The sequence below is a fragment of the Dermochelys coriacea genome, chromosome 4 (assembly GCF_009764565.3).
Source record: "Dermochelys coriacea isolate rDerCor1 chromosome 4, rDerCor1.pri.v4, whole genome shotgun sequence".
NCBI lineage: Eukaryota > Metazoa > Chordata > Testudines > Dermochelyidae > Dermochelys > Dermochelys coriacea.
In genome coordinates, this window is record NC_050071.1 from 33,099,410 (window position 1) to 33,387,767 (window position 288,358).

The following is a 288,358-nucleotide window of genomic DNA, read 5'->3' on the forward strand; positions in this document are numbered from 1 at the left end:
GGGGAGATGAAAGGGAAGCCGCCGCTCTGATTGACAGCGCCTTGACAGACACTCCGGAGAGGGAAGGGAAATGGATCCGCGCAGCAGCCCGGCTTAGCTAGCTCGAGCGCGAGCAGCCCAGCAGCGGAGAGAGGGGCTGCAGCAAAATACAAAAATACAAAAGAAGTCGCCTCGGCTGTCACAAGCTAGTAACGAGGAATCGGTAAAGCGACCGATTCGTTCAGTTCCAGGGCTGAACGGGGGAGGGGGGGAGAGGATAGAAAGTGAAGCGATTTGGGGGGAGGGGACAGGGACACTTTTTTTTTTAAAAAAAAAAATCTGTCTTTCTTTTGGAAAGTGCAGAACCACTGCATGGTGCAAACCTTCGGCAGTCTGCATTTAGCCAGTGATGATTTTGCAAGTTCTCAGCATCTTGCGGTAACGTTGATTATTTCTATAATGCAGAGCCGCAAAGGGGGCGGGGGCTGTGAAGGGAATTACTACTCTAGGGGGTGGAGGTTTATAATTCACCCAAAACGGAACACGCACACCCCGAAGAGGGCAAAGAATAGCTATCTAAACATCCCCAGACAAATCTGTAACAAGGATGTTTTTAGGATGTTTTGTTAAGACTTCCCCTTTTCGGAGGCAAGGGGGGATGCAGACGGATTAGATTGTTCGCAGGGGGAAAGGGACGTTTAATATTTTTTTAAAAAAATGTTTGCAGTAATTTCAGATGAAGGGAAGAGTTATTAGATCGTCATTAAACATAGCAATCCAGCAACTGACGGAGAGAAGTACCTGGCTAGTAGTCCTTGAACAAACAATGAGATAAACAGGTATCAGGGGCTCACGTTTCAAGTCATCAAAATAAACTCTAATAAAAATTTTAGGAATAGCAAAAGACAATCAACTCTCCTCCCTATCCCATTCATTTAGAATTTTTATTGTTAGCCCTATGTATTAAACAGCATCCAGGGTATCTGTATAAAACGCCCAGCGTTCAGGGCATTTGGAAATGTCATTAATATGCATTTACACTGATTATCCTATCTATGTGGTGTCGTAAACACATGTTGTGCAGGAACCAGCTGAAATTACTTTGGCATCGGAAGACTACAAATAGGGTTTTGTATAGCCGTTGTAAAATTGATAAACATACAAGCTCAAGAACACGGTGAAATAGAAATGTAAAGATATTTTCAATCCGTTTTTAACCTATTATAATTTTACGCCTTATAAGAGACCCCTAGAAGGCAAACCTGCTTTCGCTGACATAATCATGAAAGTTAGGATAAATTCCAAAAGTTAAATATTTTCTTTACATCATTTCCCGTGCAAACTGTAATTAAAATCCAGCAGGAATATAAAACTGACAAACCGTGATGTGAAAATAGAAAAAGAGAAATGGGGATATGTTTGTCATGTTATTAAACAAGTGCACTAAATACATTAGAAAGCAAGACATTAAAATACAGACTCCCAAAAGAAGCTAACGTGTACAATGTCCCCTTAATTAAACAAACTCTATTGAAGATAGTTTGAGTAAAGTAATTAAGAGGCGATTGTTTGGAAAATGGGGAAGTTAGTGATTATTTGTAAAGGCTGAAAGTTGCACCTAATTCAAATCCTATTTTCTCCTTCATGTTAATTGTTCGGACTTCCATACTCATTGCAGACACCTCCCTTTGCTCTCAAAATTATTGCAGGCAAGAAGAATGAGTTTAAGCTACCTAATGGGACCCAATTTAGAGAGAAGGAGGAGGAGAAGATGTTCCATTTGGTGTTTTCTAGCAGAGACCTTCTATTTTTGAAAACTAACGAAGCCCATTAGATGCTCTAGGAATTTTCTTTAACATACACATGTGATTTTTAGGGGCTTGACTGTATTTATGTATATTGCTGTCCTGCTCTTGTCACACGTCCAGCTTAAAAGGAATTCATGGTAGCCGAAAGGGTTCGCTTACAGATCCAGAATAAAATAGTTTGGGCATGTAGAATAAAAAAAAAAATCTGGAGAAGATGTTTTCAACCTTTCTATTATTTAAAAAACAAATCTTGAACAGACATGTTCTGTGAGAAGACTACACTAATTGTCACGACCATTAGCATATGGATCCCCAATCAACATGCAAACACCCACACAACTAATCGATTGGAATTGGCATTAAATCGGAAGGAGGTGTTGCCATGTCGAAATCCTTTCCAGTCCCAATGAGATGTGTCGATTTTGTTGTTTACTATGCAGAATACTGGAGGATGATGAGGGGAGAAGTCATGTTACAGGTTTCTTTTTACCAGGGTGTGAGTTTCACGTGGCGGATTTAACAATTAGCGAGAGATTTGTTTGTGTTTTGTCCTATCTCTCTGCTCTCCTTACGTACAAGCACTGAGCAGGCTTTTTCTCTGTGGAGGTCCAAACAAAAGGGGTGGTTGGAAAAGTGGAGGCATGTACACACTTCTGCCGTGTTACAGAGATGCCCTTCTCCTTATAGCCAGAGGGGGTAGGTAAAATCCTAACAGCAGTTCCCTGCCAAATTAGTCTGCACAAAAATAAACTGTGTTTAATTAAAGAGAACGGAGCTGTGTCCCTTGTTAGAGAGCTCCCCGCGCCACCCCCACCAGGCTTTTCCCCTTCATGTGGGCTGGAGTTTTCCCCATAGCAGTTTTTTGGTGGGAGCTTTTTAAAAGCAGAAGGAGGGGGGGAGCGTAATGATTTATGACAAGAGGATAAACTCAGGAAACCTCAACTCCAACGCCAGACTTGACTGGAGACAACACAAAGCTGTCGGTACTTTCAGTTCATAGGACTGGAGGGAGAAATGGAAGAGGAGGAAAAGGCAATTTAAGTCTATTGCAAACAAAAGCAGGGATGTAGAGTTAAAATAGAGGGGGAAGGGGAAGAAAGAAAGAGAGAATGATTGCAAACACTGAGACAGAACAAATCAGGTGGAAATCAGACCCGCCCGCAATAAACTAGGCAAATAGTCTGTATTCCCCTTTACCTCTTTCCCTCTCTATACACACACACACTCCCGCAGCCAGACCTAATATTCTTGCAGATTTGGTCTAAAGAGTTGGTGCAATGCAAGTGAAGGAGCCAGTTCATTGTTTGACAAATCAATCCCGCTGTAACTCGATACATCCTCTGAACTTTGGGGGAGGGGGGAAGAGAGACAGAGAAAGTGAGCTGCGCTTTTAATATTACTTAAGCATAAAGGGCTGGATTTTTACCGCCCCAGATAATCAAGCTCAATTCGCCTTGGGGGCGGGGGAATAATTATAGGAAACATATTAATCAGTAACGGAGCTGAATAAACACCAGCGGATGGACCAGTGGGATAAATCACTGGAAAGAGAGCGAGGGTATTAGCCAAGGTCTGACATCAGGATATGACTATATCGACCCGAGGCTGTAAATCCTCCATCAAAAGATAACGAGACATTTCCAACAGCCACAAATAATAGAGAGACCGCGACCTAATAGCTTGCTAAGAGCGGAGCAAGAGAAAATGGGGGGGGGGGGGAGGGAAGAGAGAGAAAGAGAATTACTAATGCAAATGGAAACTAAAAACCTACCCCCCTCCCCAAAATACTGTCAAGTTCGTAAAGTAGAAGGTCCGCCCGGAATAAGTTTGTGAAGAAAGTTAACGCCCAGCAGGGAGCCCGCTACCTTTCCCACCCTGTCTACAAATGTACATTGAAAACACAGCTTTCTAATTTGCTTCCATTCAAAATAGATCATGGCAAATGTCTGGGAAGCAGAGAAAAAGGCAGCGAGACATGTGGAGGGGGGGAGTAGGCGTCATTGCGTGAGAAGAGCCTGCTCCTGAGAGCCTCCCCTTAAATAGGCAGAGGGCGGGGTACGGGGAGCAGAGGGGCGGGGCGGCAGCTCCCTTTGATGTCCCGTCGGCTGCCTCTTTCATCCTCTCCCCCCTCCGCCCCCCATCCCCTTTCTGGCCCCTTTGTGTGACTAAATTTGGCAAGAACATGGAGACGCGCCAGGCTTTCCACGTGTGCTCTGAGCTACCAGCTGAGCAGGCAAGGGTTCTCTTCCGGGTAAGGAGACAGAAAGAAAGATCAAAGAGTTTGTGGAGTTGGATCTGAAATGTGCATTGAAAATAAAAAATCAAGCCTTGGATGCATTCCAACCCTGAGCAGCCTGAGTGAGACACACACACACACACACACACACACACACAGGAAGGAGCGTTGAGCACGTGGGGTAAAATAGAAGAAATCAGAGGGGAAGAGTTATTTTTATGGAGGTTTTGCAATTATTTTCTGAAGGAAAATCTCATGTGTAGACTTACCATTTTGTGCAGCCAAATGGCTTCAACTAGAAGTAGTATTTTAACAGAAATGTGTCTTGCCCTTTTCTCCAGATGTGACAATCGGACCGGGAGTGCTGATGAGTGAGCTTTGTTATGACTCGCTGCAAAATTTGTCATCAGAGGAGTGAAGTACTTTACTAAACAAACAAAGAAAAACAACAATCCTCCCCCCGCCCCCTCCAAGTTTAATCCACAATGAGGGAGGGAGGGAGTTTTGGCAGGTCTGCTGTAATGTTTAGAAACATGCTGTGTAGTGACAAACCATACAACAGTGTGTTCTTACCAAGTGAAAATATGTATAGACATATGAGTGAGCTATTGCCGATATGCTCTGAAAGTCAAAAGCCTAAGGTAGACTTAACTGTGGAATCGCTATTAATGCCCCTCCGATAATACTTTATAAAAAACCCAACTCGGCAGACTTAAAATAGGGTCTAATGAACAGATTTTAAAGACATTGCTGATACAGAACATACCATTTTTGTATTTGTATTATTATTATTAACTGTGAGGTGTATTTGCAGTATAGCTACGAAGCTGGAATGAGAGAACCAGCATTGAAACATTAACTGTCACAGCCTGGTGTTTGTTTCTCTGTAAACTTGCCACTTATTAAACTGTGTCAACATTCTGAGATAAAGCTGTCTCTGCTTTTCCTATATTTTATGTTTGCTGTCATTGCCCCACTGGGATGAAAAAGCAAAGAAAAAGAAAGAAAAAGGATGCTAGATACTAAACTAACAGTTGAGCTTTTCTTTATAATGCTTTTTTTTAAAAAGGCTACCTGATTGAATGAACATGCTTCCCGAGTCTTTGTTCTCCACTGTATTTAGATAACATCTTGATTTATATGGAAGTTTAGTGTATAGGCTAAATCCTGAAGTTCCTGCTCAGGCAAGTCCCCAAATGACAGGCGTCTTGGGTTAAATAAGGACTGAATAAAGGATTTATAATAACTAATTAATGCTTTGTACTTATAAAGTAGTATTCAGCATTTGGTTTCCGACAATTATTTCAGCACAATGGGTCCTTCTGAACTGACCAGCCCTTAGTTACACAATCACAAGCAACACAAACTTATATACAATGTTACCATTACAAGGCAAAACTTCAGAGTGCAAAAATTCTTGAAAGATTTCAATTGTTGGATACCCAACTCAAGACACTTAAAGGTGCGGAGCGCCTGCTATTCCCATTGACTCACTTCACTAGGAGTTCGCAAAAAGAAAAGGAGTACTTGTGGCATCTTAGAGACTAACAAATTTATTAGAGCATAAGCTTTCGTGAGCAACAGCTCACTTCATCGGATGCATTTGGTGGAAAAAACAGAGGGGAGATTGAGTTGTGGGTGCTCAGTAACTCTGAAAATAAGTCAAAGGTGTCTTAAAGCAGGCACTTTTCTTTCTGTAATCTGATCTACCATCTCTAAAATGGGAATATTCTCTCCCTAATGGGGATTTGTGAGGATAAATTCATATGTGTGTGTGTGAGATGCTCATGTACTACATTATGATATACTACAGTCAAGAGCACTATAGGAAAGCCTATAAATAATGACCATTCTAGAGAGTCAGAATGGACCTCTGTTTTAAGGATGTCTCCTTTAACAATGCAGGTATCCCTCTGCTTTTTCTAGCACTGGTACAAGACCAACACCTAAACACAAAAGTGCTACTAACAGATCCATACTGACTGCAATGTAAAAGGAAGACAACAAGTATCATGCTAGTCCAGCTGTTCCTTTTGATCACAAATGAATGTAAATGTCTGCTGCAATAATTACAGTCTCCCTTTACTCTTTTTAGTCTATCAAGGAAGTTTTAGTGAAAGGTACCAGGTTGACAGCACCGTAACTGAACCAAAATGCTTTGTTTATCCACAGGTCAGCTGTACAACCACCCACCCAGAGCCCATCAATTATCTTCATTCTTGACATAAAAGGACCACTTCCAGAGGTAAGAGGGGTAGTTGGCCTCTTTGCTGAGACAGAGGTACTAACTGGTGCTAAGGTGCCACCTATTTATGAGGCACTGGACTGTGACCACCCAGCCCATTTCCCATAAGTTTCTGAGCTGTCATCAGAGTGGAACAACTTTCAGTCACTGCTGATATGGGCCAGATTTGAACAAGTGACCTAGAGTTGACAGGCTATATCTCAATCCTGAACCATGCAATTCCCAAACCTTTGATTTCAGCTACAAATGGTTTGAACTCAGATAATGAGGAAGTTGCATGTTGCAGATTCAAAGTGTTTCATCAATGGGGTGTCTGGTACATAAAATGATGCCATCCCATTTGGGTGGTTAACTTGAAGCACATAGAAAAGTGGTGTTACTGAAACTCATTACAAATGCAGAATTTCTTATGCAGTTTCCATTAAGTTACTAAAAGGGACTAAATCCTGAAATTTTGACTCAGTCCTCACTCAAGCAAAAGTCTTATTTAAGTCAATGGGTTGCTGAGTAAGGATCACGTAATAACTTCTGTACTTGCCCCATACTTTGGCCTTCACAGATTTGTTCTTTGAGAACAAGAAATATAGAATGAAATAATCTTATGGTTTTTTTTTTTTCAAACTCAGCTGTCATAAGAATCTTTATAAAATAAACAATGTTATTTAAAGTAAAAGGGCACTTCAGTTATATATCTAGCAGCAGTACAAAAGCCAAGAGTATTTTGGAAGTGGTCGTGTATAATACATATCAGATTAGGATGTTGTTTAATTATTATTTATTGATTATTATTATTTGTATCATACACATCCAGCTTTTCAGTTCTGGGATGCCATCAGTTTTCTTAACTCAGAATGACAAATGACAATGATAAATAAAGTGCTGTTTTTTCTTAACTAAATCCCCATGAGATGAAGTGGGTTTTATGGGATTTTAATGGGCAATCTCAATTGTTTGCTTTTACTTGAGAAATTTTCTTTAGATGAAGATGTTGGTGGCCTAGAACTCATGAATACTTTAAAAATAATTTTAAAATTAAAACAGTTAACATTCTGAGGAGCTCCCTGGAATTATTGCTGTGTCAGAGAGATGAGAGTCAAGCTGTGCAATATTGTCTCATTTAAGAAACAAATCGATCGCAGGTTTAAGGTTTAAAATAGAATTGTGATGGGGCAAACTACTCACCATATTTTCCCTTTATTCTCTATTATCTTCTTTTCCAAAGTACAGCTCTTCTTCTGTTTTGTTATTTAACTTCACACAAAAAGCATAAGAAATGGTGTGGTTTGTTCAAATAAACTCTGTCATAGAAGCTAATTGTGCTGACTCATGCTGATGTCAAGTATTAGGACTGCATAGTTACAGAATGGTTTCTGCTCACTCACCAGACCAGGTGACCCCTATTCGCTCCAACCCAGGTGTATAAAAGAGGAATGAGGCCCATTCTCTAAGGGGTACAGAATTAGTGACAATTCCAGACATTCAGGCACAGGTGAATGCTTAGGCTGAGGTTTATGTTTTGCTTTCCTTAATACAATAATAAAGGCAAGCCCTGTGAAGAGGACAATGATTACTGGTTGTGCAGTGTTTTCAGATCCTGACAAGGACTCTATCTGATTACACACTCCTAAAATATGTGCTACTTGGAAAACATTTAGGCCCCTTTGAAAATTCCATCTGTAATTACCCTAACATAAGGTAAAATGGGCAATATAAGACAATGCACAATATTAGACCTTCCATTTGAAGAAAGGTGTTTCATTTCCAAAATAGCAACTTTGTCAGGTGATGCTGAAGTTTCTTAGAGTGAAATTCTGCCCTTGAATAGTTAGACATTGTGCGTGGACCAGTGTGGAAACTGGAGTAATGGAATTCTCCCTTTCAGGGAGCCAGGACAGTGAATACCTAAGCAGCAGGTACATGGCTAAACTTTCAAAGGGGCCTAAAATCAAGCTCCATTTGCACAGGTACAGCTTTGCAATCATAAATGTTTGTGCACACATTTTTGAGTATTACCACTTGCATGCACTAGTGACAATGCTCAAAATGCCTATGCAAGTGCTGTTGTGCGCACCCCAATGGAGGTCACTTGCTGAAAATGTTATGTATTGGTACTTGATAGTAGAAAGTGTTGTTATTTACATAGTGCCAAAAGTATGCTAGTTTCCCTACAGGCACATACTCCTCATAAAATACCTCTTTGCATGGACTTTTTTGAAACTCAAGCTACATTATCATGTTGAGGCTCCTCACCAATTAATATGTATAACTCTCTGCATATCACCGTTTTCCCTGACCTGAAAGGGTGACTTGCTACCATCTCCATTCATTGAGGAAATCTGTGATAGTAATTTTTAACTTGTTTTTAAATGACATTATTTTCCTATGCTCTAACAAAATATTGCTAGTAGGAGAAGACTGGTAGCTTCAGACAAGGTTCTTTGAAAGAGGTGGGAGGGGGCGAGTAGGAATGGGCAACTTTCCAGTGGCAGCTGTGTACTGAAGGCATAAGAATGTGGGAGTCTTCTGCTTGTTTAGTAAGACAGTTAAGCAATGCAATGAATGTTTGCTCCAAGTACATGACTCCTATCTATTTTTTTAATTCTTTGACCGCTGTCTGATCAAGTCCATTTCACAAATGCAGCTGGAGATAGAAGGGGAGGATCTGAGGGCTATGCTACAGAATTGTCTTTATTGTAAGAAGAGCATTTCCCTGAGGAAAGTCTTTAAAACAAATAATATGGACATGTCTCTTCTCCCCCCCCCCCTTTATGAGACATTCAGAGGTTTATTTTATTGTGAAGTTGAGCCTCCTACTTCCTGTGAAGTAACTGACATTAAAGGTATGAAGGTTCATAAATTAATAGTATCAGATGTATACTAGCAGAATCCAGTGGTGTTTGCTAAAGAAATGTGCCAGAAGAATACAATTGGAAGGGTATTGTAGAAGTCTGTGGTATAGTTTCAGAGGGTCCTTATCAAAATACCATAACTGCATGGTTTAGGAGCCTGATAATAAAAACATGCAGCTTGGTGGTGACTGAAATACAAATACAAAGTATATCAGAATAATGGTAAGTTTTCTCTTAAAAACAAAATAGAAGAAAAATCTGAATTGAGGCTGAAAACTTCACCTTTAATTCAGTCCTGTTATGCATAGGCATTGTATAATCTCATTTGTCAAGAAAACCTGTTTTAAGTAGAAAATTTACTATATTTACTGGTGAGTGATTAAGTATTCCAAAATCACTCCCTAAGAATCAGGAAAATGGAGTGTGGGCAGAATTATTTAATACAAAAAAGAGTGACTTCATCGGATGCAGTGCGCTGTAGCTCACGAAAGCTTATGCTCAAATAAATTTGTTAGTCTCTAAGGTGCCACATGTACTCCTTTTCTTTTTGCGAATACAGACTAACACGGCTGCTACTCTGAAACCTGAGTTGTTAAGAGAAGGAGACTGAAACAATACAATATGCTCTTGAGAAAACAATTTTAGGCTAAATTCTACAGACATTAATCAGGAGTTTTGCCTGAGTAATGACTGAAAATTTAGAAATTGAGATTGAAAAAAAGAGAGAATATGAATTTAGCAAGAATGCAGGAACCGAGGTAGAGCTGTATTATGGAGTCTAGTGTCCAAAAATTCCTTATTCTAATGGGTCTGACTTCAGAGGTGCTGAGCATCAGTTCCTATTGACTTCAGCTGGAGTTGTGGCTGTTCAATATTTATGTAAATCAGTCCCTATATTGGTATCAGTCGTTGTGGAATTTCCTAGAGGGGCAAAAATACTGCAGTGCCTACTCCTAGACTCAACAAATATTTAATATTGGGGTGGGGTTGTTATGATTGTTTTAAACGTTAAAATCTCCATGAAATTTGCAACCACTGAATGCAATTTTACTGTGCTGTAGTGCAGTCAGGAGCAAGTTGCTCAGAGAGGTCCATACTGTTGCAACAAAGGTAAATTAGTGCCTAATTAGTAACTAGGAAATGACAAAAATAACAAGGAGTCCTGGTGGCACCTTAGAGACTAACACATTTATTCAGGCATAAGCTTTCATGGGCTAAAATCCACTTCATCAGATGCCTGGAGTGAAAAATACAGTAAGAAGAATATATATTATTGCACATGAAAACAAGGCAGAAAATGACACATACTTCTGGGCATAGTGGACAAGATTTTCAAAAGTGATTAGTGTTTTTGGATGCTTCAATTTTTGGACGCTCAACCTGAGAAAACTTTTAAAAGAGCCTGATTTTGAGAGGGTAGGTCCTCGTCACTTTCTGAAAATCAACCCCTTTAAGGTATCTCAGGTTGGGCACCCAAAAACTGAGGTATCCAGATTCACCAGTCACTTTTGAAAATCTTGATCAGTGATACCTATATAGCATTTACTGTTTAAAGGGCCTTCAGAACAAATCGTGTTTTGATGCCTAGTAGTCTAATACTGCTAACCTTCGTCATCTTAGCCAAAAGAAATATTATAATAATTGGGGGTCCACTAGGCCTACCCCAACTGTGAACTCAATTATTAAAAACTGTGTGAAAGTTCATAAAATGTTACATTAACCTATGACAATCTTTAACTCCCAGAGTCCCTTTAATTTAATCAAAAGTAACACAACAGAAGAACCTATTTTAAAAAATGGAACATATAGAAAACAATATAAGCATCTTATGCAATTTAAAGATCAGACAACTTGCAGTCTTATCTGAGTTAAAATGAGATTTAATACATAAATTAAGATGACCATATTTCCCCCCCAAAATATTTGAGTTTACAATGTACCATCAGTCACTAATTACAATGACTGAGCCTCAAGCAATAATGATGATTAATACCAGCAGATGTGCATGCACCACTATTATGTTGATAATGAAATTAAACACTCCCTGTATCTAGCTTTCCTATCTATGAACTCGGTTCTGCAATTCTAAGTCAGCCAAGATTCCTGTTCGTATCAATATGTTTGGGTTGATGACCACCCAAACAATATTTCTAATTAAAAAAACCTACATCTCTGTATAAATACCATCCATGTTACAAGGGATTTATGTTCCTTTAAGGAAGATAACATTTGGCATGAATATAGGCAGGTTGATACTGTGCCTTAAAATGGTATGCTATTAAAGGATGTTTCATGAAACATTCACCATGAAGACAAAGCTAACCCACAATAAAAAGAGAAGGCAATTTTTTTTGCAGGGGATTTAATTTCACTTTTTATATAATATTTTAAGTTTCTGCAAAGCATTTTTTTGTTTTAATGCAAGCCAATTTCACAATACTTTGAGCTATTTTCTTTTCCTCCTGTGAACCCCAAGTTTAGCTCAGATACAGACGTAAAATTCACCAGATTATTTTGCATTAGAAGAGTTTTATCTTTAGCAAGAGCAATTAAAACAAAGGGGCTTCAGGCCAAAATGCTAGAGCTGCATAAGGATAGTGAAAAATGTAGATTAAACTATATATTAATTATTGGATTCCCTACTGGGAGCTATGAATAGTTAATTCTTTAATTTATGTTGCGTTTTTAAGGTAGTTTATAATTCAGTAAAACCCACCGCATTAGGAGTTTTTGCATGGGGCTTTTAGAGTGAGGCTGTTTTAGAAATGTTATGTATACTCTTGGAAAAAAGCTCCGATGCACCATGTATACAGATATCCATAATTTTTATGGGTTCTTTGCTTTTAGACGCAATGTCTTCTGCAACTTTGACAGACTTGTGCTGAGTAACTTTTATTTTAAAAAGTTCTTGGACGTCTGCCTGTTTTTATTTCATTTAGCTGAATTTGTGGTTAAAGCATTCTGATAACTGTGGGATGGTCTTCCAGTTCCTCACTCCTAGCCCCAACTTTGGTGTTTGCTATGTGGATGCTAATTTCTTAACATATTTGGATAGGGTCAACAGTGTGTGCAAGGTGCTATACAGATAGGGCCCAAATCTTGGGGTAGTTAGGGGCCTAAAACCTTTGAGGATAGGAAACAGCCCTAGACCTCTGCCCCAAAGAGTTTACAGACTGCAAGAAGCTTGCCTCCTGGAACCAATAACTAATCTGCTTAAGTTAGTCCGATTTGGGGAAATGAAATTATCCTTTTGTTGTATCTGGAGTTCTCACAGATGAGGATGAGAGCGAACTGAATGCTGACGGTGTTCTGAATGTGACAGATCAGTACACCACTCCACACTGCCATGTGTGAGTCAAGGACCATGAGATGAGGATGTTAGTGGATTCTTTTTCGCCTTCTTCAGATGATATTAGATCCAAATAGTACAGGACCTGCCCTGCAAACTGAGGAGACACCACAACCAGGAATTGTGTCTGACTTTCCAGAAGGTTTCACCAATACCATAGGTGTTGGAAAAAAGTTCAAGCACAAGATCCAACTAAAAAACTGTGGTGCCTGTACACCATAAAATGTGAAACATACAAATTGCACTGAGACAGTTACTCAAGGAGGAGGTTCTGAATCTATGCAAAGCAGATATCCTTGAACCTGTTGACTCATCAGAATGCGTTTCTTCTGTCGTTCTCACCAGGACTAATGGTGCTATCTGCATGTGTGTGGACTTGAGAGATCTAAACTCCAACATTGTTGTGGATTGTCAGCCTCTACCCAAATCAGTGAAGTGCTTCTCACCTTGAAGGAGGCAAGAGTCTTTACTATACTTGATTTATGCTCAGCTTAACACCTGATCCCCTTAATGGAAAAATCCTTCAAGTACACAGCTTTCATCACACCAGAAGGTTTCTGCCAATTCAAACAGATACCTTTTGGTATCTGCAGCATCCATATTCCAAAGAATGATGCTTTGGAGAGACAGAGGGAATCACTTACTTTCAGGATGACATTCTAGTGTATGGCAAAGATGAATCTGAACATGTCATCTTAAAATAGGTTATAGAAAAACTTCAATGACCTGGACTTATCAGCAAGAAGATATATCAATTCTGTATTGACTCAGTGACATATCTAGGACATACGATCTTTCAGAACAGTATACACAAAAATGAGACCTAGTGAAAGTCATTTCTGATGCACCAGAGCCTGACAACAAGAATAAACTTTGATCTGCCTTGGGATTGTGCAAGTACTATTCAAAGATTGTGCAGTTATTTGCTATGAAAGTAGTTCCTTTGTGTCATCTCCTAAAAGAGGAAGTCAGGTTTGAATGGGATGAAGCATGCAAGAAGAGTTTAATGAGCTAAAACAAGCAATTTCCACCAACCTGGCTCTTAGCACTTTTGATTCTGAGAAGCACACAATTGTCACAACATATGCATGTGAGTATGATCTTGGTGCTGTCTTGACCCAGCAAAAAAAAAAAAAAAATGGACAAGAAGTCACTACTGCATTCATCTCCAGAGCCTTAACTGACCCAGAAAAATCCTATTCTGTCATTGAGAAAGAAGCTCTGTCATGCGTCTGGGCAGTAAGACACTTCAGAACTTATCTGTGAGGTAGGAGATTTATCTTAATGTCTGATCACAAACTTCTTTCAGCTTTATTGACCACATGCAGTTCTGGACATGCAACTCCAAGAATTGCCAAATGGGCCACCAAATGAATGGACTTTGATTTCCACTCAGTTCACCTTACAAGTACCAAGAACACTACTGCAGATTGTCTGTCTCATCTGCCCAGACCTTATCAAGAGGGTGCCATAGACATAGATGATTAAAAGATTGCCATTGCACAGATCTCTGCTACAACTCAAGGAGAGATCACAGAGTCTCAGAGTAGGCAAGAACTGAGAGGAGACAAGATACTTTAGAATCCAAACACTTGCATAGTCCATGGATGGCCTTACAAGCCACTGACACCAGAACACTAGCAACCATGTAGACATATATCACATTATCTCCCTTGTAAATGAATTAATTTTGAGAGTTGACTGTCTTGTGTCTACACTTCTGAGAGAATGATTAATTCACCTGACACATGAAGGACATCTGGGAATGAGTCTAACCAAAAGATAACTGGGACAAGACTTCTGGTGGCCAGGGATGGACAAGTAGGTTGAGGAAATAAGAATATCAAGGCTTGTGCTAGTAGTGATAAGTCTCAGAAAACCTTCAGCATTCCTCTCACACCAGTTGACTATCCCAACTATCCCTAGGAGAAACTGGTTCTTGACATAATGGGATCATTTGAAGATCAGCCTGTTACACAAAGATTGCCATAGTAATGATAAACTGTCTTTCAAAGTGGCTGGAAGTTACATTCACTGGTGATTAAGTTCATGTATCAGTCTTCGACACAGAAGGCTTTGCCAAGAAATTGATAACTGACAACGAAATGCAATTCACCTCTGCTGAAATGCCTCACTACCTCATTTGCAATGTCATCAAGCACAAAACAGTTTCTTTATACCATCTGAGAGAATGAACAGACTGGTGAAAGAAAGTTTGCCACTAACCAGCTTGCAGCAAGACCATGCAAAGAAGCTTTATGTGAAACACTGTTTGCTTACAGGACCACTTCACACTCCACAACAGGAGTATCACCCTTTAAACTATTAGGAGGACTCAAGGCCAATACATAACTTACTACCTTTCAAGGGCTTACACCTACTTTTTCAACCAAGCCTTCCAATGAAACTAATTGTGGACGTGTTAAGAACAAACAGAAGATATACAGACAGTATGTATGTCGTAAGAAAGGTACTAAAGCTTACAAATTTAAAATTGGAGATTTTGTTTGTGTGAAGTTGTCATACTGAGTCAAAAAGGATGTTCAAGATATTCATGTCCTTTGTGAATAATAGAAATCCAAGGAGATTCTGCTGTAATAATAGATTGTCCACAGTTCTTCAGCCAGCACTTGAAGAAAAGAATGCTGATTTCTGTCTTGGACCAGAGAACATTGATGCCACTGTTTTTTTGTCTTGGGGGAGGCTATGAATTAGCTGCCTGAAGGGCTGACTCACAAGAAATACACCACTGTGGAGCCAAAGTTGCTGTTGCTAGGGGGCACTATATGAGAAGACCCTGGAATGCTGGGCACTGCCATGAAGAGACATGCAAGTGGTGAGTCACTCTTGACATCATAGCACCAGTGGGTGTTGCAAGTGCTCAGCATCTGTCAGAATTCATTCTTGTGTCCTTAGAAGCAATAAGAGGGTTACATTCAAGGACAGGAACTGATCCTGCTCCCCTGAAGGCAGTGGGGATTTTGTTACTGATTTCAGTGGGGTCAGAAGCAGTGCAGTTAAGAGCCACGTTTCGCATTCTTCATTCCTTACTTAGACAAAACTTCCATATCAATGGGAATCTTGCCCAAGTAAATGCAACAGCAGGGTTTTGCCCAAAGTGCCACAGGGGACTTCTTTTTTTAAAAAAAAATAAGAAACCAACCAGTGTTGTGCAAAACATCCCTTGCAACAGTAGCAAAACAACTCTCTGGGACAGTTATATTCTCATCTGTGGCCAGTCTCCTCTCTGACCCTTTTGTTCACTATTATGTGAACTGATACAAGAACAATAAGACAGACACCTGGCTTGCATCACTTATAAAAAGTTGCTGCTTTGGGTACCTGCTACTTGCCTTCTTCCTGCTTCTTTAATTTTTTATCTTTGAATCCCCACTGTACTATATAACAATAACAGGTGTTTCTGAGTAAGCTTATTTCCTCTCTCATGGCCAGATTCTGCTACCTGTACCCATGCAGAGTATCAGAGTAGCAGCCGCGTTAGTCTGTATTCGCAAAAAGAAAAGGAGTACTTGTGGCACCTTAGAGACTAACAAATTTATACGAGCATAAGCTTCATGAGCTGTAGCTCACGAAAGTTTATGCTCAGATAAATTTGTTAGTCTCTAAGGTGCCACAAGTACTCCTTTTCTCCATGCAGAGTAGTACCTGACTCTGGAAATAATCCTACTGATATCAATGGAACTACTCTTAAAGTACTGCTCAGTGTGAGTATGAGTGACAGAATCTGTCCCTCAACCACTGTCATCCTTTAATCAAAGAAAAAGATACACACAAATTTAATCTTTGACAACTAATTTTCTGGTAATTTAAAGGTCCAGTCCTGTAAGGTGTTTAGCATCCTTAGCTCCTGCTTAAGTCAGTGAAAGTTGAGGGGGTGTAGCACTTCATAGGATCTGCCCTAAACTTGCTAAGATTATTTTAAATATTACATTGAAATTTCCTATGCAGCTTCACAAATACTAGGCCATTGTAATTTTGTCATGAACCATTTAAGAAGTACGGTTGATCTTATTTAGTTTGTAAGCTTCCAATAGGAAGGACACTGAAAGAATTAGTGGGTACGTATTTCAGAGAGTCTAAAATTAATCTTTGCTTATGGTTTTAGGGGCCTAATCATGCTTTTGCTGAAGTCTGCTGGATCCCAAGCTACGTCTGTGCGGTGTTCAGGAGGGGCAGCAAATGTGGCTTTAAGCGGTCTTCACACACTCCTAGCCCTGAGGCTGTCCAGCTGCTGGTCCAGTACCCAGTGCAAAGGAAAGCAGCCTCAGTGCTGCTCTACTTTACACTGGCCAAAGGATGTTCCTGCAACTGGGGATCACCAGGGTTAAGGGACACCACAGCCATTTTCTTTCTCCTGGCCACCCCGCCATGCTGATGTGATGGTGGGTGTGTGAAGAAGATGATTGGTGTAGGAGCTGCTGTTGTGGCCCTGTGCCACCATACGCTTCTCTTATGCATTTTGAATCCGTGCTGGTTAGATCTGCAAAGTTAGAGGCCAACTTCTGCCAGCAGACCAACACAAGGTGGCCACAGTGTAGGCCAATACCACTAAGTCTGTTAGGTTAAACTAGAAGGAAGAGATATCTGCACTTTCCAGAAGTGATCCTGTGTCCTAAAAATTAAAATGTCACACTCAGTGTTCCTTGTGTAAGCTCCTTGAGCTGGACCACTGTCTTGTGTGTGTGTGTGTGTGTATATACAGTGACCAGCACAATGGGACCCCAATCCTAATTAGGGCCTTTGGATGCAATGGAAATGCAAAGAATAAATAATTATAGCAAGGTGAAGATCGTTGCAACCAAGACAGTGGCTTAGGAGAATGGATCCTGAAATTCCATAAGGCCAAGTCTTGCTTCCACTGAAGCCAATGGCAAAACTCCTATTGACTTCAGTAAAGCAGAATTGGGGTCTTGGACTCCATTCAGACAAAACTCCTATTGAAGTTCCTAATCAGGCTGAAATCAGGATTTAGCCCCTCATCTTTAGGATTATTGAATTTTATCTCTCCATTTTTTTTTCCTATGGTGATGGAAATCCCAAACGTCCCAGAACAGAAAAGGAAGGTGTTGAGTGCTCCTCCTACTTTTAAATTAGTGTCTGATTAGTAAAGAGAGGAAATAATCCCCACCTTCCAATTTGTGTCTTTGATCTTAAAACTTTTTGTGTGGCGTGCAGCATAGGACACCGCTGTTCTATTCTACTGCACAGTCCTGATTCTACCCACCTATATGCACATTGGTGAATAGTTTGCTTTTGTACGTAGTCTGTTTCATTACAGCAGTACTATTGTGTGAAGACGTGCTCCCCAGCCTGGGTAAGAGTTGCACAATTTGGCTTGAAGTGTTCATCTGCTTGCCCTCCTTTTAGGCATTATTCTTACTACTAGAATACTGTGAGTGTGATTAGAGAAACTTGGCCATTGTGCAGCAGCAGTCTCATTAGTGCAGGATCAGATTTGCTTGCACTCTCTGTCCCTTGCGCTTATACGTGCAGCACTCCATGCCTGTTCGACGCAGCAGGTTCAAGTCAACATATGCTACTCTGTTTTATTCTGATTTTTTTTAAGGCTCTCCTCTGTATTACAGCATTAACCTAAGAAGAGTGACATATCTCTGGAGATGCCCCATCTAAGCACCAGCACTCGTCGTGCATACTATATGAAAGTACAGGACTAGGGAAATACTTCAAAGAACCTGAATGCACAATACACTTATTTTCAACTGACTTTTCTTTTGAAGAAAGCAAACACAACCAAACTGAGATGCAATGTGGGCTTTACAGTCTATTGTTTCCTAATGGAAAAAGAGTGGAAGGGTCTCAAAACCTGGGAGGGCTGCTGATGAACCAGGTGTTTTATTTGTCTTTACGGCTTTATTATGTCTGATGGAGGGCAGTTCAGGTAGCAGCAATGCAATGCACAAAGCTGTAGTAAGGCCATTTTATTTTCAGTTTCCCCTCCTTTCAGATGCAACATTCTGCATCAGTGCAAGGTACTGTGTATGAAAACAGCCCTTTGTGTGATCAGATTGGGCTACCCAATTAACCACATTCACTCAGCCTAGAAGGGTTTCTGTAGAAAATCCACCATCTGTTTAGTATAGTGTGTGTCTGTCTATAGAGAGAGATGATAGTGTGATGTGAAGGATTTATTGGCAGGAATTTGGGAGTTTTATTTTATTTAGACTTACACAAACTAAAAAAGGGCACCTAGCCAAGGTTCTAGGCACCCCGACATAATCCACTTAATCAAATGAAACAGCTAAAAACACACCATTTCTCTTTCTGTTCCCACAAATCTAATTCCTGCCTCAACAGCCCATCTCTTCAGCAGACTTTGCAAATAGAGCCCCCTTGTAGCATATCTTGAGTGTCAATAGACCTGGGCTATTCTGGACTGGGAGGGAAAATCTGTTCTGAAGCTGCAAATGCTCACAGAAAATGCTATACCAGTAGGCTTGTCAAGGTTCCTTCCCCACTCTGAACTCTAGGGTACAGATGTGGGGACCTTCATGAAAAACCCCCGAGCTTATTTTTACCAGCTTAGGTTAAAACTTCCCCAAGGTACAAACTATTTTACCTTTTGCCCTTGGACTTTATTGCTGCCACCACCAAGCGTCTAATACATGTATAACAGAGAAAAAGCCCGCTTGGAAATGTCTTCCCCCCCCCCCACAAAAAAAATCCTCCCAAAACCCTACACCCCCTTTCCTGGGGAAGGCTTGATTAAAAATTCTCACCAATTTGCACAGGTGAACACAGACCCAAACCCTTGGATCTTAAGAACAATGAAAAAGCAATCGGGTTCTTAAAAGAAGAATTTTAACTGAAGAAAAAGTAAAAGAATCACCTCTGTAAAATCAGGACGGTAAATACCTTTCAGGGTAATCGGATTAAAAACATAGAGAATCCCTCTAGGCAAAACCTTAAGTTACAAAAAGACACAAAAACAGGAATATACATTCCATTCAGCACAACTTATTTTAACAGCCATTTAAACAAAACCGAATCTAACGCATATCTAACTAGATTGCTTATTAGCCCTTTACAGGAGTTCTAACCTGCATTCCTGCTCTGGTCCGGGCAAAAACAACAGAGAGACAGAGAGAACCCTTTGTTTCCCCCCTCCTCTAGCTTTGAAAGTATCTTGTCTCCTCATTGGTCATTTTGGTCAGGTGCCAGCGAGGTTATCTGTAGCTTCTTAACCCTTTACAGATGAAAGGGTTTTTTCCTCTGGCCAGGAGGGATTTAAAAGTGGTTAGCCTTCCCTTTATATTTATGACAAGGTTCCTTCTTTTAAACTTGGTGGGATCCAGCTCGTGCACCTCTGCTGACCACAGCTGTGACAAGTAGGAAACTCCCAAGCCTTTTAGGGCTTTGTGGGTAGGTCAAAACAAGCACCTTAAATTCAATCTAGAAACATAAGTATTCATGGCAGGTCATGGAGCATAGGCATGTCACTACCAGGAAGCACCACTTAATAAGTGGGCCACTCCATTCTGCACCAACTTAAATTGTTGGGTTGTTTTAGGCATATCCCCATGTAGAGGGATGTCTGTATTCCTCACAGGTAGCAAGGTTGCTTGTGAGTTGTACATATTACTCCAAATGAGCATTTATTAAAACCTTTATGCTATACCACACTGTTGGGCATTCTATATATCCAACATATCTTACTGAAAACTCTACTTTAGAGATATTTTGGAGCAGAAGTTCTCAAATGAGGGCTGTCAAGCAATTTTAAAAAATAGTCACAATTAACCACCGTTTTTATCGCCCTGTTAAACAATAATAGAATACCAATTTAAATTAATTATAAATATTTGTGGATGTTTTTCTACATTTTCAAATACAACACAGAATTCAAAGTGTACAGCGCTCACTTTATATTATTATTTTTATTACAAATATTCGCACTGAAAGAAACAAAATAAATAGTATTTTTCAATACAATACAAGTACTGTAGTGCAATCTCTTTATCATGAAAGTGAAACTTAAAAATGTAAATTTTTTTGTTACATAACTGCACTGAAAAACAAAACAATGTAAAACTTTAGCACCTACAAGTCAAGCATAAAGGGGCATACAAATGTTTAGCCATGCACACACCTGTTCTCACTTTCAGGTGACATTGTAAATAAGAATTAGGCAGCATTATCTCCCATAAATGTAAACAAACTTGTTTGTCTTAGCAATTGGCTGAACAAGAAGTAGGACTGAGTGCACTTGTAAGTTCTCAAGTTTTACATTATTTTGGTTTTGAGTGCAGTTAGATAACAAAAAAAATCTACATTTGTAAATTGCACTTTCACCATAAAGAAATTGCACTACAGTACTTGTATGGGGTGAATTGAAAAATACTATTTCTTTTATCTTTTTTACATTGCAAATATTTGTAAAAAAAAAAAACTAATATAAAGTGAGCATTGAAACTTTTTATTCTGTGTTATAATTGAAATACATATATTTGAAAATGTAGAAAAACATTCAGAAGTATTTCTAATAAATTTAAATTGGCATACTATTATTGTTTAATATTGGCATTAAAACTGCAATTAAATGACTATTTTTTTAATCTAGTTTGCATTAATTGCATGCATTAACTGAGATTAATTGACAGCCCTATCTCAAACCTTTCCATAGTATGCACTGTATCTTAATGGAGTAAATTGTGGGAGTTTCCCTTCCATTCAAGATTTTCCAGGTTACTACCCCTGTATGCAATTTCATAGCATCTCTTGATGAATACAATTACTGGTATGAAAAAGTGCTGTACAGAAAGTACTTAGTGTATTCACTTCTTTTAATGCACTGCAGAGCTGGAAACAAATAAGAGCCAGCAGCTTATCACCAACCAGCTCCCCATAGAACACCAGTGGTCGACAGTTTGGAAACTTCCATTTTACAGAGTTTTTGCAAATGTTATTGGGACTATTTTTTCATAACCCTCCACCTGTATAATCCAACTCCCTTAGTCTTACAGCTATATGCCAAGGCTCCTTGCTCCTTCTCTGAAGGTCTGTTCAGTGCTGTGTGTTTCTCCAAAACCTGAACTCACTTGTCCAACTTGCTGATCTGCCTGGATAGTGTCACTTGTCTCAAGACAGAAAGGGGATATGATAATGTTATTTAGCTTGCTTTGGAGTGAATCTAAGGAGATGACAGTTGAGTCTGTCCTGTGATGCTGTCTATGGGGTTTTCATCACTGAAGATAACTGATTTCCTTTTTCTGATGCATATAGCACTGGAGCAGAGCTCTCTGGGGTGGGCAAAAGATTCATTCCCTCCCATTTTTCTTTGTATTTAGACATGACCTAGCCATTGTGAAGTTTCTCTGCACTTTTACCTTAATATTTCTGTCTATTTACCCTCTTTCCCTGCCACCAGAGCTAAGGGTTTGCGGAGTTAAATTCATTCAGAGAGTTGACAGAACTTGACTGCCACCATTGTAGCTAGAATTATTTTACTGACTTTTCCCAAAAACCCTAATGGCACCCCTATACCTGGTAATGTCATAAGAGTGGACAAGAATAGGTCATATTTAATGGGTTGGGAGAACCTCACAAACATTTCACAGATGAACTTTGTCACCAGGCAACAGACTTTTAGTGTATTCTACTTGGTCTGGTGTGGACTCTCTCCATTCTATCAAGCAGGACATGTTTTTTGGGGTGGGGAAGAGTTCTCAACAGTTGTAGGCTCAGGAAGCTAGAAACATAACAGGGAAAAATGCTTTTTTTGGTAACTAAAATAAAGTGAGTATCAATGATCATTTAAAAAATCGAATGGTATTCTATTTAAGTGAACTATGATGCCATTCTGTTAATACAATACTGGAGGCCAGCAGGAGATAGTGCAGTGTATGTATCTTCATGTATTCTGTTTCCTGGAAGACTTTCTAGGGGCGGGGTTGGGAGTGGGGGGAAATAGTACAGCAGGGATAACTATTTCTGAAAGAGTAAACCCAATTTTCAAAAATGGTAATAATTGGACAATAGTTTATCCAACTATTACAGTTAAATATTCAAGTCAAGAGTAATTAAGAGCCAAATTTTTAAAGATATTTAATTGCCTAAAGACGCAGATAAGCACTCCTGAAAATCCCAGTAGGTGCCTAAGTACCTTCGGCATCTACATGCTTTGAAAATCCCACAAGGCAACAACTTGCAACTTTAGATGCTTAAATACCTTTAAAAATCTGACACTAAATGTATATTTTTTTATGCTTAGCTGCTGTTGTGAGTATCCAAATATGGAACAAAAAGAAAAGGAGTACTTGTGGCACCTTAGAAACTAACAAATTTATTTGAGCATAAGCTTTCAGCTCACGAAAGCTTATGCTCAAATAAATTTGTTAGTCGCTAAGGTGCCACAAGTACTCCTTTTCTTTTTGCGAATACAGACTAACACGGCTGCTACTCTGAAACCTGTCAAATATGGAACATATATGTCCTGTCTAGGAGTTGACAATCGTTTTTTAAATGTGGGATCTACTCTGAATAAAGGTTAGTAATACATTTGTCCATCTCATTTGTTCTTTTAGAAACATCTCTGTATAAAACCATCTATCTAAAATATCACATCTTTATAAACTTTATCCTTTCATAAAAGATGTCTCCCCCTTTTTTTCCTCTCTTTTTTTGCACATGTTCAGTAATAATAATCCCCGTACAGGATGTTTTCTGGGGAATATTGACTATGAATTGATTGCCCAGGTTACTAATTAAGATCCAGAAAATGTTTCTGCTCTGAGGTTTATATTGCTCTTTTAAACTAAATGTGTGAAGATACCTGAACACCTTGCACTGACTTCCCTGTATTCCTTGTTTTCCTTTCTGATTTTATGGCCTTGTCTATGCTACCACTTAAGTCGATGTAACTTGCATCGCGCAGGGGTGGAAAAAAATACCCCCTCTGAGCGACGTAAGTTGCATTGACTTAAAGCGGGGTCTACACCTCTTGTTGAAGTGGAGTAATTACATTGAGGGTGGAGAGCTCTCCCGTCAACATAGCGTGTCTTCAGCAGGTGCACTACATCGATGCAGTTGCGCCGATGTAGCATGATAGTGAAGACAAGTCTTCTGTATGTTATGCTGTTAATGTGGCTGTGTAGAAAATTGCTGCCTGAATGATTCATGTTTGTTTTTAACTAGACTCCACACTGAAGTATGCTGGGCTGTTGTAGCTGTTTCAGTCCCAGGATATTTGAGAGAAAAGGCCAGTGAGCCAAGTATCAGGGGATAGCTGTGTTAGTCTGTATCCACAAAAACAACAAGGAGTCTGGTGGCAACTTAAATACTAACAGATTTATTTGGGCATAAACTCTCATGGGTAAAACACCACTTCAGATGCATAGAGTGAAAATTACAGATGCAGGCATTATATAATGACACATAAAGGGAAGGGAGTTACCTAAAAAGTGGAGAACCAGTGTTGACAGGGCCAATTCGATCAGGATGGATGTAGTCCGCTCCCAATAATAGATGAGGAGGTGTTAATTCCAGGAGAGGTAATATCTTTTATTGGACCAACTTCTGTTGGTGAGAAATTCAAGCTTTTGAGCTACACAGAGCTCTCTTTCAGGCCTTGGACAGGTACTGAGAATGTCACAGATAAATACAAGATAGAACAAATAGTTTAGCCTAAGTAGTTAGCACATATTCTAAAGGACAGTTCAAGGGGAAGTGGCCTGTTAACACCATGTTCATAGAACAAAAAGGGAGGTTAGTGGGCTACAGATTGTTGTAATAAGCCATAAATCCAGTGTCTTTATTAAGACCATGATTTTTAGTGTCTAGCAAAATTATGAATTTAAGCTCCCAGGCTTGTCTTTTGAAAGTGTTGTGCAGGTTTCCTTTGAGGATGAGGACTAATCAGATACAGAGTGATTGCTTTGTGAAAAGTGTTCACCCATAGGTGATGTGGTGTTTGTCTTTTTTATCATTTTCCTGTGTGAACTCATTCGGGAGCGTAGCAATTGTCTAGTTGTCTGGTCATATGAGGTACATCACAAGTTGTGATAGGCATGTTTAGGACTCCTGGATCTTGAAAGGTGTGTTGATCTTTGTGGCAGTGGACATATGTCTGCAGATTTTGCATTTGCTTCTGGTAAGATTTGGTGCCACACTGACGTGTGTATTAACACCAAAACTATGGCTTAAGTTCTGGATTCTGCCCAGCCCAGGACCTGGATGTGGGAGAAAGGTAACTCTAGAGCCTTAGGGCTGCCCAAATTTGCTCTTGGCTTCCTATAGCCTCAAGAGGCCATTCTGGCAACCAAGAAAAGGAGTTACATTGTGCTTTCTGGCCCTATTCTCTTCATACCCACTATACCAGGCACTGTGAAGGAAAGTGGTATAGAGCCCTTGTAGAAGCTATATGACATGCAGGGAGTCCCCGGTGGCTGGCCTGCCCCTTTGTCTTTGATAAAAGCAGTGGCTGCACAGCTCATCTGAAAACCAGGCCTTTTCTCTGCCTCAGTGTCCGGGTTTGTAAAACAGGTAATAACTTAAGGCAGGGTAGTCTTATGAGGTGTAACTTATAATGTGTGAAAGCATTTTCAGATTCTGAAGTAGAAAGTGCTATAGAAGTTACAGAAAAGATTGTTCCTTATTTGATATAGGCTACGTGCCTTGTTGGTCTCAGCTGAGTAAGGTGAGCTGCCCATTCCATACAGGTAGGTGAGGAGTGGGCAGAGGTTTGATTTCACTTCAAAATATGCCAGTTGGCACAAGTTTAGATCAGTAACAGTTCACTTCTGTCATGGAGCAATGATTCAGTCACCAAACCCTCTTGTTTAAATGGTGAACTTGGTGCTATGTGACCTATAGAAACAAGGGCTCCTGTTTGACTCTTGCAACAGAATCAGAGTTGTTAGAAAATAAAATGATGATGCACTGTCCACCTGAATTAATATTTTTAACTGTGAAAAAGTGATTTCTAAAAGGCTTTAAAATTATTATTTCACCTTGTTGGATTTTTAACTAGGCTCAATTTATAGTTTATAAATATTGTGAGATTGTTAATTCAGTTCTAATTTGTCTGAACCCAGAAGCTTGTGTCAATGCTGTTATCTGTTATAGATATGCAAACATGCTCTTTGAAGTGGTGTTCTGAGTGACTTGGGAGGATAAAGATGGAATACTCCGTGGATATGTATAAAAAGAATCCACAAATTGTAAGTCTACTAGGGCCCAATAACATGTTTCCATTTATTTTTGTTCCTCTCTCAATACACTTGATGACAATAACTTTAATGGGAAAGAAATAGTTCATCTATCTACATTCACTTAGCAGAAGAGCCCAAGCCAGTTTTCCTGCTACGTTGAGAGAGAGAGAGAGAGAGAGAGACTTTTCTCTTTCTATATTAGAATGGTGCTGTATTTTTCAAACATTATTGTATTTATTTTAGAAGAGAAACTTAATGCAAACTGTCACATAGGGCTGTTGGGCAGAAGTTTTTGCTACATGAGCACCTCGTGCTAGTCACCTCAAGGAACAGCATTGACCTTGAATGACAATGGAATCTTATGTATTTCTGGCTTGGAAGAGCCCCACAAATGGGAATGCAAAATAATCAAAATAGGATTTCCTGAAATTTAGGGGTAAAGGGATATAATCTGGACTGGCCTTCCGTTAGACTGTGAATGTAGTCAGTAACTGCTGTGGGGATTACCAGCAGCACAAGAGCTGCAAAAAAATACCAACTTGTTAATGGAGTGTTGGTATTCGAGATTCAGTGTAAGGGCCAGATTTAAATCCTCATCAGGCACAGCTGCAGAAGAAGCAATGTAGAATACTCTTTAACTCACCTTAACTTAGTTCTTCAAGGCTCATGTTAAAGTGTGTAGAGATCTGTGTATGTTAATGTGTCTGTAGGAGCTTTTTTGGACAGAAACAATATCTTAAACATTTCTGAAAGAGATTAAAACTTTCACTGGGACTATATTTCAAATCCCGCCGGAGGCTCCACCTCTGAAGGCAGGCTCCCTTAGTACTGTAAATCCAAGTATAAGTTCAGTGCACAGGACTGAAAGAAGACAATTATAACTAATGTTTCTAAAACCTGTAAATATTACCTAAAACAGTCTTTTCAATATATAACAATACAATTTAAGGCTTGGAGTTTGAAAGGAGTTTTTGTAAATTAGGTACCTATGACCAGATTTTGCTCCCATGGAAGTAAACGATACTTAAATAGTGAAGGATCAAGTCTCTAACTCGCTGCATTTTAGTAGGGGTTGGGCGCCTAGCTCCCAAATTCCAGCTGAAGTCTAACTTCTGGCCTCCTACATCAAGAAAGAAATGTTGTGTCCCCCATTGGGATGCTGGGAATCTAGAGCAAAGGTTAGGAAATATTGGATCTAAAGCTCATCAAGGATCAGAAAGAATCCCACGTTTAGACAACAGAAAGAAACATTTTTGCAGTGTTTTGGTTTTATTTAGTGATTGAGCAGCTTTCAGACAACAAATGTTTGGGATGTTAAAAAGTAGGCTTGGCTGAGATAGATTAATGGGCAGAGTGTGGGGAGGGGTCGTCAGAGGTGTATGATCCCATAGCCCCACATGCATATCACCACCATGTATAAAGTCAATTCGATCTGTGCAGTGGTCTCCCATGCCAGCACAGAGCTGAACGGCTGATAATGGGCTTTAGCCACTATATCTAAACAATGTGTGTTTGCACATGCGCGCATATACACTCAAGCAAGGGTAATAGCAACAGTACATGACATAAGCCAGTTTTACAACCAAAACTCCAGAACTTTGATTTCTAGCTCTGGTGTGGTTAGAAGAAGAAATATTCATATATCAAACAAGCAGTGCTGTTTTATTTGCGATTGCTTTCAGAGCAATGATAATTAAATAGATTTTTGGTTCGTTCTGACATATTTACTGCACAAAATGGATTAACCTGTTTAATGAGTACATGAGTGACCAATACTGACCTCACATCAAAATGTGCTATTGCTGCTGTGTGCTGACCTGAATTTTAATTGTTCACTAGGTTCTTTAATTGAACCACAGATGTGCTAGCGAATACACTAGGCATCTTAGATGGCAGTGTATATATTCTAAAACATCAGATGCTAGCTTCAATAGATTAGACACCTAACACACTGCTTTACAAGTATCCTCAGTTTAAAAGAAATCTTTGACATTGTCTTCAAATAGGGAACAAATTTCATCTATATACTAAAACTTATCTACATGCACTACTGTATACCCGAGGCTCTTGAATAAAGGTATATAAATAAATCAACAGTGAATAAATAGGATTACAAGTGTGTGTGTGGGGGGTGGGGGGGTTCCCGTAAGGCTTATGCATTCAGTCCTCTGAGTCAAAAAAAGCTCCTACAGGCAGATGTATCTTCAGTATCATCAGTGTGATACATCTGTTGCTTCAGCCAGTGGCTATGCCAGACTCAAGAGAAAACATGCTGCTCCTTAGATGATGATGATGACCGCGGGAAATACAATTTAAACATTCAGAAAGCTACTGTGCTTTGCTTTTTATTGTAACAAATATCTTTTTTGGATGCCCTCACAACGTAAAAGGGACCCACTCTACTTTCTCTGCCACCATTCACCCATTTTTGTTGGAGAAACATGCCTACAAATTTTCTTTCTCTATCCTTTGTTGATCCTCCCCCACCCGCCTGCCCAATCGCATCTTAAAGGAAAAATACAATGTCCTTGTAGGCATTGTTCCTATGATGTTTATGACAAACCAGGTAAGATTAAGGTAGAACCTAGAGGCTTCTCAGGAGATGGGTGGGTTGTGCTAGAAGGGAAAGTCAAGAAACCAGGTTCATGTTTCAGTAACACAGTTTGAAACATACAAAAAGATTTAGGAACAAAACTCATTTCAATGAGTTGGGATTTGTGAACATAACTCCATAATGTATATATGGAGATGAGTCTATCATCCTTAATTCTGTAGTTTGTAACAGAATGCTTATGAAAGACAAATGTTTACCCAATACACATTGGTGCCTCCAAAACAAAATATCTTGGAACACTCTTGCCAAAAAAGAGAAAAAAATTCTGATCCTCCTAAAATCAAGAAACTTGCCAAAATAAATTGATTCTCAAAATAAAGAAACTAGTATTAAAATCAAATTAAAATGGGGATATCCCAAGATTAAATACTAAACCAAGAGGTAATGGGGAAGAAATTTCTTACGCTTACTAAAATATAACTTTAAGGTATATATGTTAAAAAGATATACAAAATTATTTTACATTAAGACATGTAATTTCAAGAAAATAACCAGTTTAAAATTAAAATAATTTATTAACTATTAAAAAATTATAACACAATTGGAGGAAGGTTGGAGGTGAAATATTGGGTTTCCTTTGATAGGTAGCGTAATTATGAAGTGTGCTTTTGAAGTTCATGAAGATAGCCTTAGGACAACACATTTTTTAAAGTAAAAATTGGCTTGCACTCTGTTTGAGTGATTTATTTTACACTAAGAAATGGGTGTGAGACATGATGTGATTTAAAATTTTATCCCTTGATGAAACTGCTTGAGGGTGACACTTTTTCTATTTAGTTTTGTTTTGTTTTATTTTGTTTTATTTTTTTTGGCTGTTCGATCTCTAAAATTTTCTATCTCAAAGCAAATCTGCTGAAAATATTTAGGAAATAAAAAACTCAAGAGTGAGTAAACTTTCCCTTGATACCCAGGAAACTACAATCTAGAGTCTAGAGAGAACCACCAGGAAGGCATACATTTTTCAGAGTATGACATTCACCTTTTCTAATTTGTGCAGTTCACTGGACCATTCTCTTTGGAATAAACAAAAGTTACTTACATGAACTTGATCAAAAGTAACCGATGAATCTTGGGGTACCCAGGACTGAGAGCCACCTTGTTACCCGCTGCCTCGAGTGTGAGAGTTTCTGTCTTGTAGTAGCTGGCTGTCAGCTCCCTGTCATCACCAGCCTTTTTAGGCACTCAAACACTCTCTTCTGGGCTATGCCAGCTCTAATTTCATTTTACAGGTTAACAGTAGGTGCACCCCAATCCTTGAGTTCCTTGGCAGTAGTCCCCTATGATAACCAGCCCCTCATGCTATCTACTTGCAGAAATCCCAGATCCTCTGCACCCAAAAGATCAGTTTACCAGTTTGACTTTAGACCACTGCTCCTCTAAACCACACAGTGCTCGAAAACAAAAACAGGTTTATTTAAGAAAGAACAAAAATTTAACTAGAAACAAGAGAGGGTGCAGGAAACAAATGGTTACAATACAAACAAAATACTAAAATGTAAGCCTGGGTCTATACTTATCAATTGTTACCTTTCTGATCTAATAAAGTAGATTTTTTTTCTCCCCCAAAATACAGTCTGATGCAGAAATAGCTGGTTGCTCAAGAACCAGACCCCAAATGTTCATGAAAACACCCCCTGCCCCACCAGAGATTTCCTTGATGAATGGATACAGGATGTTTTCCCCCTCCTCTGTGTTATACTGAAAGCAGCCTTTTGTTTCTATTCACAGACAGGGTGAACCCCTGTCTTGTGGTAAAGTTTCTTTTTTTAACCTTTAAGTGGTTTTGATTATTTGTTGTTGCCTCTGTTGGTTTCCCATTCAAAGTCTTAGTAGTGTGCAAGGCTAAACAATTGAACCTTGAATTGCATCCCTGGCTGAACAGAGTGGGGTGACAACTCCCCCTTACCTCCATGGGTCCTGACTGAGACACATTATCTTCTGGTGACTAATTTCTACACCAAGTCCATAAAGCATACTTTCAGTATAAATACATTATTCATTAAATATTACCCATCCATATGTCTTGCAATGGTTATGAATCTTGACAAATTACAAGCTTTCTGTGGACACCTTACATGTTCTGCTTCATGGATAAATAGCCTGTAAGATGTGTTTGGGGCAATGAGTTTGTCTGCTCTGAGGTGAGAGTTGTTTGCCAAGAACAGGGTGCTTTTGCCAAAGGGGTCTCTGTCACAGAAACTTTTCTATTGATTTCAATGGGTGCAGAAGCAGGCAGGCCCTTACTGAGTAACATGTCATAGACATGCTTGCTCTACTAGTCTTTACAAACAAGAGGTGGAGGGGGGGCGGTGAGTCAAAGATGTCTGTGCTGGTAATGGGCCTGAGTGGCAAGGATGGTGCTACAGGTCAAATTATGCTTTCAATGACATCTGGGCAACCTCAATGCCTTCAAAGGGTTTGCACAGGTATAATGGCTCTTTTAAACAGCGCTGCTCACTCTTGTGACTTCATCACAAATCTTGCAACGAGTTCTTAAAGCCCTAGCTACTGGAGTCAAGTAAATATTTGAGAATCTCTGCCTTTATTTATAAACAAACAAACAAACAAAACCCCCAGTAAGTTTCTAGCCCTCAGGGATGCAAAGAAAATTGAAAATATGACCAGAGTGCACCTTAAAGGTCCAGAAACTAGAAAGCAAAAAAGAACTATAAGTTTATTATTTTTTAAAAATCTCATGGGATTTTTAAGCTAACAGCATGACTTTTGGGGGCCTGCCTCATGACTTTTGAATTCTTGGGGGTTAGAAGCACTGCATATGTTCTGTTAAAGCACAAAAAAGGACAGAATCCAACTTGTTCCCTCTTGGCTGTATCAGCTCTGCAGTGCCAACCCAAACATAGTAAGATACATTTAATCACTAACATGAGCAGATAAAACTGAATACACACAGGGAGCAGATCTGCTGGGTAAGAAGGTGTCACTTTTTCTGTTTGTCACTTTTCAGATTCAGATCTAAAATAAATCACTCCAGCTGAAAGTCCATGGATTCTTTTTGTGTGTGTGTGTGTGGGGGGGGGGGAACATAACAAGGGTTATAACCAGACTCTCTATGAAAGTAAGAAGGTTAAAAATAGTTGTGCAATCAAGGAGCAGAATTCACCTCTAAATGGGTGGCACTGTTTGCTCACACTTTCTACTATATTAAACAAAATCAACCCTTTTCTTTTTTTTGACTGCTGCTGATCACTTTTTCTCTTGCCATGGGGAAATGTTCACACTTCCTTATCATTGGACATCCCTTAACTATTTTTGTGGTCTCATTTGTTCATAAAAGATCTGTGTCAACAGCATGCCAGTTTCATTTTGATTGCAAACAATACATAAATGCAATACATAAATATTGCAAACATATTTCAACAGGGTGAAGGGAAGCAACTTTTCTGAGAAAGATTCCTGAGGGAAACTTATGACAATGGGGGCTTCAGACATAATACACTTTTCTTCTGGATCTTTGGTCAGAAATACAACTACTCTAATTACTAGGCAATATTGCTGCCACTTGATCTGCTTTCAATCCTTGTTTGATGGTTATGTGGCCCATCTGAATTTTATACTACCTTATATATGTTTTTGGTACAGTGATTCTGGGAGATTCATCCCAATTTTGTCACACATCAGGCTACAAAGTGAATTGGGAAGTGCACACTGTTGGACATTAGAGCTGGGAACCTCACTTATGGATTCCCATCTCCCATGATGCACTATGGCCAGGGACGTCCTCCCCTCTCCAAAAGGGGAGTAAGCGAGTAGTTGTCTAGCCAAAAGTCCCAACCCATAGGAGCATGGAGTACAAGGCACCCAATCTATAATTCCCAGAAGGCACCATAGTGCCATTTTGAGTAGAAATATTTTAGGTTTGGGCTACAATATTTTGTTGACAATTTGGAATTTTCTGTGGAGCCCCTTCCCCAGTTTTCCAACTAGCTCTAATTCCTAGCTCTGCTGCCACCTTTGTAGGAGGGCCTTGTCCCAGTCTATATGAACAGTAGCACAGTGAGGTCTTCCCTTTTTACAAATAGCTATATAATGCTTGGTGAGGCTTAATTTATTTACTTTTTTTGTATTTGAAACCTTTGGGGGCAGGGTTAATACCTTCTTTTGTATTTGTGGGTGCTACAAGAAACTAGGGCATTATTATATTTTAAGAGCTTAACATTTTGAATTTGAGAATTGACAGAAAAATTTAGATTACTTTTTCCTGTACTAAACCATATTTTAACGCACAACTTTAGAAGAGCAACACTACCCTGTGTATTTCCTAATAGCACTATACCTTGGATGCAGTTTAAGGAATAAGGCCAAAGGTTGAATGTTTTCCACTGTCTGAGATATATGGTGATATCCTCAGAGCCTATAATGTCTTATTGTTAAATCAGGTCTTGAAACTGGCCTGGAAATCATAAGACTCAAACTGTTATGAACCTGGCAATCACAAGGCTAATCTACAAAAACTTAAATGTATGTAAAGCAACATGCAAATGACACCTGCTCACTGGAAATTGCAACAGATAAAAGAGGTTTGGCAGCTGAATCACAAAGCGATTCAGAGTAAATGCTTACACAGATTTAATAGCACAGCAACAGTTCTACTTCTGAACAGAATTCAGCAACATCAGGTAAGCGGAAGGAATGGGCTACCTGGTCTAACAAAAACGAAATCTCACTAAGCAAACATTCCTTTCAAGGGCTTTATTCTTTGATTCTCAGGTGCAAGTGTTATAACAAAAAAGAGAAAGTCTCTATATGAGCAGAAAACCAAAGGAATTAAGAGACTATATCCCAGGCTTCTAACTATTATGTGTGGGGCTCCAGAGCTGATTTCATAGGCCAAGGTTCAGCAATACATTTAAGCATGTGCTTAATTGACTTCACTAGCACTTAAGCACATGTTCAAGTATTATTTTGAGTCAAAGCCTCATAGAGGAAGAATGGCCTCAATGAATAATATACTAAATAGGGACTCAAGCAACCTCGATTCAATGCTTTCCCTGACTTTCTATGAAGCTGTGGACAAGTTACTTAATGTCTCTGTGCCTCAATTTCCCCATCTGTACAATAAGGATAATACTTCTCTGCCCTCATAGAGGTGTAGTGAGGATAAATCCATGAATTCTGTAGAGGCACTCAGACACTATGATAATGGGTACCATATAAATACATGGAAACAGTAGGTAATCAGTTTCCCTTGAGTGCCTGACTGGGTCCACAGTCCTTGCTTGCTTTCTTCACCCTGCACACCTGTGGGATAGCTAAGAGGCGAGTTAAATCTCTGTGTGCTGGTATTCAGGCAGAGCTTCAGAAAGTTGAAAAAGTAGCTTGCTGCATGCCAGAAAGTGCAGTTCCTATCTTTGTTTAAAGCAAAAGAAACTAAGAACACCTGCTGCAGCCATCTTTGATATGGGAAGAGCACTGACTCCACTGATTAGAAGCACTTAACAGGGAACAGCTCATAAACTCAGCAGTAACAAAAGTGCATAGAACTCGGGAGGAAACAGCAATAAACTAGCTAAAAGCCTAAAAGAAACTATGTAAAATCATAGGTAGAGAAAAGTAACAGCAAAGAGTTAATGCAAATGCCCTGCTGCTTTTCCTTTTATCTTCATCACTGGCATTTAATATCCAGGAGGTAAAACAGTTGCTCAGCAATGGCAGAAATGGAAAAGTACATTCAGAAATCTGTACACTGCACTTCGAATTGGAAGTCTAAAATGACAGGGTTCCCACCCGCTACACTAGTTGCCTATTGCAGGGAGATGAAAGACATTTGAGTTGCTGCCCAACAAAATATTTAGCAAAGATTAAGATCTCCTTGAAAGAAAAATCCCTTAATGTTCTGACTTTCCATTTATCTGTAAAAAGACAGCGTTAAATAAAATATTTATCTTCAGCAAGAGAGACAAGAACCAGGGGAGACGCTGACTTTAGGCCAGATTCCCTTAACAAGCACTCACATGTGAGCTTGTTGACTTGGGTCATGAGCATGGTGCAAATTGTGTAACATTGTTCATCAACCAGCCTTGACAGAATAGCTGTTAGAGAACCAGAGCTTACATTGCACAGACTGTTAGACACAGTTATAGAAATGACAGAGTTCTAGGCTGTGAGTGTGGAAAAGAATGTACAATGTGTGTGTATGCTGAAGACATATAAGCCTATGGTCCTCAGCAGGGCAAGCTTCAAGAAATGAGATTAATTTCCAGATCTTTAAAGAAGATGCAGTGGATCATATCTCCACCCAGAGGATACTTGACTTGCCTAGTGCTTGGGATAAAATATTGTAAATGTGGCAAGACAATAGCACTTCATAACACAATGCCCAATTCCAGAGAACAGAATTCAAATGGAAGCCAGGAAAAGGGAGATCCAGCTGCTATGGACAAAGCTAGGGTGACCAGACAGCAAGTATGAAAAATTGGGACAGGGGTGGGGGTAATAGGGGCCTATATAAGAAAAAGACCCAAAAATCAGGACTGTCCCTTTAAAATTGGGACATCTGGTCACCCTAGACATACTGTCAACAAGCAATGATTCCAAGTTGATCAGGGTGTGGCAATAAAGGCTATACTCTCTCTTCTGGATCCTGCTCTGTTTTTACCTAAGGCCCTGATTCAGCATTAAGAATGCTTTTAAGTCCACTCCTATTCAGACAAGCATTGAAACCTATGCCTAAAGTTAAGCATATGGTTATGTGTTTTGCAGAATCGGAGCCTGAGTTTCTCTCCAATACGGTTGAGGGAGCTGAGTAGCAGGACAGAAGTAAAGAATAAAAACTCTTTTGCTCAGCCAAAATGAACTTTAGATAGAAAGATATGACAGCTTATCTTAGAAAATGTGATAAATATATTTAAGAGAACTGTCAAAATGTTTAATTAAACAATAAGGCTTCCTCCCCTTTTCCACCCTTCTGGATCTCCTTGGAGTGAGTTACTTGAATTCTCATGTCCATTTATTCTTTTTTGGGTATTCTTAGGGTGCTGCTATTTAGATGAATAGTTAAAGCTGAGCAGAGATCAAATGAGGTGTGCACTCAATTTAAGTGAAGCAGTTGTAAAATTTTCAGTCTCCTGCACAGAGTAGCACAGACTCCAGGATTTTGCCATAGATTTAAGGGCCAGCCTGCCACAGAGTACATGGGGGATTCATTAAGAGTCCCCAGAGAGGAATAATGGGCAGTGGTTAGGGTGCTAGATTATGATTTGTCAGATGTGGGTTCTATTCCTTGCTCTGCCACTGACTTTCTGTGTGAGCCTGGGCAAGTCACTTTGCCTCTCTGTGCCACAGTTCTCCAGGATAGTAGGCTGAAGATAACAATAATGATTAGGGGTATGGAGCATCTGCCATATGAGGAGAGATTAATAAGACTGGTACTTTTCAGCTTGGAAAAAAGACAACTAAGGGGGGATATGATAGAGGTGTATAAAATCATGACTGGTGTGGAGAAAGTAAATAAGGAAGTGTTATTTACTCCTTCTCATAACACAAGAACTAGAGGTCACCAAATGAAATTAATAGACAGCAGGTTTCAAACAAACAGAAGGAAGTTTTTTTCACACAACACACAGCCAACCTGTGGAACTCCTTGCCAGAGGATGTTGTGAAGGCCAAGACTATAACAGGGTTCAAAAAAAGAGCTAGATAAATTCATGAAGCTGGGAATGGGTGACGGGATGGATCACTTGATGATTACCTGTTCTGTTCATTCCCTCTGGGCCACCTGGCATTGACCACTGTCAGAAGACAGGATACTGAGCTAGGTGGACCTTTGGTCTGACCCAGTATGGCTGTTCTTATGGTTTTAATACTGCCTTACCTCACATGGGTAATGTGAGGATAAACACATGAATGATGTGAGGTGTTCAGCTACTGCAGTAATAGGGGCATATAAGTACCTAACACGGACAGATTCATCGATGGCTATGTTCTAAGCTCAGTTGATTGAATGAATGTTACTGAGGTTCCCAAAGGAATAGTCTGTCCTTTGTGAAGGACACAGCCTATAAGAACAATTTTGGAAGATTCCTGCATGCCATGAGGCCAGTAGAATTTGTGCTCTATTCTGCTCTATGTGGAACTGTTTGTGGTTTCCATGCTTCTGGCATGGATAGGTATGTTCTTTTGTGTCTAGCATGTGTCTCATTTTGGCCATGTAACCCAACATTTATTTCCTAGTCCTTTCTTTTTCAGCTGCAGCATGGATCAACATCAGAGTGACGTTTTATTGTATAAATGGTTCCAGTAATTAAACAAATACACTATTTATTTATTTATTTATTTATTTATTTTATTATAGCCAATCAACCTAATGGATTTGATCACTATGTATGGCTTCACATTGTGTATAGTAGAGCAAGGAACGCAGAGTGAGACTTCCTTCACAATGAATTTCCAGAAGGGTTGCAATGTACAAATAGTGATGCTGGCTATATGTAATGACTGGAACTGTCATAAATTGAATTTGAAGTATGTGGGCAAATACTGTATAGCATATTATATTTCATGCTCATAAATTTGTGTGAAGTAAGCTGTTGGGACTCTGCTTATTTCTTAGAGAGTTCAGGGGAAGTTACAGATGCTCAATGGCTCTCAGGATCAGGCCTTCATAATTCTGAAATAGTTAAGTGAAATGCAAAAGATTTTACACATATGGTACTATTTTATTTTAAATGTTTGGGTTAATTACTCATTGAAGAATACTTTTTAAATGTTAACATGGATTCTTTCCCCCATTTTATACCTGTCACAGCTGGGAAAATCTATGAATGTATGTAATCCATCTGTTGATTTATTGGCCCAACTTCTTTCAGTGTGTCAGAAATCCACATGCTGTCTCTGGGTGCTGGATTTTGTATTTGGACCTCTGAATAAAAACTCATGTAGACTGAGAGCTCCCTATTGGCTATACATCTGAGGAGCCGCAAAAGTTCCAGTTATTCCAGCAAGGATCTGGTATAAATTAAATCCAGTAAATTGGCTCCAGATAAGTCTTTTTTGGATTGTGGAACATGAAGAACTTGTGTGGTGTGCTAAATCCTCCCCATTTTTTCCCAAACAATGTCCCTTTTTGGGGAGCTGACATCACAGATGTGGAAGACATATGGATGTGGAGACTGGCACAAGTTGGATGGCAAAATCCTAGTAGTGGATCAAATTTTGTGCCAAGGCCTCTGTCACCCCCTTAGACACATAAATTATTAAAAACTGGGAGACATGCAGTGAGGAGCTGAGCGTAGAATCTGATCCTTTAGTTCACTCCAGTGAGACCATTTTTATATGTCAAATAAGTAGCAATATGTATCTTGATCTCAATATATAGCTGAAGATGTGTAGTTAAATCTCAAAATTTGTTTTAAATCATTTACTGCCATGCATCTAAAATAAAGTGATTATTCAAAACATATTTATATTTACAAAAATAGCAGCATGAAAAAATACATATCAATAGTTAAAGACCTATTTTGAGGTTTTAACACTGAAATAGATGTGCATATCTATTTCATAGTGGTAACACCTCAAATATTATTTTAGTAATTCTTTGTGTTTATATATTGAACACAGAAGCATCTTGTTAAATTTGAATTTAGATTTCAACTGTAAGATAGGTGATGTGGGTTAAACTTAAAAAAATCTTTGAAATCTGTACCTGTAGTTTTGCATGCTTACACAATTACATATGTAAAATGAGGAGGGAGTAGTGATAACACAGTTCTCCTGATTATTGAGCCACTTCTGATGCAGATTGTTCCCACAGTTGAGTTTGATTTTCTTTATCTATATTAATTTAGAAATGTTAGGCCAGACTCTCTAGTCTGTTAAGGATAAGCAGCGCTAACTGGCTTTAAAAGGTTGGAGGATAACCCATGGAGAATTCCCCTTGAATAGGGGAATGCTCTGCTAGAGTAATTTCTTATGTCAGTGGCTTCCAAATCTCTGGCATAAGGGCAAGGAGACATGTCAGGGCTTTCCAGAGACAGGGCATGGGGAAGGGGAGTGGAATTCTGTTAGGTCCTGATATAAGGGCCAGACTCCATGCTAGTAGGCCCCCTGCTGCTCTAACTTCTACCAGGGATGAGCCACTTGAACCATTCCCTGTGGCTGCCATTGTCCACTATACTTAATGTAGTGGAGAATTTGGGCCACAATCATTATTGCCAGTAATTCCTAGCTGTATGGTCTCTCAATATGTATATTTACACACGGTTAGCTATATCTCCTAGTTTAATCGCACATGGGCAAATCCTGCAGTTAGGGTGACCAGACAGCAAATGTGAAAAATCAGGACGGGGTGGAGGGTAATAGGAGCTGAAAAAGAGAGAGACCCAAAAATTGGGACTGTCCCTATAAAATCGGGACATCTGGTCACCCTACCTGCAGTCCTCACTCAGGCAAAGGTCTGACTTTCCACTGGGAGTTTTGTATGAATAAGGCCTACAGAATTTGACCCAAAAACAAAATTATAAGGAATATACAACCTGGAACCTTTTTATATTCTAGTGTGCTATTGCTTGGCTGTAGGCTGTTCTCTTCCTGTAGTAAAATGGGTGTCATTTGAAATCCCCTTCAGACAATGAAATTCTTTTCCTATAGAGAGATCGTCTTTAAAAACAAAACCAAAAAACCCCACACACAAGAGAGGGAGTGAGTACAATGAGCTAATTGTCTCGAGTGTGCACTCTGAGAGTTTCATCCTGACCTCATGCCAATTTTTCACTGGCACAATCCTATTGATTTCCATGGAGATATTCCTGATTTATACTAGTGTGAGATCAAAATCAGGCCCTATCCCTTGAAGCCACAAGTCTTCTACTCTTTTTGCTTCTTTATTTTTCCCTTATTTAGTAGCATGGATATATGGTCTGTTCCTGTAATATTCCCTCCCTGGAATTTTACAATTACAATCTTAGTGTTTCACGTTTGACTCGCGCTCTCTCTCTTAATGTGATGATGATATTGGTGTATTTATTCTTAGGAAGCCTCTCAATCCCCACAGTGGGGAAGTTTAGGTGGATATCTATCTTCCACACTATCAGACCCTATTTTGAATGTTTTTGTGAAAAGGGTAATGCAACACAGAATGCAGTACATGGGTTCTTCCAGCTATGAATTAGTCTCTTTTATCTGTCTCTGACCACAACAGAAGTTGGCAGCCTTTCTATTCCATATCCTCAAGTCAGACTAAGAATATCAGTTCCGCTTAGGGAAGCTGTTGGGAAAAGTTTAACCCTTTCAGCAGGTCTTTCCCTAATTTTTTTTAGTTCTTGACCTTTCTAGTTTAGAAAGAGAAAGAAAGAAATTGTCAGTAAATGTCCACAATGATGAATGCAACTTTAGGAGGTTCCAAGAGTTGGAATTTAATAGGAGCACTTTTTATCATTTTTACATTTGCATATAGCTTTCCTGTAGTGTGAATGCATGGAAGGAAGCTAGGGGGACTGCTGTACATGTTTCAAATGTAAAGTTAGAAAGAGAATTTGCATAGAATGACAACAGTACCATAAGCTGTTGAGGGTTATAATGCCCAGCACTTAAAAATTGCTAATGTGCATCATGGTAGGATATGGGTCTTTTCTGTGGAAAATGAACAGTCATTCCAGTAAGTCTTTGTACAATAAAGCTCTTGACATGTCATTTGGAGGGAAATAAATTTAATGTGAAAGGTGCAGGGAGCTAGTATAGGAAGAGGGGAAGGAGAAGAATAGTTCATGAAATTAATCCAAATATTTGAGCACAAAATAAAATTATTTGACCTTATGACAAACAGTAAAATGCAAAGTAACACATTAAAAGCAGAAGCAAGAGACAGTTACAGTGTGTGTACAATGAATCTAATATTGCAGAAGAAGGAAGAACTCTTTAAACAGAGAGGAGGGTGCCAGTTTCTCAGTTCTGGATGTCTGTGTTGTGCCCAGGTGTGGGAAAGGAAATGGAGAAGTCTGTGAAGATTTCTTAAATGCTATTGGTATTCTGGGTGATTTTTTTTTCTTTTTTGTATAATTCAAGAAAGCATATTTTGCTGAAATTTCTTTTTAAATTTCTCTTGAACATCGGGTGAAAGGAAAATGGAAATGCCATGATTATAAGTAATACCCATTTTTAAAAATGGGCTTATTTTTAGTTCTCAGAATCTAGAATCGTGAGTCAGAGGAAACACCTTTCTCTTTGACCTACAGGGAACCTGGAGAGTTGTAAGAGAGAACTCTGAGCCACATTGTTAGAATAAAGTTTTCAGATTTCTGGGACTGCCACAAGTTTTAAGGTGGAGTAGAGGGGGGGAATCTACCTTCCATCTTTGCCATATTAATATAGTTTTTATTTTCATAACTTGTTTGTGCCAGTTTTCCCTGATGTGAATGTATATGATGAAATAACCAGTGAGTTTCTTTCCAATATATAGAAAAATCACTGATTATTTCATTATATTGAGATTATAGTGACTTGAAACATTATTTTAAAAGCTTGACAAGATAATGCATGTTTTCCCCTATAGGTAGAATTAACAAAAACCTTGCATACCTAGATTCTCTTCAGGATAACCTTGGACTACTTACTCATCTTAAAACACAAATAAAAACAAGCAAAAAACCAAAGCCATGAATACATAATGATACTTAATTATGAGTGTGCAAACATCTTATAAATTAAAAATGAGTTAATCTGAAAGCCTTAATTAAAAAGCATTCCATAAAAAGCTTGATAATGTAATGTGTACTTCACAAATTGCACTACGTTCATCCTAGTCTTCAGACTCATGGTTAACTTCTGCGTCTGAGATTTCTGGCTAACAGTAAGATTGTATAGTGAAGTGCCAGAAACCAGCCTAGTGGTTCTTCTTGCTGTTCACCCACAGTACTCATGTGTGAACTCTGGTCCCTATAAAGCCTAATGTGCAACTCATTAAATGTCTTCAAGGAATGGGGGGGGAGGAGAGGGAGGAGGGGGATGGGGATGGGGATGGGGATGTAAGGATCTAATTTTATTGACTGACTTGGAGTGAAGAAGTATACACAGCTTGCTCACATCCTCTGTGGGATTGGATGTGGAGACACCTCTTTTTTCCACTGCACAGAGACGCCGTCACATATGTTCAGAGGCTGATGAACTAAAAAGATCTGTAGGCCACATGTGTCCAGCGGAACGTGTATCAGCCTGGATAAGAGTTTCTGTGGGAGATGGCTTTTGGGAAAGTTCCCACACACAAACCAGTGTAGCATTTCTATTCTTATTGAGCCTGATTCTCCTTCACACTGAGTCGGCCTGATGCTGCTTTGGCAATGTAAGAAGCCCTTTAGTGGACATAAGTGACATTTACACTGACTTTCAGGTTCCTTTACCCTGACAAAAGGGAGTAAAGGGGGCCTTGGTGTAAATGAGAATCGGGCTGACTGTTTCTTCACACAGTAGCTTCTGCTGAGTCACAGAATCGGCCCCACAGCCAGTAAAAGGGAAAGGCTTGTTTTAATGGGGGAATATCAATACTGGTCAGTGACTGCAGAGCAGCCGGGAGCAGAGTGTGCAGAGGTTCACAGAAGATGTTCTGGTACCTTAGAACAAACACATTTCTGAGTGACGGAGGCTTAGATAGAAAGATTATATCTTAAACAATAAGGACAACATTATTTTTGTGGCTTAGCTTCCCACTGTGGATGGTGGGTTGATGTCCCTCCCTGTTTTTGTCCTGCCTCACGGTGAAGAAGGCAGCAAGTGCCTCAGACTGGTGTGCCATCTTCTAGGCCTCAGCCTCAAGAGCCATGGAGGACATGACAAGCTGGACATTCCAGCCAGTTCAGACAAGGAAGTGGAGAAGGTGCTGCTCCTACAGGGGTACTTCCAATACTCCAGTGCCAGGCTGATGTGCCTGCAATATCCAGCCAAGCAACAGCTCAGCAGTTTCCCTGCCTAGCCACCTCCCAGCACCAGGGGACCCAAACTGGATAGATTCACCTCACTTCAGAGCTCTCCCAAAATGTCCATGTCTATGGGCCTACTTGTGTGCCTTCTCACAGGGTGAGTCGGGGGTTCACAATCTGGCCTTGGGAACCTTCTTCCCTGGGAAGCGATGCCTTATGCTTAGTGTGCCTGAAACAAAAAGAAAATGCAGCAATTACTAAAATAAATTAACATTGTCTTATGAAGAAAGCCAAGCCTGCTGGTAAATGTTTTCTAATAAGTGATAGCAAAGGCTTTTTTTTTTTTTAAATAAACTTGCTTGCAGTAATGTGGTCTTCCTCTTTGCAGAATAATCAGTCTTTTAAGTGGGATCCAACAACTTTCCTCAAAAGATTGGAACACTAGACTCAGCCAAGAAACACTTAGAAATGATATTTAACCTAAGGCTGCTAGCATTACAGAACATGAAGGGATAATATTCTCTTTTTCTTTCCTTCAGACTCACATGCACGTGCTTAATTGCATTATTTATCCATATCTAAATACTGTGTAAGGCGCTATCTTTATCCATCTCTATTGCATTTCAGCACTGGTATTTTTAGATGCTCCATACTGTATCTGCTCAGTGTTAATCTTTCTATTTCATTAATCTGTAATTTTGCATATAAGTATAATCCTAACGATTCTTCCTTTAGACTTGATAACCATCTGCTAGCTTTGGAAGGGTGCAAAGTGGGGAAAATGATTATTTAGAGTAAACCAAATGGTATAACTAAGAGCATATACTTCCCTGTGGTGTGATCCGTTAGCTTGAAGAATAGTCTTGTGAGGGAAATGGTGGAAGCCCCATCTGGGGATATTTAAAACTAGTCTGAATACAGTACTTGAGAATATACTGAAGGGAATAATGGGATGGACTAGAAAACATGAGATCTTGTCTTTCTCTACATTGTGTGGGCCATATGCTGCTCTCAGATGCCCTGATGTAAATCTCAAATTAGTGTAATTACTTCCGATTTACATTTTTGTTAATTATTATGTTTATCATGGTAGTGCTTAGGGATCAGCTTAGAATGACTAGGAATCACCATTATGAACAACAAGAGATAGCTGGTGGGCCAGGGACCTACTGTGAGAATGATTCGATAGCCTGCTGGTTTGGGTGCTCATGTACGAGGTGGGAGAGGTGAGTTCAAATCCCTTCTCCACAGCAGGCAGAAAGGGGAATTGAACCTTTGTCTCATACATTGGTGGTGAGTGTACTGGGCTAATGCATTCACACGATTTTGTCTAAGTGCCTGAAAATCAAAATGTATTTTTTTGGGGGTAGAAACGAAACAAAGAGTTTTGTGTCAACATTAATGAAACATTCAGACTCTTCTGGTCCAATTTAAACTATTGGGCAAATATGACACAATCTCACCAATAGTTTAGCATTTTTTTTGTGAATAAACTATTAATTAGAAAATTTTTTGCCCAGCTCTACCAACAGTTGCTGTGGTTTAAGATATAACAGGTCACACACTTGGCGCTGTTTTAAGTACATTGGCAAGCGGTTCTAAAATTTATCAGTAGAGCTGGTCAAAAAAACAAAAAAAGGTGCCAATATTTATTAGTCTGTTTAGTTTTGTTGGATTTTATAAACTGTTCACTTTTTGAAACTTTCCACCTGTTTTTTGGGTTTTTTAAAGGGTAATTTTTGAAAACGAGCATTTTTTTGATTTTGAAAAACCCCACCATGTGACTAAGCTTGCCAATTTCCCTTCAACTAAAAAGCACGCAAACCCTTGAAGATGAAAACTGAGAAATGAAAACTGATAAAATGTTGCCTAAGACTCCCCTCCCCCCATCAACATAAAATGTTACAAAAAACAATTAATGTTGTTGAAAACATTTCTAGTTTTGTTTCATTTTTTTAAGGGCCAAATTTAATTCAAAATCACTGAAACAGAAAGACTAGGCTAATTGTAGTTATTGGGCAGCTATTCAATGGGGAGGGGCAAAAAGAGACGCCTACCTGCCCTCCGGGAGAGAGAGAGTCTGGACGTGGAAAGCTCAGTTACGCATCAGGCGGATAATGCCACTTCAGCATGTCTAATTGTTTAATGCTTCAGTATGTGTAAACTAGGGCAAGCTGCATATCATATGAATTGAAACAACCCAAGGCTGTTTTCGCATTGCACGCTCTCTGCTGCTGTTGGAGAGGAGACTTACAATTGACTCTGATGGGAGAAGGAGCTGGCTCTGTGTTGTCTACTTTGTTGCTCAGTGGTTTCTAACATAGGAAGGTGAGACTGTAATGTGATCTGTTTTAGAAAACAAAGTCACATCAGCACCAAGTTAAATTTTAAAAAAATTTCCTGGGATTCCTGTTTTTCATGGTCCCTGACAGTCCTTCAGATGTATCCTCTGCGGAGGTTCAAGTGGGGAAAGTGCCGCAGCTCTGCTTTGACTTCCAGCTGCAGGTGAGCATTGGGGTTGGGGTGAGGAGCACCATTCAATGGAAGCTCTGAGAGAGATTGCGCCTGGAGGTCTGGGAAGTGCAACTATTGTGCCAACCTTCCCAAGGATTATTAGAGGTATGGAAAAACTCATATGAAGAGAGTTTGAAAAGATTGGGACTTAAAGAAAAAATGAATAAGGGAATATGATAAAAGTATACAAAATAATGAATGGCAAAGAGATGATAGATTGGGAACTTCTGTTCTCCCAGTCTCATAACATGCTCCATTCCAAAGTCACTAAGTAACAGGATGACTAGAATTGGCCCGTTTCACTTGTTACTCATCTTTGAGGATTTACTGCCACTAACTGTAGTTCTCTGGATCTTTCCAGTCCACCAGCTCTTGGATCCATCTTCTTATCACACTGCAGCTCTTCATAATTTTTGATTATGCTCAGCTATCTTATCAATTGTTAACTTAATCCAGAGAAGTCACATGCATTTTCTTGTCACTATGGCATTGAATGTATTGTAAGTGCCGTTCAGTTAACAAGGAGTTAAAGCGTGAGCTAATTTTGCTAAAGAGGGAAGTTCTTGAAAGCTTGTGTCCCATCACATATTGTTCGGACTCCTCTAACTCTGAACCCAGCTAGTCTGGTGGTAACAAGTTATTCTAAAGAGCTCCAGCTAGTTCTAGGGGTGCTGACAGCTGCCTGTATGGGTACTAATAAAGCCTCTTGTATTATACCTGTGACTGTAAGAAGAGAGATCATTAAGTTCAGAGCTATCATAGCAATCTGTATTATTTTAAAATTTCTTAGAAGACTAATTTAAATCTGCAAAAATAAAAATGCTAAATTACAAACAGAACTTTTAATGTAAGGGTAAGAGGAGACATTTAAAAATACACAAAGCATCCATTTACGGCATACACATAAAAAGTGAGTAGGTGTTTCTCTTTGATAACTGTATTTTAATTTGTGGTACAGTGTGGGAGACTTGAAACATCTCCATGATGTGCCATGATGGTAGATTGCCCAAGTGTAATGAGAAAAGATCAGAGTAGTAACTTGCCTTTCACCTTTGCAGACCTGAGGCTAGATTGTGATCTCAGTTATGCTGCAAAATATCTGGTTTAACTTCCCTGAATTAGGGGAGTTACTGCAGAATTACACCAATGTAGAGAGACCATATTACAGGCCCCGAGTTCATATGCGGCTTAAAGATCTTGTTGGTTTTACTGTAATCCACATTTCGCCACATTACAGAAGAAGAACCTAGTATTCTTGGTGGAGGACTAAGGCCCTACTCCTGGTCCCACTGAAGTTAAAGGGAGTTGAGATTTACTTTTCATGTTCAGATCTTTATGAACTTTTTAATTCTGGTTGGGGTTGAAAGTAGAAATGCTGTAACTTTGTGAGAGGGCTTAGTCTCATGGGCTTTCCTGGTCAGTTTGAAGACTCTAGAAATGTGGATAGTTAAGATAAGCTTTGGGTAAGCAACCAATCTGTAGAGTACGAATTAGAACTGAACCAAAAATTTGAATTGTTTGGGGTTATTCTGTCATTAGTTGCAGGTCACAGTTGAGATTCACTCTCAGGGATGCGTGATGGACATGTTCATTGCACCCCACTGCACTATATTTGACCAGCCGGTATTATAAACCCATCACTTTTATGTAGCACACATTGATTTACCAAAAGCCTTGGGAGGATCATACTAAAAAGAGCCTGATCCAAAACCCTAGATCTCAACACCCCCAAACTTCAGGTGGTTCAAAATTCCAATATAGATTTGAATTTTGTGTCTAAACCGAAAACAGCTATATGTCTACACAGTCCATGGAAGCGAGCCTCCCAGCCCAGGTCAACAGAACGCCAATAAAGTTCTAAAAGTATCTGTGTGGACAGTGCTTTGAATTTGTAGTGTGGGCTGGAGTTAGGGCTCTGAAGCCTACCTCCCTGCTTATGCTTTAGAGCCCGAGCTCCACCCTAGGCCACAACTTCAATGTGCTGTCTACAAAACTATTTTTAGAGCACTAGCCCCACTTGCCCTAATCTGTCGACATGTGCTGGGAGGCTCAGTGCTACAAGCTATGTAAATGTAGCCTATGAGTTCAGTGCACTTGTGCCGTTTGCAAGCTAGCCAAGCAACTACCCAGAGACCTGATTAAAATCCTGATTACTGTGGGGATAAGCGTGAGATGAACCAAGAAATGGTGGCTAATTTCTGATGTCATCTTGCAACAGAACAGCCTAAGATCTTGAATTTGTTTAATGCTCATTTAGTTTCCCATATATGGATGACATTGGTCATCCCCTGACAAACATCATTGATGATGAAGTGTATGTGTGGGGAAGGGAGTAATTGTTTTGTTTAGAACATGAGAAAGGGTTGCTAGTCAAATACCAAAGGGCTAATTTTTCAGAGATGATGAACATCCGTGGCTCCCACTGATTTACTAGGAGTATGGGTGTCAAATACAACTGACCCTCTTAGTGCCATCATCAGCATTTGAACCTGGGACTGTCAAAATTAAAAGCATGTGTCTCTTCCACTTGAGCTAAAGAAACAGTCAAGTTAACTAACAGATTTTTAACCCCTTATGTGACCCAGTCACTACAGGGGGACAAAGACCCATATTGTCATAATACTTCTTAAAATTAGGCCCTCTACTAGCTATAGTTAGACACTGACAAAGAGCTCTTGTCCCTTAATTAAACTGTATGTATTAAGAACTTACGAATGGCCATATTGTGTCAGACCAGTATCTAGCCCAGTATCCTGTCTCCTGACAGTGGCCAGTGCCAGATGCTTCAGAGGAAATGAACAGAAGAGGGCAATTTATCAAGTGATCCATCCCTATTGTCAGTCCCAGCTTCTAGCAGTCAGAGCTTTAGGGACCAGCAGACCATGGGGTTGCATCCCTGACCATCTTGTCAAATAGCGATTGATGGACCTATCCTCCATGAAACTGTCTAATTCTTTTTTTGAATCCAGTTATAGGTTTAGCCTTCACAACATCCAATCAGTTGACTGTGTGTTGTGTGAAAAAGTTTTTCCTTATGCTTGTTTTAAATGTGCTGCCTATTAATTTCATTGGGGGATTCCTGGTTATTGTGTTATGTGAAGGAGGAGTAACTAATACTTCCCTATTCACTTTATCTACATCATTCATGACTTTGTAGATCCCTATCACATTCCTCCTAAGTCATCTCTTTTCCAAGCTGAACAGTACCAGTCTTTTTAATCTCCCCTCACATGGAAGCTGTTCCGTACCCCTAATCATTTTTGTTGCCCTTCTCTGCACCTTTTCCCAATTCTAATATCTTTTTTGAGATGGAGTGACCAGAACTGCACACAGTATTCAAGGTGAAGGAGTACTTGTGGCACCTTAGAGACTAACAAATTGATTTGAGCATAAATTTATTTGAGCAAGGTGTAAGCGTAGCAAGGATTTATATAGTGTCATTATGATATTGTCTATCTTATTATCTATCCCTTTACTAATGGTTCCTAATATTCTGGTTGCTTTTTTGGCTGCTACTGCACATGGAGCAGAAGTATTCAGAGAACTCTCCACGATGACTCTGAGATCTTTCTCGAGTGATAATAAGGAATTTAGACACCATCATTTTGTATCTATACATGGGCTTGTTTTCCAATGTGCATTACTTTGTATTTATTGATATTGAATTACCTTTGCCATTTTGTTGCCCAGCCACCCTGTTTTGTAACTCTTGGCAGTCAGCTTTGGACTTAACTATCTTGAGTAATTTTGTATTCTCTGCAAACTTTGTCACCTCACTGTTTACCCCTTTTTCCAGATCACTTATGAATATGTTGAACAGCACTGCTATTTACCTCTCTCTATTATGAAAACTGACTATTTATTCCTACCCTTTGTTTCCTATCTTTTAACCAGTTACTGATCCATGAGAGGATCTTCTCTCTTATTCCATAACTGCTTACTTTGCTTAAGAGCCTTTGGAGAGGGACCTCTAAGCCTCTGACACAAAGGCTTTCTGAAAGTCTAAGTACCCCATATTCACTGGATCACCCTTGTCCATATATTCCCTCAAATAATTTTAATAGATTGGTCAAGCATGATTTCCCTTTAAAAAAGCTGTGTTGACTCTCTCTCTCAACATATCATGTTCATCTATGTCTGACAATTCAAGTTATTTAGTATAGTTTCAACCAATTTGCCTGGTGCTGAAGTTAGGCTTACCAACCTATATTTGCCAGGGTCATCCCTGGAGCCTTTCAAAAATCGGTGTTATATTAGCTATCCACCAATCATCTGGTACAGAGGCTGATTTAAGTGATAGCTTACATACCATAGAATTTCTTATTGGAACTCTTGGGTGAATAGCATAAGATCCTGGTGATTTATTACTGTTTAATTTGTGAATTTGTTCCAAAACCTCTTCTATTGATACCTCAGTCTGGAACACTTTCTCAGATTGTCATCTAAAAAGAATGGCTCTGGTGTGGGATTCTCCCTCATATCCTCTTCAGTGAAAACTGATGCAAAGAATTAATTTGCCTTCTCCACAAAGGCCTTGTCTTCCTTGAGTGCTCATTTAGCAATTGTTCAGTAGTCCCACTGACTGTTTGGCAGGTTTCCTGCTTCTGATACTTAAACAAAAATGTTTGCTGTTAGTTTTTGTGTCTTTTGCTAGTTGCTCTTCAAATTCTTTTTTGGTCTGCCTAATTATATTGTTACACTTGACTTGCAAGAGTTCATGCTTCTTTCTATTTTCCTCAATAGGATTTGACTTCCAATTTTTAAAAGATGTCTTTAAGAGCCTCTTTTAGACACGTGGCATTTTTCTGATTCTCTTTCGTTTTTGTCTTCGTCTTTTCATCTTCATCTTCTTTTTAATTTGGGGTATACATATAGTTTAAGCCTCTATTATGATGTTTTAAAAAAGTTTCCATGCAGCTTGCAGGCATTTCTCTCTTGTGACTGTTCCTTTTAATTTCCATTTAACTAGCCGCCTCATTTTTGTGTAGTTCCCCTTTTTGAACCTAAATGCTACTGTGGTGGCTTTCTTTGGATGTTAAAGTTAATTACATTATGGTCCCTATTACTGAGTGTTCACTTATCTTCACCTCTTGGTATTATTTTTGGTAGTAATTACAATTTTTATTTCAATTATTTTCATTAAGTAGGATACCAATGACTGACTGAACAGTCTGTCTCAAAGTCAATTTTTTAACATACAGCTCCCTGCAACCAGAAGAAAAAATAGCATGCTCTGCACAGTGAACTCGTGTGGTTTTGCAGCTACTACACTTAACAGAGATATTATTCTTACTATGATTTTAGAGATTTAGCCGTCGTCTTTCATTTATGTTTAAACCTCATTTTTTTCCCTTCTTATCCTGGGGGCATTACATAAAGAGTTTCTTGTTATATTTATGCTGGAGTTGTCCAAATTGAGAAAAAGAAAATGCTTACCCCACAGTTCCCATGTGAAATGTGGAAAGCAAGATGGTTAATTTCAACAAAGCTTTATTGGAAATCTTTTTTTTTGAGTAAGGAATGAAGAAGGCATGCAGTTTGAGCACATAGATCAAGAAGGCATCCAAAATTGCAAACATTATACAGACAACCCCCTATACTTAGAAGCCAGATTTTTTACTAATATTCTCAGTCTTTTCAGTCAGCATAATCCAAAAAGAGAAGAAAAAAACCCTAAAATGAACTAGTCATTTTTATAAACGAAGACCATTATGCAAGAAACAAATCATTATGGATCAGGATCAGTCATTCAGTAGGAGCAATACCTGGCAATGATTAAAGAGAGAATTTAATTTAAGTAGGGTCCAGAGGCCCCAATCATGATCAGGGCTCCATTGTGCTAGGTGCTGCAGCTGCGTGTGTCTATACACACATGCCTGCTTACTTGCTCAGACAGTCCCTATCCCAAAGAGCTTACAAGCTAAAAAGAGAAAGGATAAACGAAGCAAAAGAAGATGTTCTAATTTATTTCTACATTAATTTAATGCCTAACTGATGCAATAGAAAGCATTTACATAGTACCAGTGTGTGACTGTTTAATGAGAATACAATACATGAATGAACGCCATGTTGTCGAAGACCTAGAATCAAGGCTTTCTTAGCGAAGGAAGGGAAAAAAGGGAACATGTCAACAAAGGAGGGAGGTTACTATCACAAGTGGTAGTCCAGTTCTAGTCCTCCTTAGTTACTTCCATGTCTCAGAGTAATACACTGGCCTAGCGCATATGATCATGCCTTCCACTAACAGTTGGTCCCAGAGATATTGGCCAAGATCCTCACTGGTATTTAGGTATTTAACTCCCATTGGCTTTAACTCAATGGTAAAAGCCTATGCTCTTACTCAAGCATTAACTGCCATTACTTAGGGACTCAAATTAATTTGCTGGATGATAATTGCCATGATCACTTATTCTTCCTTTAAAAAAATTTTTTTTTAGTACATGTGCCCTTTCTACAGTGCCCTTGTACCTCTCCAGTTCTCCCCAATCTTTTAAACTATGTGTCAGAGATTGTTCTTCTTTTGCTGCCGTAAGTCCCTTCACCCTTTAAAACACTTGTTATCTGGATCTCCTTTATTTTCCAAGTATACCCTTACCTACTTTGTATCCACAACTCTTTTTACAAACCCTATTTCCTAAGTGTCCAAGGAGTCTAGTATGTCAACAATTTCAGAGTTATTCATATCAACCCTCTCCTCTTGTATGAATGGCTCTATCTTTCCTCTAAAAATGTTTGGGTCCCCCTCCTGAACATTTGTAGATCCACCCTAATTCCCCAAGCCCCCTTTGCCTCAAATTAACTTATTTTCTTTGCTGCCTTAACTGACTGCTTCTCATTTTGTTTCTTCCTCCTCCATTTCCCATGCAGTTTATTCTTTGTCCTCAGAGCTTTGAGCAGCCCCTGTGAAACCTCACTGGTTGCTGATGTGAGCACTGCAGAGTGCAGGAGAGTCAGTAGTGCTTAGCCCCTGATTACCAGAAGGTCCTCCCCTTGCTACTTAAAGCCTGCCTTGCAAACACTGGCAGGGAGGGGAAACATACAGTAGAGCAGATACATTAATACACTTACAACACCACCAATTACCCACGGGGTAGGGGAGGGGAGAAGAATATTTAACTGGAGAACAACATTCATTTTTAAAATGTAGCTCATATGCTAATATATCTCCCAATGTAACCTGGATAGCACCACCCAGCATGAATGGTACCTGACAGTGCTTTTTTTGTGTATTTGCTTGCTTGCTTGCATTTTCTTTCATCTACTGTATGTATACAACTAAATTATCATTCAAGTTCAGTGGCTAGGTTAAACTGAAGAGGGTGTAATAATTTCATGACCAGTAACAAAATGTTTAATCAGATATATTCTCAAGACAAAGCTAAGGACCAAAACACCCCTGAACTTTGAGGGTGTTCCGAATGCAACCCCAGATCCATAGGGTTATATGAAATTGATACCTAATTTTATAACACGCCTAAGCCATTCACTAGATCTGGTTTCAGAGCCAGATTTTTTGGCTTGTAACTGTGTAAAAGAGGGCTAGTCAAATCACATGCCTCATGGCAGCAACTGATTGGCACAGGATTCAGGATGGAGTTTTTCATCCATGATCAACTTTACACAACTGGCCAGGTTTATCATGGGTAACTGTTGTTTTTGTGTGTGTCTTCCTTTAAAGCCTCAAGTGTAGGCCATTAATAAAATCAGGATACTATACTTGTATGACTGGTCTGATGTGATAAGGCATTTTTTCTGTTCCCATTACAGTTTTAAGAGAAAATATGTCTTTACCAGATCTATCAGAAAGTTCAGATTTGGAGCCAGATGCAAATTTTCACAAAGTTCAGGGCAATTTAAATACAAGCTGTGATGAAACTGGAGCTGCTGTGTAAGAATTGATGAAAACTGCATATTGACCTGGTTTTTTGGGATGTTTACATATGACTATGTTGGTTTTGTTTAATATGGGGGCTTGGGGGGAAAAGGCAAGAAGGGAAAGAATTGCTCAAGATAAGCCACATCTCAGCAAACACTGAGTTGTGAAGAGACAATGCTAGGACAGGAAGAGGCCCTGAACATAGGAGATCAAAAGAACTGTAGCAGGTTTTAAAAGGAACACACACTCAAGAGAGGGGGTTAATTGTTCTGGGGAACAAACACAGGCACCTGTTGATGGTGTCTGAAGAAGTCAGGTTGTCTACCTGGATCAAGGGATGGTAAACTCTTAGTTGAGAGAGACTTGGATATGGACTGTTTTGTTTTTAAATCCTTTTTCTCTAAATGCTTTGTTCCTATTATTAAAATAAACAGTATTTTTAAGCATGCTGTTTTATCGCTACACACCATTAGTCCTAGACTCCTGACAGGAAAAACCTCAGGTCTCCAAACTCAATTTTGCCTGCTGGGTAAATACGGTTGATACAGAGTGTACGGTAACCCAGAGCCCTGTAGCCCATGGTTGGGATAAAAGTGGGAGAATTGTGGAATTCCACCCAGTCGAGGCAAAGGCATGAGGCCTGCCACTAAGCGGGGGGGACACATAGAGAAATTGAACAGAGGTTTACTGGCCCTGGATCATGACACAGGCCATTTTAGTGAAAGATTTCTTTATTCCTTCTTTAGTAAAAGGGCACACCAAATACTGAGTGCCAGGACTCAATGTATCTTTTATTGAGAAGTTCCTGAAAAATGAAAAGAAGTCTAGTTCTTGAGTGAAAGCCCCATTGTCTCTCTATGGTGAGGACAACAGCAGGGTGCAGTACTGATAGCTCTCTTCATGCTGCATGTTAAAATCAGATTACATGGAACCAACATGCAACATAAAGCTATCAGAGAATCCTTATCCTTTTGCTCATTATCATGTGTATCATTTCTTACTACTGACGATTACCTGTGTTAATCTTGTCTGCAAAGGCTGTGTGTTTGGGAGGATGGAGCATGAAGTGAAGGGCCATGGCTTTGATATGTTCCACTTGAAGGGTCATCATATTGAATGAATGACTGTCCATTTAAACGTTTCCTTAATTATTGTGGCCCCAGTTTGTCTCACATTAGTTAAGGTTGTACCAGCATTTTCCACAAATAAACCTTCATTTTTTAAGTTTTATGTCTGCCCGTAAAAAGTTGCCACAGGGTGATACAGGGATGTGGCACATGAGATATGGAGATGCTGGGCAGGAGGGGAAGGGGAAGGAGAGAGGCTAAACACCCATTATGAATTAAATTGCACCAAAATCTGAGGTAAGTATTTGCAGCTAGATCCTTCCTGGGAGCCTGGCATTAGTATTGTATTTGCTGTGAGGGAGCCATGGGTTTCATTTGCGGTCTAGTTCCCTCATTCTCTTTGGAAGAAGAAAGGGTTGAGAGTGCTGTGCTCAGCTCCTGAATGAGTTGGGTGCCATGTGTTGCTAACTGTTATCCTTTGGGATGGCAAAGGAAGACTGATGATGAGCCAAAAGATACACACACCTTGTCAAATCCTCCCTGGCCAGAAGGGTCATGTCTAGAGTGAGAGAGTTTCATGGTGAGGAGGAAAGCTGTTAAAGTAGTTAAAATGGATATAAAAATCTCCTTCCTCATCTATCGGAAATAAGAGTGCTTTCAAATGCACCTTTCCCACCTGTAGCTCACATATCTGTTTAGGTACTTATATGGCCTCCATCAGAGTATCTCACAATTATTAATGAATTTCACCTCATAACACTCCTGTGAGACAGGGAGTGCTGTAATCCTCATAGAACGCTGAGGGATGGAGGCACAAAGAGACTGAAGTCTGTGGTGGAGCTGGGAATTGAAGCTAGATGTCCAGAGTCCTTTGTGTGGGGGCCTTAAGCAGCGTCCCATCTTTTCTTCCTTCCTGGACAAACCTTTGTTCCTATTCTGAACTTTGTGTAAATTTTAAATGGAAAAGAAGCTTTAGTTCTGCTTCTGGATGAGAATATCCGACTGCGCCTCAGAAAGCCTAAGATACTATGAGTCAAATTTTCAAAGGGGCTTTAGCTCCAGTGTCTAAATGTGCACCCACAATTGCACATACAGATTTCAGATGTGGTAACGCTCGTTTCTGTTTGTTTATGCAGATCAGGTAGTTAAATATTTTAAAAAACCACATAAACCCTGCCTTGACCATGTCTTTGGTTCATTTGCCTTGTGTGTAGGTAACCCACAGAGGCCTCGGAATGAGTAAGTATGTTTGTCTTGTTGTTCTCATTAAACATTGTTCAAACAGGATTGCTCTTGGAAACCTTAATTAGAGAGCATGAAGCCATTAAAGCGGTAAACCCTTTTGCCCTGGGGCTGATGGGGGATGCTGGTCTTCAAAGCTACAAGCCCAGCCAGTTTTCTACTCCCTTCCCTTTTGTCTGTGTAGAAATAGTCCATTTCATTTGCCCTTCAGACTCAAGGTACTGTCATTTCCCATACCCAAACTGGGGTGTCTTATTGGAATACTTTTGTATAGTGTCTTCTTTCAATACAATCTTACAAAATGCATCCGATGAAGTGAGCTGTAGCTCACGAAGCTTATGCTCTAATAAATTTGTTAGTCTCTAAGGTGCCACAAGCACTCCTTTCTTTTTGCGAATACAGACTAACACGGCTGCTACTCTGAAACATGTTCAGGGCTGCCATCCATTTATCTCTGATGCCTGTTACAGTGGTCTCTGAACAGAATTTATTGTAGAAATGCTCCTTGTAGAAACTCATATATTTCATTGTTAAAATACGTTTAAGCAAATAAAGCATAATCTACAAATGACATACACATTTTTAATTGTCTAGCAACAGCATAGAATCTCTCTTCCTTGTGATTTGTCTGTTTAACACACATTCTGCTTAAGATCTTGTAACCACTGGCATGTCCTTTACAGTGTGAATCTTATTTTGTGGCTTCTAGGGAGCTCATCACCAAAACAAGAAGAAGAAAATCTTGTGTAGCTTCAAAACAAAACAAAACAAAAAAGGAGAAAGAAAACCAATGAAAAGAGAAAAATGATGTGTTTCTCTGTTGTAATACAAATCCTGCTGTTCTTTATGTTGTGAATGAGCCAGATGTCACTGTGCCAGCCCAAGGGAGAGTCAGGGTTAGGCATCTGGGCATAAAGCCTGAATATTCTAAAGAATAATCATCATGAGGCACATGGTCTGAGACTATAAGTGAACTTTCACTCACAACTTTGGCTTTGCCAGGCTGCTTCCCTGTGATGGATGGAGAATGTATAGATGCAAGGAAGATGGAGCAGGCCACAGATGTTAGCAGCACGGGAGAAAGGAGGGGTAAATAGGAATGAGCTGCTGCTGGGTAAAATATGTAAAGCAAATGTCTCCAGAGCGGGAAGGTGCTCTCTTGGATTGGTAACTGGTTAAAAGGTAGGAAACAAAGGGTAGGTATAAATGGTCAATTTCTCAGAATGGAGAGAGGTAAATAGTGTGTCCCCAAGAGTCTGTTCTGGACCAGTCTTATTCAACATATTCATAAATGATCTGGAAAAAAGGGATAAATAGTGAGGTGGAAAATTTGCAGATGATACAAAATAGCTGAAGATAGTTAAGACCCAGGCAGGACTGTGAAGAGCTACAACAGAATCTCTCAAAACCTGGGTGACTGGGCAATAAAATGGCAGAATGAAATTTACTGTTGATAAATGCAAAGTAATGCACGTTGGAAAGCAAATCCTAACTATACATATAAAGTGATGGGGTCTAAATTAGCTGTTGCCACTCAAGAAAGAGGTCTTGGAGTCATTGTGGATAGTTGGGTTTGAAAACATCCATTCAATGTCAGTCAAAAAAGCAAACAGAATGCTGGGAATAATTAAGAAAGGGATAGATAATAGGACAGTAAATATCATGTTGCTTCTATATAAATCCATGGTATGCCCACATCTTGAATACCGTGTGCAGATGTGGTCGTCCCATCTCAAAAAAGATATATTGGAATTGGAAAAGGTTCAGAAAATGGCAATAAAATTGATTAGAGGTATGGAATGGCTTCCGTATGAGGAGAGATTAATAAGATTGGGACTTTTACATCTTGGAAAAGAGATGGCTAAGGGGAGATATGTTTGAGGTCTATAAAATCATGACTGGTGTAGAGAAAGTAGATAAGGAAGTGTTGTTTACTACTTCTCATAACACAAGAATTAGGGGGGTTACCAAATGAAATTAATAGGCAGCAGGTTTAAAACAAATAAAAGGAAGTATTTTCTTCACACAACACACAGTCCAGCCTGTGGAACTCCTTGCCAGAGGATGTTGTGAAGGCCAAGACTATAACAGGGTTCAAAAAAAGAACTAGATAAATTCATGGAGGATAGGTCCATCAATGGCTATTAACCAAGATGGCATGGATGATGTCCCTCAGCCTCTGTTTGCCAGAAGCTGGAATGAGTGCGGGGATCGATTACTTGATGATTACCTGTTTCTGTTCATTCCCTCTGAGGGCACCTGGCACCGGTCACTGTCGGAGGACAGGACACTGGGCTAGATCAATCTTTGGTCTGACCCAGTAGGGCCATTCTTATGTTTCCAAACAATATCTCCAAGGGCTTGGCCACTGATACAAGTGTGTGGATTTTGGTTTTAGTTAGTTTTATTTAAGTGAAATATAGTTGGAACTACTTAGGGTCAGATACTAAGTCAGGTACAATGGGAGTTTAGAGCATGCAGAGCACATGGATCATAAGCAGTAGTCTGGAAATGACCAAAACCTGCTTGATTATCCAGGGCATGAGGCTGGCCAGCAGCAGGGCTGGGACTGAGACCCAATGAGGCAGCAGGATGGGCTAACAGACCCGTTTGCAGCCATCTGGTGCAGGGGGGATGTGTGCTGCATAGCCTGGACCCTGAGGCAATCCAGAAGGTCAGGAAGGACAAAGAGAAGAGCAGGAGGCCAGGAAGGGGATCACATCCTAAGTGGCTGGGGTTAGGGCAACTAGTAGAGATGATGCAGTCCAGTTCTGACTAGATTGGAGCCCTGAAAATCAATGTCAGGCCAGCACAAGCCACTCAGTCACTTGGTATCACACAATAACTTGATTAAAAACTAGAACAATACAAAATTAATATGGCACACATTAATGGATTCAAAATTGGTGAAGTGACAGGTCTCCAAAATGTAACTGAAAAATGGGAAATCATCAAGTGGTTTTTGCTTCTGTGGGGTCCTGCAGGGAACTGCTTCTCCACCGTGTGCTATTCAGTACTTTGTTCAGTGACCCTAGGAATGCTTCCCCCTCTCCCTCCCCCATACACACCAAAATCATCACTGATACAGTTTACAGATGACTCAAAAATTGGAGGAGTGGTAATATGAAGAATACAGGGTCACTGATATGGAACCATCTGGATAGCTTTATAAGCTGTGTGCAAGCAAATAACACACACATTTAGTACAGTCAAAAGTAAATTGATATACATTTGGGAATAAACAATGGAGGCCATTACTTACAGAAAAAGACTGGGGGTCATGGTGATAATCAGTTGAACATCAGCTCCAGTGCATGATGCTGGGTGGCCAAAAAGACTAATGGGATTCTTAGGTACATAAACAGGGGAATCTTGAATAGGAATAGAGAGACTATCTTACCTCTGTATTTGGCACTGATGTAACCGCTGCTGTAATACTGTGTTCAGCTCTTGTATCACAATTCTAGAAGGATGCTGCTGAATTGGAGAGGGTTCAGAGAAGAGCCACAAGAATGATTAAAGGATTGGAAAATGTGCCTTATAGTGATAGTCTGAAGGAACTCTGTTTATTTAGCTTATCAAAGAGAAGGTTAAGGGGTGACTTGATCACAATCTATCAGTACCTACATGGGGAACAAATATTTGATAATAGGCTCTTCAGTCTAGTAGTTAAAGTTAATAACAAGATCCAATGGCTGGAACTTGAAGGTAGACAAATTACAACTGGAAATAAAAACAATGAGGAGTCCTTGTGGCACCTTAGACACTAACACATTTATTTGGGCATAAGCTTTCATGGGCTATAAGCCCAGTTCATCACATGCATGGAGTGAAAAATATAGTAAGCAGGTATAAATATACAGCACATGAAAAGATGGGAGTTGCCCATTCCCAACAATTGACAAAAAGTTGTGAGTATCAACAGAGGGAAAATTATTTTTTGTAGTGAACCAGCCACTCCCAGTCTTTATTCAGGCCTAATTTGATGGTGTCAAGTTTCAAATTAATTCCAGTTCTGTAGTTTCTCATTGAAGTCTGTTTGTGAAGGTTTTTTTGTTGAAGAATGGCCACTTTTAAGTCTGTTATTGAGTGTCTAGGGAGACTGAAGTGCTCTCCTACTGGTTTTTGAATGTTACAATTCTTGATGTCTAATTTGTGTCCATTTATTCTTTTGTGTAGAGACTGTCTACACAACAGAGGGGTATTGCTGCCATATACATTGGCCAAACTGGACAGTCTCTATGCAAAAGAATAAATGGACACAAATCAGACATCAAGAATTGTAACATGTAGGAGAGCACTTTAATCTTCCAGGACTCTCAATAACAGACTTAAAAGTGGCATTCTTCAACAAAAAAACCTTCAGAAACAGACTTCAGCAAGAAACTGCAGAACTGGAATTAATTTGCAAACTTGACACCGTCAAATTAGGCCCGAATAAAGACTGTGAGTGGCTGGGTCACTGCAAAAAATGATTTTCCCTTGGTTGATACTCACCCCTTCTTGTCAACTGTTGGGAATTGGCCACATCCACCATGATTGAATTGGCCTCGTTAGCACTGGTTTCCCCCTCCCCCTTTGGTAAGGCAACACCCATCTTTTCATGTGCTGCATATTTATACCTGCTTACTATATTTTTCACTCCAAGCATCTGATGGAGTGGGTTATAACCCAAGAAATCTTATGCCCAAATAAATTTGTTGGTCTTTAAGGTGCCACAAGGACTCCTCATTGTTTTTGCTGATACAGACTAACATGGCTACCCCTCTGAAAGCTGGAAATAAGTTACACATTTTTATCAGTGAGGGTAGTTAACCATTGGAACAACTTACCAGAAGTTGTAGCAGATTCTCTATTGTTGGCAATTTCTAAATCAAGATTGCCTGGTTTTCTAAAAGACAAGTTGTAGTTCAAGTAGGAATTAATTCAGGGAAGTCTTATGGCCTGTGTCATGGAAGATGTTGGACAAGTGGTCCCTTCTGGCCTTAGAATCTGTGAAGCTATGTAGAATAGTGCCACATTCTGTGAGTAGTCCTGAAGACCAGCCATATTACTTGGAATGTAGGAAAAATAACTGTATCAACACTTAGTACTCATACAAGACCCAATTCTGCCACCCTTTTTGGTTGTAAGGAAGGACAGCAGAATCAAGACCTATGCAAATATTGCTATAATTGATTTTCCTATGCTCTCAACAATATTGATTATAAAAACTGAATAGAAGGTTGAAAGCTGATTCAATCCATCTGATGTGGCTAAGCACCATTTGGAGTGTTAATAAGGAAGCATGGGTGGCAGTAATTCCCTCCCTTGCTATTTAATAATCAGTCATGAAGCTGAGTGCCAACACCATATTTAGTTTCTATCTCTTCTCACCCAGAAAGAGCAGTTGAGTGGCTTTCACAGTATCTGGTGGGGACGGGCCTGGATTACCACAAACAGGCTTAGGCCCAGTCCAGAGAAGACAGAGGTGATATTGGTGATTCAGAAATAACAACTGGAACATATGGCAAAAATTATATCTGTTCCACCATTTGAAGATGGCTCCCCACCAGCTGACTGGTGGCAGTCTAGTTAGATTCCTAGTTATTGCTGGTTGGCCATCTTTCATCAGTAGCCAATATGATCTTCTAACATTTGCATCTGGTGAGCAGGTTGCAGCCTTTTCTTTCCAAGCAGACATAACCACTGTAACTCATATATTTGCTTTGTCACCTTAAGACTAAATTACTATAATATGCTCTCTACTAGGGGCTACATCTTAAAACCATTTAGAATTGGAAGCCAGTGCAAGACATGAGAGCCTGCTTGGTTAATAAATGGTCTCGCCTTGCGAATATTCAACCAGTGCTCCACGATCTGTTCTGGCTGCCTGTAACTCTTTTGGACCTTCCTACCTAAGAGACTACCTCTCTCCATCTTCCTGTAGGGATGGAAGGTGGAGTCATTTATGACCTGGGTGGTAGAGATGGGTGAAATAATGTGGAGAAGGCACAATCATGGTTCTAGTGGGTTGTAAGAATTTCAGTGAAGGATTAGCTAGTGCTATCCTGGCTCATGATTTTTATAGTTTTGAGGTATTTGCACTCTAGCAACTTTAACTGGTTTTTAACAAATTTTGGGGGGTTTTTTGGGGGGGACACAGATAAGAATAGTAATAATATTCTCACCTATATGTAATTCCTACGGATTAATAATTGTCTGGAGTTAATGGTCATAAGCAGTGCCTTGGGCCACCATCTCCTTCTGGACGGTCATTAAACCCCAGCAAATGTCCTCCCGCTCAATTTGTTAATTCTTAAATATGGCTTTTCAAACTACATTGTCAAACTGGGAAAGATGGAAATTCCCTTTATCCTCTTCTGAAGTTTATATATTAGTAATGTCATGCCACTTCTTTAAAAGAATCTACATGTTCCCTATATTCTCTTATAAGTTACAGCCATGAATTTAACGTATTTATGTGGGAGTGAAAGAGGGAAGAATTTTGGCCCAAAAGATTGATTATAGTGAAAGGAAACTTTCCATATAGGGTTATTGGTAATTAAGCACATGGTGTGCATGAATTGTGGTCACAGTTACACGAGTGCAAATCCAGAGTAACTCCACTGAAGTCAATTATGTTACTCCAAAACAGTGTAAATGACTTCAGAATGTGTCCAATTTGGACTATGGCCTTCTTTGAATCCACATGTTTCCTTGAACCATGGTTGTGGTCGAACCATAGTTATGGCGTCACTCTGACACCATAATTCCAGTCTTTTCTGCCAAAACCTATGAAGATCTGAGCTTTTCTTTGGGAAGAAGTTAAATTAGTTAATTTGCTGAATAAATATGTGGTTGAGTTTTGTGGGTAAGCCTAAGGGGGACGATTGAAAAAAAAACACATTGCACATCAGCTTACTGTATAAAAATCAAGACAATGACAGTAGTAATTCTGTAGTAGATATTTAAGAAAAACTTCCATAATTTTGCATTAAATTATAGTGTTTTAGTACTTGTTTGTAGAATGGTAACCTATAGCCGATCTTATGTTAAGGTTTGGAGTTAGCCGTGTCCTAGTCAGCTCAGCAACATTTGTCTATTTGCAGAAAGTGTGGGAACATTTTCTCTCCTTTGCTATTTAACAATCAGTCTAGATATCTCCTCACCAGTGCTCTTTTTAATTTTACAAGTACAGTACACCAAGGAAAACTGCAGTCATGATTAGCTATACTTATTTAGGTAATTAGATATTATTTTAAATAAGAATATACTTATACTATATATATAGTGTTAATAACTGTGTGATAAATTCTGGAGCCTGGTGATAAATTGCATGTATCATGCACTTTTGAATTTCTGACCTGCCTCCTATCCGTTTCAGCAGGGGTTTCTAATATTCTGCATCTCCGAGCATATTTCAAACAGCTGCCATTTAAAAAAAGAAATCTGACTGCACAACTGTTTTGCCAGCCCAACAGCACTAGCTGCAACAGCTGGGTCAGCTAACTAAGCTCCGTTGCTCCGTGCAAGTGATGTCTCAGGACTTGGGTAAGGAGGAATAGAAAGAGATGGGGGAGAGGAGAGAAATAGAGCCAAAGAGAGAATGGAATAACTATAAAGGAGGGAGAGATGAGGAACCACACAGGAAAGGAAGCATCCTTAGGCTCCCAGAGAAAGAGATAGGATATGCCTCTGAAGTTGCCATGGGGAATTGGTTGAAAGGGATGGGTTAAATTTCCCTTGAATGGAAATTAAAGAAAACTTTTTTCTAATAAGTCATGGTTATGTACATTTTATGTTAATTTATGTAAATTTGATATCTGGCTTTTACATAGCTCAGTGTAGGTAGGTGTATTCTCAATGTGTGATGAGTCGAAGAAGTGATAACTGAATGCCTCATAGCTGCAAATCATCCTTGGAACAAGATAGACATTTAAATGGGGTAGATGGGAGGGTTAAGACAAGTTCCAGTCTCCAATCTCTTTATTCCTTTCCTCATTCTGTGTTTTATTTCACTGTTGCCTTAAGCAGAGTGTTCCAATGGCTGCGTTGTCTTTTCAGTGCTTGCTGAATTGGTGAGGTCAATTTATTCTCACTTTATGTATATATTTTGTTATTTTCTGAAGTACCCAAATCCAGGCATCTAGGAGGATACATAAAATCTAAACAGTCAGAAGACTAAAACAATTGGGGCATAATCCTACAGCTCATTAAGGGAGGCCAAAATGGTCAGCGAAGTCAGCTGTCAGGAAAAGGTTCTTGAGGGCACAAAGGCTTTTGTTGTTGGTTTGACTGGATAAGGGTGATTCTTGGGGAATACTGGAGGTTTTAGTTTATTCTGATGGCCTGAGGTTTGCACTAGCTCCATTTTGCAGGACTAGCTGGTTTCACACTGGTGAAAGAATGATTCTGGATTGGGGCCAAGGTTTTCCAAAATCACTGGGATAGAGTGGGCACCTCAAATTTTGGTTTCACAGTGTGAGATATCTTAAAGCGGCCTGGTTTTCAGAAGTGCTGAGTGCCCCCCCTCTGAAACTCAGGCCCCTTTTGGGTGTTTCAAGCTGGGCACCAAAAAATGGAGGCAACCAAAATCAGTAGTCACTCTTGAAAACCTTTGCTTGGTTTCATAATAATATTTTATACTAAGGATCTCAAAAGTGCTTTACAAGTATTCAGTATTACCAACCCCAAGTATTCAAAATCATGAGTCAGACTCTAAAAACATCATGAGATCGGCTTGCAAATCATGAGGTTTGTAAAATAATAAAGGTTGGGTTGTTTTTATTTGCCTCTTCGTGTTCGAGCACTTAGAGGGTCATATGTTCACTCTTTTCCACAACCAAGGGAGAGATAGTGAGAGGTCTTTTTTTCAAATGACAGCTTAGGTCCTCATGTCTCCAGGAGTTGGGGCAATAAGAAAAACACCAAATATCATAAGACTTAAGGTAAAATCATGAGAATTGACAACACTGAGTATGAGTAAATTCAGCATCACCACAACCATGAGGTAGGAAAGCAACATCAGCCCCATTTTAATGATGTGTAAACTGAGGCCCAGAGCAGTTACTTTATTTGCCCAAGGTCACTCAATACAGGAACAGAACCCAGTAGTCTTTACTTTGACTCCTCTGCTCTAACCACTGTGCTACATTGTTCTGCCTTGGTTACAACTTATTAATGGGCTTACAGCTGGGCAACAGGAAACCACCACGACTTACTTTGGGGTTTGATTTTTGTGGTGATTTTTTGTGACTTAATTTATCCAGAATCAGAATCATGTAAGTGACATTTAGTAACTGAAAGGTGCTTTCCATTTTCATCCTTTTCATAGTCCCTGAATTAAGTAATTGCGGAAAGAAGTCAAACAATACACCTTTTTTGGCAAATAAATGTTAAAAACTAGATGCCTCAAGCATGTTCTATGCTTTGCAGGAAATTCCCAGACTTTTAGAGAGACAGGCAGATGTAAACTCTGCAGAGCAGATCAACATCACAGCTATTTGCATAGGCGGCAAAAACTAGAGGAGTTAGATGGTCGAGCTCATTTCCCCAAATCTAGGAGTTTTCTGTCTAAAAGTACCTCTTTTAATAGAGTTTGCCTTGGGAGCAGCCACTTCCAGAGTGACGAATGTGCTTCTACTGATATTGTATCATGTAACAGTTTATTATACAAACCAGGATTTTCATAAGCTCTCACCTTTTTAACTTGGCTTTTAAAATGCTAAGGAGAGAAAAACAACTAAATCTGAATGCATCTGCATTATCATAATTTGTTCCGGCTTTCCCAGTATGTTAGAGCTGACCTATTATTGACATACTGATGCCTCTTTTCGCCTGTCAATAATAATTAAGGGCACAATTTTGCCTGTAAGAAAAGGAGTACTTGTGGCACCTTAGAGACTAAAATTTATTTGAGCATAAGCTTTCGTGAGTTACAGCTCTGTAGCTCACGAAAGCTTATGCTCAAATAAATTTGTTAGTCTCTAAGGTGCCACAAGTACTCCTTTTCTTTTTGCGGCTACAGATTAACACGGCTGCTACTCTGAAAACTGTCATTTTGCCTGTGTACGGTAGTACCTGAAAGTGTTTGGGGTCATGCCAAATGGTCAATTCTCATGTGGCAGTGAGGAAGTGGCTAGATAACTAACTTCCTAATAATAATAGGGTGGTGGAGGGATTAGTATGTGTGTCATAGGGAGATTGAGAACTATGTGGTTGGTTTTGTGGCTGTATAATATAACACTCTTTTTTAACCTTAACTATCTTTTAATTAAAGTGTTTGTGGGGGACAGAACCTCATAAAACAAAACTGCACAAGACAAGACACTGAGAGGTTCGAAGACACATTAAGACAAGTCAGTTCTATCATACTGAGAGAACACAAGCAGATAACAACGATGCATTTGGTTTTGGCTGTTTTCCCTCCTTGCTATCTTGGACATGAACTGAGAACTCATGGAGAGCCTAGTTTGTATACCGAAATGGTGCACAATACAGGGGGGCAGAGCGCTTTATCATTGATAGGTGAAACTGAGATAACACAGGCCAGATTTGTCCCTGTATGTCTACATTCCTTTTCCTTTGCCTCCCTGAAGTGGGGTGGGGCTTTGTGTTGACAAGACATGATGTGTTTTGGAATCCTTCCAAACGCAGACTTCTTTTTTTTAATCTAGACATGGACCCAAATGAAACTATTGGATCTGACCACCCCTGAACTTGGAAAAGTTCAGATAGAAACCCAGACTCAGGCTTGCAGCTACTTCTATGTTTTAGAGACAATAGTTGCTCTCTGATAGCACATGTACCATGATTCATACTTGAAGCGTGTGCCACTCACCTTTCTCCCCACACCTGGCTGTCCTCATTGTTGTCATGCCTGGAAAAAAAAGGAAGTTAACACAACCATCAACTAAAGAAAACAGGTGTGGGGGCGGCAAGTGCTAACTGCGAAGGAAGAAGTTCAGGAGATGAGGAGGTCACTAAAGTCCTGATCCATAATTCTTTGACATCAATAGAAAGTCCCATTGGCTTCAGTGGGATTTGGATCAGACCCTCCCTGCAGAGGAAAGGGTTGAAAATAGTGCTAGCCATGGAAGACGCATTTTCAAAAGTGTCTAAGTGTCTTAGGCTCCTAGGAATGAAATTCTGGCTCTGTTAAAGTTAATGGCAAAAACTCTGTTGACAACAGTAGAGCCAGGATTTCAAGTCCCATTGTTAAAAGTGACTTAGGGCTTGTCTACTCAAACAATTAGACTGCAGCAACAGAACTAGCTCAAAGCGCTCTAATGAAATGTTAATGCATGTCAGCAGGGTATACATGGACAATTAGACTGCAGAAGGCTCGTGTGGGATGGATTCTCACCTCAGTTTGCTGTGGTCTAATTGTTCATGTAGAAAAGCCCTTAGGTAGTTGGGAGCTTAAGTCTCATTGGAAATCAGTGGGACTTAAGCTGTAAGTCATTTGTGAATATGGAACTTAGGCTCCTATGTCACTTAGGCACTTTGGAAAATTATATTTAAGGTCTATAGGGCAGCACAATTACATGAATAAGCTAAGGAATACTTCACCATGAATTTGCTTTTCTTTCCCCTTCATTTTCTTTCATTCATCTGATGGAGGAGTTTCAGCCATCTAAATCAGGATGTCTCTGAAAGTAGAGCTATGCAGAGTCTGCAGAGTCCTGAGCCATAACTCTTTCCACGCCAGAAAACATTCTGCAGCTCAGGAGTTCTTCTGACTATTGCCGTTACTTTGCATTTGTATGTGGGACCATCGGTGATTTACACAGCAAGGTGATTTACATAGCATTACGTGGGCTTTGCTCTGGAACTAGAACAGCATTTGAATGAAAAATTAGACATGTACACTTGGAGTTAAGGTTGAATACATTACGTGGGCTTTGCTCTGGAACTAGAACAGCATTTGAATGAAAAATTAGACATGTACACTTGGAGTTAAGGTTGAATACATACTCCTGGGAGTTTGGATGAGTTTGTACTCGGAGTAGCTAGTCCATACCACTATTCACCCCTGGTGGTCTGGATGAGTTTGTACTCGGAGTAGCTAGCCCATGCCACTATTCGCCCCTGGAGGTCTGGGTGGGTTTGTACTCGGGGTAGCTAGCCCATGCCTCTATTCGCCCCTGCCTGTTTTACTGTGTCTACATTACTGTTTTTAGTATGCTAGTTCGATGACAGTGAGCACGAGTATGCCTACCTGAGCTGGGATTCACACCCCCAGCTGCAAGTGTAGACGTAGCCCTAGAGGAGCACATACAAGAACTGAGGGGATCTCCTTTTCTTATAATCTGCTTTTTTTAGATTAAGAATGTAATAAATAATATATCAAAGAACCATACCCCTACTTCACTTTGTGAACCATCGATCATAACTCAAAATGAATCTTCCTGCAGGTTCAATAATGTTCCGAATTACTATTGTTAATTAATAATTACCATGAATTTCATGTTTGTGTCTCTCTGCACTTTGGGATTTTGTCTGGGATTGAAATAGCATGAGAGGGTATATCTTCACAATATTTCTATCCTAGTTTTGCTGACCCAGAAGGCTCAGATAGTTCAGCCACTCTGTAGTTAAACATTCAGACTTTCTTGGGGGTCGTATCCAGGCCAAACCTTCAAAACTTTTGGGCCTGATTCTCAGTTACACTGAGTCCCATCTTAGCTCTGGCAATGTAAGGGGGCCTTAAAACTGATGTTTGTTTAGTGTAATTGAGAATTCACCCCTTGGATTTCCTTTTTATACTATTTTAACTCTCCTTCCTTGCAATCAGCATACCTTTCTATAGACTTATTCCTTACTCTACTTTACCTTCTTATTTAAAGACACCGTCTACTCCCTGCAGCCCTTCATATCTTTTTTCCATTAATCCTTTGCTCAGCACTTGCTTCCTTTCACTGTTTTCCTGACATCCACTCATATATTTTCTTCCCCAATTCAAGTTTTTTGTTCTTTCACCATCTCCTATGCCCTGTACACTTAAGAAAATTTAAGAGACCTTTCCAGAAGTCCTCACAGTCAAAATGTATCTTTATGTTTACTGCCATCATCTCCCACTTCTCATTCAATAGGAATATGCAGAATCACCTGGATAGGGCCAAATCTCTTCCTTTAACTAGATTTCTAACCAATCTCTTAAAACAGACCCATTTTGAAGGCCTGTCCATCTGATATCTTATAACCATGTCTGGAACGGTTTACAGTTATGTTTATAGGATGATTAGTGTGCCTCACACTCACAAAGTGTGTTACAACCTGATCCTGAAATGATTCACCAAAACAGAATTCACTTGTGGCCAATAAGACCTATTCCTCAAAGGATAATCTTTATAAAACAAAAGCAAAATAAGTAGAATAAATGGGACAGTGTGCTGGAAATCAGCCACTGAACCAACACGCTAGTCACTGTTTAACCAATTAGGCCTATGGGGAGGGCTTGAATAAGCAGAAGAGTCCCTGATTATCAGGTCAGATTGGGGATGGACAGCTAATGAGCTAACTAGCCCATTAACAAGGAACCTGGATAAAAGAGAATGGGAAGGAAGTGCCGGGGGAGTGGGAGTGGGAGTGGGAGGGGAAGGGAGAGAAAAGGCAAGGTGGACCTGTCTTTGTGTAGAGAGCCCTTTCCCACCCCTAGGGAGCAGGGATAGTTAAGCTGAATGAGTCTGTAAATAGTAGGACTGCCTGAGTATATAAAAAGGTAGGGAGGTGAAGCACTGTAAATAAACCACCTGGTGGTATCTACAAAAGGAAGGTCTCTGGGCAGTCTGTGTGAGAGCAAAGAAGTCTGGAACAGAGGGTGTCCCATCACAATAAATAACAAAGGTAATAGAAATCTCCTCAGTATGGGTCCTGCTAAGACCTTCTCTATGATCCTGCTACAGGCGTGTCCCAAATGCATTCACTCTGCTGTCTCCCATCAGATGATCCTGTGCCAATTTTTGCTTCTATACTAGAAACCTATTCTTCTCCCAAGCCTATATTACATACCCAGTGCTCTGGTCAAGTTTCCAGTACTGCACATTCCGGGAGATGGGGTGCTCCCAATTGTTTGACTTCATAGTTTATTAAAGGTGATATGTATGTTTTGGAGCAGAATGCTCCACAAGTAAAATCAGAATTCACATAAGAATATAAGAATGGCCATATTGGGTCAGACCAAAGGTCCGTCCAGCCCAGTATCCTGTTTGCCGACAGTGGCCAATGCCAGGTGCCCCAGAGGGAGTGAACCTAGCAGGTAATGAGCAAGTGATCTCTCTTCTGCCAGCCATCTCCTCCCTCTGACAAACAGAGGCTAGGGACACCATTCCTTACCCATCCTGGCTAATAGCCATTAATGGACTTAACCTCCATGAATTTATCTAGTTCTTTTTTAAACCCATTATAGGCCTAGCCTTCACAACCACCTCAGGCAAGAAGTTCTACAAGTTGACTGTGCTCTGAGTGAAGAAGAACTTCCTTTTATTTGTTTTAAACCTGCTGCATATTAATTTCATTTAGTGGCCCCTAGTTCTTATATTATTCAAGATGATCTACCCTAGTTTTCTAGTTAATAGAAGTCATTAATAGAAGGAGTCCAGGAGAGCTGGCTGTATTTTAAAGAATCCTTATTGAGGTTGCAGGAACAAACCATCCTGATGTGTAGAAAGAATAGTAAATATGGCAGGTGACCAGCTTGGCTTAACAGTGAAATCTTTGCTGATCTTAACACAAAAAGAAGTTTACAAGAAGTGGAAGATTGGACAAATGACCAGGGAGGAGTATAAAAATATTGCTCAGGCATGCAGGAGTGAAATCAGGAAGACCAAATCACACTTGGAGTTGCAGCTAGCAAGGGATGTTAAAAGTAACAAGAAGGGTTTCTACAGGTATTGTGACAAAGTTCCTCCTCTACCTTGGTGGGTCTTGTGCTTATTTGTAGATTTGCTCACCTCAGAGATTCACAGCAGCCCTCAGTTTGGCCATTTTCATGAACCCACAATCCAGGTCAACTCCTCCTGTGTCTGACCAGGAGTTGGGAAGTTTGGGGGGAACCCAGGTCCGCCTTCTATTCTGGGTTCCAACCCAGGGCCCTGTGAAATGCAGCTGTCTAGAGTGCCTCCTGGAACAGCTCTGTGACAGCTACAACTCCCTGGGCTACTTCCCCATGGCCTCCTCCCAACACCTTCTTTATTCTCACCATAGGACGTTCCTCCTTGTGTCTGATAATGCTTGAACTCCTCAGTCCTCCAACACTACACGTTCTCACTCTCAGCTCCTCAGACGCACACCACAAACTGAAGTGAGCTCCTTTTTAAACCCAGGTACCCTGATTAGCCTGGCTTAATTGATTCTAGCAGCTTCTTGATTGGCTGCAGGTGTTCTAATCAGCCTGTCTGTCTTAATTGTTTCCAGAAGGTTCCAGATTGTTCTGGAACCTTCCCTGTTACCTTACCCAGGGAAACGGGACCTACTTAACCTGGGGCTAATATATCTGCCTTCTATCACTCTCCTGTAGCCATCTGGCCTGACCCTGTCACAGTATGTTAGCAACAAGAAGAAGGTCAGGGAAAGTGTGGGCCCCTTACTGAATGGGGGAGGCAACCTAGTTACAGAGGATGTGGAAAAAGCTGATGTATCAGTGCTTTTTTTGCCTCTATCTTCAGGAACAAGGTCTACTGCACTGGGTAGCACAGTATGGGGAGGAGATGACCAGCACTCTTTGGAGAAAGAAGTGGTTCAGGACTATTTAGAAAAGCTGGATGAGCACAAGTCCATGGGGCCAGATGCACTGCAGCCGAGGGTGCTAAAGGAGTTGGCAGATGTGATTGCAGAGCCATTGGCCATTATCTTTGAAAACTCATGGCGATCCAGCATGAGTCCCGGATGACTGGAAAAAGGCTAACGTAGTGCTCATCTTTAAAATAGGGAAGAAGGAGGATCTGGGGAACTACAGGCCAGTCAGCCTCACCTCAGTCCCTGGAAAAATTATGGAGCAGTTCCTCAAGGAATCAGTTTTGAAGCACTTTGAGGAGAGGAGAGTGATCAGGAACAGTCAGCATGGATTCCCCAAGGGCAAGTCATGCCTGACTAACCTAATTGCCTTCTATGATGAGATAACTGGCTCTGTGGATGTGGGGAAAGCAGTGGACATGTTATTCCTTGACGTTAGCAAAGCTTTTGATACGGTCTCACAGTAATCTTGCCAGCAAGTTAAAGAAATATGGGCTGGATGAATGGACTATAAGGTGGATAGAAAGCTGGCTAGATCATCGGGCTCAACGGGTAGTGATCAATGGCTCCATGTCTAGTTGGCAGCCGGTATCAAGTAGAGTGTCCCTAAGGGTCGGTCCTGGGGCTGTTTTTTTTCAATAGCTTCATTAATGATCTGGAGGATGGCATGGATTGCACCCTCAGCAAGTTTGCAGATGACACTAAACTGGGAGGAGTGGTAGATACGCTGGAGGGTAGGGATAGGATACAGAAGGTCCTAGGCAAATTAGAGGATTGGGCCAAAAGAAATCTGATGAGGTTCAAGAAGGGAAAGTGCAGAGTCCTGTACTTAGGAAGGAAGAATCCCATGCACTGCTACAGACTAGGGGCCAAGTGGCTAGGCAGCAGTTCTGCAGAAAAGGACCTTGGGGGTTATAGTGGATAAGAAGCTGGATCTGAGTCAACAGTGTGCCCTTGTTGCCAAGAAGGCTAACAGCATTTTGGGCTGTATAAGTAGGAGCATTGCCAGCAGATCGAGGGATGTGATCATTCCCCTCTATTTCGCATTGGTGAGGCCTCATCTGGAGTACTGTGTCCAGTTTTGGGCCCCACAGTACAAGAAGGATGTGGAAAAATTGGAAAGAGTCCAGCAGAGGGAAACAAAAATGATTAGGGGGGGCTGGAGCACATGACTTATGAGGAGAGGCTGAGGGAACGGGGATTATTTCATCTACAGAAGAGAAGAATGGGGGGTGGATTTGGTAGCTGCTTTCAACTACCTCAAAGGGGATTCCAAAGAGGATGGATCTAGACTGTTCTCAGTGGTACCAGATGACAGAACAAGGAGTAATGGTTTCAAGTTGCAGAGGGGGAGGTTTAGGTTGGATATTAGGAAAAACTATTTCACTAGGAGGCTGGTGAAGCACTGGAATGAGTTACCTAGGGAGGTGGTGGAATCTCCTTTCTTAGAGATTTTTAAGGTTATGCTTGAAAAAGCCCTGGCTGGGATAATTTAGTTGGGGATTAGGTCCTGCTTTGAGCAAGGGGTTGAACTAGATGACCTCCCTTTCAAACCTGATATTGTATGATTCAAATAGAATATTTCCTATTAGGAGATGGAATATGTATGGGTATTCTATGTGTGTGCCTCATTCACCTTAGCAGTCTATCTTAAGGTAAGGTAGCAACACTCTTACGTTTGTTTTCTTGTTAAAACAATTACAAAGCAGAATTTATTGTCGAATTGCAATTGGAGTGTTCTCTTATTTTTGGGAAAATAAGTATAACAACAGGCTCTTAAGTAATGTCCTGCTAAAGGAAACATTTTGGTAGAAATCACAAATTCTGTGTGGAAAAAATAAAATTCTGCAGGGAACATTAATTCTGAGCAAATTCTGCATTGTGCAGTGGAGCAGAATTCCAGCAGGAGTATTTTAGCATCCCCTCCTACTAGCGAAGGTACATACAATGTCAGAATGATACATAAATTTTTAATACAAAGCACCCCAAAGGTATTAACGCTAATTCAATAAGGTTTAACTGAGTTCAATAAATGTTATCTTAATTCCATAAGGTTTGTTCAGGATATTGTCAGTCTGTCACAAAGACCAATAGAATGAAGATCATAAGTGAAGGGTATGATTCTTCTTCACATATGTTGCTTTGAGTCTTGATTTTTCACAGTAGAAGAAAGTGAGTGAGTGAAGTGACACACAGTATCACCCACAGCATCTTCAAAATGACTATCCGGCCTCTTACACGGAAGCCAAGGAAGCCTCACTCACTAATAAGGGCTTGCCCATGAGTCATTTATAACTGAACCAGATAAAGTTTGAAATAATGGGTTATATTCAGCACTCTGATATGTGGACAGATTTTCCATAGAAAATACATAGAAGTTAAAGACATAAATCCAAGGGCAGAATTTGGGTCTAATCTCTGAGGGTTTGATAACTGAATTGTAACAATAATAATAAAAAAAGCCACTTAGGGCCTAAATCCCACATATCTGTATAACCAGTTAACTTCATTGGGTTTGCATGTGTGTGACTGAGACCAGAATTTGGCCTACTTTATTATACCATCCTCAGCAAAGGCTTTTTAGGTGTAGGAAGGAGCAAATGATCCTAAAATATGAAATATGAGCAGAATCAGGGTTTTATCCCACTACTGTTTCTGCTTTAAGCCAGGGCAACATCTAGTCCCAGCTCACAATTTATGACTGCTCTTTATAGTAATAAAAAGTTTGGAAAGAAGCTTCCTGGCACTGTTTGCTGAAGTTTTCTTTTAACACAGTCAGATGATTCATAATTAGAAAGAGTGAGTGTACTCTGTTTGCTCTGTAGTGGTTACACTGAAGCTCATTAAGCACAACTGCATCCAAGTGCACTGTTTTATGTAAATAAGACCTCTGTGAAAGATATAGATGTGTAATAAAGAAGAAAAGAAAAGCAACAGACTAATGTTGGGACAAATTAATACTGGCCTTGTCATGTTCAGGAAGAAAAAATCATTTGCTGTGAAATAACTATGTCTTAAAGCAGGACAGGTGGAAGGTGAGATAGCAGTAGAGTGTGAGGAGTAAAGATTCATATAGACAGGGTTAACTGCAGATGCTACTGGTAATAAAGTGGATCAGCTCTAGTTCTGAAGCTGTTACAGATAAAAAATCAGCAACAAAACAGGCCAGTGTCCTGTTTGCCAACCAGATGCTTATGGTCAGTGTTTTACTTTGTAAATGCTCTTTGCTGTGACCAAGATGGGTGGGGTGGTGCACCACACTGAATTCTTGTTACCAAAAGCATAATCCAGAACTGTTCATGCCTCACTTCTCTTAGCCAGGGATTTAGGTTATCACGTGGGTTTAGCTATGGTCTTTGCTGTTTTTAATATATTAAAAAAAGTCATAGTGTGATGATTCATGTCTTCACTATGCCGTCCTTTACAAAATAAAGACCTGCAATCATGTAGGAGTAACTGGGGTGCTGTTTGAAGGGCTGGGACTGTACTAGGAGTAGGAAAGAAGTTCTTGAGATTTGTATTAGCAGGGCTCACAAAACTTGGATGGTTTGGATAATCTGAATTGAACCCATACCTAATTTTCACATGACTGCAGTTCCTGGTTCTGGCTAAGACTAGAAGTGGTGTATCAGAGTTTTGCAAGAATGGACATTCCTGTGAAATTTCCAGTTTTGCAGACCAGAGAGATATGGATAGTTCTAATAATTAGGCCTTCTCTGTACTAAAAGGTGCCTCAGTTCAACTGAATCAATTTAAAAAATCATGCCAATAAGTTACCATTTAAGCTAAATCAATATAACAAAAGATTAAGAGTTCAGACGTTGTCTACACTAGGTACTTTCACTGATTTATCTAGATTGATTTAGTTAAACTGGTGCACTCTGATAATAAAGACAAGTTCTAAGGCTTAGGAAATCTGGGACAGGGCAGAAGTAATGTGTTATTTCCATCATATCAACCAGCTAAACAGATTTGAACGCAAAATACATCAACAGCAGTCTGTAAAAGTCCGGTTTCAGAGTAGCAGCCGTGTTAGTCTGTATTCGCAAAAAAGAAAAGGAGTACTTGTGGCACCTTAGAGACTAACAAATTTATTTGAGCATAAGCTTTCGTGAGCTACAGCTCCCTTCATCGGCTGCATTCGGTGGAAAAATCTCCCCACTGTATTTTCCACCGAATGCATCCGATGAAGTGAACTGTAGCTCACGAAAGCTTATGCTCAAATAAATTTGTTAGTCTCTAAGGTGCCACAAGTACTCCTTTTCTTTTTTTTGTAAAAGTCAGTTATCCAGAAAATTCAAGAAAAAGCTTCCATGGAGATTTAATGGACAAAAACAAAATTCACGCTGGTTTGAAGATGCAGTTTGAACTGGAACCAGGGAGAATTTAAAGAACAGTTGGGGTGTCAAACTGATTTCATATGGCAGGCCTGCCACTTGATGCAGGCCATATTCAGAAGTTATTCAGACAGAAATGGATAAAGACAAACCATGTTAGTAATTATTTACATTCATCCTTTGATTTATTTTAAAACTATTTTTCTTGGTAGGTTGGGATATCTACTCTCCAGCTGGAGGGTAAGTGCTCTTCAGTGCCATTTCCCCTTGCCTGGACACTTACCCTTATCTAAAGGGGTGTCAAACATATCCAGCCCACAGAATAGTTTCATCCAGCCAGCGAATTTTCCATGAATATTTGGGCTTGTCCGCATGACCCTGAAGTCCGTACTTCAAGGGTATGATTTATGTTTCTCTGTAACTCTCCCATGAGGATCCTGCTGGCATTCACTAAATGTTCCTTAGTGCACATTTATATAGTCCTATTTGAAGCAGGACTACATCAATGCACACTAACAGGGTCTACATGGGGAGTTAGTGACCTGAGGACTGTCAGAACTACTGCTGCAACTGGAACATTGACTTCAATATTTTTGATTGACAACGCTTAAATTTAAATATAAGTGAAGATATAGACTGCAATAGGTGTTTCTGCAGCATGTGTAGATTACTGAATAATGGTTTTCAAAGAGTATGGTATAATCTGCTTAATCAGGATATGCTTAACAGACACTTTAAGGGAATTGATGTAACCTAATGATAGTAAATAGCAATGACTGCTGACGAATAGAGCTGGTCAGGCATTTTTTACAATATTTTTCATCAAAAATACCAATTTATCAAAATGGAAATTGTTTGAGGGTCAGTCTCAACAAATTTCTCACCTCCAAAAAAGCTGGGGGAAAAAAGTTTTGAAAATTGTTGAAATGTTCCATTTGACATTTTTTTGAAATAAAATCTGTTTTTCTAATTCAAAATGACTTACGCTAAAAAAAAGGTGAAAAAAGATCAAAATGGAAATAAAATGTTTTGATTGACATAAAGTGAATTTTTTTTTTGGAATTGCTAAATTTTCAAGATTTTGACTTTTGTCTTGATTCAAGATGGGGAAAAAATCAAACTCTTGAAAATATTTGGTGGATATGAAGACTGTTTCCCACAGCTATATTGACAAACAAAAGTCAATCACAGCACACAGTCTGCTTGACGGGGATAGATTTTGCTGCTTCAAATGGTTAAAGGGAGGTTATACTTTTGAAAAATAGCATTGTGGGGTCCAATGTTCATTGATCTGGAAATCAGTGAGAGACATATTTGCTCAGTTTACAGTAAAATTATGTGTTTTCTAACCAGTATTGCAAACTCACTCTGGAATGTGAAAGCCAAGTGCATTCTGTCATTTCCAGTAAACCTGACTCAACTAAGATGTGTAATAGGAATATACACAGTTGCATCTTACCTACACTTATATGATCCTTCACATAACTTAAATATGAGTCAGGTTAGGCCAATGTTCAGTGATTTGAAAACCCACCTTAACTCAGGGCTGAGACCACTGTTAATTTATTTCTATTCCAAGGAACAATTGGCTTTCAGGGACACTTCTTTTTCTTTTCATTGCTTTTATTACTTCTCTCTTTCTAGTTTACTTTATTCCTGTTATGGTAATGATAGTAAATGTCAATGACATACTGCTTTTGGTCCAAGGTTAGGAAAGTCAATTAGTTTGAATATTTAACACCCATGGCCTGGACTTTTTTGGGTGGGTTATTGATGAATTATGTTATTCAGTTCCCCACAAAGCTATTAGGTATCACTGGTTGTAACTGTAATTTCAACTCCAGCCCATTCCTGAACATGATAAATAAATCATGAATTACTCAGCTGGAATCTTGCATCAACCAAACATAAACAAAGGGGTGGTTGGAAAGATCATAGATTAAATAGCACCTCCTAGCCAACTGTTATCTGGAAAGCCCCAAAATGTTCATTGCTAATGTGCAAAATTCAAGATAGCCCAGAGTGCCCACAATGAAAATGTCCACTGACAGGAGAATTCAGCTGTGGACCATGTGCCAATCCATAAGCCTTTCTGGAGAGCTCACCTCAGTCACAAACCATAAAGTTATGAAAATAATAAATTCAGAGCCCATAAGATTCAACCACTTTAGAGTTAACACAGGATTGATTTTATGCTAAACTATGTTACATCTAAAACCAACATCAGAATTCAAAACCAGCTCTACAATGGGATATATTAAAGCAGCAGGCTGAATGGGATTTTCCCCTTACCCATAGTTGGAGTGAGATATATGTTTCAAAAGACAGAGGATCTGCTTTCACCTAACACATTGCCGCTTTGCTTGCCTTTCTTCTTTAATTGATTTTTTTTCTGGACATCCAACTCACAAACAGGTAATCCACTGGCAGCAGAACAGCCATGTGTACAGATAGGGAAGCACTTGCATAAATCACATATTAGCCATTCACCAATGGCAAATGATATAATCTCTCTCTGTCTTCCTCCAGTGAATATTTCTCTATAAAAAATGATTTGCATCCAACAGACTTGAAAACAAAGAGTTGGTATATGCCTGACAGTTATATTGCTCTTAAATATATAGGTTTAAAAATCAAAAGGCAGAGGATTATTGGTCCATTTGTAGAAAAGCAGGTAGTGCTTTTTTCAGATACACACTGATTCAGATACACACCAACACAAAAATCCCAACAAGTGAAGCAAAAGAACCATTGGCACTAATATATATATATATTTGCCTGATAGGGATTCCCTCCACCCCCGCCCCACTTACAAAGCACAGGCCTTAATGAGTTCCAGGGGGACAGTGACCTGTCAATCACAATATACTTTTCAAGTATAGTCATCTTTGCCCCATCACAGAACCACAAGGCATGAAATAATTAGAAAGCCCACAGTAACGGCTCTGTTTTACAAGAGCAAAATCCTTGTGTGGATCATTTACATAAACTTGTCACTTCCCATTACAGTTCTAATGCAGGCTGGGTAATAATCATGGGACTAGAGAGGGAAGGTCAAGGTACGATGTCCCTCAATGTTTGAAGCACAAGGTACATATGTGCCCAGCTTTCCATCCCCCCAATGAATTAATGTAAAGTATCTTTTATTTTCCATTAAAGAAAAACTATTCATGCTGCTATGGCAGCAGACCATGTGCAGCCTCTTCTTCTTAAGAGAGAAAAAAAGGCTTTTGCGTCAAGCCATTGTTAGGGAAGAATTCACTTTGAGGAGCATTTCAAAGCTGATCCGATTGGGGAAAGAATAATGTTAAATATTTCGTATGAAATATTTATAAGACACGCACATGAGCAACTGACAAAGTAGCCTGGAAAATAAACAGTTTCCTCTGACAATTTTAGCTTTATTTTTTAATGATGGGGTAGAGTGTGTGTGTGTGTGTGTGCTGGTGGGAGGGGGAACTGTATATATGTATAAACACATATAAACACATACAAGCAGACACACTCATGCGCAAACGGTTGAATGGGTTGATGGGATTTAAGGCAATCTGCATCTGAATGCTGCTTCCCAAATATGGTATGAATAAGAGATTGCTGGAGACTGTTTTAATAATTGTGAACGAAAAATCCCTACACCAACGCCCGTAGCAAGGGGCTTCCATGGTGTAACAGAAGCGGCAGTGGCTGCTGCTGCTGCTGTTCTCCGGCAGCCATTTTGTTGGTATTTTTCACAGCCATCATAGGGGATCATCCACAATTCTGCCACAAGAAAGCGAGCCTCTTTGCATTCTGAAGGGGATTGACCTTTCACATAATTTTTTTTTAAATGAGTGCATATAATGATGATCCAAGAGCAGATTTGCCTACAGCCGTGCAAACTTCTAAAGTATTTTTTTAACCTTTTCATCTCTTTAGGATGCGAGAAAAAAATCTAGCTTTTTCCATGGGTCTGGCAGAGATCTTATAAAATGGGTTGTAACTGCATGTTATAGTCCTCATGGCAATAGGTAAATATGGATTTTTAATGGCTGTCTCTTCAAGACTTTTACAGTGAAGTGCATGATATGGCACATGTTACATACACAGAATCAAACAAATCACAAGATCTGCTTCCCTTGTAAAATAACCTTCCCCCCAAAGCAGTATTCCCTTTCCCTTTATCTTTTGATGTTTCTCCTCTTTGCATACCCCACCTCTAATTACTGCGGTCTGTTGTCTTTTTTTGCTGTGATATCTATCTAATTTAGTCTGCAAGCGACTTGGGGCAAGGACCTTACTTGTCTATAAAACCGTGTTCAGCCTCTTGCGTCTTATCTCCAAGATCACCAAGAGGGAAAGCATTGTTGATGAATTTAGATCAGCTTTTCTCCCTCTTCAGGCACAACAAAAGTCTAAATCCCTTTTCAGGCCAGATTGCTCCATTTCGCTGCATGGGCTAGGCAGACTGGAAACATGTTTGTCATTCAGCTTTACTCCCAATGTAATCAGTAGACACTGGGGTGATGTTCAGTGTATCGCCCTTTAATCTATGGAGTCTGCCTTTAAAAGCTGCCGCTGCCGTCGCTACTATGTGCGAACTGCTTCTGTCTGTCATCTCTGAAGACAGATATAAAAATAATGTTAACCACAAGCATAAGCAGAGGGTTTAGCAGGGATTTGAATCTAAAATGTGATACTTCATGCAGACCAACCTGATGTGGTCCAGCAGAGCTGAACCCCTTGTTCTGTTTTAACAAAGTGAGTCGTATAATGCAGGAAATTGTAGTGAGATTTACTGCTTCTCTGTTTTAGTTCTGCTGCTGAGTAGGCCTAAATGGTGAATAAACATTGGTTAGGATGAACAATGGTCAGAGCAAAGTGGCTTGGCAGACGTGACAACAGGTTTCAAAGGTCTCTTTGGTAACACCATAGGCTCATCAGCTTCTTCAAGTTCACTGGGGTTTAGTTCATGGTGTATCAGCTCCATCTTTGCCAGTGACAGCAGCCTTAAAGAGACATGTCATTGCACCAGACAGGTGTGAAGGCACAGGCTAGCTTTGTGCTGAGTGTTTGTATTTGTACCCCACTGATGTTTGCACAGGTTAATTTAATCCTGTTTTGTTGTGTGTATGTCTATATGTATTAAAAATAATTTAATAGACTTTGTTGACTAATATATACTGCCTATCATATCATATTAATAACATCTGTTATCTACACCATATTTATTGTGACAGGGTCTGGCCAGATGGCTATAGGAGAGTAATAGAAGGCAAATATATTAGCCCCAGGCTAAGTAGGTCCCTTTTCCCTGGGTAAGGTGATAGGGAAGGTTCCAGAACAATCAGGAACTTTCTGGAGACAATTAAGACAGGCTGATTAGAATAGCCGCCAATCAAGAAGCTGCTAGAATCAATTAAGACAGGCTAATCAGGACACCTGGGGTTAAAAAGGAGCTCACTTCAGTTTGTGGTGTGCATGTGAGGAGCTGGGAGCAAGAGACACTAGGAGCTCAGAGTGAGAACACGGACTGTTGGAGGACTGAGGTGTACAAGTATTATCAGACACCAGGAGGAAGGTCCTATGGTGAGGATAAAGAAGGTGTTGGGAGGAGGCCATGGGGAAGTAGCCCAGGGAGTTGTAGCTATTGCACAGCTGTTCCAGGAGGCACTCTAGACAGCTGCATTCCCCAGGGCCCTGGGCTGCAACCCGGAGTAGAGGGTGGGCCCGGGTTCCCCCCAAATCCTCCCAACTCCTGGTCAGACACAGGAGGAGTCGACCTGGACTGTGAATTCAGAAAAACGGCCAAGCTGAGGGCTGCCATGAAGCTCCAAGGCGAGCAAATCCGCCAATAAGCGCAAGACCCACCAAGGTAGAGCAGGAACTTTGTCACATTATATATTAGTACTTATTAAGCTCCAGTAACATTAAGCACAAATATTGTAACAGTGAGATAACCTAAACTGGCCTATACCCTAATCCTGTTCACGTATGCTAAGTATCCCATAATTCTTTGCATTTGGCATAAGCAGATCGGAAACTTGTCAGAATCAAGTTACATTTATTCCACGTTTTAGTACAAACGAGGGAAGTACCTTCCTGGACCAGTATCTGGAATGCTAATATCCAAAACAAAGATAAGGAAGGAACAGAATAACAAATTAGGGATCTGGAACAAACTGATGAGTTGGATTTTAGTGATGTGGGAAGAGATGTGTAACTTGTAAAATCATTATATTAATAGCAACAGCTGAAATGTGTAACTTGGGGAGCACACCTTCTGCAGAAGGTGAATGTAACATTACTATACGGGATAGCTCCTCAGAGACTGGTATCAAACAGAACCTTTTTCCTGTCCCTATTAATAAACCTGACTGACAACGGATATTGGTCTCTTGAGCATATTTTTTTAATGAACCAAAATGTTGTCCAGAAATTGATTATACAATTGATCAACAACTGTAAATTCTTCAGGACAAGGATTGTCTCTTACAATGTGTATGTCCAGCCCTTCGCACAATGGGGTCTCAATCATGGCTCAGACCTCTAGATGCTCCCATAATACAGTAATAAAAAAATGATGTGATCCTTAAATACGATGTATTGTGCCTTCTGGATGTGCAGTAAAATTTCAAATCTTACCTGCTGTTACACAAATATGTTATGGATGTATGCAGTACCTTCACAAAGCCACACCAGTACCCACCAGTGTTGGATATAGCCTATCCTTTTCTGTGATATTCAAGGGAATTAATAAAATAGAGCCATATGTGACGGATTTCCCCAGAGTGAAACCTGTAACTGGAGTATTGCTGAGCCCTCTGTTTTACCAGTTTGGGTTCCCTCTCACACTGTGATGTTGTGACAAGCTGCCATGCCCTCCAAGTTTGCTCTCACACAAACATCCACAGTCAGGAACCACATCCAGCTGTGTTCATGAATGCTCTGGCCAGCCACTGCATGAACCAACAATAGAGAGGCTCCAGCCAAAATACCCCCAGCACTCCAGCCTGGGACCCCAAAGCTGTACAGTCCTGCCCTGGTCAAAAGCCTGATCAGTATGAATTTATTACCCAGTCTGCCACTTCTACAAAGGAAAGTGGATGTGCACCAACTCTTGTTCCTGAGCTGAGATTTTCCCCCAAGCACTTCACTCAAACCACACTGTTTTAGGTAAAATATGAAACAGATTTATTAACTACAGAAAGATAGATTTTAAGTGATTATAAGTGATAGCAAATGGATCAAAGTAGATTACTTAGCAAATAAAAAACGCAATCTGAGCCTAATATACTAGATAGGATTTGAATTAAGCAGTGTCTCAACCTGTTAGACAGTATAAACAGTCCACCAAGGATTCATACATAGGCAGGCTTCCTTCTTTCCTGTCTGTGACCAGCACTTTCTCCAGTTCATTCTTTGTTCCTCAGGGGTTTCCAGGGGTTCTCTTGTGTGGGGAGTGAGGCCAGTTGGTGATGTCATGTCCCCCTTTTATAGCTTCTTTCATATGGTGGGAACCTTTTGTTCCAAGCCAAGTTCCCAGCCCAGTTTGTGGAAAAATATGGATACCAAACGGGAGTTCCGTATCATGTGATCTAGTCACATGCCCTTGCATACTTCGATGAATCATGGCAGCCATTATCCATAGGCTGACTGAAGCATCCCCAGGAAAGTTCATCAGGTGAAGATAAGCATTCCCCATGACCCACTGTCCTTGTTAATGGGCCATTCAACTTGAATAGGCCAATCACAGTGTGCTGGCAAACTGTATGTAAAGCTTTGAAGCACATTTGAAATACAAATACATAGTTAATATTCATAACTCCAGATACAAACATGATACATTCATACAAGTAATACAATTATATTCAGAAAACTATAACTTTTACATAGACACCTCACATGGCATATCCTGGGCAAGATGCATCATAATCGTATCATAATCATATTACTATGGTGAATATGGGGTGTAGAGAGTCACACCATATTTACCAGCCCTGCTTCCTTTGTGTCCTATCTCGCACATGTAGGCAATGGGAATTTTGGGTACATGAAGTGGCTGTGAATGGCCAGTTATTTTATTACTTTAAATGTTAAATAACCCCTGGATGCTTTTTGTGGAAGAACAGTGGGGAAATATCAACTTCATGGTCATAGGAAAAGCCAAAAATACTGAATTGCTCTCTGGAATACAAGCCCTCACGTTCTAGAAGATGTCCAGTGTAGCATAAATAAGAATGTTTTCCTCTGAGCATTTTCTATCCTGCAAATTGCCCAGCATCCATAATTCCCATTATAGGCTTCAGCTGTGGATGCTCCCAACAGTGACCTGGATCAAGGTCTAGGGCTTTTAAATAGACCAGAAGGGCACCATGAAATTAACACGGTATCAGAAACAATCAGGCCATGTAATGGATTACAGCAGGATTTTTAAATTTGGGTGTATAACAATAGGCATCTAAATAAGAGGAAATAAATGGGAGTTCAGGGGGCTCAGCAATTTTCATGATTGAGCGTTAAAAGAGAATTACTAATGACTCTCTTTGATCAGGAGCAGATGGGAGGACATGGGAAGGAGGTTAAAGTGGAGACAAAAGTAGGAAGGACCCTTGGGGCAGGTCTACAGTACCCCTTATATCGGCAAAACGTATGTTGCCCAGGGGTGTGAAAAAACACCCCCTTGAGCGACATAAGTTTCACTGACATAAGCGCTCATGTGCACAGCACTATGTTGGTGGGAGACACTCTTCTGCTGACATAGCTACCACCAATTGTTTAGATGTTTTTTATGTCAACGGGAGAGTTAGTAAGCTTGCTAGTGTAGACGTAGCTTTGAAAAAAATGAACAAATATCTAGTTTTTTAAACACTCTGGATGACATCCTAGCTCCATTGAAATCAATGGCAAAATCCTAATTGACTTCAGTGTTCTAAAGGTTTCACCCAATGTTTCTAAATCTCTGACCTGTATCTCCCTGTTGGATTACAGATTGCAGCATTTTAACAATGAGAAGCAAAGAGTGGGAGGTTGGGAAGAGAGGTAATCATCAAGAAGCTCACCCTCCTTCGAAGAGGACTGCATACCTAATCATTTAAAACAGCCAATTTAATTAAAGAAAATTCCTTGCAGGCTGAGACTTCACATGACAAGATTCAACCAAGAATTTTTTTTTTAAAAGCTGCTTTCAGGCATAAACCCATAAAACATAAGCGGGGTTGATATTGCAAGACAAAAAGCTCTACTAGCTGTTTGCTGGTCAAACATATTGGTCAGATTTACAGAAAGGTCAGATCTCTGAATGGCTAACAAAACTCCCCCTTATTATGGACACCAACCATGACCATAAGAATTCAGGCTCGTTAGCCACATTAGCCTGCCATTAATTCAGATGCCTGAGAATGCAAAATTAAATCCAGGAAGTAAAAATCTTGTCTGTTTTGAACCTGAACATGCATAATGCTGAGCACCCACAGTCCTTGGATGTTGGTGGGTGCTGAGAGTGCTCTGCGTTCCTCTAAATCAGGCGCCATTTTTTTAAAAAAAGGAGTGCAGGTAAAATGATTACAGAAGACTAGAGATGAGTGGCAGGATGCAGTATTTCCTCCCCCTCTCCGCCCCCACAAACACACCTGTTTCCTGTCCGCTCTGGCCACAGCTGAGGTCACACTCACACAGATTTACAAGGCACAATAGGTAGCAGTGCTGTAGGATGGAATTAAAAAAGAAAACGTTTTTAAATTAAGTAAATGCCAGGAAACACTTCTCAGTGATGTTACTGATTAGATTAGAATAGTCTCCTATTTATGATAAAAGATTGGAAAAATCACCTGAATTATGGAAAGACCAGTCCTGCATTGAGAGGATTAACCAGATGATTTAGAAGGTCTTTTCTACCTCTAATTTCTTTGATTTGAACTTTTAACTATTTTTGCTTCCTCTTCTAGCTTTCTCATTCTCTAGATAAGAGCTAGGTATTATTATTATTTTATTAATCTCTCACTGCTCTATACTACTTTTTTCTACTACTGTACATGCTAATACTTACTCTGCTTTCTTCTGTACAAGCCACATCCCAGAAGAGCTGGGTGCACAGTGACCACTGAAGGCGGAAAGCCACCTTTGCTACATCCTCAATCCTCCATCCTTCTCTGCATCCTGCAGAAGCCCCTCTATTGGTGTTCTGTTCCACCCAGTGTCTGTATGTAGGGAGGAGGCAGTACCAGGCTTGCTGTCCCCATCAATGGCATTATCTCCTCTGACCAACCTGGTGGGGAATCTTCTAAGGAAATGATGAGTAAATCAGCTTTAATTGAGGAAAGTTTCTTCTTTGCACCCAGTCTCCTAAGGCTGTCCCCAGAGACTCTCTTTTATGTGGACAGTGACAATAGGGGAATATTTGCAAGTGCAGTATGCTGCCATGGAAGCAGTGTAAAGACAGAGAAGCTGTAAAGCCCACTGCCTTCCAGTCCTCTACAAAGAAGTCAGTCATGCACATAGGCCATACATTTCAGTCTGTTCATTCTCTTTTCCCATTACTTCCTTCTAAACTGCTTCCATTGGAGCAACAACACAAGCACAATAACTGGTCACTGTGGAAATTACGATGATAATGTCACACGTGGGGTTATGACAACAGCCACTGGAGAAGCAGATGAACTCTTAACACCTGGAAATCAAGTAAATGTCCTTAAAAATAACAAGAACAAGGGAGAAAGAGATGCCACAGATATGTTCTCTGAGCTATGTTGTTTCTAAACAGATACTCTTCCAAATTATGTACGAGACTTCAGCAGCATTTTAATTTATTTATGAGTCATGTCTCTTTGGCAGAAAGTGGCTTGCTTTTATAATTTCATTTCCAGGATTATCTTCACTTTAAAATGAAGGCGAGCATTCAGTCAAAATATTCCAGCTCTCATCCATGGACCTGATAATAAGCATAGATTCCTTCCCAAAACACTGCCATCAATAAGTTGTCTGCGTAAGAATGATGCCAAGCCAAACTGTTTGAAGTCCCACCTACTATCAGGAATCCCAGCAAAGACTGAGAAGTTAGCTTTGACAACCACTATTCTACTTAAATTATGTTCTTAGTTCTTTTTCCGCTCTAGGCCTCTGGATATTTAGACAGATGTATATAGAGACTTGCAAAAATTAAGGGAACAGCCATGTTACCTCACTTTGTACTGTTTAAATGCCAAAAAAAAAAAAAAAATTGCTATCGCCAGAAGTGAATGAGAGGTCAGGGCCTGGCTATTACTGCGTGTATTGGGTTTGTCCTTTGTTTTCACTGATATTGGGTATCAGTCAGTGGAAGTGTGGAGTTTCTTCTGTGCGGAATTCCCATTGGTCTTGCTCCCTGATGACAATACTTTACACTTCTATAGCACCTTCTATCTGAGACCTCAAAGCATTTAATAAAGATTAACAAATGAAACCTCACCAGGGGCTTTGACCTGTGGTGGGAATGGGATGCCTAATTCTATTAGACTTCTGTGAAAATCCTACTCTTAATAACTGCATAAATATGTCATTATAATTTAAGCTTCTGGTGGGAGCAAGGTTCTTTTCCTGAGCAATGGTTATGTTTACTACTGCTGCTGCTGCTGCCGCCCAAGGACAGTCTTGTGAATGAAGTATTACACCTAAGCGACTTATCCTGGGCAGGGGGGGGGGAGATTTAATTTCCTTTACAACTCAATGGACCAACAAATAAGCAACAAGAATGTCTGTATGAAGAGCACCAGGAGAGGCAGGTCACCTGGCCCTGTTTGGTTTGGCAGAGCCAGAGCATTAGTATGAAATGAAGGTGCTACAACATGCCTTCCCTTTTCCTAAAGACACTACGACTCCTCTTCCAAGAGGAGCGTTCCAGCACAGCACACGCAGCAGATAAGTGTCTGCCAAATGACAAAAAAACACAAACCGCCTAACAAGCATGTAAGGATGGGGTGGGGATTCCAAATAGAGACAAATCTATGTCCCTCAGGGAGTTGGTATTGAGCTGATCAGTGGGAGATATTTCACCACTAATTAAGTCTTGATCCTTTGGCTGCACTTGAAACAGATCAGGAGTATATCAAGTCTGAGAGCAGGTGCTGACTAGTTTGAAAGCACTGGTCCATCAAATCAGGTAAAGATTTTACATACAGCAACTCCCTTTAAAAGGGAGAATGTAACTTGCTAAGTGATATATATACCCAGACCCTTTCAAGTATAATACATTATTGACAGAGTTACAATGCCTCTGATTTAGTTTTATTCACCAGAATGTTTCTAAAATTCCCCTCTGCTGCAAAAGATCTATCTCTGTCTCATATTCTGTCATTGTCAGTGTTTTTCTTGTGTTGAATGAGCGCTTAAGGAGGTAGGACCAGGTGCAGCTTAGAAGCCAAGAGAGATTACATTTTTGCATAGGCTGGCTTGGTGGACTCAAGTAAGAAATTCTGATTTTTATGGGAGATACGTCTAGCATTTAGTTTATACCCTCAAAGGCTTCAAGGGCAAGAGCAGAAGAACATGCAAAAGATCAGATATTTAGTTGAACTCTATCCCAAATTAGTAGAATCTTTTTGGAGCTGCGTCAGTCTCTTTAGTAGCACATAGATTTCTGGTGCAGGTGGGAATGAGGAAATGCAGAGGTAAATGAAAGTGAAAAATAATACCTCTGAGCATTTTTGAATCCCAGAAAGAGTTAACTTCAGGTTTGGATAAACTTTGTACAACATTTTACCGTACATAAAAAAGCATACACATAATTTCAATCTGAATGATCTTTATTCTAGAGTAAAGGAGAACAGCAAACCAGGACAGAATAAAAGGAAAGACCCCATACGAATGTGCAACATGGCTCCCCTCTGATAGGACTGCCTGTGAACTGAACCCAAGATGGCACCTCCTCTGCAGATATGAATACTCCCACCGTTGCCAATTCCAAGTGCTCGCAATCACAAGATTGACTGAAAAATCATAAGAATTTTAAAAAAAATAATACAACTTGTTTTCTTTTTATGTAATAAGAACATAAGAACGGCCATACTGAGTTTGACCATTGGTCCATCTAACCCAGTGACCTGTCTTCTGACAGTGGCCAGTGACAGATGCTTCACAGGGAATGAACAGAACAGAGCAATTTATCCAGTGATCCATCCCCTGTTGTCTTGTCCCAGCTTCTGGCAGTCAGAGTTTAGGGACACCCAGAGCATGGGGTTGCATCCCCAACTGCCTTGGCTAATAGTCATTGATGGACCTATCCTCCATGAACTTATCTAATTCTTTTTTGAACACAGATATACACACTTTTGGCCTTGACAATATCCCCTGGCAATGAGTTCCCCAGGCTGGCTGTGCGTTGTGTGAAGAATTCTTCCTTACGGTTGTTTCAAACCTGATATCTATAATTTCATGGTGACCTGTGGTTCTTTTGTTACGTGAAGGGGGAAATAATAGTTTCCTATTCAGTTTCTCCACACGGTTCATGATTTTATAGACCTCTATCATATCCTTCCTAGTCATATCTTTTCTAAGCTGAAAGACCCAGTCTTTTAAATCTCTCCTCATCTGGAAGCTGTTCCATACCCCTGATCATCTTTATTGCCCTTCTCTGTACCTTTTCCAATTCTGATATATCTTTCTTGAGACTGGACAACCAGAACTGCACACAGTATTCAAAGTGTGAGCATACAATGGATTTATATAGTGGCATTATGATATTTTTGTCTTATTATCTATCCCTTTTCTAATGATTCCTAATATAGGTAGTTTTTTTGACTACTGCTGCATATTGAGCAGATGTTTTCAGAGAATTATCCACAATGACTCTAAGATCTCTTTCTTGAGTGGCAATAGCTAATTTAGACTCCATCATTCTGTATGTTAAGTTGGGGTGATGTTTTCCAATGTGCATTACTTTGGATTTAGCAATATTGGATTTCATCTGCCATTTTGTTGCCCAATCACCCAGTTTTGTGAGATCCCTTTGTAACTCTTTGCATTTAGCTTTGAACTTAACTATCTCTATTTGCCTTCTGGTGTTTGAGAATTACCTTTTAACCTTTCTCTGCCACCATGAGATCTATGCATTTACTTTAGTCATAGCAGAGATTCTCACATAATCAAATGGGGATTTAAGAAAAGGACCAAATATCACAAGACTCATGACAAAATTATGAGAATTGTCAACACTGAAAGGTACAGTTCACAGAAAACTTTCTAAAAATTACCTAGGTATATGCGATCAAAAGTTCCAGTTGTCTCTTCCTTTATCCAACCAGATCACTCTGATACATTGTCTCTTTAATGTATGACTCCTGCACCACCATCTCGCTACAAGGCAAACAAAAACAAGTTAAATTAAAACAAAACTACATTTACCCTACTCTCCATATTAAATACACGTTACATCCCATATAAATATATTTTGTATAATATATATCCTTCCAATGATCTCAAAATGCTTTATAAACTTTGTATTTATTCCTCAATGCCCTCATATTATAGGGTATGTATAATAAGCTACCTATTATAAATGAGAAAACTAAGACACAGAGTTGGGAAGTGACTTATACAAGGTAGCACAGGATAGGTATGGCAGTACCAGGCTTAGAACCTCCCAACTCTCCTCATTCGCAGTCCTGAGCCTTGACCACAAGGCTCTTCTTTCACTCCTCAGTAACATTTAAAAGTCAACTGTTGTCTAGCTGAAATGAATGGGAGATGAAGGCTTTCCATATCATTGCAGTCCTTTTTAAAAGAACAACATGGCCTTTTACAACATTTATTTTAGCGAGTAAGTCTAGCTGTTTTCACAAAAAAGAAAAGGAGTACTTGTGGCACCTTAGAGACTAACAAATTTATTTGAGCATAAGCTTTCGTGAGCTACAGCTCACTTCATCAGATGCATTCGGTGGAAAATACAGACTTGATTAGCAACATCTTCTGAGCAGGACACTCATTTTGACAGGATTGTTTAACGTTTGTAATTGACAGAGAAGGCAGTCTGATATGACTGTGAGGCTGCAGGAGAAGAAAAAGACAGGAGAGGAAGGAGATGGTGAGACTTCAAAAGCAGGGGTGCTGTGCTGTCCAATGGTATAAAAGGTTACCCAGAATGTGAAGACAGGTGGGCAGAAACAGAGACAAGGTTGTTACCCCCCTCCATCGAATGCACATTTGTGGGCGAAAGATAGAGAAGTTTCCTACAGGTGTTTTAGAGAGACAGTTTAAAGAAACTTTGCTCATGGGAGGGGATGACAGTTCCCAGAGGAAAAACCATGAGGAGAGAAAAGGTCCTGGTAGGAAACAAACAGAAAAAAGTGTGTGAGTTGATTTGCCTCGTTAACTGTTTAATTGTCCAGTCTTAATAAATTATCTCCCAATTTGGACCTTGCAGGGGCATTTACAAGGTGCACAGAGCGGTGAACCAGTCCTAGGTGAACCAGTCTGTCTCACTCATACACATACACACTTTTTTTTGTTTGTTTCCTTTTCTCTCCTCCTCCTCTGGGCATGAGCAAAGTTTCCTTAAACTGTCTCTTGTTTGTTTATAAGTTACCCTTATACACAATCAGAGAGAGCCCAAGCACCAATCAATGCTGTATTCATACTCGCATACCCAACGATATCACAGAGTCTGGTGGATTTCCTCAATAGGTGGTCATTGATAGAGGGGTGGTTCCTGCTTGGGTAACTGTGTATGTGGTCACTGTATTCATTCTTTGTGTGCTTCTAAGAGTCTCCCAATTGAAGAGAATTGTACAGGGTACCGTTCACCCTATTGTTCTGAAAACTCTAGCACACAGGTACTGAGCTTACCCCTAGGGACAGTATCATTTAACAGAGGACTATCAATTCAATTTTAAATGGAGGCTATGTTAGTGACCATAATTCACTTTACATTGAAATACTCAGCATGGTCTTCACAGTCACAGGTGTTCCTATTACCTGCTGCCATTTTGCTGAGAGCAAGCTCCTCACTCTGGCTCTGGTGGTGCTGCCTGGTCCAGGAGTGAGGTGCTTGATTTCCTTGTGCCTGAGGGGAGATGAATATGTGCAGGCAAAGCTATGGCACTCCCACAGGCACCTCACATTCTCAGTGCACCCAAATTAACTTGCCACTGCCCCCATTTATATTGTGAGATAAGATGAGCTCCAGTACCTACGTTATAATCAAATCCTCCCCCAAACTGGCAGACAAGCGGATGCCTGCAGAAAATTTCTCTTTTCAAACAGCATTTTTATTGCAAAGGCCCTTACTATTGCATCAATAGTGCAAAGCTCATAGCAAAGCAAATGAGGTAGCATTAGTAATAAATGGTTTTATGAAGTTGAAATAATAGGGTTGCATGTATATACAGGGTTTGCATACACACATCATAGTTCTCTAACAACAGAGCAGTGCTTTAAAAACTTTACAGGTAGGTTGGCAAGACACCATAAATTATTAATAGAAACACATACAGTGCACTTAGAATTAGTAATTCAAGATCACACAACCTACTGTACATTTCCTCTTATAGTCGAGTAGCATTTTGACATTACACTGATATGGAGGCACTGTACACCATCTGAAAAGGCACCGGGAACCCCAACCACAAACTCATACATACGTAGCACCTTCAAGAGGTACAGTTGGTATAGGGGGGATACACACTGACCTTAGAAAAATTCTGGGTGAAGCATGGCTGGGATAGGGACAGAGCACAGAAATGAGCAAACACACCTCACCCACTGGCCTTTGCAGTGCTACAGCCTCTGGCTGAGCAGCCTGTTAACTTTTACACAGTTAGCTTTCCAGTCTGTCAGTGCAGTTTCCAGACCTTTTCCAGCAAGGAATATTTAAGCTTTGCTTGGACATTGCAAGGCAGAGCTGCTTTGGCCAGCACACTGTGGTATGAGACATTCTCATGCCACTCCACCAGAAACACTGAGAGGGATCAGTTTGGAAAACAGCTTGGCTGCATATGTCTCTAGGCCTCTTGAACAGCTCCTTGCTCTGCCATTCTGGGATCTGTCTCCTGGATAAATACTTAGGGATCACGACTGTCTGAAATAGGTGCAGCTGTTTTTACTAAACAGTATCCTTTTATATACCACAATAAACCCCTCCTTCACCTGTTCCTCTTAAATGGCTTGGTTAAGAATTCCAATATACTCACCCTTCTGTAGGATCTAATGTAATTCTGAGGTGGTGCACATATGAATACTGCATGAGGTGGGAAAATCTGACTAACTGCAACAGTTATCTGGTGTGGAACACCAGCCCCTACTCAGCCTAACCATTGTTCTCCATTTGTTTATCACTGACCTCTGCTGGGAGAATCCTGAAGAGAGCCCCACATACACCTGTAGAGCATCAGGTCACTCTCAAGGCCAAAAGGAAGTGCACAAAGGAAGACCTGTTCTCTGAGACTGTACAGGGCTCCAGGCAAAATGCAGAGGATGCTAGGGAGTGGCATGAACAGCTGCTGGTAGAGAGAGGTGAAGAAAGACATACAGCAGCTACTGGTGTTGCAGACCCAGCTGCTTGAATTAATTGTTAACTAGAGAGTACCAAGGACACCACTGTTGTAGTTCCACCCACTCCAAAGCCTGGACAATATTGGCTACTGGCAGGGATCATATACCCCCAGCTCCTCAAGCCCCCTTGCCCCAGGTCATTTTTCATTGCACTCTACTGCAGGGAACAAAAATAACTGCTTTGATTGTAAGTCCTGTCATCTGTGATGCGCTGACAGCCAGTCTGCACATTGCACTTTGTGTGCATAGCTATGGTGTGCAATTAGTAGAGCCACAGTTGTTTGTAAGTGGCTGCCTCTCTTTTGTGATGCTGGCATATTGTGTGGCTAATACCATACATGTTGTTTGCATCTTTATTGTAATTGCTAGCTTTGCAGAGCTGCCTATAGTGCTAGAAAGTAATCCATATGGCCAAAAGGATTCCATACCTCATTAACTAAATAAACAAATACTTCAAAGTCCATAATCCATATATATTACAGAAACAATTGCCTTTGCTCAGTCTATCAATAACCAACAATTATTTTACTATTGCTCACTATCAGCCTTCTGTACTCCAGTCAAATATTTCTTAACATTAATTAATTAATGCTATGTTACAGAACAAAACAAAAAGACCCACTCAAGCAGTGTACAAATACAAGGTACCACTGGTTGCACTAATAATTACTTGGACGTGAGCAACAGCCTGTCAGTGTTTCTGTGGGTATGTCTCCACTAGACCTGGAAGTATAAATTCCAGCTCAAGGAGACATACCCATGCTAGTTTTGATTGAGCTAGCACACTAGAAAAGAGCTAGCATAGGTATGCCTCCTTGAGCTGAAAATTATTCCTTCCAGTCTGGTGCAGACATACCCATAGAAATACTGGCAGGCTATTGCCCACTGTCCAAGTAAGCTTTTAAGGCTTCCCTCACCTGAACTGCACTGGCAGTGGCTGTTAACTAGCTTGCTTTCAGGCTGTTGGAATTCAGCCTGTCCACCTCGCTCATCCACCCAGGGTATAGGGTCTCAGCCTTGGTCTCACAGATGTTATGCAATGCAGAGCGTACAGCAGTACTTGGGGGAATATATTTCCCACTGAGATCAAACCTTTTCCTGAGACATCTCCACCTGCCCTTCCATCTGCTCAGGTGGCAAACAAATCTTTCCATGCTTTTCTTTGTTTGTGTCCAGCTCACTGGCATATGAGCCAGGGAAATAAAAAGTTGATTGGGTCATGAATAGTCATAATTGGCACATAAACACCATTAATATCCATTGGATAATCTGTTGAAAAAGTCCCCACTTTCAGCTTGTCGAAATCTGCACTGCTTCTAAAAATCTGCGCCTCGTGAACTATTCAGACCAGCCAACATTTATGTCAGTAAATTGTCCATGATGATCTACCAAGGCCTTCATAACCATTGAGGAGTACTCCTTTTTGTTTATGTACTCAGAGTCTAGGGTGTGTGTGTGTGTGTGCATCTATTATTTCCTGCACGTTGCCTAACCTGACTACCTTGTACAGCCCAAAACTGCTGTTCTAAATACAGTTGTTCTGTGACTAAGGGTAAGTGTATGATGATGTCAGTTCTGTGTGAGTATTCACAAACCAAGCACTCACCAAGGCCTAACTTGTAGCCACAATGGGACAAATTCTGCTCTTGGTTAAATTAGTGGAGTTGCTCGGATATAGTTGGGAGCAAAATTTGGCTCAGTGGGGTTACACCAGTACAGTCACTCCTCACTGAACGTTGTAGTTATGTTCCTGAAAAATGCGACTTTAAGTGAAACGATGTTAAGCGAATCCAATTTCCCCATAAGAATGAATGAAAATGGGGGGGGGTTAGGTTCCAGGGAAACTGTTTTTTGCCATACAGTACAGTACTATAGCTGGGAGGTGCCCCTGCCTTACCCCACACAGGCACAGCCCACTGGCACTGGGGACAATGAGGCAGGCAAGGCAGCTGAAGGTGCTGTAGGCTAGGAGAAGCACCTTGCGCAGCAGCAGCAGTAGCAGCTTCCCCTACTCTGCAAGCACCAGGGACAAGAGGCTCAACCCTCAGCCCACCCACTCCACCCCTTCCCCCAAACCCCCACCCTTAACCCGCCTCTTTTTCCCCCCTACCCCCTTTACTCTGCATGCCGCGTCCTTGCTCCTCCCCACTCCCTCCCCTGCCTCCTGCCTGCAGCAATCAGCTGGCTTGAGGCATTCAGGAGGCAGGAGGGAGTGGGGAGGAGCGAGGACTCAGTGTGAAGCCTCCCCCCTCCCTCTCCTGCCTCCTGCCTGTGGCAATTAGCTGGTTGGTGGTGTTCAGGAGGCAGGGGAGGGAGGGGGAGCCTGCATGCCGAGTCCTCGCTCCTCTCCCCTCTTTCCTGAATGCCACAAGCCAGCTGATTGCCACCGGGCAGGAGGAGGAGGGAGGAGAGGGAAGGCGCTGATCCATAGGGTCTGCTGGCGGGTGGGAGGTGCTGTTTGGGGGGGCATGTAGGGGAGATAATAGAGGGGCTGCCAGCTGTGGACAAAGCAGGCAGCCAAAGGACGTTGTAGCGAAGCATTGCACAACTTTAAATGGAGCATGTTCTGTAATTGAGCAGGGACATAAGATTGAAACAATGTTAAGCGAGAGGACGTTAAATGGGGAGTTACTGTATGAGTTTAGTCAAATATGCGTTGTACTGTGTAATAAATCCATGTTCTGCATACTCCACACACAGTTGTACTAATGTGACTCATTAAGAGGGAACTGGTTCAGCCCACCTGTGCCTCATTAATAGCCTCACAATGGGATCTGACTAAGGGAAGCTGGTTTTCATAAAGAGCCAGACTGTGGCAGAGACTTCAAAAAAGCTGCAGTGAGCAGTGGCTCCTGCAGGAAACCTCTAACTTGGAGAAGGGGTTCAGCATTAGGAGAAGACTCCTGAGAGTGGCTGCTGAGCAGAGAGTATTTCAAGGAGCCCAGTCCACCCTGTGACAACTAGTAAAAGGACTTTCATCTTCTAGCGGCAGATCCTCAGCTGGTGTAAATTTTTGTCCATTGCTCCATTGATGGAGCCATGACAATTTACACTAGCTGAGCATCTGTCCCAAATAGGCTCTGCACAAAAGGGGTTACACAGGTACATTGTCCTGTATGTTACAATGGCAGGAAATAAATGAAATTGAAGGAGAAATCCAAAAGCCCACAACAAATGCTGAAACAGTATTGGGTACACATGACACTTAGAAATAGGTTAAAGAGATTCAGATTTGAACTGAGTATATTACTGTGCACATGTACAGATAAGAAACACTTTGACATTTAAAAATATATTGTTCTGCTGACAAACCTAATTGCTTTCTGCTACAATTACTTAGTGGTTCCTCTGAACAAAGACCAATACCAGCCATTAGAAACTTGAAAAGTAGAAATTCAAATGACAATACACAATACTTTGAAATGAATTTGCAAAATAATAAGAAAAACTATATAACTCAGAGGCTCCAGACTCAAACCTAGAAATTAAACAACCAATCAACCCCTTATCCTCAATAACCCTACTTTATCTACACATACATCTAATCAGATCACTAAATATCCAAGAAGTACAAACATAGACACACTTAAGGTGGAGTTTGCAAAAGTGCTTAGCTTTGACCTAACTCAGCTACCATTGAAGTCAGTGGTATAACACCCATGGGCTTCAATAGGAGCAGAGTTAGGGTGACACTGAGCTGAGTGCTTTTGAAAATCCTAGTCTACAAGTTTATCCAGGAACAATTCAGCTGCTCTAGACTGTTTTCTTAGAGTTTTCCACAAAAAATATCTACAGAGATACGCTCGTCTTTTTTTAATCACATTCTAGAAACAGGAACAAAATACCCGCATAGTATAAATTTCTGATATTTCTTGAATAGAGAATTCTTATGGGCCATTTGAATATTGCTGTTGAATATGGACATTAATATGTGAACTAAAATTCTTGCAAACAGAATAAATTGTAGTGGTATCTATCCTTGATGGGGATCAGACTACTTTCACTAGGACTGCCAGAACCTTAATGTTCAGCTGGAAATAGTTTGTAACAGGCTTACCTGTCCTCTTCAAGCAATGTTCCCTCTAATTTTTGACAGACTGTGTGCGCAAAAAATTTCTTCTGTGGAAATTTTTGAAGCAGAGTTCAAATTTGTGCGTCAGGAGGCAAATGCACCCAAGCAAGTAAAATGCTTGTTTTAATTTGCAATTTGTGATAATAAAAGTTTTACACCATGTTATTTTATAAATGTCATTTTTAAATACTTAGAAAAAGGAAATTTAACCATTCTTCATGAATATGGTCATTAGTATCCTGAACAGAAAGCATTGAGCTGTTCATTTTAATAGCCAACAACACACTGTCAATAAGTACCTTGATTTCTTCTGGATTTGAACGCTTTAGTTCAAGATTAATTTGCCTCCTTTGCTTTTAAGCGGGACTTTCAAGAATCATGCTAAGCAATCTGTTCTGTAAGGAAGGGTTTTTGTTTCTAAGTCTTGTTACACCATCTATATCAGACTTACTTGACAGATGATGCTTTAAGAAAACCAACTTCCATTCATCGTTCCACATTCTTCCTGTTGAAAAGTCTCCCGAAGCTCTGGCATCTCGAAAATATACACAAACCACTCCATTGTCTTCATCATATGTGAATATTTCAAAAAGTTTAACAAGTATTACACTGTGTGACTTTGGTGTAACCGTCTCTATAGTCTGATCCAGTCATCCAGATTTAAATGAAGTCGCTGTTCTTTTACACTTTAGACCTCTAGACAGTGACATTTTGGGATTGATTTTTTTTACCAGATTGTTTTTTTATTAATACTTTTATTATATGGCTACTATTTCAATATGCTTAACAATGTGATTTGACAAAAGGGCAAATGAGAGATCATTCAGATCAGGATACCAGAAGTTTGTGTATCGCTCCTGTCATAAATATAAAGGGAAGGGTAATCACCTTTCTGTATTCAGTGCTGTAAAATCCATCCTGGCCAGAGGCAAAATCCTTTCACCTGTAAAGGGTTAAGAAGCTAAGGTAACCCCGCTGGCACCTGACCCAAAATGGCCAATGAGGGGGACAAGATTCTTTCAAATCTGGAGGGGGGGAAGAAATGGTTTGCTCTGTCTGTATGATATTTTTGCTGGGAACAGATCAGGAAGGCAGGCTTACAACTCCTGTAAAGTTAGTAAGTAATCTAGCTAGAAAATGTGTTAGATTTTCTTTTGTTTAATGGCTTGTAAAATAAGCTGTGCTGGAGGGAATGTATATTCTTGTTTTTGAGTCTTTTTGTAACTTAAGGTTTTGCCTAGAGGGATTCTCTATGTTTTGAATCTGATCACCCTGTAAGGTATTTACTATCCTGATTTTGCAAAGGTGATTCTTTTACCTTTTCTTTAATTAAAATTCTTATTTTAAGAACCTGATTGCTTTTTCATTGTTCTTAAGATCCAAGGGTTTGGGTCTGTGTTCACCTGTACCAATTAGTGAGGATTCTTATCAAGCCTTCCCCAGGAAAGGGGGCTTAGGGCTTGGGGGGATATTTTGGGGGGAAGACGTCTCCAAGTAGGTTCTTTCCCTGTTCTTTGTTTAAAACGCTTGGTGGCGGCGGCATACTGTTCAAGGACAAGGAAAAGTTTGTACCTTTGGGAAGTTTTTAACCTAAGCTGGAAGAATAAGCTTAGGGGGTCTTTCATGCAGGTCACTACATCTGCACCCTAGAGTTCAGAGTGGGGAAGTGACAGTTCTGATCACCTCCATGCATCTGTGGCAAAAAAACACGGAAAAATGGTAAAACATCACGAATAAATGTATGAAGTCCAATGCCTTTGAAAGATTTAAATCACGAAAACAACACTTACCTTTGTTCATTTCTGGGAAATCTTTGCAGTTCCTTAGCAACTATGGCCAGGCATTTTGATTTATTCACACATACTTGAGTTTGTACACAGCCAAATGAACAGACTACAAGGAGATGTGCGGGTCCCTACCATCCCGACATGATCCACATTTGAAATGCTGGTGAGGAGGGGTAGGATTCATTGCCCTCCTTTCCCTTCCCCCTCCCCCCCTTGCCAGCTAGTAGAATCTGGCTGTGTTGATAGATGGCCGGCAAACAATGTCAAAAGTTGCCCGTAAATGATTTTTCGGCCTGGCTCCGATGTAGTATTTCATTTTTTGTGCAAGCAGGGTTTCGCCGTATGTGCGGCGTTTCGGATCCGTGTGCATGGGCATATGCAAACAGCTTAGAGGGAACAGTGTCTTGAAGGGCAGCAAGGACCTGGAGCCCCAGCCAACCCTATTCCAAGGCATGGTTCGAGTCAGAATAGGTGTTCAGGAAGAATTGGTGGACTCAAGCTGGAAATGGGGGCCTGGTGCCAGTTAGGGTATTACTTTTTGAGCATGATAAAGCCTTCCTCTGTGGTTTAGGGGGAGAACTTTCAGAGAGAATTGTCCCTGGAGTAGAACAGAGCCCTAGAGAGCTGGGGAAGCCTGCCAGAAATGAAGCACAGCCCCAGGAAGGAGGGGGGCTGCAGTTATCTTGCCCTATGGGGAGAAGTTTGAATACAGGATTGGGGCTAAAAAGACCTCTCTGGAAAAGCCAGTACATAGTCAGAAGCCCTGGGAAGGAAAGAGAGTGAATCTTGGTTTGAGTTGCCGGGCCCTGTTGTTTAGCGTTCCCAAGACCTTGACTCTATAGTAGGGGTTGGGGTGGGTTTCCCCTATATTGCCACCTCTTGAGGTGGCACATCTCCTTGTAGTCTGTTCATTTGGCTGTGTACAAACTCAAGTATGTGTGAATAAATCAAAATGCCTGGCCATAGTTGCTAAGGAACTGCAAAGAAATGAACAAAGATAAGTGTTGTTTTCGTGATTTAAATCTTTCAAAGGCATTGGACTTCATACATTTACTCATGATGTTTTACCATTGGATCTTGTGAAGAGGAGGATGGAGAAATTAAACAGAGCTCAAAGGGGCTAGAACAGGGCCCAGGAAAGGGCAGTGTTGGAAGGATATATAAGAGAAGACAGACCCTCGAGAAGGAAGGACTGTGCCCAGAGAGGGTGGGGTAGAAGAGTTGTTTTAGGCTTGTTTGGCCTTTGGACCTAGCAGAGGTGGACTTTTTGTGACTTGGCTGGAGGTCTCAGCCACCTCAGCAACTGAAATGGTGAGGGGAAACTGAGGCAGGGTGCCTGCTATGCTGTGAGGTGATGTACTGGGACTGCACCCAGCCCCACAGGTGTTGAATACTGACTCTCAGGGAAGAACAGTAAGCATCATTACATACTAAAAGAGAGTTTTGACAGCAGGAATGGGTTTACCCGATAGAAGTAATTAGTAAGGTTCTGGTAGCAATAAAGTATGGAAATGATGAAGGAGATCTCCTCTGGGCTGTGTTGTTATTTTTTAGCAGCTGTGGTATCCTCACTTCTGTACTACAGATGTACAACATGGTAGTCATGTTGGTGGGATTATTTTTATGGCCTATGGTTATATATCACACAGATAACCTTTTACTGAATAATAGAAAGGTTAGTTACATCATGCTGGTTAGCTGCATGTGGTTCATGGAGCTCTGACATAAACACTTACCTACCCTAGCAGCAGATATGTCACAAAAATAAATTGGGACAAAGGTCTTTTGTTAGAAATCTCTCCAAAGCAAGGGGATGAGTGCCCCCTAGGAAAGCCCCCTTCCGGTAGCCACTCTTTATTTGGATTAACAATTCAAATGGGTTTTTGGTGTTGATTCTTTCTTTGTCCTGTAACAGCCCAGCATAAAGGGGCCAACCAGTCCTCAGGAATTCTGTCAGCATAGGAGAATCCCTAGGTAGTGCAGAGCTACCATATCAGTTCTACCCCCTCCCGCCCACACTTACACCCCTCCTGGCTCTCCCCATACATGGAGTGTTCCTGACAAAAGGCAGCATGCCTGGATGCCCCTTGTGTTCCAGCTATTTCCCGTGTCAGAATGTCCCCTTGGGGCCAGAGACAATATCACAGTTCAAGTTAGCGTATCTTTGAGGCTGTTTTAACTTGCAGCAGGGGCCTCTGCATTTCTGAGCACAGCTCTTCTCCTGAATGCAGTTTTCATAGAGATTTAGAAATCAACGTGGTAGACTTTAGTGGCCCACTTCTTTCCCTCCCTCATGCCAACCCTTTCCTTGTTTTGATACTACTGCTAGGCTGTGGATGAACCAAACGAGGCCGATGGAAGTATCACAATCATTCGCTCCTTTCTAACCTCCATCTTCTAACTCCCCCACCCTCAGGATTAATGTACATCACTTCCAAGATATGGCAAACTTCCACCTGCTTGGGAGCCCATGGCCACACACTTGAGCTTGGAGCTACCAACTGTCAGAGGCAGCAGCCCTATGCCTTCGGAATGGTTACAACCAGTTTCTTTGAAGCCCTAACCCATTCGTTATCTCCTATTGCACAGTGCTTGTGATACACAAGTCCATTTCATGCAGCTGCCACCATTTAAATCAGCAGGCATTTGGAGACATACCGGCTACCCCAGTGAAAGAGACGAGAGTTTAACAAAATGTTCATCTTCATTTAAATTATTTGGATGCTGCATAAGAATAACATTCCCTGCACCTTTTCCCTATAAAGCCAATGACATGTCAGATCTCTTTAATAATAATAATAATAAAAAGAACTCAGGCAGCTGCCAAGGATTCTGGTAATGGTGAAACAAGTTAGTACAAGTTAGAACCAGAGCTCTGGATCAATACTGGGACTGATTAATTCACCTGTCATAGACGGTGATTTTAGCTGTTCCATGCCTTCTCATTGCTGCCTTCGTAACAGCCAGAGACTCCTCTGAAAGCCTAAGGCTGACAAATTTGCTGTTGAACATATGCTATAGGAAGCCAATAAGATAATACCCAGACAGCTAAACCAGTAAACACAAACGGTGGGTTTTTTTTAAAAAAAAATGTCCTCACAATGAGCCAAATTCAGCTCTAGAGTAAGGGCAACAGCCACTGATGTCAGGTCCACACATCTTTCATTGAAGCCAGGGTCCAGATTCTCCTCTCACACTAGTGTATCTCCACTGATGACAAGTGAAGTTATTCCAGATTTACACCAGAGTAAGTGAGAGGAGAATGTGGCCCTGTTGCTTGTTGCACCCACTTACTCCTGCGCTGAATTTGCCCCAGTGTTTTTCTTTATCACTTAACAAATATGCCATCTGTAGCAACAGACTTTGGCACCTGCATCTCCCCCACCTGTGGGCCTCATCGCTCTGAAAACCATTTTATCTACCGCAGCAAGAGAAGACATTCCCTCAGAGGAGATTTCTCAGAATCATAAATGCTGCTCGGCAAGAAACAGGCACTCCATTTGCATTAACTGTGCAAGTATTTCAAAGCTTGGCTTTCTGGGTTTATTTGTCTGTTACTATGAACTCTACATTCTGAAGAATTTGCTCCTAACTTCTGGAGTGAGTTTGATGCCAATTGCATAACAAAACTATTGACAATGCATGTTCACATGAGTAAATCCACTTACATTCTTTAAGATCTGGCTTTTGCTCTCCCTGGCCACCTGGCCTCCCTTAACAACTAGTGCACATAGCAATCCTGCTGAGAAATCAAATGTCAGAAAGCAAATTTTTCATTTACCAAAAAAACCCAAAAAAACAAAAAACAGGCAGTAGGGAAAGCTTGTAACAGCTAAGTTACAAACTGCTGTCAGGCCAGGGTAGCTAGCTTGGCAGTCCATGATCGAACCAGAATTTTTTGCCATTGATACAAGTGGGAAATGTTCTTGTCATTCACAGTCAAAGCGTATCAAAGGAATTCATGGTATGAAAGTTGTCTGTCTCCTACTGCTTCTGCATACACCATGTGCTGGGCCACTTGGCAGGCCGGGAGATTACGTAAAAATCTTGGAAAGTCGGCTGCCTTTGTTTGCTGTACCAGAAATGCTTTCCTTCTACAGCAGCAGCTCTGTTACTGGAGATTTCAAACAGAGAGACAGGCCTACATCCAGGCCAAACCAAAAACAGCCCGTCTCCCATTCATTCCTAAGCCTTCAATAAGGTGCCTGGGGACAGATTCATAAGAACCATGATGGGCTCCAGCACGTGGTGTGGTTCCTGTTCTACGCTTCACCCAAAAGAAATGCATTCATGTTTGTCAGGAATTTAGACAAACCAACTAAAATCATACTAGCTGTGCTCTGCAGGAGCTAACACAGCGGGTGGGCTAGGGGACATAGGGGGACAGTTTTGAAAGCAGTCCAGGGGATTTAGCCACATACACCCAATGATATTAATGAAAGCTGTGTAGCTGAAATCTCCTGGCCTGCTTTGAAAATGTCACCCTAAGTGTTTCTTCCCACACAGAGCTGAGCTTGGGTGAATCTGATACTTCCCTTCCCCCACCAAGGGATGGGATCTGAAAGAGGGCTTCAGTCAAGTTAAAAAATATATATTTATAATGGATCAGATTTCTTTACCCTATTTAACAAAAACAGAATTTTAAAATGACAAATTATTCTTCACTGTTTCTTTTGTTTATTGTTTACATTTAACTAAGCTTGGCAGATGAAAATAGACAAGTCAATTTCCCATTTGCTTATAGTTGTTCTTCAGTCAATTACAGGTTCAGGTTCTCATGCACTAGCACAATATTATGATGTTTGAGCTGCAAACAGAACTGAAGAATGCCTGATTTGTTTGTCTGTTTGTTTGTTTGTTTGTTTTTTAAAGAAACAGTTTCAATTTGGGTTTAAAAAAAGTAATAGAAATATTGATATTAAGATTTCATCAAAAGTTATTTTTTTACTTTATTTTTTCAATAAAGCCTAAATTTGTAAGCAAACTCAACCTAACACTCTCCATTTAAAATAGTCGTTCCTTGAGAGGTACTCGGAAGATTAAGAAAGAAGTTAAAGGGATAATGGCAATTCAGAGAAATGTGGGATTTTTTTTAAAGCGTGTGTACCTAGTGTTAGAACAAGTAACACCTAAAAGAATCTAAAAGATCGCTATATCTGAAAAATGTTAGTGAGAAAGGATGGTTCATTTTCCATTTTTTTTTTCAGTTTGCTTAGCTCTGGCCTACACTACAAATTTATGCCGATATAACTAAGTCGCTCAGCGGTGTGGACCTAACTTCCGGTGTAGACAGCACTATGTCAACAGGAGGGCTCTCCAATTGACATAACTACCGCCTCCTGGGCAGGAGGAGTACCTACACTGACAGAAGCAGCTCTCTCATTGGCATAGGTAGTGTCTTGACTAAGCACTACAGAAGTGCAGCTTCACCAGTGTAGCGCTGTAAGTGTAGACAAGCCTTTACTTTGTGATTTTTGACATCACTTTGCATGTGGTTAGTTTCACTTTTTCCTCCGTATGGCTAAGCTACAATCCTGCAGTGAGCTCCTTGGAGACAGACACCTGGAGAGAAGGCTTAAGCTTGGGTAAAGAGCAGCCAAGTCTAGGGTTCATGTTGTAGTATTTTGGAATTATTTTTTTGCTCAAGTAGATCCCAGAGGGAGTATTTGGAGCTGGGTGGGATCTCTTTTAACTGTCAGAAGTTCTGCTCTATGTCAGCTTTGCCCTTAAATGCACACGATGTCCTTTATGTTTCTGTTTTGTTTGTTTGTTTTACAGCAGTAAAGCACACCACCTAAGTTTGCAGGTATTGCTCCTGCTCTGAGTAGCTTATTGCACCACTCTCTCTTCTCTGTAGACCTGTGGGGCCTTTAAAGGCCATTTTTCAGATGCCTCAGATGCCTCCATTAGAGACAGGGTGGGTGAGGGAATATCTTCTATTGGGCCAAATTCTCTAAGGAGTTATGTCATACTGTAGACCATTTTGGATTGGAACTCTACCTTGGGAGATGTCATCAGCAAGTCACAGTCTATTCTGAATTCCTGTTTCAAGTAATACATCTTTTTTTCTTGTCTCCCAAGTATGCATAGATACTAGGCAATTGTGGGCCAGGTTTTCAGAGGTACCACCCATGACTCCAATTTAAATCAATGGGAGCTGCAGGGACTCAGTACCTCTGACGCTTGGACTTTGTTTTTTTAAGGGTCCACTCTTTAATATTCGTAATGATCCTTGATGTGTATTGGAATAGGATAGTATCTCTTTAAGTAGTTTGTAAGTCCAGTGGTCGTGTTCTCTGTATTCCATGTTTTAGATGCTGCCAGAAATCAACCAGGGCAGCAACAAGTATGGCATTTTTGTGTATCGTTAGTAAACACGGTACTCTGGACCCAACTGTTTCCTGTGGTTTCTTCATATTGTTATTGTTTTGTAAAAAACAAAAGACACAGCAGGTCTCAAATATCTTTAAGAGAGGCCTTGGTTGGTTTATTTATTAGATGGTTCCTTCTAGCTGAGTTCCCAAGAATAATAGTAATAGCTAATTGGACAAAAGCTATCAAGGAGATGTTACTTAGATCAGAGATATTAGGTGTATTATGACATCAGACAACCTATTAAAAACATTTAATAAAAATTTGTAGATCACGCATCACTGCTCAGTAGAAAAAATTCACATTGCATACTGTCCATCGCACCTAAATCCAAAAGGCCTTCAGAATCCCTAGAAAATACTCTGTTAGAGTATTGTACACATATTTAAACACATTTTTGTGTATCTTTTGTTCTCCTCCCAGTTTGTGATGTTGCCTTTGTCACAATCTGAAACAAACTACTATCCTTGTGGAAAAGTCCTATATAATTCAATAGAAAAAGTTAACTTCTGTAGATGACTGCTCTTGAGAATGTATTAGAAAATGAGATTTGTTCTATAGAACTCTATAGCCTGATTTAAAAAAAAAGAAGATTATTTTATTTTATAAGTGATCAGAGAAATTTCTGTAGAATGTAATAGGTTTTATCCCAATTAAACTTTTTAGGACTTTTCTGTATAGGAATGGCTGTGAAACATCATGTCACAGAGGAAAGGGAGTGTTCTATCAAACTTGCATAGTGCTATGAACCTACCCATTGTAAAATACTATTCTTGACCATGTTTAGTTCTAATTTATCAGTTGGTCTGGCTCATTTCTCATGGGCAGTTGTGATGAGAGTCGTGCAGTAGCCTCTGGGTCTGTCATGAGGCTAGGCTGCTGATGAATTTTCTGAGAATTGGTCCAACATACTTTCACATACTGGAAAAGTAACTTCTTGTACTAATACCTGTGGCATTTACATATTATACAGGCCCCTTTTTATGGCAGAAAAAACAGTGTTTTCCTATGAACATAGTTAATGTGCTGTAAACCTATGAACTGTTTGGATCCCTGGGCCACCTCTCAATATACATATGTATTGATAATACACTTTCCTCTGGAAAAGACTTGACATATCAGTTGGTTAGTTATGCAGGTGTAGCAACCAAAATCTCTTACTCAGATGGTATACAGGGGTCAACGGTCTTATTCCATTGCAAAATCTGGAGAAGTAGCTGCCAATGGGCTGCTCCACACTCTGACATTAGGACGAGTGTGTGTGTTTCAGTGGCCCTAGGATAACAGATGGATCCAGCTGTTGAATACACAAGTATGTCAGGCCACAATGTTGTCTGTTAAAATTGGGCTTTTTAAATGTATAAAACAAAAATTTTTTTAAACCCAAAATAATTCATGCAACTTGCCTTTTGACCCAGCCACAAGAGATCAAGACACATTGCATCAGCAGGGACCACAAGACTTCTACACTAAGAGCTGAGAAACCAACTAACTCCCCTGCATTAAGCAGCCTTTTGTATAACCCTGGGAGAGTTCCCATAAATTCCTCCTTTCATGGGCATAGATTCATTCTGCTGCAGGCACTCATTTTATTTTAAGATCAGTTCCTTTCTCTGAGGTTTCTAAGTCACAAGGAAGTTTAATTCAGAAGCCCAACAACAAAATGATAGATCTTCACAGGTTCATCCTCTGGGTAAGTAATCTGCCTCAAAGAGGCTGGCAGCTCATCTGTGATCACAGAAGTCCTTTTCTGGGAGGAAAATTCAGTATAAAATGAAGGGAAAGAGTTGTTGGCTAGCTAGAGAACTACAAAAGGGAAAGGCATTTGCTCAGAGCCAGGAGGTTTCTCCCCATTGCAACTAGATTCATACTCCAACAGGTGAGTAAAGGAATGTGGATAGAGGGAAGCATGAACCTTGTAAGGATGGAGTCTTGCTTGAATCTTTCACCTCCTCCGGGAAAGGAAGAAGGAACTCCTGCCCTTATACTCTCCACTCATTACAGTTCTGTACTTGGGAGCCCTCGAACAGAGAGGTGAAAAGATACCAGAATACTGACTCTCTGCCTATGATGGAGCCTCTCTGTTCAGCATAGCCTAAAGCCCAATACCAGAGGATTATTTCAAAAAAAGGGACCCCTCTCAAAAGCAATGAGCCCCTATACTAATAAACAGAGGTCTATCTTACAAAATAGTGTTGGGCAGTTGGCTGTGTTTCCCTTAAACTTTAGCCCTAATCAATATAGAAATGGTCCCAGCTGAGGTAATACCACTCTCTTCCATTGCCTGTTGCTTAGCTTGCCTTTAGATTTTCTGCTTCCTTCTACAGCAATTTAACAGAAACTCAGTGTATGACTGCTATAGTTAGCAGAAGGGTACTTAGTCTCCCATTTCCATTGCTGGGCTATCTTTTGCTTCTTCCCTCCTCCAGACAGTGAACATGTTTAATTAAATTTTGAGACTTCAGTATGAAGATTAGGAGAAAATAAAGATACTGTTAAGGGGGAAAAAAAGAAAATGTTTTCAAGTCAACTTCATTAACTACCAGGCTATTAGAATGAGGGTCACTTTGCCCAGACTGAAATAACTGCATATCCCTAATTGCATTTTATTTAAGTTATTTCTTGTTAGCAATTTAATATGGCTGGAAGCACAAATTAATTATACCTGGCAGCTAGCTGCAGGAAAGTTATAGTGATCAATGTTTAGGGTGTTTATTTAAAATATTTATCTTTAGTTTATATACTTGGGTCACCACCACCTATCCTCAGTATTAATCTGGTGGAATAAGGAATGGATTTTTATAGTAGCGAGTGAGCTAGATAGGCAAAAACAAAACAAAACAAAACAAAAAAACCCAGCATAAACCTTCTTATCCTATCTTATCAAAAGGGCTTGGGGCATCCAAAGTATTTAGATAAATGGGGGGTAGAGCAATCAGGGGAGTGCTAGGGAAAGTGACCCTGGCTGGGGCACCCAAGCTTTAAAATGACTTGCAGTTAAATAGTGCCTGGATAAGCAGAGTTGTAAAAGGGGTTAGATTTTGGATATGGTCACAATTCTGTTCTTGCCTACATTTCTGCTCTTATAGCATCATATACCCTTTCTTGCCACTTATACTCCTTTATATCTTTTCTCTGGACTCACCCACTGTGATGGAATGCACCCCTGTATTCACACCCTACACACTACTGTAATAATCTTTGTACGAGGTATGCCTTGTGAGGTATCATTTGAAAACTCATAACTTGCTGATCAGTAATATCATAGTAAAATACATGTAGCAACATAAGCTGAAATCATAACAGAAGTGTGTTTCCCAGCTAAATCAAGGGAGTGGCTAAACCAATTTCTCCAAGATAAAGGGCAAACTTATATTTCAGCCAGGTGTCAGCAAAGCTGATGGAGCTATCAAGTGGTCATCCTTGGCAAGTAAGTGGGACAGGGACAAAGGGATCTGCATCTTAGCGTAGAAACAGCATGAAGTCTCCTTCCTTTCCCAGTCCCCCTGTCTCTTGGTTCTCAGCTGGAAATGCTTTTCAAAGAGGGACTAAAACTATAAAAAGCAGGGGCAAATACCCCAAGATATCTCTCCTTTCTCTCCCTGTCCATCTCACTCTTTGCATCTGAGAAGACAAAGGAAACAGCTATTAGAGTCTGAGGGAGGTATCCTGACCTGAAGAGTTTGGTCAGTAATGCTGTTGGAAACATGTGGTGAGAAACTTTGCTTGAATCTAATATAGTTTAAGTTTAGCACTAGAAAAGTGTTTTATCTTTATTTTTCTTGTAACTATTTTTACTCTTATGCCTCATTGCTTGTACTCACTTAAAATCTAACTTTTTGTAGTTTAGAAACTTGTTTTATCTAATCCAGTGTGTTTAAGTTAAAGTGGCTGGGCAACTGCATTTAAGGTGGCGAGTTGTTGTATATTATTCCCTTATAGGAATAACAGACTTAATATATTTTGACTATCCAGGAGAAGGCTGGGGTGTACAAGACATATATTTGTGGTACAAAATCTGGGACTTGGGAGTGTGTTGGGGTTGCCCTGTAGTATAACCAAAGCTGGTGAGAGCTGGGGTATGATTGGCAGGCTGTAGTTATACCATCTGGGAGTGACCTGCATGCTAGCAAGCTGTTTGCGAGTGGTCCAAGTTGGGAGCTACAATAGCAAGGCCTTGTGAGGCACCCCAGGTTCAAGGGCAAGGGTGACACAGTGCTTCACTGGTCTGTATTGCATCCTGGTATGTCACACCCACTTAGGAGAGAGGATGGTCTTGTAATTAAAGCACTGGACTGGGACTTAGGAGATTTGTGTTCAGTCCTGCCTCTGCCATAGACTTCCTGAGATTAATCTCTTGGTTCCTCAGTCCCCCCTCTGTATTATCCTTCTGGGGATAATAGTACTTCCCTACCTCACAGGAACTTTCCTTAATGATTGTGATGCACTCAGATACTTCAGTGATGTGGCCATGTAACTACACAGGTATAATCAATAACTGGATTGCACTGAGTGCCTTCGGCTCCCATTAATTTTAATGATCTGAGAGATCAATGCCTTGCAAGACTGAACCTCCTGTCTCTTCTTTCCCTCCTTGATTGTGCATGTTTTTTATGCCGCCCCCTACACTTTTGTACAGCATTCCATTTCCTGAGTGCCAAGCATTCAGCCTTCCTTTCTTCAAATCTGCCCTTCAACCCCATTTCTTCTATGAAGACTTCCTATGGCAATCACCTTGCCAACCATGTCCACAAGCCTCTTGCAACTGAACTGTACTTCTGTGTACATTCTTTTTCTGTGCAATAGCAAGATCCTTGGGACAGTGATCTAGCTGTTTATATGTTTTCTAATGTCCCATGCAGACTTATGGGGATCTGTGAATAATAAACACAAGATGTGATATCGACAGTATTGGAAAAGACAGGAAATTAATTATTGCCTCTTGGGCAAGTCACTTTATGTATCTATGTCTCTATACCCCTTAGCAAAATGGGCTTTTCTTTAACTATCACAGAGGGGGATGTGAGAATTAGATAGTAATCTTAGCACAGTTCTTTGAAACTATACAGGAAATCTTGTGTATTGTTGTTGTTTATTAGCTAAGGAACAGGTCAATTATCAGCTGAGGAACTGGTCAGTCAATTCCCAAAGGGCCAAAGCAAAACCATCTGGCAAAATATATCTGAGAGCTTAGGGAATCAGGACCAGAGCTGGATTCTTCCTGTGTCTATGGTATTAGAGAGACACATGGGGAGCTCTGGGAGGCAAGATTACTCTCAGATGATGATCCCAGGTGCAAGGAAAGCATGCTCTCTGCACTACCCCTTAGGATGGTGTAGCATGCGTTCTCATCTGCAGCTAATCAGCTCCAGTGGTTAGTAATAGGGAAGGATGACACCTTCTCCTCCTCATCCCAACAGCTGGCACCTAAGGTGTGCCAGGAAGGTGCAGTCCTTGCACTCAGGACAGCATGGGGACTATGACTGTGCCTTACTCCTTGTGCCCACCCCACCCCACCCCACCCACATCCTGCACACAAACTCGTAGGCCAGGCACAGTCCTGCCCGATGCGATTGTTTTGCACTCCTTGCAAATACCAGTAATGGTTGGGATTCTAATCACATTGCTGTACTCGGAGGTTGCCCTCTCAATGCAGAGATGAATCCTTTTCAAGGGATTGTTTCTCTTTTCCCAACTTTCACAGCAATGCGGGTGGGTCGTCTCCTACAGAGAACCACACTGTTGAAAAATATTCATTGGTGGAGTGAAAAACCTTTTTAGTTGTGGATGTGAGCCTTTTAGATTTTTCAGCAGGTGAACTGGTAGTGGAAATGCTGTTCTCTTTGAGGTAACATGAGGGTCTATGCTTTGTTTTTGTGCCATAATACAGTACCAGGAACAAGAGCATTCTCCCAGGAAATAAAGACCCAGGACTTGCGTAGTGCTGAAGCCGGAAAGCTGGGGATCAGTTCAGTAATGCAGTGGCTCTCAAACTTTTTCAAATTGTGGATTATTCCTAAGAGAGAGGTTATTTTGTGAGAGCTGATAGGTGCTTGCCTCTTCCGAAAATCAGGCTGCGTATTTAGGCATCTACATAAAGATTTAAGAACTTAATATTCAGCTCCAGGATTGTGAGTGTCATCCTCAATGCTAAAAGTGCAAAAAACCCCCTAGTTCATGACTTATCAGCCCAGGCCACTCCCTTCACTGTACGGAGTCATTAAAGGATTCCGATATGTGTTGTAGCCGCCTGTTGTCTCTTGTCTTAGTCTGTGCCCCAAATAGTTTTTGTAGTCTATTTTTTCATTATGTGTGCGCATACACCCCCAATCATTGGGCCCCAATCCTTGACTGAGGCCACTAGGTTCTACCACAATATAAAATAATACACTGTAAGGGCTTGGACCTGTTCCCAGCAAAATCTATGGGAATTTTTTCAAAGTATGGCTATGCAGTTCACTTATGAAATTATCAAATGTCTTTTAAAGATCTAGCTTATTGGGGTGCATGTATGTGTAAAGTTGACTGAAAAAGACAAATACAGCTTCTCACTGGAACGTCAGTTCTTTGGAGGACTTGCAGTCTTGCATCCTCACAAGTTTCTATTATCAATATTTTTAGCTGCCAAGAACAGTAGATTTTCAATAAGCGCAATATGTTCTTGTGTTTCTATTTTGTGTTCCATGATGCTTTCAGTTTTCTGGCACATGGTTTAAATTGAGCTGCCACCTTAATATCAACAGCATTCTTTCTATTTTTGAAGAGATGTCCTAGTCAAACATTATTTAAGAATGACTTCAAATGGGGTATGGTCAAATTACTGTCCCAAGTTGTTTCCCATGAATCCCATGAACATGCTGGTGAAACGTTTCACACCTAAATACTATGGGCAGTATCTTTCTTTTTAGGCCAGTAGAGACTCTCAAGCAGAATTTTAAGTGGGGCATTGTAATTACGTATTCATTACTTAAATCCATTTTTGAAGATGCCCCGCAGAGCTCTGATGTGACTGACAGACTGTGCAGTACAGCTATGGAGCCCCCTACTGGAAAGTCTGCATCAAGCATGGAACATTGGAGTAGTGTTGTCCAGTATGAAACCTTCCTGGAAGGTTTCAGAGTATCAGCCGTGTTAGTCTGTATTCGCAAAAAGAAAAGGAGTACTTGTGGCACCTTAGAGACTAACAAATTTATTAGAGCATAAGCTTTCGTGAGCTACAGCTCACTTCATCGGATGCATTTGGTGGAAAAATGCAGTGAGCTGTAGCTCACGAAAGCTTATGCTCTAATAAATTTGTTAGTCTCTAAGGTGCCACAAGTACTCCTTTTCTTCCTGGAAGAGCTATTCTGTTAACAGCTGTGAGTGGTGCAAATTATGGGAGTTGAAGGGAAGCTTACTTTATCATGATATTTCTCAGTAGCTCCCGCAGGTAGGTGCCCTATTGATAGAGCTTCCATTAACTTAAGACTTTTGTTTAAAAAAAGTTGGGGTAATTCCTTTGGAAGCAAAACCAATTGTGGACTCATTATGTAACAGAACCAAATCCGCTTTGTGAGGGTATTGGCAGTCATTTTAAAGTGTCTTATTTGGAACAAAGCAATCCTAGATAAGGATGTTTATCTGTTACTTTTCCTTTTCTGCTGTTTTAATGTATTTTGCTTCAGATAGCTATTCAGTGGGCTCACATCCTTGGGTGTTGGTGGGGGTTCATGGCTTTCATCCTGCAGGCATGCGTGTCAGTTAGGGTAGGCATTTCACAGGAACCCTGCCAATGGAGGTTGCCCAGGTGCTCTGCTCATGCCTCCTTCTTAGCCAGTGCTGCTTATTTTTGGCTGGCTGGCTGGCTATTGGACCTTCAGTGGAGCAATGTTGTGCACATCCTCCTCTAGGTGGAATTTGTCTCTAGGTTACAGAGTAGAAGCTCGTGTAACCATGGGCTGAATCAAGCCTGCAGTCCTTTTGCTATAGCTCTCTAAGTGGCATGGTTACCAAACCACTAACTTTTGTGGCAAGACTTTGGAAAAGTTCATAAGCATTCCTCAGTATCTCTATAATTCCTATTATTCTGAGGTACTACGGCTTTCCTGGTAAATTTGAAGTTCTCCAATTTAATACCTTTTTTGGATAATATGTTTCTCAGCTATTTAAGCTCTGGTGTTTTGAAGTTTTCCTTTATTAAATCTGAAACCCTCTTTTCATTCCAGTTAGAGCTTTTCTTAATCTAATCTATCATATATTCCTCTCTGGTTTTGTCCTACATCACCACACCCGAGGTACAACTCTGCTTAGTTCTAGTGCAACAGAGTTAAGACATGATAGTAGTAAGATGCAGTATCTTGCAGATGTGTGGCGTGCCTAGAATTCTCTTGGTCAGATTTGCTTAACACCACTGGATGCATCCATAACAGTGAAGTATTCAGTTCCATCAAGAGTGCTACTTATTTCTTCCCCAATGGGAGCTTTATTGTTTTCTATAGCTTTATTTAATCTATTTAGATTTCAGACACTTTTTCAGTACTACTGCTATTGGAAGTTCCTGTGTGCATTATTGGTGAATAGCTATTGGAGAATAGCAGTTTAAACCAGCCCAAGAAAAGTAAATATGATGATGACTGATAAGAAAATAATACTTAGGAGAAAATGGATGGGAAAACTAGCCTACACCGATGGAAAGGTTGTTTTCTGTCTGTGTAGGGACAGCACCTGCTCAAGTGGTGGTAGCTAGGTCAATGGAAGCATTTTAGCTCTGTCTACTTTGAGGACTACACAGTATGCTCTTTTGGTATAAACAGATATTGCACTTTGTCTTCTAAGAGACTGTAAAAATACTTTTAAAAGTGATTGTCAACATCATGAAGATCCATATACTAAGTTTCTTGTGTTTCAGCGACTCTATCAAATTTTCACAGTTTACAAATAAAAATATATTTTTTACTAATCACTGTCATAAATTGAGACTTGGATCTGAATGTCAGAAAGATTTTGCACCTGGAATTTAGTTCACAACTCTGATTACCTAAACCAGAAAAATATCCATCTTATTCTCCAATCGCTGTTTAGTCCTGCAGTGTGAAATGGAGTAGGGAGGAGTACAAATGTGGTGATTTTTTTTGCTCTCATTGTAGTAATTAGGGATGACTCCGTGTGCATGGAGAACAAATCCACTGAATAAAAATGATGCTAGTTCTCTTTTATGTAGGCAATTTTCTAATGCCAGCCAGGCTTTGAGTGGTTTGAAACCGAAAAGTTTGATATATTCTCAGAGTCTCAGTCTTCATTCTATTACCCAGACACTATCAATAAGTAATTAATAATAAGTTAGTATTTTTAGATACTGGATTCCCCTACTGGTACAGTTGGTAACTTTATTTGCTTCTTGGTGCATTGTCACTGCTGACAGGCTGCATTCGGCTTGTGTTCCCCACAGAGGACTGTGTTCCAGTATTGTAAAGGGCCCAGGATTAGACAGTCCACTATACCTGCTGTAGGACCTTGTTTTGCAGACCTTAGGGTGAGTAGTCTGTGACAGGTTGCTGTTACAGTACTACCAGCACCAACTGTTCAAAGAGTGGGTTAACAACATGAGATTTTTTAAAAGTAATACTTCTGGGGATCTTTCCATTTGCCTCCTAGTTTTTGAGCCTTTATGGTTCCCATTTTCAAGCTTTTCTCCACAATAATGAGGGCTAGGAACTTTTTTTTTTAAATGAAAGCTGAGATTCTCTCATAATCACATGACTCCAGGAGCTAGAGCATTAAGAAAAGCACCAAGTATCATGAGAGCCATAATAAAATTGTGAGAGTTGGCAACACTATTGCCATTCTCGCTCTCATCACAGCAGAACTGTAATTTTTATAACACTGGTGATGCTGCCTTTTACCTAGATTTAAGCATAGGTCATATCTGTTCCCCTTGCCATGTACTGTCTTTGCACATGGGTAACTGTATTCTTTCCATAGGAACAGTACAGGGTGGAATTTTGCTCCACTATTTTGATGTATTTTTGAGTGTATTCTGTTCCCAGGTGAATATTTGTGCTACAAGGGCTGATTATGCTCCAGCTGTATAAGAGAGTAGAGACAACCACAACAGCAAGGAGGGGATGTGATTTTTACTTTTGTTTTTTTCCTATTGATATACTTGCCTATCAGATAGGATTCACCAAGTCTGGACTTGATCCATTGCTTTCCTTCACTGTACAGCCAATTCAGTAGCTAATGCTAGCATAAGATGAAAGGTAAATCAAATACCGCTGGCAGATACAGTATATGTTCTAGTGCTCTGCAAGGTATCAAGAAACACTGCTCTATAGAGCATTTGAGTCTCTGCTTTGCTTAGAAGTTACTGTATGTCTCACTGCCAAGGGTCAGCCCTTTTAATCTTCCACAATAATAAGAGCTACTTGGGCCCTTACAAGAACAAAAGGACACATAAATTTTGCCCATTAATTGAGCTTTCAAACTGATCAAGTCCAGCTCATTGTTAGCACCTGAACACACAGCAAGCCGTGCAATTAAAATTTTAATATATACCATTGAATCTACATGAATGAAGGAGAAAACAAAAGCAGGCAAAAATAAATTAACTATCAAATGGGAAGTACTTGAGGATAGAGTTCATGATGTTTCAAAGCATGAATTGTAATATGTGTTTAAAACACGACTGAGCCTTTATTCGCAGCACGTGCGTTATACTTAGAATATGGAACAAGAATATAGCTCTTTTTCAGGAGCTGCATTCTTAACAAATTTTTCTTAAAATGAAACTGTTTAATGAAAGGTTTCAGAGTAGTAGCCATGTTAGTCTGTATCCGCAAAAAGAAAAGGAGTACTTGTGGCACCTTAGAGACTAACAAATTTATTTGAGCATAAGCTTTCATGAGCTACAGTTCACTTCATCGGATGCATGATGAAACTGTGTTTTAACTGCTGTAGGAAATCATGCATTGTTAACAGAAAACTATACTGACAGGTTTCAGAGAAGCAGCCGTGTTAGTCTGTATTCGCAAAAGCTTAAGCTTTCGTGAGCTACAGCTCACTTCATCGGATGCATCCTCTGTTTTTTCCACCAAATGCATCTGATGAAGTGAGCTGTAGCTCACGAAAGCTTATGCTCTAATAAATTTGTTAGTCTCTAAGGTGCCACAAGTACTCCTTTTCTTTTTGAGAAAACTATACATAATACAGTACAGCACTCTGCAAAGTAACAATGATTTGGCTAACTCATTCATTACATAGTTTTGAACCTTGTAACTTTCTATTTCAGAAGGTATTGGGTATTGACTTTACAAATGATCAGGAGACTAGTGCACAGGACAATTAAACTGGCACAACCTCAGCTCTGGAAAGTTCATGATGGTTTGCAGACAGCAGGTGGGTGAGAGATCTACACTGCAGGGCAGATTGTGCAGCTGTGACAAGTGGAATTCCCCTGAAAAGGATCGGCACGCCTTTGAAAATGAATTCATCATTAAAATAAAAGAGATTTCTGAAGCCATGAAGTAAAATAGATGCTTGATTAGTTTCAAATGAACTCTTTTTGCATTTCTTTTGCCTTCCTCTTTTTTTTTTAATTACTGTGGTTTTCAATAGAGAATGCAAGAGATTTTTTGACAGCTTTTAAAATATTACACTGAAACATTGCAAGACATTCTTTAGTGCAGTTTGATTCACTGCAAGCACATGGAATGGTGGAAGCTGGTTACATTCAGGAAATTTGATTTAGGAATTCATTGACTTTACCCTAATGTCTGGTAGGGTGTGCATTCATGGACTTTTCCCTATAGACACTTAAAATGGCTGTTTGTGAATAATTATTTTCTACAGTATATTTTTCTGGGTGACAACAACAAACCACAAAGATTAGCAGAGTACCTAATGGGTGCACAGTATTTTATGCTCCAAAGATTTTGAATTTGATTCTGCGAGGTGCTGGATTAGTGGGAGGTGAGGATGTTCAGCACCTAACAGGTAGGACCCGAGGGTGCTATATAATGATAAGCAGTAGTAGTATTTATGTATTGGCTGCAGGAATGAAAATCTTCATATTTCAGCAACAGGTATCTCCTCTTATGTTCTTGATGGATTTTGAACACTGATCGTCATTATTATTATAAATATCTTAATTCAAATCCTTATTGATGCTTATAAACTATGTCTTTGTGAGGGAAGGATCCTACCTACCATCAGGAGGATCTGTTGCAGGTTATGGCTGGTGGCATCAGACCGCAAGAAAACAAATGTCAAAATCAGCTGCAAAATATATGAAAAAGTTTTTGTTTTATTTTGTAATATCAGCATTTTCTATTGCTGGTCAACATTCTACTATTAATGGTTTCACGACTGTGAATCTGGGTTAAAGAAATCAACCAAACCAACAAAAAAACCCCCAAACTGTTGCATCTGATAAAATTTTTATTGTGATATCACACTCCAAATAACACTCACTCTCTAAGCTATTCCTGGAAAAAGATACATTAACTTGGGTTTGAATAATACTCCCAAATATTAAAGCTGCCAACTGAAAAGAGAACAGATAATTAGAAAATGACAACAGAGAGCACGAAGCCAATGAAGGAAAAACTGTAACACAGCTAGACAGCAACACCCACCATATTTTAATTCATTAATGGCATTTTATAATTATATTTTGCTCTGGCATTAAATTGGTATGAAGCACAAAGAAAATATTACTGAAGTTTTAATCTCCAGAAAAATAAATCTCATCCTGCCTCACAGCAAGCAGCACACACACAAATGCGACTTCAATTAGCACTACTGTAAATGTTAATTTAGCACTTGGTAGGAGCATTCACCTGGTATATATAAATAAAGGGGGGCATGATGTTCCTTTTAAAGGCATTCTGTGCTATTATTCTATTGATCCACTGTTCTCTCCAATTCATTTTATTGAGATGGAGGGAGGAGGGTTTAGAAAAATAACTCATATAGGATGTCCAGTTTTTCTTTATACATACTGCACCTAGATAGTCATACCCTGTTCCTTGCCATGGTGTCTCTGATAGCTGACATCTCTCAAAACGGAAGTCTTCTGTTTTATGTTCAGAACAGGACAGCATGGTTAGCAGCAGTGCAAGCTTCTTCACTCTGCCCCACCTATGTACTTTTTCAACCTTGTTCCAGAGGGACCAGCTATAGGAGTATCTGAGACCTCTTTACTGTCAGTGACAATTATTGCCCATTAATATGTTGGCTTTTGGGTGGTGGACACCTATCTACTGTGACCTGGAGTGAGACCACCAAACTTCTTTTGTCCGATCATTTGTATTTTATTTCATATGTTTGACTGGAAAAGTGACACAGCCCAGTGGGTTAATAGTTAGCAACTGTGTACGTTTAAATGCTGCAGAGTGATGTGTTTTCTGGTTGTTGACTTTCAAAGAAGACTTGCAAATTTGCTCCAGTCAAGCTTTAGTATTCAGTTCAGTCATGGTGCACATAGCTCTTCTTTTTACAGAATTATCTTGTGTGAGCAGCATGCAGGTTTAGTTCTAGTATCAACTGCAATATTTGAGTTTGGTTTAGCATATTAAAGTACCAAGTACTTCTTTTGGTTGTTGTTTAAAATTATTCCCTGGTGGCAGTGCTTATTTGTGTTTAAACCACACACACCTATATTTATACATTTAAATTGTGTAAAATGTCACTATTATTATTTGTTGAAAAATTATGCTAAGTTTGCCGCAAAGTATATTGTGGTTTACTGTACAGCCCCATACTATGTCATCTTAGTAAGAATCTTAAACAGGACCTTATGGATTGTTTTCCCCTCCCACCACCTCTTTTTTTCTTTCTGTTTGTTCTGCTTTTTAATTACATTCATATCAGCTACTTTGAAGTTAATGAGACTGTTGGGATATGTAAAAGAGCATCCTGTATTGATTTCAGTCCTAATATCTTATTTTGGCATCTTTATTTGGTGCACGTAATGTGTACTGACTGAGTCACATTTACTGACATGTTGTGATGGATATAAAAAGTTTGGGCTTTATCATGTAAAATAGAAAAACCTGAAAAACTCCATACGGTGCTGCCTTCTGATTGGCTAACAGGGTTTGGAATCGACAGATTGTAATTTATTAAAGCCACAAGGGATCCTTTCACATTCAATTTCTAAATTGTCAGAAATATAGCCTGCTGATTTTTCCATTATTTTTAAGGAAGAGATTATTTCTAAAGACAGGCCAAAGAGACATTGCTCAGGTTGGGATGCACATCAGGGTAGGTTTCATAGTAGCAGCCGTGTTAGTCTGTATTCGCAAAAAGAAAAGGAGTACTTGTGGCACCTTAGAGACTAACAAATTTATTAGAGCATAAGCTTTCGTGAGCTACAGCTCACTTCATCGGATGCATTTGGTGGAAAAAACAGAGGGGAGATTTATATATACACACACACACAGAACATGAAACAATGGGTTTATCATACACACTGTAAGGAGAGTGATCACTTAAGATAAGCCATCACCAGCGGGTGGGGGGGGGGAGGAGGAAAACCTTTCATGGTGACAAGCAAGGTAGGCTAATTCCAGCACTTCAATCTCTCTGGTCACTCCATTACAGACCTAAGAGTGGCTATCCTTCAGCAAAAAAGCTTCAAAAACAGACTCCAACGAGAGACTGCTGAATTGGAATTAATTTGCAAACTGGATACAATTAACTTAGGCTTGAATAGAGACTGGGAATGGAGGAGTCATTACACAAAGTAAAAGTATTTCCCCATGTTATTTCTCCCTCCCACCCTACCCCCCACTGTTCCTCAGATATTCTTGTTAACTGCTGGAAATAGCCTACCTTGCTTGTCACCATGAAAGGTTTTCCTCCTTTCCCACCCTGCTGCTGGTGATGGCTTATCTTAAGTGATCACTCTCCTTACGATGTGTATGATTAACCCATTGTTTCATGTTCTGTGTGTGTGTATATAAATCTCCCCTCTGTTTTTTCCACCAAATGCATCCGATGAAGTAAGCTGTAGCTCACGAAAGCTTATGCTCTAATAAATTTGTTAGTCTCTAAGGTGCCACAAGTACTCCTTTTCTTACATCAGGGTAGGGTAGCATTCACGGCCAAATCAGAACTTGGGTTCAGGTTCAACAGAGATGATATCTTGGGAGCTGACTGGCACAGTTCAGTGCAAGTGCATCTGTATTCCCCATCCATAATCCCTTTAGGACGCACGCTCTAAACTCACAACTCCTCAGTTGTCACCTCTCTTGGTTGGAGACCTATGTCTCCCTTTTCCTTCTGACCAGGGTTTTTCTTGGTTGCACAGCTCCCTGCCTACATTGTGATACTCCAGCAAGCCAGACTGCCTGAACAGGCCAGAGTCTGAACTTTGCTTTCTTTTTGAAGTCTACGTAACAATGTAATTGTCAGCAGTTATGAATTACCACAGAGCTCTTTAGAGGCCAATACATTTATTCTGAAGGTGAAAGCATTACAGAGAAAACGTCTAAAAAACAATAAAAGCTTACTAGAAGTCACCCATTGGTCTTCTGGAGTGTCTGTAGGCCAAAATCCTTCCAACACTTCCCAGGAAGGACTGGGGCCCCTCTTGGACACAAAGTCCTGTCTGTTTGCTGGATCAGAAAAAAAGCCATGAGTCAGTTTAAACTCAGGCTATTTATCCAAAAGTCCTTTCTTTGTCTGTTGGTCTCTGAAGACTTTAGTCTGGGCTAGTATATGTGAGCCTCTCTAGGTGGTGTTACTACCTGATTTGAATTTGCCTAGCTATCCCCCACTGTTTTTAGTTTCTGGTGGAGATGTTGTCACCCTCCCTTACATACAATCCCTGGCACAATGATGCATAAACTTCATACAGCAAGATCTCCCCAAGATATTGTGGGAAATTGCCATATTTGTCACACTAACCTTGTGAGATGTCCATCATTTAGCGCCAAATTTTTGGGAGATCATGGAAGGCTTCTTTTGTTTTGAGATGTTGGAAATCTTCTGAGATCAACTGTTCATAAGAGTGTTCTGCTATCTTGGACAGAAATCTCGTAAGCATGGCAAAATAACCAGAGGTCATCTACATCCAAGACAAAACCAGTAAATAGGCACAATTATGGTTTTGGAGCAGACTTGAAACCTTAACCATGGAGGCAGGTTCAAGTTCCAGGATTCAGTCCCTCATTGAAATTCCAGTAGACTCTTTAAACTTGTTTTTGTTGGTTTTTACTGGTCTCTGCTCATTTTGTTTGGTGGCCCAAACCAGTAGTTCAATAGATCCATTGCTCTGTTCCAGAACCTAGTTGACCAACTGGAATCGGTAAGAATCAGTTGCATATTTTTAACAGGAATATGTGCAAGGACATCTCTCCATTTCACTAGGGTATACTCTGACTGCATGCATCTATTGAAATTTGAAGAGGTGTGATATGAAGTGTCAGTGTTTGACTCAGCTCTGATTAAAACTCTAGTTTTCTCTCATGTAGACTGTGTTGTCTTGTAGCTGTCGTTCGTGTGAGAAATCAATATTTTGAATAAGCAGGGATTTGTCCTAACCTCTTTGGTTTCAGTTTGCTCAGTATTTTGTGACTCATCACCTTTTGACACCATTAAAAATAGCAAATGACTAAAAAGTTACCTAAATTAATGTTTCTATGCAGAATGACATTGACTATATATGATATTCATACACATTCATTCATCTCAAACTGGAAGTCAGGATATCCATGTTTCTATTCCCAACTCTCTGTCTGACTTGTTGTTTGGCCTTAAGTAACTCTCTTCACTTCCATGCCTCATTTTCTCCACTTGAAATAATGCTTCCCATCTTTGTAAAGCTCTCTGACATGTATGAATAAAATGTTCTATGCCAGTGCTAATATACATGTTTTATTACATATACACACACACACGCCAGAAATATGTTTAGTTGATGTCCTGTTTCAATGATTTCCTTAATTTGTAGATTCCTTAATTGTAGCTTAATTGTGAGCTCCTTGTAATTGCAAAAACTTTGTATTTTGCTATTCACCAAAAAACTTCTACCCTCTATGTTTCCTGGTAAAAATAAACCATTCTCAAAACTTTTTTTACTTAAAATCAGATTATTCCTTCCACAGTCCCATCTGAAAAAAGTATCTTGGTGCAACATTTTTTTTTCGAAAGGAGATATCTGATCTATTAATCATTTTCTAAATTCAGTCCTTTTTCACATCAATCTACGGGGAGCGGGGGAATCTTTTAACTCTCAGAAATAAAATTCTCTAAGTACAAAGTGCTAAATTATGTTGTCAAACAATGACAGAGAAATTCCCAAAATAGACTGAAACTCTGCAATGGTCCAATTTATTTCTATTCTAAAAACATGGATTTTACTAATCCTTAATCATAACTTTGTTATGGACTATAAGAAGATGACATAATATAAAATGTCCCATATCATTTAAATAATCGTAACAGGTCAATCTACTCTTGTTGTCTGAGCAGTTTAGATGGATTCCCATACTGTGAACATGAGAAGTGGCAGGCAAGGAAAATTATGACATAATGAGCAAAAGTCCCATCTCCAGAAGTAGAAACTTCTAAGACTAACATATTAGCCACATCCAGTCAATGATTCAGATACAGCAGAGTTAGGGGAATGAATAAACTAAGTGCAACTCTCGGATTGCTCCCCACCAATACACTTTTTGCATTAATAGTTGAGAGTTGAAGACTCTCTATTAGAACTGAACTCTTTACTGAAACTTGCAGCAAATTCAGCAGGGCATGTTCTGGAAATTGCATAAAACAGCAATCACTCATTATTATTTATTAGTAATGTTATTATAGTACTTAGGAGTCCAAGTAATGAACTGGACCCCATTATGCTAGATGCTGTATAAACACAGAACGAAAAGATAGTCCCTGCCCCAAGGAGCTAATCACTAGATGGAGACTGGTGTGGGCTGGGGTGCAATCCAGACCACTGAGGATTGTGTCACTGTTTGTCTGTGTGCTAGGTAGCCCTTGTTTAGCAGCTCTGACCCCAGCAGCCTGTATACAGCCCCACAGCCCAACTCTGGCTTCCAGCAATCTTGGTTACTACTTGCAGGGTTACCCCCAACACACCCCCAGTCCTGAATTTTACAAAAGTGTATGCTCTGCAACATCCAGCCCTCTCCTGGACAGTTCAGAGAAATAATAGCGTTCGTTTGCTCCTTTAAGGAGACAAAACATACCAGTTTGCCACATTAATTGGAGTTGACATTCCCTTTAATACAAACGTAACACTGTAGGTTTAGATTAATAGTAAAAGAAGTTTATTAACAAAAGAAGTGAGTTCAAGTGTAAGAGATTAAGTTAGAAATGGTTACAAGCAAATAAAAGTACAAACACGCATCTAAAAGTCTAAAACTGAACCTAGCAAGTGTTGGTTCAAAGCTTTCTTCAAGGTAGCCTTTCTCATCCAGAGGCTTCCAGCAAGGTGGTAGCTGACCCTCTCCTCAGTCAGGATGTCTTCCAGAGACCCAATGGTGCTGGAGCCTTTGTCCTCTTAGGGGAAAGAGAGAAGTTGGCATTCTCTGCCCCTTTCTTTTATAGTCCATTGAATCTCTGAGGTGGATTTTTCTGATAGCTACCCCTCAATGTAGAGTTTATTCAAGTAGGGAGGAAGCTGACATGGAGTCTGGAGGTGAAGGAGGGTCCAGGCTCTTTTCTCCACATGTGTATTTGCTGAAATGCAAATTGTTCCATTCCCTGCAATCTCCTCCCCCTGCTCCCTTGATGACCCTGTTCTCTACCTATATGTAATTTGAGGTAAACACACACTCCTTTGTTTAGGATAGGCCTGTTTAACAACTTTTTCTTGGAAAGGGTTGTCTGGTTTTGAACAAGTAGCACCACAGAGGGGGAATTCATAACTTTACATAAAATGTTGCTGCATACATTTTACCATGATATTATTGACCAGCGAGTTATTAGTTTTCAAATGATACCTTACAAGGCATATTTTGAACAAAGATCATTCCAATAGTGTCTAGGGTGTGAATTCAGGGGTGCTTTGGGTTACAGAGATCAATGCCTTCTGTTATTTCCTGGCCCTGCTTTCTCTCCCCCTACTCTGTCTTATGTACTGAAATCTATAGATATGCTCTAGGAATTATTTTGCCCTGAACATTCGATCATTCTCCTTCCCTAATCCAGCAGCTTCCCTCCCATATGAAAATCTTTGGGCACATGTGACCAAACTTGCAGGATGCGCAGCCATTTGTAAGCTCAACCCCTCAGATCTGCATGTGCTAACTGATACTCTTGCCAATAATAGAGGTGAAATGAAGGAGGCCTGCTAGAATGTTAATTCACTTTCTTTTGAATCTCATTCTAACATATTTTTTGTCCCAGTCAGATAAACCATTTTATGTTTTGGGGATCAGCTTAAAATTGTCAACATTCTGCAGGTTGGAAAATTTTAGAGAAGTTCAACATTCCAATGGAAAATTTCCTATTATATTTTCTGCAGAATTTTTTCCGCCCATTTTTTGATCACATGTAATATTAAGCAGCCAAGACAAAAGAGGCAGATTTAGGAGTATTAAGACTCCATTAATGTCCTCAACAGCAATAAAACACCTTTAAACAGCTCTGTTTACCAGGTCTCTCCTCCCTCTGCAAATACAAAAGGATATGCCTGCCCCAATCTGATCATTACAAGACACAAATAACTGGAAAGGTCTGTTTTAAGGATTGTAGTTCTCCCTGAGCTCTACCTATGCCCACACTGGGATGCTGAAAGGTAATGCTCAGTTCCTAGTAGTTTTGCCACTGCCCTGGTGATGTACATCTATGAAAACCAAGCAATAAAGTTTGAAGAGTTTGTGGTAGTACATAGCATGAGGATGTCCATGGTTTCAAAGAGTTAAATCAATAACTTATCTGGACCTTATCTGGACCTGTACATCTGTGCACATATAAAGAGGTTATTCCTTCACATATGTGCTCTGCTCTGGTCTTACTAGCAGGCACTAATGCTGTTGGGGGCGGGGCGGAGCCATAAATTGTCCCCCAGTTGATACTATTCTTATACTACTATCGTGACATTTTGGTAGTGGATACATTAATTGGGGTTTAAAAAGTATGTCCTGCTCACTGCCCTCCTTCCCCCAAAGTATCAACATTTTGGGTCTATTTATGAACTTCCAAACTGCAGGTTTGATGTTACTTTGTCTGCAAGTAGCCAGGGGCTGGCCTCCTGCCTAATTCTGTCTCCATCTCCTGCTTTCATGTGGTGAGGAGACTAATGGTTGTTGTTGTTGTTGTTCTCTCACCTGAAGTGTGACATTTTGGGAGTGTGGGAGAGGGAGGGCTGTGGTAGGTTCTGTATGCTCCATTCTGGCAGCTTTCCAACCTAGCTGTAAGTGATATGCTTGTCTGTAGCCTCCCCAGTCATGGTTCTGTCCTTGGAACACAGGAATTGCCATACCAGATTAGATTAATCATCCACTAATTTCAGTATCCTATTTCTGATAGTGGCCAGAGCTGAAGAAGGGGGTGGTGGAGGAGAAATTGTACTGAGCTAAGAGGGCCTCCCAAAACATCTGCAACATCTGTGTAAATAAACTGAAACAAGAGGGGAAGGTGCTTCAGTCAACATGATGTACCATGGCCCCAAATTTCTCTCAATGGGCTTGACAGTTGCCAATACTTGATGATTTAGAGGAAGGCACAAGAACCCATATAGTGGGTGATTATGGGCTAAACCACCCACGGACAGTTTCTACCTGACCGTACTAGTTAGAGGTTGCCTTATGCCCTGAGCATGAGGGTTTATATCCTTTCCAAAATTCTGTTTTTCAGATTATATTTATTTCTTGCTGTTGTAATTCTTGTTAACCATATAAATGTCTGATCCTTTTTTTGAATCCTGTTAAACTTTGGAGCTCTTGATGAGTAAAGTGGGGGAACAGAGTGCTCTTCTTCTGAAGTCCCTATCAACTTTGTGCAGATCTGAAGAGAAATCATTTTCACCTTATCCAATTGCTGGCATTTCTCAGCCACCTACAGTCTTATTTTAGAAAATTTATTTTTACACATTAACTCAGAGCACTTGCAAAAGGGGAGAGCTAATAGGTGATGTTCTGGCTAAGCAGGCCTTCCAAACATTTGATCTGCATTGTCACATAACCCTGATCAGGGAGCTATAACAATGCCAAGGCAGTCTTGCGGCCCAACATGCTTGTTATAATTGTAATAAACTCTGTGAGATCTGTTATACTTTGGCTAGAAAGCAATGAAAAGCATTTATTTATAAAAGAGGAAAAATGTGAAAGTGCAGGTGAGGTTAGCAATCGATCCTACATGCAAGTTTTCTTGTTTGTTGGGTTTTGGAAGTGATGGGGTAGGTGCCTGATCCTTCAGAAAAGAGGTCCTGTCTGTTTCCTTTAAGTGTTTTTAAATCAGCCACATTTAAGTCAAATTCTCCTGTGCTTTGTTTGTAGACCTTCTAGGCCACATAATAGTACTTAGCACTTCTAGACCACACATCTTCAAATGCACTGTACAAATATTAATTAAGTCAATTGGCTTGCCAGAATCAATTGACCCTTGTGCTTTTAGGTCTAAAGCTGATGCTCTTATTGAATGGGATTCAGGCTGCACAATTTAAAAAAAAACAAAAACAAAAAAAAAGCAGGACTACCACCCAATGAGCTCTATCCAACTACAGGTTTTCTGGAGTTTATTGTGTGTGATTAGTGGAACAACTGGAAACTGTACACCATTAACTTACCACCAACTGCTATGAGCAGGTAAAGAGGGAACAGAATGATTTTTCCATTTGCAAAGTGAAGTGATACTAGTAACTCCTTTGCTGAGTCACTGCCACAGAGTCCAGATCCGTTGTTAGAGGCTCTGTTTAAAGAACCAAGCCAGAAAAGAAGTCACTTAAAACATCAGCGATCTTGGGGAGGAGAAAACAATTTTAGTTCTGAGGGTGGAAATGCCTGTTTGGTTTTTGTTTGAAAATATTTTCCCCCAATGCCATTTGGGCATTCCAGAAAAGGGTTAGCTTGACTAACCTCGTGACCAAAGTCCTTTATTCCTGAGAACAGCACAGGAAGTGGCAGTGTTAGCTTCTATATCCTGCCTTGTGAATGAGCCTCACCTGAAGAAATTTTCTTGGAGAGGGGACAGTTTGTTCTCCAGCCCCTTCCCCCTCTTGCCTCCCTCATGAGACTTTACCAGGGCCGGCTCCAGGCACCAGCCGTTCCAAGCAGGCGCTTGGGGCGGCAGTTAGAAAGCGGTGGCAGTGTTTCCACGGCGGGGGCAATTTGGCTGCAGCTCCTCCCTTTTGTCATCTGCGGCAGCAATTTGTTTCACTGCTTCGGGCAGCAAAAACTGTAGAGCCGGCCCTGGACTGTACCAACAATTAGTGCTAAGTGTGATGATTAGAGCTGGTCAAAACGTTCAGGTTTTTAAAATTCTCTGCAATCTTTTCATACTTTGGTTTTTCATCAAAACTTCCCCCCTTTCCTCTCCCTTTCCCTCTCCCATTTTTCCCACCCCAGTAGCAAAGTGGAAAAAAGGAACGGGGGCGGGGGGGGGAGAAAGTGCTGAAAGGAGGAAAAAGCCAAAGCAGTAATGTTTTTGGTTTCCAGTTTTCAAAAACTGAAACACTTTGTTTTCGGTTCTTTGTTGAAAAACTGAGAAATTTCAAATGAAACAAATTTTTGGTGAAAAGTTTTTCATTTAGAAAGGGCCATTTTTCATTTTTTTTTTTTTTTTTAAAAAAAAGCACCCCAAAACTTTTTTGCCCAACTGTAGTGATGACAGCTTTTCTGATGGGTGCACCTGGTTATTTGGAAGGGATGAAAGCCACCAAAACCACTTCCCATAGACTGGCCAACCATCATAGCAGCTTTCGTTCCCAGCACAGTCAGAATTTAACCGGTACCTAAGAGATGAAAGGATCTTTATTTCATTACTTATCCCATAAAAGCTATTTAGTCCCTTTTTTTTTAAACCATGTGTTCAAAGGCTCCATTTTATGTTTTTGTTATACTGTATGTTAAGAACACTACATAACAATAAAATTGTATTTTACGTTTAATGTAAATTTTGCACGTCAGATATATCTATATCTGTGTGTGTGTGTGTATGTATATGTGTGTGTATATATATCGTACCTCACCGGAACTATTATTTTTCTATTGTATGGTAGTGCTTAGGAGCCCCAATCATGGATCAGGATACCACTGTGCTAAGCACTGAACAAACACAGAACAAACAGATGGTCCCTGCCCCCCCCCCCCCCCCCCAAGATCTTACAGCCTAGTTATAAGACAAGAAACAACAGCTGGATACAGACAGAGGCAGAAGCACAAGAAAGCAACTAGAGGATGCCGGTCAGTGTGATAAGCAGCAGTTTCAGCACAGCAGCTGCCTGACCATCCCTGACTGCTGCTTAATACTGTGTCACCCTGGTATCATTGGATTTCCTGGCTAATGTAGCAACTTCTTTCAAAAATGTTTGCAATCAGTAATCTGCATAATTTAAAGAATTCCCCAAATCTCCCCTATGCTATAAAATAATTATTGTAATTTTCTTTCAGAATTTTAAACTTGAATGCTTAAACCCTAATATTCCTTGTAAGATAAAACTACTGGCAAATGTTTAGACTGTAGAAAAGAATAACTGATCTCTTGAATGGAGGCTGAACTGACAAACGCAAACAAGAGGACTCTGTGAGACATTTGCCTGTGTGGTCAGGGGCTAGTTTACTGATTAATGACTCTTTTTGTAGCCTCTCCAGAATTGTGAGCTGGGCTGACCCCCTTCCTGAGGGCATATACCAAGAATCCTCTGATCTCAAGGCAACTCTCAGGAAATGGGTGCATCAAGGGGTACGGGCCTCAAATGAATTTTTGTTTTACAAGAGATTCTGAAATTAATACCCACAAAACTCCAGTTGGAATGAATGGAGCCATTCATCTCAAAAGGGTGTGGGTGGGTGGGGACTGCCATCAGAGAGAACCTGCTAGACTTTAAAAAGCCCAACAATCTATTTATACACTGTATGTCTCACAATGCTAACCAGTTTCACTCATGATAATCCTGTCCCAGCAATGCATCCTTATTTACCATATCTCTGCCCCTTGCTCAGGTTTCCCCCTGCTCCTCTAGACACAATATTGGCGTGGATCATTTCTTTTCATCACACCCTTATCCTCAGTGAGTTTGATGACTTCTCCTTCTGCACTGACATCTTGCCTGACCCTTTAGCCTCCTACCTCTGCTCCCTCACCTCTTCATTTGACCTTCACCCCTGGATCAACAATCTCACTCACCAAAATGGCCCTTCACTCTTGTCTTCCCTAAACACTGCTCCTATTCTGATCATTCCAGCACCAAATTCCCTCTCTGACTATCACTTCATTTGCTTCAACAAAGCAAACTTACCCTCTGACTCTCCATCCTGCCCTTTTAAGGCTTCCAATCCATTAGTACATCACTTATCGGCCACTCTCAGCACTTTCTCTGCTGTCACTCTGCTCCCTTAAGGGACCCACTTATTGATTCTCTCCACTTCACTCTTTCCTTCACCTTTTGGTTCTTTTGTCACTCTATCCTATCACATGACCCACCCCACCCCCACAACCCTGGTTCACCTCCACCATTGGATTCCTCCAACTATGCTAGTTTTGATCCCATTTATCTGTTTATTCTATCTACCTATGTGCTTGTGTCTGTACCACTTCTTCCAAGGAACACCTTCCCTGAATTAGTCTATAAGTCCACTACTCTCTCCTCCTTCAAATCCTTCTTTGAGACCTACTGCTACCATGATATCTAAAGGTAACAACTGGGTAGAGGGCCAGTTTAGAAAAGTTGATACCAATTTAAAACAAACATATTACTTTGATTTTATATTTTATTTCTCTCCTTTGCCTGTTTGTTTTAATTAAATTATGAGCTCTTTGGTGGTTTACTATAGGTTTGGGCAGTACTTACCATAAAACAAATAATAATAATTGTCCCTTATGAACAAGGGGTATCAACAATGTGTTCCTAGGCCCTTTCCTCAGCTGTGGACTAACATGGACTTGCTGCCAGGACAGACAAAGCACAGTTCCTAGAATGTGAGTTAATCACTGTTTGGTCACACCAGTTTGGTACTACTTTTGTTGCTGGGGTGAGCTATACTCCATCATGGCTCTAAAGCCTACTGTAGCATAGTCACAAACTGCAATTGTAATAAATAATCTCTTTGTGCTCTATATTTTGATTAAATATTCTGTTTATCAGACTGGGCACATATATCTTAAGAGTGGGATTTGTCCACATCAGTGTATTTATATAACTAATGGAGGCTGATTTCTGAAGGAGCAAGGATCAGCATGGCAGATGTTACCGTTGAGTTGCTCTCTTTATCTCTATTGTTTTTAAATATCAAAAAATTATGAAGCATGGCAACAATACCTAGCAAAAAGACCCCAAGAAACAACAAAAAATTCAAACTTTGTCCCCTCCCCCTCCCCCCCACAAAAAATAAAAAGACAAAACAAAACACATGAAATAGCCACAAATCCTTAAGAAGGATCCTTAACTAGGGACCAGAGAAGAGCAGAAGACTCCATTAAATCCACTAGGAGCTATGTCTTGCCCATCTAATTCAAGTGGGAGGCAATCAGATGCTATGGGTGCTAGCACAAAACCCTAAGATAGAGAGAAAAATACTGGAACAGCCCATGAAAAGAAAACATAAACAGTATACTTCAGAGGATAAAATGTGACTAAGCTTTAATTGTTCATTAAATAATTTAATAGCCAGTGCTTCTGCACCTTAACACGTTAATTAAATCCAGGGTGACCATATAGAAAATATATAGACCATAACAATCATTTGAACAGCTGCAGCTATCAAACAAAAGAGGCTACAGAAGAGACTAAGCCATGAACTCTTTGTTCAATCTCCCACCCACCTGAATTTTGGGGGTATAAGTAAAATGAGATAAAAATCCCCAAACCAACCTTGGTTTTGATGTTGCAAAATAAATCCCCGATTGATGATGATCTGCAAACACAAAATGTTGTTGTTCGTCATTACTTATGAAAAGCTTGAAATGCTGGTAGAGAGACTCTGGTGACAAGGACTAGTGGGATGAAATTCAGGGAGAGAGAATCCATCATGAGCCCAGTTAAAATTGACAAATTTATGTTCACTTTTCTGTTTTTCAGTCAATGTAACTTACTTTCAATATGCACTGTGGTGGCAGGCATGGTAGTTTCATTTCTTACAGGCACGGCTGGCAGAAGTCTTGGTATCCATTAATGGACTATACCAAAGCCTGTTATTAACCAGCCTAACAGTCATCTTTCCCAGGACCTGATTTTTCTTTGCTAAGAGTGTCACCCTGTACTCTGGAGTGTATCATATCACAGAGCAGAACTAGTTTCATGGCATCTTTTAGGGAATACAGGTGCTCAGAGGGAACTACAGAATTTCAACATTTGGAAATGAAAAGAAATGTATCTTGGAAAACATTTTATGTTTTTTTCCATACACAGTGAGCAATCAGAATGATTAAGAGAACAGAACAAGAAAGAACAAAAGACTCCAGGAAAAAGCACGGGGTGTGTGCCTCTTCATACTCAGGCTGTATGGAGCTTCGAGAACAAAATGGCAGCAGAATTCTGTACACTTGAAGAATGCCTAGAAATGTAAAGGTGCACTACACCAAGCACCAAATATATCACAGCTTCTTAGGAACATGCACAACAACTATGAAAGCTCTCCTGAATTTGTATATAAAACAGCAGTTCTGGTTGCTGAATTCAAAACTGAGGCGCTGGACTTTTCATGCAAGTTGAATTATTTCTCTTCATTATGGTAAATCCTATGGATGGGTGAATTAGTTGAAATAAAATTAAAAAAAAAACCTAAAACAGTTGTCCAAAATGTGAACCAAACCTGAACCTCTTCTGAAGTTAAAAAACTGTTGCTTTATTTATTATGGTCATTTCCACAATTTTGGACTGCCTGTCCCTGAGAGAACCAGAAGTGGAAGCTCTCATTATGGTTACAGTATGAAGCGCTAGCTGTTGGGATCTCTTCAGCTGTCTTTGCTGGCTGTGAGGCATTAATTTTTAAGCAATGAGCTATTTCTGTTTGTGTTTGGCATTGGGTAAAACTTGGTTTTGCTCTGTGGATTATATCAGCCATCAACTTTTCTGCATTACTGAGTTTGGGAACTATCGGAGTTCTGCTGATTATTGAGTTAAGATCAGCTGCACACTATCTAATTTGTTCTGGTCTGAGGCTTGATTTTAAGTCTGGTTGATAATACCACTTTAATTTTCTTTGGCCTCAGTTGAGCTCATATGGGGTTTATACACCTTTGGAGTTAGTTTGGGAATTTTGAATCTTGAACTTGTTGAATGTTGTTGAGCCTGTTTCCCATGGAAAGTCACAGCATCCTGTGACTTATAAGCTTCAACCTAAAGCCAGTAGGAGACAGGTTTGTTGGAGAAATCTTTAACTCTTGACCTACCCCCAGATCAATAGGAAACAGGAACCTAAGGGAGAAATTCTTATTCCTAGGTGTTGTCTTTGTAAAGAGAATGTATTGATAGAGTTTTCCTAAACTGCACAGGCAATGTTGTCTACATTCAAAGCTGGCCATTACTAATTAAATTGGATTGTACTGAACAATATTTTTGATGCAATAGTGAACTTGGAAGGAAAGTTTACTCTTCTATTGAGTCCTTGTCTTGTCATTAATGACACAAAAACCGAACAGGTAGAAAATAATACTGATGTGCAAAGATTGTGGAATAATCTGGAGAAATCCAAAATTCTGACAAGATTCTTGATTTAATCCCACACTAGACCCTGGAAGAATGGAGACTTGAAAAATCTTTCAAAACTTGTAGCCTGAAAAGGGATGGAAAGGGTGGAAGAAGCTGATGATGCTTGACTTGACCCTGAATGAAAAATGTGACTCTCCTCTAAATCTGATTGAAGATTTCTGAATTCTCCTGAAATACTGTGATTGCACTTGAAAGTTTTCTTTAGTTTTGAAACGTCTTACTGTTACTTCCCATTGTAATTACTGGGCAGTGGTTCTCAGCTTCTCAGATAGTGATCCTATGTTACAACAGAAGAAAGTTTTTGGGATCTTCCATCCATTTAGCCAGAAAGAAAGAAAGAAAGAAAGAAAGAAAGAAAGAAAGAAAAAGATCCCCACCTGCCAGGAAAAGGTTAAAGAGCACCTCTGGGCACAACTGGCCCAAACCCCATGCACCTGTGAGGTTTGTCACCCCTGGGCTTGTCCTTAAAGAGAGGATCGCTGCTCAATGGGGGACAGTGCTCTGAAGGAGGACTGCGACTCAGAGTTCCCTGGAAGAAAGGATTGCTGAGTGGTGAAATAGCTCAAGAGCCTTGGCTGCCCAGGTCCTCCTGGCAGAAAGATGAAGGGCTGGTACTTTTCCTTTTTCCTTTCTTTTGGCTTCCTGAAAGCTTAGGCTCTGCTTTTAGTGTGATGCTGAAGCATATATTAACTTTTTGTTTGGACTGTTTAACTCCCCCTTAAAAGGGGGTGGAGATCCTGAATAGCATAGCCAGAGGGGCTGTACTATGGATTATGTGGCAGGAGCAGTGCCCATCCCTCTTCCCAAGGCAGCAATGGAGAGGTAAAGCCTGCTACAGTGGTCCTGACTAGAGCTGGATGAAACCCTTTTTTGAGGAAAATAAATCCAAATTTGGGTTGATCAAAACAATTCAAGAACTTGGGTCTAGTTTGGCAAATTATTTTGGTTGGGGAATGGAAAAAAAGAGAAATGTTTTGGAAATATTGGAACAGCTTGCTCTGGCACTTCCAGAATGAAACATTTTGTTTTGGAAAAAGGTTTCATTTTAGAATTTCCCTCTGTTTTATTTTAAAACGTTTTAAAACATCTTAATAACCTCAAAATCAAAACAAAACTTTTTTTTTGACATTTTGGTATGCTGAAAATTTTGAAACATTTTCGGGTTGCCCCAAGGTGAATTTTCCCCCAATGTTTTTGGACATGCACCTGAGCCAAATATTCAGTTACTTCCACAGTGGTAGCCGGGACTGCGAGGCCGAAAACCCAGGTGACAGGAAATTTCTCACAAACAGGGAAAATCTTTCAAAACAGGAGAAACTGAGAATTGGTTTCTAAATGAAGCAGTTTACATGTCCCCTACTTTGTGAATCTAGGCAAAGGGAAGGCTCCAGAGCAGCGTCACTTGGGGCCTGCCAGGACAGGAGTCATTTCTGCAATTCACTTTCATCATTCTGGCACCTGTGGCCATAATACCTGCTATGGTCACTGCTGCAGAACAACCCCAAGTCCTGAGGTTTTGGGAGCAGTTCTGAGGGCTTGGAAAACCCCTAAAAGCCTAATCCCTAAATCCAAATCTTTGGGACAGTAAAATATGTCTTTTTGCCATCTTCTGTTCTCTTCTATAAACCTCCTTGTTCAAGCCTTCCAAACAGTGGTTATGACTAGCATTCCTTGGGCCTGATCCTGCAGTCCTATACTCACAGGGAGTACTGCCTGAGTAAGGACTGTAGGATTGGGCCTCTTGTCTGTTATCTGCATTATATCCACTTGGACTTTAGTGAACTCTTTTTAGGGTACAGTTTCAGTCTCTGCTATATGTTTTGGGATGGTTTAAAAGTCTGTCAAATGCAGATTACCCCAGAAGTGACAGGGCTACCAGCAAGCATGTGGTCTCCTCCTCCCATCCCTGATGAGCTTTCACTGTCTTTGTGCTCAGCTGAATGAAGGGCCCTGAAGACATCCCCCACTTGTTTTTTTGTTTGTTTGTTCCCTCCTTCCTCCCTGTAGAGAGTCTCTGTGCCAATACTTCCTCCAGCCAGGAGGGATGGCTAGGGCTTCCTGCAGAATCTGCCCAGGACCAATCTGTAATGGCTGCTCTGAGAGTATTCCAAGGCTACCCCCAAAGCAGAACACATTGCCTCCCACTCCCTCAGGTCTGCCAAGCAGGATGACAAATCTGAAATTAAAGTGCTGCAGAAAGAGGCCACGCGGGCTGGCTGTAAACGCAGAATCACAAATCACAGTCCTCAGCATTGTTTTTCCATAGATTTAGAACAAAAATCTAAAAACCAGATCCTGTAGACTGGGGGTACAGAAAATGCACTGTCCTATCGTGTAGTGCTGATATATTTTCAGTGATGAACAAGTAGGACTGAATTCGGGTCCCCTGGCTTATGAGTAGCTCTGTGCTTTATACATATTTGTTATGGGTCCGATTATGATAATCTTACTTATGTTGGACAGCACCACTCATAATCTGTTTGGGATTAACAACAATAGGCCCTCTCCTCCCCCTTCCCCCCCAAAAAACAAAACCAAACCGAAAAGGGTGGGTTTTTTTGTTCATGTCCACTTCATCTCCAGCAACTGCAGATGATACCCAGATTGGATCTGAACCTTGTCAAGCTTAAGGGAAGTTTGGATCCAAATTCAGTTTGCAATAACAGTTTGGATTGTAGAAAATCAACACAGACTTTGGATGGGTTTTATTTTTTCTTAAAACCCAATTATGCAAACATTGACTACTGTAGTGTGTGCTTATTACCAGGAGAAAGCACTACAGCCAGTAATAGGTGTTTATGGGGTTGGGCTTGTCAGGATTCCTTCCCTACTCTGAACTCTAGGGTACAGATGTGGGGACCCGTGTGAAAGACCCCCTAAGCTTATTCTTACCAGCTTAGATTAAAAACTTCCTCAAGGTACAAACTTTGCCTTGTCCTTGAACAGTATGCTGCCACTACCAAGCGTTTTAAACAAAGAACAGGGAAAGAGCCCACTTGGAGACTCTTTCCCCAAAATATCCTCCCAAGTCCTATACCCTCTTTCCTGGGGAAGGCTTGATAATAATCCCCACCAATTGGTACAGGTGAACACTGACCCAAACCCTTGGATCTTAAGAACAATGAAAAATCAATCAGGTTCTTAAAAGAAGAATTTTAATTAAAGAAAAGGTAAACGAATCACCTATGTAAAATCAGGATGGAAAATACTTTACAGGGTATTCAGCTTCAAAACACAGAGGATCCCCCTCTGGGCAAAACCTTAAAGTTACAGAAAACAGGAATAAACCTCCCTCTTAACACAGGGAAAAGTCACATAAAACAAAAGATAAACTAATCCGCCTTGCCGGCTTACCTATACTGGTTGCAATATTGGAGACTTGGATTAGGATGGGTTGGAGAAGATAGATTTCTGTCTGGCCTCTCTCAGTCCCAAGGGAGAACAAACATGTAAACAAAGAGCATAAACAAAAGCCTTTCCACCCACAAGATTTGAAAGTATCTTGTTCCCTTATTGGTCCTTTGGATCAGGTGCCAGCCAAGTTAGCTGAGCTTCTTAACCCTTTACAGGTAACAGGATGTTGCCTCTGGCCAGGAGGGATTTTATAGCACTGTATACAGAAAGGTGGTTACCCCTCCCTTTATATTTATGACAGGGCTATTGCACAGGAAGTAGGTAAAGAGATTAAATGAAGGTTAAAACATAGAATTTTGGAAGTCTTACCTTTTTTTTTTTTTTTAATAAAAATCTTTTCCCTGAAAAGAAGCTCTGCAAATCAAGATAAGATGCCACATTAGGTCAAAGAAATGTCCTTCATGCCAAACTAGTCATGGTCATGAACACAGCTGTCAAAAAATTCTCCTAAATGTGGATTGTGGGTCTGCTGTGCAGACTGATTCATTAGCGTCAAAGGGTTATCTGCACGGAAACAAGAAAGGAAGTGAATGTGAAAATAGCATTGAAACTTGTACACAATGTCTGAAGGGGTTTGATCCATTGACAAACTGTTGACAGTTTTTCCACTGAAGTCTATATGAAAGCTTCCAGTGATGGGGGAGGAGGAAATAAAACAAGAAACCAAGACCGAAGAAGAGTTTGCGCAGATCACATGATATGAAAATAAAAAGAGCTAAATCTATGCTCCCCCACCACAACTACTTCCTACAGATATTGATGTGGATTACATTTACTGGTTCTACATAAAGGCGTCGCAAATACCCTTGGAAAGCAGATATTAGCCTGATTGTTTAGGATGGGGAAACAGAGGCACAAAGAGGGGAAGTGATGTGCTAAAGCCACCCAGCAAATCAGGAACAGAGCTGGGATTAAACCCAATAATTCTTTCTCCTGGATTACAAATCTTTGGCTTATGCTCAGCTGGCCTGTGGACAGCACAGCAAACAGAATATTCTTCAGAATTTTTTTTTTTAATAAGAGAGGATGGGTGGTTCAGTGATTAGGACACTAACCTGGGGCTCTAGAGACTCAGCTCAACTGCAGACTTCCTGTGTGATCTTGAGCAAGTGAATTGATTTAATTGGAAGCTAAGCACCGAAATACCTTTGAGAACCTTGGCCTAAGTCTCTCTGTGCCTCATTTTTACATCTGTAAAATGGGGGAAATAGCACTGCCTTACCACACAGGGGGTTGTGAGGATAAATACACCAAAGATTGTGAAGTTCTACAGTTGTGAGGGATATATATAAGCACCTCAGATAGAAAAGGCTGTTTCTCTTCCCTTATACCATTTGCACAACCTTAAATTGCAAATTAGTCCAAAAATTAAGTCAAAAATACCTTTTAACATCCCTTGAAATGCTTTTATTAAGAGTTTATGTGCTCTAAAATAGTATTTTTTTTGGCACTTTTCTTCTTTGGGTCACAATCCCTGTAGCATTGTCTGAGAATCAGGGATAAAATGGGACAGAGATGCTGGACATATAGATAACAAGGAGATGGTTTCCTAGCAACAATAACTATGTGAAAGTTTCCAGCACTTTCTCATGACATCCTTTTTGTCTTACTTTTTAGAATTGTGACAAGTAAAGTAATCCAGATGTGGAATCCCTCATTGTAAATCTTCTTAGTGTATGTGCAACGTGCCACAGGTGGCATGTGACCAATTAAATCTTTAATAGCTTACACCTGGGAGGGCATGTATACCTTTAAATGGATGGTTCAATCTTTGCTAGTTTGCACTGAAATTAATCTTACCAGTGTGAAATGCAGACATAAGTCAGAGTAGCTGCTTCTTGGACTGGACAGTTTAGAATAGTGGAGGACACTCAGTTTTCTAGTAGGGAGCCACAACGGAGAGAAGTTTCAGAGTAGCAGCCATGTTAGTCTGTATTCGCAAAAAGAAAAGGAGTACTTGTGGCACCTTAGAGACTAACAAATTTATTAGAGCATAAGCTTTCGTGAGCTACAGCTCACTTCATCGGATGCATTTGGTGGAAAAATGCAGTGAGCTGTAGCTCACGAAAGCTTATGCTCTAATAAATTTGTTAGTCTCTAAGGTGCCACAAGTACTCCTTTTCTTTTAACAGAGAGAAGTCAGAGTAAAGTGGCAGGAAAGACTTTCCTGAAGATCTTAAGAAAGTCCTTATAAGAGACATTAGCTGGGAGCCTCAAGTGGAGGAAAAGGATTAAGTGGAAAGGTAGCCCCAAACCAATGTTCTCAATCTGAGTTTGGAGCGCAAAATAATAATGAGCCACCTGACCATTCAGCAGTATGGGAAAGTGCTGATTTTGATCCAGATGACAAGTCCCACGTACAGCAATATTTGGATCAGGAGTTTGAGTGCAGGCTGCCTCGTACAGAAATACAAGGGCTTATCTGGCTGACCTACGCTTCTCACAAGACCTGGGAAGTGGGGGACAAAGATGGCTTTTCACCACCTTTGCACCTACATATGCTAGAGCTGGCTTTCTATATAAATCAGGTCAACCTGATGGATGTTCTAATTTATGCTGGGGCCCCAAGGAATTATTCTGGCTACATCCCATTTCCCATGGATATGTTCCTTGATGTTAGCTTTTCACCTAAGGAAACCCCTTATATCAAGTAGCTGTATCCACTGACTTCATGGCCCCTTTTGCACTAATGGAGAAGCATAAAGGGACCATAGTGTAGCTGACAACTGAGCGTACAGACTTCATCTTCAGTCTTGGAATTTAGATCCAGAATTTTGGTTCAAGTCCATAATCTGGTTTTAGGGTTTTTCTGCATAGGGAAATTAACCAGAATAGCTCCCCATGGGGACACTCTTATTCCAAAATAAGAGCACTATGACTTCTGGAAGATCATAATAAAAATAAGGCTTTGCTTATTTACTGTTGGTTATGTATATTATCTTCTAGGTATTTGTAATCAACACTCCTACCTCACTGGACTGTACAAATAAAAGGGAGCCTGCAGTAAGGATTTTATCTTGAACTAAGTCTATCTTGTTAAATTTAAGATACTAGAAAACATTATATCTTTATTTTTCTTGTAACTATTTCTGCTATAATACCTTATACTTGTACTCAGTAAAAACTTGTGTCTTTATAGTTTAATGAACTTGTTTTATTTTTAATCTAAACTAGTCCAGTGTTGTGTTTTAAACAGAACAGTTTGTAACTCAACTTAAAGTAGCCATCTGTAGAATATTGACCCTTTATAGGGCAATGGATCTTTAATATCTGAACCATCTAGGAGAGTGCTGTACAATGCAGAACACATGTTTTGGAAAAATTTGGGACTGGGAGTATGTTAGGGTCACCCTGCAAGTAGTAACAAAGGCTGCTGGAAGACAGAGTATGACTGGAGCATTGCTGACAGGATGCTGAGATCAGCGTTGTTGGACCAAGGCTCCAGCTATAACAGACTCTCAGGGTGTGACCGGTATACTGTTAGGCTGTTTGTGAGTGGACCTGGTTGGGAGCTACAACAGCAAAGCATTGTGAGGCGCCCAACATTGAGGAGTAAGTGGTGACACAACTCCTTACTGGTCTGGATTGCACCCTGGAATGTGAGAATGACCTAGCTACAAAAGGACCCTCAAAATGATGAAGTAGATAGCTGTCCCCTCCTCTGACAGCAGGAATGGAAGTGAATGCAGGGGTAGCCTGAGAATTCTTGTACTATAGTGCAGTACCCAAGCACCCCCGTATTTGGTTTGTCTGAAGCCACCCTGTTCATCCTTAGCTATGTTTCTGATTTTTAGCCCTAACTCAAGGGCCAGGGCTTAGTGGTATCAAGGCAGTGCTAAGTCTGTGTCACTGCTCTGTTGTGGAATTTCATTTATTTACAATAGAAGTTAAGGGCTGGGACAGCTTCTATGAATACATATCTAGTGCTCCAGCAACCTTTCAGTGAAACAGGGAAGCACTTTTAATCCTAGAGAGCAGAAAAATAATCAAGACCAATGTGACGTGGCTTGGATTTTATCTGATAGGGGCTGCCTTAGCTTACATAGAGGTTCACTGAGGGTGGACCCAGAGCAGCAAGGTAGCAGATTCCGACATGCTGTTGAATGCTGCCAAATGCAAGAGTTAAGACAGAAGACGAACCAAAATACACCAAAGAGATTTATTTCCAACCGGAAATTCACAAACCCTGTAGTCAGCATTCTTGACTGTCAGCCCCTTCGATGTATCACAGAACCATCATTAGTAGTTTGCACCTACATTTTCAAAAGTGACTGGTGATTTTGAGCATCTGTCTTAAGACACCTCAAAGGAGCCTGACTGAAAATCAAACCCCTTTAAGGTGTCTCAAGCTGGGCAGCCAATATTACTAGTTGCTTTTGAAAATATAGGCATTTATGTCCCAAAAAGAGCAGGAAAATCCCTTAGGGTGGGGATGGTTGCTGCTGATGTATTTATTCCCTGTTCCTTGAAAAGTGCTGTTTTGTATATGGCTGCATCACCCCTGCCAGCCTCACCAGTAACAAAGCCCTCAGACTTACTTCAGAGCTCCTTTGTTTCCTTTAGGTGACCCAGTCCACTGTAATGCAGGGGTTTGCTTACAGCTTTAGGGTATATGTTGGCATAAAAAACCCACCTCTGCGAGCAGCATAAGCTATGTTGGTGAGAAACACCTGAATTGGTAAGGGGTAACAGGAGCTGAAAAGTAAGTTAATTAAATAGAATAATAGTGTTTGTGACCTCTACCCTCCAAGAAATGTGCCAACCCCTAAGAGGTTGCATGACCTAAAAATTAAGAACCACAGCAGCAAGCTACTTCAGCTACTGTGCCCTCAGGTGCCCCTGAAACACTTGCCACTCCACACAAGGAGAAATGGAATCAGACTGAAAGAGAGAGGAATGTCGTGCTCTCTGCTGCCAAAGGTTGCACAAGTGGACTGGCCAGGGATGCTTAAGTGTACAGCCAGGGAGACCATGTGGGGGAGGGGGGGGAGGAGTGTATTTGCCTCACAACTGAAGTGCTGTTGCATACAGTGCTCATTCAGGAAACGAGGTGTATGTTGGACACAACTGTAAATACCTGTGGTGTTTTAGGTTGTCAGGAGGAATAAGAATCAAAACTTGATTAATCTGGCAGAAAAAGAAGATGGCTTTGATGTGGAAGCGGTTTTGGGCTGTAGCAGGGCTGTCATCTTTTGTGGTTTTCAAAATCAGCTTTTAAAAAAATGTTTTGGGGTAGTCTATGAGGAAAAATACCTTCAGCGTTTTAATATTCCAGGAAAGAAATACCTGCAACCAGACTCTTCAAGTGAATGTAGGCTGCTAGTGCAAACTCTCATCCAGTGTCTGGACTTGCTTGAATACTGTAGCAGACTAGACTCCAACCAGAATATTTTAGAGCCCCCAAGTTCCTCATCTTGCCTCCATTGAAACCTATAGCAGAACTCTCACAGCGGTGGGGGAATCAAGCCCCAAGTGAGCAAAAGGGAGTCTGCCAACTGGAGGGAGCTACACTAAGATTGTCTGAGTGCCTGTCCACACCAGCAGGATAAGAATGCGTCAAACCTTGCTTAATCACCAGTCCAACTCACATGTGGCCAAAAGTGTCTCTAACTATGTTTACATGGATAACGTGGATGGGGTGAAGTCATTATGGAAAAATATTCAAACACTATGCTGTAGCAGTTGCCTGAGTTAGAGCACAGCTGCTCTAACATGAGGCCAGATCCTACTCCCCCTCCTCATCAAGTAATTCCACTGACTCCTGAGTAAGAAACATAAGTAGGATTTGGCACTGAACACATCAATTCCTTTTCTGAGGGAACATCAGTGGCTCCAGTGTGCAGCTCCAGACTGTGTTAAGGGCTTCAACAGAGAGAAAAAGCCATGTTGGGGTTTTACTGATGGCTTAAAGATTTTATATTGGTATTCAAAACAGAAACAAATGTCAGCTGTAAAACAGAAGCTGTGACCAGTGGTTTTCAACCGAGCTTCTCATTTATCTTTTGCATCATGTCAATAGAGTCCTAGAGGCACTGCAACACTGGGATGTTAGTTTGCATTTTTTATGAAAAATGTCTGTATAAGGTTAAATGACTTGTTCAGTTTTCCTAATAAATATAAAAAGGGAGAAGATAGCAGTTTAGGAACCCACAGCACTGGCACTGTTCTATTTATGTTGAGAAGCTTTCTCTGCAAAGCGTAGAGAACTTTTTCTGCAGAGACTTTGACATGAATCCTTTTCTCATTTTATAAATGTCACTTTTTGGTCTCTGATGTTTTGTGTCATGCCTGATTTGGGTTCTGGACACATGATTGTTGCCTGTGAAATATGTGGGCAATCTTTATTCCCATATTCCTCATGACCAGGAAATGTCCGAATGTGCCTTGGCCTTCAGGATTTCCTTTCTGTCTTCCTTTCCATCCCGAGCTGCAGTCAATTCCTCTCCCTGTGAGATGTTCCAATGAAGTAGGTGGAATGAATCTCTTCCTTAACAGAGAGGCTGCTACTTTGTCAGAGTGGAAGGTGTCTGGCCCAGTGTGGGTGTGCAGGGTGGAGGGAATGGGTCAAGGAGCCTTCCCACCTCACTTGCACGTCTGTGCAGAGAGCAAACATAGTATTAATCCTTGATTCCAGGCAGAACAAGGACTGCTCAAGGCTAGTTAGGAAAGCACTGGGAATAGCCCCTGATTCCACATTGAGTAGAAGTGCTGGTTCTGCACAGGCTCAGGACAAAAAGCTGCAGTCTTTTAAAGGGTATGGCAGGGGCTGCTTCGGTCCATGGTCTTCCAACGCCGCTGGAGGAACTATGCTTGCTTTAGACGCAATGGGCCTCATTCTCTTCTTGCTCCATGAGTGAAGTTACTGCAGTGTAATTGAACTCATGGCCAATGCCTCTGGAGGGACCCAGTGTGGTTGTGTATTTCAGGTTTCAGAGTGGTAGCCATGTTAGTCTGTATCAACAAAAAGAACGAGGAGTACTTGTGGCACCTTAGAGACTAACAAATTTATTTGAGCATAAGCTTTCATGGGCTAAAACCCACTTCATCGGATGCATGCAGAGGAAAATACAGCAGGAAGATATACACACAGAGAACATGAAAAAATGGGTGTTGCCATGTGCGTTAGGCACAATCTAGCCCTAAGGTAGCTCTCTATGTCATGTAGAGCTATGCTGTTATTGAAGCAGTTACTTTGATTTCGGATAATGTCTTCTGACCACTTTTAAGTCACATTCCAGACCACCTGAATTGCCCACGTAATGACCAATGTGACTCATGGTGCGTGCATGCTCCTTGTTCTGTCGCAGGCTTTTCTTCAAACAGCCATCGGATCCATGTGTCTTCATGCTGATACAATCTTGCCAGAGAATGCTATTGTGTTTGGTCTCTCATCCACCATGGCTCTTTATTCTGTACCAGCAGCATCTATTCAAGCTGAGGACTCTTCATGTGACTCATGGGATGCTGTCTGTCTGTCTGATACCTTATTGATTAGCCAGCTTACAAGAGGCAGATGCAGTGAATCAGGAGACTAGAGCCTGATTCTCCGCTGCCTTGCAACCTATGCAGTTGTTTAAACCTGTGCATTTGAGCCATCTATCTTCTATAGCAATAGTAATTTTGCTGAGGCTGAGGGCATGTATACACTTCGAGCTGGGGTGTGATTCCCAGCCCCAGGAGACATACTCACCTAGCTCTCCTTGAGCCAGTGTGCTAGAAGTAGAAGGTAACTGTGGGAGTAGCTAGCTGCCCTGAGTACATGCCAAGTGTCTTGGACAGGATCATACTTGGGACAGCTAGCCCTTTCTGCCACTTGGGCCACCGCTGCTAGACATTATTTTTAGCATGTTAGCTGGATCAGAGTGAGCATGGGTATGTCTCCTCCAGCTGGAAATCACACCTTCCAGCTCCAAGTGTAGATATACCCTGAGAAACTTTCGCAAACAGGACTGGAGCTGTTATAGATAAGTTTAAGTAGCTACCTTACAAGTGCAGTGAAGATATAATGGACTGTAAAAAAGAGTTTATGTAGCTTGCACCACTTGGAAGATATTGGCATTATGCAACCAAAAGAATGATGCTGCATTAAGGATAGACACTATCAAAACGTTTCATAATTTAAAAAGTAATTTTTCTTTATCTGTGGTTAAAAGCCCTTTGAAAACTTGAAATTGAAACTTGTTCCCTTGTTGAAATTTTTGTCCTCCTTTCATCCCAAATGCCAATTTAGTTATCGTAGGGTCGTTCATAAGTAGGGGTCTACCAAATTCATGGCCATGAAAATCACGTCATGGACCGTGAAATCTGGTCTCTGGCTGCCCAGCTGTGAAGGCAGTGCTGCCAACAGCAGCAACACAGAAGTAAGGCTAGCAATACCATACCCTTGTCACCCTTACATCTGTGCCACTGCTGGCCATGGCACTGCCTTCAGAGCTGGGTGCCCAGCCTGCAGCCACCGCTCTCCCACTGCCCAGCTTCAAGCAGTGCTGCCACCAGCAGCAGTGCAGAAGTAAGGGTGGCAATACCATGAACCCCCGTCCTGAGATTAGGCTTGCAATCCCCCTTTTGGTCCAGGGCCCCCCAGTTTGAGAAATGCTGCAGAGAAGTCACATATTTTTCATGGGTTGGTCATGGCATAAATAACCAATGTCTCAGATGTGCAACACATCCATAAAATTTGCTATCTACGTTGTGACCAACCTGCCAAAAATGTGATTTCTCTGCAATTTAAGTAGACCCCTACTCATAAGTGTTTAGTCATTATCACTGCAAATTTTTGTTTTAAAGAAGAGCTAGGAAACAGTGTCTCTATCCTGAGAGGGAAATACTTAGAAAATTATTAGGCAGATTTTCCAAACAGATAAGAAGGTGAGGAAAATGTCTGGCAGACATTGGGTTTGCCTGTTGCCCTCTACACTCGATTTATGAGAGAAAATGAGCCACTTTTTACCCTTAATTATATCTATGCAACTCTATTGGCTTCTATAAAATTACCTATCACACGAGTGTGCTGTAAAAAGTAACATATGTTGGTAAAAAGAAAAGCAGTACTTGTGGCACCTTAGAGACTAACAAATTTATTGGAGCATAAGCTTTCGTGAGCTACAGCTCACTTCATCGGATGCATTTGCATCCAAACACCAAATGCATCCGATGAAGTGAGCTGTAGCTCACGAAAGCTTATGCTCCAATAAATTTGTTAGTCTCTAAGGTGCCACAAGTACTGCTTTTCTTTTTGCGAATACAGACTAACACGGCTGCTATTCTGAAACCCGTCAATATGTTGGTAAAGTGCTTTGATCCTTGGATGAAAGGTGCTCTAGATATGCAAAATTGAAAGGCCAGATCCTCCGCTGATATATGTTGCACTGACTTCAGTGGTATTACATCAGTTTACACCATCTCAGTATCTGGCTCTAAGTAGCCAGTTATAGGGAAAAGAGCATAAAGCCTGTAAAAGTAGCTGGGAACAAGGAGCTCTCAGCCTAGCTGTTTTTACTAAGGGTCCCTGCCTCAGAAGCAGAGCAAGAAGAGAGGAGGCAGGAATGACCAGCTCCCAGTGTGAGGCGTATCCTAGGGAGAAGAGAGTGAGGCAGTATGGGCAGCGGGAGGGGAAGAGGTACAGATAACACATTCAGGGAAATGGAGAACCAAGAGGCAGGGAAGGGCCCGAAGGAGAGAGAGGTCTAGGTAGCAGTGAAGCAGGTGGAGAAAAGCAGCACAGATGGGATGGGGAGGTAAAATGAAGGGCAAAAAGAGACAGTGTGCTTAATACTGTCAAAAGTATTACATGATAGAACAGCTGACAGCAGCTGAATACTGTCCCATCATTACTTTTCTATGCAAGTAGCTGCTTTTGTGGTAGTTACAAAAGTATGCACTGGTGGGTGATGCAAAAGGGAGGTGGTCCATGTGATGGTGAATAGGAGGGGTAGTAGTCCGCACAAAGGTGAACGGCTGGGAAGGTGATTCTTGAAAAAGCATCTCTCTATTAAGATGTGGTCCATTCTCTGAAAAAGCATGAGAAGCCCTGCTGTAGAATACAGCAGTAACGTGGAGTGCTACCTCTCTGCTGGGTGTCTCCATGAAAGAATTGCTTCCTTTTGATGCACCCAATTCAAGGCAGCCAAGGTGGAGAAAAAAAACAAAACAAAAACAGGAACAATATCTGGGCTCAGATCCCTATTGCAGGACCACTAGGCCACCCCACAGAAGAAAAGAAGTGCTATCTAGTCCTTAGAGCATGGGACTGGAGACCATGAACTCCTGAGGTCTAAATCTGTGTTGTCTTAGAAGAGCCATTTAACAACTCTGTGGTCTAGGCTCTGTGGTTCCTCCCAAGGGAAGGGCGTTTATTTCTGGGCAGGCCCATCCAACCCAGTATCTGTAATGGGTTAACCTCTCTGTGATTCAGTTTCCTTATGCGTAAAATGCAGATGATGATGACAATTAACTACCTAACAGGGGTGTTGTGTTTTAATGTTAGTTGAGTGCTTTTGAAGGGGTTAAGTGCTAAGCACCACTGAATCTCTTCAAATGTGGCTGTTTTTCATTGCATGCATATCATACTGTGATATGTTGGTTTAAAAAATATCTGACTCTCTTGATAATTACTGAGTCAGGCAATGGCAATTAATGCTTTTAGACACGGTGCTGCTGCTCTTCTCCAAACTATAGCTCATTTAAAATGCTAACCCCGTAATTTATTAGCAATATTTAATACCTCAGTGACCATAAACTTTAGTGTTTTATTACCACTGATTAACATACCTTTGATGTTTTGCCCAATGTTATACAATCCAAAACAAATTACTTTCAGGAAGCTGAATATTATATAAATACAGGAAAGCAATAAATAATACATAGAAGGAACATTTTTCTGTGAGTTCTGACATGCCAAAGTCATTTGAAAAGATTGTGGCTTCTTAGGTAGTTTCTCAGACCTCCAGGGGTGTCTTCACCTAAGAGTGCACTTCACACCGGGGTGGTGGCGGCTGTTGCTGCTTCTGCCAGGCAGTCAGTGATGACTGATGTTCCATCAACTACTAGTACTATTTTTTAGATCTGAACCAGAGGAAGCCTGAAGTTGCCTAGTCAAACTGTCTTCTGTTCTGATTGTCTCCCTAATGAGCTACAGATGTACAAGAAACAGAAACTTTCTTTCACTTTTCAGTACGCTTTTTTGCCTCTTTTCAGTATGGCTTGAGGAGAAAGAGGGAAAACTTTATAAAGCAACGAATTAGAAAGCAACTGAAGCAGTTTGCTGCTGGGCCTCACTAGTCATCTTGGAAGCAGTTGGGCTCAGGTTGGATCTGATTTGGCCCTGGAATTATAAAATGTTAAGGCTGAGATTTTCAATTGGTTTGAACCCCTACAGCCCATAGGTTCTTTTGAAAACCCCAGCTTAGATGGTTAAGTTTTTATTGACCACATGCAAAAATGTTCCTGAAAATTCTGTTTCTGAAATTCCAGACAGCTAAAAAATATAAATTGAACTGGTTCAAATTCATTGCTGATACCCTGTTGAACCTGTGGCATAACTCTGTTGATATTTGTGAATTTACACTTAGGATGACTTCAGAACATTGAAATTAAAGGGCTGCATGGGGTTTAAATTAGTACGAAACCTATGGGTCTGAATTTGCAACTCTAAATTTGGTATTAATCAGGCCTGAATTTGACCCTAGTATTAGTGTGACTTCATTGGAACTAAACTTTAATTTGTGATATTTAAGATGTTCCAAACCTGTGAAATTCCTCAGGCCAGGACTAGATTAACCGAATAGGCCAATGAAGCACATACTTTTCCTTATCAACCATGGTCTCTGCCTCACCTCATCACTTCCCTCCCGACACAGGTTAATCAGTGTTGTGGACTCTCGAAGATGTGTTGAGCAGGGAGCCACGCTCAGGTCTTTGGGCTCTTTCTTTTAAAGTAAAAATTGGGTTCCCTCTCTCCTCTTTGAGAGCTGGCAACTAGAATTGGTGGGAAAATAGGGTTTTTGTTTGGCTGGGTTCTTTTTGTGTGTGTGAAAACTTGTCTTTATTTTGTGTGTGTGTGTGGGTGTGGGGGGGGAATTTTAGAAAAAATTTAACCAGCTCTACTAGCAGCAGTGAGTAGGAGATGAATAAGTTGGACACTTGTGAACAGACTGGGAAAACAAGAAAGCAGGCACCACATCAGAGACTGATTCTAATTTTAATTTTATTTTATTTTATTATTGATTTGTATTGTGATACCATCTGAAACCCTAAACCAGGGGTAGTCAATAGGTGGACCGCGAGCCAAATCCAGACCACCAGATGCTTTCAAATGGACTGCAAAATCTTTTTATTTACTTATTATCATTGTTATTGCAGTGTGAAAAATGCTTCTCTGGAGTCTGGACCTGGATTATACCTTGACCAAGAAATTTGGATCTTGACAAAAATTAACTGATAGCCCCTGACCTAATTTCAGAGTAGCAGCCATGTTAGTCTGTATTCGCAAAAAGAAAAGGAGTATTTGTGGCACCTTAGAGACTAACAAACTTATTTGAGCATAAGCTTTCGTGAGCTATAGCTCACTTCATCGGATCCAACCTAACTCTTTTTGGCTCAGGTGCATTCTCACCAATCTCATTCCAAGTTTGCAAATTTTGGCAAACATTTTGTGCAATTGACATGAGTTTGGGATTCTCAATGACCTGGATTTCATTACAAAAGTATTGCACACCTCAACCCTGAAAGCACTGACTCTCATTCCTGTCTAGGCCATTTATCTCAACACAATCTTACCATAATCTCCTGCTGAGTCCACTGAGAAGTACTGAGCAAATGCTTATGGATTAAGGTTTGTAAAGGTAAAACATCAATAAGGAGAAATACACAAAGAGAATTAATCCTGAAGACTTGCTAGTTCCCCAGCTCAGCACTCATTAAAGTAGGCATGTTAGAATTAGGTGCCAAAAGATATAAAGCCTTTGACGTTTTGAGATTTATACACTGAGAAGTTTCTTCCCCTTTCCATTTTATCCCAGTTATCATTCCTTTTTTTTTTTTAATAAACTCCCCTCAATCTCACTGCCCTGCAGCAGCACTTTCTGGGAGAGGCTAAATCTAAAGCAACAGCATATTCTCTCATGAGTGCATGTCAGTGCCTGTTCCTTAATTCTACAACATTTGGCATAAGCATGAAGCAGGATGACTCAAAAGCTTGTCTTCATGCTTTGTTTTCCTCTTCCCTCATTTAACAACCATAATATCATTATCTATATATAGCAAACTTTGTCTTCCTAGTCAACCAGCCAGGAGACCCACTTTCTAATGTAGCCCTAAAATGAATCACTAACGAAATACTAGGGCATACTGATGGGTTTATTACATCTATGTGTCACGACCAGGGCATGGGTTGTCAGGGCCTGGTGCTTGGAGGAGGAGTGAGGAACCAGAGTTGAGGGTCAGGAGCAAGCAGGGCTGGAGCAGGACAAGAATAAGGATGGGAATAAGGCAGGCACAGGAGTAATCGCAGCTGCAGACATAAGCAGTGAGCAGCCAGTAACCTGCTGCTGAGCTTAAAAGCAGGTCTGCTGGCTCCCTTCAGCCGATCAGGCAAGTCAGCCAATCAGGCAGTCCAACTGTAATCCAGTTAAGCTCATTAACCAGCCTGGAGCCCAGGCTGGCTAGTCCTCAGACTCAGCTCAAGCAGCTCACTCCTGACATTACAAACTACACACACAGCTAGTCTATCCTGAAGCATCTATTATTAGCGATAGCCCATTCTCCCTCCCCACCCTGCTTGTCTGTTTTTCCCTTTCCTGTCACATCTTGAGCTGTAGACTGTAAACTTTTTGGAGACTGGGACTATCATTTACTGTGTGTTTGTACAGCACCTAGCACAATGGAACCCTTCCCTGGCTGAGGCCTGTTGGTGCTATCACAGCGTAAGTGTTGAATAATAATTAATTTAAACTGGGGGTCCACAGCACTACATCATTTTGTCAAGATGGTAAGAATGACTTTTTTTTTTTTTTTGTTTCCTGGATTACGGCTGAATGGGCTCCTTGGCACATCGTCTGATTTCAGAAAAGTTGTACTTGTCTGAGTTTAGAAGAAAAACAAAAAGACTAGGAGTACTTGTGGCACCTTAGAAACTAACAAATTTATTAGAGCATAAGCTTTCATGGGCTACAGCCCACTTCATCGGATGATAGAATGGAACATACAGTAAGAAGATAGATAGATATACATACAGAGAAGGTGGAAGTTGCCATACAAACTGTAAGAGGCTAATTAATTAAGATGAGCTGTTATCAGCAGGAGAAAAAACTTTTGTAGTGATAATCAAGATGGCCCATTTAGTTAGTTGACAAGAAGATGTGAGGATACTTAACTTAAGGAAATAGATTCAATATGTGTAATGACCCAGCCACTCCAAGTCTCTATTCAAACCCAAGTTAATGGTATCTAGTTTGTATATTAATTCAAGCTCAGCAGTTTCTCGTTGGAGTCTGTTTTTGAAGCTTTTCTGTTGCAGAATTGCCACCCTTAAGTCTTTTACTGAGTGGCCAGAGAGGTTGAAGTGTTCTCCTATCGGTTTTTGAATGTTATGATTCCTGATGTCAGATTTGTGTCCATTTATTCTTTTGCGTAGAGACTGTCTGGTTTGGCCAATGTCGTGATCGGCCAAACCTGTGGACGTGGCAGGTAAACAAACCGCTCTGGTGCGCCGGGGCTTTCTCTGAACAAGCGGCGGACCAGCTTTGAGAACCACTGGTGTAGAGAGCTTCTACATCCATAGTGGCCAGGTTGGTGTTTTCTGGAAGATCACCGATGGATTGTAGTTTCCTCAGGAAGTCAGTGGTGTCTCAAAGATAGCTGGGAGTGCTGGTAGCTAGGGCCTGAGGAGAGAGTCCACATAGCCAGACAATCCTGCTGTTAGGGTGCCAATGCCTGACATGATGGGGCATCCAGGATTTCCAGGTTTATGGACCGTGGGTAAGAAAAACAGTTCACACTGTTACTGGAAATACCGGTTAATTTTTTTCTTCACTTTTGCCTATCTGTGCCCCTGTTTGTTCTGGATGAAATCAGATGCCCCAGTGTGAAGGGGTGGCCATTTAGAAATAAACATTAACCAAAGGTTAGCACCCAGAGGTATCTGAACTGTCACATTTAGTTTCTACTCCAAGTAGAGGGGAATAAACACCTAAAAAGGATCAATCCTAGGGCTAGCTGAGCTGCAGTTAGTGCAGGACCTGATTGTGTGGGGGTGGTGCAGGGGGCAAAAGTGGTCTGTATGCCACCTTTATTTCTCCCCTTTCTGACCTGGGGCCTCAGTAGTGGCTTTTCTAACTAATGCCCAACTGCACCAGTCCACCAGGGGCCATTGTTACAGCCAGGGCTAGCTGGAATGAAGCAGTGTTTTAACTTTGCCCACAGCAAGAGAAGGGGAACAAAAGCTGAGCCCTGTGGAACTGCTACAGGAAGTTGGAGTGAAACTTTCTTTGCACTAGGGGAACCCTTATCACATGGGCGACTCCTCCATTTGGGGAGGCTGTGTGCACCCAGACCATGGGCCTGCCCTGAGGCCTTCCCCTTCTCAACTCCTCCCGTCAAGGATCCACCCAGATTCCAACACTGGCCCCATTCAGCACCTTCTCTGAGGCCCCATCCCCGCCCGCTCTTGTGCCTCTTTGCCTGCTCCCTTGGCCCCACCCACTGGCCAACCAACCAGCTGGCTGGCCACTCGCCCCTTGCGCACACCTCTTCACCCTCTCCTGCGACGCCCCCATGTGGGTGGAGTGGGGATGGGAAGAGGTGGAGCCTTGGAGGAAGAGGATGAGCGGGACCTTGGGGCGGAGCGCAGGTGGGGTCATGGCCGAGGCACCCACTCTTTCAGCGATGGTGCACTCCAAAGGCAGCGGGCTGGCAGTCGGGGGAGGCTTAACCTCCCCTGGCCTCTTGTACCTTCTGCCTATACCTTATCAGGCTGTTTAAGTCAGATTTCACTACTACAAACCTGCTCACAAACCCTATGAGAATGGAAATTGTTTTGTATATAGATAGGTAACTGAGGCAGATTGAGATTAAAATGATTTGCCCAAGGTCCCTCTTAAAGTCAGTCACAACCTTCTCCAAATGCTAGAAAGCACTCTCTGACATGCTGTTTGCATTGTGACGCACAATGGAGGATTGCCTGATGGCTCTGTTGGATGATGTCATTACTCCCCTATCTGAGGCAGGCCCAAAGACCTGTTAGGGGATTTGACGAGCTGAGTTTCGGCCTGTGACCAGCAAAATAAACAAAATCAGCTCTCTGCCTGTTGCAGATTTGCAAAGGTAAAAATTGTACATGACTCTTCTATGATCCATAAAAGCAGAAAGGCTGCTATTTGAGCTCTCATCTAGCAACGCAAATCATATTGCCAGTTTGTTTGCCATCCTCCACCCAAATGAGTCACATGGGAATGAGTCAGGATTAAACCAGGTGCTGACATTTATCTATTCTTGGTATCTTTTTATATACAAATACACACCAAAGGAGTGACTGCCTCAGTAATACTGGCAAAAGACCTAGCTTTGAAAATATTTGACAGGCCATTTCAAAGACATGTTGTTGGCAATATTGCTAAGGACGTGTTTTCTGAGAACTTGATGCCGTATGCTACACCCAGCACAGATGTGGTCTCTGGTAGGATATTCTCATAAACAGTGCACTGCTCTCCCAGGTGCAATTCTAAATTAGTCTCATGATGAAACACAGTGTTCACACATGCTTGGAACATCCCAGTGTGCAAAAAATAAAAAGCTAGCCAATACCTGAAAATGGCGGCAAAAAGTGAATTTGCCATCTACAGTACTAGTGCAAATATAGTGTGCTACAGACGTCATGAAAATAACCCTAAAACCCACAACCACTAGAAAATTCTGAGTTTAGGCTAAATCTCCTTCCTATGCTTACCCCCATTGTGTGTGCATGTTCTGCACATTGTTCAGTGACAAGCTTATCGTCTTTCAGTACCCAGGCAAAATGGCATGCATTAGGGCAGGAATGGGCAAACTACAGCCCACGGGCTGGATTGGGCCTGCCAACCGTTTTAAGTCAGCCCTCAAACTCCTGCTGGGGAGCGGGTTTGGGGCTTGCCCCGCTCCGGCGCTCCAGCTGGGGAGCAGGGTCGGGGGCCACTCCATGCGGTTCCCAGAATCAGTGGCATGGCCCTTCTCCGGCTCCTATGTGTAGGGGCAGCCAGGGAGCTCCGTAAGCTGCCCCCACCGCAAGTGCCATCCCCACATCTCAGGACCAGGACTTGATATGTATATTTTGGGACTATCCCGCCCAGTTAGGAACAGGTCTCATCCTACCTCAAACAAATTATCTCTAGTATAGGTGCCTTAGCAGCCTCAGAAATGGGGCAAACTCCAGCATACTCAGTGTAATCCCTCCCCACCTTCCTTTTGGTAGAGTACATCAGTGCATTTTATATATTCTTTCCAATGTTTTCCACAGGAGGAACTGTTTTAACTCTGTTCCCTTGCTCGTTTATTTGCAGTCTGTGCGTCCCTGCAGACCTGAATGCCTTTTCTGCATAGAAGACTAGAGTATGGGTCTGTGAGGGAATTTTTGCCCACAAAATTGAAAAGGCTGTATTATTCCCTCCTTAGTGAGGTAAGACATTGTTAATGCCTGAGGAAGATTTCCATGCTAAATTCAGTTGTATGACTGTGAAGCAAATGTTTGCAACAGGACAAATTTCTTTAGCTTTCATCCGTCCGAGTGTGAGAGCAGTCAACAGGCTGCCCTTATTTAATTATATTATCCTCCACCTGCAATGGTCCCACAGGCCTCTGGAGACAATCCAGGGCCATGTTTATCTTGTTTATCTTTACTTGTAATTTTTTATGATTGATTGAAGTGTAAGGAAATCATAATGTTTAAACGGAAATGTTTTGGCTTTGGAAGTATCTGGGAAAACTGGGTCACTCTGGTTTGGCTGCAGGGGAAAGAATGGGTGAAAAGTATTCCTGTCATGTATACTGCCTAAAACATGAAGGACCTAGTTCTCCTCTCACCTACTTTGGTTTTACATTGGTGTAACTCCAGTGGAACTTGTCCTGGGTGTCACTGGTGTGAGAGAAGAATCGCACTGGTTTCTGTACTGCGAGAATGGAACTGGATGACTCAAGAGATTGGTAAATGGGGAAGGAGTCTTTCATTTTTAAATTATTGCCTTGAATTCAGCTCCAGTCATTAGTGATCAAAAGCCATTGCTTCTCTTGGCATTTTAGTAGTCCATGTGAAATGAGTTTGTTGGTCTTGCTCCAATACCTAATACTCAGGGGTCTACTTGACAATGGCACTAGTATGCATCCTTGGTGGCAGTCTTAGTAGAGAGGCTGAGGATTGGTCATGGAGACAGCATTATCCTCTTTCTCCTATAGGTGGTCTCCAAAGGTGAAGGAACACTGATACAGGGTAGGTAGCCATGTATTAATGTAACGTATTACCTCTGATTAATGACAGCGTTATGCCATGGCAGAATTTGCATACAATCAAAAATTGTGGAGCAGGTCCCTAGGTTACCTACTTAAGTCATGTACCTATTATTCTGATCAACCCAGTTATTTTCAGATGGTGTGGTTTTTGTTGTTTGTTTTGTTTTGTTTTTTAAATCTTCCTCATTATTTGATTCTTTGGGTAACATTTTCCAGTATGGGGTCAGTGGGTGAGCCTGAAAAAATTGTTTTCTTCTTGCATGTGCAAATCCAGAAATTACATGCCAACTGCACATTTGTGTGCACAGCTATCCAAAGTGCATGCACCAATGAAGTGTTTTATATGGATGCACCAATCTTTCTGCAAGTACATCCAGTGTGCCCACCTTTGAAAATGTGCCCATTATAGCTCACTGGATATGCTAACTGTACATCTATTCCTCTCAGAGGTTGTGTTGTCAAAGGGTTTGTGTGGCTTATTGGTGTCAACAAATTGAGAAAGGGTCATGGAAAAGAGGACTTCAATTATGGACACATATTTGTGCATATGGAGTTGTAGTTAGGGAGAAAATAGCTACAGGATAGGTGGCCAAAAAGAGGGATTCTAAATTTTGAGGAGGAATTTCCCCTAATCTTGTTCTTAACTTTGTAAAATGAAAGTCTGCAGTGATTCTAAAATAAAGTTTTTCATGTTATACATCATTCTCTTTATGAGTAGCCTGGAGCAGAGAAATCAGCAGGAATCCCTTTCTAGCTTTCTCAGATTACCTAAATATCATGATACACAATAAGGAAATTATCTTGTATTAAATATAAAAGGGATTTTTAGGAGTTGGAATTTGAGACAATTATAATATAAAACTTTTATTGCCTACCTGTGAGTAAGAATTCCATACTTATTGCTTCCTGGGTGGAGGATTTTTATGCATTATTTAATATTTCTATTACTGTAACACCAAGAGACCCCCAAGTCATAATCAGGGCCCTTTGTACTAGTGCTGTGCAAACACATAGGGAGACATAATCCCTGCCTCAAAAGGCATAGATGATATATGCCTCTCAGATTTTGTGTTTTACTCATCTTTGTTGTGCACTGTGGATAAATTCACCCATGTGCTGAAGGCCAAAATAAGGACTATGAATCATTTGACTCCCACTTTAGCCCTCAAAATAAGGCTCAAGAAGAATTTAAATAGTGCATAGTCCATGGATTGACCATTTGTAGAAGAGAGAATTTCACCCCTTGAGATTAAGCATATGCTCGATTTTCAGCAAGTGCTTCAGTCCCTTTGACTTCAATAGGACTTTGACGTCAGTAGGATTGAAACATGTTTTGAAGCACTGGAACAGGTTGTGGTAGGTTCCCCGGGGTGCCACCTGGAACTGGGGTATCACTGAGCCCTCTGACTGACCAGCCTGGGCTCTCTTTCACACTGTGCTGCTATGACAAGCTCTAGACAATTCCTGGTCTTACACTTCCACCAGCATTTACAGAGGCAGGGGGACACCCAGCTGCAGTTACATGCAGGCTTTGACCAGCCACTGCATAAACCAACAACAGAAAGGCTACAGCCAAGATTACCCACAGCTTTCCAGCCTAGGACCCCAGAGCTATACCGTCCTGCCTGCTCAAAACCCCCACCAGTATGAATTTATTACTTGGTTCGCCTCTCCCTCAATGTGGAGAGGAATATGTACACTTGTGGTAACCAAGCTGAGATTTTTCCCTTGATACTTTACTTAAAGGCATACCGGTTTATGTTAAAATGTAAAACAAATTATTAACTACAAAAAGATAGACTTTAAGTGATTGTAAGTGATAGAAGCAGATCAAAGCAGATTACATAGAAAATAAACAACCACAAACTAAGCATAAGATACTTGAAAGATATGATATGAGTTAGCAAATTCTTACCCTGGCTGATGACACAATCAGACCTTCAGATTCTTAAGGGATGAGCTGCACTTGCTTTGCAGCTTGGGATCCCCACCCCTGTTCCCAGTCCTTTTTCTTTTGGAGCTTCTCTCAGGTGTTGAGTTGTGGGGGAATGAAGAACAACAGATAAAGTCAATCCCTGCCTTATATAACCTTAGCATGTGGCGGGAACCCTTTGTGCCAAAAACAGTTCCCAGCCCAGTCTGTGGAAAAATACAGGTACCCAACATGGAGTCCAGAGTCATGTGGTCTGGTCATATGCCCTTACAGAGTCATAGCAGCCATTACTTGGAGGCTGTCTGGAGTGTTCTCAGGAAGGCTCCCAGATGGGGGATAAGCTTTTCCTAAGGCCTATTGTTTTTCCTAATGGCCCATTACCCTGACTAGGCCTTTCACAACTAGCTATGTAGACTGGAAGCATCTTGCCTAGTGGGTGTCACCCGGGTGTGGCTACATGTGAAGTACAGATACATAGTCAATATTTACAACTTCAGATACAAAAACGATGCGTACAAATAGGATAATCATATTCAGCAAATCATAACTTTTCCAATGACACCTTACATGACCCATCTTGTACAAAATGCCTCATAGTTATATCATAATCATATCATAATAATATCACCATGAAGAATATGGGGTGCAGTGTCACACAGGTTACCTAGAGAGGCTGTTGAATCCCCATCATTGGAGGTTTTTAAGAACACATCAGACAAACACTTGTCTGGGATGATCTAGATATACTTGGTCCTGCCTCAGATTAGGGGACTAGACTAGATGACCTCTCAAGGTCCTTTACAGCTCTACTTTTCTATGATTCTATGTGTTTATGTTTTTTCTGAATATTGATTTTAAACAGTAAGCTTAACAGCATACTACAGTGACAGTGCTTCATGTTTTTCATTTAGAAACAACCCAAACCTATAGAGCTTGCACAGCTTGTATGTCTTTACTCTGGAGTGACTGGACTTGCAGAGTTTAAAGAGCTAGTGAGATTGTGGAGTTTACAAACTCTGGCCCTGCTCCTTCGATAAGCCCTGCTCAGACAGAAGGGTGGCCCCACACGGTGCTCATTGCAGGAATGAGACCTCTGATGACCCCACCAGCAGAGCTTGAACTGCTTTTCTGTATCATAAGCTTTATCTACTACAGAGCACAAAGAGTTCAAGACAGAAACTGTTCCTGTATTAAAACTTTCTACAGAGAAGGCTTTCTCCAAATATATATGTATCATAAATCTGAAATATGTTAGAAAAGGCAGGACATTCAGAATAAAGGTTCGCACAGCAGTCCTTCACATATGTACTACAAAAGGCCTTTCAGTGTATGATCAATAAGCGACTAAGCAGATCATTTACTAAGCTTGGTATTGTTTCTTTAAGGTCCCAATTATTATTTGTTGTTGTTACTTTATATATCATGTATTGAGTGCTCTTGGTATGCTTGGAGCTACCAGAAAGGAAGACGTGGACTCTGCTTAACAACTTACATTATAAAGTGGACAGGCAATGGTGTAAAACCACAATATACCAATGTCCATTTCAAACAAGTAATTTTTTTCTTTTAAATGATCTTAAACCTAGGCTAGAACATAGTTTGCAAAGTTGGTTCAAACATGGTTTTGTCCTGGTTTATACAGCCAAACTGTGCTTTGAACTGGTTTAATAAAACTGTTTGAGCTCTAGTATAAATGAGATCTAAAACTAGTGCCATTAATATAATCTTACTTTCATCTCCATTGTAGATGCAGTATTGCTAACTCTTCTAACTTTTATCACAAGTCTCACAATAGTTGATGTTTAACTTAAAGACCCAGCTTAGGGACCCAAGCAATTATGCAAGAATCACAGCTTTCATTTGTAAAAGAGTACACGTCTAGCCCAAATGGTTGCAGAAAAAATCTTGAAAATGTGACCCAAGTGCAAAGTAAACACTCAAAAAACAGAAGGCAAACAAAAAGAACCCAATGTTTATTATTTTAAAAAAATCTCATGCTTTCTAAGCCAATCTCCTGACACTGGGGGACATGGTTCATGATTTTTGAAAATTAGGTGTAGGTAATTATGGAGACAAGGGCTAAAATTTTCAGAAGTTCTTAAATGACATTTTAAAATGGTTCCTAAATGCCTACCTCACTTCTGAAAATGGAACTTAGGCTCCTAAGTCACATAGGCACATTTGAAAATGTTACCTGATGACTAAATTTTCCATAATGAAAATAGTTTGTTTTTTCTTGTTTGTATTCTATTTCCCCTAAAATACTTGATTTTCAGCAATGGCCTGGGTTTCACCTAATTCTCCAGGTGGGGATGATGAAGACAAACATTGATCAAGTAACTAATTCCAGCTTAAACTGAGTTGGCCTCTCAGCTAGGATTTTAGAATCTGAGGCCAGGTCTACACTACTGCAGTAGATTGGTCTAAGCTACGCTACTTCAGTTACATGAATAAAGTAACTGAAGTCGACGTACCTAGATCCACTTACCACAGTGTCTATACCACACTGTGTTGACAGGAGACGCTTATGCTTCTTGGGGAGGTGGAGTACAGAAATTGATGGGAGAGCACTCTGCCATCAACTTAGTTTGTCTTCACCAGACCTGCTAAATTGATGCCACTGCATTGATTGCAGCATCGCCGATGTAGCTCTGTAGTGAAGACGTACTCTGAGATCCTTCTGGTTTTTAACCCTTTTGCTGTAACCACTGCTCAACAAGATTCTGAATAGGCTAGGTATAAAATCCATACAGAGGATTGATTGTGCATCCATATTTTTTTTCTTTTTACTGATTTTGAAGTTGTAGCGGAAAAACATATAACTGCAAGGAAAGTTTTTGCATGAGTGTTTGGACAAGCATTATGTATTCTTCTACACATGATACCAGTTAAATGGAAATTATGTCAGCAACAGTGTTCACCTCTAAGGAATGTAGTACCAATGGTACTTTTCTGTTTGAAAAAGAAAATATATGGTCATCCTGAAAGAACTGGAAGAAAAGTGTACATTTTGGATCTTTTTCTTTTGTACTGAAGAATGCATAGTGAATTTAAACAGAACCTGGCATAAGCAGAAGAAAATTAAAGATGTTGAATTATAAGATTTTTTAAGGCAAAAAAAAGCCAATAAAAGGAAAGAAAAAGAAAACTATGCAGCGATAAATGCTTGAAGGCTCCAAGAAGCAGACACTGCAGAATTGAGTGGTAGAAAAGACTTACTGAATGGGGCATCTAGTCTAATACATTCCCTCATGCCAATGCAGGATTTTCCCCTACAGTGTATTTTTATAGGGCTAGGTTTTGCCTCATCCACACACACGTGCATGCTGGGAGTGTGGAAAAGAGTAAGGAGCTTCCCCCTTGCTTGGGCTGTGGAAGAAATGTGCAGAATTGCTGTTCTTTATGTTCAGGGAAGCACAGGGGCTGCTCCCTACTATCTCTCTGCAGAAAGCACAGCACCTAAATGAGATAGGAGGGACAAGCAGTAGGTAGATCCATAGCTTTGCGCCTTGCACTCTGGCCATCCTTGTGGAGGGAGCGTGCTGCAGTGTTTAGAAGGGTTTAGTAGGGTACTTGCTCTCCCTGTGTACTGGGGGGACTCTGACAGGGAAAATGTCTCAGGCTGACGAGTGTTGCACACTGCTCTCAGCACAGGGCTTATATACGGGCACAATAGAGCCTGTAGCATCTTGTCCATTCTGGTTTTAAATGACTCTAGCTTCTACCATTTCCCTCAGGGTTGAGTTTTACAGACTGGATCCCACTTGCCTCTCCCATGTTGGGTAGTCCCACTGAAGCCACTGAAGAGGAACTTTCTAAAATGGCTTCCAGAATCTGTTAGCCAGTGGAGAACATGGCAAGGCCACCCACCACAGAAATGGAACTCACCTCTTCACCATAGATTAATGAAAGCGCAGCCCTTTCCATTTGAAAGAACCTAGGTTGAAACTTCTTTACAGCTAGTAGAGATTGTGGTTAATTTGGCACAGCTGATGGCCTTTGCAGGAAAGAGCCAAGGGCTGGGAAGCTTCTGTGAGGGTGGCCACAGGGGACAGTCAGGCACCCACACAGGCTGTACCTGTGCCATGAATAAATAAGAGTAGATCTTTCCTCCCCAGTAGGGGTTTGTGATGTTCCCCTCTGGTGTTCTCCGGACTGGTGATCTGCTAGGCCACTCCAATCCTTGACTCTGGGACCCAGCCTTACCCTGCTGTGCTGTGAGAACCCCCACTCCTGGGCTGTTCACACACAGCTTCTGGCATGTAAACTGCTCCCAGCTACTTGCAAGCGAATGACACTAGCCAGTATCTCTGGTCCCAGACACAACCCTAGGAACCTCCATCTTGCAGTGTCCAATTATGCCCCTGGATGCTGCAAGCTTATATGAGTTTGTCAATTTAACAAAGAAATTGATATGTACCAGGCTTATTCTCCCAAGGGGAACCTCTGACAAGCTTCAAACCAAACAGATTTATTAACTATAAAGATAGATTCTAAGTGATTATTAGTCAAAGCACAAGAAGTCAGATTTGGTCAAATGAAATAAAAGCAAAACGCATTCTAAGCTGATCTAACACTTTCAATGTCCTTATAAACATAGATGCTTCTCACCACAGGCTGTCTGGCCACTCTTTAGCCAGGCTCTCCCTTTTGATCAGTACATCAGTCGCTTGGTGCTGGTGGTGTCTGTAGATGTAGGTGGAAGAGAGAGGAAGAGGATGGCAAATGTCTCTCCTTTTTATTATGTTCTTTCTTCCCTCTTGGCTTTGCCTCCCCATTTAGAGTCAGGTGAGCATTACCTCATCACAGTTCCAAATTGACCAAAGGAAGGGGGGTGACTTCCCCGATTCTTTTGTTGCTGCCTAGGCCAGCGTCTTTTGTTCCTGTGAAGCTGGCCTGGGTTTGTCCCATACCTGCTCTGATGAGGTGTGAACTGCCTTTCTGCTCTTGGAGAGGTTTGTCTGGGTTTGCTTTAAGCCATGAGGATACATTTTCAGCCTCGTAACTAAATCTATGAAATTATAACCCATAACATAACTATAACATCACTATAACAACAATGCTCAGTATATCATGAGTCTTCCAAAGATACCCGACATGACAAACTTTGCATTGGATACCACACAATCATTTTACAAGGATGAACATGAGGGTGCTAGGTGTTCCCCTGAGGTACAACGCATCACAGGGTTGCTGTCACTGTCTTTCACAAGCACAGCATTGATGGAACAAAGAGCTCTCACTCCCAGTGTGGGGTGACAAGTGTGACATTGCACCCCATAATGTTTTATAGAAATATGCTTATGAGTGTAAATATAACATAACTGGAATATATTTTATGCTAGATATGGAATGTAACATATCTTTGCAAAGGTTATGTTCTACTAAATGTATTCATTCTATTCATATGCACATATCATTTTTATATCTGAAGTTATGAGCGTTGGCTCTATGCTTGATTTTAAAGTGTTTGCTATAGAAAGCACCTAAGGCAGATTTGATCAACATAGTGTGAGGGGGTTAGTGACGTAAATGGAAGTATTTGGCTAACAATGGACCTTGGTAGATGCCAATCCACATCTGAACTTTCCTGGGAACGTTCGGGCTAGCATGTGGGCAATGGCTTGGCCCGTAAAGAACTGAGTCATGCATGGACATGTGATTTGCCCATGTGACTCCAAAACTCCACCTTGCAGCTGTGATTCTACACAGGGGGAGAGAGGGGTTTCCATCCCTGAGAGACTATATAAGCCCCTGGAAATTCCTCCCTTTTGTCTTCAGCTGGCTCAAGAGATAGCCTCTCCACCCCAAAGAGATGCCTGAAAGAAACTGGAACAAAGAACAGTAACTACAGGGGTAAGAGTGATTGCTGGACCCAGACTAGGAAGGACTCTAGTCTGTCAAAGAAGCTTATTGGAACATCTCTGAGGGTGAGATTTACCTGCATTTAGTTTCTTACTGTATTAGGCTTAGACTTGCATGTTTTATTTTATTTTGCTTGGTAATTTGTTTTGTTCTGTCTGTTATTACTTGGAACCACTTAAATCCTATTTTTTATATTTTTAATAAAATCACTTTTTACTTATTAATTAACCCAGAGCAAGCAATTAATTCCTGAGGGAGCAAACAGCTGTGCATATCTCTCTATCAGTGTTATAGAGGGTGAACAATTTATGAGTTTACCCTGTAGAAGCTTTATACAGAGTAAAATGGGGTTTGGATCCCATTGGGAACTGGGTATTTGGAGACAGGAGCACTTCTTAAGGTGTTTTCAGTTAAGCCTGTAGTTTTGAGGGGACATGATTCAGACCTGGGTCTGTGTTTGTAGCAGGCTAGCATGTCTGGCACAACCCGGCAGGGCACTGAAGACCCAAGCTGCCAGGGAAAACTGGCTCAGAGGTAGTCCCAGCACATCAGGTGGCAGTTCACAAGAGGGTTTTTGTGACTCAACCCATCACAACAGTCAGAGTTTGTTCACTGCCTAGCACAGGACAGCAGCTGAGTGAGCAGATAATGACATTCCTGGACACCTCCAAGCAGCAGGGACTTGTAGAACAGGACCAATAGCTACTGTGTATTGCTGTGCAAAGATGACAAGCAGTGCAGGAGTTTTTGGCAGACAGGAAGTGTAAGTTACTTTAGCTTTGATCTGCTGTATTGATACCTGGATGGGAAGGGCATAACAGGGAGTGAGGGAAGGGGAAGTGGAAAATCAGACATTTTGTTTGGCCAGAGATATTAGGCCATCCTGACGGGAGATGAGCTAATTTTTTTTAGTTTTATTGGAGTGTTGGGGTTGGAGTCGTCCAGTGTATTGGGAAGAAAAGTGAGTGATGTTTTATTTTGCAGTGAATGATATTGTTCAGTAGTCAGCACTTTTACAATCTGACTGGGGGGTGCTCAAATATGGATTTAGGAGCCTAAGTTTAGGCCCCTGTTTTTGAAAACTTTGACCTAAAAGTACAGTAACCATGAACAAAAATTAAGTGCCTAAAAAAAGCTTTAGGAAAACTTACCTGTGTCAGTTTTTTGAATATTATTGTGGGTGCTGTGGTTTGTTACAATATGTTGTGATAGCTAGAATTGTTTGGCATCTGAGAGCTGGAGGGTGGGCCAGTCCCAAATATCCACAAAGTTGCAGTTGAATCTTTTGTCCCTGCCTTTAGGCAGCCTCCAATTTCATACAGTATGAATAAAGAACTGTACAGCAAATGATAGAAGGGATGGGATTTTTTGGGGCGGGGCTGGGGGGAATGACACATTTCCCAAGCAATGGGATGCAATTGCAATTTGATCAGTGAGCAGACTTTCTCACACACAGCCATACAAGATATTTTTAAAGGAAGACTTTGCATGGAAGTCCTCATTGGTTTGGCTTAATGGTTTTATTCAAAATCTAGTGCTATTTGTGTATTTTTACAGTGTTACTTTTATCTTCCCAGAGAACAGAATAATAAATCCTTTACAATTATTGTTGGTGCTGAGCATCATGCTTGATTAAATCTTAGCAGACAGCTCTGCCCATAGTGATCTCTTCCTATCCCCCCCCCCGCCCCTGTGCAACATTAAATCAATAAAGCCACAAGAAATAACTCAAATTACTTAAGTAAGACGGTACTTTCCATTTTAGTTTACCTCAGGCAATTTAAACAGGCCCCCTTGAAACAGTGACAAGAAGAGTTATAGGAGCTTATCCGCACCAGACACCAATTACAATTTGAGAAGTAAATGCCATAATTAACAAGACATTTACTTTAATCTAAATCAACTCAAATATGTGGCTGGATAAAGAAAAAAAGGTAAAGGTAAACTCCATAATTATAATAAATCGGTGCACTGTACCTTTGAGGGATCTTCTTTTATTCTGCAATCAACTTTCAAGTGTTTCACTCAAGCCCCCCCCCCACCACATTCACTGCCTCTCTCCGTTATAGCCCACAATCACTCTGACCGACTCCTCCAGTTTTGTGTGTGCATGCTAAGTGTATTGAGAGTAAGGCTGTGTGAATAACTGAATATTTGGTTTAGGTGAAGGTCTGAAAAATTAAAAAAAAGTTTTGGGTCAGCCTGAAACTGAAATGTTTCAAAATTTTTGGCAGACTAAAATGTTGAGGGAAAAAAATTAATTTTGGGACAACAAAAACAGTTTGGTCGACCTGAAAGTAAACATTTTGTTTTGATTTTGTGGTTTTTAAAATGTTTTAAATAAAATGGAGGGAAATTCTGAAACAAAATCTTCTTCCAAAGTGAAATGTCAAAACATTGCATATCAGAAATGCCAAAACGAATGGGTTTGACATTTCTGAATTTTTTTTTCCTTTTTCTTTTTTCTGACTGAAACACTTTACCATAATTGACCCAAATTTGTAAATTGTTTTGGTTGACACAAATTTGCATTTTCTGGGGGTGGGGGTGGGGAAAGGGTTTCCACAACAAATTTCACCTAGCTTTTGTTAAGAGTGCAAGGGGGCCAACATGGAGGTTATCACACCCAGATTTTCACACACAAGCGCTCAGCATTGGCAATTTTACCATTGATTTCAACTGGAACAGAATTAGACCATCCTAAGTGCTTGTGAAAATCTCACCCCAGATTTCTCTAGTACGGAAGTTCTCAAACTGGAGGGATGAGCCCCCTTGGGGACCTCTGGGGTGGTGTGAGAAGCTGGGGCGGGGGAAGTACTGTGCACATTTTACCTACAGCCATGAATAACTAGGAAAGCTAATTCCTCCAGACATATCAGGTCCTCAGATGGTGCTGTGGATTTCATGGATTTCTGTTAAGCTTGCATGATATTACACAAAGTCACTGCCATCTGTACATTAATCTGTTTGCTACGACGCAGTGCACATTTAATTGTAAGCATCGAACACAAGTGCAGTTTTGCTTTTACTCTTATTACAATGGATTGTTGGCTCAGTTTGAATCAATGTCTTACCGTTTTTAATATTTAGTCAGAGTCGCATGTTGATTTTTTTTTATCAGTATATGTACTTGTATGGGGCGGGGGCATGACTATTACAGACACAAAGAAGAGGGGTGTGATCAAATAAGTTTGAGAACCACTGCTCTAGTATAACTGGACCTTCAAAGAGGCATCATTTCTCTCAGATACATAAAAAGCATATATTTGTATACTTTGCTTTACATTACAATCAAGTGAATAAAGACATGTGCCTTCTACTTTTGCTTGAATATGTTTAAATAACTGCCTAATGCATTTATTCTTTGGAGAGAGCCCTATTTATATAAACCTCTGCTTAGGCCATATTTTTGCCATCTGCGATAGTCTTTTAGAATATGTGTTGATGATAAACCATCTTGAATTGTCTGATGCTCTTGCTAACAAAGATAAGTGAGAAAAATCAATTTTTGTTTTTTTTTAAAAAAAGAGAGACAGCATTATCCTCTTTTAATTTACAAAGGCATTTGCCAGAATCAGACAAGTATGAAAAGGTAAAGAGAAGGGACTGTTAAAAATGGAGCTTTATGAGTATAAGATGAATGTGTCAAGGTTAAAGCAGTCCACTAATCCCAGGGTTGGAAAGAAAAACTGCAGTTAATAAAGTCTGTCCATGCAGTTTTATTCATTTCCATGCACTTCACTGAAGGAAGAAGAGCAGTCTGGAGACCAATTACAAAGCACTCGTCTGATTTGTTTAATCCCTTTATTTCCTTTTTTGATCAAAATAACAATCTTCCCCCCACCCCCGCAGAAAAAAATACCAAACTTGTGTACAACATATTGGGTTTGGGTACAAACCTGTTTCAGACCATAACATTGTATAACATTAAAAAGCCTTCTCACTCTTTGACTCTCGTATCTTGTGGAACACACTTGAGTCAGGCTTTTCAAAATCTCAGCACCCACAGCTGTGAATGAACTTTCAAAAAAGCTCAACATCTGTAGCTTTTTTGAAAGTCCAGTCTTTTGTTTTGATGGGTTAATATTGGAGCAGAAATCCTTAGAAAATCTGGCCATCAGAACCATATTTAGAGCTCTCAGGCACAGTTCTCATTGAATTCAGTGTCATTGAAGCCAATGCAACATGCATGCACGTAGCTGAGGGCAGAACTGAGCAAATAATATACTTCTAATAATTCAGAGCAAACGTAAATAGAAGATCCCAGCATACTGAGGTGGGGTGGTTTTTAAATATCATAAGCCAAATTCCACGTATGGCTTCTGACACACAACTTCAATTGTGGGCAATGGGAATTCTGTGTGAGTAGCTGAGGGCAGAATTGGACCCTTTAACTGGTCTTAAGGAGTTAATCATCTGCTTGGGTGAAGACAAGAGGCATCCAGGTTCCTCAGGTAAAGAAATATCAGAAAGGAAAGCATTCATTATTACAGGTTTCAATGTAGAAAATAGAGTCAACTGTGAGATGATGGACAAACCAGTAATATCGTGCCTGAGGATTCAGCAGAGATTGTGCTATATTGTTTGAAGGCTTTGGACAATATTGCCCAAACAAAGAAACTCTTTTAATCCAAGGGCAATAGTTTACTGCTATGGCCCTCAAACCCAGTCAATATTTATTTTATTAACCTGGTGGATGGATTTAGTTTAGAGTCTGTTTGTGGTTTGTTTGAAGCAGTTTGTACTTGGAATTTCTGTGAGATGTAAACAACATGGAGAGTCACAGCAACAGTGGACTATTGTGTTGAACTATTGCCTTTTGTACAGAGACTGCTGATCACTTGGTTTGGTTTTGAGGGCATCAGCATATGCTGCTTTTCCTGACACAACCTCAAGCATTCAAAAATCAAAAAGATTAATAAATATTTATAAATAGGTGTTGGGAAAAATATTTTCCTCACAAGTGCTTGCTGGCTTTGCAGTGCATTTTTTTCCCTTTGCTAATATTGTTGGACATACAGAAATATGTGAACAATATCATTATTAGCAAACTTCAATTATGTGCAATGCAGCTGCACTTAATTTTGTTAAGCATGTGATAATACAGCATTTCTTGACATATGCAGATTTTCTTTATTGTAAATGAAGCTGTTAGGAATCTGTTTTCATTGTTTGGAATGTTAGGGTTTTGTCTATGTTTTGGATTATTCAGAATCATCATAGTTGTTTCTTTACGAAAGATGTTTATTTACAAAAATAGCTCCATGTGCTTAACTACATTCAGCATATATTTGCAACTATAAGGAGCTGTTGTCTCTTTAAGAAGCTATCTTGCAAGCCTGGGAGATCCTGTATGGGAATTTTCATGGGCTTGAACACCCACCTAGTGGGAAGCCTGACAAACCATGTGACTGCTTCTTCACGGACTTAAAATGTATCCTTTCTCTCCGGTCAGGATGGAAAAGGAAAAATTTCTTGAGCCGCGTGACTTACATCCCTATGAGTGGTAATATTCACCAAGGAAAGGATATATTAAGAGCAGCCAATTTTTGAGACATCAAGGTACAATGAGCAGACATCAGGATATACTGGTACTGTCCTGATTTGAAGGGACTTTTTTGGTGTACTAATCCATTTTATTGAAACAATTATTTTGTCTTTTTCATTAAAATCTTGGGACATCTGCAGTGTAGCCAACCGCAAGCATTCCAAAATCGTGAACCAGGCCTCAATGTAATCATGAGATTGGCATTAAAATAATGCAATTTTAAAAATAATAAACTTTGAGCTGCCTTCTGGTATTTGAGCCTTTAAGATTCACATTCTCAAGTTTCCTTTGCAACTGTGAGGGCTAGAAACATCTTTTTAACTGAAAGCCTCAAATCTCACAAAATAACTAGATTCCAGGAGCTGGGACTTTAAAAAACAACCCATCAAATACCATAAGACTTGTGATTAAAATTGCAGTTGGCAACACTGTATCTGGTCAGTCTGGTCTTTTCCATTAGTGCTGCAGTGTATGCTTCATACAGTGTCACTGCTCTCCCCTGCCCCAACTGCTTCTGAGCTGATCAGCAAGGGAATGAAAGCCACCTCCACTCTTGGCAACCGTAGAAAGATGCAAAGAGGAGAGCTGAAGCAGCAGTGGGTTCTCAGCTCATCAGGAAGGAGATCTTCAGGCCTATGGCCAGCAAAGTGGTGGTGGGAGAAAAACAGAAAGGGGAGTATGAGAGAGTTGGTGGGGAGGAATTGGGTTAGAGAAGAGAACAGGAGATGTGAAAGAATAATAGGTAGAGTCCTGATGCTAAGTGAGGACTGGAGACCAAGATGGGATATTGCCCTGAAAGATATAATAAGGGGAGAAGAGTTCTGGAGGGGAAAAGAGGGAGACGGAGAAAGAGAGGAAACAAAAAACCAGAAATAGCAGGATGATGACAAAGATACAGACAGAAGAAGTGAAACAAGAAGTAAAAGTTGCTTGGTGTTGGAGGGTAGAAGGAAGGCTATAACTGTGGAAAAGCAATAAAGAATAAGACAGGAGGGGGAACAAGGTAAAAGTTTACACTATGTGTGAGGGAGAGACTGGAGAAAATACCAGTGCCACAGTTGGATAAAAATACTAAATAGCAGGTGACAGGGGAGGGGAGTAGACTGGGATGAGAGAAAATAGCAAAACATTTTGAAAACATGGTTACCCTATTGTATATCAAGGTCACAGGTCAGATCTAAGGGTAATTCTCTCTCCAAGGGCATGTCCTTCATCTCTTTGTAATAATCTAGTAGGGGTTTGCATTGAACCTTTCATATATTCTGAATCCCCACACTGTACATGTGGCATCTCCTTGGAGATTGCTGTCAGTATCCTTTGGATATGGATTACAGTCTACAAGAGGTGCATGGGGAGTATGTACCACGTGTGATGGACATTGAATAACCCACATGATCTGTGCTGACAAGGGTGCACCAAGGATCAACTGTTTAAGTAGGGTCTCCACCACTTGGCATCATGAAAAGTGTTGTGATCGATGCCACCCGGTTGAGGCCTTTACTAGTTTTAACTTTCTTTCCAGTAAGCAGTGCTAAGCACCACTGCCCGGAACTGTGGTGTCCACAAAGTTTCCATGTACAGCCATGATGTGAATGGCAACACCCAAATGTTTGCAGTTCTTTAGCTGTCAGAGTGAGTTTAGAGGTTAATATTGTCTGGGGGCCAATTCAATAGCAAATGTTTGCAGAATAATGCTTCACTGTTTCAAAGGCACTTCAGCTGTGGTGCAAAAAGCTCCCATGCGGTTTCTTTTTCGCTCCTACTCCATATAGATACTAATTGTGAACAACACAGATCTGCCAAACTGTGATGTGCCTCTTTAGAAGTTATAGGAGCTCAGCATTTAGGTAGTACCATGCTAGATGTGTTAAAAATGCTGTCTGTCCTCCCTGTAGTACCCATGCACCTCACAGTCATACATGGATTTTATACTCACAACACCTTTGTGAAGCAGGAAAGTATTAACTTCCATTTTACAGAAAGGAACCTGAGGCACATGATAGATTAAATGACTTGCCTATAGACAGACTCCCTGTGTGAGAGAAATGAACTCAGGTCTCTTAAATCCCAATCCAGTGTCCTGTCTGCTAGACCATCTTCTGATCCCATGCTGCATTTAGAGTAGATAAGAACAATGGGCCAAATTCATCCCTTTTGTAACAGTTGTGACCATTGGTATGGTGAAGTTACAACAGAGATGAATTTGGCTCTGGGACTTTATACATATCCTCTTATATTTCTTCTTTATCCTCCAGCTTCTTATTCCGCTTTCCTCTGCTCCCCAGAGTTTAGTTCTCTTGCACAGTTCTATTTGCTTGACTGATGCATTGCTACAGATTTTCTCAGAGAAGCACCCTGCATAAGACAGCTGTGATTCAAATTGCCCAAGTGAACCAACTCTAACAGCTATAAGCAATATGTAACAGTCCTGAGCCACTCTTTCCTACAATGTTTGCTGTGGTCACTGGAGTGGTAAACCATACCAGGCATGATTTTTCCCTCTGGTACATAGATTGGCCAGCAGACTTTGTGCTGGGCTAATCGCTGCGGTCAGTCATGGGTCATACAGTGCCTGCTCACAGAGGAAACACCACAATGGACTGTAACATTAAGCCCAGGCGCTGGCTATGTGATTATACAGTGTGCCATTCTGGACAATGCACTAGAGCAGTTTTGTTATTCATTACCAACTCCTCTGAGAACTGTCTTTTTTCCCCATCTTGCTTCTGGTGATTGTTTTAAAAATCATTAATTACAGTAAAAATTTGCTTTATTTCTCAACAGTCTCGACAATGAGGCATTTTGGATGACATAGTCCCATTTCACAAACAGTACACACACACCCCTCCTCCTCCTCACAGATATTGATCCCCCTCATCTTACATGTACTACATTTCACACTCACTCCATCTCTTGTCGACTACATACATCCACTCTCTGTTCTCTTCTCAGACTCCCACACACATTCTCTCTCACACACCTCTTCTCTTTCACAATCACCCCACAGAGTCTCCCTCCCACATGCCTCTTTTTCTGACCTGCAAAAACACACCCAGCACCAAGTTCCTTTCTTCCTGGATGGAGTTGTAAGAGGACTTTAATTCTGACTGTCCTTGCATTCATACATGGAAGCACTTTTCCAATGGGTTTGAGCTAAGAGTCAAGAAATGATATGAGTCAGTGGTTGGGAAAATAGTAATAATATGTTTTAAAAAACATGCAAGATATTTTCTTCTGGACATAGTTATTTCAGTAATTTTATATCACCTAATTATCTAGCATTTATAAAATGTATAAGGCAGGCTGTTGTCTCCCACTGTGGATCACCCAGGGTGTTCTCTTGTGAACATGTCAGGATTGCCCATTCATCAGGTTTTCCCCCCAACCTAATGGACAGGAAAGGTTGAAACAAAGATGACTTTAGTTCTGATGTCTCTGTTTTTTATTTTTATTTATTTATTTTTTTGCTTAGGACTGAAATGAGGGGATAGAGTATTTTTTTTAAAGTTATTTGAATGCAAGCTCCTGTTTAAACAGGATACATTTCATGCTGCCAAGAGGACTCTGACAGAATTAAACATAAAGATCTTAATTGAAAAGGAAACGTGATTTCATATCTTGACATGGGCTTAATTATCTTATTTATTTTTACAAGGGACTATTCATGTGTGTGTGTGTGTGTGTGTGTGTGTGTGTGTGTGTGTGTGTGTGTGTGTGTGAGAGAGAGAGAGAGGGAGAGAGAGAGAGAGAGAGAGATATTTCTCACTCTTATATTGACACCCTTTTTTTGCATCTATAAATATTCAGGTTAGTACATGCCCAGCACTGACTTTTGGGTGCTGGTGATCCTGAGCTGTCCATTGTGTTGTTAAAGGGCAAGTCCAATGCCTGCTTTAAATTAAAAAAAACAAACATGTAATCCTTGTGTTTCAAAAGCTACTTTTCAGAGTAGCAGCCTTTTCTTTTTGTAAAAGCTACTTTGTTATTCAGAAGATGGACAAAAAGCTCGCCAGCTTATATTTCATGCTATGAGGCTGTTCCCTCCTTAGTATCAGACGAAAGGATGAGTCCACTAATGATGTTTACCCACCTTGGCCGTAAATATGAAAGGAATTCTGTTATCATTAGACATTCCAGAAGAAACACCTTTAGAACATCAGCCAGACTGGGAAAATGGGAGGAGGTGGAAAGGGAGGGAGGAAAATCGGTATAATTCCTATTCTACTGCCTCACCATCTGCTTACTATCCACGTTAGGGCTCTCTAATTATTCAGCACCATCTAGCGGTAGATGCTAATATAGCAACTCTAAACTCTGGCTACAGCCAAACAAGACCATTTGAAAATTGGTTATTATCTGGCGTACACACACTGACTCTGTCCCTGTATATATTATTCACAATTTCCAATCGGTGAGGGAGTGCTGTCAAGCGGTTAGAGCAGGGAAACTAGGTTTCATGACGCTTGGATGCTATTCTGCTACCACCACCAATTTATTGTGTGACCTTGGTCAAGTCACTTAACCTCTCTTCACTTCAATTTAGCCATTTGTACAATGGATACAATGATACTTCCCTGCTTCCTAAAGGTATTGTGAACCTTAAATAACCTCTGCAAAATACTTTGAGGTCCTTTGATGGAAGGTGCAGTATAATGTAATATTGCAAAGTCACACCCTGCAAAGTCTGTGCCTGCCAGTGGTGGGGAGTAGAATAGGGACACTTCCTTAACTCTACTGACATCCACTGGAGTAGGTGAGATTTTTGGAGGAATAGCTGGCATTTATTCTAGAACCAACAGGGGAGCTGAAATTCTGTGAAGATAACAGGTCAGATCCTCTGGTGCAGTGCAGCTGCTAAGCATCACACTTGCTGACTGCTCTGAGTTATGCTGGAGGACTGTCCTTGCATGGAGTGGGCTAAGACTTAAGGGAGCACAAATGCCATCCCTCTGCATGCAGAGCTGTGCTGTGTGCTCCTTAGCTATAGCTGAGGATTGGGGCCTATGTGTCTATTTGGGATTAAAAATTAATTTAAGAAAGAATTTTTGGGGGACGATGTCTCTCCAGTGGCATTGAAATGAAATAGTCTTTGGTAATCATGGTGCAGGGATGCTGTACAGTTACTGACCCATCACTAGAGATGTACAAAATATTCACAATGACATTTGAAATGCTCAGGGATGAATGCTTTTGATCTCAAAGAAAATAATTGAAATATCTATTTTTATGTGATTGATTAGGGTCCTTTTGGCATGTAATGATAGGAATGGCCTTTCCTTTGCACCCTATGACCAGCAGTCCACAATAGAGTACTGAATTTCAAAATTTTTTCTCAATGGGAGCATGTCAATGGATCATGTCAGTCAGTCAGTAATTTGTGGGAGCTCCCTGTTAATTTGGTAATAACTGTATCCTGGGTTAAATAAACTTGGAGGCCCTCAGGATATAATTCCTGCTTTGTAGAAAGGAAACCCCCTCAAGAAATCACATAAATAATATTGCTATTTCTCTACCACACATCTCCTAAAGATCTCCAAAACATCTGTGTAAGATTTGTTTTTAAAAAAAGGTTACAGTGAATTTACGTCTTTGGTTTGAGTTGATAGCACTGGAAACTGAAGTTTGCTGTTTAGCCACAGAATATGAGCAGTATCGATGAAAGCTTCCCCACCATAGCCAACAAAATGTGCCTTAACTCTGAGCTAGTGGAAGGAGTGTTGCTTTTCATGGTACTTTCAATTCTTGACCTATTCTGATGAGCTGCCAACACGGGTATCTGTTAGTGCCAGATGAAATGTGATGTGAACATCTGGGAACTGGCATGAGACCCTAAGTTCATTTCTCATAGACTGTCAAACAGCCATCAGATAACAGTGTTTGATCATTAGTATTACCTAAACTGTATTAGATCTGAACAAGGCACACTGATATATGCCCTGATTCAACAAGGTACTCCAGCACAAAATCATACTCATTGTGAAGTTCCCTCACCCATCCATCTTGTTTTAGACCATGCCAAAAATAAAAGAATTCCAAAATCTATAAAATGTCACCAATCCCAAAGAGCAGTTGGGAGGATTGTACAGTATCCACAGATAACATCTTTCTTAATGTGGTGGTTTATGTTCTGTCACTTATTTGGCACTGATGGTGGCATTTCAGTGGTGGGGGCTATGGTTTGGGGAGTTTGTTTTGAGGAGAGAGTATTTCGTTGCATTAAGAGTATAGATTTATAGATTCCAAGACCAGAAGGGGCCATTGTGATCCTCTCGACTGACCTGTGTAGCACAGGCCACAGAACTTCCCCCAAAATATTCCTAGAACAGATCATTATATTTTGAGGCCTATGAGCCAGTTTTTACTGTTTGATGTGTGAAATTAACCTCAAATTAAAAAGGAGGGGACTACGTAGAAAGTTCTCCATGAGGGACTCTCAGTGTGAAATTCTATTTCCCCCAGTCTGAAATAGTCCTGATTTGTTGGTCTTCAGGGCATGCTGAAGGTGCATCTATTTACATGAGCTGCTGTGGAGGGGTTCAGATCTGTGGGAAGGGAAGGGAGTTTTGTGTTCTGTTGGCTATTTAAGTTTATTTTTGAATCTTTGTAATTTATGGTAGGGACACCTACAACCTTGGATAAATGCTGCTAGTTATTTTTATAAAAATCTCCCCTTGAGCAAGACCTTTTACCTTTCCAGGCTATTATTAATTGGTTTATACTTTCATATAAGTTTGGTTTATACTTTCATAAGGTGTTTTATTTTCAAAGGTTTCATTGTATTTTCCTTATATCTTTTAGAGAAAAGGAAATCAATTCCTTAAACAAGTTGGTTCTTTCAACAGCTTTTCTTTTAAATGGGTCTCAATGTAAATAAGCCAAAGAGTATCTGAACTGGATACAGCCTAGTTGCCAACATTTCCAGATATATTCTGTGGGTAGCTCAGCTCTCTAGATTAGCCAAGGGTGTTGGTGCATCCAGATGAGTTATAGGTTATTTCTAATATGTCTGTCCTGTTTATCAGGGCCTCAGAAGGTTTGAGATTCAAATAAGCTTCCAGGAGTTTGGATGTTTATCCCAATCTATGAAAGCCCCATGAGCATTCATCATCAAGTAAATCCTCTGCCCTGGAGTTGTCTTCTTGTGGAGAGGTGCAGCGACCTGCTGCCCTCTTTGCAGGGGTGAAAGTAAGTCGAGTGGTACTCTGGGGCCAGCTCTGGCCCCCAGAAGGGGTGGGGCCTAGGGCGGAAGGGGCGGGGATGAGGGGGTTAGAGCCAGCCCCAGCCCACCTTGTAAGGTAAGTGCCCCTCCCTCCCTGGGGTAGCAGCAGCAGCAGCCCAGGGCTCCGGGGGCTATTTAAAGGGCCCGGGGCTCCCCTCTTCTACCGCCCTGGCCCTTTAAAAAGCCACCTGAGCCCTGGAGTAGCGGTGGCAGGGCTCCAGTGGCTATTTAAAGGGCCCGGGCGGTAGAAGCAGGGGAGCCCCAGGCCCTTTAAATAGCTGCTGGAGCCCTGCAGCCGCTACCCCAGGGCTCCAGCAGTGGGGCTCTGGAGGCAATTTAAAGGGCCTGGGGCTCCAGCCACTGCTGGGAGCCCCAGGCCCTTTAAATTGCCCCCTAGGGAAGCCGGGCTGCCCCAGTACGGTGCACCGGCTCCTGCTGGTACGCCGTACCAGGGCATACTGGCTTACTTTCACCTCTTCCTCTTTGCCTCACATCTTTCATCATCGGGAGAATGGCAGGTCTGAGTCTGGTGTCTTCAGGGAACATCTCCCTTCCTCTCCCTTAGCAGAGAATAGGGGCATGGAGTTCTCTCATCTTTCCATCAAAAGCCTAATCCAAACCCCACTGAAATCAGTGGGAAACCTTCCTTTGGCTGCAATGGGCATTGGACCAGACCCCAAGCTGGGAAGCAGGTGTAGCCTCAGGGCTTCTCACCTCTGTTTATCTGATGGGTTTGGAAATGGTTGAGGCTTTTCCTTTATCTCTAATTTCCATGTGGCCCACTTCCTGTCCCTGGGGTCTCCTTACTGAGGAACACACACATCATATGAATGATAATGGCTGTAGGTCACAGGTCAAGAGAGCAAATAGAGTTAGGCCCTTTTAGTCAGGCTGTGCACCCACAATTATTTTTAAAATACATCTGTGTGGGAATGAGGGAAGGGGCCAGAAGTTTCCGTAAACAAGTGATTAAGTATCCAAATGAGCCTCTCTCTTCCATTCATTTGATGACCACGACAAACTGGAGAACATTTAAAATTCTTTCCTGGTTGACTGACAATCAGTATGCTGGGAAATACTCTGCCTCCAGATCTGACTTTGACAGTGTTTTGGGGACCAGCAATTGCAAGGGCTAATTTTGCCTTCTTTGGGCCTCCCCTCAGTCTGGAGGAGGTTCAATGTGTAATGATAGATCTAAGTATTTTTAGTACATGATGATTTAGTACATTCTTTTTCAGTCATTGGGCTCTCAGACAAGATTATATCAGTTAACTACCTCTATACTCTAGGCTCCTTTTCATCTCTGTACTCAATATAATTATTAATATCTGTAGAGTTTGTGCACATAGATATAAAGACCAAAATATTCAACAGATGTCAAAGGTAATTATGATATACTCATATGCATGTCCCCATTTGTACAGAAGTAGGGCTTCATAAATGTTTAGATTGTAGTCCAATCCCAATTTACTTCACCAGCCTCAGGTACTTGCAGAACCACTTATCTCTAATCCTAGATTATCTCAGTACAGGGATTTCCCATGTTACTTTCACAATGCCAGAAGCACTTGTCAAATGGAAATAGAACCTAAGAGAGCCACATGGAACAGCACCACCTGAGGTTGCTTGTCTCTGCCTGTGAGCAACTGTTGCTTCACCTTTACAAGAAAATCCAGAGAGAGCAAAATTGTTAGAGTATTAGCAGCAGATTCAATACTGATTATGAACTGTTTAGTACCCAAAGCACTGATGACAGATCTTCAGCTGGTGTAAACTGCCATATCCTCACTGCAGTCAATGACGCTATGACGATTTACACCAGCTGAGGATCTGCCCTAGGGATTTTGTGTGTGGACCTGCAAAATCAGTCTGAAGTTCTCCTCTAATTTTCAAAGCCAATCTAATTTATATAACACTTCAAATTTCAAATTGCCAGTTAACATAACATAAATTAGAAGAATGCTAGTATCTCTATAACTTTATTTGTTTTTCCTTTAGGAGATATCATTTTTTAACCTAATGATGGCTATGTGCTGTAGTTTCTTTTCCTTAAAGCCAATATTATAAAAATCTATCAATAGAGAATAGAATTCTTTAAGTTGGACATCTCCAGATTGTTGGGAACTCTAAGATCCCCTTCCCACACCCAATGAATCAGTGGAATTTGTGTGTGTGTGTTTCCAAGAGCATGGATTTTGACACACAGTATTTATTCTGATTAACTTCTGCATAACACAAGACTAATTCAATGGCTGTCAGATTAAATGTAATGTTTTCTTTTCAATGTATATTGTGTTTTATTTAGGGATAGGATATAAATTGGCAGTAGAATTCCCACCATGCATTGTTCATAGATTGTACTATGTTGGCCCATGATATTTTCCAGCTCCTTGTCCACTTCTTAGAGTGTGTTTTCTTTAATACGCATTAATGATTTCTTTTCTTACTCCCTCCAAACACATTTGGGCTGTCCTTTAAATAACCTGGCCATGGCCTACAAGTTCATTCAGATAGGGTCTTTACTCCTTCATTTTGAGTTACCTTTGACCCATAGTCAGAGCAACCATCATTACTCATCCAGAGTCAACCAGTGGTCAGAAGTAGAGCTGGCTGGAATATTTATGACTAAGTGAAATTTCATAAAAATCTGCAGTTGCGTCAAAGACAAAACATTTCACAGAGTTATCTGTTTCAACAAAGCTTTTGTCTGGAAGGTTTTTCAAGTTTTAGGACTCCCTGGTCACTTCTAACGAGAGAGAGAGAGAGAGACCAGATTGAAAACTCAGGTTTTTTGATTTGAAAACAGCCATTCTGACTAAATTCTATTTCACAAAAATGTTTGAAAAGTTTTGTTTTTTTTCCAAGGTGGAAGAAAAACAAATTTTGAAATCTTGAAAGTTATCAAAAAGCAAAAGTGTTGTCTCTGCAGAGCTCTCTAGTAAGAAGCTACATCATGCTGTTATCAACTCAGTTCCTGTCTGGCCCCACAGCTGTATCAGTTTGCACACCAAACTCAACTAAACACCTAATTGTCCACCAAATGTCTTCCTTCCTTTAGAGCACCATTCATGACACTCACCGTGCTGTCTTTTGCAGCTTCCTCAAAGGTGACCTCACACCAGTGTATAAGTTGAGGGTGCTAATAAAGAGGGAGGCAAACTATACATGCTCAACTTTTCACCCTCCTACCCTAAGAGGCTTGGAGCATTTGGTCTTCAACACTACTAGCTTACGTGGCCCTGAAAGCTGAAATCTTCTGATTGCTTGTGAGTCTGGGCATCCAGTACTAGATACAGATACAGACTAACACGGCTGTTACTCTGAAACCTGTCATTTGGCAGTGCTTCCGTTTGCTTGCCAAGACATTGGCTGACAGACAGTGTGGTTCTTGATAATTATTACACAGTTCAATTCTACTCTGAGACTACACTCACTTAGAAGGTGAAACAATAAGACCCCATGACAGCATCACCATTAATGTCTTTCTGCTGGCAGTATACAGAAATTATTTACATATAGAGACAGACCTCTATATTTCCTGGAAGTTGCAGACATGGACAGGATTATTTATGCACAGCATTTTGAAGCTATTGTCTAATTAATTTTAAAAAATCACCAACATGTTAGCATGTGTTAATGAAAAATTCAAATGTATAGGTTACCTGGCACTCAAAAAGGCAAGTTTCAGAGTAGCAGCTGTGTTAGTCTGTATTCGCAAAAAGAAAAGGAGTACTTGTGGCACCTGAGAGACTAACAAATTTATTTGAGCATAAGCTTTCGTGAGCTACAGCTCACTTGTAGCTCACGAAAGCTTATGCTCAAATAAATTTGCTAGTCTCTAAGGTGCCACAAGTACTCCTTTTCAAAAAGGCAAGTAACTTAAACTTAAAAAAATAAACATACACTCTCACAGAAATACATTACAGATGTACTTTGTTATACTTTTGCAGTCAAAATCAATTTTAATTTACATTTACATTACCTTTAATTTAAAATTCTGCCCTATTGTATAAGGACAGACTCTTTCTATTGATGATCATTATTAGAATATGATAGTTTCTAATTCTTTCTGCTGAATATATGAAAGAAGTACACAAACTTCCTCTTGAATGTCACAGGCATGAGAATACTGAATCCTAAAGGGAAACAGACTACTTGAAAAACCACATTTCTGTCCAAAAATGTTGTACCTACTATAGTTGTAAGTAACACCTAAAATGATTGTAATTGAAGGAAATTAGTGGGGAAAATGTTTTTCAATTTGTTTATTCTGTGCATTTTATAGCACTTTGTGTTTAGTCAGTTTCACTCATCCTTTGGATAGTTATTTTCTCATTCACTGAAAAGTCTCTTATAAATATCAACAGGAGAGCAGAGCAATCTTTATCTTATATAATATAATACGAAAATGGTGCCGCTTTTGCTCTGACTCATTCTTAAACAAATGCAGATGGTTTCATGCCATCCGAAGGCCCATTTTTCCTTTCTCTAAAATGCCTTTCTTTACACAGCTGCTACATGACTTTTTTTTTTCTTTTTTTTTCTCCTGAAGTGACAAATGTGACCAAAAGGTTTTCAAGGCTCAGTAAATCAAGCAAGTTTGCTTTCAAGTGTTGGTGGACCTTCAACAGCATGTGTGTGTGGGGGAAAGGACATGTTGTTATCTTCCACAACACATACACAGCCAGTGTGGGTCTTGAAGTATGTAATGTAAAATTTAACACCTGCTTTCACCACACTGGGGACCTGTACAAGTCTTTCTCAATTCGCTTCCACTTTGGTAGTATGTGGAAATTACTAATGCATTAAGCAATCAACCTTATTCTTAGAAGTGTGTGTCTCTCTCTAGCACACCCTCCCTGCCTGCCCCAAAGGCAGCTCCTTTATCTGTCTACAAGACCTGGTCAGAAAATGGTATGTATTTTCCATGTATAATTTCAAAAGAAATAAAAAAATATAGTTTTTTCCCTAAATTTTTGTGGAAATTGTCCAGGTTTAATTTAGAAAAACATTTAAGTCTTCAAAAAAAAAGTTTTCTGTTTTTTAATGAAAAAAATGGAAAATTTTGATCAAAATCAAATCTTGTGGGTCCTGGTAGACAAAAGTCTTTCTACCCCTTCTGCAAGGTTTAGGGTCTCCCTTGCACAGAAAATGCTGCCCATCTGCTTGATCAGGAAGAATAGCCTGAGTCAGTTTAAACCCAGCCTTTTTATATCAAAAGCTCTTTCTTTGTCTGGTGGGGTTGGAAAAAACCCAGTTTGAACCAGTACACGCAAGCCTCCCCAGGGGATGGTACCTCTTTGGTGGTGTTTATAACCTATGCAATTCACCTCAATCACCCTGAACTGTGGCAACCCTCTCCCTCCCTTCCCACTCCAAGTTACATATCACCCCTGGCCCACAATGATACATAACAATTCATAAACTTAATGCACTAGGTTTCCTCAAAGATACTGCATGCGGTTGCAATATCTAATCACATATCCCCATGATGAAGTGGTTGTGGCTAAGGTGCTTGACCAACATCCTAGTGGAACCCACAGGTTTATTCCCTGAGTGGCGTGACAACCAATACCTTCCCCCATTTCAAATGACAGCAGTTTGTGTCATAAACATTCTTCCCCATAGCCTGGGCTCTGCAGCATAACCTCAGTTTGACCACCCCTGCCTTTTTCCCCCCCCCCCACTGAATCAAGGTGACTTCCCCACCTAGTTCAGGGTCCTTTACATTCTTACAGATTATGATACAGTCAGACTGGAGAAGGGTCAAGCAAACTTCCGGCTCTGCTTCCAGCCTATCAGTCTCTCCTGCATAAGCTTCTTGCCATCACTGCTGGACTATGTGGACTATATGTGGTACAAGTCCCCTGCATGCTCTGTAGGTGGAAAAGGGAGCTCCCTCTCTGGAGGGGGTACCCCATCCTGCCTCAGGTCATCTGAGCACAGCATGGCTCACCATCTCCAACTTCTTCAGCTCAGCAGCTGCTCCGATGCTGTTTCTTCAGGGGTTCCTAATTTCTGCTGTACTTTTTCATTCTGTATCAAACAGTATCGCTTTCACTGCTGTTGCCACTTATGATAATTCACCACTGTCATATAGATCACACACACACACTGCCCCCCTAGTAGCATCAAGAGATGTATCAAATTCTACCCTTATTTAAATCCATTGGCTTTCATTGAGTCACACCATGGAAAAATTTGCCCATTAGGTTTTGCAAATGATATCTGCTTCATTGTTAATCTAATAAATGACAAAATATTGATTCAGTGCAAATATCAGTTAAATCAATGGGAGCTTTGACTGGATTTCCATTGGGAATTTTGCTCTGTGTTAGAACTGCAGGATTAGGAACAATTAAAAATTAGTAAAATCTATATTTCTTTGTTTCCTATTCAAAAATTCTGCACTGTGATCTTGGAAAGTTAGGTCTAGAACAATTCATAAATTAACCAATAAGGATATCCATCTTCCAGCACCTCTGAAATATTGTTATATGTTGCAATAAACACCCCAAGAATAAAGGGCATGAGCCGCTGCTGCTACTGATCACAATGATAAAAAAGAAACCGGGCAGCAAATTATCTCTTTGCTATCTTGAGTCAGCAGCTTCAAAATACTTCAATTAGTGGTTCACATAACTTCCCCCCATATCTGTTCCTTTGACTGAGATCAAAAGACCATAGCACTGTGCCATGTGTATGCCGCTACTTGTGGGAGCAAAGTCCAGCACTTCATCCTCAACTTTGGTACGGAGCTATATGAGGCAGTCAGTCTTAGCAGATGAAAGTAGTGGTTTGGAGCAATTTTCCTATGCATCAGCTTAATGGTTTCTGAGCTGAAGTCTTGTCCTCTGCCCTGCCTCCTGGCTGAAACAGCTTTTGCTAGTCTACTACAGTGTCAAGAACCAAGAGCACAATCCATGTTTTCCGGCACAGCATGTGCAATACCTGTTACCTCCTTTTGCCAGACCCTCAGGAAACATGTAATTCTCTACCAAACAAAATGCAGAACAATAGGACATTTAGGGCTAGATTCAGTCCTGTATTGTACTAGTTCCCTGAGAAGTGTAGGGGGTGTAGGAGGAAGCCTCTTTCTCACTCTCATAATCCAAAGCAACGATATAGCAGGATCTATTCCGACTGCACAAAAGGTCCCTAGAAAAAAAGCTCACTATCACAGCCCAAAAGTGTTGTCTCAACCCCCAGCTGTTATGCTGTGGTCAGCAGCACATACAACCTGGGACACCACGCCTCCTTATCAGAGCAGTATTAAAGGGTGTGCCACCAGGTCCATCTTGTGGAATCCCATCCTGACCAGCAGGGAATTACTGGAATGGAGGATGCCTCTATCAAAGTCCCTGGTTAGGGCAAGATTTAGCCCTTAAAAAGAAAACGTTAATCATATATACACATTTGCTTTGTGGATTACTTACTCTTGTTCCCATCAAAGTCTCAGCAGCAACCTTATTAATATGACAGGTTTCAGAGTAGCAGCCGTGTTAGTCTGTATTCGCAAAAAGAAAAGGAGTACTTGTGGCACCTTAGAGACTAACAAATTTATTAGAGCATAAGCTTTCGTGAGCTACAGCTCACTTCATCGGATGCATTTGGTGGAAAAAACAGAGGAGAGATTTATATACACACACAGAGAACATGAAACAATGGGTTTATCATACACACTGTAAGGAGAGTGATCACTTAAGATAAGCCATCACCAGCAGCTGGGGGGGGGAAAGGAGGAAAACCTTTCATGGTGACAAGCAAGGTAGGCTAATTCCAGCAGTTAACAAGAATATCAGAGGAACAGTGGGGGGTGGGGTGGGGGGGAGAAATACCATGGGGAAATAGTTTTACTTTGTGTAATGACTCATCCATTCCCAGTCTCTATTCAAGCCTAAGTTAATTGTATCCAGTTTGCAAATTAATTCCAATTCAGCAGTCTCTCACTGGAGTCTGTTTTTGAAGCTTTTTTGTTGAAGGATAGCCACTCTTAGGTCTGTAATCGAGTGACCAGAGAGATTGAAGTGTTCTCCAACTGGTTTTTGAATGTTATAATTCTTGACGTCTGATTTGTGCCCATTCATTCTTTTACGTAGAGACTGTCCAGTTTGGCCAATGTACATGGCAGAGGGGCATTGCTGGCACATGATGGCATATATCACATTGGTAGATGCGCAGGTGAACGAGCCTCTGATAGAGTGGCTGATGTGATTAGGCCCTATGATGGTATCCCCTGAATAGATATGTGGACAGAGTTGGCAACAGGCTTTGTTGCAAGGATAGGTTCCTGGGTTAGTGGTTCTGTTGTGTGGTGTGTGGTTGCTGGTATTTGCTTCAGATTGGGGGGCTGTCTGTAAGCAAGGACTGGCCTGTCTCCCAAGATCTGTGAGAGTGATGGGTCGTCCTTCAGGATAGGTTGTAGATCCTTGATGATGCGTTGGAGAGGTTTTAGTTGGGGGCTGAAGGTGATGGCTAGTGGCGTTCTGTTGTTTTCTTTGTTGGGCCTGTCCTGTAGTAGGTGACTTCTGGGTACTCTTCTGGCTCTGTCAATCTGTTTCTTCACTTCAGCAGGTGGGTATTGTAGTTGTAGGAATGCATGATAGAGATCTTGTAGGTGTTTGTCTCTGTCTGAGGGGTTGGAGCAAATGCGGTTATATCGTAGCGCTTGGCTGTAGACAATGGATCGAGTGGTATGATCTGGCTACATGCCTCTAGCTTTCATCCAGATCATACCACTCGATCCATTGTCTACAGCCAAGCGCTACGATATAACCGCATTTGCTCCAACCCCTCAGACAGAGACAAACACCTACAAGATCTCTATCATGCATTCCTACAACTACAAAGCCACCTGCTGAAGTGAAGAAACAGATTGACAGAGCCAGAAGAGTACCCAGAAGTCACCTACTACAGGACAGGCCCAACAAAGAAAACAACAGAACGCCACTAGCCATCACCTTCAGCCCCCAACTAAAACCTCTCCAACGCATCATCAAGGATCTACAACCTATCCTGAAGGACGACCCATCACTCTTACAGATCTTGGGAGACAGGCCAGTCCTTGCTTACAGACAGCCCCCCAATCTGAAGCAAATACTCACCAGCAACCACACACCACACAACAGAACCACTAACCCAGGAACCTATCCTTGCAACAAAGCCCGTTGCCAACTCTGTCCACATATCTATTCAGGGGATACCATCATAGGGCCTAATCACATCAGCCACTCTATCAGAGGCTCGTTCACCTGCGCATCTACCAATGTGATATATGACATCATGTGCCAGCAATGCCCCTCTGCCATGTACATTGGTCAAACTGGACAGTCTCTACGTAAAAGAATGAATGGACACTAATCAGATGTCAAGAATTATAACATTCAAAAACCAGTTGGAGAACACTTCAATCTCTCTGGTCACTCAATTACAGACCTAAGAGTGGCTATCCTTCAACAAAAAAGCTTCAAAAACAGACTCCAGTGAGAGACTGCTGAATTGGAATTAATTTGCAAACTGGATACAATTAACTGAGGCTTGAATAGAGACTGGGAATGGATGAGTCATTACACAAAGTAAAACTATTTCCCCATGGTATTTCTCCCCCCCACCCCACCCCCCACTGTTCCTCTGATATTCTTGTTAACTGCTGGAATTAGCCTACCTTGCTTGTCACCATGAAAGGTTTTCCTCCTTTCCCCCCCCAGCTGCTGGTGATGGCTTATCTTAAGTGATCACTCTCCTTACAGTGTGTATGATAAACCCATTGTTTCATGTTCTCTGTGTGTGTATATAAATCTCTCCTCTGTTTTTTCCACCAAATGCATCCGATGAAGTGAGCTGTAGCTCACGAAAGCTTATGCTCTAATAAATTTGTTAGTCTCTAAGGTGCCACAAGTACTCCTTTTCTTATTAATATGCACAGCTTTCTTTTTACCTGGCACAAGAAGTACAAGGCCCCCTAGGAAATATAGCCTAGACAAACCTACTATAAGGTGGGTGCACAACTGGTTGGAAAACCATTCCCAGAGAGTGGTTAACAATGGTTCATAATTGAGCTGGAAAGGCATATTGAGTGGGGTCCCGTAGGGATCTGTCCTGCATCCAGTTCTATTCAATATCATCATAAATGATTTAGATAATGGCAAAGAGAGTACACTTCCGAAGTTTGCAGACAATACCAAGCTGGGAAGGGTTGCAAACGCTTTGGAAGACAGAATTAGAATTCAAAATGATCTTGACAAACTGGAGAAATTATCTGACATAAATAGGACAAAATTCAATAAGGACAATCTGAAGTACCACACTTTGGAAGGAATAATCAATTGCACACATACAAAATAGGAAATAACTGCCTAGGAAGGAGTTCTACAGAAAAAGAGCTGGGGGCTATAGTAGATCACAAACTAAATATGAGTCAACAATGTAATACTGTTGCCAAAAAAAGTGAACATTGTTCTGGGATTTATTAGCAGGAGCATTGGTAACCAAGGCATGAGGTGTAATTCTTCCATTCTACTCAGCACTGATAAGCCTCAGCTGAAGTACTGTGTCCAATTCAGAGCACTACACTTTAGGAAAGATGTAGACAAACTGGAAAAAGTCCAGTGGAGAGCAACAAAGGTATGTAAAAGTCTAGAAAACGTACAGGGAAAGATTGAAAAAACTGCGTTTGTTTAGTGTGGAGAAGACAAGACGTCAAGGACGTAAAAGGTTGTTATAAAGAAGAGGGTGAAAAACTGTTCTCCTTATGCACTGAGGAAAGTACAATAAATAATGAGCTTAAATTGCAGCAAGGAAGATTTAGATTAGACATAGGAAGTTTTTCCTTAACTGTCCGGGTGGTTAAGCATTGGAACAAATTACCTAGGAACGTTGTGGAATCTCCACCATTGGAGGTTTTTAAGAGCAGGTTAGAGAAACCCCTGTCAGGGGTGGTTTAGGTAAAACTTAGTCCTGGATCAGTGCAGGGTTCTCGACTACATGACCTATTGAGGTCCCTTCCAGTCTTACATTTCTATGATTCTTGTTACAAATATGTCTACTAATCTAAAGTCTGAACTGGTTCCACAGCTTTTCCTGTTGTAACACACCTTTCTGCAACACAAGAAAAGCATAAGTACAATATAAGATGCAGTAACTGACCCTCTTGGTGCATAACTTTTCCCCACTCTGTCACATGCTGGAGTTATGCTTGGGTTTGTGCTAGGAAACATTCTCCAGTGGCATTCTCCAAATTCTTGCTTAACTCAGCAGGCATGGGAGTGAGCTGGTTCCATTTGAAGAGAATATACAAAACTGACTGCTGTTGCATTTTCCTACCACTGTTCTGTAAGCTCTTAAAAGTGGAGCATATTCAGTTAGTAAGAAAACTGCCTTAGGGGTTCTTGTATTTAGAGAAAAAAATATAATCTGAGATATGGTATCTTGTATTCGTTTTCTGCCTCAGACAGTTGTTTGAGGCAAGAACTCACAGAGCCAAGCCAACACAAAATAATTGACTTCTTGCTAAGGAGCTAAATCCAGTGTTATTTTGCAGCACTTCACATATAGAACCAGATTGTCCCCTTTGGAATAGAGGTGCACAGGGTGAAAACGTACTTCAAAGACTGCTCCCATATACAGAACCTTGAAATGCCATTAAATCCTCATGAATGTTCAATATTATCAGCAACCAGTGGGTTTAGTTTCTTTGAGGCTTGATGGAAAGGATATAAAGAAGAGACTGTTTTTACCCATGGGATTATAAACGCCCCTTACTTCTCTCTCCCAGAGATCCATGAACAAGTAGACTGTCCATAACCACAGCAAGCAGCTCAAGTGGGGTTTGTGCAATGCAAATGGCAAGTATCAGATGGTCAGCAGATGGTATCAGCAAGAGTCTGCGTCCAGTTGGTATGAGAGTAGATGAGTGGGGAATGGGAATGCAATTATTCGTGCTGGGAGTGAAAATAAGCAATAAGAATAGAAGTCAATCAGCCGGGTTCAAGAATATGTAGGTGTGCTTTACCTAAGTTGCAAATCTTTTTGGACTGCTTTCTACTATATGCCTGTACAATCCTAGCACAATGGAGCCCTAACCTGGTTAGGGCTTCAAGGTGCTACTGCAATACAAATTATAACGAATGGTTACTTCAGTCAGAAACAAATGTGCACCCAGAAACTTCTGTTTGTGTCCCATAACTAATCATTATTCTTATATATCTGTATAGTGCTGTAGATGTACATAACTCTGTGTAGTAGGTTCATTATACTGAACAAATAGCAGTGTCCATGGTCAGGAGAGTTTACATTCTAAAAGCATGAGTTAGTACAATACAGGACAATACAAAATGGAACAAACCAGACAGGAATATGGAGAGAGGTGTTGTTTTGCAGCTAGAAGGGGTGAGACACAGTAGATCCTCCACTGGCGAAGGATTCACTGAGGACCGTGTCTGTGGTACAAATTAGAACTGCCCAGAAGTAGCTCTAAGTTATGTGAGGAGTAGAACTAGTGTCTGGATCCATCCACAGTACTGTGCCAAGCCATACTTCAGAGGAGAAGATAACTAAACCCAGTGAGGATGATCAGCATTGCCAACCCCAAACATTCAAATATCATGAGTCAGGCCCCCTAAAAATCAAAAGGTTTTTTAAATGTTGGATTCTTTCTTGTTTTTTGAGCCTTCAAGGTACACTTGAGTCACTGTTTCAAGCTTTTCTCTGGAGGGCTAGAAATTTAGTTTTTTCTAATACAACCCGACATTTTTATATAATCACCCAATATCACGAGATCGGCGATAAAATCTCAGGAGTTGGCAATCCTGGGTGATTCTCTTCCCACTTACACGAGTTTTACATAGGTTTAGCCCTGCTGACTTCAATAGAGTTATTCCCAATTTGCCTCAGTGTGAGGAGGAGGAGAATCAAATCCTTTACTCTTGAGGAATAGAGCAGGAAGACAGTAGAGACATTAAAGCTTTGGTTGTTTTTGTCATGTTGGCAGTGAAATGTGCTAGTAGTTCCCTAGCTGACATTGGAAACAAAATCATCTGCAAAAGCTATTTGGAAGGGGGTTATGAAGCTAAGAGAAAGGGCAGGGAAAGGGAAGATAAGAGCAGGGGATGGGTTTTGTAACTATACTCCATAAAACCCTATTGTAATTTAATCATTCTGATATGTCCATTGGAGTAAAACATCGGGAGTGCAGGCCACAGACCACAACTTTAGTCTGTGTGATCATTGTGCACCCATGTGCTTCCTTTAAGCAGCTGTTACACAGGTGTAAGGGCCTGATTCTGATCTAATTGAAGTCAATGGCAAACATCAGGTCCTAAGTCTCCAATATGACATCTAATATATTTTATTACTAGCATCTTAAGGGGTCAGTCACAGTTGTACCGTGTTGCACATGGAATTGCATTAGACCAGGGGTGGGCAAACTACGGCCACATCCAGCCCTTCAGACATTTTAATCTGGCCCTCGAGCTCCTGCCAGGGAGCAGGGTCCAGGGCTTGCCCCGCTCCATATGTGCCATGGCTCCGCATGGCTCCCAGAAGCAGCAGCATGTCCCCCCCTCCAGCTCCTACGCATGGGGCAGCCAGGGGGTTCCACACGCTGCCCCTGCCCCAAGTGCCACCCCCGCAGATCCTATTGGCTGGGAACTGTGGCCAATGGGAGCTACAGGGGTGGTGCCTGTGGATGGAGCAGTACGCGGAGCCACCTGGCCATGCCTCCACATAGGAGCTGGAGAGGCGACATGCTGCTGCTTCTGTGAGCTCCTTGAGGTAAGTGCCTCCTGGAGCCTGCACCCCTGACCCTCTCCTGCACCCCAACCCCCTGCCCTAGCTCGGATCCCCCTCCTGCCCTCTGAGACCCTTGGTCCCAGCCCAGAGCACCCTTCTGCATCCCCAACCCCTCATCCTCAGCCCCAGGCCAGAGCCCACATCCCCAGCCCCAATCCTGAGCCCCCTCCCAAACCCTGAGCTCCTCATTTCTGGCCCCACCCCCAAGCCCTCATCACCTCCCACACCCCAACCCTCAGTTCTGTGAGCATTCATGGCCCGCCATACAATTTCCATACCCAGACGTGGCCCTTGGGCCAAAATGTTTGCCCACCCCTGCATTAGACACAGCCACCTAGGGCTGCTTTACAGTATGGTCTCCTAGTGCTCATTGATCTGAAGGCAGACACAGAGGCACAGCATCACATTGCTTCTGTTTTCATGGACCTTTTCAGTTTTTCCTTGACACACACTGCAGTTTTGTTTGGTTTCGGGTGGGGTTTGTTTGTTTGTTTGTTTGTTTTTGTTTTATTGATTGATTGATTGATTGATTGATTGCACTCTGCACAACAGAGTACAGAACAATTAAGCCTTTGATGTCAAATGTGCACCAGAAGAGACACTTAGGTCCCTCTTCTTGGGCCAGATCCTTCACCTGTAAACTCAGGTAGCTCCATTGAGTTCCATGAAACTGTGCTGATTTTCATCAGCTGATGATCTGGCCCATCATGGTTAGTCTCTTTTGCTTGATGTTACCACGCTGAATTAAAAAATAACAACCAAAATGAGGGAGAAATATTTTCCCACTGGAAGACTCTAAAATTAAATTAAAGTCACATGGCGAGATTTCAGTAACTTATGTTACTCAGAATTAATTTCTTCAAACAGACCCAACCCACTATAAGCTTTGGAAACAAAACATCTAGTGTCTCTGTGTTCTGGACCACTGGGATTTACTCTTGTTCTAGTCAGGGTTTTAAATGGTCTTCTTTCTTCTCCCTCTTTCTCCTTCCTGCTGCAGATGTCACACCCAGGCTTCACTACCACAAAAGCTGGTTGCAATTTTTCAAATTTTGAAATTTCAAGGAAATTTGAAAAATAAATGGGAGAATTTTGGACAAAATGTTCGCAAATACTTCCCCCTCCACCCCTTTTTTTGATCTGGTCAACATTTTTTGAATTTTGAAATGTCAAATTTCAGAACATTTCAAATTTTGAAGTATCAAATTTCAGAAAAACGGGGCGGAGGAGAGAGAAATAATGTATTCCCCCCATTTATTCAACAAGCAAATGATCAGACCTAGTTTCAGGGATTGAATTGCTTTTCAATTCAGTAAGATCTTGCTGCTTAATTTTTTAGGTTTTTAATGTTTCTTACAAAATGTTGGCATTATTCTGAGCTCTCCAAAATGATGGACTGACTTGACCACAATCTAACACACCCAGGAATGTAACTGAGATGAAAGCTGATGAAGGGCACTCAGAGCAGTGTGTGTCTGTAACTGAAAACCCCTCTTCCTCTAGGACACTTAACTCACCACTCCCTCACAAAACAGTTTTTTGCTTATATAAAATAAAAATAACATGAACCTTAGTAGTTTCAGGACTCACATTGTCTCCAGTTGTAAAATCCAACCAAATGAACAAAGAGACCATTTTATTTCCTTCAGCTTCTGTATTTAAAATGGAGGGCTACTGAACAATAACAAAAAGAAAAGGAGTACTTGTGGCACCTTAGAGACTAACAAATTTATTTGAGCATAAGTTTTTGTGAACTACAGCTCACTTCATCAGAATGCATCCGATGAAGTGAGCTGTAGCTCACAAAAGCTTATGTTCAAATAAATTTGTTAGTCTCTAAGGTGCCACAAGTACGCCTTTTCTTTTTTGCGAATACAGACTAACACGGCTGCTACTCTGCAACCTGTACAATAACAGTTAGCTCTTTGATCTCACGGACACACCTTCATAAAGTAAACAGAGGTAAATAGAAAGCACAAGGGTGGAGATCTCGGTCTGATTTCTTTCTCAAGAGTTTAGTTGAGTCACATGTTTGTAAAGCAGAGACATCCATTCTCACTATTATAAATCCTTAAAATCAAAGGAGAGTGAGAAATGCCCAAATAGTTTATTTTTCACTGGTAATGAACTCAAAACCTATAGGACAAAATCTGTCTTCATATACACAATTGTAAGTAATAGGAATTGCAGGCTTGTGTCCAACAGCAGAATTTGGTTCCCAAAATGGAAATACAGCCCCGCAAATAGAGTAACCAGTAAATAAATAGCAGAGAGAATCTACTATGTCCCTTTCTGCTTATTGTATCCTCAGTGGTGCAAGAAAGCCGGTATAGTCAGGAACACCATAGCATGAAGACATTTATTGCCAGTACACTGTACTGGAAAGAGACATTTTCAAGAATGAATTGTAGAGCCCTGCGCAGATACAAATTTATACCCACGGATGCCGCTGTCCAAGGATAGAAATCAGTATCTGCTGAACCGCAGGGCCCCAGGAAATACAGCAGTGAAAGGAGCAGAACATGGGGTTGCTGCTCCCAGGAGCCAGCGCCCCGCGCCGGCAGCTCCTCCGGTGCGGCTGTACAGTGCAGCTGCATGGAAGGGCTGGGGCGGTACAGCCGTGCCGAAGGAGCTGCCGGCGTGGGGTACTGGCTTCTAGAAGCGGCAGCCCCTCGTTCTGCTCCTTTCGCCACTGCGGTTCCCATGAGAGCCCTGCGGTTCAGCAGATACCGATTTCTACCCACGGATATCCGCCTCCGTGGGTCTAAATTTGAATCTGCGCAGGGGTCTAGTTGCGGAACTTATTTTGTGCAGGGGGTCGGGGGGTTGGTACCGTACCAATAAGAGTTAAAATCTACTTGCAGCTCTGTATATTCGGTCTCATCTCCTTCTTTTTGGTCAGGGTATTTTAGATCTTAAATATCTTCATTTATCTGGCAAACTTAAAAAGGAGTTTGATATATAAGTTGGTGCTAAGACGAGGGCTGAGATTCTGTACTGCACCTATAAGAAATGCAGCCCAGAACTCACAGCATCCCAGGGGCAGGAGAGGCTTTAAGCCAGATGTGACTGGGTGGGTTCTGAACTGAGCAGGGAGTTTCTAAGAGGAGAGGAAGGGGGGCTTTTGAGCCTAGGAGTGGTGAGTGTCAGTTACGAAGAGGAAGAGCTGTGCCCTGAGGGGTGTGTGTGTGTGTTCTGAGTCTAGGGGTGCCAGGCAGGGAGATGTCTCAGTTGAAGTGATCATTCTAAGCTGTGAAGAGGCTGAGTTGGAAAAGGAGAGGACCTCAGTCTGGAGGGATAGGTGTGCATGGTGGCAAGTGCGGGGAGTTAGTCTGGGAGTAGCTGAGAAGGCACGAGGTAGGGTCTGAATGAGAAGGGGGATGTTTGGGTTGGCAGGTTGAGTTCAAAGTGGAATTGGAATCACATGGGAATGAGGGTGTGGGCAAATTGGTGGTGAGTTTGTGTGTGGGAGGTTAACAACTAGACTGGAGAAGTTCAGAGAAGGAGAGAACAGTGAAGGGATCACAGAGGGCTGAATGCTGTTCTCTTCCATGTTGCCCTTTACTGTGAAGTGTACCACGTTTTCATTCTTTCCTTGTAAGCCCCCCTTCCCCCACCCAATGTCCTAGTAGGTGTGAGGGTGGCTTGTGACCCACAACCCCACCAATTCTTCTGAGCCTCAACTGCCACTGCTCCTCTCTGTTTCATAAATACTGTTTGCCTTGAAGTGTTTTCATAGAGTCAAAATGTAAAAAGAAAATATCCCAGACTTCATTTTATAATGACAAACTTACTGAAGCTACTAAAATCTACAGTCAATAGTTAATCATCACACTCTGAAAGAGATGAAGTCAATGAGGCTTTTGCTTGAGTAAGGGCCTCAGGAGACCTCAAGAATATTCTTCTCCACTCACTGCGTCTCTCTTTCTGAGTTTCTGAGCAGTGTTCCATCTGATCTAGACATAGTGTGAAACAAATGATAACGGAGTATTCTGCTTTTGGTAGAGTATGTTTGTGTGGTAATCTTTAGTGGTTAATGGGAATGTGGCACAGGTGTCACTTTAAACACTGCACAGATGCCCGTCATTACATTATTGTAACTGTAAATTTTATTAAAGAAACTCAAATAGAAATAAAGAGAGAAACATGTCACATCATGAAATTTTTACACTGGTGAATTTTGTGGGTTGGGATGTTTTCTGATCCAGCCCTCAAGTGATCTGTCCCAATAACATAGATAACAGCTAGTAGGTGACTCACCTGTCATGCAGTAATGAGCAGCAACTCTGTCACCTTCTGTTGTTGTACCCTGAGGCATGTTAGAATTCAGCTTCCTTGATAAAGAGATAAAAGAACAGAACAGAAAACTCAGGTAAAAGAAGAATGCTTATTAAACTGAATCTACCTCCTGGCCTCATCTTTCTTAGCTGCTTTTTAAAGTATTATTAATGGGAACAGATTGCTTTGATTAGTGAGCAAGTACTCACATGAGTAGTCCTATTGACTTGGATGGAACTACTCATGTCAGTAACTCCTCAGGGTTGTGAGTAAACAGCTCACAACTGGGCCCTTAAAAATTAGTCTGTGTTAGTATATTTTTATGCCCAGAAATGGGCAACTTGTATAATATTGACTGAATAATATAGACAAAATTCTGAGGTCCTTACTCTGTTTTTACTTGACTTTTACTCAGGTCAAGGGAAACTTGCCAGAATAAGGGCTGAGTGAGACCTCAGGCTTTGGCACTGTAAGAATATGTTCATTTTTCTAATGCCTTCCAGCTGAGAATCTCAACGTTCATTAATAACATTAAGCCTCGGAGCACCCCTGTAAAGTAGGAAGATATTACTGCCCGCATTTTACAGGCAGGGAAACTCAGACAGAGAGAGTATACAAACAACTTTTCAAAGGAGGCCTCTAATTCTGGATACCCATCTTGAGACACCTAGTATGTCTCAGCTGGGTATTCAGAAATGGAGGTAAGCAGAATTAGTGGAGACTTCTGAAAAGGTTGGCCACAGGGCCTGATCGCAAGGGCTGCTAGGCACGCACAATTCCCAGTGGTTTCAGCCAGAGCTGTGGATTCTTAAAGCCAGATGGAATGCTCTTGTGAGGATTTGCCCAGAGAGTACTGGAAACAGTAGGCAGAGCAGTAGGGTTATAATGTAAGGGTGAGAGGATAGTGAACACATTTCTTAATAATAACAATAACCACATGAGATTACTTCATGCTAACTCAGTAATAAGTGTACTATGGGCGATTAATCTCAGAGGTTTGATGGCCTCTTAAAAAGGAAACCCCCTCAATTTATCACTGAAATAACCTGAATACATAATCTTAATAAACAATTTAATTTAAAAAAAATGTTTTGACTGAAAAGTTGTGTGCCAGATTTCACTCTGGGATGCAGTTTATAATAGCTTTAAACCTCCGCAAATAGGGCTTTGTAGTGGAAGTGCCGACAGGTCTTTTGTTACATCCTTGACAAGTCATCACAATTCAGTGGGTATAGAAAACAATGATTCACTTTTGCGTGACTGCTTGTGGGCTCAGCCTTGAAATCCTTAGGTTGTGTAGACACTCTGGAACAAATAATCTCTCGCATATCAGCTTCCTTAGAACGACTCTTAAGGGGAATTTCCATATAGAAGAAAACTTGAGAAAAGAGACAAATTATATGAAAGGAAATGTTCTTGGCCAGAACTTTTCTGTGACTGGAGAGATTTGGGGCCTATGACCAGAATCTGTATGCATGGATGCCCAAGAGGAGAGGGCTCAGAGAACTTCCACTCCTTACACAACATGGAATAGCAACCCTTGCACTACCTTGAGCACAAGGACTGTTTGAGCATAACACAGAGGTGGGCAAACTATGGCCCACGGACCCGTCCTGCCCAGCCCTTGAGCTCCCAGCCGTGGAGACTAGCCCCCGGCCTGTCCCCACTGTCCCCCCTTCCCCGCAGTCTCAGCTTGCAATGCCGCCAGTGCTATGAGCTCCTGCCGGGCAGCGTGTCGGCGTGGCTGGCTCCAGCCGAGCGATGCAGCTGCCAGACATGCTGCTCTGAGCAGTATGGTAAGAGGGCAGGGAGTGGGGGGGGTAGATAAGGGGCAGGGAGCAGGGGGCGGTTGGATGGGGTGGAGGTTCTGGGGTGGGTGGGGCGGTCAGGGATGGGGAACAGTGGGGGTTGGATATGTGTGGGAGTCCGGGGGGGGGGGGCCTGTCAGGGGGTGGGGGTGTGGATAGGGTCAGAGCAGTCAGGGGACAGGGAGCGGGGGGGGGGGGCAATTAGGGTGGGGAGTTCCAGGAGGGGGTGGTTGGGGACAAGGAGCAGGGAGGGTCGGATGGGTGAGTGGTTCTGAGGGGGGCAGTTGGGGGCGGGAAGTGGGAGGGGGCGGATGGGAGCGGTGGCCAGGCTGTTTAGGGAGGCACAGCCTTCCCTACCGGGCCCTCCAAACAGTTTTGGAACCTCAATATGGCCCTCAGGCCAAAAAGTTTGCCCATCCCTGGTCTAACACAACTGTCAGCACTAAACCTCCTAGAAGGGGGAAGAAGATGTAGGGAAAGTACCTGTTACCATGTGGTGATCAGACAGAGGAAGAAAACCTAGTGGTAGGGATATTCCCAGAGCAGGCACACAGAGAGTGCACTGCTTTTCACTTACTAGAGTTAGCTAGGTCAGTGGTTTTGGGTACAAAGAGGTCTTCCAGGGGGTACAACTCATCTAGATATTTGCCTAATTTTACAATAGGCTATATAATAAGCAATAGCAAAGCCAGTACAAACTAAAATTTCCTTACAATGACTTGTTTATACTGCTCTATATACTATACCTTGAAATGTAAGTATAATATTTATATTCCACATGATTTATTTTATAATTATATGGTAAAAATGAGAAAGTAAGCAATTTTTCAGTAATATTGTGCTGTGACACTTTTCTATTTTTATGTCTGATTGTGTAAGCAAGTAATTTCTAAGTGAGGTGTACCTTGGGGGTACGCAACACAAATCAGACTCCTGAAAGGGGTACAGTAGTCTGGAAAGTTTGAAAACCACTGAGCGAGCTGGTTACTGGTCATTGCATTTAGACAGTGGCAGATCCTACTGTGACACACACATCTGAAAACTGAAGGAGAGATCTCCACAAATTAGCCTCCCTTTTGGATAGAGACTCCATGTGTCTCAAACTGTGTCTTTGACATTGTAGGTTGCACGTACCAGCAAGTATAAAATGTTTAAATTAATTTTCCTTTCTATCTTTCATACACATATTGGGCCAAATTGTGCTCACAGTTACACCAGTGTAAATCCAGAATAGCTTCACTGAGATAGACATGGTTGCTCTGGTTTGCAGCAGTGTGACTGAAAGCAGAATTTAACCCATAATGCATAGAGTTTTCATTTCATTTTTAGTCTCTAGATCTCACCATGAAATCTGATATTTTCACTTTGACAAACTCATCAAATGTATCAACTTTTGCACCATGATTAACTCAGGACTCTCCTCACAGCAGAGTGACCGGCAGGAGGAAACTAACCAGACAGTCTGAATGATGACTGAGAGGGAATGAAATAAGCCTTCTCTGGGACAATGTTTTTTCCTGCTTCTGGAAGTTCCTCCTGTTTTCACATTGACTTCTGCATCCGGTACTTTACCAGGATCCTCTTTCACATCAAAGCATCTCTCCCCAGGCTGCACATGTAGGGGCACAACCTTAATTTCCATGGGAAAGAATCTTATCCCAAAGGAAAGGAAAAGAAATGTTTGGTTTAGCTACATTTAACATACCCCCTTCTGCATAAGGCTTTTTCTCTGTTATTACACTCTCTCTGATCCCTTGAGGGTAACAGCACATTCTTTACAGCATTCAGGCCTGGCTCTCTGTTGAGGTGTTTGAAAGAGGCTATGAGGAATTTTTCTCCCATTCAGTTTCAATAATGCAAATACCTAGCAGAAAGCATGCTAAAGTCACTGGGCCAAATTCATTCTTGCTAGTGATCTTACACCCAGGATGAGTTTGGCCCATGTTTCAATCATTCAAAGGAATTTTGCTGCAGACAAAATGGAACTTGGTCCTCTCTCCCTGTGTCTGAAGCAGCCCAGGAAGAGCCAGTGGGTGGGAGATACCATTGCTGTGACTTAGCCAAGTGACTGTAGACACTGGGGTCAACAAGTTCAAGTGAAGTACCGCAGTCAAGGAAGGTTCTGGGCAACAGGCTATAATCTGAGATGAGCTATTGATGAGATTATGTTTCCCTGGGCAACTCACAGGACCTCAGACAGCCCACAGAAAGGCAAGAAATCTTTGGAAACTGGAGTCTGCATCCTACTCGAGCTTTTCTGAGTAAATTACAAACAAAAATCACAAGTTTATTCATAGATTTTAAGGCCAGAAGGGACCATTTTGATCATCTAGTTCAGTGGTTCTCAAACTTTTGTACTGGTGACCCCTTTCACATAGCAAGCCTCTGAGGGCGATCCCGCCCCTCACATAAATTAAAAACACTTTTTGATATATTTAACAACATTATAAATTCTGGATGCAAAGCGGAGTTTGGGGTGCAGGCTGACAGCTCACGACCTCCCATATAATAACCTCATGACCCCCTGTGGGGTCTTGACCCCCAGTTTGAGAACCCCTGATTTAGTTTGACCTCCTGTATAACACAGGCCATAAAACTCCCCCCCCCACCACCACCAAAAAAAATTCCTAGAGCATATTTTTTAGAAAAACATCCAATCTTGATTTAAAAAATGTCAGCAATGGAGAATCCACCATGACCAATGTTCCCTCTAATTTTTGACAGGCCATGTGTGCAAAAAATTTCTTCTGTGCAAATTGTTGTGCTTCTGTGCAGATTTTTGTGCACGCAGTGTTTTGCCATGTGCGTGGGGTTTAGGATCTGTGTGCGCGCGCCCACGTGCACAGCTTAGAGGGAACAGTGACCATGACTCTTGGTAAATTGTTTCAATGGTTAAATTACTCTCACCATTAAAGATTTACGCCTTATTTTTAGTCTGAATTTGTCTAGCGCCGACTTCCAGCTATTGAATTGTTTTTTACCTTTCTCTGTTAAATTGAAGAGAAGATTATTAAATATTTGTGCTCCATGTAAGTACTTATAGACTGTAATTGTCACCCCTTAACTTTCTTTTTGTTAAGCTAAATAGACTCAGAGATGGTTCCCCATTTACATTTCATTTTGAGACCTATCAGTTAGCTAGTCTTTAATCCATTTAATGTGTGCCATGTTAATTTGATATCATTGTAATTTTTAATCAAAATATCATATGGTACCAAGTCAAATGCCTTACAGAAGTCTAAGTATATTACATCAACACTGTTACCTTTATCAGCCAAACTTGTAATCTCATTACAAAATAAAAAAAAGATATCAGGTTAGATTAACAGAAAATAAACCCATTCTGATTTGCATTAATTATGTTACCTGCCTTTAATTCTTTATTAATCAAGTCCCATATCAGCTACTCCATTATCTTGCCCAGGATTGATGTAGGATGACAGGCCTATAATCACCCAGGTCATCGTTATTAATAGCAGAAGAGACCACTTCTGATTGAGATATCATAAAATAATGGAAATGTAGGTCTGGAAAGGAGCTCAAGAAGTCATCTGTTCCAGCTCCCTGCACTGAGGTAAGATCAAATATACTTAGACCATCCCTGACAGGTATTTGTCTAACTTGTTCTTAAAAGCCTCCAGTGACAGAGATTCCAAGACCCTCACTTGGAAGCCTGTTTCAAAACTTAACTTTCCTTTATAGTTAGAAAGTTTTTCCGAACATCTAATCTCAATCTCCCTTGCCACAGACCTTTTATATTCTGGAATAACTGCAGCCCATGGCTAATTTTCAAGGGTGGCCCCAAATAAAGGCCAACACATAAGTCTAGTCTAGGAGCCACTAAAGGAGTGGATTGCTGCAGCAGGGTCAACAGCCAGAAGAGAAAGGTTGCCAGCTGCACAATATGTCAAGAAGCCACTGCTTTAAATTTGGCCCAGGCTGGTAGTAACTGAAAGTCATTACCATCTGAAGGCTGCTTGGTGGTCCACGTGAAATACATTGGTGGGCTCATTTCAGTTCTTAGTTGACAGGTGTCTGTGTAATAAAGCTGCAAGTAGTATCACAGCTGCTGGCACTCATTAGCCCCCTTGTTGGCAGTCTCAGAAGAGAGGCCAAGAATCGAATGGCCCTGGAGACCTCTTATGCATAGAGAATGCCAATCCAAATCAGAATTGAGAGGAATATGGGGAAGGTGGTGCTGCCTAGATATACCTGGTCTGTGTCTAAATAGAGAATGCAAGTTTCTGCTGCTGTCAGTTCATTACCTTTCACCAGTATTTTAATTTTAAAAGAATTCAAGATACATTTAAAAAAACTGAATTAAAGAAAAAGTGAATTCTGCCAAACCATGAGCTCCCACTCAAAAATAACTTCCCAGGAGCTAATATTATCAACCTGCTTAGGGAATAATCCATTATCAGATAAAGCCAGAACTGAACAAGCAAGATTCTCCTTTATTATGAAATCCCCCTTTATCTTGACTTCCTCCCCAGTTCCAAATGCTCATTGACATGTCCCCTGATTTTAGCCCCCTTTGCACCTTTATGTTTTTCCACCAGCATGTCAACCTGCTCTAAGGGTATTTTCCTTCTCGGAGCTAAAGTCTGCAATGTGACTAGAAGAAGGCAAACAGAAATGGCTTCAATCACTCACAGTGCTTAAAAATTCATAATCATTTCTATAGCTAAAGGCAGAAAAGCTAATTATTTACTGTCCCAACCAGTCTCATGACCTCCAGGGAGAATGTGCTACTGAGAAGCTGTGCTGACACATCTGCAGGAGGGAACACTCATAGCTGGAACCCAAGTGTATTAGGCAGTGTCACTGGTGGGGATGTTTTCAGCTTTGAACAGAAGTGCTGTAGCAGGTTAACTATAAAGTCGATGAGCTCAGCCACTAGGGAGAGGAGAGAAGGCAGTGCCTCGCATTGCTCTCTAGTGAGCCTTCTGGCCATTTTGGGAGTGGCATAAACTGTAGGGATGGATTATTAAGACTAAGGGGGGTATTAAACCACAACATATGTGGGGTGGGAAGTAGACAGGCTGCCCTGGTGCAGAAGCTCCAGAGGAATTCCCTGATTCCCCTCATCCAGCCCCACAAACAAATTCTTTCCCAGCCCTCCTCCCAGACAGACTCATGCCCCATAAACAATATTCTGAACTTGTCCATATCAGTGAAGATAAACATGAACATTCACAGAGGTAGCTTTTACTGGTGGATGCATTTCTACCGTTGGGAAAGTCCTGTGCATTTGTTTTCACTGAGAGAATTTGATGCTGCATCCAAAAAGGACTGATAGAAACTAATAATTAAATAAACTATTGCAGAGATATAGTGTACCTGTCACTGAGAGTGACTGCAGGCAGGGAATAATGGCAGGACTCTTCCCTTGGAAATGAATGTGACTAGCGACTTTCTCCTGAAAGGAAGGCTTTTATTCCCCTGGTCCTCTGCCTCCTTCATCCTTGGACAGCACACAAACATACACAAGGCACAACTTAAAACTGCCTTGGTAATGTGAGTGATGCAGGCGGAGGATGATATTTGATGGTGGCAGCATGTCACACATATGGCCAGCGTTGCAAAGTCCTTGTTTTTCAAGATGAAAGGGTCATTTTCAAAGTGTGTTAAAAGAAGATTAGTGAATTGGTGCTGAAAGCAATGAACAGAATCGGTTGAGTTGTGATTACTTTTTCATCCTGTACTGCCCTCTATTGATGATGAGTTCAACTGCAGGGAAAAATCTGAGTTGCGCTTATCCACTGTGATTAATAAGAATAATTTTATACTGCTATTTTCTACATTCAGCTATCTCACAATTTAACCCCTACCCTGCCTCCAAATCACAAACGGCAGTTGTTGTCAGAGATTTTCAGTTCAAAAAATATTTTTGACTTGCCAACCTTAAAAGTATCAATGTTGATCTGATTAGACCCCTACTGTGTGAAAGTTCAGTAAGTGAAGGCAGAGTTTTGACGAAGAGAGGAAGAAAGTTCTTATTTTTTTTCAAACTGGTTTTCATATCCCTAGCTTGTTTCTGATTTGCCTATTGCTGTTGCCTATCCTGTTTCTGATGCAGCTAGAGTTTGGCAGGTTTCCCTGTGTAAAGGTACATTATTTCTGCCTCATTTACTAAACTATTTAATTTTGGGGAGGAGTCGGACTAGATTTTCATTTAGTTCATACAAGCTATTCTGCATGAATGGAGAACAGGGAAGTGGCAAAAACACCACATATGAAATTCCTGAGTTTGCTAGAATGATAGGTTTACATTCTGGCAATCTGAGGCCTTCTACCTTAAGTAGAAAAATTGAGTTCCAGGCAGTTTATTTTAGGGGTTGATCTTTTCGAGTTAAAAGACAAGAGTCTGCTCCATGTGGACATTAAAGGTCCTGTGGCACTTCATAAAAGCAGGTGTTTGTCCTTTGCCAAAAAATTCTTCTCTCTCACTGTTGTTCATTGCCACAGAGTGTCTTTGTGATTCCTATATGTGCATAATTTTCAAACTGCTTTGGGATAAAAGCTACGATATGAGTCAAACTGTGGCTGCTCCAGTACAGGCAAGTGCAGAGGATGCAGGCTGCTCTTGTCTCATAGTGCACCCATAGCAAGAGGAAAACAAAATCTAGCTGCAGACCTTGGCAGATGCAAGTCAGGGCAGCTGACAGGTTTCAGAGTAGCAGCCATGTTAGACCCGCATTCGCAAAAAGAAAAGTAGTACTTGTGGCACCTTAGAGACTAACAAATTTATTAGAGCATAAGCTTTCGTGAGCTACAGCTCACTTCATCGGATGCATTTGGTGGAAAAAACAGAGGAGAGATTTATATACACACACACAGAGAACATGAAACAATGGGTTTATCATACACACTGTAAGGAGAGTGATCACTTAAGATAAGCCATCACTAGCAGCGGGGGGGGGGGGGAGGGGGGGGAGAAAGGAGGAAAACCTTTCATGGTGACAAGCAAGGTAGGCTAATTCCAGCAGTTAACAAGAATATCAGATTTCAGAGTAGCAGCCGTGTTGGTCTGTATTCGCAAAAAGAAAAGGAGTACTTGTGGCACCTTAGAGACTAACAAATTTATTAGAGCATAAGCTTTCGTGAGCTACAGCTCATGTAGATCACGAAAGCTTATGCTCTAATAAATTTGTTAGTCTCTAAGGTGCCACAAGAATATCAGAGGAACAGTGGGGGGTGGGGTGGGGGGGAGAAATACCATGGGGAAATAGTTTTACTTTGTGTAATGACTCATCCATTCCCAGTCTCTATTCAAGCCTAAGTTAATTGTATACAGTTTGCAAATTAATTCCAATTCAGCAGTCTCTCGTTGGAGTCTGTTTTTGAAGCTTTTTTGTTGAAGGATAGCCACTCTTAGGTCTGTGATCGAGTGACCAGAGAGATTGAAGTGTTCTCCAACTGGTTTTTGAATGTTATAATTCTTGACGTCTGATTTGTGTCCATTCATTCTTTTACGTACAGACTGTCCAGTTTGGCCAATGTACATGGCAGAGGGGCATTGCTGGCACATGATGTCATATATCACATTGGTAGATGCGCAGGTGAACGAGCCTCTGATAGAGTGGCTGATGTGATTAGGCCCTATGATGGTATCCCCTGAATAGATATGTGGACAGAGTTGGCAACGGGCTTTGTTACAAGGATAGGTTCCTGGGTTAGTGGTTCTGTTGTGTGGTGTGTGGTTGCTGGTGAGTATTTGCTTCAGATTGGGGGGCTGTCTGTAAGCAAGGACTGGCCTGTCTCCCAAGATCTGTGAGAGTGATGGGTCATCCTTCAGGATAGGTTGTAGATCCTTGATGATGCGTTGGAGAGGTTTTAGTTGGGGGCTGAAGGTGATGGCTAGTGGCGTTCTGTTATTTTCTTTGTTGGGCCTGTCCTGTAGTAGGTGATTTCTGGGTACTCTTCTGGCTCTGTCAATCTGTTTCTTCACTTCAGCAGGTGGGTATTGTAGTTGTAGGAATGCATGATAGAGATCTTGTAGGTGTTTGTCTCTGTCTGAGGGGTTGGAGCAAATGCGGTTATATCGTAGCGCTTGGCTGTAGACAATGGATCGAGTGGTATGATCTGGATGAAAGCTAGAGGCATGTAGGTAGGAATAGCGGTCAGTAGGTTTCCGATATAGGGTGGTGTTTATGTGACCATCGCTTATTAGCACCGTAGTGTCCAGGAAGTGGATCTCTTGTGTGGACTGGTCCAGGCTGAGGTTGATGGTGGGATGGAAATTGTTGAAATCATGGTGGAATTCCTCAAGAGCTTCTTTTCCATGGGTCCAGATGATGAAGATGTCATCAATGTAGCGCAAGTAGAGTAGGGGCATTAGGGGACGAGAGCTGAGGAAGCGTTGTTCTAAGTCAGACATAAAAATGTTGGCATACTGTGGGGCCATGCGGGTACCCATCGCAGTGCCGCTGATTTGAAGGTATACAGTGTCACCAAATGTGAAATAGTTATGGGTGAGGACAAAGTCACAAAGTTCAGCCACCAGGTTATCCGTGACAGTATCGGGGATACTGTTCCTGACGGCTTGTAGTCCATCTTTGTGTGGAATGTTGGTGTAGAGGGCTTCTACTACATCCATAGTGGCTAGGTGTTTTTAGGAAGATCACCAATGGACTGTAGTTTCCTCAGGAAGTCAGTGGTGTCTCAAAGATAGCTGAGTAAGATTGCTAGCAGTGCTAGCAACTCCAGAAAGAGTGGCACCTGAGTGTGATGCATCTATTACCCATTCTCCTGAACACCAGCAGAACTGCACTACACCTTTTTGACAGATGTAGAAAGGCCAGCTATCCAGCATGCTCCCCTATTAGGGATGTAAAATATTAACTGGCTAACATTAGTCTTACCAGTTAACCCGCCTTAACTGTTACCCCCCAGGCTGATCGGCCCACCAACCCCAGCAGCCTCGGGCTGGCCAGCTCGCCAACCCTAAAAGCCCCGGGTTGGACGGCTGGCCAATCCCAGCTATGCTGGCCAGTCGGCCAAACCTGACCCCTGCCCCGAGCCAGCTGGAGCAGCCCCAGCCCCTCTCCCTTTAATTGGTTAAATATGTAAACGATTAAAATTATATCGTTTAAACGGTTAACTTTTTAAAGGCTATTTTACATCCCTATCACCTTTGGAGGAACTCCTACTTGGACAGTGCCCTTTCTTCCCTTCTGTACCCTGGCTCAGCCTCTGTGGAGGCATGGCTGAGCCCTGCAGATGTAAGATCTTGTTGCTGAAGCTAATGTCTGAATTGATTTCACACATTTTGCATTATTTCTGAAAAATAAATCCCTCCATGATACCCTTGTGCTGCATCCTGGTGAGGTGATGCCAATGAAATTCTTCAGTCACACAAGATTCTGTCATTGAGCCACCTTCATTAGACAAGAAGCCCAGAAACAGAAGACTTTACAGATTACAGCTGTGGGAATCTAAGATGAAAAGTGAATGGAGAGGTTGCTCACCCTGGAACTCAGTCCTATTTCAAGACTACTTCTGAAACCTCCAGAGGCCAGTGCAGAGAATAAAAGGGTCTGGTATGCTACTAAACTATACAATATGTGACATGCAGATAAGAAAGGCTTTGCACAGCTCATAATTGTGCTGGTTCTGGGGAGGCTTCTATTTGGGTCCCCTATTATGACAGCTTCCTACATATGTTTAGGATCACAGCTTGAGTCTCAGCCACCTTAACATGAACACATCAAAAGCACATCCAGCCACTGGATGAGGGATGGTACTCACAGGACAAATCTACCCTAGTGTTTAGTCACTAGGCTCCAAGCAGTCAGGAACAAGCAATCAGGTAAAAAGACTGAATGAACTGTTTCTGAATTAGCAAAGTGGTTTGCAAAGCTGGGATCCATCATGATCCCCATGACAAATGGACTGACTGCCCTCTTAGAAAAAAATTATAATTGGAAAAACAATGGGGTAAATTCATCCCTAGCATAAGCAGGTTCCATTCCATTGATTTCAATACAGCAGAGGTTGCTTCCCAGTTCACCAGATGGTGATCCAGAGCAGTTTACTAACAGTGTGTCTCAGGAATCAGAGGGGATTTTTATATTGGTCCCAAATAAAATCTCTTCACTGGCATGAAATGGGAAAAATTGGTTGAAGATCTTTCAAAAAAAAAAAAAAGGAAGAAGAAGAAATAGTAAGTTTATGGTGAAAATGATCCATGCAGAATGATTACCACTATCATTAAAATATGCAACTCATTAATTTTAATTTCATGTAAAAATGTGTCTTTACGGGGAAGAGGGCTGCAGCTGAATCTTATGTAACATTTCCCCATTGCTGTGGGGACTTTCCTGTCCTGTAGTTGGAGTCCCATCCTCTGTCCCTGTAATGCTGAAAGCCTCTAAAACAATGAAAGCAACTGAGATTGAATAGCAAACAACAAAAAGTTCAGAGTTGATCAGTGATGATGGGAGAACTCCAGCTGGGTTCTCTGGGGAGCAATAATCAAGAATTAAAGTCTTGATTTTTTTAAGCTAACAAATAAAGCTTCTTTATTCTTCTTAAATGGGATAAAAAAAGGCCTATTAAATAGAGCTAACACTAGTATTAATCTTCAAGCCACATCCTTGCTGGCCCGAGAGAAAAAAAAGAATTCTAAAAGTGTTTAACAAAACCCACATAAAAAGGGAAGAGCAGACGATAACTCATACAACTTTGAAGAGCTCAGAAATGGAAAGGAAGAGGCAACCTGGTGCAGTGAAGCTTTCCTACCCTGTCCCTCAAATCCTTCAGAGTTCACACTCTGCAGAGAGCCTTGCAGGGTGTGAGAAGGGGTGGTCCCTGCCTTTTACTTCCAGGGATTTGATCTCCTGTGCACCTGCTTTGTTGGGGTTGCGTGTGTTTCTGGCAGGAGTGATCTGAGCAGTGGGGTTGAAAGGGGTGGTGTGCCCATTCCTGGGCAGGCCTGAATATTGGCTCACTTTACTGTCACATTGGCAGCATCTTCTGTATGCTCATTTCCACCTAAATATTGCATGGGGCCTGATTTTGGCCCATAGTGTAATAGACCACCATCTACAATCTGTATGCTCTTCTGTGATACTGAACTACTCAGACAGGGGGGAGAAAGGAGGAGCATGAGAGAAGTTATCTAAAAGATCCATCACACTAGGGATTGTCCCAACCTTCTCCTGTGTGGATGCCAAGTAAATAATATATATGTGCTCTATGGTAGGGAGCAGATTATTATTAAAATGAGAATTGAGGGTAAAATGTCTTCATTAATCTAGAACAGTGGTTCTCAACCAGGGATTGGGGCCCCCTGGGGGGCCGTGAGCAGGTTTCATGGTGGCTGCCGAGCAGGGACAGTGTTAGACTCACTGGGACCCAGGGCAGAAAGCCTAACCCCTGCCATGCAGGGCTGAAGCCCGGAGCCTTGAGCCCCACCACCCAGGGCTGAAGCAGAAGCCTGAGCAAGTTAGCTTCACAGGGGCCCCTGTGGCGTGGGGCCCCAGGCAATTGCCCAGCTTGCTACCCCCTAACGACGGCCTTGACTTTTATATGGAGAAAACAGTTGTTGTGGCACAGGTGGACTGTGGAGTTTTTATAGCATGTTGGGGGAGCCTCAGAAAGAAAAAGATTGAGAACCCCATTCTAGAACACTGAAATAATGACAAACTTGCTCCCGGGGCCATGTTGTGCACTAGTTGTGCCATATTCTTATGCTATCCCTCCTGCTGGTGTATTGAGCCAAGCAGGAATTTAGCCCACGGCTCGGGATGAGGAGTTTGGGGTTTTTTCCCCCCCCTTCATTGTTTTTTTATTTTCATGCACCTCTGCATTTCCACCCAGGATCGGAAAGTGCTGACGTACCATGAGAGAAGCTGTTCCCATAGCCTATCCATAAACAGGAAACAGTGGAAATTTTCCAAAGCACCCCAGATTCTCAACAGCCTTGCACCCTTGTGTAGACATTTGCACCTTGCACAATAGGTGTAAAATGTTACCATTCTGTTTTGGGAGCATTTTACACCCACTTTGCACTGGTGTGAGAGACTACACAAGGTGCAAAGCAGTGAATCTCAGCCAAGAGGTTTAAACCATCTGGATAAGCTTCAGACAAGTCTCTGAACCTTAGGGCTTGTCTACGCTAGTGAGCTTACAGCAGCACAGCTGTACTGATGCTGCTGAACCGCTGTAAGTTCGCTTGTGTAGCCTCTCTGTGCTGACAGAAGAGAGCTCTCCTGTTGACATAATAAAACCACCTCTATAAGCGGAGGTAGCTATGTCGGCGGGAGAAGCTCTCTCATCGACATAGTGCTGTCCACGCCGGTGCTTCTGTCAGTGTAACTTATATCACTCATACTCCCGACTGACATAACTTGTACCAATAAAAGTGGTAGATAAGCTCTTAGAATCTTCTAAGCTTCAGCTGTTGCTACCAAAACTGCTATTATTACAGAATAATGACATACAATAATCATACAACCTCCCCTATCTAAAACCAGTAGGAGTTTTGACACTGATTTCAGTAACAACAGAATCAGGACCTTTGTCTGTGGGTATCAGTGTCCTTTTCAAAGACTCAAATCCAGTGCTTAATTTGTAATGAAAGAGGTGTCGGGGCTCAAGCAATTTTTTTACTTTCCTAACTGACGCAGCAAGCCCAGAGGTGCCAGGGCTCTGAACTGCCAAACCTAGAGATGCCAGCCCTTGCAAGCCCTGGCACAAATTAAGCACAGCCCAAACCTGATTTATATGATTATAGATTTCACTCAATTAACATCACTGTATACTTTAAAAGAAAATTCCTCTTAATAACCTGATTTTAAAGTTTTTTACAACATATTTATTATCTCATGCAGTGATGTTTTGTAACTTGGATTTTTTGGCTAACGAGTAGCTCATCTAATGAAAATAATGATTTTTTCATGCTGTACTACATGGTAATTTAAAGCATTTCAATTAAACAAACTGTCTCATTAGTGTGCCTTGATAAAACAGTTGAATTTTCTTTGATATGGTCAGAAATATCTATCATGCTTTTGGGATGCAATCAAACTCTCCAATAAACTTGTTGCTAAAGATGGCTGCCTTGTACCATATACTTTCAGAGCAGTCAAATGACCTAGTTTAGAAGTGTTTGAAGCTATTTTATAATGTGGAATAAGAACAAATTAACCTTGTTTAACAAGTAGTTTTCAATTTGTGTTCCAACATTCCTCTAAGCTCTATCATCTCAGAGGCAGGTTATATAATATTTATTTAATAACACTGGAAAGCATCCCTTACATGATGTACAAGGCCCTTGGTGTGTGGCACTTCCATTGCCCTCAAAATGTATCTTATGCCACAGGGTTGGTTATTTGATTATTCTGTTGCTCTTTGTGTATATTTAGGTGAGCAAGTCTAGGCACCATTCTTTTTCCCTTTGATTTGTTTGGCCATTTCTTTGAGGTTACAAAGGACTTATTTGAATTAATAAAAATGGCAAAGGTAATGTAGAAATGCTTGTAGCAGAAATAACTTTGTGTATCTGTACCCAAGTTCAGTTGCACCTTCCCTGCAGTGGACTGCTATGATTGAGGCCAAATGTTTCTTTGTGTGTGAGGCCAGATCCTTCGCTGGTATAAATCAGTATAGCTCTATTGAAGGCAATGAAACGACGATTCTTTACACCGTGATGTGGATGTGGTTTTCATTCACCGTGATGTCATTTCCCCCTAACAATGTGTTTCGCATGCAAAACCCCAACACAGTGCCAGGCTGTGTTAAAGTGGTGACATGCAGGAAGATGCTATAGTATAGCCTTTTACTTTTGGAGTCTTTGGTTCAAATATAGTGTACATCACAGGGGGAAATGAATTGTGTGATCTCATTTTAGTGATAGGATATTTTATCCGTGTCACAGCTTGATTGGTTTTAACTGCTGAAGAGAGATAATGGAGGGGTACAAGAGAACCATGGTTTGTGGTGGCTTACAAGTCAGAAGGGAGACACGCTGGCAGGACTCTAATGAAAAGTTTGCACAGACAAATAGACAATCTGCAATGGCTGCTATAATTAGTCTTTTCAGAAAACAGAACAAACAAACCCAAAACTGAAAAGCCAATTCAAAGGTATTACATATGTATTTATGATACTGGTAGATCAGGAGCCAGCTCATGTCAAGGTCCTCATGTCACAACTAAACACTGACAAATACATACCTGGAATCAGTCTGGCTCACCTGTGTTACTAGTATTGTTAAAATAGGTATTAGGATTGTAAGAATGTATTTGGTGTTTAGACGTTATTGAATGCTTGTGAGTTGTTGCGTGCATTAATCTCACTTATAATATCTGTATTCCACATTGTAAGATTATATTTAAGCATTTGTAGAGTAAGCCTCTGTGACTGTGTAACTCACCAGACATGAGAGAGACATTAACTAGTGTCAGGTTTCAGAGTAGCAGCCGTGTTAGTCTGTATTCGCAAAAAGAAAAGGAGTACTTATGGCACCTTAGAGACTAACAAATTTATTTGAGCATAAGCTTTTGTGAGCTACAGCTCACTTCAAGCTTATGCTCAAATAAATTTGTTAGTCTCTAAGGTGCCACAAGTACTCCTTTTCTATTAACTAGTGTGAAATGCTGGTCTCCAACAGACGGTGTTATGTCCTGTCGGACAAGGAAGGCCCATTGACACCAGATGGACTATTATTGAACATTACAGAGGACAAAAGACTTTGTTGTTTACACACACACCCATGAAGATTAGTCATGCAAGTGAAAGGCTTTGTTTACACTGATAACTGAACAAAACTTTTGTCATTCAGAGGTGTTAAAAACACACACACACATCCCAAAAGACAAAAATTTTGTGGATGAAAAGCGCTTGTGTGAACAGCGCTTTGTCAGCAGGAGTGCTCTCCTTCCCACAAAGCTACCTCTGCACGTTGGGGCGTCAGTGTGGGCGACACGTTGCATTACTGTGCTGTGATTGGCCTCTGGAAATGTATAGAACACACAACCAATTCGGGGTTTGTGCCCTGATTTTTAATAGTCTGTTCTTGAGCCACTGCAGGACAACTTGGCAGTATTAAAACTTGATCACTCCATGCACTTTCAGCAAACAGACCAAAAAAAAAAAAAAGGCTGAGAAATCACAGGGACCCGGAATGCCCTGCCCCTCCCCCCCAATATCTGAGCATGGAAGGCAGCATCCATACATGGATCCCCTCCGTCTCACACAAAGGGATGCTTGGTGTGGGGGAGACGATACGTTTCTTTAACACCATTTTACAGTTGGGGAAACTGAGGCATGGGAAGGTGACATGACTTACCCAAGGTGACCCAGCAGGCTGGTTAGCCAAGCCAAGCATAGAATTCAGGTCTCCTGAGTCCTACTCTAGCATGCTACCTGATAGGCCACCTACCCTCCCCTCAAAGGAGGGAAAGGAAAGATGGTCCAGTGGTTAGGGCACTAACTTGGGCTCAACAGGTCCACATTCAGTCCTCTGCTCCACCATAAATTCCCTGTTTGACCTTGAGCAAGTCACTTAGCCCCTCTGTGCCTCAGTTCCCCATCTGAAAATTGGGATAATAGCTGTGCTCTACCTCACAGGAATGTTGTGAGGGGCTCAGGTACTACAGTGATGGCTACCATATAGGTAGTCAGACACCTCCATGTCCCTTTCTCACTCTGTGGACCTCTCTATGGGTCCAATATCTATGCTGGAGGAGGGGATAGAGACTAGGGTTTGATAAGATGCTGTAGAGAACTTGGGTGAACACTGAATTTTACTCCGGTATCTTTTCTTTTACAGACGTGTGTAACTGACTTAGGAGCCTAACTCCCATTTTCAAAAGTGACTTAGGCATAGGAGCCTCTCATTAAAAGTCAGTAGGACTCACATTCTTCCCTTCTTGGAATCATTTTTGAAAACAGGACTTAGGTTCTTTTGGTCACTGTTAAAATAAACACCATGTGTTTTTTTAAAATCCATGTCAGACTAATAACACCATTGTTATTAAATATGACTGAATGTTACAAGTCAAATAGTGTTTACTTTCCGCACTTGACTCGCCTTCAACAGTAGAACTAGACTAGACAATATCACTTTCTGTTTCTAATGGTTTTTGCTTGATGGTTCTCATGTACTAGCAGAATAATCATATATTTGGGTTCGAGTATTGCAAAGAAATATTTATATCCAACACACAAGCCCCTCATTTACCCACCCCTGCTTTTTTAAGAAGGCCTAAATTCTAAGCCTAAAATAAGCAGACAGTGTCCCTTTAATCAAAATTTAATGCTTGTTTTCTATCTCCTCCAAGCACTTAAAAATCTAAAGCCTTTGGAAAGAAAAGAATCATTAGTGCTGCTATTTTCTTCTGGTTTCCAGCGTGTGGGAAGTTTGACCCTGAGGTATCATGTTAATTTGTTTATTGTTTTGTTAGACATGGAGCCCTTTTTGGAGCCATCTGTCACAGTACACTCGTTTTGTTTAATGGGGGCCGTCTTGTGGGGAAAGTACAGAATGAGCTAAAATCTGCTTGAGCACAAGATAAAGCCAAAACATTTCTTCAGCAGGGTACAAAAAGCATCTGCTTGCATCCTCCAGTTACAGAATAGAGAGGTACACAGAATAGAGAAAAACACTTCCAAGCATGGCAGAAATATTCTGTACTGTTGTGTAAAGTCACTGGTATGTCGGACGAAGCAGAAGTTGGCCATTAGGACAGTGTTTTCAGAAAAGCTCAGTTCCCATTTAGATACTTAAAAAAGTGGCCACATTGAATGCTGAGCTCTTCTGGAAATCTTTGGCTCTGAGGTTGAGAACTGATCACAAGAAAATCTGGCCCTTTGTGTGTCCACATACATCTCAGAGTCCTGTACAAGGAGCAGCTCACCAAGGAAAAGCCTAATTGAGATAACCAACTTGTCACAAACTCATGAAAAGGTAAAATCTCCAGGGGGTTTCTCCCCACAGAGTGAGGTATAATGTTGTAGAAATATTTTGTGTGTTCTGTGCCATATATGTAGCCAAGCTGATCATAGGTATAGATGCCTAAGGCTGCCTTAGCTTATTGATCCAGGTTTTCTGTTACAGCGTGAGGTTTTGTGTTGCTAGCAAGCAGTGTGACTTGCTGTATTTTTCTTTACAAAACAGAAAGGGAGAATCTTTTGAATTAGCCATTACCTCCATGCAATTTGCTTAATGCACTTGGAGACTGATGAGCACTGTATTGTATAGCATCATTTCCTTGTTGCACACACAACATCTAATTTTTTTACAACAAATTTCCATGTGTGTTGCACATTGCATGGGTATAGATAGCCCTAGTTGTTTTATTTTCAGGTTGTAACACTATCTATCTACCTAGCTAAAGTATTTATACCACATTTATTGCCCCTTTCTTGACAGCTCCAAACTTTAGTAATTTTTAGACCCTAGAGAAAAGTAATATTCTAGAGTATGCTGTCAAAAGTCTTACTGTTCTTCTCTTATCTATCAATGAGTAATGCCTTCCTCGGGGCTGCGCAGGTTTGTAACTACCCCCCAGTGTGAGCATGGAGGTCAAATTCAGCCCTAAATGAATGTGCAACACACTGATGTAGGGAGGGCAGACAGTTCTTCTTCATATTTTGGATCACATAGTAGCGTGATATTCTTTGGTTCCCAGTGTGCCTGGGATGATGTTGCTGTCCTTTTCAGCATTTCCACCTTGGTACATATTAGAAACCAAACCTGAGGTTTATTTCGGTTGTATTGTGATCTAGAGGTACCAAGGCAGTTTTCTCTATGTTAAGCAAAAAATCTTTACTTTGAGGAAAGAGGCATTATGGGCCAACAACTAGACCACTCAGCTGTGACTCCAGAGATCTGAGTTCCATTCCTGGGTCTTCTACTAACCTGCCCTGTGACCCTGGGCAAGTCACTTAGTCCCACATTTTTGAAGGTATTTAAGCATTGTTCTGCAGACTAAGTGCCTAAACTACTTTTAAAACTGAGCTTTGGGTTCCTAAATCACATAGGCTTTGCAGTGCTGAGCAGAGCAACACCAAAATACCTTTAAAAATCTGGGTCTTAATCGCTCTGTGCCTCTGTTTCCCCTCTCAGCTTTAATCTTTTTGCCAATTTAGCTTGTAAGTTCTTTGGAGCAGGGACTGTTTCTTACTATGTGCTTATATAATGCCTCACATAGTGGGATCTGATCCCAGCCAAGACCTTCAGACAGCACAAATAATATACAGTATTATTATTATTCAGGGAAATGACAGGTTGGCCTATTTGCCACTTCTGGTATTATCATTATTTATTTGGTGCACCTAGAGTCCCCACTATGCTAAACACTGTGCAAATACCTAGAAGGAGGTAGTTCATTCCCCCACAGAGTATACAGTCTTAACAGACAAGACCAACAAAAGATGGGTGAAAGGAAATATTATTATCCCCACTCTACAAATAGAGAACTCTGAGGCACAGACAGATTTAAGGACTTCCCCAAGGACACACTGGGAGTCTGCCATAGAGTTGGGAATTATATGTTGATCTTCAGAGTCTCAGTCCATAGATCATCCTTTAGTACAAGACAGCTAATTCTGTGTCATTTTAACATTTACTTAGCTAAAAGCAAATGAAATAAAATGATCCTGTCACCCTCTTTTCCTCTTTAAAAAAAAGATGTGGTAATGGGGGAACGACAGTCTGTTTCATATTTTTAATTCAGTAATGTACATGATTAATGGGGGGATGCATTCTTCTCTCTTCAGATGATAATAAAAAGTGATCAAAATGGATTTTTGTTATCCTCTGGGCATTAAGAGCTTAAATGCAAAATGCATGACTTATTATATCTAGCCAACACTTAGGGGTAAATATTCAGCATGGGGAATTAGTTGTTAATTGGAGTTGTGAGCTGAATTCCCAGGGCACTGTACCCCTTTGTTTTAATATTGAAATAGGGAGAAGCCAGCACTGTGATCTAGGAAAGCATGCGCATTATGCTCTGTAAGTTGCAGTGCACGCTAAAAATCTTCATCATCTAAATGCTTAATTGCAATTGTTTGAGATATACATTTAGGGGAGAACTTGCTAAATGCACCCTGGGAAGTGTTTAGGGTTTTTTTTTAATGGATTATGAACACTTCTTCCATATACTATTTTGAAAACTTGGGGCCAAATCCCTAGCTGGTATAATTACGCATAGCTCTATTGAATTCAAAGGTGCTAGCTGATTTATACCGGCTGAAGATATGGCCCCACTGTTTTTCATCAATTATCTAAATGGATAAAACATTGCGTAGAAAATGCCGGGGGCTCAATTCTGATCTCAGTGACCCCTGTGCAACCCAAATTGAATTCACTGGGGTTGCATGAGAACTGAACTTGGCCTTTATCTTTTCCTAATAGTAGTTCCAATGAGAAGTTTTCACTGCAACCAAAATGAGCAGTTTTGTAATAGGTCTGCTTTACAATGGCATATCTGAGGTTGTTACAGAATCTACATCCTTGTACAGTATTTCAGCTTTCTCATATGCATTCCCCGTCTCTCTCTGAATAGTTTTTAATTACTACAATAAAAAATCTCTCTAACACATTCAAGAGACTCAAGAACACCCTGAGTCTGCACTTCAGGTTTTTGTTCCCTGAGCCAATCCAGGCTGCACATGCTGAGAAAATGATAAAGTAGCAATCCCTGAAGTAGAGGCCACAGGTCAGACATCTCATATAACACCCTCTTTTAGCTGATCCTCCTTGCATGGTTAATTGCCAGTGGTATAATCCAAAAAGTAACAGATAAACCCAGACTAGCCTTGCCTGTTCCTGTCAGTAAAACATCACAAAGAAATGTTCACAGTGCTCCTGAACGGCTCAGAAAAATAAGCTGAGATGTTTAAATGACTTATAAACCCCTTAGACTATCTCACCTGCAAATCCTTCCTGTACCTCTTCATTGATCTTTAACTTAAGAGCACAAATACATATTTTTAAAGATATATTGACTCATGATTGACATTTCATCATCCCTTCCCCAATATTTGGTGCATTTGTTAATGCTTCACTATTCTATAGGCCTCAAAGTGGGACACAGCTCCCTTGGGCTCTTATCCTGCTGTCTGCTCAGGCTACAGCTCAGTCTTGTGCTCACTCACTGAAGTCAAAAGAGAGTTTTGCTATTTATTTCAATGGGAGCAGAGTCTAGCCCAGATCATTCTTCTCTGCCTTGGTGGGCTTTCTTTTACCATGTGGCCAAATTGTTTGAGTCAGATCTTATTCAGTGCTTGGCGTTTTCATAGCACATTTGGTCTCTTAACTGATTAATTATCCTCCTTGCAACATACCTCCAAGATAGGTAAGTAGAAATTATTACCTTGTTTTACAACTGGAGAAATAGGAAGCAGAGATGTTAAGGGTGAAAATTTAATCAACTTTATTGCTTTGGGTTTTGAGTGCTCATCTTGAGACAGCTTAATATATCTTATGTTGGGCACTCAAAAATTGGGGCATCCAGAATCAGTAGCCACTTTTGAACATGTGGCCCTAAGTGATTTATCCAAGCCCACAGAAGGAAACTGTGTCAGAATGAGGATTAGAATTCTGTAGATCTTGCCCTCCTGGCCCTGTGTTTAGGACACTGAAGCACACGTTTGCTCTATAATGTAGGATAAAAATAAGTATGTTCCTCACTTTAAGACACATCCATAAATGAGACAAAACAGGAGATCCTGAAGAACTGTGGAGAGGTTTCCAGCACAAACTTCTCTGGAAACTGAGCGCATATCATATAGTAATGTGGCAAACAAATAACCTGCAACACCTCCCAGCATCCTGTGTACATTATTGCAAGAGGGGTTTTATACAGCGTGACATGAGCTATTAACAAAATTAATTTGCATCTCATATGAAGGATAATATGTAGCTAATGCAAAGGGCCTGCACAATTATGAATGCCCCACTGCAGCCTCATAGTAGGGATCTCAGGCAGAGTGGAGCGAATCCTGCACCGACTGTGTACTGAAGTGAAGGCATCTGCACTGATCACACATAGTCTGGTGTAGATAGGAGCGTGGGGGCTGGACCAAGGTTGATGCCACTGTATCAGCAATTACGTACCTTCGGTGGACTGAATCCCTGCATATGTGATGTGTGAGGCCAGTGGCCACTACAACAGCTCAGGTGGAAGAGGCTGTGGCTGGCTTCCAAGGAGGATCCGTGCTTTAACCCTATGCTCTGCCCACATGTTGGGTGTTGTATTCCATCCCATACAACTCCTGTGTAGAGATTTACCACAGAGTCCATTTAATTGGGTTTAGTGCAAGATAGGTTAAATTTCACCTCCAGAGAATAGGAGGATTGCAGGTCTCCTCCAGACGGTGAGACTTTTTTTTTCAGGGTAAAGGAGGAACTAAGCACGTACACAAATGGGGCATACCTATGTTGGTTTTATTCAGCAACTTTAAGCAAACTCGGTGCTCTAATCAGCAAAAGAGAAAAATAAACAGCTGAGTACTATAATTCATTTACACTTCAAATATAGTTTTGAGTTGGTTATTCCTCAATTAATCAAATAGCTGGTGTATCCCTAAAGTAGTATAAAGTGACACATTGGGTGAAATCAATTTTCCCTTCCAAAATCATTAAATTCAGTAGCCTGTGACTACATCCCTGCTAATTCTGGTACCGATCCTTTCATCCTCCATTAACTTTGGCGCGCCTAACAGGCTATCAAAAATAATTTCCCAGAACGTAAATAATTCAGAAATTAAAAAATAAATAAATAATAACAGAGAGCTACTGGGAGATAGACTGGGTCAATTAGTTGGCTCTGCATTCTGTTTCTTCGCAGCAGGGAGGCAGCCACATTCGTTACTCGAATCTTTCCTCCGATTCCTAGGTCTGATTTACGGCTCTTCATTACTGGATCCAGTCAGACACAATTACCTCCATCACCATCTCAGTTCCTAACTTCAAAGAAACACACATTTTCTTGTCTGCTTTTTTTCTCCTTGCAGCAGCCTCAGCTTGACGTCCCTGGAATTTCTTCCACGCGGACTAATTAATAAGACTTTGACTTATCATATTCACTTCTCTTCTTTGATGTCCTACCTTAGTCAATCATCCTATTTAATTAGAATTTCAATGATAACTTTACTTATCTTGTGGCTAGATGTAAATTAAAATAACGGGATTTTAATTCTCTTTCTTATGAGGTTATGACATTTTTGACAGAAAAAGTTTCAATCCAAATAGGACATTTATGTACTTCCTATGCTAGACATGCATTCTGCTAAATTGTTTTCCCCATTGTTACAAAATAATTTTGCTTGTTTCACAAGCTCCACTGAAATGGAAATGAATCTGGTTACTTGTAATGTAATTTCTACAAGTCCCATGTCATGAAAGGTTACATTAGCTTAGATTAATACAATTGAATCATGAAACACGTCACACAATTAACAAGAAAAGATTAAGTGATTTTGTTTTTTCGATGAAAGAGTTTCAAAGGGGCACCAGATTTTAGGACTTTTCCCTCTCTCTGCCCTTTTAGTCAATTCATAGCGCATATCCATAAAGATTTCTTGCTTTCTTTCCTTATGTAAACACCCAATCCTGCTGTTCTTATTCAACCAATACTCTGGGCCAGGTTTTCATAGACACTAAGGCAGTGTTTCCCCAACTTGGGACGCCGCTTGTTCAGAGAAAGCCCCTGGCGGGCCGGGCCGGTTTGTTTACGTGCCGTGTCCGCAGGTTCTGCTGATCGCGGCTCCCACTGGCCATGGTTCGCTGCTGCAGGCCAATGGGGGCTGCGGGAAGCGGTGTGGGCTGAGGGACGTACTGGCCACCATTTCCCGCAGCCCCCATTGGCCTGGAGCGACGAATTGCGGCCAGCGGGAGCCGTGATTGGCCGAACCTGCGGACGCGGCAGGTAAACAAACTGGACTGGACCGGCAGGGGCTTTCCCTGAACAAGTGGCATCCCAAGTCTGGGAAACACTGCACTAAGGGGTTTTAGTGTAAATGAGAGTAAGGAGAGTTGCAGTCAGTGAAAATATGGACTGAATGAGGACTACAAGTCAGGCCCTTAATGAGAAATGAGAGACTTTATAGAACATGCATATGAATAAATCACAGGATGACTGCAGTGCATTCAGCATTTTTTCATCCCCAAACACATAACTCAAGGACTGCTTAACTGTGAATAGTAAAGGTATCTGGTGGGGTGTTTTTTTTTAATCCAGAGGAAGAAGTTTCGACTCTATTGAAAAAGGTGCTTAAATGTCATGCTTTTCAGTATGGTATCATGAAGTCAAAGAGCTTCTCTACACACACAAATTGTACTGCTTTAATTATACTGCTATAGCTACACCTTGGACACAGTTATACTAATACAAAGTTGTCTTAGACCATTATAGTTTATGTGTGGGTTGTACTGCTTTAATTATACTGGTATTATACCTCTATAACCTATATTGGTACAAGATAGTTTTAAAGTGGTATAGCTGCATTTACACGAGGGGTTGTTCTAGTAAATAAAAACTCACACTCCTAAATGATACAGTTATATCAGCCACAAAAACTGTGTATAGACCAGTAAACTCAATAAATGCCACCTGTCCGTTATCTATAGTACATCATCTTACAGGTTTTCCTCCCCATTTATTTTCATCCCCTCCTGTCTAGTCTATTGTACCCTCTACCTGCATGCATCCTCTTCTGTCTAGTCTATTGTACCCTCTACCTGTGTGCATGTATTCACCTCTGCTGATGCAATGTGTGGCAACACTACCAGTGAGAGCTCACACAGTTGAATGGGGATTCACTCTGGGACAGAGCAGGCAGCGTTTGCACAGCAATCTTTCTCAGGGCTCTGCGAGTGGAGAACAGCTTCTGTAGCTGGGGCTCAATAGGTTCAACATATTCCCCAGTTGCAGCTAGGCTTTTTTCTCTTCCATACTTATTTGCGTGCACATACAGTTCTTGCTTCCCCGACATCTTTTAGAATTTTGGCAGAGTAAATCAATGAATGAATAAAAGATTAAATAGTAGTTTGATCTTGAAACAAATTTTATGAACTAGAAGATCCCATAGGACTGCAAAAGTCTACTAGAGAGCAACATCACCCCAGGGGCAGAGGACCAGCACAGTGGATTCACAGTGGAAGCCTGCAAGTACTTGAATGAGATAGGACAGCCAGGTAAAGGAAAGGAGGTGGTGAGAGGATACCTTCTGAAAGTCAAATTATGCAAGCCTTAGAGCTCTTACCCTGTGACTTCAAGGGAGCTACTAGTGTGAGTGAGTGTTCTCCAGTGTGAGTATGGGGTTGCACAACTGAGGATCTTGGGAAGAGAGACGGTCAAGGAGGAGGACTGTGTAAGGAAGAAAAGAGCAGTAGCTAAGTACGGAGGCAGGGCTCAACAGCCTTTGGACTCTCTTCTGGTTTATGCCTAGTATTCCAAAAAGGGTTTCAGCTGGTCTTCTATAGGGATCAGGAAGGGAATTCCATTCAATGGGAGTGGGGGTAGTTTTGATTTCCTTCTGAAGAATCAGGTATGGCCACAGCTGGACATGAAACACTGAGGAGGTGGGCCAGGGCTATGAGGTGGCACTGAACATTCTCTCTTTCAGGTGCTTGGCTGGTGGGTTCTTGCTCTCATGCTCAGGATCTAACTGATCGCTGTTTGTAAGGTCAGGAAGGAATTTTCCTCCAGGTCAGATTGGCAGTGACCTGGGGGGATTTTTGCCTTCCTCTGCATCATGTGGGTGTGGGTCACTTGCCAGGATTAATCATTTCCCTGCCATTTCAGGGGCCTTGGGCACTGGTGCACCTCAGTCCCTTGTATTTTTTGCCTGTGATGCATAATAGTCTAGTCTTCTGTGAGCTGTAATACTTCAGCCTAATTTCAGATGTTGGGTTTAGTGTGCGGGCGCTGGGTGACATTGGTGGGATGTGATATACAGAAGGTCAGACCAGATGATGTGGTGGTCCCTTTTGGCATTAAACTCTATGATTCAAGATGTCATGAGATGATCTTAAAATATTTACAAAGCACTTAGAGGCCTGGTTCAGTCGAGAAGTTTGGTTATACTTTGCTGGCCAATGCTAAATGCTGTTGTTCATGTTTCTTCATATCCAGGACAAATGAATGAAGAACTTGGAATTTCTCTGGGGATGAAGCTTGGGAAAAAATTTGGTGCAACATAAAGTGCACTTCACCTTCACCTAACTGTTACCTAACACAAAACAAAGTATTGAGTAGATTCTATTAGACAAGACCCTCATGTACTCAAATAAATAAAATATCTTTATGAAAAAACTGTCATGATTTTTGCCTGTCCGTACGTCTCTCTCTATCCTATGCTCATCAAGAGGGTATCTCAGTGTATATGACTCCTGGCATGTAGCCAGATCGTCTCATCTTTGGAGGAGGGTAAAAAGTCCACTGGAACCTCTGTGAGGTTCCTTGTGCAAGGTATCTTCCCTATCCACCTCTGAAGAGGAAGGGGTTTTCAGTTTTGCAATGAGGACTAAAGAATGGTCTGGACACCATGCGAAGCAAAGGCTCTCTAGGGAAATAAGATTCACTCCCCGCAGACCTATGCAACCAGGGACATCACCGAAGGAAATGATTCTTCAGTGATGCTCTTGGCCTCCCATTCCCTGTTGAGAAGCTGTGCTGCATTTGACTGTCATCCCTCACCAGTACACTATGCTTCATCTACGGGGAGCAGAAGAAGTTAATGCCACATGTCAACCACAGTGCCTCCAGAAAGTCAGTTCAGCCCTGTGAAGTAGAGGGATCAATAAAGGGAGGGTCAAATCACTTGACCATCACTAATCTGTAGAACACTAGTTTCATTCTACTCTAAGAACATAAGAATGGCCATACTGGGTTAGACCAAAGGTCCATCTAGCCCAGTATCCTGTCTTCCAACAGTAGCCAATGCCAGGTGGCCCAGAGGGAATGAACAGAACAGGTAATCATCAAGTGATCCATCCCATCGTCCATTCCCAGCTTCTGGCAAACAGAGGCTAGGGACACCATCCCTGCCCCTCCCGGCTAATAGCCATTGATGGACCTATCCTCCATGAATTTATCTAGTTCTTTTTTGAACCCTGTTATAGTCTTGGCCTTCACAATATCCTCTGGCAAAAAGTGCCCGGAGCAGGGGATGCCAGGCCCAGTTTAGAGCTAGCCAGGCCAGGACCACATGGCCAAGTAGGAACAAATCAGCGGCGGGCCCTGCCTTGCACCACCCGGAGGGAAACTGGCAGCAGCAGCAGCGAGAACCAGACAAGCAGCACCCCGCTCTGCCCGAGAGACACCCCGCGCAAGGCATTAGCTAATCCAGAGCCCAGCCGAGCAGTATCTCCCAGACTGCCAGGCTCAGCCGCCGAGATCTCTCCCCTCTCTAGCATTCCTTGGCCACCCACCCCCCTGCACTCAGCCTTCTGCTCCCCGCAGGAGCCAGCTGCTCTCCGCCTACAAGCCCAGGGACCCCTTGCTGATGCGCCATGGTCTCCTGGATAATCTGCCGCGTGGTAGTGCTGGTCTTTGGGATGCTCTCTCCAGCCTATGCCTCCTACAAAGGCAGTGAAAACCAAGAATATCCCGGAATAAGTCCGCTGGATGATGTACTGGATTGTGTTCACAGTTGACGGTGCATTGTGTGAAAAAAATACTGCCTTTTCTTTGTTTTAAACCTGCTGCCCATTAATTTCATTGGGTGACCCCTAGTTCTTGTGTTAGGAAAAGGAGTAACTAACATGTCCTTATTTACTTTCTCTACACCAGTCATGATTTTATAGACCTCTATCATCCCTTAGTCGTCTCTTTTCCAAGCTGGAAAGTCCCAGTTTTATTAATCTCTCCTCATACGGCAGCTGTTCCATACCCCTAATCATTTTGTTGCCCTTTTTGAACCTTTTTCAAGTCCAATATATCTTTTTTCAGATGGGCGACCACATCTGCATGCAGTATTCAAGATGTGGCGTGGATCTATATAGAGGCAATATGATATTTTCGGTCTTATTATCTATCCCTTTCTTAATAATTCCCACATTCTGTTCACTTTTTGACAGCCACTGAACTCTGAGTGGATGTTTTCAGAGAACTATCACAATGACTCCAAGATTCTTTCTTGAGTGATAACAGCTAATTTAGATAAGGTAACATATACCCAGTCAATATGGGAATAGTTAAAATTACCCATTGAGTTTTTTATTTTAATAGCCTCTCTAATCTCCCTGAGCATTTCACAGTCACTATTCCCATCCTGGTCAGGTGTTCGGTAATATATCCCTACTGCTATATTCTTATTATTCAAGCATGAAATTACTATCCATAGAGATTCTATGGTACAGTTTGGTTCATTTAAGATTTTTACTTCATTTGATTCTACGCTTTCTTTCACATATAGTGCCACTCCCCAACCAGCACGACTTGGTCTGTCCTTCTGATATATTTTGTACCCTGGTATTATGTGTCCCATTGGTTATCCTCATTCCACCAAGTTTCTGTGATACCTATTATATCAATATCCTAATTTAATATGAGGCACTCTAGTTTGCCCATCTTATTATTTAGACTTCAAGCATTGGTATATAAGCACTTTAAAAACTTGTCACTTTTTAGCTACCTGCCATTACATGATGTAATTGAATGGGACTTTTTTCATTTGACTGTTTCTCATCAGATCCTACCTGTATTTTATCCTCTCCTCCTTATTAGGACATAGGGAATCTCCATTTATAGTTCCTCCCTTAAGGGATATCCAAACCACATACTCCTCTGCACCTGTCGGCTTTCCCCCAGCCCTTAGTTTAAAAACTGCTCTACAACCTTTTTAATTTTAAGTGCCAGCAATCTGGTTTTCTTTCGGTTTATCCTTCCTGTATAGGCTCCTCCTTTCCCCAAAGTTTTCCCAGTTCCTAATAAATCTAAACCCCTCCTACCTACACCATCATCTCATTCACACATTGAACTCTGCAGTTCTGCCTGGTCCTAACTGGCCCTGTGCGTGGAACTGGAAGCATTTCAGAGAACGCTCCCATAGAGATCCTGGACTTCAATCTCTTACCTAGCAGCCTAAATTTGGCCTCCAGGATCTCTCTCCTATCCTTTTCTATTTCATTGATACCTACATGTACCATGACCACCGGCTTCTCCCCAGCACTACACATAAGCCTATCTAGATGTCTCAAGAGATCCGCAATCTTTGCACCAGGCAGACTAGTCACTATGCACTTCTCCCGGTCATCGCAAACCCAGCTATCTATGTTTCTAATGATCGAATCGCCCATTACTAATACCTGTCTCTTCCTAATAACTGGATTTCCCTCCCTTGGAGAGGTATTCTCAGTGTGAGAGGATACCATAACATCATCTGGAAGGAGGGTCCCAACTATGGGATCATTTCCCTCTGCTCCAGTTGGATGTTCTCCTTCCCTGAGACTTTCATCCTCCTCAACAGCACAGAGGCTGTGAGACCAGGGGTGGGACCATACTACTGTGTCCTGGAAAGTTTCATCTAGGTACTTCTCTGTCTCCCTAGCTCCTTCAGCTCAGCCACCCTGGCCTCCAAACCCTGTACAGGTCTCTGAGGCCAAGGGCTCCTTGCAACCAAATGCACACATACCGTTACCTGCTCATAGGGCAAGTAATCATACATGCTGCAATTAGGTGCACTCTGTTGCTGGACTTCTGCCTGCTTTCTCTTTTACTTCTGCAGCTGGTTCCTTTCTTGTTGTTTTCTTTTATCAGGGGATGTTTTTTAGCTTAAATTTAAAGAAGTTCAAGGAATGTTAAGTATGCAGCGCCCCCACACCCCGTAAACTCCCTCAGAAAACTCCCCTGTTCGCTATCTCCTTTGGTCGCTTAGAAGCGTGCTTTTTAAAGCCATGGTCTTCCTGAGTAGCCCCGCCCCCTGGTTAAGGGTTGATGGTGCTAAAAGACTTAGGGATCAAAGCCTTGTTAAGAAGCTCTCAGCCTTGCCTAGCAGGCCGTTTGGCTCAGCACCCACACAGTCAGCACACTGTCTGTCAAACAAACAGACCATATGGTATATTTCAGTCCAGAAGCAAACACACAAAAACAAACACAAACACACACACACACGAAAACAAACTTACCCCTAAGGGTCACATAATCGCTCCTTCTTCACCTGGAGAAGTCCCTCGCAAAACTCCAGTTAGCTGCTCCTGTTCGCTAGCTCCTAGTAAGCTTCTCTTCAGCTATGTTGACAAGCTTCATAGCTGATCCACCAAACCAGATAGTATTAAAAAAAGGTTGCCATCAAACTAATATTTAAAGATGCATTTTTAAACTCTTTGTTTGACAGTCCTGTTAATCGTACAAAATAAATTGCATGCGTTTAAAACAACAGGCCAGACCCTCAACCAGTGTAAATCAGTACAACTTCATTTACTTCAATGCAGCTACTTTTATTTACACCAGTGAGGTTGTGGCCCAAATTTGCTAAGTCTAGGTAGTATTGGTAACTATTCCTTGCTAATAAATTGTTGCATTTCCAACTACTTCATCAGTAATTAATAGTGTTGTTCTTTAACAATTGGGTTCTGTTATATTTTATATTTAGAGCATGATTATTTAATGTAATTTAATTGGTTTCCTTACTCCCATAGGGTTCTGGACCTAGAAAGTTCAAATTAAATACTCTAATTGCTCTGAAAATTCACTTGTCTAAAATGTGCTTCTTTTTCAAATGTACTCTCATATCTAGTTCAGACATATTTTCTTTCTTTCACGAAGCAGGAAAATTCTGGTGCCCATATTGCATTTAAAAAGAGTCAATAATTAACCAAATAATAATTATAGATATAAGACAGAGAGAATGCTGCACAACAAACTGTGAGCTAAAAATCTATAAATAAGGCTATGAACACACATCAAAGATTTCTATATACATGCTACTTCCAAGAGCAAAGCTCAGTGGCTAATGATTGCATCAGAACCTTGAGATGTGTGTACAGGTCCTCTGAAAATGTATACAACAGATTTTATTTTTTGTAATATTGTTTAAACAAAAGTAGCAGAAAACACTTCATGGCTTCATATCACTCATTTGGTGAAATTGTGCTCCCAATGAATGGGGAGTGGGGGCTTGCATTGAAGCCAATGTTAAGGCTCTATCTTCAACCCTAGGCAGAATTTGGCCTTATAAATCAAATGCAAATAAACTGTGTCAATTACCACATCACCCACAATGCGTTCTCATGTGCTGTGTGAAGTAAAGAATGAACTCCAAGAGCAACCACAGCTCAGGAGCAGAAGGAATGGAAGCATATGTTTAGAATATTTTGTTCTTGATGCCTTGGCACCCCAATGCGGGATGGGAGCAGCATCCATGAGGTAGAGAACAAAATGAAAAACACAGGCCTTTCTATTGCCAGCTAGTTACGAATTTCGAAGTGAAAAGGCCAGCCATGCTTGTCCAACATACTCGTCAACTTGTCAAGGCCTCAGTGTGGGGGATGTGATCTTTGACAAAGGTCCAACTGAAGAGACTCGAGAAACCTAATACAATGGAATCTTTAAAGCTAGCATTCCTTTCTTCAGTATAGGTAACAAACTCCACTGCCTAAAGGTAATTGAAAATTATTGATAGAAATCATTTTCCGAAATAAATAAGGAGATAACATCAGATTTCCATGGGTGGAGTTGGTACATCGGGAGTACTCTCATTGGTTATTGGAGAGACCATCTGACTTCCTCTGTGCTCAACTCTTACTGCTTCCAGTTTTAAGCATCTGTCCCATGTTGTGCGTGCAAGTGGGAGGAAGTACAAGTTCAGATAAGGGCATAATTTGTTAGGGTGACTATCCAGGCTCAGATGCACCAGATTATCCCCTATAAGAACCCTCCACTATTATGTTTATGGGCTAGCAGATTACATGGGTGGGTGTTAACAGAGACTGTTGAAGAACCCCTGCTGCCATACACCAGGAAAAGAGGAGTCCCCATCCAGAACTCCCAGTTCAGCTGCAAGTAGAACAAGAAATATTGCAGACAGCTGAACCTACTGAACACAACTCATGTCACTGCTGAGTTTTGAAGGGCAAAGGGGTCCGTGTTGAGAACTGAGTAAGACAGGAATAAAAAAAGTAGAAGGGGACCGGACATGTACAAGAATCTGGAGCAGCCACAGGTTCAAGAAACATTTGTACTTGGGACAATTTTTCAGTTGCATTTTTCCTTGACCAGTGTAACCTAGCTGTGACCCTCACATCTTTGTTCTTATTATAGGAAAGGGGAATGCACCTGTCAGGCTGATTCCCCACTTTGGCACTTCAAGTGCAGAAGATGAGGGCCTGCAAGGATTCTAAAAAAATTAATACTGGCCACTCCAGGCTGGTATTAACTCCCAAGGTCACAGCTTCTCTCTGAACTTGGTTAGTTAGATGCTGCCACCACCTAAGTGCAAAAAAATACCCCCTTTGAGAACCTAGGAAGGAGCACTTGGGAATTCCTTCCTGTGGGGTACCCTCAAGCCCTTTTACCCCCTTTCCTGGAAGAGCTGAGAAAAAAAAAAAAAGGAAATCAGCTGTTGCCACCAGCTATTAAACAACATATACACAAACCTCTTAGGGACAACAAAAATCCAATCCTGTTCTTAAAAAAGGTAAATTTTATTAAACCCAAAAAGAAAGGAAATACTATTTGGAACTTAGGCTTTTGCTAGATCTTCAAGAAACAACTACAAAAATTAAGCATCAGATAGCTCTCTTAAGGTTTCAGCTTAAAGGTTACAAGCAAAACAAAAGCTTGGGGTTAGCACAGAGGAGTCCATAAGCCATAAGAAATAAAGAAACAACCCTAATTGCATCTTTCTAGACATTTCCTAATTTACTTACATATCTGAAGCTTCAGATAAGTAGGTTCGAGGAATGAATTGAGGATCTGTGATCATACCTGGCTTTAAGCTGTTTACAGCATTGCTGCTCTGTGTCTCCGCTCTCTCCTGGAGAACACCACCACACAGATAAGGGAAGTTTTTTCCCATTTTAAAAAATTCTAGCCCTCCCATTGGCTCTTTTGCTTAGGTGCCCACTCCTTTCCTTTACCTGGGGGACTTGTTAACCCTTTACAGGTAAAACAAGCAGAGAACAGCCACCAAGAGGGACTTTATAGCTAACTAGCTGTCTGGGTGTCCATAAAAGGGAGCTCCACCCACCCTTCATTCATCACAGCATCTGTGTGTAAACAAGTCATTCTTTTAAACCATAGTGTCTGTGCTTGTTTCAACTACACCACATAGGCATTCCGCAGAAAGGGCTTTCAAGACCAGATTCACCCATGGATTCCTTGTATAAAAAAAAAAGGATTGTCCAAGATGCTTTGTCTGCCCTTGTTCCATTAGCAAAACCAAAACAAACAAACCTATCAGGTCATTTATGGTTTAGATTTTTGAGTATAGATTTAAAACTTTCTTCCTGTGGGCATGAACCATAACTGCCACATATAAAACAATAGATGTTCAGGAAATAATCTGATGTTTAGAAACTAGGCTTGCATAAAAAATCAGGAGTGTGGGAACCCTGGAAAAAGCAGAAGGGTCTACCCAGATATACATTTAAATGATTTACTTGACTTCAGTGAAGCTGGAACAGGTGAACCACTGATGTCGGAAAACCCGGCTACCGCAATACTACTTTTTAGGACAAAATCCTGTGTTTAGCAATGGTGTCAAACAGTATCTGAAAACAGCTCATGAACTGAAAATTATAATGTATCAAACTGCAAGAATTAGCATCTGTGTAGACTATCCTCCTTCACTTCTGGAATGCAGAAGAGGATTAGAACCAGTCAGAAAAGAATGGGGAAAAAACAGGCATCCACAGTGCAGTTCTTTATCTTGAACGGATCACTTGTTGCGATAGGCATGTGTTTTTTATTTTCCATTGGATATTTTTTATTTCTTTGCTGCAATAAAAAATAACAAGGAAGTGGAAGTAATCACTGGGGTTAAAAAGGAACTGCCTGATTGGGGCTCTCTGTACTTTTTCTTCATTGGCTGTCCAAAACATTATCATTTGGGTTGTTTCAGGGTCAGTGTTTCTAGGTTTCTGAGGAAACAGCTAATAGGTGTTATATACCTCTAGCTCCCGCATATTTTCAGGTTTTTGGCTTAAAACTCAAGATTCTAGGAGAGTTCTCAAGTCCTCAGGACTGCTTCCAAAATCTCAGGATTATTGGAGTGGTAAATATCGTCAATGCAGTAGATATTATGCCTGCAGCAGCCACAACCATGACAATGGCATCTACTAGATTAGAAGAGGGTTTCAGAGTAGCAGCCGTGTTAGTCTGTATTCACAAAAAGAAAAGGAGTACTTGTGGCACCTTAGAGACTAACAAATTTATTTGAGCATAAGCTTTCGTGAGCTACAGCTCCTTCATCGGAAAATAGAAAGTGGAAAAATGCATCTTCTGAATGCATCCGATGAAGTGAGCTGTAGCTCATGAAAGCTTATGCTCAAATAAATTTGTTAGTCTCTAAGGTATCACAAGTACTCCTTTTCTTTTAGATTAGAGGAGAAACAGAGACATTGGTCCTGCAAAGGCAGGCTGCTAAGAAGATAACTCTTAGGTCCCACTGTTGTCAGAAATATGTGAAGTCCTGAGTAGACTATTTTCCCAATTTAAAATTATATAAAAAGTTACCACATCATTTTTTTTCCTTAAAGTGAGAATTAATCCCAGTGTGGCAACTCAGGGAGCAACCAAGGGGGAACTTTCAGTCTTTCCAATTGATTGGAATCCCTTCCTGTGGGCATAGGTAGTGTCTATGCTGAAGCTAGTATTAAGCCTAAGGCATATCCAGAGAGCCTTCCAGCAGGGCATCAGCAAGGCAACCAAGAGCTGCCAGCTGTGATTCACTCCTTCTCCCCTCCATTCCCAGGGTGAGGTGGTGTGTTAAGCCCAGTGCTTGGCTCTGACAGGGTTTGGGGTTTCTAAGGTACATGCAGTGTTGTGTGTGTTAGAGCCAGGGTGGCCGCAGCCAGTGTTATGGGCCAATTTAAGGTTGTCAACTCTCCCGGATTGGCCGAGAGTCTACCGGAATGGGCCTCCATCGCCTGCTGACTATTAAAAGCGATCTGGGGGATTACGATAGGCCAAGAGTCCGCTCAGCGGTGCAGCAGGCTCCCTACCTGCCTTGGCTCCAGGCGGCTCCCAGACGTGGCCGGCACGTCCAGCGCTTAGGCGCAGGGGGCCTCCGCACGCTGCCCCCCATGCCCTGCCCCGACGCCACCGCTCCCGTTGGCCCGGAGGCACAGCCAATGGGAGCTGCCGGGGCAGCCCCGGCCGGCAGGGAAAGCGCACAGAGCCACCTGGCCCGCTCTGAGCCTGGGAGCTGGACCTGCCGGGGGCCGCCTGCGGTAAACGCTGCCCAGCCAAAGCCCACGCCCCGAGCCCCTCCCCCTGGCCGCACCCCAGGCCGGTGAAGGGAGGGCGAGAGGCGGCCCAATGGTGGCGAACTGTGGGCTCCTGCCCGATCTTCTTCGACGCCCCCGCGGGCAGCGCCTCGTTTCCGTACAACATGGCGGCGCCCAGGCCCCGCTCGACTTCCGCTAAGGAAGCTTGACCTAGTAAACACGAACACTACTTCCGGGGTTGCTCCGGCACTATTTGAACTTTGACCCGCGCCCTTCCCCTTCCTCTTCCGGTCCCGGCGAGACCAGGTATGGAGGCTTCCGTGGCTTGGTCTATGTACGGCAGTTGGTGCGATCCGCTTCCATCCGCGGATTGGCGGGCCCGGGCGGCCTGGGGCTGAGTTTCCGGGCGGATACGGGGAGCGTGGGGAGCCGCGGGAGGGCGGTATTGGGGGAGCCGGGGATTGGGTCAAGGCCCGGATGGAGCCTCGGGACCGGGGTGTCCCGTGCGGGGCCGCGGTTGGGGCTCGCGCCTCCTGGTTGCAGCGCATGCCCCGCACCCCTTTCTGCGGCCTTGCGAGCCGCGGGTGCCATCGACAGGCCCCGGGGTGACGGGCTGCTCCGGAGCCGGTCAGGCCCAGACCTGCGGGGTGGCGGCGCCCAGGCAGGGAGATGGGGAAGCCTGCTGCCTTCTAGTGACTCGTGCAACTTGTGTCAGACGATCGGGAGAGCGAACAACGGGGCTTCTGGATGGGCCTGGCGCAGCGATGGTTACAGGGCTTCTGTTCAATGGGCCGGAGACGGGGAGCAGACGGTTCTGGGGGTTATGAAAGGTATAGGGGTTTTCAGGCGCTAAGTATGTAAATGCACCCTGTGATTCCACAACATCTCAACGCAGAATACCTTGTTTGTAGATGCGGATACTTCCTTTCCTTTATAACGTGCTTTGAGATTTGGAGGAGAAAAATGTCAAGACTCAGAGCTTATTATTGTTGTGTTTGTGGGATTAGTACTATATCTTTACTACTAGCAGGTGTGACACCTGAAGCATTCTACTGCCCACGTCAAACTTCAGGGTATTGCTGTTGCCAGGGCCATTAAAAGTAATATGATTAGCTGATGATGTCATCTACTTCTTGTTGTCCAAATTACCCCCCACCCCCAAAAAGAAAGTTTAAACGTGGTGGCAAAATATGGTTGTGAGTCTAATGCTCTTTCTCTCACTCCTTTATTTAGATATAAAAAATGGTTCAGCGTCTGACATACCGTCGTAGGTTGTCCTACAACACAGCCTCTAACAAGACCAGGCTGTAAGTAAGATCGGAGTTTCTGAGGGATTATCTGTTTGAATGTAGTTATTTACACTAATTGCATGTTTCCCTGATGCACACAGGTCCCGGACACCAGGTAACAGGATTGTTTACCTTTACACCAAGAAAGTTGGTAAGGCACCAAAGTCTGCATGTGGTGTGTGTCCAGGAAGACTTCGCGGTGTAAGTATTGCACTCATATAACTGGTTTCAGAGTAGCAATCGTGTTAGCCTGTACCCGCAAAAAGAAAAGGAGTACTTGTGGCACCTTAGAGATTAACAAATTTATTTGAGCATAAGCTTTCGTTAGCTGTACCTCACAAAACCTTATGCTCAAATAAATTTGTTAGTCTCTAAGGTGCCACAAGTACTCCTTTCTCTTTACTCATTTAACTGGTCATTTTCGGTACCATGATCACATACTTCAACTCTCACTGTTGCTGACTTGCTGTGTGATTTTTTTCATTTCTTTTTTTTTTTCTTTTCAGTTAAGAATCTTGCCTATTGCTTTCCAGTCTTTAATTGGAGATACGTACTTCGTGTGTTTGTTGTGAGGATTAGTTGTGAAACTTTTATTGGGTAGTGATGCTATTTTTTTTCCTTAATTTTTGTGCTCATAATCCACAGCATCTGAGCCCCATTAGCTTAGGGGATAAGTAGCAAATGCCCATGCAATAAAAATTGGGCATGGATAGACTTAGCAGAATTCACCTTTATATATATATATATATATATATATAAAAAACTTCGATGGATGATATTTATTTTAAGTGATTTTTTTAATTGATTTAAATTTTTAGTTGCACTAAATTCTGGGGGTGTCAGAGCATTATTTAATGACACCTCTAAATTCTAAGCAGGATTTTTCATACTTTATCTGTAAATTTCAGTTATCAATGGAAATATTTTCTCATTGGTTCGGGTGGGGGGATGAAATTGCAGTTTGCTGACATTTAGCCATAAAAGTCTAATCCTTGCTAGTCTAGACATAGATAACTATCAAAGGGATACTGTAATGCATCCGATGAAGTGAGCTGTAGCTCACGAAAGCTTTTGCTCTAATAAATGTGTTAGTCTCTAAGGTGCCACAAGTACTCCTTTTCTTTTTGCGAATACAGACTAACACGGCTGCTACTGTAGTAAAAAAGGGAATACTGTAGTAGTTCTATGTGCAGATTGTACAATCAAAAGTGAGTTATAGTAACAGCAGTATTTTAAAAACAAAACAAAACCAAAAAAAACTGTCCGTTTAGCAAAGGTATCATTTTATTCTTACAGAAAGAAGGAAATTGATTTAATCTTTGCTAGGGATGCTTCCAATATATCACTAACTACCCTGCCTGTCGAAACACTTAAAAGGGTTTGCAGGTTCAGTGTGAAAAGTGACATTTTAAAAGACCATATCTATTTTAAAACTCGTATTGTCATCCTCTCTGACTCTACCATTTCTAAGTAATACCACCACCAACCTAGCTTGATCTGGCTGCTGTGCCCATTGTATTGATAAAAGACTGATATATTTTGTAAAGAGAATATTTGGGGCTTTATTTTAATTTTTTTTTTGTAAAAGAGGTTCTTACTTGTTTGTAGTACATGGACTGCTTGCTGGTGATTGCCAGAGAGCTTGTTTGACCACATGATAATGACTCTCCTTGTTTCTAGCACTAAATGTCTTTTAAAGACAGCTAGTACATAATGTCCAAATGTCACTTTTCAGTAAAGCAGGTGCAGTAATACCTATTATGATGTAGTCTACAGTGTGATTGTTTGGTGTAGAATATGTAAGATGTTGTGTAGAATATGTAAGATGACTTAAAGAGATACTGTAACACAAATTTCCTTAGTTATGTTACTAACACACCACGTTGGGTTATTTAAAAACTGATTAGTCTTAGAATTTTTTTTATAGTCTAGTTCTCAGCTTCACTTCCAGGCTGTCATGCAGTATTTTGGCCCAAGCAATCTTCTGACATTTATTTAACTGCCAGTTTCCCACAATGCCGGTATGATTGGGGGAGATCCTGGACCAATAAATTATCAAAGTAGGGACTTTTTAGTAAGATATTTGTAGTAAAGAGAGATTGCAAACAGCTCTAACTTGTAAAAGCATATCTTGCACATTCAGTAGCAGTTCTCTTTTTTTTCAAGAGAAACTGCTCGACATGCTTGTGCTTAGTCTGAAGTGACATGCTTAAATGGTCTGCTTGATTTTTTACAATATGGCTAGGTTCCAAAAAGTATGCATGATTATGAATTGCTCTGTATGACACTTCAATTTTTGCTTCACGTAGGTTCGTGCTGTGCGCCCTAAAGTCCTTATGAGGTTGTCAAAAACAAAGAAGCATGTTAGCAGAGCCTATGGCGGTTCCATGTGTGCTAAATGTGTCCGTGACAGGTAATTTTTAAAAAGCTAAGCACCTTTATCATAAATATTGGTCAAAAATGGGGAGGGTGGAAGAATTACAGTTCATATATTAGCAGTAACACATTTTTCTTCTTATAGGCCAAATTTTTCAGACCTGGGTGCTTAATATTCTTTTTAATAGAGTATTTTCTTGACTGACTTGGAATGGATAAACATGGGGCTATGAAACTCAGCAGTGATGTAATAATCTAGATGTATTTATATGTACAAAATCTTGTCCCCTGGATTCCAGCTGGTTCCTGTTTTACTGTCTTTTTTTATAAAGGTTTTAGATTCTTCATTGTAATTTACCATCAAACATCATGACCTCCTTTCTGTATAAACCTGAACCTTGAGTTATGTTCTGAATACTGATCGATACAGGAGAGAAGTATAGTTATTTATGGACAGCATTAATGCCAAAGCTGACCCTGTATAAAAGTATGACACTAGTTAATCTTCTACAGTTTACTGTCTGTCTTGGGGCTAAATTGGCACTGCTGCGATCAGTGCAGCAGCGTCGATTTAGCGAGTCTGGTTAAGACATGCTAAATTGATGGGAGAGTGCTCTCCCATCCACTTCTGTAATCCATCTGAAGGAGAGGCAGAAGCTTTGTAACTTACATGGACTTAGTGGCTTAGTGAAGACAAGCCCTTACTCTGTATACATAGCACATATTCTTACAACTCGGGTATTTTAAATAGTTCTGCCTATCTTGTATGAACAGTGACTAAGAATAGATAGATATAAGTTGAAGTGTTAGCTTTTTCTTGCTGTTCACTGAACCCAAGTCCTGATAATATTGTCCCTGTTACCTGCACACTGAGCATCTCGGCGTTGATGTAATGGCTTTGTTATATGGATAAATTTTACAGACCGCACAATAGACGAAGGCCATCTTAATTAATTTTATAGCAAAGTGCCAATGTGTATTAGCCATGTCATAGCCAGAGATAACAAAAAGGTCCCTGGTGCAGTGAGGCTTCGTCTGTGCGCGTATTAGACCAGTTTGAGTCCAGATCTCCAAAGTTAAAAGGTTAATATACTATTCCCTGCCTGATCTGTACTATAACCATTGCTAGCAATTTTTTTTACCTTTAAGTGTTTTAAAAACCGAATTGCACAGATATGTGGAAGACATCAGGTGTGCGACTGACATAACACGTAGTTCAAAATTTTCCATGCTAAATGTGCCACCACGCCCCCCCTCCAGCTTGTTGAGGATGCTAGCCCATACACTGTGTTTAATTCATCTATATAAAAGTTTTCTATTTGTGACTAAGACAGCCTACTACAGGTGTGAATAATGTGAAAAGCAGCTTTAATCACATGAAATGTGTATCTTTAAGAAGAAGATAGTTCTGTACAGTTCAAAAAGGTGTTTTTTTTTGTTGTGTTTTTTTTAACTAAGTGTGAAGCACTAATATTCACAGCAGCTTGAAGGTAAATTGGGTGTTTAGATACAACTCCAGGAGGTGAAGGGAAGTTTCTAACTGTGGACACTTGAGCGCTACTGTGTTATATCCTACAGAAAAGGCAATCTAGGGTCAGTTAAACTGTTTTTAATATTGATTAACTAGGAAGGTGACAATTCCAGGGTTCTTTGCTACTGAGGTTACAAAATGATTCTCTGTATCAAGCAAATAAATCTGCATATGGCACTGGAGGGTTGGTGCTGCTAGTGGAGGGAGAAAAGATCCTGACTATCATGCAGGAGGGGAGCAGGGGTTATGGGCAACAGGAAGGAGCCACAGACTGGGTGTCAGTGTAACAAATGTCTGCTGCCATGTGGCAAGGCACACTTCTAGTATTCTTATTTTTGGGGTGGGTCTTATATGTATATTAATTAGGGATGGGAGGAGTATTGTATAGACATGGATTTGAGAATCAGATTAATCCCATCACTAGTATTTGAATTTGCTTAGGCTCACAGCAGCTTTTTTAATGAGATTGTAAACTACTCTTCCATGTCACGTAACCACCTTTTGTATTAGATAGTAACTAGAAATGTTCATATAGTAGATTTGTGTTTGGGTATGGAAAACCATTAAGCAAGCTGTCTGGTGACTTAAGTGTCAATCTTTTTAGGCTTGAGGTCTTCTACATAATGACCATGTCTAACCTACAAAATAACCATGTTTAAACATGACTGTGGCCTCTGTGTGCATGAAGGGGGCGGGGGATGGGAAGGAGAGAGCTGTTTTTAATCCTGAAATACCTAGGCCTTTGCAGTTTTCTGACTCTTTTTTCTGTCCACTTTGCCAAGAAAATACTATGTGAGGCCAAAAGCATTTCTAATTCAGATGGTATGGCTTATTTCAGTAGTGCCGGGAGTGGTGAAGAATGCAGTAGAAAAGGTTTAAAATTGAGTTTTGGGTATCATTTTGTGCTTAATAGCTGGGCTTGGAGAAACGTGTGCAATATCAAAGCACAGTTTATATATTAAAGAGCTAACAAAGGCTTTTTCTCCTCCCTAGAATCAACGAGCGTTCCTTATTGAGGAGCAGAAGATTGTTGTGAAAGTGTTGAAGGCTCAAGCACAGAGTCAGAAATCTAATGATCTTTGTATTGTCTGCCTAATAAATAAAAATTCAACTTTCTTGTGTCCTCTACCATCCTACACATCTTTGCCATAAGTATGGTCAAAGCTAAAAAGTATCTTCATCACAAGATTTGCTAAATTGCAAAAATAACCTTTTAGTTCAGTGTTCTAGTGTAGTCTTCACTCACAAGTCAAGATGTTCTTCTCTGTTGTAGTTTTCACAGCCACTGTAGCTACTCTGTGAAGAGCTTTAAAGTCACTGCACAGACTCATTATGCAGTTTTTTAATGATCACTCAAATCTCTCTGTACATATGGGAAGAATGAGCTTTCACTTCACCCCCACTTGGCCTCTCCTTCATGTCCCTGGCCTGCACAGTACAAAAGCATTAGTGAGCTTCAGAACTCCTGCAGCCTGAATGTAGTTGAGATGGGAAGGAGTTTGCTGAATAGGGATTTCGCCTTTGTTCCATTAGGCCAACCCATGGGGAGAAGAGTTTTGTAGCACTGGAGGAGGAAGCTCCTTAAATGGCTGGGGTATGTCCTCAAATGTAACTTGTTATGCATCTTCTCACTAATTTGGAACGTGTCTTTGATCCTTTACTCAGAATAAAATGTTGTGATTTTACTGCTACTGTTAAATTCAGGTAACTACTAACATTTCCCAAAGTGTTGATGTCTGGAGAGATGACTGGTTACAGGATGCTGGCTCTATCTATTTGTAACTGATTCTACAGGCAGCCCAGAAATAAGAAAAAAGGTGAAGCCTAACTCTGTACTGGCTGCTACAGAGGGAAATCAAGATTTACGCTGAAGTAGTAAGATGGGAGCTGTTGACCAGCTGACTGGGTAATATGTCCAAGGAAGCAAACAAGTGGCAGGGAAGCAGCAGCAGTCCAGCCGTGTTCAGATATCACATAGTGCAATACAAAAATCTACCTTGGAGCAGGCAACAGAAGTATGAGGGAGATTAAGGACACGTGTGCACTCTGGGCACTATAGCAGCACACTATGGTGTGTAGCTATGCCATGAAACACATTATGTAGATCACGACAGTGATTAAAGGAGTTTTTTCTATTGCTGTAGTAGCTCCACTTCCCTAAATGACAGTAGCTAGTTGCTGGAAGGCAGCCTTCCTTCAATGCAGCTTCACCTACCCTGGGGGTTAGGTCAGAACACCTGTGGTGCTTAGGAGTGAGGTTTTCACACTCAAGTGCTGTAGCTATGTATACTTACGTTTTAAGTGTAGACCAGGCCTGTTTTTTTTAAAAGTTTTAAAGTATTGCTCTGCTCAGTGTTGCAAGGCTCAAGTAACATGTCCAAGTGTCATTTTGAAAAGCGACTTGGTGTACATGTATGTTGCAAAAACCATTAAACAAAACGGTGGCAGCAAGTCTCAGAGCCCAGCTCTATTGACTCGGCTCATGCTGCAGGGCTAAAAGTAGCAGCCTAGATGTTCCTGCTTGGGCTTGAGACGGGGTTCTGAAACCCAGTGAGGGAGAAAAGTCTTAGAGCCCAGGCTCCAGCCCAAGCAAGAATGTCTGTACTGCTATTTTAGTGCTGTAGTGTTGCCTGGGGTTCTGAGAATCATTGCTACAGGGGGGTTTTCAGTATAAATGTACACCTAGGTGCCTGTCATTGGGACATAGGACATAGCCATTTAAATCACTTGCACTGTCCTATGTTCCAGTGACACCTAGGGGACTATGTCCTTTTTGAAAATGGGACTTAGACATATAATACTTGGGTCTTGCAACAATGAGCAAAGCAATGCCTGAATACCTTTAAAAATCTATACTTAAGTAACTAGTCTCCAAAGGAATGCAATGTTCTGTTAAGACAATAAAATATACTAAATCTGCTAATACTGATTTTTACAGTGAGACTTGTAGTTGCCATAATGTAACAAAGTGGGAACGGAGGAGAAATGAGTTCCACGTTATGAAAACAAACTGAGAAACTCCTGCACGTGGTCACAAGCCAATGCATAACTATCAGCTAGGAAGAGATTTATCACGAGCTGCAGTTTATCTAGTAGTAAGTATACAACTTTTCTCTTAAAGGTGATCTCTAAAGGGAAAAATGGGCTTGTGCATTTTTGCTTTTTTTCCTGTTAAAATATCCTTAATACCTAGCTTTCATACAGTGCTGTTCAGCAGCAGATCACAAAGGAGGTGAACATTATTATCCCAATTTTCCAGTGCGTTTTTCCCCCTTCTAGCTTTTACCTTAGTAATTCTAGTTCTGTCGATGCTAGAAGACTACGATTTACCAAAAAAAAAAAAGGACAAAAGCCCAATTTTATTTTGCTGCAAGCTGCCTTTAACAGCTCTTCCCTAAGACCAAAGAACCCTTAATTCTGCCTATACTGTAACCAGCCAATATTCAAATATGGAAGGGGAAGAAAAATTTGATATTAAAAAAATTGTCCAATGGTAGTTGTCTTTTGTTTTGAAGAGGTCCTCAGTATCATTCATTGCTCATTTTTTTCCCAATGTTATGGACCTCAGCCATGGTCACTTTTCATGGAAAAACAAAGGTAGGTCTCCATTTAAAACTCCTGAATAGTTTGGAGGGGTTTTAACAGAAGAGGTGAAACAGTCTCTGTCCCCCAAGAGAACTGCCTTTCCGGTCTGCCAAGGTAATGAAGACAGTTTTGTTAATGTTCTCAAATTGAATGAACATGCAGCTATTTAGACTGTAAGCTCTTCAGGACAGGATGCTTTATTATATGTTAGTACGTAGCAATGATTGAGAATCAAAGACCATTCAAAACCTAGGGAGGTGGTGGAATCTCCTTCTTTAGAGGTTTCTAAGGTCAGGTTTGACAAAGCCCTGGCTGGGATGATTTAGTTAGGGACTGGCCCTGCTCTGAGCAGCGGGTTGGACTAGATGACCTCTGGAGGTCCCTTCCAACCCTGATGTTCTATGATTCATAGCAATAGCTCTACCACTGCCAACCCAGCTTGGAATGTGTTTTAAAGGCTATAAACTAGTAGAAAGATCTTGCCCTGGGATTGTAACATTCACTAAATTGTCTGAGCAGCAGTGTGTTAACAAAGTTCAGTTTTCAAAGTTGAAATTTGTATTCACAGTCTTAATGTAATACAACTGTATCTGCTCTGCAAAGTATGGATTTCAGACAGGAAAGGGAAATGAAGACAGGTGTTTAACCTGCCCCATAAGTGGTTTTTTCAATTAAATATGATTCAACGTGCATGATTTACATTAATGTCTGTTAGATTAGATTTCCTTTAGGGCTCTTGGGGGTGGGAGAAGAATGGTGGGAAAGGAGTTGATATTCACGGTGAGCTTCCATTTTGGTTTGTATAACATCTTCAATTTAATTATTGCTAAATAATGAACAGGCAGAAAGCAGTGGAATTAGGCAATTTGCTCTGAACTGGGGTGTGGGAGTGGGGGGGATTGGAAGGAAATAAAAGAAACCCATTATAAAAATGAAATCTGAGTGAACAACAAGGGCAACTAAAATCTTAGTTTCCATGTGTGATAGCTTGGCTAGCAGCAAAAATAAAAATGCAGTCATTAGACAAAGTATCAGGGAAATGATAATAAGGCTGTTAGATCTGTGTGTGCATGGTTTTTTTTGTTTTGTTTTACATTGATGACAGACTCAAAGCAGACAGCTGCAATTTAGATGTCAAGGCAGTTTTTACAGGTGTGATGTGCCTCTTAACTAGCAATGTCTTCAAGGTAGTCACTAGATTCAATTATTTAGAGGCAAGATATGTTTTCTTGTAGAGCAAGCCTGCTAAACACTGACAAATAACTAAAAATTGTAATGGCTGACAGTGGGGTTTAGGTTTCATGTACAAGTTTTATTGCTCCACCTGTGGAGTCAAATTATGCCTATTGAATGGTAGCAATATTTCTATTTACAGGACTCTTTACAGATGTATAAGATGACATGATCCTTACCATTATCCTGCTCTCAATTAGAGTTTGACACTAACTTCAGTATGAGTTGGAGCAGGTTGTAATTTACATATAATTGAATAATGACATCAGTGGGGGTTGGGCAGGTAATGCTGCTTTGGGGAGAGATGTGGAATGCTCATGGTGATGGTAGAAAATTGATTTTTGTGTGTGTGGAATTCCTGCTTAATGGACCTACAATCTGGACTTTAAGGGATTTGTCGCTGCATCAGTTTCCTCTAGAAAAACACAGGGTCTTCTTCAATGTAATGAGGTTGCAAATACATCTCAATGAAGTAGAGATTATTTTTTTCTCTTCATGCTGATGATTAAAGGACAGTGATAATACTGGAAATGAATCCAAATCAGAATTAGTTTCAATTGTAGTATTGAAATTTGTATCCTTTATTTCACCTTAAAATATCACCTGCTCTTCTTTTCCCACAATTAAAAAATTTCACCTGCACGTGCCAAACTGCATTTGATTGTCGGCAGAAGCATGTCAGCATGCTATAATAATTCAGATGGGCTTAATGCATTAGATATTTCCCTTCATCCAAATTTGAGAAATCTTTTTGATAAAATGTATATTTTTCTGGCACTGCTGACAGTGCCATCATCCTTCCTCTCAAACAGGGCAGTAACCTAGAAGTTATTTTTGACTACTTCCTCCCTTTTGATCCACAGATCCAGCCTACCTCCAAATTCGCTGATGTTTTCTCCATAACATTTCCAAGCCAGGACACCTTTTTCTCTCCAGATAGCTAAAATGCTTGTCCAGGCCCTCATCATCTCACATTCTGACTACTGCAATCACCTCCTCTCTGGCCCACCTTGCTCCCATCTAGTCCTTATGAAACATAGTTACTAAGATCATCTTTCTTGCCTGTTGCCCCAGTCATCTCACCTCACTCTTTGAATTGTCCAATGGCTCTCCTTTCACAGTCTCAAATTCAAGCTGTTTAATCTCAAGGTCCTTCATAGCGCCCGCTGGGGCTTGGGGCTTCAGCCCTGCGGGAAATAATCTTTGAGAATTTAAGCCCTGATAGTAACACATACTCTTCATTGAGGCTCCATTATACTGAGAGCTGTACAGAGAAAAGAGAGGGTAATAACTTTTGATCTCATCTGACCTGGGCCAGATTTGAATGAATGAATGACCCTAGAGGTAAAAGGCTTTAGAACTAAGCTCCAGTCCTCCGAAGAATCCTGTTTCCCCACAGTTCCCAAAAATGTCTTTCAGTATCCTCCTCTGATACTCGAGTGAGTCCTCATTCCTTCATTGGCTCAAGTAGTCTTTCACTGTGATAGCTCCCAGTATTTTCCTTTTCTTAAGATCTGCATCTTTTTTCTGAGCAAATGCTACAACAATCTCTCCTGGAAACAGAATATGATACGTGTTCTTCCATCTGTTAAGATTAAATTACTGTGGACACAATTACTTTAAAAGAGTACTCCTACCACGCTGTGGCCACCTCAGTCAACTACAGTTTTAAATACATCAATTTACAATAACATTATATCAAAGTGGTCAGTGATGAAACAAAAGAAAGACTTTCAACCAAGCAGATCGGAACTAGTTTCATCTCAGATATGTTCTATTATTTAAATCTATTCAAAGACAGCACAAAATACAGCTTATTAGGACTAGAATTTCCATTGTGTGGGGTTTACTGCTCTGGATATGTACCTGTCCTTACCTGTTATGAGAAACTGCTGGGCACCACAAGTCTCCAGCTCTGTGCTCTCTTCCCCACCCCACTGAACAATGCACACCTTTGTGTACTGTCCATAACATAATACAGTGTCAAACATGGGGAAGAGAAAGACCACAGCAGTAAGGAACAAGGAGAAAAACAAAGGAAAGCTATGTGGGGAGAACTGCAGAGACGAATGAAAACTGAGAAAAAAGCGAGAAATAATTGAAGTTGAGTAGGGGGGAGAGGGATGAATAAAGCTGTAAGGTAAAGGGCAGTAAGAAAGAAAACACACGGGGGGGGGACACCACAAGAAGGAAAAATGAGAGGACAGAAAAAAAAAAGGACAGGAGAAAGAAAACAAATGTGACCTCAGGTACGCTAGAAGGATCAGGCACAGTTCCACTGATCCAACCATAAAATGTTGGGAACCACAATTTTAATGTAAATGTGAGATCTCATAATCTAGTTGAATGTGATGGTTCATTGATTTCTTTCTAAACTCCACAGTCGGGAGCAACTTTTTATAGAATATCTTTATTTAATAATTTTACATATGGCTTTGATCTGCACTGTTTGCAATACACAAAAGCAGCTTGAATTATTTATTTATAAATTTGTGATTGTGTGTGATGGTTCTTGGGGTACCCAGGAATCTAGTCACCTTGTTACCTCCTGCCTTCAGCTGAGGGAATCTTGCCTATGCCTGGCTGGGTATCAATTCCCTAATAGCACCAGCTTTCAGCTACTCAAGCACTCTCCTCTGGGCTATGCCAGACTTGTCTTTGCTGGAGATTAAAAATAGATGCATCCCAGTTCCCAAGTTCCTTTGCATCATTCCCCTGTGATATCCTGACACCGGCTATTCACAGAAATCCCAGATCCTCTGCCAATGTAAAATCACATAACACTTATGATCACTTATAATAAAACAAATGTAGGTTTCTTTAAGAAAGAATAGACATTCTACTAGAAATAAGAGGGAGTGCTGGAAACAACCAGATGCAATACAAAACAAAATCTGCTCCTCTAAAATGTCACAGATGACCAGAGACATGGCAAATGCAAATCAAATTAAGTCTGTAGTCAATTACAACCTATAGCAGGGGTGGGCAAACTTTTTGGCCAGAGGCCCACATCTGGGTATAGAAATTGTATGGTGGGCCATAAATGCTCATGAAATTGAGATTCGGGTGTAAGAGGGGGTGAAGACTCTGACTGGTGGTGCAGGCTCTGGGGTGGGGCCAAAAATGAGGAATTCAGGGTCTGGGAGGGGGCTCCAGGCCCCTATAATTACTCGTATTCAAGCGAGTTCATCGGCAATCAGTCAGAACTATGTAATACAAACATTCAAATTAACATCAAGTTGACTGAGCCCGTGTTAATAAGAAATGCTGTGTAGCTTAATTCTTTTTATTTACCTTCTTATCTTTAAGGCTTTAGGGTTCACATGGGGAGGGGTGATACACACACCCCTACCCCCTCCCACACACACTCCCTATACACCTCTCCCACACAGGGGAGGTGACTGACTTATCCTACTCTCCCTGCCTGGCGCTCTCCACCCACCATGCTGGACTGGGCCCCCAGGACGAACCCATTCCTCCAGGTACTTGGCACCACGTCTTCTCGAGGCAATACATGGGGGCATGCAGGATCACATGCCCATTTGTGCCAGTATACACCACAGAATATGGTCATTCGCAGCCTTTCGGCACTGTGCAGGAAGGAAGGGATGGGAGCTGCTTCCAACCGCGGAGGAGGAGGTGGGGAAAGGGATGGCCTGGCCCATGACTTTGCAGAGCTCAGGTCAGCAGCAGGACCCGCCAGTAGGGCAGTCCTTAGGATTTTGGAGTCCTACACAGTATTATTAAATTGGTGCTCGCGGACACCCAGACGAACCCCTCCGCATTGCTTTGTACCGAGCTTTGTATGCAGCAGACACTGCAGCAGTCTGGGGCAATGGAGGGGAAGGGGAGGCAGAAAAGGATACCTAGCCGCCTGGTGGCGGAGAGTCAGAGCCCCCCGTACCCTTTCCCTCACGCAGAATGTGCCGCGCTGGCGCATCCAGCTCTGGAAATACGGCCCATGCCTAAGGAGACTGCCGCACGCGCTGGGTGTGTGGGAGCCGACCCCTCTTACCTGCTGTCCTAGCGGTACACCAAATTTTTGGGTGCCCTATGCAGCCACATATGCTGCGTACGCCTAAGGACGACCCTGCCCACCAGTACCGATTGGGGGGGGGGTCGGGGAGACAGACAATATGGGACAATTTGCCCATTTTTAAGAAAAAGTCAGGACATTTGAAGGAGGACTTAAATACGGGACTGTCCCTTTAAAAACGGGATGTCTGGTCACAGTACTAAAAAAAAAAAAAGCTTGCTTCACCCAAACTTGTGAGAGTGCCGCACCGGCTTGGCAGTTGGCATCCAGCTTTTCTGCGGTCTAGAGATAAGAAGGACCCAGGTAGATTTTGCAACTTGGGAAGTTCACACGCTCCTCGACAGAGGCGACCCACCTGGGCCTTGACCGGCTACGCTCGGGAGAGGACGGGCGGGTAGAAGGGAGACGGTGCTGCCCTCCCACCGACACAAGACTAGCTGCGGGTTCCGCTTTTTGCTGGACTGGCCGATCCGAGGCCGAACCCAGAGGCAGTTCCCTGCGCTCTGTTGCTGGGGGAAGGGACACGCGGGACAGACTTAACGCACCGCTACCTGCGCCGCGCCCCGCCCCGCCCCGCCCCCCACGTGCTGCCCGGCCGGTGCCGCAACGGTAACGCGCGATTACGAGCTTGAGCCCGGAGACGGCGCCCCGCCGACCAGGTTCCGCAGTGTGGGCGGGGCCTCCTGCTCTGCGGGCGGGGCTTCCGGTGGGCCAGTCCCGCCCGAGACACTCTCAGTTGCCGTGTCAAGGCCACGTCAGGGGCTGCTAGGATCTGGCAGGTGAGTAGTGTTGCTATTCCCCAGACACGTACAGTTGGATTGAAACTCCAGAGTTTGGCGGTGTTTTAACGACGTGAGATTTTGTAGCTCGATTTTTTTTCTCCAGGTGACCGTTATCGTGCTCAATTTTGCACTTTTTCGCCCTATTTTTATCACCTTCCAGGACCCCGCCGTTGCCCTGCGTTCCCTCTCTAGCTGGCTTGCGCTTCCGCACTCGTGTAGAGCGACGGTGGCCGCGGTGGGTCAAGGCGGCGGTGCTGGGTTTGATTAGCCTTCCGTGGAGGTGGCTGGGTTGCCATCATGGAGACGCTTTACCGGGTGCCGTTCGCGGTGCTCCAGTGCCCCAACATCAAGCTGAAGCGGCCAAGCTGGGTGCACACGCCCTCGGCTATGACCGTCTACGCGCTGGTAGTGGTGTCCTACTTCCTCATCACCGGAGGTAACGGGCCCGGGAGGGCGGAGGGCTGGGCGCGGGGAGGGGGGGCAGGATTAGGCCTGTTCTCTCCGCTCCTAGGCGCCTGTTGGGAGCGGCGGGCGGTGGGGTTACCCTTACCTAAGTGGCATGAGAAGTTTGTTGCACTAGTCTGCAGAGCTGCTACCCTCTCAATTCAAATCTTTCATGAAGATCCCCTCTTTGTCACCTGCAAGAAATATAGGTAGAGGGGCATGTAGAATAGTTTATATTAGGGCTGTCAATTAGTCACAGTTAACTCATGCGATCAACTCAAAAAAATAACTGTGATTAATCGCACTGCTAAACAATTGAATACCAATTAATTTTTAAAACATTTTTGGATGTTTTTCTACATTTTCAAATACATTGATTTATATTACACCAAATACAAAGTGTACAGTGCTCACTTTATATTCTTTTTATTACAAATATTTGTACTGTAAAAATGATAAACAAAAGAAATAGTATTTTTCAATTCACCTCTTACAAGTACTGTAGTGCAATCTCCTTAGTATTAAAGTGTAATTTACAAATGCAGATTTTTTTTGTAATATAATTCCACTCAAAAACAAAACAGTGTAAAACTTTAGAGCCTACAAGTCCACTCGGTCCTACTTCCTGTTCAGCTACCTGCTAAGACAAATAAGTTTGTTTACATTCACGGGAAATAATGCTGCCTGCTTCTTATTTACAATATCACCTGAAAGTGAGAACAGGTATTCTCATGGCACTTTTGTAGCTGGCAATTCAAGGTATTTACGTGCCAGATATGCTAAATTTTCATATGCCCCTTCATGCTTCGGCCACCATTCCAGAGGACATGCTGATGATGCTCATTAAAAAAATAGTGCGTTAATTAAATTTGGGACTGAACTTCTTGGGGGAGAACTGTGTCTCCTGTTCTGTTTTTACCCGCATTCTGCCATATATTTCATGTTATAGCAGTCTTGGATGATGACCTAGCACATGTTGTTCATTTAAAGAACACTTTCACAGCAGATTTGACAAAAAGCAAAGAAGGTACGATGTGAGATTTCTAAAAATAGATAAAGCACTCAACCCAAGGGTTAAGAATCTGTAGTGCCTTCCAAAATCTGATTGAGACGGGGTGTGGAGCTTGCTTTCAGACGTCTTAAAAGAGCAGCACTCCGATGCAGAAACTACAGAACCCAAATCACCAAAAGAGAAAATCAATCTGCTGGTGGCATCTGACTAAGATGATGAAAATGAGCATATGTCGGTTTGCTCTGCTTTGGATCATTATCGAGCAGAACCCGTCATCAGCATGGACGCATGGTGTCTGGGATGGTGGTTGAAGAATGAATGGACATATGAATCTTTAGCGCATCTGGCATGTTAATATCTTTTGACGCCGGCTACAACGGTGCCATGCAAACTCCTGTTTTCAGTTTCAGGTGACTTTGTAAACAAGAAGCAGGCAATATTATTTCCTGCAAATTGAAACCAAACTTGTTTGTCTGAGTGATTGGCTGAAGTAGGACTGAGTAGACTTGTGGGCGCTAAAGTTTTACATTGTTTTATTTTTGAATGCAGGTTTTTTTGTACATAATTCTACATTTGTAAGTTCAACTTTCATGATAAAGAGATTGCGCTGCAGCACTTGTATTAGATGAATTGAAAAATACTATTTTTTTTGTTTTTAATGTGAAAATATTTGTAATAAAAATATAAAGTGAGCACTGTACACTTCGTATTCTGTGTTGTAATTGAAAACAATATATTTGAAAATGTAGAGAACATCCAAAATACTTAAATAAATGGTATTCTAGTATTTAATCGCCCAATTAATCACGATTTTTTTAAAAAATTTTCTAATTAATCACGATTAATTTTTTAATCGGTTGACAGCCCTAATGTATGTTAATTAAAAATACCATATCAAGACATGGCTAATTTATCTTCATGATCTCTTTCCTTGTATGTTGTATTTTCTGCTCCCTCTCCTTTTCTTTCCCCCCTGCTTCTCTTTCTGGGGCTGAGAATGTGTGTCCTGTGAGTTTATACAGTGCCTCATATGCTGTAGTCACCCCAGAAACAAATAAGGAATGTGAAGTCCAACCACAAGAGGCAGTAGCTCAAGTAAATTTGCTGGAATAAATTTAGAGTTTTACGCAAGTAACTCCTAAAATTCTAGATTAAATTCAAAATTACAGCTAAAGTTTCAATGACATTGCAACATGAATCTTCCCATGATATTCTATAGTTTCTGTACCTATAAAGTAAGAAAGAATGTTCCATAAATAGAACACTACTGTACATTTTGGGTCTTTTCAGCCAAAAGTGTTTTCAGCCAAAAGTGTTTTTTATTTTTGTTATCCTTATAAAGGTAAATGGAATTAATCAAGTTAACAATCACAGATTAAACTTGATTAAGTAGGAAAACAAGGTCTAGTGTCCTAGGCTATGATGTGAAGAACACTTAGGACTGCGAATGTGTAAAGTCATTGGAGTACTAATTGTGTATAAGCCACTTACCGTTAATGGTAGTCTACACAGCAGCTGGGATGGTGATTCTCCACTCTCGGAGACATACACATGCTAGGAGTGATTGAACTAGTGTTCTAATAGCAGTGGTGGTGTGACAGCACAGCTGCCTGAGTACCTACCCCGGGGGTCGGGCAGGATTTTACTCTGGTAACTAGCCTGAGCCACTGTGGCCATGCTGCTACTTTTTGCATGCTAGCTTGAGCAGAAATAGCATGTGTATTTCTACCCAACCTGGGAACGACCTTCCCAGCTGCTCTCTAGATATACCCTAATGTAAAAAAATGGCTTTCTGAAATGTCTGATATTCATCCCATTATAATTTAAGGTTATAACTTACTTACTTATGCGTTTCTTAGCACTTGAACAGGAGATGTAAAATGGCAAGTAATTTACTAAACTGTTCCCTTTCTATTCATACTGTCTGTAGAAGGAAATCATTCTTAATATTTAGAGATAGATGATGCTGGCCCATCATCCAAAACTAATGTTTGTTTTTTTTCCCTTTTTTTAATAGGAATAATCTATGATGTGATTGTAGAACCTCCCAGTGTTGGGTCTATGACCGATGAACATGGACATCAGAGACCAGTGGCCTTCTTGGCATACAGGTAGAAATTATCCTTTGTCATAATTGAATGGTCTCTCCCTGACCTGCCAACAGATGAATGCAAGTGAACCACAATGCTGTTGGAGAGCTCCATTAACTTCAGCTGTGCTCTCTGAGGGCCTCAGGATCGACAAATATGCATCTGATTGCACTGATTGGAGCCGCCTTTTGCAAATGAATTGTTTAAATATTCACAGTATATTTAATATATAGGCTTGGAAGGATTTGACTTTTATTGTTTGAGATTTTAATAGATATGTAATTGATAAAAATACAAAAAGATTTTTGCATTACAGGAAATGAAATTTCAGGTAGATGATACAAATTAATATTCATGAGTAGAAGTCAAGATTTATAACAAACAGAAGCTATATTTGATCCTTTTTCATAACTATAATATCTTTTTAATTACTTGTCAGAGTTGACAGAATACACCAGTTTTGTAATGTGTTTTTATATATTTCCTTTCTGTTAAACTTTGTTTAATAATGGATGAAATATTTTTGTGTGCTTGTTTGTGAAAGGAAAAGTGGGTAGCTGCAAATATGTAACAATTAAAACTGAATACCCCAGTCTAGTTGTGTGCATTAATATAACCTGTCTTTAGTTGGATTTCACTTTCTTTTCCCTCCCCAACTCTTTTTTCTATTATTTTGAATGACCATTTTTCTGTTCTACATCCAGTTCTGCTGCAAGAGCAAACCAGAAATCTTATTTTTCTAATTACTCGCAACAGCAATAAACTGTAGAACTTGTATCCATAATTTGCATTCAGTTTTTGAACCCAAAATAAAATTATTTGCAAGATCAAGGTCTTAGTTATTTTGCATAAATGCAGGGGACCACCCATATAGAGTAACTTGCAGTTTAGGGACAGATTTATTCAGTTTGAAACCTAAATCTACAGTATCTGTCCTTCAAAATTAGTTCTGCAGATTCTTCTTGCTTAGAATCTAAAATTTTATTAGAGGTGAAACTAATTTTATCAGAAGTTAGTTGAGAAAATTAAGGAGCAAGTTTACAGAGCTCTGGATTTTGACTGTCTGGATTGGTTATTCTTAATTCCTGCAGAAAATGATGGGCTTTTTTTGTTTTTTTTAACTAAAAGTACCTCATTGTAAAAAAGAGAGCTGATACTGTATTTTTTTTTTTAAATTGATTATAAAATACGTAGTAGTTTCTCATTGTTACTCTTGACTCTAGGAATCTTTTTCGTAGAGTTTGTGCTCAGAATTAACACCTTCCAATATATGCTTCAGATTTCTTTGGGCTACTGCAATATACATGAATCACATTGCTCCAGGAAGTTGGAGCACTTTAGTGAAAGTCATGGGGAAGAACAGTGGAAAAGATTAGACTACTGTTTATCAAGATTAGACACTAATGAAATGCTCTGCACCCTTGTAGATCCTTCCAGCAAAGTGCTTTTAGAAGGTGGTGGTGTATACCTGTATTACAAATTAGAAAACTGAGGCACAGATGTGTTAAGGGACTTATCCAAAATCATGCAGTGACAGAAATGAGAATGCCAGAGTGCCAGGGTTCTCAACCTTTTTTCTTTGTGAGACCTCCCCAACATGCTGTAAAAACTCTATGGCCCATCTGTGCCGCAACAACTGTTTTTCTGCATATAAAAGCCAATGCCAATATTAGGAGGTATCAAGCAGGGCAATTGTCCGGGGCACCACACTATAGGGGGGCCTGTGAAGCTGAGTTGCTCAGGATTTGGTTTCAGCCCTGGGTGGCGAGGCTCAGAACCCTGTGTTTCTGCCCCATTAGGTGGGGCTTTGGCTTTCTGCCCTGGGCCCTAGCAAGTCTAATGCTGGTCCTGCTTTGTGGACTCCTTGAAATCTGCTTGTGAGCCCCAAGGTGACCCCAGACCTCTGTTTGAGAACCACTGGTCTAGCACATCTTACTCCTAATGCTGTGCTAGAACAAGGAGACCCAATTCTTCCCTTGATATGGACTTGAATAACGCTTCTCTTCTTACAGTGACTGGAATTCTGGGTTTGTCTTCTAAGCACTAGTTTGGGAAACAAACTTGAAAGCTCAACAGTCTAGAAGTTTTGGGTCCCTACTTGCATTCATTTGTTAACTTATTTTTGCTTTCAACCAAGATACATTTGAAATTACCACTCATATTTAAAATTCTAAATAAAATAATGTATAAAATTCGGTGGTTTTGCATACAGTCACGTTACCCTTTTATGAATACTTTAAAAGCATTAGTACATCTGTCACCTTGCAAAGTACTGATCCAGGAGCTAAATTATATATTAATCCCTTATCATGATTGACTTTGTATCAGGAGACAGTGGAACATAACACATGTTGCTGGAGCTAAGTGTGTAAACATCAAAATGAACTGTCCTGGATTTTTGTGAAACGGAAGCAGATCAAAATATTACACTAAATAGCTGGCTCTTGAAGTGGAAATAATACCTTCAGGGGCTGGTGTTCTACTGAAACATCTTTTATTCCTGTTTTTTTCCCGCCCCCCCAGAGTAAATGGACAGTATATTATGGAAGGACTCGCATCCAGCTTCCTCTTCACAATGGGAGGCTTAGGCTTCATAATTCTGGACCGATCCAATGCACCAAATATCCCAAAGCTCAATAGATTTCTGTTGCTTTTTATTGGATTTGTCAGCGTGCTGTTGAGCTTCTTCATGGCAAGAGTTTTCATGCGGATGAAATTGCCGTAAGTTGTTTAGTACATTTCATGCTGTTCTCCCCTCCCTTTCTGTTACTAATAAGCAGGGATCCTAGTTTTGTGATAAATCACAGATTTGTATGGTTTTTTTCCACTATTAAAGTGGAATGCTGAACTTCAGTTTCCCTAGCCACTATAAATACAGGTATCAGTTGAACACAATGTTTTATTGGTATAACAACATTTTTTGAGCAAGTTCAAAGCCTTCCAGTGACATCAATCATTATAATAAAATAAAATTAATAGAATTACAATTTGTATTTCTTACATATACCAAATATTTGTCTGCTTTCTATATTTTCAGAAATTTTTTTTTTAACGCACAAAATAAAAAGCAAAAATTGCTTTTCTATTAACTTTACTCACTTTCTGAGTTAGTCCTGGAGGCTGAAATTTGAGATGCATTAAAATACAAACCCCTATAAGTCATTGAGTAACCTCTATATGCCAAAGCAGTGTATTGGAGTGTGTTTAGCTATGTACAGTTTATCCGAGCCTCCATTATCAGGCTCTCTGTACTAACTGAACCACCAGCCACCCAGGGCTGACTGTGGTAAGGGCTTAGGTGGTCAGCGCATTCAAAAATCAACCACAAGAGAAGAAGGTTGCGCCCATTGAATAAGTGGCACTGGTACTTTCATCAGTAAAATTTAGTTAATACATTTTTATTTTTTCACAAAATGTAAAAACTAAAGAATTTCTGTAAAAATGCAAATTCCAAGTTTTTCTGTGGCAAACTGATTTCTAGGATCCCAGCTAAGTTTACGAAGTACTACATATGAAGCAAGGATAAGTTGTATTTAAAAAAAAAAAATTGGTGTAGATTAAAAACTCACAGCTTTGCTTTAAGGTGTTTTAGTTAAAATTGGAATATGCCCTCTTTAGTGAGGTGTAATGTTTTTGGGTCTCCCCATTCTGAGACATCAAGTTGTTGTGCAGGGAGGTGACAAGCTCCCTGTCAGAAATCATAGCTACAATACAATTTGATTCTAGACTGGATGGGTTGGATTTTGAGGAAAGATTAAAAGACTTAATCTATACAGGTTGGCTAAAAGCCAGCACAGGCTTTAGAGAGAAGCATAAATTGGTAAGCACTGGGAGGATGGGAGATGAATTAGGGGTATAACAAGGTGAAAATTAAGAAGGAAAACTGAGGCTATCTGGAAAATTGTTCTACAGCCTGTGAAAAATCTTCCAAGGGGGGTGGAGCATCTTAGTTCTTGCATGTACTGACAGGGCTTTCGAGCTTCTTGATTCTGTGTTTTCCAGTCTATTCAGTAGCTTATAATGAATTTATTTTATTTTTGCTGCCTGCCTGCCTTTTCTCCTTCCCTCCCACTTCTCAACCCCACTATGACCTCTAGAGCTGCCAACAGCAGCAGTTTCTTTGAGGGCCACTGCTAAAACCACTCCATGAATTAACTGGCAGGGGATGTTTTTGGTTTTTTTGTTGTTGTTGTTGTTGTTGTGTTTTGTTTTTTTTTAAATAATGATATGATCATTTTCCATTTCTTGGAGAGTCATTAAATCTCCTCTGCAATATAATTACTGGCCCATAAAATGCAAGTGTTGGGTTTCCTGGCAGTATGTAGCAATTCAGCATAAAGCACCAGCATACAATAGATTTATTTTTTTAATCAAATGTGGCTGGTCTCAAGAGTTCGTGGTCATGTTAGAGAAACTCGTAAAAAATAGGAAGAAAATCTTATAAGAATCATTTGCGGCTTGGACATATGTTCTAACAATAACAAAGGTTTTACATGGTGTACTGACTTTGTATCATTTCAGTTAATTTCCTAGCATGCTTTTGTTCACTGATTATTTAATATTCAGGAATATCTTGCCTAAGGGAGAGTTTGTCACGTATGAGTGCCAAATAACTTGCTAAATCCTCATTAATGAAAATACAAGACTTATCGGATACAGGACATGACACTGAATTTTACTTTTATTGAAAGGCAGGAAGTTCCTAAGTTATTCAAGGCACAGAAAAGCCTTTGTATTCTGGTAGTATTCAGTATATTGTTTTTGATTAATGTGGACATTATTCTTGTTTTTGTATCTGAGAACACAGGTTTAAAATCTAAATCATGATTCCCATTGTTATTGTAGTTATACTCACAACAATAGACTTATGCTGTCCCTTCTGTTTTTCAAACACCCAAAATTGTGCTAGATGCCTCACAGAAACAAGTAAAGACAGTTGTTGCTCTGAAATGTTGTGGTTAAGACATGATTCAAGAAGTGAGAGCCATAAACCTACAAGGGGAAATTAGGGAAAGGAAGGACAAAGGTTGCAATAATATACAGCTACTCTGTAAGACGTGTGTCTCGGCCATTACTTTACCTTAGTTCATTGAAGAAATGGAGGTTAGAGGAGACAAGAAAGGAGAAAAGTTGTGGCTGAATTGTACCAGTTTGGGCTGAATGATGTAGGATCTTGAAATTGATAGTCTGTTTGAGCAGCACAAATGCAGAACCTTTCACAAAATGTAATAAAGGCTTCCAGAATTCATGATGATAAAGGCTAGGTTGAGAATAATAGACTAAATCTGTTTCAGTGATTATATCACAGTATAATGGGGGTGGAGGGTGGAGTGCTCAAGCTAGTCAGCAGAGCAGGTTCCTGTTTCACCCTTGAATCTCTCAGCAAGTTTCTCTGCAGTTAATGGCACAAACACTAAGGCTAGGAAATGCTGGTATATGAAGGTGCCCCTCGGATTTGCTAGTATAGAAGTTCCTTGCCAGCCTGCTGGGATATCTTCTCAGGGCTACCTGGCTATAACTACCTACAAGTAAGCACAGCTGCCATGATTCTCTTCATGTAGATCCCTATCTACAGTAGGTAGTAGTGTGCCAGTAAAGGAGAAACTTCCCAGACTACTACAAGTTGGTAAAAAGGAATGGAAGAAATTTCTTCCAAGGAATGTTTTACTGGATTCTTTATAAAATCCTTGTTAAAAAACATTAACCCAATGTGATGGTTATTTGATGGACTTGAGAGGACTATAGACTCCCCAGATTACACTTCTGAAAGTTTTTGATCTTTAATATTCATCAAATGAAAATTTCCTTTTTGGTTAGAGAGGATTTTTGTTTTTATTTTTGTTTTTTTGCTCGATAAACATAGAGTAGAACTCTCCATGGACATTAAGACCTATTTCAAATGACCAAAGATGCAGCCTTTTTTTAAGGACACAGAGTAGGTGTTTTAAATGTTCCAGCAGTGCCCAAAGTGTTTCCCACCATTACAGAGCTTGTTTGTATATGTTACCAGAACAACACCACAAAGATGCCAGTTTGAGCTTTGCTATAAAATGTTAGAACTGTAAATTGAATTTGCATTTCTTTAAATTTCAGACAATTGCAGGGAGTAGCTATCTTAATTTTATACAGACCAACTCGAAACTTATACTTAGAGAAGTTGATCTAGGGGCAACTGCAACTAGTTTCAACCACAAGCCAATGTTTGGAGTTCATCTTGGTGAATAATCTGGTTGACAGCTAGTAAAACCAGATTTTTGGACCTGAGACCTAGTTATAGCTAGACTCCAGTTAATTAACCTAGAACAGGGAGAATAGAAAGAATCCTTGGATCTATACTTTATTGTATGGTTATTTCTGAACAATTTTATCTCTTGGTCTTCTGTTTTTGAAAATTTTATATTCTTAAAAGAGGCTCTGGAATTGTAGACCTAAACTTGCATTAATATATCACATACACCACAGGAATAGTTGTGTGCTCTGGTGAAAATTTGAATATGGAATAGACTCATTAAGCTTTAACTGAGTGGAAAGTTTCATAATTATCCATTGACCGTGTTTCTAGTGAAGGTCTATACCATAACATTATTTAAGGCTTGAACTGTCATTTTAGCTAACAGTTTGTTGTTCCTATTGTTTGCTCTTTAAGATTTTTTAATATATAACTTTTTCAATTGTTTAAGTCTGACAAATCGGTACACTGGTAACCTGGTATAGCTTTATTTTGAAAATTGTAATCTGTTCAGTTTAGGTGTGCTGTGCTCCTAACTTCTCTCTCAACTTTTATTTTGTCCTGCAGGGGATACTTGATGGGTTAGTGCCTTGTGTGATATATGCAAGCACAAAATGGATTTGCTTCTCTTCATGAAGAGCTTAAAAACAAGCAATCTATTAAAAAAAAAAAATTATACTGTCCCCTACAAGAAGACACAAGAAAGGTCTAGTTATGCGAATCAGCAAGTGCAAGAAGTGCTTCCAACTGTCTCCTTTCATTATTAAAAACCGTCATTACCAGTAGTTGGTGTATTTTTAAAACAGTGTTTTATCACTTGTCTGTTTCTATCTTTAAAAAAGAAAAAGTTACTGAACTGTTACTTAGCTTTAGGTATGAATTTGTATCTTGAAACAATTCACTATAAAATGTAAAACTGGTATTTTTCCCCTCCGCATTTTTTCCCTTAACCTGACTGTGAGGTATTGGACAGATGTTTTACAATTCCTGATTTTAAAGTGTGCAGCACTCTGGCCTTTTTTCTGTGGCCTGCCCCGTACCAAGTTTATACCTGGAGAGAAGTCTTTTGGTGATACTTTACTATCAAACACACTGTGTCTAGGGAAATTATTTCTAAGGCACCTGTTGCCTTGATGTTCATGGCAACGCATTAACAAATCCAGATGGACAGTGGATACAACACTGTGTGAGTGTATTTCTTTTTGGAACAGTGTATGAAAGGAGCCAAATTAAACATGTTTTCTACTAAACCACTTGCATTTTGTGTGATTTCTAAAACAGTAGTTTTTGCAAATTGTACACAGCCTATTCTATAGGTTCTGTAGTAACAATGCTACTACACAATGGTGGTTTACTTAATGTATCTTTTATTGGATAGTGATATTGTAAACTGTAGGGGGCAACTGTAGCTGTCTCTCCTAAGCTCACCAGAGTCTGCGGTTCTTCAGGCATGCATTGTACTGAAATGGACACCATTACCAATAACAAGGTAAGTTACTGAATTACTTTGGAAGCTCCTGCTTCTGTTTTAAATTGGCTAAGGACAGACACTAACTTATTTTTCTTTGATTAGTGTGTATACACATGAGAGGAAATATTAATAATTAGAGTAATGAGATTATTTGTGCAGATCGTGCATTGCTTCTCTCTGTGGGAAGAAACAGTCTTTGTCAAAAATCACAGCAAGGTCCTTTACCTAGTCACAAGTGTTCAAAGTACTATGTTATACTCTGGATTCAGAAGTTAATTCTTTCACTGGGAGCATTAGTTCTGTTTAGGACCTCAGTATGCCTATGTTTTTTGAGATCTTGCTGTTTAACATCTTCTATCTGACATGCCATCATGAGAAGCAAACTTTCCACTCGTTCCTTCTCTTATGTTTATGTAATCATTGCTACATTGTTTTGCTACACCTTTATCTATAAGGAGAGTTGGTGTAGTTAATGGGGGTTTTTTTAAGCTATGAGTGAGTTCTGATGGAAGCTTATGATCACAGGAATCCTGCATTTTCCCAAGTGTGTTGTTTGTATCCCTCTGGTACTGACAGTCTTAGTGGGGAAAGTACTATTTACAGGACCACTACAGACCAGCTATTATCCTCTGCAGTAAGGAGAGAAAGCAGAAAGAAACGGAGGAGGGGAATAATAAAAGAGTGAGCCCAGAAGTGCGGTACATCGTGCAGAAATGGGAGTAGTTTGGTTCGTAAAGCATCAGTACAGGACTGAACCTGGTTCAATTCTGGCATGGTTTTGAGAGGTTTCTTCTGTGAGGTAGTGTACCAAACAAACTGTAAAAGAGAAGCATTGCTGGATCTCATCTGACTCTTCAATTATGTGAATAGGTGTGTGTTGTAAAATTGTATGCTGTTTACTGTACACACCACCAGATGGCTTCATGAGCCTGGTTTTGGGTTATTCAAGAAAATGTATGAATGAGTGAAAGCAAATTATACAAAAAAATTTGGCTTTACCCTTAGTCTAGACTACCCCATCCTAAAGCATAAGATGGGAGAGAACCTGTCATAGTTCATCCAAAAGCAGACTGAAAAGCTGCATTAAGATAAAGATATTGATAACAGGAAAACATCTTTCCATAGTGGGAAATAAAGATATGGCTATTTACTTGCTTGGTAAACGCAGCACTTTCAGTCTGCTTTGTGATAGAAACTTAGTGGCAGTCAAATTAAGAACTCCTGTATTCAGATATATTATATTAAAAAAACAAAACAAAAAAAAAGCCTGTCCCTTCTAGGCTGGTGTGCTAGAAATAGACTTGAATTTGGAGCTCTTGCATGTCGGCACTCCAAGCAAGGCGAGAGGTATTAGACTGGTAATAGTGCTGAGAATTAAACATACACTGCCTAGAAGTGTGGTTATAAAGTCTGGGCACTGTCTTTTTTTTCTCTACTACTCCAGCCTGCTGAGAATTGTATATCAGAAGTAAGATATGCTGTATTTGTGGCATTGAATCAACCCTCTGACAAACAAGTTTGTGGTTTGAAAGATTTGCTGATAAAGAGATTACAGTAAGTCTAATGAATTTTTAACAGTGTAGAGTTTATAAATACGTTTCATGACTAATCAAGAATAAATTTAACTGTGTGAAATACACTGGCATCTTTACTAGTCCCACTGCATTAGGATTATAAGTAATTAAAATGTGTGGCATAATTTTTTTTACAAAGATTTGGAAAATACACAAATGTGCACATTACTGTACTGAGTAGACTACTTGCACACCTCCAATGAGGCCAAATTTATTTCTAAATCTCTTACTTAATTGTAATCTCCCAATTCATGGATCATATTTGAATTTAACAGCAATATAAACTCTTAACTGTAGTACTTACAGTATCTTACTCTGTGTTATACCAGCCCATTTTACTGCATCCTCTTTTCAAGTGCAGTAATAAATATTAACAGTGCTTCATGTTAATATCCTAACATGACAGATTTTAACTGTGGTATAAGCTTGTACAGAAATCTCAGATTCAAGCCAATGAATGTTAAAACTTGCATGGATCATATGCCAATTTAAAAACACTTCAGTAAATTTGCTTAAAATCTTAACTAGTGATCTTCTGCAGAGCAACTGACACACATCAATCTTTTCATCACACAAGCCTTCCTCTTTATAATGCGGAAACTGACACTGAAGCTAAAATTTACCATTTCAAAAGTGTCAACTAATACAGTGAATCTGTGGGTGCCCATATTGCGAAACCCAGTCCCTGAATTTCAAATGCCGAGTGCTTGTAGCGCCAACTGAACTTAATGAGAACAGTGGGTGCTTAGAACCTCTAAAAGTCTGTGTCACAAGTTAGATTACCCAAACTAACAGACACATTTGAAAATTTAGGCCTAAGTGACTTTGCCAAGACAACAGCGTGCATCTGTTGAAATAGGGAGTAGAATTTTGGTAGATCTTGGTATGTGGTCTTTGTGCTTAAATTGTGTCAAGGGGAAGAAGCTGTGCCTTTCAAATTAAGTGGAAGTAAAAACTCTTTAGCTCTGTGCTGCTATCGAGGCAGCCTATTGCTATTTGTAATGGTCTTGAGAGAGGATGGTTTCTAGAGTTCTAGTCTGAGGTTCAGGAGATTTGGGTCCAATTCTCTGCTCTACTTGTTTGCTTTAGGCAAGTCATTTAGTCTCTCTCTTTGCCTCAGTTCCTATCTATAAAATGGAGATAATAGTCCTTCCCTGTCTCTTGGACATTGTGACAATAAATACATTTAAAGATTGAGAGGCACTCAGTGTGGTAATTAAGGCCATAAAAAATACACGATAGATATCTATTGCAACACTTGTGTAATGTTATGCCTAATCCAAGAAAAATGATTTAATAATTATTGCTCTTGCTCACATTGAGCCTGATGCATCAGTGCTGTGCACTGTTATACTCTGCACAAAGTGGGTAAATGCTAGTGCTAGTGGAAGTGAATGGAACACTGTGAGTGTGACCTAAAGCACCCCGTTATTTCACACCCTATGCATCTAATAATCTTTGGAAAAAAATATGCCTAGTGAGGTATCGTTTAAAAACGAATAACTCGCTGCTCAACAATACCATGGCAAAATGTATGGAGTAATGTTATATGTAAAGTTCTAAATCCCCCCATATGATGTTACTAGGATATGTTCAAGACCAGATGGGTTTGCCTTTGTAAAGATATTAAATAGGTCTGTCCTAAACAAAGTAATCGAGGTTTGCCTCAGTTTACGTACAAGCAGTAAACATGACCATCAAGACAGCAGAGGGAGAAGATGGCAGGAAAGAGAACAATTTGCATTTTAGCCAATGCCAGTGAGGGAAGAATGAGTCTGGTGGTGAAGGAAGCTCCATGCTCTGTCATCTTTCTCACAGCTTGAATAAAGTTTACACGGAGGGGTAACCTGCAGAAGAATGTTTTAAAAGGTTTACTGGTCTATAAAGCTAAGTTGCTATTTTTGTGTATATTAGCTTGAGCAGAGCTAGAGCAGGTATGTCTGTTAGCTGGGCATCACCCCTCAGCACCAAGTGCAGACATAATCTCAGTGCCTCCTGGCTCTTCTAATCTTATTTCAGGCTCCCCAGCCGCTTTGCCATTCTCTGTTCCCTTGACTAGTCCTGTCTTCTCTCTTAGTTACCTGGTATCAATATGTTTTTATAGCTCCACTCTCCTCATTATCTCTGTAGTGCTTCTTGCATGAATCGTTTTGAAAACAACAGAAATTCAAGTGCATCATACTACAATACACTGGAGATCTAACAAAGACACTGCAGTGGCCAAACTTCTTTCCTGTAGCAATGTCTCTTAAAAAGTAGACTTTCCTTTCCTGGTCTTGGACTTAAAAACACCTTTTAATTGATAAGCTGAAAGTTCTTAAACTTCTTTGCAATGTAACTTTGTTGTTTTAAAAAAAAAAATCAATTGAATATTTAATGGGCATGGATAGCATATCACTGTACATAATGGAACAAACAGAGAAAACTCATAAAATAACAGAGTAGCATACACAGCACACAAGGCATAACCAGGAAATGCACACATTCAGAAACTCAGGGAAAAGGAATCTTCCTTCTTAAAGATATCAAAACATAAGAACTGCCACCCTAGGTCGTATCCCTAGTCTATCTAGCCTAGTATCCTGTTTTAGTCAGTGGTTGATTGAACTGCCGGGGGTGTACAGATCATAGCTATTTTGGAGAGATCCAACCTTGTCTTCCACTCTGGTTTCTGACAGTCAGAAGTTTAGGGACAGCCAGAGCACAGGGTTGCACCCCGACCATCTTGGCTAATAGCCATTGATGGACCTATCCTCCATGAACTTATCTAGTTCTTTTTTGAACCCAGTTATACTTTTGGCCTTCACAACATCCCCTAGCAATGAGTTCCACAGATTAATTGTGTGTCAGGTGCCCACCTAACCATTGAAATCACTGTTTCTTGCACAGGTAAAACAGAATGATTATGGTAAACTAGATTAAATCAATATTTGCGTTTGTAACCTAGTCAGGAGAAATTTAAATAAACATCAGCTCCCGCCAAGTTAGATCTTTTCTTCTTTTGGTACTTGTTGAAGTCATAGCTCATATCATTGATGGCCCTAAACAGATTCTGCTCTCACCTAGCACTGGTATAACTCCAGAGTAAGCTCTATTGAAATCAATGGAGATTGCCGGTGTAAGTAAGAGGAGAATAAGCCCCGTGATTTTTTTTCAAATGAATTCAACAGCCATGCTTAATTATGGTTTAAATTAGGTTGTGGCTGAAACAGCCTCATCTGACATGCTGTGGATCAGCAGTGTGGACAAAGCCAATTGTAGAAATTGTCTCAAAACTCATGCTCTAGTTAAGGTATCCCACTTAGGTAAATCAGAGATGGCCACATTTCCTCAGCAAAGCATGGCTCCGGCCATGAAAGCTCAAACTGTGCTTAAGCATTGTTGTTAAATTTTGTTGAAAGCTCTGTATAGATTGAACCAGAGAAGACTGAACCCCAAAACACCCACTACTAAAAACATTAAGACATTATTCAGCGACTGGCAGAGATAATTCTGTTGAAAATAACATTTTTTGTTTTACTTCAAAATTATAGGTGTATCTGCAGTTGGCCAAATAAAAATATTTTTTTCTACCTTCCAGTAACTCTGGCACCACCATCAACCCCACCTCTGCTATTTTTCCAGCTGTAACTTTTCAGCTTTATATAATGTGTGTATCTGCAATATGATGCGTCAGTCCAAATCCTCATTGACCACTGGATGGTGCTCACTACAATGCTATTCCCCTGTCTCTGAGAATACAGAGGTGCTGGAGAGAAGAAACTCCTTTAAAAAGATGTAGAAAAGTACTGAAGGGCAAGGAAACAAACACTCTAATATTTTGTCTGATTTTTGTAAAACAAATACACGAATAATGCTGATACTTTGTATTTAACACACCATCTTTCTGCTTCTGAAAGAGTACAAACAGAACAAATTTTCTCTTTGAACAACTTGTGGCTGAGTTTTCAAACATAATTGAGCTGTAGAGATCTTTCTGACTGAGAGTTCATACTGACTGCCTTGACCTTCTATCCAAGGATCTCAAAGTTGTTTCCAAAGACTGATTAAATTAATACATCAGTGAGCAGGTAAGTAGTATTACACACATTCTGTAGACAAGAAAGCTGAAGTGCAGTGATGTTATTTGACTTACTCAAGGTCATAGAACACTTGGGAATGAGCTGGGCATAGAATCCCTATCTTCTAGTCCTGGATTTTAACCATAAAACCATCCTCTTGCCACTAAAAGGCAATGAAATTACCAAAAAGAAACACCACTAATGAATTTTCCATTTACGATGGGTCAGATTTTTTCTAAATCTGTACTTGTATGTTTTTGAGTGCCAAAAAACTTTGGCCCTGTAGCTATCAAATTTGCATATGCAAATCTGAGATGTAAGACACACAGACTTTGATTTTAGTACACGACAAATACAAATTATCAGGCAGATTAAGGCTTATTTGAAAATTCGGCCCTGTGTATGGAAAGTCATAGCCAACATCTGTCTCTATAATTGCCAAACTAAAATGCTAGATCTGAACACAATCCAGGTTTTGAAAAAGTTCACACTAAGACCTGAGCCTCACACTTTGCAGTTCAGGCCCTTCTCTAGGAGTAATATGAAAACCTCCTTTTTGATATCCCAGCTCACTAAAGGCCAAATTCTGAGGTGCTTTGCTTAAGACACTAAGGGCTTCATCCAACTACCATCAAAGTCAATGGGAGCCTTTCCACTTAGTTGAATGGAGAACTAAATGACAGCCTATGATGAAAAAAGAAAAGGAGTACTTGTGGCACCTTAGAGACTAAAATTTATTAGAGCATAAGCTTTCGTGAGCTACGGCTCACTTCATCGGATGCATTTTGCAAAATGCATCCGATGAAGTGAGCCGTAGCTCAAGAAAGCTTATGCTCTAATAAATTTTAGTCTCTAAGGTGCCACAAGTACTCCTTTTCTTTTTGCGAATACAGACTAACACGGCTGCCACTCTGAAGCCTATGATGAGTATGTCTCATAGACCCACAGTAAACGGAAACTGGGAGAGAAAAGGGCAATCTGCAAAGGAATATGTGTGTACATCCAACACTTTGGAATGTGTGCTACAGTACCTAGATCTGGCCTCCCTCCTAATACTCTGCATTTCACAAACAAAAGTAAATTAAGGCTCACACTGTGCCTGTGAAGTAAGCAACTGTTGTTATGGCCCTTTTACTCTGTGCGTCAGCTTCCCCATCTGTGACTTGCCCACAGTCATGTAACAGCTCAGTGGCAGAGTAAGGAATAAAATGCAGATCCTTCTAATTCCCACTCCTTTGCTTTAATGAGAAGACTAATGGCTTTCATATGCTACGGCTAGGAATTAATGTCAGCAGTAAATATTTACTAGAGCTGGTCAAAAATTTTAATAGTTTGATAGCTGAAATGTTGTTCAGTGTAAAATGGCTTTTTTGTTAAAATAAAATTTTCTATGGGATATGTCCTTTGTGACAAAAAATTGAAAAAAACAAAAATATTATTATTTCTTCTGGTAACCAAAACCTGAAAATATTTGGCTGGTTGGGTGAAAGTTTTCAGTAAAACCAAACATTTTTGCCCAAACAAGTGAAATATTTTGGTTGGGGTTGTTTGTTTGTTTGTTTCTCTTTTCTCTCCTTTGTAATACTAAAAAAAAAAAAAAAAAAATGTAGCAGAATTTGGGGAAAATGAATAAATGTTCACATTTCTTGAACTGTTCAATGGGGAATTGTTATAAGAACATAAGAATGACCATACTGGGTCAGACCAAAGGTCCATCTAGCCCAGTATCCTGTCTTCCGACAGTGGCCAATGCCAGGTGCCCCAGAGGGAATGAATAGAACAGGTAAACATCAAGTGACCCCATCCCCTGTCACCCATTCCCAGAGGCTAATAGCCATTGATGGACCTATCCTCCATGAATTTATCTAGTTCTTTTCTGAACCCTGTTATAGTCTTGGCCTTGGCAAGAGATTCTACAGGTTTACTGTGTGTTGTGTGAAAAAATACTTCCTTTTTGTTTGTTTTAAACCTGCTGCCTATTAATTTCATTTGGGGACTCTAGTTCTTGTGTTATGAATAAATAACACTTCCTTATTTACTTTCTCTACCCCAGTCGTGATTTTATAGACCTCTATCATAGCCACCCTTAGTCGTCTCCTTTCCAAGCTGAAAAGTCCCAGTCTTACTAATCTCTTCTCATACGGCAGCTGTCCCATACCCCTAATCATTTTTGTTGCCATTTTCTGAACCTTTTCCAAGTCCAATATATCTTTTTTTCGGACGGGGCAACCACATCTGCACACAGTATTCAAGGTGTGGGCGTACCATGGATTTATATAGAGGCAATATGATATTTTCTGTCTTATTATCTATCCCTTTCTTAATGATTCCCAACATTGTGTTTGCTTTTTGACTGCCACTGCACATTGAGTGGATGGTTTCAGAGAACTATCCACAATGACTCCAAGATCTCTTTCTTGAGTGGTAACAGCTAATTTAGACCCCATCATTGTATATGTATAGTTGGGATTATGTTTTCCAATGTGCATTACTTTGCATTTATCAACATTGAATTTAATCTGCCATTTTGTTGCCCAGTCACCCAGTTTTGAGAGATCCTTTTGTAGCTCTTCGCCGTCTGCCTGGGATTGAACTATCTTGAGTAGTTTTGTATCTGCAAATTTTGCCACCTCACTGTTTACCCCTTTTCCCAGATCATTTATGAATATGTTGAATTAGGACTGGGCCCAGTACAGATCCCATGGGGGACACCACTATTTACCTCTCTCCATTCTGAATACTCCCTGCATCTCCTCACCTGTTCTAATCTCTACATCAAATAGGCTGAGGTTTCATATTAGTTTTAAAAGTTCCTTTTGGAACTCCCCAACGCCGGTCCCCTTACCCCCACTTTACCTTCTCTCTAGTTTTTCTCCCTTTCTCTCACCCTCCTCCTTGGAGATCTATTTGCTGAAAAGTGCTGACACACTAATTAGATTCTGTGCTTTCTAACCCCCTAGGTCTTTATTCAAATTGCTGGCCAGTAACTTTCTCCCTATTTTGGTTCTGAGCCTTTTTCTGCCTAGGAACAAATTATGACACACCCTCCGCTGCTGTCTTATCCATTTTCCTGCTGACGCTACATGTTTGTGTTATGCTGCTTGTCCCAAGCTAACCTCTCACTGTGTCTGTGTGGTGTTGATCAGATGTACTTCTATGAACACACACAATATGGACAGACAGTCTGCGAGACTGAGCATGTTAACTCATAGTGTGCTTCATTTAGCTACCACTCAAAATGATAAACATAACAGATCAGGTTAGGCATTTGGAATGGTTTTAAAGGAAGAAAGTTACAGGAGATTTTAGGTGTAAAATTTTTTTGTTCACCTTTTCTAGGAGATACTGACATTCTCTTACAGATGGTGCTTAGTAGCAAACCTTGTAATGATGGAAAAGTTTCCATTACATTAGCCCTTTTTCTCTTCTGAGCTGACCTATTGCCCACTGTAAGAAATTGTTGCCACATTTTTTATTTATACACTTCACTCTTAGATCCTGATCCTGCACTGAGCTCTGTGCAGGCAGAGAGGTCCACCCATGCAGAATACCTTGTAGGATCTGGCCCTGACTCAGTGACCCCGTCTTTTACATAGAATATGGAATGGGGAAGTCCATTGAGTAAAGTGTACACTCACCAGAAAAGGGCATCACTGAGGGCCTGATTTTGATGTACCGCTACTGCAATCAATGGAATTACACCAATATAAAAGTATAGAATCAGGCTCTGAATGCAGATCTTGTGCAAGGGAGAACGTTGCACTGATGTCTAGCAACCAACATAACTGATTCCTGTTCACCAGCATTACAGTTGTGTGCACTGGCTTGACTTAGGGATTTTGAGGTTCAGTGATATTATTTTTTGAGGTACACCCCTAAACTTACCTGATCCATTTTCAATCAGTCTATAAATGGTGGGGGATCTTTAGGTTCTCTCCCCCCCCCCCCGCCTCCTACTGCAGAAGTGGATCCCAGCCACATATTTCTATTCACCTTTGCTATTAGTTTTTATTGCTTTATATTTTCAAAGCTTTTGCACAGTGAAAAGAATTAGAGATTAACTTTTGTTTTTTTAAATGAAAACTGAGATTCTTCATGGGGTCAAAAGGCTGGAGCTGCTAATAAGGGGCTCATGTGAGCTCACTCTAGCTCATCAGTATGGTGTGGAACTGTTAAAAAGGCGTCTTCTGGAGAGTCTTTCCAAGACAAGCTTCTGGGAAAATCTATCTTCTGGACTCGAGAGGGATATGTATGCTGATGTTCGGGTGATTTCCTGCCCCCACAGGGGAAGAAAATCCTAGAGAAGCTGCAGTGTCCCCTCCAGTTAGAAAGACAAATGGGCAGTTCCAGAGTTCGTTGATATTTGATTCACCAAAGGAAGCTGTACATGGACAAACCTAAGCCAAGATTCTGATTTGAGAGTCAAGCTCCGCTACTGTATGTTGTCTTTGACTTTAGGATTTTGATTTGGCCCATTACAGAAAACAGTTATGGCCAGCAATTAATCTGGATCCAATCTAATCAAACTTGCTCGAAGTTTGGAGGTTTGGATCTAGGGTTCCCTCCTCTATATAACTGAAATGTGGGGCTGTGCCTCCTGGAGCACAGAATGAAGCCACTTTCGGGCAGTCAGGATTCTGGGCTGTTGTGGTGCCCTAAAATGTGACTCCAAAAATATAGGGAGAGATTCTGGCCCCTAATCAGATGCCCCTATCCCACTGTGGCAGTGTGTAAGGCCTGGAGTCGTGCCCTAGAGTCCTGACTTGACAGGCAAAAAGGATCTGCTTTTCAATACTGTTTGTTCAAGTGTAGCTTCACGTGACTGAAGAATACTCTTAACCCTTGTTAAGATGCTGTCTAACACATCAGAAGCCATGTTCATTGACTATATGGTTGCTTAGGCTCTCATCTTACAACACACCCTGCTGCATGCCTAATGTGCCCCCTGCACCAGGGCTTGCAAATAGCCCATCATAGGGCTGATTATAGAGGTCTTCTACTATGCTAGTAGAGGGGAAATTCTCCTATGACCCTTAAGGCACAGTTCTGGCCCATATACACTACTGTAGTAGCATTATGAATCCAGATTAAAGGACAGAATCTATCTATAACAGGGTGAATTGCCCCTCAGGCTGGAGAGCCCGAGGTTAAGCCAACCTGATTACAGAATCAGCCCCACCTGAAGATGGCTGTCCTAATGGAAGGGAGAGCTAGGCTTAAGTGGTAATGAAGGCCAGCTGGGCAAAGAGCTGGAGTGTGAGTTAGGTAGGCAGTTCAGAGCAGCAAGGAAAGCTCTCCAGACAGGGAGGCCTGGGAGAAACCCTGATTAAGCAGGGAAAGAGACAGTGAAACCTGGAAGGGAACTTAAGCAGTCTTGTGAGAGAGGCAGTGGTATAGGGAGAATGGCAGTGCAGATAAAGAAGCCGACCTTGTGGTTTTAGTACAGGGCCCTGGGTTGGAACCCTGAGCAGAGGGTGAGACAGGATTCCTCTCCCATTGCAAGGGTTATTGAGCCTAGAAGGAGGGCTGCAGGCTAAGCCCTGGAGATGCTCTGAGGAAAAGCCCCAGAGAGAGGATGGAAGGATTTTGGGTTAAAGACATTTTGGGACTCAGCTTGGACAACTGTGACCCTTAAAGGGGTAGGCTTAAAATGGTGACTCTGAGCTTGTTACTGAGGTGACTGTTGGCAGGGGAATGCTAGAGAAGCGAGAGAGCTACTATACTATACCTGGCCATGAGGGCGTACCTAGCAGTGAGTAGACTCATTTCACTATCCTATTTTTTAATTAAAATTTTTAAGGTAACAAAGCTGAACAGATCAGCGATCAAGCATCCAGATTCTTGAGGTAGGCAATAAATAGTTAATTAAAATATCAGACACTTGAGATGGCTGTTTGATTTTATTTATAAGTAGGATTTAGGAGTAGGATCTAACTCTGTCCTGTTCAAGTCCATAGTAAAACTCCTGGTGGCTTCAATGGAAGTAGAATTGGGCCAATACTGAGTGCTTCTAACAATCCCAGCTTCAGGCTTTGATATTTTTGTTTTCATGTTGTTTACATGAAATGCTCTTATAATTACCAGTTGCAAATTCCATGTGTGTAGGATGTATTAATTATGTGCACTTATTATTATTTGTAGTGTGGTAACAGAGGTACTAGTCCAGATTGGGGCTCTCAGCCTTGCTTCCCATCAGTGCACAGCACAGTGAGGCCCCAAAGAGTTTACAATAGTCTTTCCTTTGTGAGGTTTTTTTTTTTAAGGATACTATTCCGTACCCATTTCAAAAGCTCCCTGAGTGGAGATACAAATATAATAGTATTGAGCCTTGTGATTGCACTATTGGGGAAAGACCAAATGGAAGACTCAATTTCTTCATTTCTGCTGCTTATTAAGCCATTACTTGGCCCATACACAGGGCCGTCCCTAGCTATTCTGGGGCCCTGCACAGCCCCCCCCCCCCGGTGTGGGGGGGAACAACAGGCCTCTGTGGGGGGGCAGGGCTGGTTTGGGGTGGAGGGGAAACCACCCCACAGCACTCACCAGTGGTTTGTGCTGGGGCCGGGTCACTGCACTTCCCGCCGCCTATGAGTGCAGGCCCAGCCCTGCTGCAGAGCTCAGGGCAGTGGGAGCAAAGTGTGTGGGGGGGGGGGGGCAGAATGGGGAGGGAAGAGGCAGGTGGAGCGGGGCAGGGGCCCTGGGGAAGAGCTGGAGCAGGGACTGCAGCATTAAATTTCCTGGTGCCCCATGCAGCTGTGTACTTTGTGTATGGGTAAGGCTGGCTCTGCCCATACACTTGACATATGTTGTCATGAAGGCGTTTACCAAGTTTCATTTATTTCCTTTATTATAGTTTTTTTTAGGGGGGTCTCCCTTATGCCACATAGTATTATGTTCATTGGTTTTCTCCTGTAGCCCAATTGTTCTGTGCTTGATTTCACTGAAAATGTGCACTCAGTGTGAACTAAATATGTCCCATGATCTCATGAAAAGAAAAGTCCATTCTTAATAATGTTGAAAGATTATATAATACTTCAGGGACATGGAATCACACACCATGAGTTGATAACACAATGTCTAAAAAATATTTAACCACCTCTGCCTGGCTCTGCCAGTACTCTTACATTACAAATGAGGAAATTTTGGTCAAACAAATCCACATGAAGTTGCTTAAGGGTCAAGATTCCTGGACTTTGCTTTTTCCAGTGGGGTTAGTGGATTCCCACTGGATTAAACAAGTTTCAGGAAGATTAAAAAACACATACAGTAAACTAGCATGAGGGTGTCATTAAGTACTACAGAATTTAAGCTTTTCTCCCAACGTATCTCTAAATGCTTTATAAACTGCATCCTGTACACAAAAGGAATCCTTTCTTCTGTCACTGGAATGTAGCCATTTCTAGGGTGGAACAAAGCAGCTGTTAGCACAAGTTTAGGACAAGAACTTTATCCACAAGAATATTGTGTCCAGCTGGGTTTACCTAAGTTGTTACTAGAGATTCAATGTGCCTACCTCTGGTAAATTGGAAATTGGCCAGGGAAATAAGGCTAGACACAGCAACGCTTATGGAAAGTCCAAGGTTTGTGTGTATGTTTGAGTTTTTGTTTCAAGTAATCAGGACCATGGCTTTTATGTTTATACAAAATAGGGTAGCACAGTGTCCCAATGCTTAGTTCAGCACTGCTTACTGAATCTCTGACTCTTCTGCCTGTTTTACTTCTTGAATATCACCTATTCAACTGCTGATTAGACCCCCCCCCCAAAGCCCTGCTTATCTTATGAGTTCTAGAAGATAACTCCATTCCTCAGGTTTCAGAGTAGCAGCCGTATTAGTCTGTATCTGCAAAAAGAAAAGGAGTACTTGTGGCAGTCTCTAAAGTGCCACAAGTACTCCCTTTCCATTTCTCAGGCACACTAGGACTGCCCACTGCAAAGGTAAAGCTGTGTAGCAAATTGGTTTAGGAATTAAGTACCACCACAGACTTCACCACCTTCCACTTCTTTGATTGCCTTGCCTTGCCTAACACACACAGAGCATATTGTACTATAACTTATTTTTACAAAACTCAATGAAACAATATGCTTCACACGCTATTTGCCTCTGAGGAAATGTGGGGAGAGAGAGAGAGAGAGATATGTTACTCATCTCACATAATGGACTTCTGGAAGGTGTTCAGATGCAGTTATGATGAGTCATATAAGAACCTGAATAGACTAGCCCTACTCTAGACTCAATAAAAAATTGTGGGGATCACCTTCTGAGATGCAGGTAGTAGATAAATGAGGGGCAGGGTTAGTTGTATATTGGATGACAATGATCCGTGTTAAATAACTTTATTTTCAGTATATCTCCAAGAGCAAGTGGATGACTCAGGAATTGGTAATAAGATGTACCATTTCACGTCTAGGTTGCCAGTTAGTCTGTGAGTAGGGCTGAGAGTTGCAGTCTAATGGCTGTTTAGAGGCTCATGTGGAATGAATTTGGTGCCCTCTGTGGACATGGCAAAATCAAAATCCATTGCCACACTTGGCACTAGGTGGCAGTCTCAGCAGAGTCCAAGGACCGACTGGGAGCAGACTGAGCCATGCTCTCACCCGCAGAGATGGTCCATGAGAAAGTGTAGGGAAGTTACCATGCATTACCACAGGATCTTTACTCTAAAGTAGCAATGCCGGTTTATTAACAATGTAGAGAATAGGTAATAAGTTATCCATCTTGTATAGCCAGGCTGCCATTTATCATCCTTTATATGGAATGATAGCTTGAGCTTTAAGTTCCCTGGGTGTGTGAGAAGCTTGAGACTTGTACAATAGCATTGTTTCCCCTCTTTGGAGCATGAAAAATTGATAGAGCTTTACAATTGCTTAAAAAGGGAGCGTTAGACTTTATCTGATGGTGTGAACACGTACAAACAAGCGTACATATTATGAAACTATGGACAAGTTTCTTTATCACAAAGCACCATCCAGAATGGCATTAACTGTTAGCCATCTTGTTGGCAGTTTCAGCAGATAGGCAATGGATTCAATGGGCTGTGGAGGCTGCATTACCCTCTTTGCCCTGGGAGTGGCTGCTTCAGTTCAACATTGAAATAAATTGCCCAGGCATCAGGGAGACACTTACAAAATAGGCAGCAGCAGTGCATCCATTTGGGATAAGCAGAATATTTTAATCTCTAGGGCTGTCACAATGGTGAGCCATTACTCCCACAAATATTTCCATGGAGCCAGTGAGTCGAATCACATGAGTAATACTCCCTGCTGTGAGTAAGGGCCCTACATCTGGCCTTTAAAAAAAGGGAGAATTTTTAAAACTAAACAATATACTATTAAGCAGAAGCATGGAGAAGACAGAAATCTTTAAGTAGATGCTAATAGCTGATACATGCCAAACTTACAAAACACTTGTGTTCTGTATTTAAGCTATTTTGAAAAAAGGAATATAATTCCACCCCAATAATAGGTGATTCAACCATGTAAAATGTGTAAAACTGAGATAATTTATTGGCGAGAGTGCCATTATCAGTTTTATTAAAGGTGACCTAAAAGGAAAAACAATTGGCTCTGTGCCCTGTTTTGCCTCTTAATAATGTCTGAAGAAAACCTAAAGTTTGTGTTGGTATTTTAAATTATTGTACAGAGGGGAGTAGGGAAGAGAGGAGATTACCTAAGAAATTCAGATCTTATCATTGCTAGAAGCCTCGATAGACAATTGGGGAACTAGTGGATGTAACAAGGCAGCAAACTCAACAATTGGGAAGGGGTTAGTAAGACTGACTAAAACTTTCTGGTGCTTGCTGCTAACATCCATTTAACTCTAACACCAAATAAATGGTTGGAAGAAAGATTCAAGCCCCAGATTCTGAGATTCCCCAACAAAAAGGGAATAAAAGTCTTAACATCCCTGATACCCGAGGCTAAACAAAAAGAATCCATGCTTTTTTGTGGAAACCTGCAATTCTTTTTCATAGTCAAAATCAGCAAAAATGGCAAAAATCTCTCCCCTTCCTTCCCCAGCCTTTGCAGCGCATGAGAGGCAAAAAACATCATCTAGCTGATAAACAGCATCAACACTCCAAAAAGCAACATCTAGCTCAATGGTTCTCAAACTTTTGTATTGGTACCCTTTTCAGAAAACCTATGAGTGTGACCCCTGCCTTATAAATTAAAAACACTTTTTAAAATATTTAATTATATTATAAATGCTGGAGGCGAAGCAGGGTTTGGGGGTAAAGGCTGACAGCTCATGGTCACAACCCCCAGTTTGAGAACCCCTGATCTAGCTGATAAACAACATCAACACTCCAACATTCACTTCACTTCCTCTGTTCTAGTCCTATACAGGTTTTTAAATGGACCTCGTCAGTGTATTATCTGAACACCTTCTAGTACTGCACTAAATGATCAGACTTGTTCTCTCTCTCTCTCTCTCTCTCTCCTGGGCAAGAACTGTGTGTGCAGTGAATTTTGTTTTGGGTTTTTTAATATAAATGCATAGCCATCTGTACCTTTAAAAGAGAGAAGGCAAGCAGTTGGACTTTACAGATGGCCTGATTCCACCCTCCTTTACAAAAGCAAACTATCCAGTGAGTTCAACAGGCGTCTTCCTGAAGTAAGGACTGCAGAATTAGGCTCAGCGGGTAAAATATGCTCTTGTGCAAAAAGGCCCAGCACTGAGTCTGTGCTTCACTTAAGCCCCTATGTAGCCCTCAGAATAGGACTTATGTTAAGTGGCACTAGTCCTTGTGCTGCTCAGTCAACATTGAATGTCCCAACCTAACAATGAGCCATTCTCGAACTATAGCCATTTAATCGAATGTAAGCCATTTCCTTCCCTGTTTCTGCTGGAAAGCTCAGAAGACCTTAACTTTGAGTAGTATCTCCTGCCATGAAATGCTATCAGTGTAACTGAACCTGGAGCTGTCACAGACAGGGTAAAACCAGTCAGTTTCAAGTACTCAGCCAAAAGGTCAAAGAACTGAAAATTCAATACTGCCAGGGCCAGCTTAGGTTACAGTACAGGGGAAAGGGAAGAATGATTCGGTAGCTTGGCTCAAAAATAGAAAGTGACTTTTGATTCTATATGGGGGGAAAATATGAAGATATTATATTGGATATGTACACCTGCCATTATCACTCCCAATGCCAGGAGATCAGGTTAGAAACCAACTGTCTCCAATCTCTCAGCTCTTAATTTAAAATCAATTACATTTATTAGTTTAATGGACTGTTGGGCTGGGAGAGAGACATTGAAATTGGCACAAGCACTGTAGAAACACTTAGTTGTCTGTGTGTCTGGTTCTGCAGTCCTCACACAGGCAAAATTTCCAGGGATTTCAACTGGAGCTTAGTTTAGTATGAACTGTGGAATCAGGTTTTATACCAATTTTGTTCATAGAAGTAAGAGGTAAGAACGCCGTCTCTTCCTGATATAATCTGATCCTAACTCCATTTGAAGTACTCCTTTTGTAAAACTATCATATGCTTTTTTGTACCCAGGATGCCATAAATAACTTCTACCAGAGAAAATCCCCTGATCCTACATTCTTTTCTTCACACTTTTGAGGCAAGCTCCAAAGAGAACGTGAAACTTTGAATGAAAAAACTGAGCTAGAAAATCAGCAGCTGCTTCCACCCTTGATTCACTTGCAAGGAAATCTAAAACCCAGTATGCTTTCTGTGTCACCACCCAAACTGTCAGCTGCATCGAGTGCTTTTCAGGGCAGCAGTAGAAAAGTCTGTGAATTGCCCTATACTTCAAACTGAAGTTGAAATAATGTAGGGATATGCAGCAGTGAAGTCTCTGTTTACATTTTCCTGGTAGGTAGAAAATACCATTCTGTTTGGCAAACCTGTGTGGTATTAAACCAGTAGTCTGATTTATCCATTGCAAACGAGGGTCCTAGTGTACTGCAGCTATGTTTTTGAGTCAGCATAACAGATGAACAGGATTAATCAAGGGATTGAGAGGCTGGAACTCTGCTGAGTTCCATTCTGCCTTTTGGCACATGTCAACACCACACTGTCCTGACAGTTCTGAGTGGGTTGGGAGGGACTCTGGTGCCCAGGGAGCCATGTCTACAGAAAGTGCCAATCAGACAAATATGATTCACCCACTAAAAGATCCTCTTTGGATTATGGAGTCCTGCCTGTGGAGCACCTCGGGGGATAAGGCTGTGTCCTTGTCTTCCACACGCAGTCTCCATGGCCTCTGCAATTGGATATCAGGACAATCCATCAGCCATGTGAATTTATTTTGCCTCTGGCTGTCTTCCACCCTCTGGGGGATCCAGCATGTGTAGAGCCCCTTAGTGATTCACTAGCCCTTTAATTCAGTATAAATGGGCCAAAGTAGGGATGTGGGTCTTATCCACAGACTTGCACGTTCAGGTCAGGTTTTGCAGCCATTCAGCTCCCTTTTGTGAGGAAGAAATTTTCCCTCTTCAGCACTTCACCTCAGCACTTTCCCTCCTCTGCACTGCAGAAATGCCTTGACAACAGTTTAGCCAGTGACTTTGGCTCCCCAAGGACTGGGTCATTTGCCACTACGATAGGGTTACCGTATGTTTGTATTTTCCCAGATGTGTCCGGCTTTTTGGTTCTTAAAGCGCCGTCCAGGTGGAATTTTTAAATATCTAAAAATGTCCAGGATTTTGCCCAAAAAATTATTTTTCCCAAAAAAGAGTTGATCATTTGAGAAAGAAAGTGAATGCTGATCACTCAAGAGAGTGCCCATTTTTCCCCCCTAGCTCCAAGTGCTTGCACCGCAAAACAGCTGTTTCATGAGGCAGGGAGGAGGGGGAATGCGGCACACTCGGGAAGAGGTGGGGCTGGGGCGGGGATTTGGGGGAAGGGGTCCAATGGGGCAGGGAGGAGGGCGGAGTTGGGGTGGGGACTTTGGGGAAGGGGTTGGAATGGGGTCAGGGAAGGGGTGGGGCTGGGGCGGGGGGTGCAAGCAAATACACACCCCTCCCCCCCGTGGAGTGTCCTCTTTTTTGAATGTTCAAATATGGTAACCCTACAGTATGATGATGTGCTCCTCCCCTATTTCATATTGAACTGATTTAAACAAGTTGATTTGAGGTTAGCCATGAACGCATGCTCTACTGATAAGTTGTACAAAATTTTGAGTGCCCTGAAACAGACTGACTGACATGCAAGTGACATTGATATGCTAACACATACAGTTCTTCTAGGAATAATCTAACTACTAATTCCTTCATATTTTTTTTTCCAAGAAGGTTTATGGTTCTGAATTCTGGATGAAGCAACTCTGTTTTTAACTTCATAGGGGCTGTGTAATCATTTTAGTTACCTGAGCCAAATTACAATTTTACCTGTAATGCTTTGGAGTTTGATCATCTCTTCCTAACCCTACTCCAATGTAGCTTGATGCAAGTGCAAACACAATAGATTTTTTGCTTCTGTGCAAGGACAACCCTACCCCAAACAGCTGATTATTCCCAGTAAATTGTGAAAGATTTTACATAATACAGGCCAATAGACTTAATGATTGACTTCTTAAATTTCCATTGTAGTCTCCATCACAAAGGCTAGCAGAATGTTTTACAAGCTTAAACCAATACATAGATTGTCTTCCCATTACGTGTATGAAGTAGCATCTAAGAGCCCCAGTCATGGACTAGGACCCCCTGGTGCTGGGTGCTGTACAAACACAGAACAAAGGCAGTCCCTGCCCCAAAGAGTTTACAGTCTAAGTAATGAAAACAACTGCAGCCACCTAATAAAAACATACTACTAAAGAGATTTTAAGGCCAGAAAAGACAACTATAATCTTCTAGTCTGACTTCCAGTACAACACAGGAGGTAGAAGCTAAGTCATGCTGTTTGTTTGCCTTGGTTACTATCAGCTGTATTCCTTGCATCTAAGGCTCTCTGTTGTGACATTGGGTATGTCTACACTACGAAATTAGGTTGAATTTATAGAAGTCGGTTTTGTAGAAAGCGTTTTTATACAGTCAAGTGTGTGTGTCCCCACACAAATGCTCTAAGTGCATGTAGTCGGTGGATTGTGTCCACAGTACTGAGGCAACCGTCGACTTCCGGAGCTTTGCACTGTGGGTAGCTATCCCACAGTTCCCGCAGTCTCCACCGCCCATTTGAATTCTAGGGAGAAATCCCAGTGCCTGATGGGGCTAAAACATTGTCGCGGGTGGTTCTGGGTACATATCGTCAGGCCCCATTCCCTCCCTCCCTCCGTAAAAGCAAGGGCAGACAATCGTTTTGCACCTTTTTCTTGATTAAACCTGTACAGACGCCATACCACGGCAAGCATGGAGCCAGCTCAGCTAACCGTCACCGTATGTCTCCTGGGTGCTGGCGGATGCGGTACTGCGTTGCTACAGAACAGCAGTTTATTGCCTTTTGGCAGCAGACAGTGCAGTATGACTGGTAGCCGTCGTCGACGTAGTTCTGGGTGCTCTTTTAACCGGGTGCCTTTGCAAACATGGGAGTGACTCAGCCAGGTCATTTCCCTTGTTTCCTCTCATGGCGATTGAGTCCTACCGGCAGTGTCTTTTAATTTGCAGCTAGCAGAAGACGATGGCCAGTAGTCATACTGCACCGTCTTCTGCCGAGCACCCAGGAGGTGACATGGCTAGCGGTCGTACTGCACAGTCTGCTGCCAGCAAGATGTTGTCAGTCGCCCCTCCCTCCGTCAGGGCAACAGCAGACAATCGTTCCGCGCCTTTTTTCTGTGCAGATGCCATACCACGGCAAGCCTGGAGCCCGCTCAGATCACTTTGGCAATTAGGAGCACATTAAACACCACATGCATTATCCAGCAATATATGCAGCACCAGAACTGGCAAAGCGAAATTGGGCAAGTAGACAACATCAGCATGGTTACGAGAGTGATGAGGACATGGACACAGACTTCTCTCAAAGCACGTGCCCTGCCAACGTGGGCATCATGGTGCTAATGGGGCAGGTTTATGCGGTGGAACGCCAATTCTGGGCCCGAGAAACAAGCACAGAGTGGTGGGACTGCATAGTGTTGCAGGTCTGGGACAATTCCCAGTGGCTGCGAAACTTTCGCATGCGTAAGGGCATTTTCATGGAACTTTGTGACTTCCTTTCCCCTGCCCTGAGGTGCAAGAATACCAAGATGAGAGCAGCCCTCACAGTTGAGAAGCGAGTGGCAATAGCCCTGTGGAAGCTTGCAACACCAGACAGCTAGCGGTCAGTCAGGAATCAATTTGGAGTGGGCAAATCTACTGTGGGGGCTGCTGTGATGCAAGTAGCCAACGCAATCAAAGATCTGCTGATATCAAAGGTAGTGATCCTGGGAAATGTGCAGATCATAGTGGATGGCTTTGCTGCAATGGGATTCCCTAACTGTGGTGGGGCCATAGACAGAACCCATATCCCTATCTTGGCACCGGAGCACCAAGCCAGTGAGTACATAAACTGCAAGGGGTACTTTTCAATAGTGCTGCAAGAACTGGTGGATCACAAGGGATGTTTCACCAACATCAACATGGGATGGCTGGGAAAGGTACATGACGCTCGCATCTTTAGGAACTCTGGTCTGTTTCAAAAGCAGCAGGAAGGGACTTTCTTCCCAGACCAGAAAATAACCGTTGGGGATGTTGAAATGCCTATAGTTATCCTTGGGGACCCAGCCTACCCCTTAATGCCAGGGCTCATGAAGCCATACCTAGGCAGCCTGGAGAGTAGTCAGGAGCTGTTCAACTACAGGCTGAGCAAGTGCAGAATGGTGGTAGAATGTGCATTTGAATGTTTAAAAGCGCGCTGGTGCAGTTTACTGACTCGGTTAGACCTCAGCAAAACCAATATTCCCACTGTTATTACTGCTTGCTGTGCGCTCCACAATATCTGTGAGAGTAAGGGGGAGACATTTATGGCAGGGTGGGAGGTTGAGGCAAATCGCCTGGCTGCTGGTTACGCACAGCCAGACACCAGGGCAGTTAGAAAAGCACAGGAGGGTGCGGTGCACATCAGAGAAGCTTTGAAAACCAGTTTCATGACTGGCCAGGCTACGGTGTGAAAGTTCTGTTTGTTTCTCCTTGATAAAACCCCCCACCCCTTGGTTCACTCTACTTCCCTGTAAGCTAACCACCTACCCCTCCTCCCTTCAATCACCGCTTGCAGAAGCAATAAAGTCATTGATTGCTTCACATTCATGCATTCTTTATTAATTCATCACACAATGAATGCGTCTGGGTGAGGAGGCTATGGAGCTTGGGGAGGAGGGCGGTTGGTTACACAGGGCTGTAGCGGCAGTCTGTGTTCCTGCTGCCTTTCCTGCAGCTCAGCCATACGCTGGAGCATGTTAGTTTGATCCTCCAGTAGCCTCAGCATTGAATCCTGCCTCCTCTCATCATGCTGCCACCACCTTTCAGCTTCAGCCCTCTCTTCAGCCCGCCACCTCTCCTTCCGGTAATTTTGTGCTTTCCTGCACTCTGACATTGTCTACCTCCACGTATTCGTCTGTGGTCTGTCAGTGTGGGAGGACAGCATGAGCTCAGAGAGCATTTCATCGCAAGTGCGTTTTTTTTGCCTTCTAGTCTTCACTAGCCTCTGGGAAGGAGAAGATCCTGTGATCCTTGAAACACATGCAGCTGGTGGAGAAAAAAAAAGGGACAGTGGTATTTGAAAAGACACATTTTATAGAACAATGAGTACACTCTTTCACGGTAAACCTTGCTGTTAACATTACATACATAGCACGTGTTTTCGTTACAAGGTCACATTTTGCCTCCCCGCACCGCGTGGCTAACAGCGGGGAACATTTCTGTTCAGCCATAGGCAAACAGTCCACCAGGAACGGGCACCTCTGAATGTCCCCTTAAGAAAAGCACCCTATTTCAACCAGGTGATCGTGAATGATATCACTCTCCTGAGGATAATACAAAGAGATAAAGAACGGATGTTGTTTGAATGCCAGCAAACATACACTGCAATGCTTTGTTCTACAATGATTCCCGAGTACGTGCTACTGGCCTGGAGTGGTAAAGTGTCCTACCATGGTGGATGGAATAAGGCTGCCCTCCCCAGAAACCTTTTGCAAAGGCTTTGGGAGTATATGCTGGAGAGCCATGAATGACAGGGCAAATTAATCATTAAACATGCTGGCTTTTAAACCTTGTATAGTATTTTAAAAGGTACATTCACCAGAGGTCCCTTCTCCGCCTGGTGGGTCCGGGAGGCAGCCTTGGATAGGTTCAGGGGGTACCAGCTCCAGGTCCAGGGTGAGAAAGAGTTCCTGGCTGTCGGGAAAACCGGTTTCTCCGCTTGTTTGCTGTGAGCTATCTACAACCTCCTCATCATCATCTTCCTCGTCCCCAAAACCTGCTTCCGTGTTGCCTCCATCTCCATTGAAGGAGTCAAACAACACGGCTGGGGTAGTGGTGGCTGAACCCCCTAAAATGGCACGCAGCTCATCATAGCCCACCGCAGCACTTCTACAAACTCTCCTCAGCTTCCCTCCAAACTGCTCTCTGCTCCAACACCAATCCACTCTGCTTCAACTCCTCCAAACTGCTCTTTGCTCCAACACCAATCCACTCTGCTTCAACTCCTCCAAACTACTCTCTGCTTCAACACCAATCCACTCTTTCAACTCCTCTTGTCTGATTGAAGCAGGGGTTTTTTAGCATGTGACTGGCTTCACGTGCTTTAATTGGCTTCAGGTGCTTTAATTTATAGCAAACTTTCTTCCCTCTACAGGGAATAAGGCTCCCTTCTAACACTCTCCTGCTGCCCATTGGCCATGCTGTATCACAATGGTTTTGGATGAGGTGGGAGACCACAATATCACTGTGGTGCTGGCCATGTGAATATTGCTGGAGGAGGCTAAAACTGAGCAGTTATTTGCATGATTTCCTGGGATAGCTTTATAGATACTCCTTGGGTTACGCAAGACCCAATTTTCGCAAATCCGCACTTATGGAAAAAGTTCCATAAACTAGAAATAGGAGGTGTTGTTTTGGGATTTTTTGCGTAGCGGTAAGGTATATATTTCCAATTTATGCAAAATTCGAGTTATGCAAGGCGTTCTGGAATGGAACAATTGCATAAGTCGGGGAGCGTCTGTATTTGGTTTCTCCACAACCACGCGGGTTAGAAAAGCGTGGAAGTTTGAAGGCTCAAAAAACTGATGGCAAATAAACACATTTATTATTTACAAAAACTTGATTTTTAACTGAAGTCCTAATTTTTGGGACCTAACTCATGACTTTTGAACCTTTGGGGTTGGCAGTACTGTGAAAGAGAAACTACGGTTGGCTTTTTATATAGTGGCCATTTAACAGAAACAGTTATAAATAACTGAGGGCTTATCTTCAGTGCAGCTACATTGCTGTAACGCTTAGTGAAGATGCTCCTATGCCGATGGGAGAGCTTCTCCTATCAGCGTAGTTAATCCACGTCCGCAAGAGGCAGTATCTATGTCAATGGGAGAAGCTTTCCCATCAGTAGAGCTCTGTCTACCCAGGGGTAGGGGGAGGGTTAAGTTGGTATAATTATGTCAGCCAGGGGTAGGAATTTTTCACATCCCTGAGTGTTGTAGTTATGCTGATATAGATCATTAGTGTAGACCTGGCCTGAGTAATATAACATAGGCCTGGTCTACACTAGAAAATTAGGTTGATTTAACTGTTGTTAGGGGTGTATAAAATCCACATTCCTGAGTGGCATTAAGTCCACTTAAAAGTCACAATGTAGACAACACTGGACTGATGGAAGAATTCTTTTATCACCCTAGCTGTTGCTTCTCAGGGAGGTGGATTATCTACCCTGCTGCTGATAGGAGAAGTTAAGTAGACATACCCTCAGGAAAGTTAAGACTAATCAACTACTGGGGTGAAGTTAAAAACCCAAATGAATGCTATCCTTCAGAAATAAAGAGGCCTTATTTTGATTTAGCTTAACACCCTTCACAGGGCGAATGAAGGCCACTTTACTTCTGAATGAAAGCATTCACACAGGTGTTGAATGCACTTTAAAAGGATATGACATTGAAACACATTAGTTATTGTCTTAATTTTCCTGAGTGTCACCGTGTGGACAAGCTCACAGGCTCAGTGCTTAAATCCTGTTGACGTCACTGGGATTTAAGCATATGCTTTAAGTATGTATGTGCTTCCCTGACATGAGGCCTCCAGGGGTTGGAGAAAATGTAGGTTCATATAAGGTTTCAGTCACTTCCTGGAAAGAGTGAAGCTGGTCTATAATGTGTGCATGCAGGACAGATCTGGTTTTGCAATGGAACCTGGGTGTGACTCTTATTGAAATGAGTTATATGAAGAGAGAAGCTTCAAAGTGGTTATTATAAAATAGCCATGAGCAACAATGGTCATGAGTACACACAGGCAGCATTTGCTTCTGGTTTTTAACACTTCCAGTCAGTGCAGCTAAGTGAAGTAGACTATCAGGTATGAATACTGCTCCCAAACCTCTCATCCAGGGTTGCAGAGGTGTCCGGATGCAGTGGAGGCAGTCAGACTCTGTTCCAAGGGGGAGGCTGGATTTGGGGAGCACTTTTGGACCTTCCAGTATGCTGCTGTGCACAAAGGGCCTGTAAGGAGGGCTTACGCAGACTGGGGAAGATCTAATGGATCAGCTGCTATGAAGATCCATGAGCCATGGCCATCAGCAGAGGGGGAGAACAGGAGCAGTGAGTGGTGGAGCCTCAGAGCAGTAATAGGAGCCATGGATCAATTATAGGGGGAAAGGAATCCTTTATACCAAGGGTGGCCAATAGGTGGACCGCGGGGCCAAATCCGGATCTCCAGATGCTTTTGAACGGACCCCAAAATCTTTTTATTTACTTCTTATTATCAGTGTTTTTGTTTTTTTAAATTTTCTCTGAAGTCTGGACCTTGACAATACCTTAACCAAGAAATCTGGACCTTGACAAAAAATAGACTACTCCTGCTTTATACCCTACATCACATGCAACCCACCCCTCCCACCATCACAGAACCCAACCACTTAAACTAGATGGAGACTGAAGCTAGGTGTGAAGTGGGGCAGGATGTAGCTTGTACACAAGTCCTCCACCCCCTCACTGTGCTAACTTGATTCATTTTTGTTTGTACTGGTACCGAGTCTGATGTATTTTAGTCATTGGCCTAGAGCCTCAGCTAGTATAACTTGACATGCTTCTGAAGACAATTGAACTATACTGATTTACACCAGCTTTGAACATCTGGCTCATTGTAGCTGGTTTAAGGCCTGTGTGTTTTATTGGACTGGATTTTATTTATTTATTTTTATTTTATTGGACTGGATTCATTATTTCATGTGGAAACCATTAGGAAGCTCAGTTGTTTTGTCTGGATGGTAGGGGCTCCTCTCTCTGCTAGGTTGTTCCAAACTTAAAACCTTTGGGGAGGCAGACATTCCTCAGGAATCACTTCAACACAGCTCTGTCCCAATGCATATACACAAGCCTGTCATTGGAAAGAACAATCAGGGGAGTACTGACTATATGCAAATGCCTAAAAGGAACACTACCTGCTTTAGTTAAACGGGCTGAATGGTCCCTACCAGACTGTCCCCTCTGGCCAAATACTCAAAGGCATTTTGGCACCTTACTTTCATCAATCGTGTTTCAAATAACACTAAATTAACTAGGGAATTCTTATGTGCACTAGCAGAGGCCACATGGGCCAGTTAGTGTGAAACATACTAGTCCACACTGTAGGGTTGTGCACTGATGCACCATGTAGACAACAAAGTCTTAGGTAAACCCAGATGAGATCTAAGATTGCAAATCGGTTTCCTATCCTAAAGAGCAAGAGATTAGGAATCAAAACCAGGTTGTGCACATAGTAGTGTAGAAAACAACTTCTTAGGCCAGTCAAAGCCACAAGTGGGAAAAATGAATACAGATTGTTTTGATTGGCCTCCCAGAGTCAGGCATCGCACCCGCTCTTTCCTTGTATATCAGTTGTCACACAGCCTAAACATTAAGAGTGACCACCTATGCATGTGACTTTATCATTCCTTCTTTGAGTTTATGAACTGTCTGGATTTACCACTTTGCTATAGAAGTTTCACAGTACTGTACTGTCTGGGATTTGTAACTAAGGATGTAAGAAGTTAAGAAAATAAGTCTCTTAACAAGAGATAAAAATTGTAATCTGTTTTGCTACACTCAGTCCCTCTCTCAAGGAGAACTATTCTTTAGCTGCCAGCCTCGAGAACTACTGAATGTGTCTGTCATCTGTGTACTGAGTCGTTGCTGGAGTTTGTTCCTGAACGATGACACAGCTGTTGTGTAAGACTACAGGCCTATATTAATGTTATCAACATTAATGTTATCAGTTGTTTGTTGCACTTTTATAGGCCAGTGCTAATCTGCCCCTTACCCCCTGCAGAGCTATTTGTTCAATGCTGGTTATGCAAGTTACATAGCTCTTTGCCTTCTGTGGTTCTGAAGTTGTATATGTAAAAATAATCAGAAACCCTAGTTTTCTGGACTCATTGGTTGCAACATATATCACGGTATTCAAGGACAGCAGTAGAAATTATTTAATGAAAGGGTTCCCCTGCTGAACTCCCTTGTCTTCTCTGCTGTCTCTCTTTTGTTCTCACTGGAGATCTTTATTAAACAAATGGTAAGACCTCTGAAAAGAACCGAAAAGAGAAGGCTGAGTAAGGGAAAGAGAAAACCAAGCAAAGGGGGAGGATAAGACAGTTCAGGCTTTTAAAATTATTTATGTAAGGTGCAAGATTAATAATATGAGAGAACACTGCAAAAATTCAACAAATAGGATGTGCCAATTCACCTTGATGGTTTTCATGACCCGCCCCCCCTTTGATGTGATTTCCACAAACATTTATGTGAACAAATGAAGAGAGAGAAAGTGTTGGGAATATTCATGGGTACCCTATGTATTTGCACAAGTATTTGTTGTGACTAGTGTGTTGGTGTAACCATCCGGAAAGCTCATTTTGGATGTGGGAGTTATCAAATCAGAAAGCAAAAGCTACATCATAAATCTTACAAAACTGAGTACAGCTTGGGGGTACTCAGAGCAATAGTAATCCCAAGACCATAGGATGAAAATTAGGACTGTCAAGCGATTAAAAAAATTAATCCCTATTAATTGCACTGTTAAACAAAAATAAAATACCATTTATTTAAATATTTTGGATGTTTTCTACATTTTCAAATATATTGATTTGAATTTCAACACAGAATACAAAGTGTACAGTGCTCACTTTATATTTATTTTTTATTATAAATATTTGCACTGTAAAAAAACCCAAAAGAAATAGAATTTTTCAGTTCACCTAATACAAGTATTGTAGTGCAATCTCTTTATCATGAAAGTTGAATTTATAAATGTAGAATTATGTACAAAAAAACCTGCATTCAAAAATAAAACGATATAAAATCTTAGCACCTGCATGTCCACTCAGTCCTACTTCTTGTTCAGCCAATTGCTCAGACAAACAAGTTTGTTTACGTTTGCAGGACATAATGCTGTCCGCTTCTTGTTTACAATGTTGCTTAAACTGCAGCAAGGGAAGTTTAGGTTCGACGTTAGGTCAGGGTGGATAAGCACTGGAATAAATTGCCTAAGGAAGTTGTGGAATCTCCTTCATTGGGGATTTTTAAGAGCATGTTGGACAAACACCTGTCAGGAATCACCTAGATAATACTTAATCCTGCCATGAGTGCAGGGGACTGGACTAGATGACCTCTCGAGGTCCCTTCCAGTTTTATGATTCTATAATTCTAATAGGTTTCAGAGTGGTAGCCGTATTAGTCTGTATCATCCAAAAAACAAGCAAACCACGAGGAGTACTTGTGGCACCAAATAACAAATTTATTTGGGCATAAGCTTTTCTGGGCTAAAAACCACTTCATTGGATGCATGCAGTGGAAAATACAGTAGGAAGATATATATACACAGAGAACATGAAAAAATGCATGTTGCCATACCAACTGTAACAAGACTAATCAATTAAGGTGGGTTATTATCAGCAGGAGAAAAAAATCCTTTTGTAGTGATAATCAGGATGGCCCATTTCAAACAGTTGACAAGAAGGTGTGAGTAACATGGGGAAATAGTTTTTACTTTGTGTAATGACCCATCCACTCCCAGTCTTTATTCAAGCCTAATTTAATGGTGCAGTTTGCAAATTAATTCCAATTCAGCAGTCTCTCGTTGGAGTCTGTTTTTGAAGTTTTTTTGTTAGAGAATTGTGACTTTTAGGTCTGAAATTGAGTGACCAGGGAGGTTAAAGTGTTCTCCGACTGGTTTTTGAATATTATAATTCTTGACGTCTGATTTGTGTCCATTTATTCTTTTGCTTAGACACTGTCCGGTTTGGCCAATATACATGGAAGAGGGTCATTGCTGGCACATGATGGCATATATCACATTGGTAGATGTGCAGGTGAACGAGCCTCTGATGGTGTGGCTGATGTGATTAGATCCTATGATGGTGTTCCTTAAATAGATATGTGGACACAGTTGGCAACGGACTTTGTTGCAAGGATAGGTTCCTGGGTTAGTGTTTCTGTTGTATAATGTGTGGTTGCTGGAGAGTATTTGCTTCAGGTTGTGGGGCTGTCTGTAAGTGAGGACTGGCCTGTCTCCCAAGATCTGTGAGAGTGAGGGATCGTCCTTCAGATTGGTTGTAGATCCTTGATGATGCGCTGGAGAGGTTTTAGTTGGGGGCTGTAGGTGACGGCTAGTGGCATTCTGTTACTTTCTTTGTTGGGCCTGTCCTGGAGTAGGTGACTTCTGGGTATTCTTCTGGCTCTGTCAATCTCTTTCTTCACTTCAGCAGGTGGGTATTGTAGTTTAAGAGTGCTTGATGGAGATCTTGTAGGTATTAGTCTTTGTCTGAGGGATTGGAGCAAATGCGGTTGTATCTTAGAGCTTGGTAGACAATAGATTGTGTAATCTGGTCTGGATGAAAGCTGGAGGCATGTAGGAAAGTATAGGGGTCAACAGGTTTCCGGTATAGGGTGGTGTTTATATGCACTGTAGTGTCCAGGAAGTGGATCTGTTCTGTGGAGTGGTCCAGGCTGAGGTTGATGATGGGATGGAAATTTGTTGAAATCATGGCGGAATTCCTCAAGGGCTTCTTTTCCATAGGTCCAGATGATGAAGATGTCATCAATGTAGGGTAAGTAGAGTAGGGGCATTATGGGACGAGAGCTGAGGAAGCATTGTTCTAAGTCAGCCATAAGAATGTTGGCATACTGTGGGGCCATGTGGGTACCCATAGCAGTCAACTAAAAGTGAGAAAAGGCATTCTCATGGCACTGTTGTAGCTGGTGTCGCAAGGTATTTATGTGCCAAATGCGTTAAAGATTTATATGTCCCTTCATGCTTCAACCACCATTCCAGGGGACGTGCATCCATGATGATGAGTGATTCTACTCAATAACAATCTAAAGCAGTGCGGGCCGATGCATGTTCATTTTCATTATCTGAGTCAGATGCCACTAACAGAAGGTTGATTTTCTTTTTGGTGGTTCGGATTCTGTAGTTTCCGCATCAAAGTGTTGCTCTTTAAGACTTCTGAAGGCATGCTCCACACCTGGTCTCTCTCAGATTTTGGAAGGCACTTCAGATTCTTAAACCTTGGGTCAAGTGCTGTAGTTATCTTTACAAATCCCACATTCAGACCTTCTTTATGTTTTGTGAAAGCATTCTTAAAATGAACAACATGTGCTGGGTCATCATCTGAGACTGCTATAACATGAAATATATGGCAGAATTCAAGTAAACCAGATCAGGGGACATAAAATTCTCCCCCAAGGAGTTCAGTCACAAATTTAATTAACGCATTAGTTTTTTAACAAGCGTCATCAGCATAGAAGCATGTCCTCTGGAATGGTGGCCGAAGCATGAAGGGGCATATGAATATTTAGCATATCTGGCAGGTTGAATGCAAAAGTTGAATGCAAATGCCTGTTCTCACTTTCTGGTGACACTGTAAATAAGAAGCGGACGGCATTATCTCCTGCAAATGTAAACAAACTTGTTTGTCTTAGTGATTGGCTGAACAAGGAGTAGGACTGAATGAATTTTTAGGCTCTAAAATTTTACATTATTTTGTTTTTGAGTGCAGTTATGTAACAAAAAAAATCTACATTTGTAAATTGCACTTTCACGACAAAGATTGCACTACAGTACTTGTATGAGGTGAATTGAAAAATACTATTTCTTTTATACACTTTGATTTCAGTTACAACACAGACTACAAAATATATGAAAATATAGAAAAACATTCAAAATATTTAATAAATTTCAATTGATATTTTGTTGTTTATCAGTGCGATTAAAACCGTGATTAATTGCGATTCATTTTTTTGAGTTAATCACGTGAGTTAACTGTGATTAATCAACAACTGTAGTGAAAATACATTTGCTAATAAGCCACTCGTATAATTAAATACAAATATACCCATGGCTCATCTTCACCCAGGAAAAGGAATCAGATACAACAAAGAAATAGTGCAGATCTATCTTCCATTTATGTACAGAACAGGTACAGCATAAGTAGCAGTAGTACAAGCTTCCCCTCCAAAGTTCTTTAACCCTGAGCTGTGGGGTGGCGGAAGAATCGGGTCCCGTATGTAACTTGCACCGCTGTTCAAATCACTGCCAAATTTATCCTAGAAGTTTTCATGGGAATTGCACCTCCTTATGAAAGGGATGAATCTGGCATCTTATCATTGGACTAATCCAAATGAAAATGTTTAAGCATAAATGGAGACGGCAGTGTTTTGCCCCACATGCATTATTTCTTGGTATCTGTTCAAAACTTGGTAAGCAAACCTTTTCTGTGTAATCATTCGCTGCACGTATATAATTGAACTAATAACACTAAAGACTGAAAGATGAAGATGAAGTGAGCTGTAGCTCACGAAAGCTTATGCTCAAATAAATTTGTTAGTCTCTAAGGTGCCACAAGTACTCCTTTTCTTTTTGCGAATACAGACTAACACGGCTGCTACTCTGAAAACTAAAGACTGAAGAGGTTTTTTCCATTGGAAAAATGGGCTCATGCTTAGTTTTGCAATTTAGGAAGATGTAGGATTAAATTCACTACTGGTATAAGCAGGTGTATCTATCAGTTCAATGGGAGCCGTATTCACTTGTAGCATTAGTAAATTTGGCTCTTTTTATGTAAAATAAGTTATGAGTTTGAAAATCAAAGTCATTTAGACATACTGGCCCCAAGCCAGGCAAAATGCAAAGTTTTTTGTACTGAGTTTTGCCCTGTGAAATTTTGACTTAAAATCTGAAAGTACAACAGACTAAACCAAAGGAAAAGCTTATATGGAAACCTCTGCAAAGCAGACTTGTTGAGTTTTTGCTCTCTTCTATTAATGATCATATTGAAATGCTAGAAATAGAGGTCAAGGACCTGATCAGAATACAACTCAGGAAAAATGAACGGATTGTAACAAGTTCTTAAGCCAAAATATACAGGCCTCACCTATCCATTATCTATGGTGTCTATAATGTTTGTATAATATTGTACATTTTGGGTCAGATCCTCAACTATTGTAAATGTAGATTAACTTGGACAGAATGGGGTCCTACATTAGCTGAACATCAGGCCATTTCAGCCTAATCCTACCATTGAGTCACTCTTCCATTGATTCCAGTGGGAGAATCACAGGTAGAACAATGAAAGGATTGGCTCGTTTTTTGTTTGTTTGTTTTTAAGAGCTGCATTTCATCTCTTGATTATTTGAAGTTGCTAGCTGGGCACACAACTTCCTAAAAGGAATAACTTAGAGGAAAAGGGCTATCTATAACATATAAAAACCCATGCTGCAAAAGTTCTTTAGCTGTTAACATTTTACTAACGATTGTTTTTCTTACAATGTATATCTGGTATATATAATTTAATATAGGCTGGTGATATTCTGTTACTTCTTTAAATAGGAATCTTTTTAATATTATTGATTGACAGGTCGAGATCAAGGAAGTCATAGACTGAACAGTATGGGCCAGATCCTTATCTGCTGTAAAACCGGATAGTTCCACAGTGGATCAATGAGGATATATACCAGCAGAGGACCGCATTTTTTTTACAAAAAACACAAGCATTCAGTACAAATACATTTGTTACTACTTTACTGTAAAATGCTCCTAATTGTATGGCTTCACACTGGCAAAGTTAGAACTAAATCCTGCTTGGCTTACTGATATAAGTAGTCTTGCCTTTTTAGGTCTGGTCTATAATGGAAAAGTTCTTCCCCGCCCCCAGTATCTCTTTAGGTTAGGTTGGAAGCAACATAACTCCACTGTGGAATGAATTATATCACTGTAAGGTTCATGTGGATGCACCCCCATTTTGATGGAACTATACTGCTTCATGTAGTCTTCTCACAATGCATTTACTTCATATCTGGACTGTGGCAGAGGCCAGGACATGGACAGTCATGTCTGGTGATTGGAGCAGGGATCAGGCAGCTAGAAATAGGACCCCAGGGTTAGAGTCAGAGACCAGACACCAGAGCGAATGGTCACAGCCCAAGTCAGAAGTCCGAGCCAAGTTACCTAG

The 288,358-nt window shown here is 41.1% G+C and overlaps 2 protein-coding genes and 2 long non-coding RNA genes across 6 annotated transcripts; 3 read left to right on the plus strand and 1 right to left on the minus strand.

The window, feature by feature from the left end:
- Positions 1-44,604: 44,604 nt before the first annotated feature.
- LOC122459993 lies at positions 44,605-219,985 on the plus strand. The gene is made up of 4 exons (XR_006280998.1): positions 44,605-44,637; positions 96,815-96,850; positions 153,372-153,487; positions 219,848-219,985. It is a non-coding gene; the product is annotated as an uncharacterized LOC122459993 (long non-coding RNA).
- LOC122459992 lies at positions 127,252-136,629 on the minus strand. Its single transcript, XR_006280997.1, has 3 exons — positions 136,150-136,629; positions 130,588-130,709; positions 127,252-127,509 (listed from the first exon to the last, which is right to left on the minus strand). It is a non-coding gene; the product is annotated as an uncharacterized LOC122459992 (long non-coding RNA).
- A 9,023-nt stretch (positions 219,986-229,008) lies between the features above and the next one.
- On the plus strand, positions 229,009-235,428 carry RPL34 (ribosomal protein L34). 2 transcript variants are annotated; one of them, XM_043513650.1, is made up of 4 exons: positions 229,009-229,410; positions 230,338-230,411; positions 230,495-230,594; positions 232,703-235,428. In XM_043513650.1, exons 2-4 carry the CDS (start codon positions 230,347-230,349, stop codon positions 232,808-232,810), a joined length of 273 nt encoding a protein of 90 aa, XP_043369585.1. In that variant the 5' UTR covers positions 229,009-229,410; positions 230,338-230,346; the 3' UTR covers positions 232,811-235,428. The 2 variants fall into 2 exon arrangements, with proteins under 2 accessions (XP_043369585.1, XP_043369586.1); XM_043513651.1 differs by having other exon boundaries at positions 229,403-229,934.
- An 8,489-nt stretch (positions 235,429-243,917) lies between these two features.
- On the plus strand, positions 243,918-254,961 carry OSTC (oligosaccharyltransferase complex non-catalytic subunit). 2 transcript variants are annotated; one of them, XM_038400352.2, is made up of 5 exons: positions 243,918-243,933; positions 244,097-244,372; positions 247,410-247,503; positions 250,006-250,203; positions 254,279-254,961. In XM_038400352.2, the coding sequence occupies exons 2-5, from the start codon at positions 244,234-244,236 to the stop codon at positions 254,295-254,297; spliced, it is 450 nt and encodes a 149-aa protein (XP_038256280.1). In that variant the 5' UTR covers positions 243,918-243,933; positions 244,097-244,233; the 3' UTR covers positions 254,298-254,961. The 2 variants fall into 2 exon arrangements, with proteins under 2 accessions (XP_038256280.1, XP_043369584.1); XM_043513649.1 differs by lacking the exons at positions 243,918-243,933; positions 250,006-250,203 and having other exon boundaries at positions 244,131-244,372.
- Positions 254,962-288,358: the final 33,397 nt, after the last annotated feature.

Excerpts from the sequence above, each read along its gene's own strand:
- RPL34 (XM_043513650.1), top strand. The coding sequence starts at position 230,347 with ATGGTTCAGCGTCTGACATACCGTCGTAGGTTGTCCTACAACACAGCC. Across the intron at positions 230,412-230,494 it reads GCCTCTAACAAGACCAGGCT|GTCCCGGACACCAGGTAACA; the intron begins GTAAGTAAGATC and ends TGATGCACACAG. Across the intron at positions 230,595-232,702 it reads GTCCAGGAAGACTTCGCGGT|GTTCGTGCTGTGCGCCCTAA; the intron begins GTAAGTATTGCA and ends TGCTTCACGTAG.
- OSTC (XM_038400352.2), top strand. The coding sequence starts at position 244,234 with ATGGAGACGCTTTACCGGGTGCCGTTCGCGGTGCTCCAGTGCCCCAAC. Across the intron at positions 244,373-247,409 it reads CTACTTCCTCATCACCGGAG|GAATAATCTATGATGTGATT; the intron begins GTAACGGGCCCG and ends TTTTTTTAATAG. Across the intron at positions 247,504-250,005 it reads GTGGCCTTCTTGGCATACAG|AGTAAATGGACAGTATATTA; the intron begins GTAGAAATTATC and ends CCGCCCCCCCAG.